Here is a 288,358-nt window from a genome sequence, read left to right on the forward strand (position 1 = left end):
TGAATACAGCCTTGGCGAGCGGGCATAAGTGTCGTACAGTCAAGAAACGGTACAGGAAAAATGTAGAAACTGTAAAGCGCCTCATAATATAGTCGGTATGTAGAAGCGTCGTGGTCGCTGCAAGGAAAATACGACATAACCCCTAAAATCGAAGTCCATGGCGGAGTGAGACCGCGCTGTATATATGTATAACGAAAGCGTGAGACAGAGACGCCGGAGGGAGGAAGCGAGATAAAGCGTACAACAGCGAGAGAGCAGGAGAGTCGGTCGCGCGCTTGAAAGACAGAAAGAGAGCCACTCAGTATGTGATATCAATCCCGCGGCCTAAGCATCGCAGCGTCGTCGTACGTGTGTACGTTCTGTCTGACTCGGCGGATTTCGGCGATACACATACAGAACAGTTCGAAGAAAAAGCATTGTACATATCATAACTCTTCGTAGCCGCTACAAAAAACGAAAATAAAGAAAGATGTGGAGGCACGAGATTACACTTTTCTGCTCCCTCTTTCTGTTGGTCGTGCTTTTGCCGGCTTGCACTTTTGCAGGTACGTACCATGAGTTTTGTTTACGCTTATGTGACTTCTGTACAGAAGGTAGCAACTGGTGCCATCGTAAAACATTCTGCCCCAAACGACACTTCAAGAATTTTCTTTTTTACTTTCATCATCGTCTTCTTACCGGATAAACTCTGCTTTTGTTTCTTTCCTTCAACCACGATCCTTCGGAGTCTTGGGATTTTTTTTGTACCGCTAGCTTGAGGTCATTATTTTCCGCGCCTAGCATTAGGTATTCAAAGTTTGCTTGAATCATAAACTGGAAGTATTTGTTGCGCTGATTTATGATAGGTCAACAAGTTATACGGCGTTTTTTCTTTGTTGCACTATTTTTTTGTCTTTCTTGACGTTTATATCAACATGTGTATTTCTAGAACTTTACATGTCTTCTTGGACTTCTGAATAAGTTAGTATATATTGTGTGATAATACGTGTGTGTATTTTATCTACGCGTGTAATTACCTTCAGCGATACATATTAACAATCTGATAAAAGTCGAAGTGTCAAGGAAAAATAACTGCAAAGCACAATGAGCATGCCACTGCATTATGTGTGCTTTAACGGTTATAAGACGCTAATTTTTATTCGCATGCAAACTAGATGATTAATATCTCGGCGCTTTTTCATTTATGAATCTAAAATAACAGTCTGACGCAAACCGTTCGACCTACAAATACTGAAGACTACGAGCTTATTAATCAAACATTATGCGCAATGAAACGTTACAAAAATATGGTTTCTTTTTCATGTTCATTACTAATTAGCTTTTGAATTAGTCGTGCTACGATAACAGCACATATTGTTATAACTTTTCTGTTTTTCCTTCTTTAATTTTGCGAGCTATACGCGTTCAATAAAACGCACATATGCGAACGAAACAGAAAGAAAAAAGAAAAAAACGGAGAAAAATAAACTGATTTGCACGACGGCAACGATTTATCTAGGCGTTGGAAATTAATCTCTAAAACTATTATTCCGTGCCAAGGCAGCAGCAGCAGCAGAAGACACGATGAACATGTAGCGCGGTAAATGAGAAAAGTGGCGCGCGAGAGAATATATAATATAATCCTTTTCTTTTTTACTCCCGCATTAGTCGGAAATGCCGTGAATATCCGCCATGCACATTTCGTGTTCTTTTTTCCCCCCGACTCTGTGCTCAAATTTAATTGAGAATGTTTTTTCTATGCGCGTCTGTTTGCCACGGCTGTGCCGACTGCTACGCTAATTTACTCTCTGGTCAAATATTTTATTAGCCTTGATTTGCATCGATCGCTGGCATTAACATTCGCATCCGGACAAATATTTATCCGCGCCTTAGCCCTCCGCTACTGTTGCTGTCGGTTGGCGAGCAACTCTCGCTTGGTCGTGCTTTCGATTGCCACAAATTAAGCTCTGCACGTATAGCAAGCCCGCCGCCGATGCCTCCCCCCGCGTGTGTCGCCGCTCCGCGAAATTGCCTCCGCCACGGCAGCAGCAACGAACTCTGCTATGACCCCAAGTGACGACAATGGCCTACTTCCGGCTCGTCATACCGACGACTTTTATGGTTTTTCTTTTTCGCTCTACCGTTTTGTTGCTGCCGCTTGCTCTTCTTCGGCATGACCACAAGCGTGCAGTGGGCGACTCTTCCATAGACGACGGCGACTGAATGTGTCGACCGTCCACACTCGGTTGGGAAAACAATGGCCGACAATGCCATGCCTGCACCTTACCTTTGTCCATTGAAGAACGTAATTGTGGCCGTAGTTGTCTGTAGCTGTTTTTAGAGCCCCCCCCCCCCCCCCCGCCCACCGCTTACCCGCGTGCTCGTTGTCGATCGTCATCAACTTTATCGAACAGTCAGCGAGGTAAAGATACCCATGTTTTCACCGGGGAATCGATAAAATGTCAAGGCGTAAGCGCGTGATTAGATTAAATTTGCCTTTTCAGCTGTCCGTTTGTTTTCTTTACTTCCACGGAAGCCAATCCTTTTTTTGCAAATTTAATAAAAACGAATTCCCGTAGCGACGGCGATTGAAATAAAATGAGCACGCGAGGACTAAAAGCAGAGTGTAATAACGGAAAAAACCCATGTGAGTTGTTGCCTTCGGTCAGAGCGAGTTTGATCGTCTATCGATTTTCACGAGGAAGCCTTACAGGTTTGCAAACAGCCGAACGCTATTGTTCTAATTATGGTTTTCCAGCGGTCCTCGATGGCTGCGTTACGCTTGGATTGGATTTTAATTCACTTTCTTGATTGCACGAACGCGGAACGGAAAGTGCCTTAAAAATTCAATGAACTCGACTCGACTCTCTCTTTCTAGCTGAAAATGACTTCGTTATTTCCATTTGACAGTAGTTAAATTAAATTAACCAACATTCCTGAATTGGAAGTTTTTATGTGACCTTCCCTTATCAATTCTTGTTAAACTTCTCTATCTTTCAATTACAAGTTTATTTCATTTTCGTAATTTGCGTATGTCGAATGTCAACGCGATGTATCATCATTTCGATGGGTCCCCTAACGTGTGATTGGTCTCTTGGGTGGAAAAACTAGAAGCATCCCAAAAAACCACGTGCGGCCCAATAAAAAGTATTATCTATTGTCTTATGTTCCGCAGCAAGCATACGCACTTGCCAAGTACCGTCCATATTATGCTTTCAAACGGCGTTAATAATAATCCACTAAAACTCTATGAATTATTCATAATGTAGCGTATAAAGTCTTTAAATGACCTTTCCACATTGTACTTTCGCTTCGTTTATGTCGTGCGAAACGGCTAGTCACATAAAGAAGAGAAAAAATAATAAGACACAGCGCTTTAATCTTATTCATGACTGGCTTTTGGTAGACGGGGGAAGGGCATTATAATAACGCTGCAATTTATTGCAGAATGAAAATTTTCACTCGACAGAAAGCAAGAGATCTCTTTTTTTCCTTTTTTGAAAAAGAAGTCTCAACGTCAATTTCAATTGAAGCTGCTGTTGCACTGAAGTGTGAGTTACTCATCATAAGCGCAGTGGTAGATAGGTTTCGAGCGATTACGATATGACAATAGGTATGAATGTATCAAGCTATTATGATGTCATGTTCCATTGTGCTTTAAACTCCTTTACTTGTCTTCATTTCATTCACCCAAGAACGAGGCCGTGTTTCGTGATTGATCTTTGTATGAGCTTCTCCTTTCGTCGAAAGAGTTTCTATTCGCAATGCACCTGGGCAAAAAAGCCTGTCAGAATTACGCAAGTGCTTGGATATTTTCTTGCTGAAAATAACGAACCGGCGAGAAATTTTAGCCGTGAAAATTCTGATCCGAGCATAAAAAGGATAACGGTTATTTTTCGCAAAAGCATTGCCAAGAACAACGTCGATTTGACGAAATCATTTTCACGCGAATGACGACAAACGCCCAGGAAAAAAAAATGGAAAAAAAATTGACGTCTGATACTCTCTATTCGACTGTAAAGGCGCGTGTGACCGCGTTTCTCGCCAAGCTTTTTATCAAAACTTCATCTTGGGTATGGACTCTTGTGTGTGGTAACCTTATACGCCAATCCCTGGTCGAGCATATGGAATTTTTGCTGACAGAACTGGTATATAACTCATTGACTTCGATCTTCGCCTATGCTATTTATTACCGCGTAACACTTTCTTTTTGTTCGGGAAAGGCACTGCGAAGTTTAGAAGCACCCAAAAAAAATGCCTGCCTTAATCCATACAATTGACACTGATAAATGTTTGCCCATTACGTGCCAATTGAATGTGTGGCAATTAACGAATTAAGCGTGAAAGTAAATGGGCGTGAGATCTTTCTGCGCATTAGATAATCTAAGAGTTTTCTTAGAAGCCGAATGAACGGGTGCATTGTCTCTACCAGAATTTTCCGCTACGTTCAGATGTACAACGCAGATATATATACGCGCGTCGACGTGCTGCTACAGCGAGAATGCAAGGACGCGTAGGCTGGGTACGAAAAAAAGGATACGCGTGCGCGTGTGTGAATCTGTGTTTGTGTCGTGTGATTTTCTCTCTACGCCAAGAAATGTTACGATGGCTATCTTTAGCTTCGTCACCACGTGACAGCACGATTCTCTCTCTATACGATCAATTATATTACATTTTTAGTGTCTCTCCGGTTTGTTCGCGTGCGGGAAGACAGACGATTCGATCTTTGTTATTTCCATGTAACCACATCTACGACGACACTGATGACTATTTGAAGTGTCGGCTATTGTAAACAGATCTCTTTGCTCTTTTGGCATGCGCGTTTACAGATAAGCGTGACACAGCAAACAATGAACTAATGAAACGGCAAACGAAAAGTAATCCTTTCGTCAACTTTCGAGTATAACATATTTAACAAGTTGAATGAAATTAAAAATCAAACGAACTTATCTGTAGGTGAAGTTCGATTTTCATTATATATAGTCCTCGCTTGAGGACATTTAACTCATTGTAGTATCCTAAACCTTCGTGTCCACTAGTGGCAGCACACGTTTTTAGAGATTAGACTAGAATCGTCCTATCTATCATGTCCACCCGTAGCCCACTTCACTAATTTCAGAGTATACGAGTAGGCTACGGTTTAAATTTTAATTTTCTTGAATAAAAAAGTAAAGAATAATATTGGATAAATATCTCGTAGGAGAATAATGTACTTGATATTGTATATAATTAAAATCGAACTTCGCGTACAGATGAATTCGTTTAACTTTTAGTTATATTATGTCCTCGCTCTCATACGTTACAGCTATTGTCGTTTTTTAGGGAATTGATATATGAGTTTAATTGATTAGATAAGATTTCAAAATTTAAGATAAGATTACAAATTTTTAAGATAAAAATGCTTCATCAAAATCACAACCATTAGTAACTTCTTTCAACTCCTAAATATCTAGACCCTGTAAATACTTTAGGACAGTCGCAACATTTTAAATCACTGAGTATTTTGGATGTTACGGTCAAAGACTGGAAACATCTTTTACGAATCTAATCACATCTGGGTGATTTCCCACATTATCGTATGAAAGATGCAAAAGTGTATATCAGCACTAGTTAATAGTGCCATATAAAACTTCGTAGAGAAAATGTTTAGATAGAAATCTTAATGCAGATGTCGAGGAAATGTTCCTGTTGTTTTCGGCTTAGCTATACTGTTTTAGTATAGACTAATAACTTCTGATGGAAATCTCTCTCTCTCTCTCTCTCTCTCTCTCTCTCTCTCTCAATTTAATTTAGATGATTCGTTCTTGGATCAGTCATAGACCTACAAGAGGCGATAATAATAATTTTGTATCAGCTTTAAAAATTATTGAATTCCCCTGTTCTTAAAGACTCAAACATTGAAAACAAAATTCGATTTTTTCAGAGGAATGAGAATGAATTCTTGCACTTTTTTGCGTTTGATTTTTGTTAAAGATTCGAGGATCAAAGCAAAAGGAGAAAAAGTGTAAAAACAGTCTTAAGCTTAAAAAATCGTGAAATTATCAATGAAAAATTCTCCTTTTTCCGGCATCTAAGAAAGGAATCTTCTAAATATTTTATGAATAAAGGATGCAAAAATGTCGATCTTTGGAAGACCAAAGGTTTCAATAATTCCTTAGTAATAAGCTTCATTTAGTTCACATTTAATATCTAGGGTTCTGGAGATCCCGTCAAAGAATTATTATTAGATGCTATGTAAGAAGCCATCAGAATTATTTTACGATTCTTTGCCTATCATTATATTTCTCGATAATTCATATAATTCATTAGAATGATCAACCGTACCACCACTCATCTTATTTACATGAAAGGGGATCATTGTGTTGTTAACTCTTATCAGTATCTACCTATCTTTGAGCTCTAAAATAAGCATTTCTAAAGCTAATTTAATAGTTTATATATCCAAAAAATTGTTTTTTGGATGTATATGTCGTTGTTTTTTCTCTCTGTCTCTGATCAAAATCCAAAAATCTGATCATTGAAGTTGCTGCACGTTCTCCAGCCTCTAAATGATGCGCGGTAAAGAAAGTCGTTGTATATGACCCGACTAATAGAATAAACACTAGTTTGAATATTTTCTAACCATCACATTAACTCGTTTTTCTTTCTCTTTCTAACTTTTTGATATAAAACTAACTATACTTGGTGGCAAAGCAACATGCAATCAGTTTCCCGATCGAGACAACAAATTGTCTAATGAAATATTTCTAAAAGCATAACATTTTTTCTATCCTTTTAATAGATATCTTTGCATCTGGCAACTTGATTAAAAACGTCTCTAACTCTATAATTACTTCTAGAAATTTATAATTCATCTTTGGCTTAAAACTAGACTTTTGTAATTTATCAGAAAATGTAAATATTCCAGAAGTTATAAGGTCCCTCTAATATTTTTATTACATTTGTCTTTTGAGTTTTTGATACATAATATATCAACAAGATAAACAATTGAAGTCCAACCTTGTTTTCTTAGTATACTAATAATAATTCTCATAATTTTAGTAAATAACAAAAGAGCTATACACAGACCAAACAGCAAGCAAGTGAATTCGTATATTTTACCATTTAAGCAGACTTAGATATTTATTGCTTCTAAAATAAATTGAGATCAGGTAATAAGTGTTTTCTAAATCAATAGATCCTAAGTAATGATAGGGAAAAAGTAACTGAATTGTAACTCTTATGACTTCTAACTTAAAATGCTGGTTATAAATGAAGTTATCCAGCTTCTTGAGACTTAAAATAAATTGATGAGCCTTCAGGGATTCAGGTATCTTAACCATAGCTTTAGAATTTGACGATTTGCCAGTTAAGTCCTTGCCGTAGATAAACTCATCAGTTTTCGTGTCTCTAAAAATACATTTAGTTTATCGTGAAAATCCCGATTAAATATAAGCTATTTTTGTAACATTCTGCTTGTATAACATCTTGCATCCGCAAGTAACTGCGCGATACTAGTGAAGTCTAAACCTTCTTCAGAAGGCTTGTGCATTAAAGTAGTAGCATGGCCCGTTTATGTTCCACCGATGTTCCACCAGAATACATCCATCGTCCTTGCTGAAGGACCTTTTTAACAAGCCTGGCTCTATCTATAAGGAAAGAAAAGCAGTAGAATTGTCGCTCAACTAAACAGACCGTATTCAAACTTTATTGAGTATTTTTTGCAAATTTACTTAGTTTTACTTAATAACTAAGTTTATTCGTTTCGCCACGTGAGTGAACACTTTAATTTTCAACTAGATTCCTTCTACAACAGACGTAGGCGTCGAATCGAGAGAATATATACGTCCTTGTCTTACCCCTCGTATGTAAGCACAGACGAGATCAACAAGTCATTGACTGATCATGAAACGAGCTCCAACCGCACTTTCATCGCTATTATTTTTTTAGCTATGGCGTAGGACATACAATCTTTCATCAATTCTAATTCTGACTAGATTTCTTGAGAATGATGGGTCCCTCATCATCGTGTTTCTCATTATCAGAAGCTATAATTTTCTTCTGCAGTTCGAATAGGATTAGGCCATTTTCTGATTGCTGTCCGGTGAATTCTCGTCCGATTTAACGATTTTTTCTAATATTCTCCTTTTATTGTCAAAGCCTTAAGGTTTTGTCTCGTTCTTGTATTTTTCTTTGATTCTTTGCTGATTAAAAAAAAAAAGGATAGGCAACGCGACCTGCAGAGTGACCTATGCCTTGCGTACACGACAAAAAAAGCGAAGCGAGTGACGGGATACAGATGAACATAACAGATAGACCGATTCAAGTCGAATCTCTAAAGACGTGCGCTGTGATTAGTGAATAGGAAAAATACTATAATAAAATTAAATGTATGATAGCGCGGACATAATATAACTTTGGCATGCGACGTATACCTCGCCACGTTTTATTACGGATACAATGTTACCTTGATTCAACAACATTTATTAACACATTATCTATTTTAACATAGATATATGTTTTTTAGCGAATTCAAAAAAGATATTTAACGATTTCCTTTTCTATTTAAAATCTTTTCTGCAGTGTACGTTTGGTATTATACAAAGTTGAATTTGCGAAGAACTCTTTTCGCCTACAGCCTTTTATAAGATAATACGAGCTTCCGGAATGTAAAATTTGAAAAAAATCACGGGAATATAAAAGGCTCTCGTACGAAATTCAAATTGCTTGAATTTTTGAATTTTTACAACATACTCATGCCTCTGTTTATATGATTTTCATTCTAAGTAAGATCAGTGGTTTTACATTCGAAACTCGTAAGTTTTTCCTGTAGTCTGACTTTCGAATCTGGAAAAGTGCGGTATAATTCCATTTTGAAAACTCAGCGCATTACCAATACTGACTTCCTGTCCGTCGCAGCCGAGAGAGAGAGAGAGAGAGAGAGAGAGGGAGAGAGAGCTCGGTTTGTTTTAGTTTGCAATCTCCGATGCGCGATTCGTGCATAAAACCCGAGATTGCGCAGTGTTTTCGTGGTATTTCAATTATTCGAAAAACTCAAGTGTGAGAGAAATAGTTGTATCGCGCCGAGAGTTACAAAGTACAAGCGCGTGAAACAAAGTGCATGCGCGTCCGGTTTGCATATGTGTGTGTGTATATATATGTAATATATATGCGTGTATAATATGGAAACTTTGCTATCAGCGTTGCACGTTTAAGCCGTCGACTCGCGGGGAACATTATCGAAGAGGAAGCCGACGTATCTCGCGCGCGGTTTTGCTCTGACTCGCGACGGCAGCAAAGAGCTCACCATTGAATTTGGAGGCCCGCGCCGCAGACCGCAGCGTTGGATTTTCCAAAGGCGAGCTTCTGGGGGCACTAATTGAAAGAGGCTGTTTCTTTCAATCGCGAGCGAGTCCCGACTGGCTCTCTCTCGGTCTCGAATGAAAAGTGACCTCCTTTGCTTGGCTCGACTCATCGCGTCGCGCCGGCCATGCGCGCAGTGCGCGCGTACACATTCGGCTTGATAAATCGAGACTCGCAGTCGGGCCGTTTCTCGATTAACTGATTCAGCCAATCGCGCGAGCGCGCGAATTGCCTCCGCCGAGCTTTTATCTCTCTCTCTCTCTCTCTCTCTCTCTCTCTCTCTCTCTCTCTCTCTCTCTCTCTCTCTCTCTCTCTCTCTCTCTCTCTCTCTCTCTCTCTCTCTCTCTCTCCCGCGCGCGAGCTGTATGGCCGTAGTTACGAATAAATAATGCCCCTCTCTATCCTTTTTCCCTCTCGCGTTTAGCGCTTTCCTCTCAACCTTCTTTTTTTCTATCTCGCCGCTTCGGATCGTTTGATCGTTTAAGGGCTCTCGGCGTAAAGTTTTGCTTCTCACTCGCTGCGAGTGAGCCAGCCCAAGAGCGGCCGAGACATCGTGCCTCCAGCGAGGAGATTCGCGATAAGGCGCCTGCCATTTTCTCCGCGTATGCGACATTTATTTTTAGCTGTCAATTACATTATCGACAGCTGCGTTTACGCAAATGCCTCGCGAACAATGCACTTCCCTCAGGCTTTGTCTTCGGTAAATTTTAATCGACTTCTGAGAAACGCACTGTCTACAATATTCACTCGATAGCGCGTATTGAAATTGCATTTAACGCCGCTACGCGTGAAACTCGGATGAATCGAGCGATAATTATTGACTGTGACCTATTGGTGTGTTGGCAGGAAATGACAGCAAATACGGGCAAACATGCTCGATGGAATTTTTTGCAATAGAGAATTGCGGGACGAACGAGAGATGTAAGGTGGAGGAGCAGTCCGGAGGTAATATAACCAAGTGCATCTGCGTGCAGGGATACGAATACAAAAATCTGTCCTGCACAAAGATACCCACGACGACTGAGGCTCCACCTGTCAATACCGCCGCCCCGACGGCCGCATCGATTTCAAGCAGTTCTGAAGGAGGTAGACACCGCATTATTTAGCTCTCCCGCTAGCCTATACCTGCAACGTTTGCGCACAATCTTGAGAATCTTATTTTGCCAGTGCACGTTTTATTTTACATAAATGGAGTATTTATTACGTCATTGTTTCACGCCTAGTCTAGGTTTTTATTTAAAAATTGCCATTCGCGTAATAAGCGATCGACGTTGTTAATCTGAAAGCACAGATTAATGGAATTTTTATGAGATAATCCGGTTTTTCATCAAACGATTGTCAAACAAGCATTTCTCGTTCGACTAAAATCGGAATTTATCAAACTTTCATTCTGTCTAGACACGGCAATGGAAATTTCCCAATATAGCTTACATAAAGCCAATCGATGATTTCCAATTCACGAGGAGCATCCTTTAAATCGCGTAAAGGATACGTGTATCACGTGCGACCGACATTGATTATTTGGTATACTCTCCGTGACTGGAATCTGTTGATCTGTCGGTCATTTACTCTCTCGACGATAATTTTCTCGCAGCGCCATTTTCCGTCACGAAATGGCTAATCCGTTGGCTTTGAACTGTGTTTTGTTGCAGGCAGCTCGGTAACTGCGTTCCTGCTAGTACCAACCTGCCTGATAATAATCGGCGCGCTGGGCTACTTTGGCGCAAGGCGATACAAGTGGCTTCAACGATTACGGCATTTCCGACAGAATCGCTATGGCAACGTTTTAGTCACGAGAGACGACACTGACGACGATGATCCGCCGATTGCGTAGAATTTACAGGTGCATTACATCAAGAATATCCATTGATGCATCGAGTATGTTAGTGCAGATTTACTTGCCTCGGATTCGCGAGAGAGAGAGAGAGTGAGAGAAAGATTTCTGTTTGTTTCTTTTGCCAGAAAAAGACTCCAGAGAAAAGTGTGTGCATGTAGTGAGATTCGACCGATGTCACGTCGGCGTGCAAATATATATCATTCATAGTCAGATAAGATGTTTTTTGTATAGTGAAATGGCCAAATGCGAAAATGCGACTGTGGATTGAACGAACGTCAGTTTAAATTGTTTTTTTGATCTGATTGATATGATGTAATGAATTTTTTTAAAAAGACAATGGAATTAGTCGGAAAATTGTAAAAAAAACAGGGGCTATAGAAGAAATTGTCGTCTCAACAGTGCGACATTTGTTATATTTATGTACATTGAATAGCGCATTAGTGAATAATGAAGTGACTAGGAACTGCATTTAACGTATTTCTATGAAAAATTGCGATAACATAATTTTTTATATAAACTAACTGATAGACGGGTCAGTAAATTTCACGTAATACAGTTATTTAGATTAAAGGAAAAATATAGTAACTGAATCTTTAAATACTCTTTTATATGGTGCCCGAGATCACTGATAATTTATATAAATATTCAATTTTTCATAGGACGTAAGAAAGCACAGTTTCGATTCTACCTACAGGATACGAAACGTTTTAATGTGATTACCGATATAGTTGGTACAATAATAAGTCTTACCGAACAAAACTCTACATTGGTACCGTATCTGCATTTTATCTACATATCATTGATCAACTTGCTTATATAAAAATGCAGAATTCGAATATTTGATCGAATTTTTCATATCAACTTTCCTAACAGATTTTTAAAACTAATTTTGAATAATGTTTTTCGTTACAATTGTTCTTGATCGTCAAGACTTATCAAAAGCTAAATACATTAGCTGAAATAATAGCTTTTTATAAGCATTTTTATAAAGCAAAATAATGAAAAGTTCACTTTTAATATCAATTTTTTTTAACAGTTGCCGATTTTCAACTTTGAATGTATTGAACGACTTTTGTAAATAATTTATTTTTATAATTTCTTTACATTTTTGCCATACTAAATTCGTTGATTGTAAATTTGTAGACGAAACTATTGATACTAGTGCTTTGATGAAGTCTGAAGATTCTTTATATCAGCCTTCATGTGAGAAATACCACGGTGAAAAACTTTATACTCTTGTCTTTCTATATAAAAATATTAAGTAAACGAAGTTACTACGGTGACGCACGAAAATCCAGTATCTGTTTCATAAATAGCCACAATTTTATCTAACGAATTCTCTACATTGTCATCCATAAGTGATACTTATCTTTGTCATTTTGAAAAATTTACTTACTTGTAAAAAAACTTTTAACAGATATTACCAGGTAGTATATTGATTATAAGTAGTAACAATTTCTCGTTGTGCCTGATATTTTCTGTATCGTGGTGCCTATCAAATTTTAATGCTCAAAAATATATATTCTAAGATGTACACATTTTTAGCATTAGTTACCCTTGTATTGGTTTTCTTTGATATACAAATATTCATAGCAGACGTAATTTATTGAATAGCTGAAAATTTATTTTTTATTTTTTCAGCACTTTGTTACAATACAACTATAGTTTTTAATGCATTCTTCCCAATGGCCAAAGAAAGTAGATTGTCAGATATTAAAATATTTATATTTTATTAGCTTGAGTTAAATATTGATTTTCAGTTATGAAATCTGCGGACTTAACCAATTTTTATAATAATTTCTATTGTCACTTGTTTGTTATTCACCTTATAAAATGTTGTAGTTACATATCCGACTGGAATCACTGTTGATGCCTTTGATGATATTAAAATTTTTAACAATGTTTGCTCTATTTATTCAAATTTCTTAAGTATTGTATCATCGACAAGGCTAGAAGAAAAATACGTCTGTTTAGATAATTTTTGGTTTGTAGTTTAAAAATACTTGTAAACATTATCTGGAATGTCAGCATGACCATATTTTATACATAATTTACCCTGTGATGTATAGTGTGTTTTCTTTTGATAATGGATATTAACAATTACTTCATCAAACTTGTAGGAAATAAATTGGTGCGATATCAGAATATAAATTTAATTCAGTTATTCAACACCTAGACTAAATTATATTTATACTTACTATGATAGATTTACTCTTCATCAAGTAATATTAGTAATATACATGATATGTCAGTACAGAAATAGAATTTTTTATTTTAACTTATAATTTCCTCTAAATAAATATAAAAAATCTTTTCATATTATGTTCAAAAGAATCTGTTGGTTCGTGACTTGTTAATTTTTTATACTGAAATGCCTTTGCAAGCCTTTCTAAATATTTGGTCGAATATTGATTGATAATAATGTACATTTCAGTGAAATATACAGAATACAAAAATATATTCTGTTTGCGTTAATATTTATTTAGTTGTTGAACTTACCTTACCTAAAATATACTTCAAGTTATAAGGACATTACAAGCCAAAAACTATATTTATCGCAACCTGTGCTTAAATCGATTTAAATACTAGCGCCCTTCTCTGACCCAAGTGATTCTGTAGGGTCCCTAAAATATAGCATTCAACAGACAACGGCACCTGGTGACTAAATCACGGTTCACCTGTTGGAGCGCAGGTTGTAGGCGTATACTGTATAGTCTTGCAGAGTTCAGGCTGTAACGGCCAATCAACCGAGATTTGCAAAAAAAATTGTTTTGACAGTTTGGAAAGCGCCGATTATGAATAATCAATAACTATTTTAATTTGTACCACACATTGTAGTGATATTCACAGTGGGCATAATTTGTTAGAAGCACAAGAAATTACAAGATGAAATCTCTGAAGTTGAAATTCAAACCAAATCAAGGCCTTGCGTCCATACAGTCGCCGGTCATTCGGTCTAGCTGGTTCAGAGGTTAGTTGACATTTTAACTTGTAAGACATTTTTAATTTATGAATGTATCAACCTGCTGTTTATAAACATTTCCATAAAACTTAATGTAATTTTAATCACTATACATGTGATAATTATAATACAAATCTTTAAATGTTAATAAAATAAATATTAAAAAAACCTTTAAGTAATAATAATTTTTAAATCTATGAACGCGTAAATTTTTTGTGCACAGCGTTCTAATAATTTTGTTTAATATATTTGTTGATATAAAGATTGCTGATTTAAAAACAGTTGATATAAATATTTTTTTTATATTGGATCAAAAGAAATGACTTACAAACTCAATTCTTTACTACATTGTATTATATTGACATACTTTACATAAACATCAAAACAGTATCTTAGTATACACTTAAATCTATTCAATGTCTTCAAATAATCATAAGATAGTTACAATTATATAACACTACAATAGCGCAACGCATTGAATCGGAAATTTTATAACAAAAAATGGCTTATTTCCCGCGATGAATTGAAAAAGAATTTTTATTTTGACTTCTGTCTTGAACGTTCTGTCGTATTTACAGAGATTTTCGAAAAATCAAAAGTTTATAATTTCTTTAAACTTAATTATCTTATTTTAAATTAAAATTATTAGTATACATAAATTAATAAAAAAAACGAATTATTTCGAGTATTGCACAAAGTCGCAAATAATTTTCGCATTTACAAAACATATTTATTTACTAATATGCATTTGAATTGCAAATTCATTTTATTAACCACAAATCAAATATATCTTCGTCATGCGAGAATATGAAATATGCGTAAGAATCATTTGATTTCCATGTACATATTTTATATTATCGCAATAGATCATTTTTGATATACGTATTATAAACTTCATAAAGAATAATATAAACATAATTTTTAGTGTTTATTTAAGGATTGAAAATTTTTTTGAGAAAATTCTAAGAAGTAATTGATTCTGCACCATAAAACATTGATACAAACCACTCGATACGCGAGTTATTTCCATTGAGTATATTATCAGATTATAATATCACGAATTGACAGTACATTACTAACATAATCAAATGATTCTTAATTGGTTATAAGCAATCTGTACTGCATAATTTCTATGAAGTCAAAGTAAAAAGTTTGTATTGAAAAGATGAACTTTGATAAAAACTAAATATTCAACATCATATCATTCCATCAACGTACTAATGATACTTCTTCTATTTATCTTATCGTTACTTAATATGTATAAAAATACATGTACTTTTACTCTTAAAGTATGTTATTAAGAGTTAAAAAAAAAAAGAAAAAAGAAAACAATATCATAACGCATTGAATTTTGTTAGATGTAAAATCATACACGCCTTCGAGGTCGTGTGCACAATGGATCATACAATGATTTGTTATTTAAAAATATACTCGAATCGGTCAAGTTCAGCATCTCCAGACTATAAAAGTCTTGATATTAATATTAAATTTACCAATTTCTCATATAAAAAAGTAAACGCTCGTGGAGCATACAGTTACGAAAAAAAAAATTAATCTCATAAGTTTCACAGCTTCGGTATGACAACCCTTCAAAATCCAGAATAATCATTCCAGTGTCCTCTCTGCTGTCTGTACTGATTTCCACCAATCTGAATAGTTTCCGGGGTACGGAAGTAAACTGTTTTGCCCCGATCGGAGCTCCGGGCGATAGATGATGACGGTGCGAATTGCGAGCTTGGTACAAAAGTCGACTGTTGTTGTTTCTGTTGTTCGTGTTGTTGCTGGTTCAATGGTCTAGAGAATTTGTAAGTGTTTTCCGATGGTTGTAGAATGGTATCTCTTCCCAACTCTCGGTGCAAAGGTAGAACAAATCCGCTTGGCAAGCTTGGTTCTTGACTCAGATTTGGAGTCAGAGCCTCGTTCAGTGTAACGTCGTATTCGCTTTCGGGAATGTCTTGAAGATTTCGTTGAGTAACCTCGTTGATCTTTTGCTTGATCTTGAAATTACTGTTTATCGACAGTTGGTCTTGTTGCTCGTCAGATTTATAATGTGAGCCGTAGACATTTCGATTGTCGTTCTGCAGTTGGTGGCGCACAATACCCTGATGTTGTTCATCTTGGTTGTCGTTTTGTTGTGGCATCATGAAATCCGTTGTCCAACTTGCCACAGGCTTCTGCGAAATCGGCACATCTTGTATCTCCGGTCGTCTCTTGAGGATCTCCGATTCGGGTCTGCGCAATTCAGGCCTGGTCGCCGGTGCGTCATAATTCTCATTGATTTGAGCTTGTTTGGGAACATATTCCGGCTGTTGAGTATTGTAACTATTGCTCGTTTTATAGCTGTTATAATTGTGCTTGTTGTCGTAGTTGTAACTATTTTTGTTATGGTAGTTCTCCTTCGACTCATCGTCTTCATTCGAGTACGGTGGAGTCGTGGTGGTCTGCAGTTTGATGTAGTGCTTTATTGGACTCTCGTCTCGTCTTGGAGAAGTGATTGCTTTGGAACCAACTGGTGACAGACCTCTTGGATTAGGATTGCCACCTCTGGATGGCAAGAATGGCCTCTTAACCACGCGAACGGTCGGCCTTGGCGGTGGTACAGGAGTTATCGCAGGTTCTTCTGCGTCATCGTAGTACTCCGATGGATAATCCTCGATGGTTTCTTCTCTTTCGCGCTCGGCCCTTTGCGTTGGTTTCCAATACTTGGCCGGCAGCTCCTTTTCCGTGGTCGTCTCCTGCGGCCTGGGGTACTTCTGCTGCGGTGCCTCCATCTTCTGGAAAATGAACTTCTGCTGTCTCTCTTCCGTTTGTGAATTCAAACTGTGTTTTTCCGGCTCTTCAGTTGATGTAGTCGTAGTTGTGGTCGTGGTAGTCGTCGGCGTGGTAGCAACGGGATTGAATTTTTCAGTAGTTGTGCGCTTGGGTGCAAGTTCGCTGACCTCTTGTAGCTCCTTCGATCTCAATGGTGCTCGAGGGCGCTCGCTTTCCCTGTCGTGGTAGACGGATGGCCTGTCGCGATCGCGATCCTTCAGCCGATCCAGAGATCGGTCGCGACTTCGTTCTCGCTCGTAGAATCGATCCCTCGATCGCTCCGGGTGCTTCCGTGGGCGCACTTCCTCCTCCTCGTCGCGATATCTAAGCCTGTAAATGTTACGTGCAATTTCTTTTAAAAATTGTTGACTATTAATTTTTGGATGATTGCGTAATGAGGTACAGTCATTCAAGCTTCGCTCTTGACTGGTGTTTTGGTCGTTTGATGACATTTTTCATCGGCTACTTTGCATAATTTAGTAGCTGAGTGAAATGAATACCTGATATAAGTATTGAGAACGAGCCTTTCCATTGCACTCAGCCCCTCAATAGTAAGTCTAATTTTATTATTATAAATGGTATCTTGTACAATAAAATAATGTAGCTAAAAAACTACAAAACGACATGTAGTAGTACAATTATTATTGTTGCATGAAATTCGTACAAGCAGCATTCAAGTTCAACATCTTGAACTCGTGTCAACGGGTTTTCACTGACAAAAACAACGTATTCAACAAGTAGATATACGCAAAAAAGTAAAAGTGTACACGAGAAACTTAATGGATTAGGCGGTGACTTTGATGAGTGTTGATGAGTGTTAGGAGAAAGAGAGAGAGAGAGAGAGAGAGGAAGATGCCGCTTGATGGAGATGTTTAAGGAGGATAACCGTGTGTACGTTACCTTACCTGTAGGGACGATCGCGATAACGCTTATCGGGAAAATCGCGCTCTCTCATCGGTCTGCCTCTCATCTGCCAGCGAGGCCTCTGTACCTCTTCCACCTCATCTTCGTAATAGTCATCGTCGTCTAAGATCTCGACGGGTCGTCGACGTGATTGCGTCTCCTCCAGGCTGTCGATCGATGGCCGCCTTCGCGGTTCTTCCAAACTGTCGATTTCCACTGCTGCTGGTCTTCTGCGTGGTTCGTCCAGATCGTCGATGAGTAGTGGCCTGCGGTGAGGCTCCTCGACTTCGTCCCCTGGCGGTCTTCTGCGAGGCTCTTCTGCAGTAGAAAACAATTGAACTCGAGTTAGGCGTCTCAGTTCTCTATCGTCACATAGGAAATAACATACCGGAGGCGAGGCTAAGTGCGCTACTCGTGGTGAATGCGTATTTTTCTTTCTCCGACAGAGGCACGGGACGACGTATTTTCGGTGGAGGTCTCGGTCGCGCGTACACCGAGGACGGTGGTGCGACTGGCTTCACCAAACCCTCGCCGCTGCCATTGCTGATTGGCTCGGCCTCTTTCTCCTCGTATTCATCCCTAAATCTTTACAATCTCAGATTATCCTGTTGCTCGGAAGAGCTTCATTTATCAAACATTTCGCTTCTTTTCATTCGCGTAATTTGACATAAAAGATAATTATTTGATGTACTTCAGTAATATATAACTATGAATAATGTACCTCTTATCCGAATATCGCCTGTCATCTCCATCCCTGACGCGTTCCTCCATATCTCTAGTCCTCGACGAGTCCTGATCCTTCACTCTCGCTCTCGGCGGCTCATCGTCGATTGGATCCCGAGCTCTCGCTGGATCTCTCCTATTACCTCTCGGCGAAAATCTCTCTCTGTCTCTGTCTCGAAAATCACGATGCCTGTAATCGCGATCTCTTTCACGGTCCCTCCTGTACTTCCTGTCGTCGTAGTCATCGTAGTCTCGACGATTATATCCTCTCGGTCGAGTCCTCTCGTAATCATCCTCATAGTAATCCTCGTCGTAATAATCGTAGGCAGGCCTTCTTGGCGGCGGCCTCCTTCTTCGCGGCACGTCACGATCGCGCTCCCTTTCACGTCCGGCTACTGGTTTATCCACGCTCGCCTGCGTCGTGGTCGTCGTAGTTGTGGTTGTTGTCGACGACGTTGTCGTTGTCGCAGCCTTGTACAGAGCATCGTTTCTGTGCCAGTACTTCTTCGAATTCGCGCAGTCGACTTCCGATACGAAGTGGCAGATGAAGGTCTTCTGATCGAAGGCCGTGAAGTTCGCGCAGAGGAAGTCGTAACGCGTGCCGAAAAGGCAGTGATGGTAGACCTGAAAATCAATTGGCCGTCAATCGGGCGCGCGGACGAAGAGGAATCGGCTTGCCAGATGAGAAAGTTGCGGGCTACAAATCGAATACAGTCTGCGAAGATTCGACGGGGCGCTGTAACAACGGACGGAGGCGCGCGCGCGCGCACACTCTGGCGAGCGTTAAAGTGAAAATGCGCCGGGAATGCGACAGTGCAACTTCGCGAAAATGGCACAGGCACCGTAACGCTGAGGATTTGAAAAATCGCTGTACACAGCCGTACGGCCGTACTAAACTCCGCGCGCCTACGTAGGCTTACACCGCGTATCCGGAAGTATGCGCGTTCGAACCGGCGATAAAAATGCACGGCGCGTCTGCTCCGGCGACGACGACGACGACGACGACGACGACGGCGGCTACGGCGGCTACGGCGGCGATACTGCCGCAGCCAGCTCGCAAGAGCCTGTCGCCACTTAATATCCGTCTTGCACAAAAAGCCTTTGGCGCAACGCGTTTGCGTGCGTGCGACGCGCGACGGGACGCTGTGCAGGCGCACATTTTTAGTGTGCGCGGTGCGCGCTGCCCGGCGATCGTTTCGACACGCGCGAGTTTCGCCCGCCGGTGAAACGGTTAGCCATTCTGCACGGGCAATTTGTTGTAGGACGTAACTATCGTGTCGCCGCTCTTTAGAGCCGATGTGTATCTCTGCGGCAAACAGATTCGCGACACGGACCCTATTCAAGCATTCCCGCCGTATTTCAGAGAAATTCCGCTGTAAAGTATGCGCGATGTCTTGTTCGAGAGCTTTTTTCAACGTCGCGTTTTATGGATAGTCGACAGCTACTCGTTCGGCTCGTCACTTTTATTTATCGTGAGAAACTTTGCGAATCGAATGATAATGAATTTCTCGACGGATTTTCATTTGTAAAACGGATTAGTCGTTCGTTCGCATTATTACTGCATATATAAAATCAAAGATCTTGCGTTCGTTTTCCTGTATTCAACTCATAAATTTGAAGCAATTGGCACAATTAAAATTCAGCTTTATTATTCAAGCAGGTTATCGATTTGAAAGTCATAAGAAACGGTTCCACGCGAGTTTATTCAAACTATAAAGTTTGCCGAGGAGAAAGTACTTTTACAATGACTGATGTGTAATAATAACTATAATTATATGTTTTTGCGGCCAGGAGAAGCTTACGACTAAGCCAATTATAATGGAATAAATGTATTAATAAAAAAAAACAGTAGCTAAAAAATCAAAAGTAACTTTTCCAAGGTGCACCGAGCGTAAAAGTATTTGTATAACGCAAAAAAATACTCGCTACGAAGAGAAATATTTACAGGCACGGGCTTTCTTCCGTCAGTGGCAAATGACTTTTGCCGCCGATGCACAAGAAGCGCGATTGCGCAACGCGACGACAATACGAACCATCATTTTTCACTGCAGGACAATCATCGGCGCAAATCTTAATCGCACGTCCCCCAGGTGCGATGCGTAAGCAACGGATAATAACGGCGCGTTTGATCGGCGTGGGTCGGCGACAGCTTTCACAGCCGTGTCTCTACCCAAGAAAGCGCACGGGCGCGACGTAATTGCCGGCGGCGGCTGCATTGTAATATCGCGCGCGTACGTGCAATGATATCGCGGATTGCAGCGGCATCGTATTATCTCGGGAGATTCATCTAGAAGTCGAGAGAGCGGGCGCGTCGCGGCGACATGTTTAATGCGCGCGCGCGAGCTGCAGCTCCACGGGCGAGAGTGTCGGCGTGATTCGTGCGCCACACAGCCTTTCAGATTTGTCATACCTTCGTGGAGATCTCAGAGATTATTGTTCTCTCTCGCACTCCCGTGCTTGTCTGTCGCGCTTGATTGTTGTTCGATTTGTATCAATTTGTCAGACTCCTCGAGCGCTCTTAGCATGTCGCGGGGTGACGCGTCGCCGCGCGGCGTGCCTTAAAGCAGCGATTAAAGATGCTCGGCGCGTCGTCAAAAAGATTTTTTAGCGTCAACACCGCGGTGATAATTATCAGTCAGGATGATTTATGACCTTTACGCAATTAATTCATTAGATATCGGGAAAGCGTATTGCCTCGCGTTGGTACAAAACTGGACGTATTGTCCACTGCGACAATCAAGACTAAGAGTTACTCAATATCGACGCATAGATTGAATATTGCACGAATTAAGTGAATGTTTCCTGTCAATCAGTGCTTTCAAACAATTTTACACAAAAACGTTCATATAATTACAGTTTGCTTTCGGAATTTTTCATGTAATATCGATCTTTGCCAGCTAGCCGTTATTGTTATTATCCAAAGATAACGATATACCAGACGCGAACATTGGTATTTATAATTTGTATTCTGAGATTAAAGTTACGTAAGGTCTCCCGATATTTTTAGATAGTCAATCTCCGGCGATGTATTCGATAACCAACTATGTAATATCAAATCAGTCGTATATCAAAGATAACGAATTATAAGGAATTTAATTTACAGTTTCTAATATTTGCATGACAATGGTCAATAGGATCGCTTCACTGCTCATTTGACGAAGAGATGAATAGGACAGGTTTCGCTTAAATAAGACTTTTTCCGGAAGCCGTTTTCAACGAAACAAAATCGCTTTCACGATTCTTTTTTACTTGATGGATCACCCAACAAATACGATATTTTGACGTGCTCTAAATAGTTTCAAAATTTCGACACTTCGAAATTCATATTTTCGTTGTCTTACATGTACAGAAGAACATTTTTAAACGTGTATTCTCTTTTAGCGTGTCTTATTTAATTAGTAGCTTTCTTTCAACTTTTCATTAGGATAATTGATTTAATTTGATTACGTACGTAGATAAAAAAATTATGAAACCGAATATTACGGAAATAATTTAAACATTAAAAGACCATGGCATGGTTTCACTTGCGTTCTGTTAAGCGATGTACTGATACGAACTGCGTTATGTATAGTATCTATTTTTTTATGACACTTTTTCTTCAATAATGAAAACAAGACAAATACAACAATATGAAATTTTAGACTGTAATTTTTTGGCGTCCAATTGATTCTTATGTCCATTATCCAGTTGACTTCACTCGATCGTTTTTCTTTGGAGAGTCTCCAATTTCTGTCTTGGCGCCGATGACACGCGAAAAGGCGATCGCTGAAAGGGAAACTGTCCCGACTTTCGACGGTAAAAGTGAGCTGAATCGATTTGCTATTTAGGTGTTAACAATCTCGCCTCCAATACATTTTATACATCAGTGAATATTTGAACAATTTCCAGACTCTACTCTTTTTCTACAAAACCGCATTTTTTAATCTTACTTTCTTTTACGGACAATTCATCTCATTAAGATTTTGAATAAATTTTGTATCCATTTTAACGAAATAAAATGAGTGACGTATATTTTACAAGCATTGTAGATTCGATCAATTTCTAATCAATAAACAAGTCAGCAATTTATTAGCTGATGTAACATAGAATTTCTTTTTTTCTTAATAAAATCATGTAACTAGATATTTAGACATTTGCAATAACTGAGAAGATAAACATTTCACAATCTGCACTTCCGTAATATATGCAACTTTTCGGTTCAACGTCCGATCATTGCTTTTTACTCGGTGGATTGTAAATTAATTTACCACGAGCTACGACGCTTCATTAGGCGTGGCCAAATAAGGACGGACTTGCTCTTAATTAAAAGGAAATACAGTGCACTTGTCGGCATGAATGCCAATTCTTTTTGTTACACATGATCGAGCTCATGCAATCCCAGTGTATCATTGTAGCTACGATATACCATTTAACTCACTTATAGAGCTCGAAGAAACATAAGTTGCTTTAGATTATACAAATATTCATTTTATGCAGTTCAGACGAAAAAGATCTTTTGTACCTTTCAGACATTGATTTTCGATTCTTCAATTATTCAACCAGAAAATGAAGCTATCAAGGAGTTATTTTAATTAGCAGCATATACGTGATGGCTCAGATGTGGGTTCTATATCGCATGTGCTAGTAAAGTCGTGCCGCTCGGATAAAAGAACGGAAGTTGAATTATTTTTGGTGTCCCATTTTTAGATGTTTTTACGTTCACTAGTGTGGTCAAATTTATTACGGAGATATTTCAAAAGTAACCTGGACCATTGCTTATAAATATAAAGAAAATGTCGACACGAATAATTTCGTCAATGCCTTCGATGTTTGTGCAACTCATTTCTTCATACAAGTGTCACAGTCAACTTCGCCAATTGAATAGTAAACGAACGTTTTAAACGTAGTTGAAATTCAAAGTTTCTCATTTACCTGACACTTGTGCGGTACGCTCGCGTAAAATCCATCATGAAGACCGTCGCATTTGAAATCGATATCTTCTGGCATACTGGCGTAGAATGGATAATCACTCAAATTGTATCCATTCAGCTCTCTCGGCAAATTGGGATCCCATATGTAATCGATCTGAGGGATCCCCGTGAGCGTGTGTCCCGTCGTTCCATTTGTGTCGGCTGCTGTTGTCGTAGCCTGCAAAACGCGATTGAAATATCATTGCCCATCCGTAAGCGTCAAGCACTAGCATTTAAAGTAAATTTCTTTATTCAAAGTTTCGTATAGAGCTTGTTATAAGCTAATCATCTGTACTGAATTTTTGTCGTTGTTATCCTCGTTCAAAACTGAAAAAAAGCCCATAAACAAGTTGGTATTTAATGTTTGCGGAATTGAGTGGTAGAGCAAGCATAGTAAGTAAAGAAATATCAACAAGAAAATTGAACTATCTCGTGTCCATAATAGGCTAGGTATTCCCATAAAATAATCACATAACTAGAGTACATGAAAAGCTCGTAAACGTTACGTATTGGCTTCTTGCACATTTACGTTTCTTCGCCACGCCATGCAAACGACTTTACGCAACTCGTAGACCTGTATGGCATGCTAAAAAAATCTATCTATTGTGTGCAATCACTCAACTGATATATCAACTATTGTTGAGCGATACGTATTATACGTTCGACGATTGACAATGGAAAGCTTAATAGACTAAGAAATTTTCCTCTTATCAATGGCTCACAACGCTCAATTCGGAATTATCTATATATCGCGAGAAAAGAACGACGGCAAGAGAATAATGTCGTTCTCAAGTGTCTTACAAAGTTAATAACACTTGGGTAATTACATGACGTGAGGTATATATAAAAGTCGCGGTCAGTTTGTTATACAGAAAAATAATTCGTTCAGACAACCTTCGAGAAATTGCCCGATTTTACGGTATTCTCCCCTTCTAAAACGATAGAAAAAAAGCTCGTTGAGCAAGTCAGTTTACATAGTGTTTAGATCCGAAATAATCGTCGACAAAACTTGACGCACTATATCCATCTACGGCCACAGTGAAACGTTTTCCTTTTTGTTGTCGCGAGCGTCTCGCGAAGTTATTTTGCGACAGTGTGAGAACATAGATAAGAAGCCCCATTCAATAATGACTGTTCAAACCCAATTTTATATACATTAATTCATGTCGTTAGTAAATTTAATAAGACATCATCCCAAACTAATTACTCGACCTACGCCCCCAATGCTAATCTAATGTCTAATAAAAACATTGTGATTACGTAATAAAAAAAATGCAAATTTGCAATAATGAACAAACAATACGGCAAGGGCAACTCATTTAGTGAATGAAAGTAATAGGGGACCGTAAAATGTCGTCACGACGGACTTCATAATTACGTACAGTAAAAGTTCATGTTCCCACGACAGAATCAATCGACTATGCGAAGTTCCATTAACCGTTGAGCATATATTTATTCTACTCAAACCGTTGGAGAAATTACAGGCAGATATTGCAACGCACCTCAGTTGTGTATCTATGTCTCCGCGCGAGTTCAACGCATCGGCTGTATTATAATTATCACGCGAAGAAGGAAGGAAGAATTGCTCACCCGCGGCAATAGTTGCTGACGTAATCGATAGTTACGCGATTACCGTTAAGAGAAAAAAGAAAAAGAACGACCATTACTGTCGGCAAACCAAGCGTACAATTATCGTCTCGTCGCCGGATAAACGTCATTATTAGCAGATGCGCGCGTGCTAATGACTCGGCGCCGTGTAGGTAGAGTAGGTGGGTTTACTGATTGGCGTTGCGCTGCTGCATATTCAGCAGCTGTGGGAAATTCTCGCGTGGAGCCACCCACTCGCTCACTCTCGGCTCGCTCGAGCTGAGAATGTCAAGGTTTGTTTATAGTCTCATCCGTCTGCAGTCTGCGCGACGTGCTTGCACGCCGGCGTCGTGCAATTATATCAGTTCACTGTCTCTCGAAGTGATTGTGCGTGTGTTGTTTCCGCGACTGCATATCGTTAAGCGACGCGACAAGCGAACGCTCGTGGACGCACCTCGACTTCGTCGTCAGAGCTTTCAGCTGCTGCCGGTTCCTCTGTTGTTGTCGTCGATGTCGTTGATGACGTTGCTATTTTGAACTTTGGTCTTGCGGCCTTGATGGCATCCGAGACGGCCACTGCCAGTAGGAGACCTACAATTAGAAATGTCTTTTTTCAGTGTACATCCATCTTCGGGAGTGATTGCTAAACGAGCTCTGTTGTTGATCGACTACCATTGGTCTTATGCTAATCGCTCTGAATGTTAAATAGCAATAAGAACATAATGATTTACAACTTGTGGCTAAAATAGATTATGCATTTCGCAAACATATTCTATTTTACTCGTACACCTCGTGAGCAAGGCTTCCTCGCTAATTACATAGAATAATAACCGTTTTTAGTTAAGCAAAGTAGACATTCCATTACAGCAACAACGCCGGTAAATTAACCATCCATGCGCGGTCGTTAAAGATTAAAATAGCAAAATTGTACGATTGTGGCTTTAATCCACGAGTTGCGAAAAAGCACCGAGTGCTTGCAAGATGAGAAGAAGAGTCGGTACGTGTTACAAAATCAGAGCAATGAGAGAAGTGTCTTGGCAAGAAAACTTGATATGATGCAATTCTTTTCCCTCTGTTTTGTCATAAAGTCTTATAGAATGCATTCGACTTGGGCAATTACGGGAAACCCAAACAAGGCTAGCTTTCCGTGAACCGTATCCTATAGTTAATATGTCTAGTGTCGGTTTGCCGCTTTATGAAAATCGAGGATGAAGTGCGTTTTTCACATTCCACTGATACATTTTAGTCATACCCAGAATTGAATCAATTCCCATTTGTCAGTGCCGTTGAACGACGTTTTTATAACAAAGTTAATTTTATTCAAATATTAATGAGAATTACAGAAGTAAAAGCCCGACGGCCAAAACGATGTTTAAATGTTGAATGAATTGTAACGATTGTCAGATGATCACAAAACCACGCGATAAAAAAATTGTTTTATAAATTATTTTGTCTTACGCGTGTATTACTTACTTCGCGCGTACTTTAAGAAAAAGTACAATATTCAAGAAAGTAAATTTTCTCTTGAAGGAGGTTCCCGCAAACATTTTAAGTACTCCTGAAGAATCCTGTATATATATATATATATATATATATATATATATATATATATATATATATATATATATATATATAGCGATCTCGTGTGACGACTGCAACGAGTTCGCGAGAACAAGCAGGCGAATGAAGCAATAAAAGGTGACGATTCACACGTACTGTAGACGAAATCTCGCATATAAAATCGGTCGATCAATCTTCACGAGACAAGAGAGGGAGTGCAGCAGCTGCAGTAACACAACTCAATAGAGAGACAGTCTTGTAAGTTCGTTGGTGTCAACAGAGTTGTCGTGCGGCACAGATTCACCTGCTATACACCGCCGTTGCCACACCGAGAGCTTAGCGAGCTGCTACCGATAAAATCTGGCAAGCCGTTGCAGTCACAGAGGTCGCGCGTAACAGCCAAAAACGCCGCTATTACAAAATCGATGGCGGAAAGGCGCGCGCGTGACTTTCGGCGCCGCACGTGGGTGGCTTACCGTACTCGTACGTACGACGGCCTCGTTCGAGCCGGCCTGTGCGCGAAAAAAGGGCGCGCGCAGGCGAAAGGTGCGCTTTTAATGATAATACGACCAGCGCTTTGGCAGCTCGTATCGACGCCCCGTACAAAGTATGCACACGTGTACGTGTTCCAGACTTGTAATGACATAGCAAGAAGACGAAGAAAAAAATACATGGGTACAATAAACGCACGATCGTATTTCATGTCCTGTCTCATATATGCGCTGCGGCGTTTTTTTCATTTTCTTTCCTTTCTGCGAGATAGGTTTTTGGAACAATAGCCGGTGTCGACATTGGACTAGAGAGAAAACAATCCAACGCTTTGAAATTTCGTCAAGCGGTATTGTTTCAAATGTTAATTAAGGTTTTGGGCTAATTTTCGAGGCTATTTATTACGACGTTGCTGTATCGATCGAAGGCTGCTATTTAAACTTTGGCTATTTATCCGAAATCTGGTCTTATAATAGTACAGGTAAAGATTGTGTGGAGAAAAAAGTAATCGTGCGTGCGTCTTCCGAGGTGAAACAATGTAATAAACAGGATGATACACCAGCGGTTGAATTTCAAGAAAAAAAATTATAAGAGTTCGGCAAGCGTGCGGCAAATTACTCTTTCTTGACTTTCTCACGTACATTATAATCTCGATGTACGTAGTTGAATCTCGAGCGCGCGTTCACTAGCGCACGCGCAGCCAAATCATAAGCTTATGCGCGCGATACGAGTTACAACATCCAACTCCTCCAACTCGCGGCTGGAAGACAAAGAGAGCGAAAAACGTATGAAATTACAGCAAGATTGCAAAAGGGGCCACTAAGCAATCACAAATCACGCGAGACAGCACTGCTACGGGAGAGTGTTGCTGATCGATGCATAACGAGGCAGACTCGGTCACGGCTTTTTCCTTCAAAGCGCTGTAGTAGCTATAGATCGTCGTGATCGATTATATCGAAAGAGAGAACTCTTTTATACGTTGCGACGGGCGCTTCACTCGTTATTGTGCACTTGTGCCGTCGGACGGGTCGTTGATCTCTTTCGCTCCCGGGCGGCATTTGAATAAAATTCGATTGTATTCCAAAAGACGCCGAACGAGGCGATTGGCTGCTTTCGGATTGCTGTCACGCCGACGAAGGCCCTTTTATATCTTGCATAGCTGCCGTCGCACTGGGGCAGCGTCGGGTCGCCTCGTCGACGAGCTATTGGCATTCCATGCCGTGCATCGCAGACGAATCGGCACGCCTTACGGGACCTCCAATGATATTACTGTCCCGGCGAGCGAGTTATTGGCCGACGATATTGCCATTGTGTCACGCATACGTTTAATAACATGCTTGCTCCGCGATTTACGGTTATTTTATTGAGTGCAATTAATGGTAACAATGAATGAATAGCCGATACTGACAAATTCCAAGTAGTAGGTCGCTAGATATTTTCAACTCAACGTCAGTCGAATGAAGGAACCTACCGTACAGAGTAGGTAGAAGCCATCTCCTCTCCCGCATATTGGATCTCCTGTAAACAAAATAAAATAATAAGGAAAGGTCTTCAAATAAAGGTACTTGTATAAATATTTTACAACATTTACGAATTTTCATCGAAGCTTTGATGGTTAGAGAGATTCTTATTGCAACGCGTTATTCTTTCATCGAATCATTTTTCATTCAATAGCTGATTGATTTTTTCAAAGTTTACGCTTTTATATTATATGTTCATTCTAAGCTTTGTAATTTACTTTTGGATAAATTAAAAAATATGCAAGCTATTGCAAAAAATATGCTCACTATATAAACTTATAGCATTATATCAAAAAATCTGTATGATGTTCGTAAGAGTTTGTAAGTTCATTGCTGTTTTAAATTAAAACTTAAATTATAAATATTAAGTATTCAAACTAACGGTCTCGTTATTGTACATGTATTTTTGCATTTGCTCAATAATTTCATTGTAGTGACTTCATGCTCAATGATTGAAACGTTTGTTTATAAACATTGATTAGTTTTATAATACAAGTAATAAAAATGTGATAAAAAAGTAATTTTAAAGTACTACCATACATAGCAGTTATATTTGAAATCACTGAGTACATATTAAAAAAACAATTATAATATTGTGGAAAGAATTTTGAAATATTCTTGAGCAAATATTGGCATAGTTATCAAAATGAATCAAGCGATATAACACCGAAAAATTTGATTTGTTAGCTATGGCTGCTGAAAATGCTAGTGCTAAGATTGTTTTGTAATTAATGTAAAGTATTATTAATTTGCATTTTATAAACATTAATAGAATCCATGGTATATATATCCATATTATAGTTATTTTTTCATTCCATGAAGCATCGAACGTTTTGGTATTATTGATCGAGGCTGGCAGACCTGAGGACGAAATCATAGATAGTCCATTATTTCTGCCTTATTGACGTTAAATAAATTCAATAATTGGAAAAAATGAAATTATTATCTAAATGCCGTTTGGAAAAGTGAAATATTTTATAGCAATGTCAAAGATGACAGTAATGCAAAAACTTATATCACAGTTCTTCCGGGGCAATATTCTATTATTGTCACAATATCATATTGAACGATTGTTATCACAATTTTAAGAAGTTTGATAACTTTGAAGTGCATAGAAAAAGGAAATTGAATAGAAATATGAAACTGGAGGTCCACCTAATACTGCTCAAGTAACCTACCGCACACTAGTTTCTCGCATATTATTAAACAATCAGAATTCTGATTGTTGATTACATCAGGAAGATAATCGGCTATATTACTTACCGAACAACTATTAAAGATGGAATAAGAATGAGTAGCGACAGAAGAAAACGAAAAAGGATCTATTTTTAACTAAATATAGTCATAAACCATATGTCATTTACGAGCCGCGGATCCTGCTAAACGACTCAGTAACAATAGCGGGGAAGAATTTTTGCGAAACAACTTATACATTCTGATATTATTCCTGATTGCTTTAGTAATCGTAAAGGCCCATTGGCCGTAATTGGAGTTTGCGAGGCACGGGCTCACGACTATGAGAAATATGAGAAGCTGGCAAGGTTGACCTGACGTGGAACTCTTGATGACAGGTACATTACTAGTTTCAGATCTGGTTGCCAGCAAAATAATGAACTTTGATACTCGAACCGATTCAAAATATTTCAAGCCATTATTATATCAACATTCTTTTATGATTATACATACACTGCTCCGACATTATAAGAGTTGAAGAAAAATATTATTCAGTAGTCATCGGATATACGAAAATAATCCAAAAATTATTCTGAATTACTTTGATACTCCAGATGACATGGAAAGAATGATTTTATAAATCACGGAATCTCTTAAAGTCATTGAGACTAAAGCATTATATTGTGTTTGCGCTGTTAGAACTCTTGTTAATACTTTGTATCATTCCGCTGATATTAGTAAAATAAAAGCCGAAAAGAGCAATATTCAATAAAAAAACTACCAAAGCATTTAGTTCCAGGCAGCAAAAAATGTAAGCCAGATTTAGATGACTATTTGGAATGTACTGTTAAAACTTTTCCCTGTTCTTTGTAAATTCTTTCGGGCACATAAAAAATGGCAGTGGTAAACAATGTCACTGCTGTTATTAAACATTGAAGATTAATAATTTCTCAAGTTTCTCAAGTTATTTTCATATTCCAGGCCTCGGCTCAATGCAGCAATGCTCTAAAGCCATTTTAATAATAATTATGTTTGCAAACGATTTGTGTTAAAAGGCTTCCAATAGCAGATACTTCTGTGATGCTGGAAATTGTATCAAGTTCGAGCTACAGTGATCGGTGAAAAAATTACAAAAATGTTCAATAAAGATGTGAATCTGATTTAGCAATAGTGTCAATTTGCTTACGATTCAAATGATAATACTTAGCGAATTGCTTGCTATTTTGTAATTGAAATTACTTGAGCTCTTAATCTCTAAGTGATCTTTGAAAAAATGTAACAGTGCTTTGTTTTTCAATTACTCGTTTCCAAGATGACTGTAACGATGGGTAAGGCGAAAATATGCATTCCCGATAAAGAGCCCTGCCGACTAGGATATGCCGTCGCAATTAGAGCTCCTCCACGAGGCACACCCTGCAATTAGTATTGTTCTCCTATTCGAGGGCAAGATCGTGCATCGTTTTCAAAGAAATTGCTCCAATAATTTTCTAAGAAAAAAAAAGTTTCCTCCTACTCTATTATCTGTCCTGAATAATTCCTGAAAATGGGTACTTATCGATACGTAGTCAATTTGAAAGAAAGTTTACGAGCGAATTTTCTTGAAAGCAAAGAAAATTAAGACAAAAGAAAGTTGAGAAAAATGTCATTGACACCCGCGAGGTGTCAGAAAGAAATTTTCCATACTTATGAAACTTTGCGGAACGAATTGAAAACAGCTCCGTGAATATCCGTTATTAATAAAGCAGCACGTTCCAGAGGAAGAGTGGATTCCGCGTTTCGAATCGACAAACAGGATCAGAGCGAATCATCGTCTCTGTCGGACGATAAAACAGGTCGTTTGCAGTATATGAAATCCGAGTCTGGCGCCAGAAATGCGCGTTGCCTTGGGCTCGATAAAAACGAAAAGCCGATAAAAATTCCACGGGATCCCCAAATCTCGTACGAGCTCAGATGATTTTGAAAGTTGCAGAATTCGAGTTTGCGCACACACGCAAACACAAACACGCAGATTCACGATGCCGCGGAAACTACACTCGTCTCTGGCGAATCGCAACAGTCGATTGATTGGGTGGCCTATTTTCCCGCGAACGTACACTGGAATTACTGTGGTGAAACATGGAGAAAAAGAAATGAAGAAAGCCCGCGCACAGTTTCTCCTGCGAGCATACACCCTGTGTAGATCGCTGCACTCGCGTGCCACGTTACTGGAGCATGTCTCGATAGGCACTGCAAAAGAGGATCTAGAAGTAGTACTCGAGGTAGTAGGTCTGTGGACTTTCTCTGTGTGTGCTGTCACCACTTTGTTAACCATGCGATGCGAGGGTCATGTGCGGGCGTTATATAAAACGCCGATCACGTAATACCGGGCGCGACTTTGACGTATGCGCGCGCGCGTGCATCCATTATTCTCCATGCACACACGCGCAAATATCCCATCCGCCCGAGGCGCCCAATTCTCTCGCGCGCGTAAGCGCCTCGCGCGACGAATCGCCATTGGCGACGCCGAGTCGCGATTCTGAATTTCTGCCGTGGTGAATGATCGTGCAAGCAACGCGCGTGTCTAGCCGAGCAGACTGTGGCCGATTTTTCTTCGAATGGCGGTCCACGCAGCAGCCATCTGGTAAAACTTGTCGGGGATTTTGGTGGGATTGTGCGTTTCCTCGACGATTTTGCGAGGCTACAGTCGTTGCTCCGATTTCGATAACCATCCTTGCACGTGTATCAATGGGCACCGGCCGCGAAAATTATCCAGTTGAGTAGCTTTTCTTCGCGTTGACAAGGTTGATCAAAACAAACATGCCATTCGGACAATTCTTGACTACTTAGCTTGTGTCCGTCCATTCCACGAACCTTCGACCTCGATCGTTTTCGTTCGCTCCCTGAGGCGCGATATAATTACTTCCGTTCGTAATAGTCCCAACCCACCGAGTGATCCCCGCATCACGAATCTGGACTTTGGTTCTCCCCTTTTTCAAAGTGAAAGTATAATCTTGCAATTGAACTTTTCTATTCAATTTTGATAAGACGCCAACAACCCGTATGGTAATGAGAAGAGAAGCAATTCTTCTTTTCTTCGTTCCTATTGTCTTTCCAACGGCTCTGATTTACATTTTTTTCCAAAGTCAACTTTCTTCGGGTACGTAACGTACTATGCGCGTTCGCTTTTTTTCCGCATTGCTTGCGAACTGTGCTTCAATGCCGCGTTTATTCTAGTCTTCCTTTTTCTCACTTTCTGAGCTTACTGCAATTACTTTAATTGCATACTCGCGGAATAGCTTCATTTTTTTTGCAAGTAAACACCTGAATCAGCACACATTTTTCACATACTGTGTTATCAAGCCATTTGTATTTTAATGACACTTTTCTTACGCCTCGAGCGTAGCCAAAATTAGCATTACAATGAAAAATATTTTGAGCTATGAGAATAAGCGTAGCACTTATCGTGCTCTAATTCACATGAGATCTCGGCGTGCTGATATCATGTAAAAGCAGCATTAATACGCCAAACTTGCCTGCTATATGCCACGTGGCGCGGCGTGGCAGAGGGAAAGATCTCACGAATGTGTACCTCTCCACCCAGCTGAATTATTTCAAAATCGATTTAATTAGCACTTTGCAAACTCATCTGAGAACTGGTTCGGATTTCATCGTTTGCGATTGCGAATTTTCGACCAAAAATCGAGACGGACTTTTCTTCCCGGAAAGAAAAAATGAAATTCCTTGGGTGGTTAGTTTCTAAAAACAAAATAATTTGATTAACGTACACCTATCAAGCGGCAAACTGAGCTTATGTAACGGATAATTAATTTTTAATGATCCGTCCGCAATCGCGAGCCGGCCGTCTGTTACACCAATACCCTACGAAAGGCTTCGCAAAAAAGAAAAATGTATTGATTTCGCAAAATGAAAATGACATCGGTTGGAAGAAACCGAGTGAGAAAACCAGAAAGATAGAAAGAAAGAAAGAAAAAAAGAAAGAAAGAAAGAAAGAAAGAAAGAAGGATGGTCGGCCAGCAGTCTGAAACTCCAAGGCAAATTTACACACTGGAAGTGAAAGCTTTTCTCGCTCTAACGAACTATTAATCGTCCTCTCTTTCTCGCGCTCGGCTGGGAGAAAAATCGGCGTTACGCGCTCGCGCGCGAATAAATAAACTTGCCATTCACTCTGCGCGAAGAGGTGAAAAATGGTGCGCGCCAGCGAGCCCGACTCGCAGTATAATCGAGCTCGCTTTCGATCGTCGCCGAGTCTTCTCTCGTTACGTCGCATTACAGCACGCACGAGCGCCCGCGCGCGGCGAGCTAACGGTCGTACTAGTGCGGCTACGCTATAGCTGTAAGGGTCACCGGAAGCCAGGCATGCCTTGCCACACGGCTATACAAGGCTGCAAACACGAGATGACGGTGGGGCTTATCTGTTATCCTTTGCGAGACGATTGCGCTTTGTTTTGCTCGGGTGCGAGCTAACGAGCGCAGCCTATGTGCTTGTAGCGAAATGCCCGCGAGTTATGGGCTCGCGGCCAGCGACTTTGATCGACTCGATCGTTGGCCTGGCAAACTTTCACGTCAACGTTTCAATCATTTACCTTGCCCACGATTGTTATTTTAATTAACCCCCGTGCTTGCCGTGATAGATAGATCAAATGATCGTGCGAGCTCCGATCTTTGCGTTCTACAGGCCAGTTGCCCGAGCAATGACGTTTTCTCATCGTCCGGTGCATTGAGTTTCGCAACATTGACAATTTCTAGGTAGTTTGAGCCACGAAAGCGGGGTTTTATGGCGATACGCACAGCGTCCAATCCGGAACAAACCAATCGTAAAATCATCGCGTATAATCGATAAAACTGGCGAAGCGCGTCTGACCTCCTTTGCGCTTTATGGAAGAAAGTGGCGTTTCAACGACCAACGTTTCGCACAACGACTGCCCGTACGTACTGCGTACCACGGCGCAAGGTTAACGCACTTTCGAGGGTTACAATTAGACCCCCGACGTGTATTACTCGTGCACGGCACGCGGGCAAGCTTCAATCGTCCGTCAGCGGAGGTCTTCGAACGCATGCAGGTGTGGTGCGTTCGACTACTCGATAGCCTTCGAGCCGAACGCTCGCCGCTAGACAGTGGCTTTCATTTCCTCGCGCTGCGGCTTCGAGAGCGGAGGAAAGTCCGACGTTAGCCTACAAAAAGATGAGCCGCTATTATCATACGAATGATTGATAGCCCGGTCGGAGTTTTTTTTTTTTTCAAGTTCACTCCTTTTTTTCGCCTCTCGCCTCCCTCTCGGACACCACGGGCACTTTCGTAACGACTTCTTCTTGTCTACGTCGATCACACGGAGAATTCTCGCGATGCGCTTTTTTGTCTGGCGGCAGGCTGCCGTTTGCTTCATTTTTTTTTATCAACGTAATGTCGTAATGATTACGGTCTGACGGCGCGACGTCGTCTGTTTCTTTCTTTTTTTTCGTCGTCTCGAAGGTTGTGAATCGGTGTCGAGATTCTTATCTAATTGTTGCTTGTTTTATAAATAGACGCAGCGATTGTTCTTCATTGTTTGCACGCGCAGCAGAATTAGAACCAGTTTGCTCGATGCGATTTGGAAAGTATTTTCTACTCGCAATTATTTAGCTATTAGCTTGGAGACTTGACATCCAGCACAAGTCGTAAATTGTCCGTTTATCGTACATACATTGCAATGTTACATAAATGGCGCGTATAAATATGCTTGCGGAAATTTATTGAGATGATCCTTACATTCTTTGGCGCCATTCAAACGAGTTTCATTCGTAATCACGTTCAATATAGTTTGCTGTTGTGCAACTCTATATACATATACCGAGATTTCATAAAGCGCGAGTCGTCCAATTTCACACGTTTAAAGATATTGAATCGATAGATATTTCCATTTATTGACATCAGAATAACCTTTCTGTTGCTTTACAGAAAATCCATAATCATTCTTTAAATAAAGTTTAGCAATTTTATTAAATCGTTAAGTTTTAACGAAGGCTTTTCAAAATAACGCAATGCATCTGTGGGACTGTACTTTTTTTAAATACGCGCGCAGCTAAGGACTGACTAGTTTTCTATCTGAAAATAATGTTCGATATGAAACACCGTTTTCCAAACGAAGCACACATTCGAAAGGAAATAAAGTTCTAAATTGAAAGAGAAATGAAGTATTAAAGCAGTCCGATAAACGTTGTACTGAACAAGTATGAAGAAAAAAGTCTATGCATACACATCGCTGAAAAACGCGCGTGCCGATCGCAATCTCCAAATAGCGAACAAGCCCATAAACCTTATCAACTGGTTAGGGGATTTTTGCCGCGTGCGAGACAAGTCCATTAGGTATACGCCCCTTGCGGCGTCGGCGCCGCTATGCGTGTAATGCCGTCCAGGCGTTGGCAATCTCCAGCTAAAATCGCGACGAACAAATGATTTCTCACGTGCGAAAGCTGCGGCGGCGCGTCGCCGAAATGATTGGCACCGGGGCGTTCGGCTAACGAGGAAACGCGCCCGTAAGAGAATTGCCAGCTCGCCGCGCGGATAGAAAGCGCGTTAGAACTGTAAAAAGGTCTTTGTTGCACGTACGCGCGGTCGAAGACGCACGCGCCTCGATTACGCGCGCGCAGGGGGAAATGAAACAGAGATTTTCTTGCGGAGAGAGGAAAGCATGCTAATCGCACCGCCGCGCCACGACCGCGATCAAGGCCTTTTCCAGCGCTATGGACGTTTTATTTTTGTTTCTCCTCGACACTTTTTTACATGGGTTTATGGAGAATCGGTTGAGTTTCGAAGGTGAAATTGTATGATAACGGGCATTTAATTTATTTTTTGTTTACGTTATTTTTGAGCTCGATTTTTATTCAAGGCTCACTGCTCGGTCGTTACGTCAATAATTTTATTGGCGATAAAAGGAAATCTGAGGTCAAAAGTTTCCTTCAATCGAAACATTGTCCTTTGATGAAAAACTAGCCTGGAAATCCTCTCTCGACTTCTGCACTTTCGGTCGACTAAGACATTTTAAAAATTGTGGAAAAAAATCAATTAGCCGCTCGTATCACAACCGACATAAATTAATTTATTTGAAAAGTGCTTGAATCTGTCAAGGCCGAAAAATCTGACGAAACGCATTTGGCGTATAATGTATTCGCCGACGCGCGAAAGTTTCGAAACGTTTACCTAGCGGATTAAAAAAAGAACGGCGGCAATGAAGGCGCGAGAAAAGAATAAGAGATAACGGTGTATATATTCGTTCTCTAATTAGCGCCGTTGCGAAATCGTCTCCGCGCGCATTTTCCCCGCGAATTTCACGACGGTCAGAGAGATGTAGATCGGTAATGCCGAATGGCTTTGCGTGTCAAGGTGGCAAAGCCGAGAGGTGAACGCGCGTCTTTTATGCGCACACTCGCGTCGCGCAGGCGGCTGCTTTTCTTTTGAAGACCGTGGCGCGTAATTCGGTCGTCGCCGGAAATCGCGTCACGCTAAGGAAGGCAGCAGCGTGAATTGCCACGGCTAATCGTGGCCTTTTGCTCGTTGCCTGCATGCCCGCGCACTGGCAGCGAAGCAAGGATTAAAGCGCCAACATACCGCACCATTCTGCCGAGACATTCGCGCGTGTCTTTTACGATGTGTTTCTTTCTTTCCTTTCCTTTCGTTTTGCGCCATCCGTCGATGTCGTGTCGTTAAACGGGCCGCGCATTGTCGTTTTTTACGCGATGCCTGTCGGTACACTGGGACATTTTAGATAAGACGTTTACACTGATCGTTCAATGTTAAATTGCTTTGTTCCTGTGCAATTTCCGACCGATTGCCGATGGAATCGCCTCGAACTGCGTTAAACTTTCAATGACACCCCGTGCGCGGGAGTGCTAACTGCACATTTTCAACCAGTAGAAGATAGCGCGACCACCTTTATGCATCACTTTTTCCTCCCATCATTATACTTTCGCAGCGACTACTTTTCACTTATAGAGCGCTGTTTTCTTGCGTAGTTTGACGCTTTTCCATAACGTTTCTGAAAAACATCGACCATTTTCGGGGCTTTTAGCATAGGCGACACTTTCACAATACACGCAGCACACATTTATCTCGCGACAGAACGTCGAAGTAGTTTTAGCTGAGCTCTCGGATAAATCGAAATAAAAGAGACAGCAGCACGCTGCGGATGTGCAAGCGCAAAATATGCAAAACGGAGAAAACCAACGACAAATGAAGCTACGAACGATTGGTCATAACGCCAGTGGCGGTAGATATCGCATTTCATGCTTTCGTGACTTTGAACTCGATAACATAACGCGGAAAAAGCCGACGAAGGAAAGTTGCCGCTGCCGCGCGGCCAGCTCTTTGCGCGAGTCTCGGGCGTGCTTTTCATTTTTTTTCTTCTTCTTCTTTTCGGAATGCTCGCGAGGCGCGTGCGACCGTGACCCAAGACATATCCTACATAACCAGCGAAAAGAGACGTCGCCCGTAAATTTCGCTTTAATTAGCGGCAGACGGAACGCGAGCGCTTTAACGGGTTTGTTCAACCGCGCCTCGCAAAAATTTCGTCCGCAGGTGCGCGTTTTCGCTCTGCTCCCCGCCTCCCCGAGAAAACCTGTATTCTCTGGCCTGGCTGTAATCTATATATCGGCGCGCCGCGGAGCGAAAATTTATCCGAGCGTAAAGCGCTCGCCCCGTTTTCGTCTTATTGGTTTATTGTGTAAGCACTCGCGCACTCGGCAAAAGTGCCCACTTGATTCGCCGTTGTTTCGTTTTTTTTTTCTTTTTTACGCGCGCTGTACCCGCAACTTTTTCCAATGGTATCTCGCTGTATCTCGGCTCGCAATACGTACTGTATACTTTGGCGTTGTTTTCTTTCCTTTTGCTTCTTTCCCCGCCGATCCTCTCGGTTGGTCGTTCCTTGGCAACTAGGCTCGCTCTGTCTCTCTTTCTGTCCCTCGTATTTTTTCATTTTCACTCCCCTGTTGCAGAAGTCACGACGGGTCGTTAGATATTCGATGAGTTTTGTTTGTTTTCGTCGTTTGGTAATCGACGCAAAATGCCAGCGAGCGCGCACGGGACCCACGATCATGCGTCCGAGAAGCGCGAGATATCGCGACGCAAGCTCGAAAGCCGTAAATATCACGTGACTGAATTGCGGCAACGACGACGAAAAGCCCGGAGCACGGAGAAAGCCATCGGAAAAGTCTTGGGCGCCGATGATGAGTGGGCAAGGCCAAAACAGCAGCGCTGAAAAACGAGACGCGTCCATAATAAGAGCCGCGCGCGGAAAGCCCAGCGCTCTCGTGGCGTAACGCGCGTGCACGCGCGTGTATATGAAAATCGCCTTTACGAGCCACGAGCCGCGACCCGCCTCCACTCCAGGAGACGTGCTTCCTGATATACACAGAGAGGCGCAGTAAGTAAATTACACTCCCGTACACGTTCTCGTGTAAATTAGACTATAGACAGAAACTCTCTAGCAGCGTATACTCACCCGCGGTGGTCCACTGCGCACCGATCGAAACGTGAGAAATGTGCCTGTATGGAAAGCAACGGCTCGGAAGTTCGCTTGTGTCGTTACGCGCGCAGATTTTCTAAGGAAAATTAGACAGTCCGTACAAGGAAAGCCAGACTTTTCTTCGTGCCTCGCGGCGGCCACAGCTCTTTTGATAATTGTTAATGGTTGTGCATTTTATTAGGCGTTACGTGATAGCCTCTTATACATGTTAGCAGTTACGTCCGCTTTTGCTTGTGAGAAATACACTTCACCGGCAGTCATTTTCTCAATCCGACTTTTTATCGGCGATCGTCATTGAGTGCTAATTTGCCCGCGTGTCATTTTCACTTGTTGGTGCAATCATCTCTAAGAATACGTTGGTAACCGATCCAATGCTAAATATACGATGTCGCAGTGTCCAAGATACTCTGTCTGCAACATTCATCGAACAACTCCGCCACTTATCGTATAGGCATATTTCAAAAAGTCCAAGCCATTGTTTAATCTTTTCGTCGTTTCGCAAAACGCAATGGCAGAAACAATGGAAGATTTGAAAAAAAAAATTGCCCAACGCCAACGAAAAAGAGCTGCCAGTCAACAGGAATCCTGATAGAGTCGCGCCGATAACATAGAGTGTAAGCCAAAATGCTGTTCATTGTCCGTGCGAACGCATGGCATTCAAAGCGAGACGTTGGATGTAAAGGAAGGTTTTCGTGTGTTTTTGAGGATTGTCCGGCAAGAGAGAATTATTGAAACCCTGGATGAACAAGCGAGATGCGGCCGAGATTGTGCGTGGCCCACGCAGAAACCCCGAGATAGTTACGTATCCGAGAATCCGTTTTGAGAAAAAAAAAATATATATATATATATACATGTAATCAAACGTAAATCAACGCCGTCGATAGTGAGAATACAAAACATAGTTGCCGCGACGTGCTAGGCAGCAACAGGTTTCGATGCTTCCTACTACGATTGTATGCTTTGCGACAACAACAAAAATTAACAGCTTTGATATAAAAACTCTTCTGATCAGATAATTTGTTTGCAGTAACACGCGATTTGGTAGCTTAATTATTTACGTGACGTAACATTGCATCTTCGACGTCAGTTTATTTACGTTCGCAAAAGCTCTCGCTTCCGGTATTCGCTCTGTGTTCGTGTTTCAGTGAGAGATAAAAACAGTTATTTTTCTATATTTTGAATTGGTTGAAAAAAAAGGAACGAACGCGGATTTCAATCTATATTGATTGATATCTAAGCCGGCTGAAACAGAGAAAGTCGTTAGTTTCGCGGTAAACTTGGCTGGAGATTTCGCAAGGATTAAAAGGCATGCGATATACGTAAACCTTCTCCCTCGTATTCTGACAAAAGCCGACATCAATTTTCGTTGTTTTTTTGTTTATTTTTTTCTTTTTTTCTTTTTATCAAAATTATGCGATGATTGTTCCGTTAAAATGGAGCTTTCCTTTATTGTTCAGAATCCAATTGAAACGAACGGTAAATTACTGGTTTGACAAACAGAAAGTATTTTCTCAAGAATAATACGAGTCGATAGCCTGTCTACAAATTACAGTGCGAATATAAGCGCGGACATGTAAAAAACATACAAGGAAGTTCGTTGCATCCGCTTAGAACAGAGTTGTGTCGAAGCCAAAGGATGCAAAGGAAGTCTTGAGGCTTTTGATTTCTCGTGTGTGTGTGTGTGTGTGTGTGTGTGTGTGTGTGTGTGTGTGTGTGTGTGTCTGCAACATAGATTCGCTTTCTTTGCCGCGGCGGCGCGCGTCGAAAGTGAACGTGAACACATTAGAATACATTACGAGCGTGGGGGACCTGTCGCCTTTTGCTACTGTACTCGAGCAGAGCACATGACTGTCTCGAGGTTAAGCAAAATGTACGTTTGCAAGCCTCTTATATATATATCCACATGTAGCTTGCTCACTCCGATACGATGCCGAGCGAAGTGTTGCAACACGCAATACAACGGATCACCCGTGTCGATAGACATGGTTTGCGCGATTATACGTATCAACATTTTTCATTGTCAGCTCGCTCCTGGTCTCGGCGGAGCCTCTTTCATTCCAAGCTGCATCTACGTGGACGGAGATCGAGTTTCGCCTGGAAATGCGGCTTACGCTTTTTCTAGCGCGTACACGTGCAATTTCGATGAGACTAGCGTGAAATGTTCAATTCATTGTCGATCGAGAAAACTAACTTATTGTAAACATTGAGCATAAATTGTTTTGGGAAAGTTTTGGGAAATTTTGCGCAATATTTCGATCGATATTTTGTTACGACTGACAGAGCGTGAAATTAATTTTTTTTCATTGACATTGTGTGAAAAAATTATTTCTGCTGAGAAAGTTCCAATTACTCAAACTTGGCACACTCTGACTATTCGTGACTATTGAGAATTTAGAACGAGCAAATTTCTTCCTTTTTCTTCGAATTGAATTCATTGAAATAGAAAAACAAATAAAAATTTTATAATGACTTTGCGATACGTGTAATCTTTTATAAGCGATCGCCGCAGCTTCATATTATATACAAAACTTCGATATAGGTATGCTAATAGGAGACTCACGATTGAATAACGATTTCTATTAAGAATCCATAGTCGTTATTACGTTGGATAAAAAAAAATATGAAAGAAATATGTGAAAATCTATCATCAACGCGGACCTTAATGAACGCAAGCGCCAGGTAAACCGTGGCAGTTCATGAAAATTTAAATAATATGTTTTAAGTGAAAACCTTTTACAGTTTTCTAACGCTCATTGAATGTATAACTTTCGTATAAATGAATATCGAAAGTTCGACCGCGAGCTGTGAAGTCATCATATCATTGATTAATTTTATTCACTTTTTTCGTTGAAACGACGATGTGTCGCAACTGTAGCAATCTATCGGATCTAACGATCACGTAAACAGTAAAAATGTTTATACGTAAGAACCGACCCGTCCTCCTCCGTGGCAAATAAGGATCGAAGTCTGCCGGAAGCTCTTTTCTCCTACGAGAGTCCTGACGTTAATGAACCTTCTTAAAAATTCGTCTCGCGCTCACCTCGAAAGTGTCGAATTGTTACGCTCGTCGCAAACGCGTTTCTCGGTGCTGTCGGCGATTCTTTTTATCAGATTGTTTGAGGCGACTATTCGTACCGTTGAGGCCTACAGTACGTCGAAAAAAAAAAGAAAAATTCTCCGTCTTTTCTCGCTTTCATGCGAATCAGCTACGGCTGCGGCAGTGTCGTTTTCGTTTTCGACCACAACTAGTCCAGTTAAGTATGCTCGACGATTCTTCGTCGTCTGCTATCTATACTTACATTAGATGGAGAATAGCTTTTTGCAATACTGCACGGTGAGAGAAAAATGCCCCGATAGGCTTGCAATCATTTGGATAAAATTTTCCGAGCTTTCTAGAAGAGAAAAAGAAAGAAGAGATTTTTTTTCGCTTCCTGGAGGCGATCGGCAATTAGAAACTCACGGCACACAAATCTCTCGACGGTGCTCCAAGATGCTACGGGTACAACACTCGCGCGGCTATGGCGTCAGCGTGAAATGATTCCGTCTTGCAACGAGGAGCTCCAGCGCACTCTCCGTGTAAATATCGATCAATTAGTCAAATAAGAGAGAATCCCGTCCACAGGAGGCGCATCTCGAAGCTCGATCGCCCGACGAAATTGGTCAGCGAGCGCTTTACGAAACTCCATGCGAAGCACGCGCGCCCGAGCAAATGCGAAGGAGGAAAGAGCGTTACATGCGTGTCCGAAAAAAGGAACGCGGCGAGCCGAATTATCCTGCATTGTGAAATCGATTTCTATGCTCCCTCCCCCGTCCTTGGACACGTGCAGTGTACATATTCCACATTCGAAAGTCCTGCTGCTGCTGCTGCCGCCGCTGCCGCCGCCGCCGCCGCCGCCGCCGCCGCCCCGGCGCAACAAAGCGCCAGCAGAACTTGGCGATCGGTTGGTTTCGACACGACGAGGCTTCTCGTTTCGCTATCTCTTTCTTTCTCCCGCTCGTTTGATATCGGCATGATTGCCTAAAAGAGTCGCGAACCAAGCGACGAACGCACGCGAGAAAATGGAATAAGGAGTCAAGGATGCAGCGGCGAAAGTTTCGCGGTTGCACTTTGCGCCCGGCACACGTATACCGTGTACATCTACGCCTACATTCCTCGGATAAATTATCACTAATGAGAGCTGTCGGCAGGTTTATTGTCTGATGCGCACAGCATTTTGCCTGCATTGTTTTTCCATCGACACGTCCATCGATTGTTCCACAATAAGCGCTCGTCGATCTCGTCCAATTATCCTTCGCGCGTTTCGTCACCTCGATCGTAGCTGATGGATGTACGAATTCATTGTGCTTTCTTCGATGAAAAGAATACGAACGCGAGCAATTGACAGTGAGCGTGTTGCGTCAATTTGAGTGTCTGCCTCTGCTGCTGTACACGGCCACAAGAATCCACGCTACGTAAATTCTTCGCCAAGCAATTTCACTGCACTCGACGGTAGTATAGCGTTAATGTGCCTTGGCACAAAGGTTCTGGAAAAGCTCTCTCTCTCTCTCTCTCTCTCTCATGCTGGCGTGCTCGTTAAGAAAGAACCTCCAAAACGTAGTTGGCAAGGTTTGCAACGAAAGAAAGTTCAGACTCGTTATCTCTAGGCCAAATTGCACCGAAGGTTCATTGTTTACGAGCAAGGAGCAAGCCCGCTCAGTCGATGTACAGATTGTAAAAACAGGTGTGCCGAAGCACCGCGCCCGAGACGGACACTTGTCCACTCGCGATTAAAATTGTTTTATGTACATGTATAAACTTTCGCTCGATCTGGTTGCACTCTATATATCGTTGAAAAAGCAGCAACTTGCTTTACTTATATTAATTATTGTTTTTTTTTTCTTTTTTTCAAATACCTGCAGCAGGTCGAAAGTGAAAGACACGTTATCCTCGCGCGCGTTGCGCCGCTTTTGAGCAGAGCAAAAGAAACAACGAACCGTGCAGCAGCCAGTTATATTCTTTTCGCTCATAACTCAGAGAATCAATTGGAAAGAAGTAACGTTCATTTCTCAACAACAACTGTGATGAGACGCCACTCGATATTTTCGACGTTACGTCTAGCTTTCATTTTCAGCGTCCTACTAAAACCGAGAGAAGCATCAATAAGTAGCTGCGTCTATACACTCACCGAGAGTGGAAAAAAAAATAGACTGAATGAATGCCCCGACGACCAATTCCGATTGGTTATACTTTCATTTTCACGTGAGAAAAGAGATGTCAACGCTAGAGCAAGCTGTGCCTGCTTGATACCTCCGATCTCTTCACTTTCGTTTTCTTTCGCTAATCGATCGTGCGATTGATCGTTTGTTTTTTTTTTTTTTTTTCATTAGAAAGCGGACGGACGGTTGACCACACTTTTTCCCTGAACCGTACAAATAAGCAAACAAATTTAAAAACACTGACCTGTCTCGGCTGTGTCTCAGTCTCGGAGCAGCATGCGCATCAATCCCTCATGAAAGAAAATGCGGCATACGCTCCACTCTTGGGGTGGTAAATGTATCCTCTGCTCGATTATCCCTTTTTTTGCGCGCGGTGAGGTCCACGCACTGGTGGAGGAATAATAAAACAAAAAGATGCACTATATTCGGCACTTTCACGACGACGACAACGACGACGACAACGACGACGACGACGACGACGACGACGACGACGGAGACGACGGAAACGGAGACGACGAGTTGCGGGCACGCTCGCGAGAACGAGACTGACTGACCGACCGGCAACAGCAGTGAGTGAGAACGACACCAACACACAGTCTCTGAAGTAGTTGCGACTTGGTCGTCTGCGACTCGAGCTTTCTATCGCGAGGAGCGGGGCCTTCTCTCTCTCTTTTACTCCCCCCTTTCTTTCCAAGGGGGCCCTAAACGTATATATGTACATCAGGTGGGGATAAAACAGTCCATTGGCGTAGTATACCGTATGCCTTGCGAGTACGAGACAAGTGTAAGTCGATTACGAAGAACTCCATGCCAGTGGCGTGGGAGATACTTCCATGCAACGGCGAAAGGCGTCTACTCGTAAGCTTTGCTTGATTCTCAACGGTACGCACCTGTTCAGCATAATATTGATGGATTTTGTTATTTTAGGGCCCTCTTTCAAATATTTTTCAACGCATTTTTCTTCAAAAAATTTCTCAAAATCATCGATGCAAATTTAGTTTTTGTTCGCTAAATAGACATTTGGACAATTTCAATTATTTCCATGAAAAATATTTGATTCTATGTTGAGTACCAGTAGCTTAGAGAAATTTATTCTATCGAAAATAAACAGTTGTTTGAAAATTCAATTGCGGTTGCACAGCAATCCAGAGTTGACATCAACGCATCTTGTACGTGTCTGACCAAAGCGCGACTCTTTTCTACTTACAGACCCGTAAGTTAGTTTAGATCACTTTTCCATTCACTACTTAATACTTAGTCTTGTTCCAATTCCAATATTACTGCTACAGATTCCAGCTATATAAAGATACGTATTGATGAATTCCAAATGATCAATAGAGCAAATAAAAAATTATTTACAATAATTATGTGTGTTTAGAATAGAAGTTGATTATTCGGCGCTCATCGCAATGTATTCGATTTTTGCAATGCTCTGTTTGCAACTACGACGTGATAAATTGACAATTATGCTTCCTTCGAATGCATGTTTTCTTCAAACTTATCTCTATGCATCTGTGAAATTGGCAACTTATAAAAAAACGTTGTACAAGTCTTGGCGGACTACACGCCGAATAAATTCTTGCAAAGCTACGCGTAAGACTCTCGCTTCGTAACGATATTTTTTCTCTCTCGCGCGCCTGATACAGCCATTTGTCATAAAAGTGGATTTTAATGTATTCGGTTGGCTACAAGAAACGTGCAAGCGTTTCAAGAAGAAAAAGAGTGCGATGGAGCTTCTTCCATCGACACGCGCTGGCAATGCGTATGCCTATAACGTAACTGCAGGCACGCGCGTGGAATACGCACGAGCATTTCGCGAATGATTTCCAAGGGCGTTCTAAGTACTTTGCCTGCTCAAGTGGCGATACACGACGACGCTCTTTTTTCCATTCACGGATGAATAAATCATTATCGCCGTAGTGTCATAATTTCCACCTTTTGATGGGATTATTCCCTATGAGCGATAATGAGGTATGAGCCAATGCGAATAGAAAAAATCCCAGCTAACTGGTAAAATGCAAGACCTTGGCGTACCATTAGTGTCGAGTTATTAATTATTTACGATTGATAGCTATTTTTTCAGCGCAGAAAGTAAAAGCCGCTTTTAAATGTATCGTCATCGTATGCGACGTTATTTGCACCCTCGGGCTGAATCTCATTAGCGCTCATCATCAATATTATGCAACTTGGATGGGTCAAGCGTAAACATCTTGTTAATTGGCATTTTTGATAATTGCACGCGGAACTGGAATAGCTCATCAGTCTGCATCGCATTAAATATAACATCGGAACAAAAGCAAGATTTGATTTTTAAAAATCTTCTTGAAAAATGTTGAATTCTTTTTCCGAGAAAGCATTCACGTAACCGGTAAATCATTGCTGACACAAGTATATGACCCATTCACGAAGGCGGATTGTCATCTCGCCAAATAAGATTCTCTGGCTGTGTGATGTACCGCGCAATTTGTCTTATCCCATGCAATGTTATTTATGTCGTGGAGAGCGTTATCGTGCAGAAAGAAAGCGAAGCACGCGGTCAATACAAGAGACGTCGCGCAGATCCTTGTTATGCGGGTATATCGCGTCGCGTAAGTGGTCCGCTGTATTTTTTTTTGTTTTCTTTTGTTTTTTTTTTGTTTTTTTTTTTTCCTCGACACTTTAATTTAATTAACGATTTCACAGGAGGGGCCCGAGGTCGCACTTTCACACCAAGTTTTCGCGCGGATCCGCGTTGCAAAGCGCGCGACTTGGCATATAACCGCTGCTGTACAGTAATAAAAGTTTTGCCAGGATCATAATTGTAGCAACTTGAGTCAGAGATAAAATTTGTACACACGGTGTGCTGTAGCTGCGGTCTGAAGTTTCTTATGCAATTTTAGCACGCTGGACGTACTTTTTTTTATTCACTCTTCCGAGAAAACAATTGCCTTTTACGTCGTGCGGAATTTCCGCTGCGTTTCACATCGCATATACTTCTTTAGGGTAATCATGATACGCTTGGACGGAAAAAATTTTTACTTCGAACTTCAGGACATATTTCGGATTACATTATTATTCGAACGCGAGAAAGTTCTTCTCGGAATCGTAACTCATCTCGAAAGAGAAAAAGATTAGCCATTGAATATTGTTTTATCCGCGTTCAAAATATTAAAAGAAAATACTAAGCTTACGAGCTGCGTGATCGCATCTCATTGTTAGAAAATCCAAACGTCCTCGTCAAACAATGTTCCGACTCTATTTTTTTCGCTAATCGACTTGGCGATGAGCTTATCGCCCACGCGTTCGCTTTAACAAGATCTATTGAGTTACGAAGAGTGAAAGTAGAACGCAAATGGAATCTCTTTGAGGCAAATAACACGGCAGCGAAGTTGCCGTAACAATCGGGTGGCGCATCGCGAGCGGAATCGAAATTCTTCATTCAACGTGCCATTCGCACTTTTTTCTCAAAGTTTCTGTGTGATTCACAATGGTTCGTTTGCATTCCGAGTCTCTTCTTGCACATATCGATTTCTTTTAGTGGAAACCTGCTGACGATGGTATAGTAGATTATGCGACACGAGACATTTTAACCGGTCACTGAAAAAGGATAGAGTTTATTGTTGCTACGTGAAATTTCCAATGTGTGCAAGTTGGTTCTGTACGAAACAAAGAAACGAGTAGGTTTTACCTCATATTTACGGCCAGTATTGATACCATTCTGGAAATTTTTGTAAAGATCTTATAAGAATATGGAAAGCTTGGTTTTCCCAAAATATATCTATTTTGCCGATAGCCGTCAATTTTATAGATGACGTCAACTTTAACGTTACATCACAACGACGTTAATTATACGGCGAGTGGTCTTTTGCATTTTTAAATTTTTACGTCCTTTTTGATTTACTAGTATACTTTATAATACCCGTTGATTTTAACCGTCAAATGATTTGTTTGTTTTATATCTTCCAAAAATTCCAAAGTAATTTTCTGTGTAAATTAATATTTCACGTTTGTTGTCTTGTGATCGATATGTGAACACTTTCATATTTTTATAGTTTTTGTGACCTTCTTTTATCGGCGATAATCGGAACATTAAAAAAATCGACTATTAAAGTGTTATTTAAAAAAAAAACTACATTCTTAAGGCATGGTACAATCGATCGTATCCTAGATCGTGAGAACGCTATATCACTAAGTAGGCGTGCATGCACTTGATTGACTCTTGAATATGAAAGTGATAAATTGTAATAGAACCGAGAGAATGAAATGAGCTCTTTGAAAGAGAAAATAATTAATAGTCACAATGTATTCTTATGACTTATAATCAAACCAGACCAATCCCCTTTTATTATATTTCATAATCACGTACTTTTTCAAATTGAAAAATAATCAATATTTTGATGCTTCTTACGATTACTTATATGAGCTAAGTACACTTGAAGTTAAAAAAATCATTGGAAACACTTCAAATGAATGAAATTGCAATGAAAAATTCATTATAAATTGAATACAATAAATATTTTCAATTCTACACTCGAATCTCTAAAAACCAATGTTTGTGAGAATAAGAATAAACGTCTAGCACTATAGGATAGTCGAGTAATATAGTAGACGACTTTCGCAATTGACAGCACTCTGCCTACGCAAAAACTCTGCAAGGTATGATAGAAGTATACGATTACATGCTCACGTGACTACCATTATATCAAATGTAAATGAGTTTTCTATTGAGATCTATTGTCTGAGTTTAACTGTGAATATGCTACTTTTACCTTGAACTCTACATTAAGTCTTTCGACATCGTTATGCAGAAGAGCGTTCCTCAATTAATGTAAGCTTGTTAATTTATGAAAATGGTAGTCTTGTTTTTTCAACACGCACACAATAATGGACAATAAAATGACGAAGCAAGAGTAGTCGGATCAATCAGAGGTGTGAATATGATTTGATATCTGCATTAAAAATCATTGTAAGTCCATTATCATAATTGTCTTGATTGAAATAAATATTTCATCTCTAGGAACGATTACAAAGTGAAATTCTGTTGTTGCTCTTTTTTTTTTGGTTCCAGTAAGCGTTATCTCGCTATCCGGAACGACATACAGAAATTAAAAAAGGAATCGCGACGACAGTGCGAAACTCGAATTCTCTTTGTTCTCCAACGGAATGCTGCTCCTTGCGGCCAACTGTAAATCGCAAAATTATCGCCGACTCGAAATACATAAAGAAGCGTGCAGTCGATAACCTTTCCTCCGAGAACTTTTCCACCAAAAAAAGACCATCTCTGCTGCTCGACGAACCAGCCGAGAATAGCAATGTTTTCGCGCGCAGGGCATATCGGTATAATGCAACCAGTCTGGTATTTCTGGAATTCTGACGCCCGCATCGACGAAGCACACAATGCGGCCAAGTTCGTCGACTGCGGTCACGGTAAAGTTCAGAAACCCCTTAAGGACATCGAGTTCTCAATTTTTTTTCTTCGAATATTTTCCCGGGTCTCTTTCTCCGGTTGTTTCCATTCAAGGTTGAACGGCGACGCGCGTATCCTTGCGTATATCATATCGTCCAGTCGAGGCTCTTTCACTCGCCACGCGCGCGCAAGCGAGCGACCGTCCATCCTCTTCGTTAACTATATACTCACCTGCGAAAGTTCAACTCGCGCTGATTTATGAAACTTGGCTTCGTGTTGTCTAAAGGTGAAATTACACCAAGACGCGTACAATTGAGTCTTGGCTATTTTCTCTCTCTTTCTCTCTTGTATATGTAAGCTGGCGCGACCTCTTTTGTCGACGCAGGACTTTAATTGACTGGATGGTGCGTGAAGTAGACATTTCGAACGGTCTGCCGGGATTCTCAAGTTGCACTCTGACAATCATGAGCTTGGTACCAAGAGAAACGAACAATGAAAAAAAATCACACACTCGCGAAACTATCGGTAGTGAACCAAATATACTTTTTATAGAATATATTTTTCGCGAAAATCATTGACTACGTTCGTAAACGCAAACGACAACATAAACTTCTATCTCTTGAGATGGCTACGGACATTAAAAAGGCTTACGACGGTTGCGTAAGCCCGACGCGGCTTACTGAAAAGTGATACGCTAGTTGGAGTACATCAGTCTGCTTAACGAGGCGGCCTGCGCATATACATGTCGTCGTCTCGCGTACGTATACGCAGAAGCCGAGGCTGCAAATTGTTTGCCCTCGCGTAACGAGTCCTAGCAGCCGCGTGCGACGAAAAGAGGGAAAGAAGAAATGGAGCAGGAAGCTGCGTGCGCGCCTGCGCGGAGCGCACGCACGCTTTCTAAGGAGGTCTCTCTCTCTCTCTCTCTGCGCAGGCACAATTTGCTCTCATTGTTCATGGCTTTCAGCGCGAAAGCCGGAAACATCGCGTACGTACGCTACAGTCGCCTGCCTGCCTAGCAGTCGAGTCAGCGTGCGCGAAGGAAACGAGCATTGTCATTCCAAAAGTCCTCGGGACCCGTGACGCTGCCGTGCATCCTTGCGCGGCTAGGCTGCCAACTAGGTCTCCCCTTCTACGCGGTCCAACGCGCATACCCTTTCCTTCTCTCGTCATCGTACGCACGTACGAGTTTCCCTTGCTCGCTTCGATGAACTCGGTTAACGATTACGATATCGCCGATACTTTGATTAATTTGAAGAGTGGCTGGATGAAAATGAAAAGGAACGCAAAGAGACGCCACTTCCGTTCACCGCAAAATCAGGCGAAGCAGTTCGAATGTCGAATTTGAAATTCGGTGAAAGTTGAACACACGCGCGGCTTTCAATGAGATAATCCAGCAATTAGTTTTTCGAGAGAGAACGAAACGAGAAATGCGCCATTAAAACGTTTTATCGCCTTTCAGTTCGGCTATTTATAACAGACTTGACGAAAATCGCCGAGATAAATTAGCACTGAAGTAACAATCGTCAGGACAATGGGCATCGACGTTGAAAAAGAATTTACTAGCGAAAATGACTGAGAGCTCAATGCAAAAGCGATGATATTTCAGTGAGGTTCGGGAAACGGCATTTGCAATTACTCGCTTTTTCTGACGAAAACGAAAAACAGTCGGCCGTAAAATCTACGTGTACGCAGGTACGTGTACGCGCCTTGCTAATTGAGATATTTCTCATCACAAACCTGGGAGAATACACGTACAATGGTGGCAGTGGTATACGGTCGTGTACATAAATAAACGGGCCGGCGCGCAACAATCTCACGCGGAGACAGCTGTTCGAGCGAGTCGCGGGTGAGAGGGGGAGGGGTAGAACGTGCAGCACGCGCCTGGCAAAGTCGCGGCGGCGCGGCGGCGGCCTGGTCAACCGATCGCGAGCGAACGCTCACTTTCTATTACCCAATCGCGCCAAGAAATTGCCAAGGAGCAGTGTCGACGCGCTCGTGTCTCATGTATCTGCACGGTCTGACCGAAACACGCACTCCATCAATTCTATTGGCTATGATGGACATGGAAAAGTACGTTTTTGGACGGTACCCGCGGTACGATCCTCTAATGCTTGATCGTCAAATGTTGCGGTATCAATATAAGTAATCTTGGAGGATTTGTCAGCTGATTAATTCGCTCGTGATCGTAGATAAATGTCGTGAATGTAAACACAGGCAAATAGCGATACGCGCCATTTTACGATCAAAATTCCACCAGGAAAAAGGAGCAACGCTGTCGGCTATAAATCGCCAAGAGATGATTTGTTTAACTAGATGCAGTTGAGTTTGGTAAACATTAGGTTTGCATGAGGCACACGTATTCACGTGGATTTTATAATGGAAATTCACTCTTCTCAATTCATGAATCTCAAATGTTGAATGCACCAATGTAGTCTCTACATGCGTAATGAAAGTGATTGTAGGGAAAAAATGTTTATCCCGAAAGACAATGATAAATAGCTGGTTGCAAATTAATTTGCAAAATAAAAAAATCTTTTTGTAATAGTTCTATTGATATCAACATTCGAAAAAGATTACTTCTGCGAAGAATACGACATACCTGTCACTATATCCTGCGTTGGTAAAGTCAACGGTTCTACGTATCATACGATACGTCGGCAAAAAGAACATTATATTGTCAACAATTTTAGTACCGAGTATGAAAATAAGGTGAAGTTTATTAATTTACATTCTTATTTTTGAAGAAAAAAACAATACGGGCGTTCGATCTGTAATATAAACGCTTAAATCCAGTTTCCTCGCGCATCCTTGTAAAGGTCCTCATTGATACTGTATAAACGAGGTGAGTCGGCACAGTCAACCTTAAATTAATTAAAAATAAATAATAAAAATTTTGAAAGAAATTAAAATAGTTTTTGATTACCTTGAACCACCAATCACAGACACGCGCCGTTTGACTGAATACAGTTCCGTTCGGACAAAGAAAGCTGAACATCCTTCCTCCGGGAATACACCAGTGCCATACCTTTCAATGTTCAATATATATTATGAAATGTCGTATCACAATTCGTCGATATCGCTAACGAAAAAAATTCAATTCAAATCCGCCGGAATGATATAATAAATATAACGATTTACCTGACATCTCGTATCGGGATCGGCGTAGTAACCTGGTATTTTACCTCTGCAGGTAAAAGGCAGACCAAACGGTACGGAATTGTATATTGGGTAATCTACTCCAGGCGTATATCCATCAACTTGCTAAAAAATAATAAACGTTTTATGCAGGCCTATTATTATGCGTTTCTATATTTATTTAGAATTCAAAATTTTCACTAGGCAATAATAGATAAAGTGAACTTGAGAATTTTCGTAAAACTGAGTCAATTTTATAAATCGTTGCCAAAATATTTGGAAGCATATGACAAGAAACATTCATTCTTTACCTAAACTGTTTGGTTTTATTTATAAAATTGTTTCAAATATAAATTTGATTTAGTGTATCTTTTAGATAACAAAACTACAAGTACGAGTACGAGTACAAGTACAAAATTATAATTACAAATAAAATTATAAGAAATGAAATATTAACGAGTATTACAAATAAATTTTAAATTAATGATTTTAATTTTTAATAGCACAACTTAATAAGTTTAATCAACCGATACAAAATTAGTTAATTAATATATTGAATATTGAATAGTGATGTTTTCCGCATTTTACCATCAGTGATTGTGCGCTATGATTAACCTGGGCAGTAGAAAATGATTGATTTAAAATTTGATTCGTAACCGACTATAAATAATTTAGTATGTAAATATATAAAAATAAATAGCTACCGAAATTTCGAAATCACAATGTGAAAAACTACGCACAGATGCCAATATAACGATATAAAGATTGTTATTATGAGAGAGTAAATTTAAGAATAATGTAGTTGCAGTATTAGCAGTATAGTTATAATAGTATTACATTATTTCAATTGCTATGTCGAACGATTTGTCCATGCGCGCACGCGCGTATGTAACAGGAAATGAAATACCTTGAGGTGCAAAATTACGTCAGTTATCAAATACTCTTGTATTCCACATTTTTCCACATGAATCGAGTATGCGAAGAGAAGCAAAATGCATATCTTGTCTGGCATCGTTCATTGTGTATATTGTTAGTGAGAAACGGGTCAACAATTTATCTAGATGAGTCTTGATTAAAGCGTAATAACGCGCAAGGTAATGAAAGGAACATCGACGATCGTATAATCAATTAGTAGCTATTTTGATTGTTTTCGTAGAGTAATTGTAATTCTTAAAATCAGATACAGAATTAATGATATCTGAGAGCTAGCGAAAGCTAGCTAGAACACGCGTATTTTTTCAACGGAATATGCCCAGTTCGCCAAGAGCATAGGTGCAACGACCAAACAATAAAAGGATACAAGCTTGGCGTTATCAAGATTGGCATCACGATTAACAAGTCCTCGCGGCAATCGCACGTTCGATCGCGTTACTTGACGTCCGAATATAATCGCAGTGTCGGTCCGGGGAAAATAAAGATCGGAAGACAATCGGGGGGGCTCCTTTATTTGCCGACGTCAATCAAAATTTCACGGCCGCGGCTTCCGGTGAAAATGAATGGCTCGCGCGCGCATGCGCCTACGCGGTTGCGTGATAGGATGCTGCAACCTTCGCACCTGTTGAATTTAATTGTCTTGCATTGGGCTATCGCACGCCCGTCGGCGCTTTTTCTTTCTGTTTGACTCCCCTCCTTCTCTCCCCACCTCTCTGACGCTTCTTTTTTTTTGTAGTATTTTTGTCGCGTGCGCGCGCTTGACTATATTTCGTACTGACAACGATCACCGGCGAGCTCAATAAAACAGACGAATCGGCGTATTATGCCAGTCATTCGTTTCGTTCGTATTTCGTTCGAAAAACTCTTTTCTTTCTATTCGAGGTTGCGCAATAACTGATCGACAGATTGTGCCATTGCGTTGTCGTTTTTGAACCAATGACGTAACGGTCAAAATGTTTTAGATTTTGTCAGGAGAGCAAGTGTCTGTAGCGTGAAATGGAATGCAAATTGCCAGTCTACTTAAAACAAAACGAAAGAATACCCAGATTCATATGATTGTAATATAAAATAAGCTCACAATCCTTTCGTGATATGCTAAAAACTGAACAAAGTACGAGGATCGGTAAAGGTGATACACCAGGGATTTTAATCCGCCGGTTGTGTCAGCGTATCTCACAGCCGACACAACAAATATTGACTGTCACACGGTAACACTCTTCATTTGATTTAATGTTATGTTCTTCTGGATGCTTACGGAATAAGACCCCAGGGTCGTTCAAAGCGTAAATATCAACCGCATCTTTTTATCAAATTTCTTCATTCACGTGTAAAGCCATTTTTATAAAGTCACTTGATGTAGACTTTGAGTAATAGTATGGGTTACACCCTTAGCATCATCTTGAGGTAAGAAATCTTATATTCTATAGGTATCATCCATTACAGTTTTGCATAAGATGCATCGGATGAGAAACATTATGGTACAGTGTTACATAATAAAATACAGCTATCGTTTTTCTTTTTTTTGAGAAATATCCACGATAAGGAAAGGAAGTCGGTTTCGTCGAAAGGAAACACGCGTAAGAAAAAATTTTGTGGTTTTAGTCCGAAAAGAGAAAAAAGAGAGATAAGTAAATGTAACGCTGACATGAAAATTAGCAGCAGCAAAAATATATATCCGAAACTGCATAATATTGCGTGTAATTATCAATGTATGTTATGAAATGCCTCATATTGTAATGAAATTTTTATTTCGCACGTGACGTCACGCCAAAATGCAAGTGTCGAATATAAAATTTGAAGGGAAAAATTGATTTAGGAGATGTTCAAAATGAACCAACCCAAGCGTGCGAAAAGTTAATTAATTAATTAGCGCGGCGAGGAGTACATATATACCGAAGGGAAGTAATATGTGAAAAACGCGTTCACTTGTCATTGTTGCGCGGCGCGCTTCGTGAGAAGTTGGAATAACGTGAAAATAATGCAGCTTACGAAGCAGGGATTATAAAGTTGTGAGCCCCACGAAGTTTCGTAAAAGCATTTCACTTGTCGGTCCATCTTTTTCGTGTAATCATACGTTGCATAAGGTGATCGCTAAATTTCTTATAATGGGAAGAAATTACAACGATCGGTTTTGCATGTTACACGAGCGCATCTTCGCTTGTTTTTACGGCATAGAAAGTGTCACGAAGTGTGTATTTTATTGCTCGGCAATTATGCTCTAGAATTCAATACTCAACTAAATTGTTTTTACTGACGGTTCACGATCATTTTTTCCACCTCGTGTGTTGAGTAACTTTATGCGTAACATGCAAGTTAAATGAATACCTACCGCCATTGTTCGGTATAAAAGTAGCAATCCAATGACAAGGAGAGTGCTACCCAAATAGAACCTCGAAATAGTCTGAAATGTATAGCATATTACTTTAATCAAATTAATTGTTGTGCTTTCGCTCGAAAATTACTGATAGCATAAAATATCTTAAATTTTCAAATGATTTCATAAGTCGGACAATTTGAATTAATTAATTACAACGTTTTGTCATATTTTTAAATGGTACTTATTAAAAAAGCAAAATAATTTTTTTTAAACGACAATTAAAACATTAGTGAACAAAAGAATAATAAGATTTCCCTTTATGGGAAAGTATATTCATACATAAATAAACGCCTACGTAATCAACAAACTTTTTACCAAAGTTAAAGATAAGTGAAAAAATTGTAATAATTTAGATTTAAAGATAATTTAAATTTAATTTCAATAAAGAAAGCAATTTATAAAATGATCTAAAAAAGTAATAATAGGATATTTAACTGACTTATTTATTGTAAATTTAAATATTTAATTAGTACTATTATGGTATAAATATATAGAGTACACTTACCTTCATTTTGATCCGAAAAAAATTTCAAAACACCTGAATCAACCAGCGTCTATGCTAATCGCATGCATTTATCGCAGTTTGAACAATGTGTCAAATAATGTCAGTCAAAACTGCATCGGTTCACAATGAAAAGCAGAGAAAAACAGAGCTTTAAAACAAAATAAACGAATAAATCACAAGCTCACAGAGAGCCACTGGAGCCACAACAGAGAGCCGGCAATGGTATGCCGAAAAAGCTACGGATGCTAAAAGTGATTTGAGGATGGTAGGCTAGGTGGTGATGAATATATATGCAGTGTTAGAGAGATGGTCTGGGGGGGAAAATTTTGCACTCTGAGAGCCCCCCTTTCTTGGGGCTCCCACGCACACACCGATAGCGCAGAACGCGAAGTGTCCCTCTCCACCGACAGAACCTCGACGGTGTCGGTGCGATGCGCATGCACGTAGAGTTCTCATTTTCTATGAGAAGGTGCGAGAAAGGGGACTCGCAATGAAGATGAACCAACAACCGACTCACGTTGTTCCCAAAGACAATGTGGACTCGGTGGAGGGGAGTCTGAGCCGCGATTGCGCAATGTTTTGCCTCGGAAATCCGGAAACGACTGGCTATTTCACTTTGTTGACCTATAGGGAGACAATCAGCCGGAGAGCGTTCGCGCGGCGGATTTATAAACGAAAATTTAGTATTTCGGGTCGACATTCGGTGCAAATCCGGCTAGCTGTCCCGTACGTATTGTTTTGTCAAAAGCAACGGCTATTGCCGAGGTTGGCAGATGAGCTGGCTCGACAGCGGAAGAGAGCTTCTTGGTATGCTAATGCCGTCTACGTACAGGCGTGTGTTGATGCCATGTACTGGCTTTGTAGAAGTAGGGATCTCGCGCGCGTTTTCGTAATTGCCATATGGGTGACGCAGCGTTATGTGCTCTGTGCGTACACGAGTGGCGCAATTTGGAGTACAATGAAGATCGAGCATCTGGATTACGCACTCTAACTTCGTTACCAGCCTCCTCGTCTTCTTATGCTTCTACTTCTTCCTTTGCGTTCAGCTGATAGACATTTCCATGGGCGTCATGTTTATTGAACAGTTTGCTGATTATTTCTTCGCTATTTTTCTTGCCATTTCACAGCGGTTTAGAATGATGTTATGTAAAAGGTGTAAGAGGATCGAGAGTGTGGTGTGTGGCTTTTAAGTGGGCCGTGAAGAGGATCATATAGTTCGTTTGCAATTAGAGTCGCGAAGCTTATTGCAAAACATACCGTGTAATGATCATTGTACTTTGTTTCGTTTCATCCAGAACTTAAAGATGAATCATTGATCTTGGAAATATTATTGATACAATGTAATGTGCAGCATATTATTTTTCCATAGTTTAATATTTGGCCACTATGATCTATGATTGTTTCCATAACACAAGTATCGATGTTTACACTTTATGTGCCTCTATACTTCTTTCATTCAAATCACAATTCGGTTTTCCACAGAAAAAAATGCTCTACGAATCACGCGTCACGTGGACGTACGAAGCGTTCTTCTACAGTTAACAGCACTAAATTGGAGTAATTGTTAATTGTCCCAATAGCGCAATGGTAATGCGCCCATTTTCCGCCAGTTTTATGAGACTAAATCACTTCATAGAAAATTAATATCCATTCAAAATAAAATATAATTTTTTTTTCAATCAACATCGCCTGGTTAAATCCGATTATTATAGGAAAATAAGTATTTTGATAGCGTGCTTTTTTTCGCGTTGAAGATTAGAGAAAATAAAGCGGCACGTACAAAACGATACAGCGAGACATTTATTTGTTTCTCGGTCTGCAAACACAAAGAATTTCGTGTTTTAAACGAATTTCCTGGTTGCATTTCGAAACATCCGAGTTCTTTATCTTACCTTACCGCAGTTCAAGTGCTTAATTTACCTATAGCGTCTCTTTGTTTTTCTCGCATCGCGACCCATTGAAATTGGCTGTAACGAATCACAGACTCAATAGTAAGATAATTTATGCGTATCCTCTAATCATTGCATCTTTTAGCAGTTCTTACGTAGAAAAACGGAGTACACGAGATGTTATTACGTGAGTGTACGTCGGCCGCGCGTTCCGTTTTTCTACTGATTCATCGGTTACTTTTTTTCTCTCTTTTTCTTTCCTTCTGTCTATGTTGTACCTGTACGTCTATGAAAAACGGAAATCGTACTTAAAACGTCCGTACAATCCACTGAAATAATTTTTGCTCCTCATCTTAATCTATTCATCCAAGGTGAAAGTTGTTTCAACATTTTATGTGATACTTTGTCGAGAATTGAATACATACGGAATTACATTAATTTTCAGAAAAACTGGCACTCATATGAATCGTATGCACCTTAGGTGACCTTAAAAAATACCACTCATGTTTATATGCTGCATAATACAAAAAAAGCTGATATAAAAACGTCGTTTTCGTAAGTTGTAAAACATTTAAATATTAGAATAAAACTTCCAATTAAAAATAAAATTCAGCTTATGTTTATACACTTTGTGCTTCTAAAAATAGCTGACATAAGCACATAGTTTTCTTCAGTCATAACAAAATTTTAATTAATCCACTGTAAAATATTTTTCGTTTTTCTAGTATTAATTATTAATTAGATCAAAAATATTATGATGCATAGTGTTAAAATTTCTGGTCAATGCTGTTTCCTTTCATTTGAGTCATTATTACATGCTTAGGTGGATAACATTCTCCGTATAAAGACTTATTGTATATAATCAATTCAATAATACTTTTCAAGTGAAAAAAATATTTTATGAATGAATTTTATGAATAAAGAAATGTTATTTTAGTCGCGACACTCGAGTAGTTTTATTTTCCTCTAGGTAGAAATTAAGAAAGAAAGTAGATTATATGACATTCCCTGTCAGAGTAAAAGTCACAGTAACGAAAGCTATTATGTTACATTAATTATTCGTAATCTCTACAATTAAATTGCATCATAAAATAACTTAAAAAGGAGTACTTCGTCGGAAACTGTTCAAAGTATCAATAAATAAATATAATTAACTTTTCATGTTCTTAGAATCACAAAAGTACCGTATATAGCAATAATCATTTGTTCTCTACTCCAAATGGTGACAAAGTCGCTTATGAGCTCCAGTTTGTCGATTTTCTAAGATACGCTATAGTATTATTATATAATTACCACTAAAATTGGCAGTTGGCATCGCAGAATGCAACAACAATGGAATCTTCTAGAATAATTAGATTCAATCTTGCCTTCTTGTAAGGCATGCGAATCTCGAACTAAAAATGCTTGTTCCATTCGAATGTTTCCGGAGTACTTTATATTTCATAATAAGACTGTATGTTAACTTCCGAATCTATAAAGACTCTTCCTGAAATGACTTTGGGAACTTGGAAATATTTCTCATGTGCATCACCTCTATTACCTTATTTTACGACTCAATTATAAAAACTTATGTCAGAAGAAGAACAAATGGAGCTACTTACTGAGAAATAATCAGAAATGATGTAACATTTACCGCAGTACTGATGTTTCTACAATAATTAATCTAGAATTCATTAAAAATTGTTAATTGTAACAACATTTTTAGATGACTGTTAAGGAAGTAGTCTGTTAATGAAAAATTGTACCAAACGAGTATGACCGGTGTAAAGTACCACTGTGTAGTCTGAATCAGGAAAATTTCAGAATGCAGAATAAATAATTCTTTATGCGGTCCCTTTCAAACAATCAACAAAAAGTCAGTCACTTGTGTTTATATTCTCTAACTAAGCATTCAACGCGGCGCCCTCTTTGTAGAAAACAGAAGAAATCAGTGATTCCCAACACCTTTCCTAGTCCTAGCTATTTGAGAGCCATATATCGGTGTTCACCGGCACATTTGCAACGACGAGCTTGCATTTCAGAGCTCTCGACAATTATCAGCTTGGCCGGAAGCGCCGACGGAATAAGGCGATCCCAGTCCCTAAATCAGCAGGTTTGTACTCGTTTCCCCATATTTCAGCCTCGCGACCATGCAAAAGCCGTTTATATATATATGTATGTATATGTATATATATATAAGAAAGAGAGAGAGAGAGAGAGAGAGAGAGAGAGAGAGAGAGAGAGAGAGAGAGAGAGAGAGAGGAAGGGAGGGACAGCGGGAGGGAGAAAGGAAATCGTGCGCGGCGTTGAAAAAAAAACGGAAGTCATCCTCTCACGTGTTGTATAGTTGTCGTCTCGTCCCTCCTGCACACATTAAGCCTCGACATTGATTACTTCGGAGCCGAGTCGACTGCGTTTCGCATACGTATCATTGGGTTATTGTACTTTGTTTTACGTTACGGTAACGTTATGATTGTGTACGTACGTGAGGTACCATATATAGGTTCACGTACCGAGTTTCACGACGTTCACTTATGCGCATGTAAGTAAATGTGAGTATGTGCATTCAACTAACACGTTGTCGCGTTTTGAGCGCGAAATTAAGGTGCGATCACACTGATTAGCGACGTATTTCAAATCAATGTTTTTCCTTTAAATTCTATATTTTTATAAATAAATCATTTATATCTGTAGACTGAGAACAAAGTTTATTTAATAACATTGGTATACAGAGATATGTGCACACAGCGTTTCGCAAATTAAGTAAAAAGTGAAAAGGCGTATCATTGCATTTCCGGAAGTTGAACATAGGAATAAAGTTTTTTTTCCAAGGCGAGTTGTACATTGCCAATTGTAAACATTTTGCAATTTCCTATAATAAATACACATTTCGACGTCCAGGTAGGCTGAAACAAAAAAAAAATGATTTATTTATCGTCGTTTCTTTGGTTACCGATAACAACCGAAATCGAAACATGTTTCCATAACATGCACAGCATTGAACGACGCAGCAAAACAGCGCGCGTACGTGCGTTTCCTCTCGGGAGCAATTCTCTTCCATGGGCGCTTTATGAAAATGCATATATAATCGCGCAAGTAGCGTAATGCACGTGAGAGCGAGGGAGAGAGGATAGTGCCCATCGTACCTTAAACCGGCTCTCTCGCTACTCGCACACACATACACGCGGCTACGCGCACAGGCGGTTGTAGAGCGCCGGTGTGCGCGCGCGCGGGGGGTCTCCCGCGGCTTTTATCAGTGAGTAGAACGTGGCTGGGGCTCTCGCGCGTCCCACATTTCCTTTCAGTGCGCGCTCGGTACGCATTCCAACAAGTGGGCTTTAACTCCCGCGGGATCATCGCCGTCGTCGACGCACTTTTGCATCCACGCAGCTTACAAATACTGCACTCCCGTGCATCTCTCTGAACTCACTCGTTTTGCCATTGTTGTTTGGAACGAACAAACAAGCTAACCGTGTTGACACTGCGGCTGCTTCGAATGAGGTTTGACCTTGATTTTCAGTTTTAATTATACGCCTGCACTTCTGGTGTCGCGCGATCGGGCCTGCACTTTCGTTTCTCTTGTTTTCGTTTTTTCTCCGACTTTCTTCCTCGATTGGAAATCTGTTTAGTCGGGTTCCGTGGATTGTGTTTTTGCTTCAGTCTAGCAATCGCGTGCATTTTCTTATAGAGCCACGTGCGTCGCAAAAGTATACTAAATTAAAAATAAAGAAAAATGATAAAGCGCAAACGTGAGGGAAGAATATATGCTGTTCCGATGATACAGTATCTCAATATAATAATTGTACGTGCCGGAATGACGATTACAAGCCGTTACTTGCACGAGGACTTTTCTTCGTGAAAATCAGTACGTGCCTTCATTTTGATTGTGCTATTGCAAAGATCGCTGATGGTAATCGATATGCCATTCTGCACAGCATTCCAAACAGAAAATCCTCTTCGTTCATTTGCACATTGCCGCTCGCAAATGTTTTTGAGCAGACAAGATGAAAGGCTGGCGAGCGCAATTCGACAAAAAAAAAAAGTTCTTAAAATTACACGCGAGTCCAAGTTTTAACTCGATTACACATCGGACTGTCCATGTACGTACATGTGCAGCTCTGGAAGCGCATAATTATTTTTTATGCGCGTCGACGCGATGATTTCCGCGTTGCAGCCGCAGCCGACAGCAGCGCATTCCGCCGACCCAATTAGCAATCAGCAGAGCACGAGAAAAATGACGAGCATCCCCATCGAAATAAATGGAGTCGATTTATATCCGAGATCCCGTGAAAGCATTCCTAGTTCCTATGCAAAAACCTGAATGGCAATTTTTATAACGCTTCCCCCTCTCGCTCACGCACGCGCGCAGGCATTCTCGTCATTGCGCGCTATTCTGCCCCTTTTATTTCTCGAAGAAGAATTTCTACTTCTTCGTTTGGAGAGCCACGGAGAGAGAGAGAGAGAGAGAGAGAGAAAGAGTCATTGCACCTGTCGTGCTTGGAAGTGTTTGCGGAAGCATCGAAAGAGAGAGAGAGAGAGGGGGGGGGCAGACAGAGACCGCGATTTGAGCGTAGCGCAGGTGCGCGCGAGAGGTGCATATCACTTTGCCGCCTGTAACACGATTACACTTGATTACCCTTCTTCGCGCGCGTATACGAAAGCGAGAGAGGTAATGGAAAGAGTGAGATAAAGCTTGGCGCGCGACGGCGCCAAATCGCCGAGGTGAATTACGTTGTCAGTCGTGTGCGTGTCGAGAGTGTCCAGCGGCACGTTCGCGGAACGCTGTCAAGCTGTTCCTTCCTTGTTTCCACTGTCGTAAAAGTGTTACACGCTACCTCGCTAACTAAATTCTTCTCGTTTTCGTCTGACTGGCTTATTCATTGGGTACGTATTAGGAAACAGCAACTTTATTCCGCGACACGCGTCAACGTTCTCTATGCTGATGGTCTCGAGCTACGAAAATTCGACGAGTTGAATATTCGACCGAGTAGGAAATGTTTTCAGTGTCGTTACGAGTATCGCGGTATTATGATTGTACAATGTTATTGTTCGCAAGCTCTTCGGTATGGTTTTCATTCACACGTCCGAATGAATCGATAACTCAATTCGGATAAATTATTTGCGAAACCGTAAGCCACACCTTTTAGCGTGTAAGATCATAGCGACCATCGTTGGCAATATCTCCGATCAATGTTTGTATTTACGTGCGTTTGCATAAAATCCGCAAGTTTCGTGATTACGCTCGGCAAATGAATAACAGAAAAACACGCATGTAATCATCAGATATTCAAGTCTTCTGCTCTCTTATCAATTCCTTATCTCGCGTTCCACTCGACCGATTCACCATCTTGGCTTTTAATCGGCCGCGCTTTTCCATTGTTTCGCGCGATTCGCGCGCCGTGGACTTGAAAATCGCGATTACTTCTTCGCAATGGACTCGTAGTTTTTTTTAATGCATCCTAGATTCGCTTTCTCACGCTGTTACATATTAATCTTGCGGAAAAATTCAAGGAGAACACAAGATAGAACAAGAAGCTCGGAGCTGTATCCATAACGTTCGTAAAATTATAGTACGTGCAGCCGTTGCACAGCCGCGCGCCAACTCAATTTTTAAACGATCGGACAATTGACGAACAAATAACATACCGTGACGTTTTACTGAACGTCCAGAGGTCAGTGGCGTTGGAATAAGTGCGGAAGTACTCATGAAAGGAAAGAGAGAGAGAGAGAGAGAGAGAGAGAGAGAAAACGGGTTGAAAATTTTCGGTCGGTTTCTTGCGCGCGTGTGCCGTCTAAACGGCGGATGCTCACGCATCGTTAAAGCCTCGCGCGGCGCGCGCGCATACACAACGGTTTCCGTTGTTGTCGAGAGGCGGCCGGAGATCCTCGCTAATTGCGCGCGCGCGAGCACTCGCTCCGAATAAAATGCTGGGCTCATATATGCTCGTGGCCGTCGTATATAAATTAAATTGCTCGCTCGGACAATGGCCGAAAGTAACGCCGCAACGCTTGCACGAGCACCGTCTCTCTATTTTTTTTTGTTGTCTTCCTCCCTGCTTTTTCATTTTTTTTCTTCCTTCCTGCGCGTGCGGCTTTTGATTGTGTCTTGATAGGGAGACCCCCTCGTACGAAATGATTGCCATTGTTTTGCGGGACAATTTGTTGAATGATTTCCTCTTCGATGCGAAATCCAACGAAACCGGTAATCATTATTTGATTTATTTCATTCGTTACTTTTCGTAGGATGGTGCTGAAAATAAAAACAATATTTTATATTTTTACGACGGCACTAACGTTAAGAAGCGCTCGCGCACACTTGGTTTTATATAATAGTCTAACCATCTCTGTAATTTTCTTCGCTTCGTTAAAATTAATCTTTTAATCTTGAGATGTGTGCTTCCAGGAGTTCAAGGTAAAATTTAAGAAAATTTCCCATCTGAAAAGATGTAACGGAAAGCCAGTACGACCGCAATAACAAGCTTTGCAAGTGCTTATGCTACTCAATTCACTTACCGTTAGCTTTGTATTTAAAGTCGCGTCCAAGCGAAAGAGTATTGTCACGGACACCTATAACGCACTTTTTTTTTCGTTCTAAAAACGACCAAAACGCCTATCTGTATAATCGTGTATACGTAACATTTAAGAGTGCGCAACTATAATGTAAACATCAATTACATCGTTGACCACCCGGTGCACTCCAGTGGCAACGTATATTCTGTATGTATCTGAGCCGCCGCATATAAACTGCGTGACAGGTGCACTCCAGTGGCAACAGTTCGCGTGAAGGGTCAAGAGTTTAATTAGTGCTGTATGCCAAGGCGGCTTCTTTTTTTTTATTTGTAGGCATGCATCGTACATACATATACAGTCAATCGCAGTGCCATCATCATATATATACGTATGATTCTCGTGGATTTAACTTGCTTCGCTGCAATTAATAGACGTATTAATGTTATGTTCCATCATTATTACAAGACATGTATTTCATACACGCTTTGTCATGATAATTATTTAAACCGATTTACTTCCATTATAGGAAGTCGAATCGTGATCGCAATATAAAACATTCGGAACAGAAACGATCACTAAAATTTCAAATATTTTATATATATTAAAATTTTATTTGAAAAAAAGAAGACCCAATGAACATTGGAAAAGTAGAAATTTGTGTGTAATGAAAAAACCACGCAGAGAGCAGATATTCCGCAAAATCATTGCCAAAAAAAGTGATTATAATCCCTGTAATGCGTACATCAAAGTACCATTGTAGAATGAAAGAAAAAAACCTAAAACTACGCACCTGGAACGCTTCCGAGCTGTATACATTAATGAATCCCTCCCTACCTGTAGCTATCGGTCACCTGACTCACTTCCGCCTGTACAAGAGCCCCTTGAATATTAAAGGACTTTATCTCCTGGCAACTCTCATTCCTGTAACTGAACTTTCTGGTATTGTGCTGATATTGTACGTATTCATGACATATTTCAAACTGACTCTAATTGGTGCTGTCGTTGTTTAGTTAAAGTATATCAATTCTTTATCTCTGCGTGACTTTGATCAATACAAATATTTTCACTTGAATCTGCAATTACACATCTTATCACACATGTTTACCAAAGAACAATAACGATGGAGCTTAATCAACTGTGCTTGAATTTTCTTGTCTTGCAAGTGAAATATGGTTAGAAAAATTTTGCTTTTGAAAATGGGTTTAATTTGCAACACGTCATAATTAAAAGCTGACGTCGGTTATATGAATCTAAACCGTCGATTAAAAATATGGATATTATACTTCCAGCCGGTTGACTTATAGTCAATAAAAGTAATTTGATAGATCCAATCTTCAATTTTTGAAAGTGGAGTAATTTTCTACAAAACATCGAACAACGAAACTATGAGATATAGCATTTAAATTGGAACGTTCCGCCCTATAACGTCATGGTTCATTGGTATAGATACCTTTCTCATCCATTTTAGAGGGGTGGGAGGGGTGGGGGGGGGGGGGGGGTCGCTGAAGGGTGCGTATATATAGATCGCGGCATAAATAAGAACTCTAAACGGATCGGTCAGGTGCAAGGTGCAGCACGTGCTGTTGTTGCCACCACCGCCGCCACCGCTACACAGCCGACAGCTGTTTTCCGGTTAAAACCGAGACGTTGAAGAACTTTTTTTTTCTCCCTTTCGCTTTATCCTTTCCTAATTTTGCGGTTCGATGCACTCAATAGTATAACGACCTTAGTCCTAAGCAACTCCCGTTTGAAAAAAACAAGGCAAACAAAAAATCGATAGTATTTTGCGAAACTCGGCGATGTATTGTTGTTTGTTGCTGCGTGAGTTTCCGCTGTTGAACTTTGATGAATACTAAGCACGCAATTAACTTGCACTATTGAAATCGAAATCAAGAAAGGCTATGGGACCTTAAATGGACTTGAGAAATGGGTATGTTGAGGCTTGATTTTAATATATAATTTGATTGCATGAGAGTATAATGTTGAAGGCGAGACGGATAAGCGCGCAAGCATATGGCTGCTTTTTTTCCTTCGACAGCTGGATAAGAATCTGAGGAGGTATAACCTGGGACTAACTACTCTGTATGCACCCTTATATGAGCGCTACTTGACTCGGCTCTATTGAATTTCAATTAGGCGAAAATTACTCTGATTAAATCTCTTTTCTTTAGAAAAATGGATTGGATTTCAATATAAGTAGGGTCTTGTATTTTTCAAATTGTAGACTTTTCGAGGACTATTTTCTGCTTAGAATCGCATTAGTGTCAATTTATATGCTAGAGATCATTTAAAATTACCGCAGTCTTGCGTATCTGATTATTCAAAATATTTGAATTGATTTTGTTACACAACATGTAAGTGAATTATGCATAAAAAATGTTTATACTATTCACAATGCTTTGGCATTAATTTTTTCATAAGACATACATAATCACGAAGTGATGTTACTTTTCTATGTCGAGCCCAATTTGAATACCATCGAAATGTTAGATTAATAAAATATTGCATTTTCGAGTTACAAAAGAATGCTTCTAGAAATTATTGAAAATGAGGTGAAAAATGTACTGTTTTAAGATAAATACAATAATGAAAAATAAGCATAAATATTTTAATTATTAAAATTTGTCAATTTGGTACTTAGTTTCTTGGTAAACACTTTTAGAATACAATATCCAGAAATATAGGATATATCAGTGATAATTCGGCTATAAGTATCAGTTCTTTTCGCGTTTTTCGCGATTCCTCCTCCGACACTAAGCGAACTTTTTGCTTTACGATCATAAAACGTAAGGCATAGAAGTAATGGCCGTTGGCCATTCAATTACTCCCTTCGCAAGAAGCCCTAAATTGTTAGAAATACGCTCGAAGGAAGTTTGCCCTTTCCGATGCCAAAGGTACAATCACACCGAATGAGTACGCGGTATTCAGCGCACCAGGCCTTATCATACCCTGACATTAGAGACATATTGCATACGGCACCCTCTCCGCTGACCACTTGTATGCTCGCACCTCCTTCGAGAAACCAATCGCTCGACTACCCCCCGTAATAACACCAATTTCGAGCCCCCCATCAAGCGAAGTGCCCTTTCTTCCCTTGTCCCGTTGAAACGGAAAAGCTAGGTAGCAATACAAAAGCGCACTGTTGACCTGCAGGCTTGATGGCATCACCTGCGACGACGACGACGGCGGTTGGCTGCGATGACGTCTCGAAGACGAAGAGCAGCGGCAGCAGCAGTGGCAACGACGACACCCCCGTGAAAGGCGTGGCTTATGAGGCGCCGCCGGCGGAAACCGGAAGCAGCGCCGCGAGCGCCGAGACTACGTCGTCGCCGACAAAGCCACGGCGTACGCCAGTCGGCCACGAGACGCCGAACATACCGAATGTCGTTGAGTATCACTTGAAGGTGAAGCCGCAACCAGCAAACACTGCCAGGCACAACGGAACTGCTACCACTGCTGCGGTGAGCCGAACTCTTCTTTTTATTTTTTCTGATTCCGATGCGACTTTTTTTCATTCTTCCCCCCCTGTTGTCTCAATTGCATGGGAATCACATCCTTTGGCTCGTCATTTCTTCCAAATTTACGTTACACAATTCATAAATGAAAAATAAACCAACCTTTCTTCATAAATACATTATTTACTTTCTTTAACTGTAATAATAATATACACTTTTATAGTAATTTATTAAATAATATATTGTATGATGTAACGATAATTATCTGCTGAGATGTTTCTATAATTTAAAATAAATCAGGTTTAAAAATGTTTTGATGCTATTTTAATTAGTGCTTATGCATATAATTAATATAATATAACCATATAAGGTGAATTACTTTTTCATGTTTACAATAATAGAATTTACCAAGAATTATACAATTTTTTAAAAACACTTCTCATCTTTTTAATACGAAATCAGTTTAATTAGGAATATTTAATATTAATATTCAGTTACGAATATTTATACAACATTTTTTAATCGCAAATGTATGAAAGTTTCGTGATTTATCCATAAGAAATGTATTGTTCTTACACAATACCATTGTCACAAAAATTATGCAGATTAAAAATGAAGAATAGACAACTGTAAAATTAAATATTTAGTTGATTTATTTATTGTTACATAGATATATGGAACAGTCTTTTTCAATACCTACCTTTAAACTGTAAATCCTCGCATTGAAAATGTGTGAACACTTTCTGTACACCTACAACGGCCGTTTCTGACTTTCACTTTCGACTTCAATTTTACGGTTGGATTTTTTAAAAGCCATTCTGTCTATCAATTCTTTAGCTAAACTGTAGATTTTACAATCCCAGGCTCATCCTTCATAATGTGCATGTAATTCAATTCCTAAAGTTATAAGCACTGCTACGGATAATAATTTTGTGTGAACCAGAAATCAAAATGTTCCATCTGGAAAAATAGCGAAAAACATCTTTCTTATCTTAATTCTTTCTATTCTTTTTTGAATTTTATTTGTGGTTTCCGAACATACGTTTATATTATTTATTTTTTACGATAAATAACGCTCATAGGATACTTTACGCATAATTGAACATTGTAAAACAAATATAATCTGTCTTTGCCGTTATTGTTTACTTGGAGCACCTGACGCATTCTTCCTCATTTCCTGGTTACATCCGGACCGTTATACGTCCACCCGCCTCAGAAAAAAAAGAGACAGACGAATAAGTTAAAGTTGAAAAGTCAATACTCATTACGTCGACCCTTTCACCGTTACTTAAAATAAATTTATTTAATTTCACGGTTCTAATACGGTTCGATTTTTTCTAGGTATCTGGTTACGAAATGAAGAAAGAACAGTCAAAACCATCACTAACCGAGGAACAGCGCAAGGAGCTGACACTACGCCTTTCAAAGCTGTCAGTCGATAGCAATGTCTTCGAGGGTTCAAGCGATCTACCCCAAGTGTTCCAAGTCAAATATCTCGGTTCGCACGATGCCCGCGGACTTTGGGGTATTAAGCACATTCGTAAACCCGTCGACAACATGGTTGCAGCGGCCAAAGCACTGCCCACTGGTACAATCCTGCCTTTCATAAAACTCGTCATCTCTGAGGATGGCGTTGGTCTGTTACCGCTGGGCAAACGCCGTGCCGACTCCATCTCGAAAATCTACCCAATCGAGAGTATCTCTTACGGAGTTCAAGATTTAGTTTATACCAGAGTATTTTCCATGATCATTGTCAGAGAAACAGAAGACTTCAGGAGATTATCACCCTTTGAGTGTCACGCGTTTGTTTGCGAGTCTAAGCATCATGCCAGGCAAATGACTTACGCACTAGCTGCTGCTTTTCAAATTTACTCGCAGCACGTAAAAGAACGCACTGAAGATCCAGTCAAAAGCTGGTCCAAAGGCTTCGCTATTGATCTCAGAAATTCTAATGAGATTGAGGCTGATTTCACGCTCAATCCAGAGGAATAAATTTAAGCGTTGCGTTGTTTAATGTACATAGTTTTTGTAGAAATTTGTTAACTACATGTGTAGGTGATATTTCGAAAGCTTAAGACTAGAATATAATAAGTATAGATGTAATTATAATGGCGTATTTGTATCAATTAAGGTTTGATAAATTATTTAAAGTAAAATTCATTAGAAATTATTATGTTTCGTTGTTGGTCTCACGTACAATATCGTTTAATATAATGCCTATAGTTGAGTTCAGTCGTCTAAAAACAATGGTGAACATCATATTTGTGCAAAACTTGAAGCTTTTAATTTTTTGATAACGTTTCTGAAATGAGCAAATTCGTAAGCAAATTATTATTTTGGAAAGTTTTTGATAAATTATTGCAAAATGATGTTCATTTACGAGAAACGGCGTAAAACAGGGATGTCATCACAAGCAAAATTCATTGATGTATTTAGGAATACGTCTGTTAAAAATTAAATTTGAATTAGGTTTTGAACACAATTTTTTTATATTCATCGTCAAAATAGGTATAAATTTCAATATAATTACAAGAATAGAATTAATGTTTATGATGCAAATGTAGATAAATTATGAAGCTATATTATGTTCATATCAAAACTACTTAATGTCAATCTTTATAGTTATTAGTACAGCTAGGTTTGAATATTATTACATTAAACGTTGACGTTAATTAGTCTCTAATTGTTTTTGTGCAATGTTTAGTATTCAGCAAAATATTAACTTATCATTGTTTGAAATATTTATAATTAAACAGCACAGATAAAATTATTGTCATTAACCTGTAACCCTTAATGTTATAATGTTTGAAAATAGTTCATAACAATAATAAAAAAGAAAGCAATAATTCGCATTTGACGTAAAGAAAAAAATTGTAAAGCACAAAAAAATATTGTAAATTGTATGTTGTAATCAATGCATGGCATACAGTAAAAAAACTTGAAAGTCTTCCATAAAAACGTTCGATTACCGAGTATCTTTTTCGGGATAGAAAGATGAGGCAACGGCATAAGTGTACTTATATTTTGTTTGTCGTGATGTACTGACTTATAGGAAAAGCGATACAGTCTTGAGGAATGTTTTCTCAGCTGTTAAAAGATGGCTAGCTATCCAAAGATACCGACTAGAAAGTGACAAGTGGTTTTGCAACTTGCTGCGATACTTTTTTTACTTGCGACTTTCCAATTTTCTTTTTTTTTTTCACTTCTTAATATTTTCACATAAATTTTGGTTATAATTTTGTAAATAAGCTATAGCACTTTCTTAATTTAATGGAGATTTTCCGCTTTCTTTTAAATTACAAATTTAAATATTCATTGATACATGATTTGAATACTAATCTTTGAATTCAATAATTATTAAAAAAAATTTAATTCATAAGTTTCAAAATTTATATGGCTAATTAGTGCCGTTTCACTGTGTATATATATATGTATATATATCGGCACCAGAACTTCATACCTTACTTTACCATAACTTAATTGACATTAATGCTTATTAATATTTAGTTCGATCATTTCGAGAACCAATATCGATACATATCATTACTGTTAATTGTGCAGCTTCTAGCTATTTCTGTAATATTTTTTAAAAGCATACTGTATTTACCTAGATAATGCATAACTTTTTAGTATACGTTATGATTACATTATGTGTTTTTCTAAATCTTTCATTGCTTCTTTACTTGTCACTTCGTTACTAGTGAATTTTGTGGAAAAAAATTAAAAACTACTAGTTTTTATAAAATACTATTAAAATAGGTTATATATTAGATATTTTTTGCGTATAGTGATAATTTAGTAATAAGATTTATATGTAAAACTTACGTTACTGATTAGAAAATTGTTACTATAATAAATTGTTATTGTTACTGTAATTATTATAGTGTATTTTGAGCCATAATTTAAACATATTTTCAACCAAATATTTCAGATAATATTTGAATTACCATACTTCAATAGTCAAAATACTTATAAAATCATTGTTAGGACTAATTTTTTATTGTATTTTCACAAACTATCTTAAATACTACTTTTTATAGTAAATTACTGTTTACGATACCATTTCAATCATGATCGAGTATATGCTGTGGGTTTGAAATTATCGGTTATCTCTCTTATCTATTTATCTATTTTATAAAAATCTCTTTATTCTTTCCTTAAAAAAAATTATGGACTAGATTTAGTCACCGATATCAAGCATTTTGATTGGCTGGGAATTGGTCACGTGGTATATGACCATACAGTGTGTACATGTGTGTATATGTTTTGGAGAGTTGTGTTGGGTGCATGAATACCTTGGTAAGGCATATTGAGAAAAGTAGGGGTTATTAACTTTTACTTTACTAATGTTTTTGAAACTTAAATAATTTGCCTACTTATAAAAACTACAGTTAAATATATTTACTAATGAAATACAACGGTTTTAGCATATTCGAATCGTATTATTTCATAAGTTTCGATCATTAGAGTTTCAAAGTTTGCCATCGAAAATTTTGATGCATATGCATTGAATGTTAATATGAATATTGAAAGAGATGTAAAAATTTATATAAGCGCACGGAGCACGCTGGACGTATTTTATACTCTTTTCGCCTTATAAAAAAGTGATGAATGCCATGTTGAAGCATTTTATTTATGATCTTATTGGCTACGATGTTATTATGTGATATACTGGAGCTATGTGATGGCAAATAAACAAGTATGTATATAGTTTCAAATTAAGATTTTACTAGTAAAAATTCTATTTATCATAATTGATACGGGTGATTTTAAAACGAATGAAAGTAAAGAAAAATAGGTTGCAGTGATATCGCTTCAACACTTATTTTATGAAACTAGTAGCGATTAAATCGTTTGGTAAACGCAAGAGTTATGCTTTGGAATTATACCGATTATTTGTATTATAAATCGATAATCTGATATTTGAACGTGTAAGATTGAAATTATGTTGTAATGTCGCAATCTTTATTCAATGAGTGAGATAAATGTTTAATAGTAATTTGATCCGTATCGTTGAAAAGAATTAAAGATTATTTGTAGCAGTTTTCTTCATAAATCATGAATTTGGAACACGCGGAACTGCTTTACTACTACATATTTTTCCGCTGATATGTGTTTTACAAAAAAATTGAAAAATTCACCCTAAAAAAAGTGATTTGTGTTAAATATATCAGTCAATATGACAAGAAATGAAAAAGAAGATGAGAGTGTGTGAAACGCGTTTGATGTCCCTTGTCCCTAGTCCCTAGTCTTATAAAAAACAGAAAATAACAAAGTGAAGTCAGTTTCTTGGTGATCTGATTCGTTGTAAAATAATCATGTGATCAGCTGTTATGTAATGGTATATGTGTGTTGTGTACTGTAATAAAGGATTACTGCAGATTTTCCTAGATGATTAAATGTTCGAAAAGTGTATCGGTATAATTGACATGTATTGTATATGAAATGATTAATTTAATCATACTAACCTCAAACTACAAACCGACTAATATCTCGATAGAGAAATTAATTGAACTTTGCTTCATGCGAAAGTTTAGATTCGAATAAACAAAATAGGTAATGAAAGTTATAATTCGATAGATTATTATGACAAAATAATATAGTAATTTCGACTTCATCTAGTTACTGCAAATATTAGAGGATTGTTTTGAAAATACAATCGTGAACGTCCACTGCACTATGTTATTTACATCTTTAAGTATATGGTTACAGAAAACTATAATGGTTTTAAAACTTATATTAGATTTTTTAATCATGTATATCAACGTAAGTGCATATTTATTCACTAATACGTAATAGCATCGGCTATATCTTATATCAAATCATGGAAATATTTAATGTATAATTTAATTTCGCCAAAAAAAGTTTTTATATTCGTGCATTAAAATGAATTCGTAAAAAAGCTGAAAAAAATAAGCGCATGAAGCGCGCTAGACATCACTAATTACTATATATATGTGTTTGTATATATATATATATATATTCATAAAATAACGTGATAAATTTTATACGACAAATTTTTATTAAAAAAAAAACTAATAGCTCAGAATAATATGTACAATTCATCATCAGTCAAAAATTCCATATTTGATAGATTCTTGATAGCAAGCTTGAATATGATGGATCCAGGGGAAAAAAGTAACTCTTTGAAAATATGTCAATTAGTTCATTTATAATCAAATTTTAAGCATGATAGTTGACATTAAATTAATTATATCTAGAATAATTCCATTGAATGTAATTGTTTAGTAGTTTGCATAATCGTCGCCAAACTATTGCCATGATACGTTACTCGACGTCACTGGTCTAGGCGGTCTTTAGGTATATTGAGTAGTCCAGTATCGTGGAATAGTAGTTAGATGATTTGATGTTCTCGTAGGTCTTTCAGAATGTTGAGAAGTCAAAAAATCTAAAGAATTATTACTGCTAGTTGAATAAGTTTGCGGTTTTGTTGAATTACTAGGGTACTGTGTCGTCAACCCATCTGAAGTATTGTTATTGCCACTAGGTGGAAATGTAGGTGATCTTGAAAGTCTCTGAGTATATAGAGTTGTAGAATGATTAGGGGTGGATGTATGTTGGCCTGGCGGTCTAGTCGGTCTACGCGAAGATTGTGTTATCCAAGAATCTGATGTGGTAACAGATGGTTTGGTAGATCTAAGTAAATTCCAATTATCCGTTATAGTTATAGGGTAAGTTGGCTTGGTAGGATATTGTGTTGATGCGTGTGGAAAGGTTTGTGTCGACCAGTAATCTGGTGTTGTTGGAGTAGTTAACTTGGTGGGATACTGAGTAGGTTTCATAGGTCTTTGTGTAAAATTACTAGGATATGGTGGATGTGCTGGATTCGTTTCGTTCGTTTGGTGATCTGTCTTTCCAAAATGTTCATTTAGATAATAATATTTCTGAGACTCTTCGCATCGTATAGAATTCTCGGTTCGGCTGCAGACGAGTGTTTCCTGCAAACATGAAGAATGAAAAAAGCCATATTTACGGAGTGATGACTTAATTATATATATGCAGGAAATTCATTATTTGCTGCATACGCAGCTTCTCTTTAATTGGAATTTAAATCGTTGGCTAATAACAAATTTGATTTATTTTACTAATCTAAAAAAGCTTTACTTTACCGAAAATAGGTCACGTTCTTATTCAATAATAATGAATTATCGCGTATATGACTTTTCATTATTGCATTTCCATTTTACAACAAGGTTTTTTTTACTGTCAAGATTTGATTTTAAAGTTTGAAGATAGTTTTATCAGGTGAATAACATATTGCTTACTTGATTGAAAACAGTTTCTACAGGACATATAAAGCTGTATCTTTTTGTGTGTCGAATTTGCGGAACACAAACATGGAAGATTTGGCATTCGTTGTCCACATCTGCATAGTAACCATATATACGATTTTCACAAGAGAATGTATCAACTATATTTTCTCTAATAGATGTGGCATTGTCCGGTAATTGTAGTCCAAGTGGTTTATTCTTAAATAACAACTTTTTTAAATAAATAACATACAAAATGAACATAAAATATTAATTTAAACAAGATAAGTGTCTTAATTACTGACAATTAAACGTTTTTGGATTCCATAAGTCGTAATAAATAAAATATATTCGTATACCTTTCTATTTTAAAGTGGATATAATTCTAACAAGATTAGATAACTTAATGAAACGATATATTTTTATGTTTGATCGACTTTTTAGTTATATTTTTAAATTAATACAAAAACAATGTGACTACGCCATTACCCCGGTCATTTTTTTATTAATCGAACAACTCTCGTTATTATCCAAACACTGTAATTTCTATAACATTTTGTATAAAATTTATCAACGAATTTAAATCAGTTTTATTTACTCATATTGACAGCACGTTCTTAAAATTAAAGTAGTCTGGCACAAATTTTTGACGGGCAATAACTTTATAAATTATATATTTTTTGTTAGAAGTCTAGGCGTATTTGATATGTTAAAGAAGTATTTAACACACCACCTTTAGAAATCGCATCTTAAATTTCGAAATAACACTTTTGTTTATATTAACAGAATGTATTCATATTTCAATGATGATGACATTTTACCTGATAAAGCAAGGGCGGTCTTCTACTTCTGTGTTGTGCATGTATTGTAACCACAAACTCAATGAAAAAAAAAAAGACAATAGACACATTCTTTAACATGATGGTTTTGATAATTGATTCTTTCCATCAAAAATGTAAAAATACGTACTGTTAATAGCACACTTGAAAAAACATAGCTGAAGTCGAATTTGTCAAGTCAAAACTCGAATGAAAACTGCAGGTGTTCGTGGTGTTTGAAGGGTGTTATATAGCAAGCATCCGTAGTGAGAATCTTGTGAATATTGTATGAATGGGCGATTCTTAGTAGTCAGAGGATCAGTAATTCCATCACGTTTGTTCTACCAATGACCAGAGGGACGCTGTGCACCATCATCCTCACGAAGGTCCCAATGCAAATTGCGAAGCAGTTGCCGCCGGCTTGACAGATGGCACGTGAGTTTACGTTGACTCTTATAAGGTTCATCCTCCTGATACAGACGCCCACGTCGTTATATAGAATCAACCGAAATCTATTAAACAACAGATTAAGTACTCTGTTGTTAACTAGGGCGGAGTTTGAATTCAATTAAAATGACAATTCACTTATTCAATTCTCGGACATGCGGTAACGTGTAATAGGAGTAACATATATTTTCAGGATTTCCATTATGTGAAAATATTAATATTTATATGCTAAGTTAACAATTCGACTATATTTTTTAATTATAGTCAAAAATGAAGTCGTATATTTTATTTTATTTAATTATTTATAAAGTTAATATCTCAAACATTGAAATGTAAAGTAAAGCGTGTTTTTGAAAATTTTCTAAAATGCAGTGATCGAGAGAGATACATTTGAAACATTAAAGAAATGTAATTTTGAATAATAATACATTTGGTGTAAATAGATTCAATGAATTTACAATTCAAGTTTAAAGAAAATAATACTATAACGTCAAACTGCAGAAAAGTGTTACTGACTCAATAAATCGTACACTTGCATTGAAATTCCTATCACCACGACTTCGCGAAGTACCATACATTTTAAATTAATAGGTGTTATATAGCTTTTAGATTTTTAACATTCCGATTGTAATCAAATTATAATATATGTCATTAGAAAATTTTTAAGATATAACGAAAGAAATTATTTTTTTCCTAGAGTATACTAAGTATGTTTGTTGCCACTTGACATCGGATAAGATAGCTGGTAAAAGGGTTAAAGGAAACAGTCTAATTCAGTAAATTCATCGGAGTGAAGGATGAGTTGCTCGTGATAGAGAGAAAGAGAGAGAAAGAGAGAGATTTCTTTTTTCTCGCATATGTAAAAGTATCACTGCAAATTATCAATTTCAGCCGAGAAAATAAACTTATGAATTGTTAACAAATGGACAAGTTTCTATCTACATGTGTCCAAAATAAACAGTCTGGAGGAAAAGGAAAAGATAGGTTCATAGACAATGCGCGCGTGCGTTCTGAGTGTTTGGCATTTTAAACATCGAATTCCAACGTCGGGAGTGAGAAAGGCAACTTTAAATTCTTTACAAAAGCTACGAAAATATCACTTGGAAAAATATTTTACATCTCAAATTAGTCGCAACGAAAAAACTTTTTTGAATTTAGTGACTACGAAAAAGCTATATTATTCAATTCATTACAGAAACATTAATTAACATTCTTCCAAAGACTCTGTATGATTTTTGGAGGCAAATATAACACGATCACTAAAAACTAAGTGACATTACTAATTGAGACTTTAGTTTTGTGATGCCTCGCAAAGAGCTGTTTATTTTCTCATAACGAAATTATTCTAACGCATTCACATTCGTGCATAATGCAAAGTATAAACTTGTACCGTAAAGTCATTTTTAAATAGTCATAAAGTTCGAGGTTATAGCTGTATTCGCGAGGAACAATAGCAGGCGCGGAAGCGGATTTCTTCCAAAGCAATTTGCCGTGCTCCCATTTGCAAATCGATCAGATTCCAGCTGCGCGCCAAATTAAAGCTCGGCTAGGAAGTTCGACAGGTGAATTTCACCAAAGGTCATCGAAACGAGAAATTTCTTTTCTTTTTCTTTTCAGCCACGCGAAGATTGCAATAACGACACCTCTTGAGAATTTTTCACTGGTAATTACCGGTTCTCGTGTATGCTAGATCGTATTCAAATTCAAAACTCAGACACGGTTGACAAAAGATACAAAAGCAGCGCTGTTATCGCGTTTGCGTTACGAGTATTCTGTATCTGTTTACAATTTGTTGTCAATAAGTTTTATCGGCAAATATTTTGCTCGCGGAAAATTATCGTTTTTCGATATTATAACGCCGCTGTAATTGAAAATTAACTTGAGAAACGTATTGTATATTTATTATATATAGACTTATTTTTATGTTAGTGGTCGTTACATAGAAATATTGGTAAGAATCATTTTTTAACTTGAGCGATTAGAGAATATGAATGCAGAGTACAGTCTACTGTCATACATTTTTGGCCAAAATAATAATGATACTCCAAATGCATGCAATCCGTTTTCATAACTATTTCTAAATAACGAATTCTTCCCGAGTGAATTCCTTTTGATATGCGTTTGAATTTCAGGGCATATTCGCATCTCTCAAATCTTTCGGTGAACAGGAAAATTTTTACGAGACACCCGTATCGCAGGTGAAAATCTGTTGTGTGTCAAGTTGGCGTATGGTATAAGGAGGTGAGGCCTTTTGTCGAATCTGATTTTCAGGGCATTATACGACGACGCGATGTTGAGATGAGATTCAAGGCTTTGTGTATTCTCGCTCTGCTCTTGCGCGCATGGAAATGCGCGCGTCGCGAATCGCTAACGAGCCTTTACAAGGAGCGATCGAGCTTGTATATCGTTTTTATTTTGTTCTTTTTTATTTTCTGTCGATTGTTTCTTTGCCACACATACTCTACTGTGTACGATGTATCATTCGAACCAACGACTTTATCGTCCATTGCGCAATGAGTAAGTCGAGCTGTTAATGCCTTATTATCAAACGTAGGTGAGGCTTTAATCTCTAATGGCTGGTTTATTCCAAGACGATGTTTCGTTTATTTTTTCTTTTTTCAAAATCAGTATGGGTAGAGGTTCACGTGTTCACTTTCTATTGGTTTGACTTCAATTTGATATTTTTCTGTACTTATAGTTGACGTTCTAGATTCGCGTTACTGAATAATTTCTGCGCCAATATGTTCCAATGAAAAATCGTGAGCACGACTTTTTATTATCTATCCCGAGCAATCGCATATTGCCAGCACGAAGGTTTATTCAAACAACTAAATTTCGTTATCATTCGGTGGATTAATTGCAATGGAAAAATTTTTTCTCAGGGTTTGCATTAAAACAATTCATTTAAGCATTTGATTGGAATAAAGGATATTGGACAAAGAATTAATCTTAATTAGTTTAATGTTCAATAAATAAATACAATCGTTACAATAACTCACTAAATCAATTACACAGAACTGAAAATTAATAATTAAGAAATTTCTATGGCATTTGTGGCAAAAATTATGAAAATTTTTGTACAGGATGTATCTATCTATTTGGTTACATCTGATATACTCAAGTGCTTTATAATTTGAAATGTATAAATAAAATTTTTGAATGTCTTACGATATTTTATAAATATGTTGTTTTAAGACTTTAATATCGTGAATCTAAACTACTTTGGTTTATAAAAATTGAAAAGGTAGAAAATTCATTGTTCGTTCGGACTCCACGTCAATGAATTCTTAGAACAATGCATTTTCTGCAAATTAGATATGGTATCGATGTATTGCGTTATATGCAGTGTACTTCTTAGAATGCACCAATTTTCTAGCCATTAAAAATAATTTTGATCAAAAAATAAATAAATTGCAACTATGTCAAAATAAATTAAAACAAATATCTGACAGTGGAAGTATCTGACATTGATTCTGTACAAAATGTATACGTTGTTGAAATATCAAGGCGATGAAGCATGAGCAGTAATGATTGCGGATAGTAGATGACTAAATTTTAGAAAAATGTGTTGTTTTAATTTCAACAGGTGAGCCTCGAAACAAAATAATGTTACGGTTCCTCTAATCACAAGAACAAAAACAAATGATAATGAGAATTATACAGGTTAAATTAAGCGCAAATGCTTCTAGGAGTATCGCTCTCTTTCACGCAGTCTTATTTATCTTCAAGTAAAATCTCCATTGGTCGAGATCATTATTGAAGTTCAGTGATCAGGTGTGTAGGCGTTGTAAGCGAGTTCTTGGGGTGCCTCGTCGGAAGACCTGCCCCAAATGCCATGATCATCGTCGTGGTCGTAATGATGCTGATGCTGAGCGTGCTCGTAGTAGATGACCTTGGATGGCTTGAAGCTTTTCTTGAGATCCAGCCAGAAACGTGCCGCGTTGATCATCAAGCCAAGGATTGCGATTACGAAGAATTTCACTTGAAAGTGCGTTGAGAGCAGCTGCAGGAGAAGACCGATCTTGGATTTAACCAGCATACCGATCATCATCAGTTTGTGTAGGTGCTTCTTCTTCTTTTTGCCGAATTTCTTCTTCCGAGCTTCTTCTGGAATGAAAAAATTAAATATATTAGTTTCGTGTGTCTTTTAGAATATTTAAAATTATACCTATAATATATTTAGACAATTTTTTAGAATTGCAAATACTAAAACTGAGATAACTATCAGTGTGAATGGAAGTTAAGAGCAAAATTATCTTAAATAATTCTAAAGGTATAAGTGCATGAAATGAAAAAAAATTTTTGATTATAAAGTATAAAATTATAAACAGTCTTAGAAACTGTGCCTCATTAAGTTTTAGAGTATCAACATAATTCAGCTTATTCAGGTACGTACTAGTAATCCTTATTATGAGGCTTGTCAAACGATCAAGATACGCTTGATAAATCAATGAGTTGAGTTGATATGCGTTGATTTGCCATAAAATAATTAATGACGATAATGATGAAAGGAGAAAAGTGACGCATTCGAGCCATGCATTTTTGATGTAATAATATATAGGTGTTTGTATCTATCAAAGCTTATAACAAATAGAATTTTATGATAGAAATATTTGACGTATGTTCTAATTAATTTCTACGAGATTAATTTTTAGAGAAATAAGCCGACTTAATTTTTTTTGCAATTATGGCAAAGTTATACTTCGATCCGGTCAACGATGAAGCGGAAGCGTAACTTTCAAAATGAGCTTAGCTATAATAAAATGAGTTAAACCGTTCTACAAATATGGGCAAATATACATAAAAGAAATTTAGGTCGAACACAGAACTTCCTCCTTTTGGAAGCCGGAAAAATGCGCTATTGCCATTATTGTTAGCGCTACACGAAAAATTCTACATCTCCATTTAAAAAATTCAAATATTAATGTCTATACGATAGAATATATTTCTATATCCAGCTACTTTAGATGGTCCATTTACATGTACCCGGTCACAGCTTTATTAGAGCTTGCGCGTTATTGTAATTCCCGAAAACCAAAAAAGACCGCGGGGGTGTATTATTTTTTAATTTCCTGAAAAAAAAAATAAAGAACGATCGAAGTGAAGTTTTATGCTGGTAATCTACGTATTCCATAGACTTGACGTGCGATCTCCTCCATGAATATTCGTTTCTTGAACGTGGCGCACGTGTCTGCATAACAAAAGACTGCTCGTCAAGAACAGCTATTGTGTGAATCCGTTACCAAATTCACCACTCGCATAGTACGCTGTGCATATACGATACGCAGACTACTTTTCCCCATTTGCATAATTTAGCTAAGTGGGATCGTTCAATGGTGAATTTATTAGACACGTAAGAGTGGCACGTATGCGTTCCAAGATAATAGTCTTTGGAAAATTAGAACAGCTTTGAACGATCGAATGATCTTTTTGCGCAAAATTGACCGTACTTCAACTTCAATTGACCTTGAGTCAATTCAATTAGAGTCCATCGATTTTTTCTAATTTCCATGAGATCGTGGAAATTAATTCGTGGAAAAGTTGTTTTTTTTTTTTTTCAATGAAATATTATGGAGTGACGTGTGCAGCTACACTTTACTTTCCTTGGACATTGTGCAAGGTAGCCGAGGCGCGAATAACGATGAAACTTTCAGCGAAACACTTTAAGGAAGGGGAGCCGCTGATGGGCAAGCGAAACGAGAGAACGTCGGTAAATTATTTCTTAAGCGCGCCAAGCAGATGTTCACGTTCTTCGGATCTTTAATAAACTTCGCTTTGGACACAGCGCACACATTCGCATTGACCTTGAAATCCATTTTTCCACTTTCGAGAGGGCATGCATTTTTTTACTCTCTCTTATCCTTACTTCGCGTCATTAAGCACTTTATTACCTTCTGTGTTACGATTTTTACATACAAAGTGCAATCACGAATAATCATCCAATTCATAGAGGATGAGAGCTTTGTCTTGTAAATAGCTCGCTGTTCTATTAATCGTTTAATCGTACTCGCACAGTAAAGGTTCATCGCCAATTAAAGTTATTATATCGCGCTCTATCGATTACTATACTTTCCGTGTAATGACACCTACAAAGATCGCACCTACATTGTGCGATTCATTGCTGATGTATAGGTAGATGTGGAGTATGTAGAACAAAAATCTTTCGTGTTATTTGCATATCGATATTCATGAATTTTATGATTCAAAGTTCTTCTGTATCCGGTCCTATATTTCATGACTGTCGCGTTGTAAACATTTTAAGGAATCACATTCCTGAATCATAGACAAATAAGAAGAATACTCGAGTTCATTGGCTTATTACATCAGTGTCACATACTCCTTTAGCAAGTTTTTATACTCAATGTTCGAAATGCTCTTTCAACGATAACCAAAATTAGACTTAGCTGAAAGCGATTGTGCCATAAAAAAATGATCATCTCTGAGACTACATTTGTCCAAACATCGAAATTAAGCTTTAAAATGTTCTTTATTGAATACAATCTTTATATTAGCCGTTACAATTTCGTAACTGACATATCCACTACGCGCTTCATTGTTCTAAAGGATTTCTTCACGCTTGATTAAAAGTGCGTGATCCCATTCCTTGCGAGTTTCTTCGAATCACAATTACTCACTCTGTCCCGTATAACCTGGACTTCCCGAAATTCGAGTTCTCGTTCTCAAGATTGGCCACCACCCGTGCGCTGACCCTCATTCCCGCTTAGCGAATATTCGCACTTTCGCGCGCGCGCATATGTTTAGCGGCATCGAGACAAGTGAACAAAAGAAAAGTAAGCACTCGATACGTGCGCGAAAAAGTGTGCATCTTCATTGTAAACAAGCGAGAAGCGAATTCCACTCTGCATTTGTGCCGCGGTGAAAATTTCTTAACCTGCGCTTTTTCATTTCAAATTTGAATGATCGTTTCCACGACAATGACTTTTTAATTCATTAACGTAATCGAATGGAACAACAAAGAACAAGAAATGCTTCCATCGCCGGACCAGAAGATTGAGATGGGAAGCGTAAACAATTGAAAGACTTCAAATACCACTGAATTATTAGGCGTGCTTCCCCTTTCGTTAAAGACCTTCATCCAACCAAATCTATTTACGCCTTTTTTTTCTCCGGAGAGCTTTCATTGGATGTACATTTGAAGTTGCGAAATCGGCCTGAACGTTGCAACGAAGTAAGCGCATCGTTGAGAAAAGACGGGTTGGAGGGGGGGGGGGGCAAACAGAGGCGCGTACAGAACTCGAGCTCATCAATTCGAGAAGGACAACGCGACGAGGTGACCGTTAGGTTGAATTTATCGTAATATATAGCCAAGCCACGCTTAAATGTATATGACCGTTGACATCAAAACACAATTTGTGTACCGATCGACGCGTGTGCTGTAGTGGGCGGATGAGGCTCGTTTCACAGGCGCGCACGCGCGCCAAATTCAAAAGTACGTCGCGCTTATAGCTTCATTCCGTTACCAATTTGTCTGGGCATGGCGGCAATGCTGCCGTCGTCGCACTTGAAAAATCAGACCTCGTAACTACTAGACATATCATTACATCGAATATATAATGCCTTAACATTATTGCCATTTATGATTTACAGTTTTTTGCTTTACTTTTAGCTAACATGCATTTTATTTCGCTCGAAAACTAGAATTCATTTCGAATGTAAAATAAATTACGCGAGCTCGCGAGCTAATCCTTATAGAGTACTACAGAACCTTTGATTAATTTACTTTTAAGGCAGCACGTATAATTGCTTGTAATAATTTCGACAACTTAATTGCTTGAGAGACTTGATGTAGGTTACCCTTGATAAACTTAATAAACGAATGCGACAGCACATGCAGTGAACCGAAAAAATCAAGATGTGCACAAGTTGATTGGCCGAAAAAATTGTTATCTGATGCTACGTGCGTGATAAATTCGTTTCTAAGCATACATGTGTATATGTGCACACGTAAAACAAAAGTCGTGAAACGTGAAACAAAAATGAGCTGCGAACTGTTAGAAAAATAACAGTTTTGCCATTGACTCGTAAGCTCGAACTTATTAAGAATTTAATTAAGTCGTGAAAAAAAAAGTGCAATGTAAGAGCCTACTGAGCATTTGGTGCCTCGTTATCTCTAGATGGCTCTAGTTTTTGGTAGTCGCTGTATTCTTTACGGTATGTACAGTATAAGCCACTGATATTTCGTGTACAACAATCACTTGAGATCAATAATATTATCCTATTTTTATGTCTTTTCCATTTCCGCGTTGGGCGCTAATGAAGCTACTTATTCAAGTTTAAAGAGAATTGCTAGCGATGACTTTTTTTTCAAAAAAACTTTTCACTGAAATCACGAGATGAATGTCATGCGTTAAACCAACCGTAATTGATCGAGTACCGTTATTTTATTTTTATCCTCTGAAAACGACGGCAAAACTAAGAAAATAATTTTAAAAGTACAAACAGTTATAGCCATTTGAGTTAACGAAAAAGGTTTTCTTTTCAGCGAAAATAAAAGATGCTCATTCGCGATTTTGTAAACAAGCACACTCACCAACACCAGTTTCCTCGGAGACAGTACTATCATCCTCCTCGGGACCAAAAACAGCTTGCAAATCATCAGCAATCAAACTTCCACTTTCTTCGATGACCTTGCTAATGGGCATCTCACTGGTCCTTCCAGTTACCTCAAACTCAATTCGGTCAATCTCCTTAGCCATCTTTTTATTCGCACACGTCACTGCGTTAGTTTCGAAAAGGCAATCGATAATGCTTCCTTTATTTTCATTTTCCTGCCGTTGTTGAAGTTGCTCGGCGAAGCTGGTCCTCGACGAAGCCAGCACAAGTGCAAGAACAATCGAAATGATGTTGTTCCACCTCATGGCTATGTCAGTGTTGGAAGAAGAGTGAACAAGCTCGGTCGGTCTCACGCGACTTTCTGACAGCACGCACCGCGAAACCGCACACACGAGTCTCTGCCCCCTTTTTTTTATACGACACCTCTCTCTCTCGCGCGCGCGCTTCAGGTGGTTGCAGTGCCCGAACACATGCGAGCCCGCGACCAATCAACTGTCCGGCTTTTTTCTCCCACCTTACAAGTGTGCGGGGATGCGCCGCTTTGCTGTACGGGCCCACTTTTCTTTTTTTTTTTCCTCCACGACTTAAGGCCCTTACGGTGAAATTCATTGACGGCTAATCGATGCTGTCTGGGACAACAGTGTGAAAGTCGAGAGTGCGCTGATCTGCTTGTAAATTTCGCAAGTTATTATACCACCGTGGCTGCATAAGAGCTTTGTTTAAATTTCATGCACCTGCAGTGCCTTGTTATGCATACCTTTGCCGTATGCTGGAAGCGTCGTATGTGCATTCAGAAAAATGTGCGGTGAACATCGTTTTCTAAAAAGGTGCTGGTAAACATATAATAAATTTATTTCTTTATATTACTTTAGCTTGACCAGGTATATTACTTTTAGAATGGTGAAAGTTTCTCATGGTCACCATAATTTTATTTGTATGATTCATTTAGATAATAATAAGAATAATTAAAAAAACTTTATTTACAGGTGATCAAATTATTTTATACAGTAATGTGAATAATTGTCGAATACCAAAAAGAATACTTTCTTTTAAAAAGTACTTTTGACTTTATCCAAAAAAATTTCTTTCAATAATTTATTAGGTTTTTATAAATTTCTCAAAATTATTGCTTCAAATTGCTTTGAAAATTTTATTTTTAATAATTTGTGTTCAATATGAAAATCTTATTTTAAAACAAGGACGTTAGAGAATTCGTTTGTTTGAAGATAAAAATTTAAAATCTTATTAATAATTTTGAAAAGTCGCAGTTTTATTTGCAATGACGTCTCGGTGATTGATGTAAATTACGATATAAAATTAACATACCTTTGGATACTCATCTCTCGTATCCTCAAATGATAATACAATTCATAAATTAAGTTGATACAGCGTATTCGATACTTTCACTTGGGCACTGCTATCCGAGGGAAATGTCACGTAAAATCGAGTTATTAATTATTTATTAGACAATTGGATATTGGATAAAAAAACATTATAGGTTGTTACACCGAGAAATTTTCTACTTAATTAGCAGCATCAACATTTTAAGATATTGCATTGATATTTGAATAGTACGTTCTCACCTGTTAGTAATTAAAATTATAATATCTTAAAACAATTTCGCATTTATTCGTTTTTCGAAAAGTTCAATAATGTTGCATTATAAATTCTGAGCAATATGTTTATTTCTCCTATTATTTCGCATTTGCGCTTTTTCTTGGCGAATGTATTTACGAAAGTTTGCTTACCAGAGAAATTTTACTCGTTACCTGATTTCCTCGTGACATCCGTTGTTTTATGCTGTGAGTTATGTGCTTAGGTCACTTTGATTCTTCAGTAGTTTCGTAATGAAAACATCATTTTCCCTTCTCATTAAGTTAAACAAAGGTTTTCGTAGTTTTTTTGTACGACTTCTGACAACGAAAATGACAGTCTTTTTCCCTTGTTATTAAGCTTAAGGAAGGTTTCTTTAAAGTTTTTTTTGTACGACTTCTGGTAACCAAAATGGCAGTCTTTTGTCGACACGCACGAATCATTTATAAAATATTTGTACTTAATATGAAAATATAGTTTATGATATATAAGTTGTTGTAATTTATGAAATGAAATCAGTTTCTTATAATCTCGTTTAAATTTAAAATACAAAGCTTGCACACGTAATAAATAGCAAACTATTAAAAACTTTCTCCTGTTCTTTTTATAGAAATGTATGACTACAACTATTACATTGTACTGACAATGAATCTAAACTTTCAAGAACAATCATTAATCAAAAGATCATGGTAATTTTTCATTTTATAACACATTGCGTTTGATTACACTTTAACTTTTAAAACTAAAAACTATGCTGCAATAAAAAAAAGTACGAAAACACGTGTATCTTATTAGAATCATACTGTATTCTTCATAGTACAGATTTTATATATTTTCCAAAAATATTTTTTAGAATGTATGCTTTTTGCTTTTATGCAGAGAGCGATTTTAATACAATGATAAATTATGAACTAAATACTTAATAACAACAATTATATCTATCAATACTCGAAGTATCGAAACTAGAAGAAAGATAATTAGATTGAAAATATAGCTAAAAGTATGTGTATATTATTAGTAATTGAAGTTATTTTTTAAACCAATTGAAATAATGGGCTTGATAAGGTGTTTCTCGTGTAGCAGTGCTGTTATCTTCATCCTCGTTGCGTTCAATTTCAATTTCATACCGAGGAACCAAAGTAATGTTAGGCTGATGACCGAACTCATTCGATACATACTTAACGTGTGTGTCAATTCCTTCCTTGAATTTAGCATTGTACTCGCCGTCCTTTCTACCGTCACGAAACCCATCCTCGCGATGGCCGTGAGAAGTAATTGTATAGTTAAATCGGTAGAACAAATCGTTCGCCATTTTCTCGAGCGCCTCGTCGCTTGTCGATTCCTCCCTTTCATTTTCAGGACCGTCGTTCTCCAAGACCTTTTTTGCGGCATCGACCATGTCACGAATAATCTCGTTTGTCGTGTTGCTGATAGACGGGTTCACCTCCTTTCCTGATCGGTACGAGAGAGCAGGTAATTTCTTTTCCTTGCGGGAAAATTTATCCTCGGCATTGTCTACAATTGAAAAAGTGAATAGCATTAGCTTAGCGTCTTAGTTGAAGACTAATAAGTCATGATCGACATTAATATGATATTACGCTGTAATTATTCGAACGAGTTATGTGTTCCTTCTTGTAAGGAACTCTTTTTATAATAAGAACACGAACACGACTTTTCTTTTGCAGAGAAGAAACGCCTTCGCGTTCTATGAATTTCTAATTATTTATAGCGGGTATAAAATTTAATGGCTGACTAAATATCGAGAGACGCAAATAAAATTAAATAACATATATGTAATGCTCATTACGTAAAATCAAGGAAACAATAAATATTATTAGTAAACAATGTGGCGGCAATGCTAAATATGAAATTTTTTACCTGTCGTAACGTCGGCTATCTTATTTAAATTAAGAATCCTCATCATTTCTTTCATTGCCAGATCTAATTTTTTCTCTGCGCTGTATTCTGGTCTTATGTATACGGGTGCAGGAGCCTCCGTTGTTGTCGTTGTTGATGTAGTTGTCGTTGTTGTTGTTTCAGGTTTTACGAAAGAAGACGTTTCTTGTCTGTCCAACTCGGAAGTGTCACATCCCGTGCACGATTTCATCAGAGCTTCGGTGAGCATTTTTGCCTGTGCTGGTCTATCTTTGAAAATTTCTTGTGCATCTTTTACTTTTTTCAAAAAAAAAAAAAAAAAATTACTAATATGGGCAAATATTTGTCTTACGAATAAAGTAATTATATTAAAATACGTACAACTGGTTATTCTGCGATGTCTCATTTTTGTTATGATGAAATCTCCAGATTCATCAGTCGCGTATGCAGTTTCATGGTAAATACCATCTGCAGTTATAAATCCATACTCCCCGGTAATAAGACCATTGTCATCTATAATGAAAGGTATGAATGCATTGTTACTTGATTGAGAAATTGAAGAATTTTTTCAAAACATGTAATACGCGTTGCGATTATACGTTCGCTTATAATTTTCATACAGAATACAAATATTTGTGCTACTGGTAAAAATTTATAAAAATGGCTTTTTAAATTTCACGTATTCGCTTTATGACGTAATTTATTTAAAAGTATTCTTCATAATTCTTCAAAGAAGATTTGGGATATAGAGACCAAAATTTGTCACAAAAAATGTCCTAAAATACTCGAACATTTCATTAAAATACTGTGAAACGTTTTGTAATTCGCGTATGTGGTAGCATATTTTCATTTTTAAATGTGACTAAAAAATAAATATTCTGTCGAAGTACAAATAATTAAAAAAAAGAAACATCATCAGTGCTTCCATAATATTAAGCAAATGGGAATAATACAAATGATTATGGAACAGGAATTTTGTTTTACCATTCAATTCTTCACGTGGACGCTACGCACTGCTTTTGTAAAATAAAAAAATGTTATTTACCTTTTTTTTCAGATCTATGTTGAAAATCGACTATGTTAAACGTAAACTCGTAAGGTCTAATTTCATTTTCCGTCACATTTTGCGCATCGGTGAAAATACAAACACCCACGACAAAACACCACAAAGACACGGACTTCACAAGAATCATCTGAAAAAAAAAATACTTGCAATGAAAAAAAAATGCATACTCTGAGAATCTGTTGTTAGAAACGTCGCACAATCGCACAGAAAAACTCACTGTGAGTAGGGAAACGACGTCGCGCAGGGAGATTCGCATATGTCGAAGAGCGCAGCAAAACTGAGAGAGCTATCCTGTGCGAAGTCCTACAGTGATGTAACTCACGAAAGGCAGCCGTCTTATTCAATAATGGTTGATATAAGAGAAACCTCCCTCCGCTGGTCATTGCTTTCACATATATTCCCCGCGCAGCCAATCTATTGTTTATGAGGGAGACAAATGCATTTCTCAACACGTGTGTCGAGCCTTTTTTGACAGTTTATGGATTTCCGATGAAATCTTCGCGGCTCGCTTTGATAAAATCAGCAGATAAATAGCGCACGAAGCATTGCGAATGAATTGAAACTGTCGGATGAAAAGAAACATCTAGCAGTGTAGATAGAGAATGCTTTATTGGATTTAAATCAAGTTTGTACATTTATAATTAAAACAAGTAGGTCTATAGCGCGTTTCTCTTACAATTGTTCGTTTCGCAAGTATTTGATTGCCGGTAAATATTTTGTGCAGAGTAGTGTTGTGTAGATTATAAAATTAGATCGAGATCAGCTTATAAATCGGCGATAAAACGTGCGCGCGCATTGTTTTTGCCGTAACGCAGCCAAGTCAATTTGTACGAGACAAAGAAATAATAATTCAATAATAGCTCTACCCCGGATGCATCGTAGTTTCGTTATTAATTAGCAAGTCTCGTTAGACGTTAGCATACATAAGAGATCTCGAGTGTCCCACTAGACATTTCACCGATAATCTCCGGCATAACAAAGCTAATTGACTTTTGATTTTTAAGGTTTGCATTTCTCTCGCTATGTGCTGAGAAGAAAGCAAAACGTAAAAGGCGATGCGAAATAACAGGTTAAAAACAACACACCTCGCAACGGTCGATGAGAAAATTAGCCTACTTAATTACATGCAACAGTTGTGAATAGCCATATAGATAGGCAACAAATAAGTGAAAGTGCTGCAAATTATCCTGGTCAAGAGAGTCTGCCCGTTGTTTGGTGACATTTCCACCGCGAAGAGAACCAAGCAACGTCGAATTTAAGCGACTTACGCGCTATTACCCCCTCGTATAGAACATTCGGTCCGCGATGTGTGTGCGTAGTAAAAATTTTGCACCTTTGCAGCGAGCTTGAAACAAGTCTAAGCAACCTTTCTACAATAACCCAGATAGTGTAAATAACGAATAAGATTTTTTCTGTCCGCGTGTCTATCCATTGGAAAAACAATGATGTACGCCATTCGCAACGGCTAATGGCACACGGCAGCCTAGGCGGTGAGAGGTCTTTGGGAAAATGCAACTGAAAATCTATAAGAGCGTTATTCATTAGCGGAGCGCGCAGTAATCAGCATCCAGATCTGTTTGATCCACCGGCACGATAAATAACTTATAATATTGATATACAATAAAACAGGCCGTATGCTTCCTATGGCGCGCGACTGTGTGTACTTTCTTCAATGGATACGGCGCAATTGAATAAACGAAACGCGCGCAAACGGCAGTTCATGGGAATTTGTCTTTTGCTCTCTCCGTGGCGCTGCATAATCAGGACGACCTTTTATCCAGCGCACACGTTGGTGCCAGTATAAATAAGTCGTGCAGGAGAAAAAAAGGGCTGGGCAATAAATACAGTCTCTCGCGTGTAAAACGCGCGCTCTTTCTCTCTCTCTCTCTCTCTATCTCACGTGCACAGGGAGGGTCGCGCACAATGTGCGCGCCTTAATGTCAATAAAGTGTACTTGGCGAGCGAGAGAGAGAGAGAGAGAATGAAGAGAGGCTTTATAGATGCGAGATATACGAGCGCGCGCGCAAAAACAGTACTACACGAAGCCGCGATCTTCACTTGCAGATACTTTTCTCTCTCTCGCGAACGAGCGCATGTACGCTATAAACTATTCTATGAGGCGCGAGGTGCAAGGTGCCTTCATTTGTCGACGCTCTTCGCCATCCGAAAGAAGCTTTACGGCTTCGTGCGCTTGCGTAACGCGCGCGCAAGCCGCGGCTTCTGCAACTTCGTTTTGTCTCCGTTTATCCGTCGCGCGGATCGCGTGCTACTGTGACTGCAGTTCTTGCTGCTGCTTCGCCGCTAGTTCGATGCTTTTCCACCTCTCGCCAGGCGCAGGAGCAGAAACGCGCGAGACTGGCATTTCGATCGATATCGTCAAGCTCACGGCACCGCGCTGTTTGTCCTTTTTTTTTTTCAGATTTTAGCGAAATGCTTGGAATTTGTTTCTCTCGGGTAGACAATCGACGGCTGGCAATCTATCAGAGAGTCGCATTTACTTATGCTCCAACAAGTCGACCGATTAAATCCAATCGAATGATAAATTATCGTTGTGCTGAAAAACGCAATAACATTATCTCGAAGAAATCTCGATGAAAAACAGAACTATCTATACTATTGACAAAAGTCGCTTAAACGATTACCGTTGCAGACAACAGCACGATAGAGACTTTATAAAAACGGCAGTACATCAATCTTCGTAATGGAGTACACACATTCTTGGCGGAGTATTGTCTTGGAGACGCAAAGAAAACGGCGCCAAGAAGCGACTGATCGTTTAATTTGCGGGCGTGCGCCCGAAGAAATTTGCATTTCGATTGTTCGATGAGCTTCCCCCTTTTTTTCTGAGACGATGATGCCAGTCACGTTTTTTGTGTTAGCGGTGCACAGCTCGAGGTATTTCGGAAACTTTCGTATACCAGAGTGGAGGCACGCGGCTCCGCGTGACAGCGTAATGAAGATATCTCCTGCCGGATAATAATGCTTTCGGCTAGTTTTAGAGAATGCTGGCCGGTCGTTTGGTATTCAACTGGTGTATACAAATCGGGATACGTTCGATTGCCGAATGCTTAAATGCAGTGTACGCGGAAGCCGGCTTTCTGGATCATACGCCCAATGCATAATGTGTCGCAAGTATTATTACTTTCTCTATTCTACTTGCAGGTGAAAAATAACTTGTTTGCAAGAAAACAATCAAGTCTCCAAATGCGTCAGCTAGAATGTCAAGTTAATCACAAAACAGCGTCGAGGTATACACGAAATATCAATATTAGAACGAAATAATGCACCTCTTAAAATTTAATGACGCATTGTCTGCCAGCTTGGTCTCGACAGACAGAAGATGCACGTTGCGAAAAAAGAAAGAGCTCGTCGTCGTTTTCAGCCGCTGGCAATTGCGCGTGTGACGCTAACGAGAGCGCTTCGCTCAAAAACACGCCTGCCCAAGCGCTCGCAACCGATCGGAACTGGCGTGCTGAGAATCACACTGAGCTTTCGCATAGCAGAGATAACTCGAATTACTTGGCGAGGCGACACGAAAAATAGTCGCTGCGTCAGAGAAGGAGAGGCGCCTCTCTCGCGCGTCGCCAATAACAATGGGTTTCCCGTGCGCGAAGTATGACGCGCGCATAGCCTCACGTCCACGCGGAACCGCGAAAACCCATCGCGACTATCGCGACGATGCGCGCCCGATGAATGTACGGCGAGCGCGCGAGAGGGAATCGTTAATCATGCGGCGAAAGACATTCATCTCGCGATTGCGCGCAAGTGCACGGCTCGCGCACGGCAGCTCGAGGCAGACCGAGGAAATGCATTTCGATTTCAACAGCAGAGGCAGCGAGTCTGCACTTTAACGAAAGAGAAACCGCTGCCGTTTTATTCGGTATGGGCTTCCGTTGCCCCCTTTCTTTTATTTTTTTCATTTTTTTTTGTCCTTCTGCCCGCCAAGGATCTGGACCGAAATGCCGTTAGCAAGTCGCCGCGCTGCCAAAAGTAGGCCAAGTGTCGCGGGCGCTCGCTCGTTCGCTCGCTCGACTTCGCCATAATGGGATCGGCGACGAGCAGTGTGTGTTCTGCCTATGAAATACGTCCAATAACTTTGAGTCTTATTGTTTAGACTATATATTGTCAATGATCGGGGATCTCATAGTTGCGGCTAAATTCAATTCCTCCTTTCACGCGGTAATGAAACTTTTTTTTAATTTTGGCGATCGACAAACCTGTCCAGCTGATGCAAGCGAAAAATCGCTTAATGAGAAAGGCATTCTATATATAAGAGCTGGCGGTTCCAATTTATTCTTGAGAGAAATATGACGTTTCTGAGTTACTGCTAGGATACGGCACGTATATCGAAGATGCTTTTAGGAAATTGATTCTTTCATCACTACTGATCGATCGAACATTATGTAAAATCGATAAACATGGATGCTTTGCCTCTGATCGGTAATATCTTGATGAATAGATAATATATCATTATTTAAAATCTTTCTTATTTAATAATTATTTATAACTAAACATAATTAGACTTCGTTCATGATATTTTAAAGTCAAATTTTTGTATTGTTAATTCAGGTAATATTAACTGTTGCGCTACGACTGAAATTAATAAATTATAAGTCATCAATTTGATTAATTCAATTATTATTTATATATTATCACGCGTAAATTAATCTTATAAAAGTTTTAACGTTACTTTAAAACATTCTAGTAAGATATATCCTTTTGTAGCTCTGCAACACAAATGGTAAGCTAGGTTTTGTCGATAAAGTTAAATTCTGCCGTAACATTCAGTGGTTAAGTATTTTATACAATAATAATATAAAAAGAGATCACAATTATATTAACAATGAATTGCAAGCTTACAAATAATTTTATTATTAATAATAATATATAGACCAAACATTCCAATTGATAAGTTTCGTTTCTTTGTTATAAAAAAGTAATAAAAATAACAATTAATTAAATAAATAAAAAGCAAAAAATAAAATATAAATGTAAGTAAATAAATAAATATTTAATCTATTAATCTAATTTCTTTTAAGTCTACAAAGTCGATATCACTAATGACACCAAATCACAACTTTTAAAATTTTGGCAATTTGTCTCGTTCAATGTTCGGTGGAAATAAATTGTCATAGAGTAAAATAGATTCTCCAAATTCATGATTGAACATTTGAAATAAAAAAAATTCAAATAATTTTTGTATGATAGTGTCAAATCATTCAAAATATAAAGAATTTAGTATAACCATGATGGGCCTTTTCCAAACCACCCGGGTTTGTTATCTTCAGGTTCGTTATACGGATGATGATGATAATAATGCTCGTGATATTCCTTCGGTGGTTTGACGATTACAATTTTCTCCTGAGGTTTAGGTGTAAATAAGACACGGATGAGCAGCATAAATAGAGCAACTTTTGCCACTAATATACTCCTGATTAAAGACATTTTTACAGATGCAATAGCGAACGGTATCTGCAGTAACTAAAATATAAATATAAATAAACGAACATGTAAATATACCAAAATATAAAACAAAAATATAATACTAAAATATAAATATATCAACATGTGAAATAGTTATGTAAAATGTACTCATTTTATAGTTGCGTTGAATATAATGACATGTAATTAAATAACATGTATTACAAAAGAATGATAATTCCGAATATAGCTGATAACTATTGCGTAGTAGTAATTGATGTAAAATAATTAAGAACAAAAAATTCCCATCAATATTTTTTTAGACAAGAAATTTTATAATATTTTTACCTGAAATCCCACGGGTATCATCATTAAAAATCTTCCAATTTTTTTCATAATATTTCGTCGTTTTGATTTTTCATCCTTTCCTCTGGCTTCAACAGAGTTTGCTGAAAGAGAAATGGAGATATAAGATGATCAAATTTTCAATTCAAGCATTAATATCTGATTTTACTTAATTGGAAAGCTATAACTACTATACATTCACTATACTTGTATTAAAGTTTTAGTAGAAAATCAATTGTAATATGAATAGCTTACACTATTGAATTCAATAAATTCATTAACTAAAACATTCAGCAAATCGATTAATTAATTTGAATATCAATTAATCGGTGCAAGTATTATTTAATTATGATTAGAAAGATGCATTCGTTCATGAATAAGAGGTTTGAAAATTTATTCAATTATTTAAAAATAATACGTATTTAACTTCTTTCTCATGTATTTCTCAGTTTTATTAGCGGATATATTAAACTAGATTCTGATAGTAATAAACTACTGGAAAGTTTATTTTATTGTGACCGTAAGTCATAGAATCTTCATTTTATTTGATATTTCTGACTTTACAGAATGTTATTTGAAAGATAAGACAGCGTTAACCGACTAAATAAAGAAAGCATGCGATATGAATTATTTAAATGAAACTCGAATGATTCTATTGAACTACTTAATATTGGAGGTCGAATTCCAGTGCATTCATGAATAATATGCTCGTAATTAAAAATATTATAGACAAGCAAGTAGCTTTTACCTGTTTTGCCAATTGGATCATAATGGAAAGATAGCTCTTTCTCGTCAAAGACGACCTTGAATCCATCGATAGGCTCGAACGAGAACAGACTCGCGGAATCCTCACTGACGGTACTGTCTGACCTATTTCGTTTACTTTCATCCGAATCGTTATGCGGCGAAGCCTCCGGATTCAAAAGCAGGCACCATCCGATGATGCAGTACAACACCAATTCCGCGCCATTCATACTTCCTCAGTCCGATCGAATCGGTGTTGCTCGTCGGATAGCCCGCGGGCTATAACAGTACAAGCGGCATCCGCGCGCGCTATTTTCAAACAAACCGTCAAATCTGCTCACTTCCACTTTTTCAACTTGCCGATCGCGACAAATTTCACGTTCGAGTGGCCGTGATCATGACAAATCACACGCGGTCGGTGTAGACAGATCACAGTTTGTCGAGTGCTTCCAAGCTCTCCGTTTGTCTCTCTAGTGTTTTTATTTCCACCAAATGTTTGAGCACTCGTGCGCGGTTAAATATTGAGCTTCAAACCATCCGGTAAACCAACACTCGTGAATGCGGCTACCGCTTGTTGAGCTGCCTAAGCCGCCGCGAAATGTATAACGAATCCGCGCTACGAGTTTAAACTGCGTCGGCCTCTCTACGATCCAGGATTGAGCAACGTGCGGCGGCGGCGGTGGCGGCAAGAATTTCCTCTTTTTCCCGATGCAACATGCGGCACCAGACGGAAGCTCCCCCCTCCGCTTCTCTGGCGCAGTCCGAGCAACTCGATCGTACCTCTAACTGGGTCTCGCCGAGATTGCTATTTATTTCACATCCCGATACAGACCGAAAGAAAGTTGTGCATTAATGTCCCAGCCGGTTCCTGGGATGGCTGGCCAAGCTTGACGGCAAAGCTTGTATCCAGCTCCACCCATTGTCTTGCATAATGCAGTCGTCTGTTGGTTTCTCATAAATCGCTACAGTAAGCTAGATCCGATTTATTCGTCGACATATCCGTGGAATCTGCGCTCGAATTCTAACGCGGCGCCGATTTGATTCATCTAAGGCCTTTTCTCGCACTGGTAGATTCGCCTGACAATTATTTCTCGGCTGGTCAGCGGTCAGTAACGCACGTGTATCCCAGACGCATGTGAAAAACAAAATTGATTACTGGCTTCGAATTGAGAACAGACACGCGAAGCCATATACATGCACCGATGCCGTTCTGCCGCTAAATGGACTATGCACAATTATGACAATTAGCATTTTCAGCTTGCGCACTATGCTTTTGCGGCAAAACGCCATCAACAAATTTTATGGTGCTCCTCTTCTCTACAATTTAAATAAGTGTACGAGGTCGAGCTACGAACAAAAAAGAATAATAAAAATTGAGATATTTTAACAAAAAATTCCATGTCAATCCTACAGCGATCTAGATCAGTTTCTCCGAATCGACTGTGCCACTCTCAACGTATAATTGTATATTGCAATTACAAATGAGTAAAAGGACGCCATAAATTATCTTTCAATATCATTTATCATTTTCTGCTGACACAAATCAAATTATAAAAATTTACAAATAAATCAATAATAAATAATGTTTTAGTATTACCAAAGTGATAATTTAATTTAAAAATTAATAAATTAAAGTGAGATATTTTACTAATTAACACGCTTGCCGTAATATTTCATTTTTAACGTTCTTACAACGTTGATCTGAGGCCATAATTATTTCTACAATCACGTAGAATTGTCCGGCATTGGTGTTAAATGTTACATTTGTTAAATCGATACATGAAACTGATAGAGCATTTTGCGCGAGTTGAAATGACGCCGAGTTAATTGGAAATGGTTGATGTTGTGTTCGTAAGAAAGTATTTAGAAAGCATAAAATTACACTTGCGTTAATGAGGTATTCTTAATACCTACAGAGAAAGAGATACATTATACACGCGTGAAACGGCTCAACTTCCGTGCAATCAAGTAGTTTATGATACTTTGAAATGTTCCCTTTAGTTTACTGACTGACGCGGATATGTCTTGGAGTATAAATTAAGTACAAGTTTCAAAGTTATCAAATTCTAATTATTTAGGACCTCATCAAGAATGTGAAAAAAGAATAATATAAAATATAACAAACTTCGAAACGATCCATGCTTTTATGTAGACAATACCTGTAAATTCAATAAATATGTATCATTAAATATTTTAGACAATTATACAAACAAGTCAATTGTGCCAAATTAAAAAAAATCAATAAATCAATGAATGTACAGAAGTATTTTTAATCAGAGATGGAATCTTTCGTATGAATGCTTGTAATTAAACGAAGAGTGAGAGGTGTGTCATATCGATGGGTGAAAATCTAAATTAATATAGAATTTTTTCATTGTAATTACTAATTTGCTCATTTCTTATGCGAAATAATGTACACCAAATAATTATTCGATCACTACAAAAGTCTTTAATGTAATACTGCATTTATGACCAACTTCTTCTGACTTGTATTTGTATATTACATATTAATTGCTCATGTACTTATTAGAAAAGCACATACGAATTCGCAACGTGCATACCCACATTGTGCGCAAAACGTAATATATTGTAGTCATGTAATGCTTTTAGTTATGTACAATAAATTTCTTAACATGACGTTAATAGTTGCTTCTCAGTAAAACATATTGTGTGTTAGAGAGATATTAACTGTTTTCTAAATTATTGAAAATCGTCGAAATTCGACATCATATGAGTCTATCATTAATAAAAAATAGTTTCAAATTGTATGGCTGCGTAAAATGACTGTAACTTTAATGTCGTACCCGGTACATTTAAATTTGAGTACAGACATCGTGTCATTATTTTAAGTTTGGTTTAATCACTCAAGTTTTTTAAAATTAATGACAATTTTCAGGTTCTTTTGAATATCGATATTTTTGATTTCATACATTCACTTCATTAACATATTTTTCGCTTACTGACTTTCAAGTATTGAAAATTGATACTTTCATAATCGCAATTTTTCGTGTTTCTTTTTAAATCGAATGTCAATGAAGCTATATTCGATCACAGATCATCATTGGCGTTAGCTAAATTTGCTTTATCTAACGCTACGGTAATTGTCGATCATATCGTATACATTGCTATCGCCTTCCTCAAAGTGTCAGATTGTCAATAAATACATTCTCTCGGCACACAATAAATATAAGACAAATGGCAGTCAAACAAAGTCAGGATAGGCGCACATTGCGATATAAATATTTCACGATATGATCGAAAATCAACATTGCTATGCACGATAAATCTCTAAGCGTTAGATCGCTATTTCAAAGGCATCTCCACTCCAAGATTATCCTTTGTAATAGTAATGTTCATTAGGTGGACCGCTGGCAGGGGCATCCCAGCCACCATAGGCAGGTTGAAAGTGGCTACTCCAACCACCGGTGCCGCCGCTATTGTGGACGTGCACGTGAACAGGTTGCGGCGGTGACGCCCAGCCTGCGGACGAGTGGCCAGCGTGGTCCCAACTGGCGTACAGCTTACCGAAGATCGCACTCAGCTTCAACACCAGCAGAATAGTACCTGTAGCCACAAAACGGAACTTGAGCTTTTAGATGTCTTTTCGTGGTTTAACATCGCTTGCCAAGAGCGTATGCTTACGCGTGAGATCATTATAAAGAAGGTACGAGCATAATTTGCTCGAGGATCGGGCCAAAGGGAACAATTGCAGTAGTTGAGGATTGTTTGCTGCAACGATTTCATCTCGTGGTCGATTCGATTTGAAGGCGGATACTGCGCGGCTTAGAGGCTTATTGGAGGTCGGATTGCTTTTATTGAAGGCTTCGTAGTAATTCTACGTGTTCAAAGTTATATACTGTCGGTTCTTTGATATTGCGATTCATTTGTAAAATGTATACATATGTATGGGATCATAAATGTCAAATGTTTAGTGTACCGTTCAAACATTCCATGTGGAATTGCAACTATGCCTATGCCCGGCGAATTTCATAGTATAATGTGCCATTCAATATAGATGCAAATGTGTGCAACTGCTTTTCACTTTTTAAAGCTAAAAATAACAGTTCTTACATCACGCGCAATACATTTTAACGTTTCCGGCGCACATCCAATATTAACCAACGCTATCGAAGAGTTTCAAATTATAGTTGAAAGCGACGGAAGGAAGTGTGACGAATTATTTATTTATTAGCTTCTCAAATAATGCACATTGTATTTCTGTACATGTATGGGCTTATTTCGTTCACTGTTTCCTTTTCCGTGTAAAGAAGCGAATTCCACATTTAATTAGGAGCGTTGTTTTTAACGTTGTAAGTGGAAAATCTTGATTTGTGATTAAGATAGCGTAAGATTCTAGCATGTAGATTGTGTACCCAACAATTTTTTACGAGAGATTAGATTTTCACGATAAATTTCTTTTTTAAACTTGTAACAACTCGTGAGATTGAGTACAAGGTTAAGACGTGATTTTCCAGAAACATTATATGGATGATTTTATTAGAGAACAAAAACTTGAGAAAGGCAATTGTTACGATTTTTCAACAGAACGAATTTGCTTAACATGAACAAAAACGTTTTTTCTTTTTCCTTCCTAGGGCATACAAAAGTAGGTTTAACGTAAAGGATTGGAAAAAAGAAAGCCGCCGTAGTCGTGTCGTTCCTAAATCCAGTTTTTATTACAATTTTTTTTATCCCGGACGTTGATTCTCTAGCTGTTTTTATTCTCCGAAATAAGATCAGGGCTGCGTGAACCTGCGCCACATGGAAATTCGTCCGAGTAGTAGTAGGGCGCAGCCATTTGAATGCCCAAATCGGTAGTATCGAGAATGCGCTCACGAGCGTCAAGCAACATACGCGCTCGAAGAGAAAATACACGAAGAATCACCGGTTGGATGGGAGGGGACCGAAAGTAAGCCGTTCGAGTCCTTGTTTAGTATGCAAATAACGAGCCCGGACCAATAGATGTGGAAAGGTGTGTATAACAGATACCGTTAAATTTTTGCGTTTATGTGCTAATCATAACAGAGATAGTCAAATTTTCTTTGCTTACCAATCATTAGCCCCTTGAGGGATATCACTGTCAGTACTGCCAACATGGTCATCATCACGCCCATTTTGTAAGCCAAGGGCATTAGCATGAATTGAATTCTCTTTCTGAAGCCAAAAGTTCTTCCTGTTTGGAGCGTTTTTCCTGTAAGAAATATGAATAATGATTACGCTATTTGCATTCAACGTGTATTCTTCAAATTTCTATTATATAAATTTCGATAACGAGCAATCGACGCATTGTTCTCTTTTGCATGTTTTTACATACCCGGAAATTCATTAATTATATGTGAAACAGTAAGCGCACGCAGTCTCGTCTGCTTCCACATCCATAAAAGTTACAACTACCGAGATAATTTTTTGTTTTCACCATTTCTTTTTTGAAATTAGTTAATTATTACTTATACTGGAATACCATGAATTGTGGAAATAGAAACATCGTCCGGAGAATGCACTTGCACTTCCGTGTGCAGATATACGTTATTTCATTGATTAGATATGCTCTGAATGGTTTACGCGCCTTGGAGTATGAAGCTGCAATGCTGATGCGATGAATACTGATATATTTATTCTTAGCGAATTGCTATCATAAAAATATTTGAAATGTTAATTGAAATGTTGTTGGCAACTTTTTACAGTACTTTATTCGAAAAACAATGGGAAGTAATTATACAGAATAAATTTATGTTAAGTGGAAGGCTTTTGTCAGTCACGTTGTCACATATGAAATTGTCAGATGCTGCTGCAATTATTAATCAACGATTGCTACGTTAAATATATACTTCTGCCCAAAGCACTACGTCAAATAATATGCGTAGAGCAAAGCAATTTCTGACGTTGACAACTAATTTAATATTAAATGCCGTCAAAGTGACATTATGCAAAACTACTGTCAATTTCAACTCAATTCCGCACGCTTACTGTAAAATTCAACGTATGATTAGACCACGTCGCGCTGCTTCTAAATTTCACTTGATTGCATCGAATTACACTGACATCAAATCTCTTTCCCATAAGAGAGCAACGGCAGGTAGGAATACGAATGTAACCTGTCTAACTCTTACGTTGGTGGTTTCGAAAAGCCAAGTTCAACGTACCGATCGCGCGCGGCTAATTTTCTCTGCGGGCGTAGCTTGCGTGCCTGAGATCACCACATATCAACTAAACTGTGCAGTACGAATAAGCAGCTCTGAGCAGGTTATTTCGTAGCTCTAATTTTTTGTTGTTACACGCCAGCGTCGGCGTCGTTACAGTAACGGTTGGCGAACTTGTAGTTGACAATGCTAACCCAAATACCAGTTTGCTTGGTATCGCTCATGATCCAACGGAAGAAAAGGAAGCTGAAGAAGTAGCAACAACAAGCAGCACCGTATTGTATTAGAATCGAGGCGTAAAAAGCGGGACGATGTTATAGGATCGTCGTCTCCTCTTTCTCTTTCTTCCTCTCTGTTTGCCATGCATTTTAACTACGTGCTCGCGTGTTCGCACGACGCTTACAGACCACTACACTCACCGCAATATAATGCGCCGCTATAAGTCCCGAACTCGTTGCCTAATATATGCACGCGCTTACAATAACTGAAATTCCTTTTTTAATTTCTTTCAATCTTAATGCCTTTCTGTAAGTATGTATATATTATCGGGAAAATGTCGGTAAGTATTTCGAATGAAAGTTTTAAAGCGTATAACATTGTAGCTGAGGGCCAATTTATGATGATTCTTTTTTATTTCACGAGGCCTTTAACGGAAACCAAGAAGAAGCATGATTTAGATTGAGTACGATTTATCTATTTTCATCTACAATTTTATGAATAAATTGTTTCGCATAAATTATTCAAATGATTATTTACCAATTTGATATTTTCTGTTCTAAAATCATTAATATGATGTTATAAAGTGGAATGAATGCTACGAAAAAATGAGATTACCGTGACTCAAATTCTTCGTTTCGTGTACTATATCTTTTTATGTCAGATAAATTATAGGTTTGAACAAAATTTATCGCTGAGTTAATGTAACGTTATTAACTATATATTTGACACTGCGTCATAAACTTAACTAGGTTTTTCGCAACTTTCTCCAGGGTTAAACGGGTCAAAATTTTTAGAACACACTTTCGCGTTCTTTTGCCGAAGTGACAATTACTGAATTATAAATGATAATTAATTCATTTCTTTCAATTCAATCACTATTCGGAACATCAGCCAATAATTATATTTGGTATTAAATAAATGATTAAAATTCATGTTGAATTAGTACTTGTAAATGAAAAATAAAAAATGCAAATGTTAATATTAAGCGCTGTTGAAAATAAATAGATAAGAGACAACAACAAAAAATAGTTTTAAATGCCTTATATTTCAGTTATTATTGAATTCAACTTTAAATGTTAAATAGAGAAAAGAAGAAGAAAATAATGCTAGATATACTTTTTATAAATCCTAACGACTTTTACAATAAAATCTGTTGAGAAGATAAGTTACATGTACATTTTATAAGTTTCATACGAACCCATGTGACATTATATTAAAAATGAAATTTATTGGTAGACTCGAGTATATGTCAGTAAATTTATGTGTGTAATATATATAAGAGAATAAAGGGGAGAAGGGCAAAAAAGAAAAGCTTTAAAAAGAGTGTAAAAAGAACTAACCGGTGCGTTGGCCTCCTGTATTGACCGTGCCGAAAATATAATCGAAGAACGTTCGAATTTCACCATCATTTGTTTCTAACTTCTCTGAAGTTCGATCGTCGGCCACAACGACTCCGATAATCAATAACAGCGTCAATAAAAATACAAGACTCAACTGGGAACTGTGGATATTCCGATTCATTTCAGCGGTTTCGTCGGCAGTCAGTCAGTGACTCCTGTTTTTTTGGGGGCGCCTCTCTTTCACGTTGTGCGTCCGCTTGGTGGAGCGGTCGAATTTGAACTTGTTGCTCTCGGCTGCTGTGACTCAGCGCGGGCCTTTCGAACATCGCGCAGCGCTTTCCGCGCAGGTCTTGATTCGTATGCGCAAAGAGCCACCTCGTTGGAAAGTTATATCTTGTTGCGTTCAACGCGCACCTCTCTTTACTGCTGTATAATCGAGACTTATTATAGAGTATAGGCGCGTTCGAACGCTCGAACTCTGTATCGTGAGCGTATACAGTTGATGCGCGGGCTTTTTAAAATTTCACAGGTGATAGAGTTGTTAGCAACCTTTCGAATACTAATGGAGATTTGTTTTGTTACAGTCTGCTTTTTGATGATCGAAGTAGGGCGTGCTTTATAAGCGGAAGTAGCAGATATTCGTGCGCCGAAAAAATGTCATTGATAAGGTCGCGTATTTTTTTACTACGTTCCGTTGAAATTTATATATATTTCGTAAATTAATAATCAAATGTATGCAAAGATAAACTTCATAGATTGTGTTGTGAAAATATCGCGAATAAGATATTTAAGTTTCAAAAAATGTTGAGTAAGTTACTTTTTTTGTTTTGAATTCTGTAAATATGTTTAATTAAGACTTTGATTACGTAATATTAAACGTATAAATTTTCTGCATGAAATAAAATAATTGAAGATTACAAGTAAAATCATCCTAATAAAGTAAAATTTTTATATCTGTAATATATTTCATTTTCTGTTGTGAGTGTTTGTAACAATCAGCACTCAAGATATATACCATTTAAAAGAAAACGATTGAAAGACTATTTTTTTCAATATTGAGGTGAGCAGTTTTATATTGCTATCATTTTATAGTTGCTTGAAAATATAATAATTATTTTTTTACTAGGATAAAACAACATACTGTTTGCCTCAGCAGATAAATAAATACACTATATAGTTCGTGTACTTACTTTTCATGTAGCGATGAGTCATATCAATAAATTTATTGTTGCTGAGTAACATTAACAATGCTACTATTAAACTTATTAATATTATATTCGGCAAAAATAAAAAAAAGAACAGCATAATTTTAAGCAATTTATTAATCATTCTAATACTTATTTTCTATCATTTCAATTTTTTTTTCATTTTTAAATATGAATTCATTTAACGCTATGACTTAAATAAAAATACAACAGCGTAATATCGTTGATTTTAAATAAAAACTAGTTTTCGTTTAACATATGACTTAACCATTTAAACTGGTTAATAAAGCAATATTAACATATGACGTTTCGTTTTCTTCGTTATTAAAATCTCTATACTATCCCTGTCCTTGAATTGTAATTGGTGTATATATATAAATTATATAACATAAAATATACAAGATTGGTAAAAGCTTATGATCCTATAATTTTTATTAATTTTAGTATAACTAATCTAGAATACCTAAAGAAGTTTGTAAAAAAATATAATTTCTTCATTTTTAAGAAGATTAGAATTTTCTTTGACGGTAAATCATTGTGTATTAATTTTTTAGTTCCCATATAGTTAATTAATTAAAATTCATATGTGAATTTTATATACTTGAATCATTTGCTGATTAATAAATATTGATAGAAAAATTGTTTTATGATATTGATTAAATATATTCCCACTGTAAAATATTTTTGAATATTGTTCAAATCAACACTGAATTAGAAGTAATTCAGTTTCTTTTGCAAATATGCAATAAAATTTGTTTATATATAAAGGTATTTCATGCAAGTCAATTTTCTGAAATATAAGCAATTTTTTCAAAAGTAAATCTTACGCCACTGTAATTCTTATCAGAGGATCATTTTCTAGACTTGTTTTATAAATTTCATGGTATTTCCATTTGATAACTTTTAAATGAAATAATTCAAATTATGAGTTATTTTATTTGTTCAATCAGATATATATTTCATATATACATAAGTGAATAAATATACTTTTATAAAAGTTAAGAATTTAAGGAAAAATATGTAAACTTGGAAAATAAATAAACTTTGACATAGAAGAACTTTGATTTTAATGAATTGATGAAAATGAAAATATTATTATGTATCGAAAAATAACATATTGTTAATATTTTACAGTAAGTAATTAAAATTATTTGTTCGTTTTCTTTTATTTTTTAATAAATCATATTTTGATATTGATAGTCAACAATTTCAATCTACGCATTCAATGTTAATATATTTGATAACGTTTATTTTTTTCAACTGTAACGTGTATTAAATAATTAAAGAATATATTCGCAAATATTTTCAACAAATATAAGGAAAACATAATAATAAAATTGATAAAAGCTGCTCATCTTCGGTCATTGGCCTCTGCAGTACTTTAGCCGACCCTGACCCTACGCTATAGCGCGTAGACAGCGTCGAATAAAGAAAGGACGAAAGGTAGGTACAGGTTTGCTGCATCGATTCTGCACGACTCACATGCAAGCAATGAGCGAAGAGGAAAGATGAGAAAGAGGAGGAGAACAAGTTAAAGCACAAACAGGCACCTTTGCTAAGTTGAAAAATAAAACGCGCATAAAAGCAAGGACTCTTCCACTCGCTTTCTCATGTGATTCTCGGCCTCACATGATGTTCAAGGTTTAAAAATTCAACCCTTGAAAAAGTACCTTCGTGGTAGTACAGCAGCTTGGACCGGTATATTTGTTCTCGCTTATGTTCAAGGAGCGGTTACTTGAAATTCAGGATAACAGCCGGTTTGAAAATTATTATTTCTTCTGGAATTTCAGCAATCTAAAAAAATTTGAATACAAGGTCTGCATTTAAATATTGTTTATTATTATAAATTTATAAAATATAATTATATCATTCAATTATAATTATCATTTAATCAAATTATTTTAGTAAATTAAGAAATGTTAACTTCATCAACTTTTCGTTTGTATTAATTACTACAAATAAATATTGATAATTATGAATGTAAATAAAGTTAGAAATGTTTCTGTTGTTTGTTGATGAATTAACAATCGGAATTATAACGACGCGTCCGTTATGTCCCTGCGCACAAGTGTAATAGCAACCCTAAAGATCTCGGCGACCGGCAAAGAAAAATGCGGATGCCTTTACACGGAGCGTCTAAGAACAAGTCTTGGCTTGGGGCATGTGCGTGCGACTTGTCGGGTTGGTTCTTACGTTGGTGTGAGTACGTCTACTAATGGGAGTCTTCGGTCAGTCAGCAGGATGTAGAAAATCACCGGCTACAAGGCAGAGCTCAACATTCGCCTCGCGACCGTGATCATGGGTGTACTCGTCCCCCGTCATCAATTGATCTTAGCCAAGATAGACATTTGTTTAGTGTTTTGCGGTTGCCTAATTTTTTTGAGTTTGTGGGGATGTGACGCGCGCACATTTGTTCCAGAAATAAGTGTTCCGAGTGCTGCAGACGTGAACATTGACTCTTTAAAAAAATTACCTGTAAAAGTCTCTCAACCCGATGGACAATTGAAAAGTTTGCAGCACGTTGACGAAATTACAGAAAAAAAACTTCAGCCAACCAGTGAATTTGCCGGTAAGTCTGACAAAGTAAATGCAGATGTAAAGTTAAGAGGTGTGACGGGTACTCACGACACTGATCATCACAAAAAAGTTCGAGTTGAAGAAACAGTCGACAGCACACTCAAAGAATTACATAACAAACAAGCACACAAAGAAGAGCAAAAAGCATACAAACGATTACTCAAAACACCAATTAGAAGATTAAAGCGAGACATCGTAAACGAACAAAAACCACAAAGTGACGAAATTATCAGTAAAAAACTTATAGAAGAGAAAGCACCTCAAGTTGATAATGACGTGGGAAAGGATAAAGGGGTTAACGTTGAGGGAATTAGAAGATTGGATATCAATGTTGAGGAGGAAAATAAAAAAGAAAACGAAAAAGTATCAAAAATTGGCGTAAATACTGAATCTAGAAACACGGAGAAGTCATCGACAATTAATTCACAAATTGATGAAAGTGACAGCTCTAAACATGTCAAATCTATTAGTTCTGAACGGTCTCAAATTATTAATGAAGTCTCCAAAAATATTGGTATTCAAGAGAATCCTACAGCACCGACTGTTGAATCAAAAAATTTTAATAAACATTCAGAAAATATTGCAGAAGCCCCGTTAAAAACTTCAATTAATAGTTTTAATAAAAGTGACGAATTGCAGTTGATGAATAACCGAGCCAAACAATTAGAAAGGTTACAAATTTTGAAAAAACAAGCTTTGGAGTTTCAGGAAAAAATTCGTAATAAAGATTTTTTACAAAATTTAAGAGAGACAGCATCCAAAATACTTCCAGATGTTCCAAATTTTACAGAAAATCAGTGTTTAGATATCTTGAAAATGGCAGCAATAAAGAAAAATATTTCAGATTTTGATAATATTGGTTATGCGATACCCATAGCTTCTTTATTGAATGATTCTCAGAAAGAAATAATTAAATACTCTCAAGAATTTTTTGACCCAGAACAAAGAGTATCATTTCTTGACAATATGTCAACATGCATTGGAAGCTTAAATATTTCAAACTGCATGCGAATTTTCATCTATCCCATTATGGTAGAAAATATACCTGAAGCTATGCTAGAAACTTTCGATATTAACTATAACGATAATATATTGAAACGCGGCAATGAGAAACAAAAGTTAGGCAGACAAGTACCAATCATTAGCTTTTATGCAAATCCTATTGATCCAGATATTTTGATTTTTAATGCATTGATGGAAGGATTATTAAAAAATCCTCCAAACGAAAATTTATACTCATATATCACAGCAAATAATGAAACTTTATCAAAAATTTTAACCTGTAATCGATATCAGCTTTTGCAAATGACAGAAAAATTTTTACCGGAAAATTCGAGAAAACTTTATTCAGAACAAATGTTGCAATGTGTACAACGCTTTGAATATTTTAGTTGCATTAAATATTTTTCGTGGCCAGAAATAAGAAAATACTATTCAGCTCTGCCGAAGTTTCCTTTGGGTGACGATTTTTTATCAACATTAGCGTATCCTAATTATCCACTCATTACATATCCTGGGCTTGAAAATGGCTTTCTTCAACTTCCAGAAATAATTGAATCTGGACCACGTCATCGTCCTGAAATAGCCATCATAAATCTTTTAAGACAGACTTTGAATGAGCAACCAAGATTTCCTACTTTACCAACTCCGATCCAATTAGATTTACTTATCAAAAACCCAGAAATTACTCAAGAACAAATATCATCAATACATATTGCAGAACAACTTCTTCCTGTTAATATGAGATCGCAATTCGTTTTAAAAACAGCTGAATGTGTGCAACAATTTGGCTATTACAATTGTATGAAATATGGTACTTGGCCAACAGTGAAGACATGGAATCCCTCACTGCCACAATTTCCAAGTTTTCAAAATATAATAGAAACACTACAGAATATACCGGTAGTTCAAAATATTTTCAACTTTTTCTCGCAATTTAAGCTACCCCAGTTCCCCCTTCAATTTGACCTTCCTCAATTACAATTTCCAAGTATACCGAACTTCACATTGCCAAATTTTTCTAACCTCACAGCTCAAAATTTTCCAAATTTTACAAATCCAGATTTTCCTAATGCAACAGTTCCAAGCTTTTCTAACGCAACACTTCCAAATGTTCCAACTCGACCAAATATTTTAAGTTTCATTCCTTTTTTCGGACAACGCCCAACAACAAGTCGAGATAACAGTTCACCAGAGAAAATCCAAATAAGTAAGATTGCAATAGAAAATAAAATATTTAAAATTTTAAAAGATTTAAGAGGTTCAATGGGCGCTACTCCATTATCTCCTCCGACTTATACAAATAGAAAAGTCTTTCTATTTCCTCTTATGAGTGAGGTGCAATCCAGGATCTTTGCTATCGCAGAAAGTATTGTTCCACCACTTGCTCGTGAGCCATTAATTACCGACACATACTTCTGTTTGAGCAGCAATAATATGTTCATAGAATGCGTCAAAACTATAATTTGGCCATCTATAAAATTGTACGTAAAAGGATTACCAGAATTGCCATCAGAAGACGATGCATTATTAGAAAATAGTGAAATCCCATCGACATTTACTGAGAGCAAGGATAATTTTTTTATTATGCGTGAAGTTGAAAAAATTTTTATTTATGGAAAAGAAGATGCTATAGCTTATATAATTGAGTCCATACAATCAACTCCACTAGAGGCTTTGAATATGCAGAAAATTATGGATGTTTTACGATCAATCCAATTCAAAAGTGAAGATTTTATAAATATACAAATAAAGCGGTATCCAAGAACTCCCGAGTTTTCTTCAATTTTAACAGAAGCTCAAGAAAATATTGTTCACGGAGTTGAAGCTTTATTACTAGATGATGTCCGATTAAAATTCTATCAAAATATGATAGACTGTGCACAAAAATATTCGTTCTCTATTTGCTCAAGAAACGAAATTTTGCCTGCTATTTATCCTTATTTTCAAAGAGCATTATTTGTTCCAGATACTAACATGAGATTCGAAAAAAAGAACTATTCAGCAATAAATATTATGGAACCATCTCGAATTTATCCTGTACGCTTTGAAACAAAAGTTAATACAGAAAGACAAGGAGAAAATACAATAACAACGGCGGATAGAAAGTACCCTCCAGTTTATCCTCCGAATCCAGAAGTAGTTATACTCGGAATGCTTCGTAAAATTCAGTTGAATGCACCGTCTTTACCACAATTTCCAAAAGAATCTATTGCGTATTCGCCAGAATTCAAATCAGCCTACAGTATGAGACAAGCATATGTACTTACTGTTGCAGAAGGTATTTTACCAGACGAGTATCGCAAAGGATTTCTTGATAAAATGTTCCAGTGTAATATGAAAAAATCATTTTTGAATTGCTCTCAAGATATCATGTTTCCATTGATGAAACGTGCATATATCAATTTTCCAGATTTTCCAGATTTTAAAAATGATCTTGATAGATCTAACATGATATTTGTAATAAATAATTTGAAAAAAACAAGTACTTCTTCAAGATCTTATGATGTGAAAAAAACTCTACCTGCTCTAGATATTCTCTTCAGATACGTTCCAGAAGATAAGGGTGAAGTTTTAAGGAAATTAATCGATAAATTACCGAACACATTGTACTACGATCTCTATATTAAAATGACTCAATGTATTCAATACTCAGACGCCATGTCTTGTAGTAATGATCTCGTTTATCCAATTTTAAAAAAATACTATGATGCACCAGGATTTAATTTAGATGATTATTATCCAATATATGCACAACCATCCTTTAATCTCGGAATCGATGCTCATAACGCACCGAATGATTTTGAAATTATTTGCGAAAACATGGGTTTCGTATGTACACTCGTACCTTTTGGATCACGAAACACTAATAGTACTTTAGCTTTACAAACACCAAACATTCTCAAAACTTCTTATATTCCCTTTGGAAAATTATCAGATGGAAGCCGTATTTATAAACAAATTGAAGATACTTGGAATCTGAATATCAGTCCGGCAGTAGGTGCACCTTGTCCTCTTTAGAAATGAGACAAAGTTTTACTTTTTAATTTTAAAAGGAATTGCATTTGAAGTATTTGAACTCAATAAGGAATTTCCAAAATCCATGTTTTCTCTTTGTATCAACTTGAAAAAGCAAAACATTGTCTTCACCCCAAACAAAACGTTATATATTATAAAAAATTAATAAGCAATATAATTTTTCAGGTACAGATTCCAGTACTCCAAAACAAAAGGATCAACAATCAGTATCTTTTTTGAATTTCCAATCTCAACGAAAATCAAGCAAGAAAATTTTCCGAAATAATCGTTCAAGATTTTTGAATAGAAGCAAACGTAATATTGATGATTTACTTGACTCCTATCCGCATAACATTCCAAATGATAAAAAGAATTCTGTTCCGAGACGGATTCCGCCACAATCGAATTTCCCGAATTTAACTGAAACCGAATTATTAGAAATGTTAGTGCACTTATCAAAATATAAAAATAATCAAAATTTAGAAAAAGGAGACAATAAATTTGATAAACCATTTGTTGATTCCTTGAATGAAACTGAAAAAGCATTAATCACAGCAGATCAGTATGAGATTTTGAAATTGGTTCAAGGCTTGAGTACTGAAACAGAAAAAGCCAATTTCATGGGGCAATTATTTAGATGCATCAGAAGTCTGAGTTTTATACGCTGTGTAGGAATATTTGTGTGGCCGATAATTGTAAACAATTTTCCTTCGCCATTCAGACTTCCACTGAATCGTGATAGTCGGTCAAGAGAAGAAACACAAATTGAAGAAATATTAGGGATGTCATCATCTGAGTTTGAAAGTGAACTTGTGAGTCGCAAAGAACAAATCGAATCAAATTTCATTCAGTGGTATAAGTCGTTAACTGGCGAAATATTTGAAGCAAATGTAGGCCCATTGAAAGTAAAAGGTCACGGAGATGGTGAATTGACTGTAACATTTTCTGGATTTCGTGAAGGTAGGTTAGCAAAATTAAAAGACAACAAAAGTCTTCCAAGTATTTTAACAATCATAAGTGACGTAATCGAAGAAGTTTTTGATACTAAAACTGAAAAAACAAAAAATAAAAAAGACAATCCTAAAAAAGAGAAAAGAAATCGTAGCTTGCATACTTTTGAAGAATCTAACTTACAAGAACTTCTGAGGCATAAAAATGAAGAAAATAATTCGAAAAGATTAGCAAAAGATGATTTTATAATTAAGATGTTATTAGAAAAACTCAAACCTACCATAGGAGATATTAAAGATACCGAAATAAAGCATTATTTTGATGTTGAAAATGCATATGCAGCCTTTCAGATACTTTTTGGGCCGAAAGTTTCAGACAGAATTGCTAACGGGTTAAAATTTATATCTGATAAAAATCATATAAATCAACATGAATATGATGAATTGAAGGCTATAGATGAATTGGAACTTGTATCTTTAGAAGCACAGGAAAAGAATTTGGAAGATAAATTGAAAATATCAAAATTGCGAGGTAGAGCAATATATGAAATCAAAGATGATTTTAATGGTACAAGCACTTCTCGAAAGGAATTGCAAATAAAGGAAAGGTTATCAAAATTTAAATCATATTTAATAGATTATATTCAGACATTTTACAGCTTAAATAAAAAGAAAGTTCAAACTGGCTTCACTTTACGTCTACCACGACTAAATGATAAAATTGTTGGTAGAAGAATGACGAGTAGTTTAAGTGCTATAGGCCGAGATATAAAGTCGAAGGTAGGACAGATGATGCCTGCAGCTGGTGTTGCTATAAATTTTCTCGCTCAATTAGCTTTAGCTCATGCTAAAGCTGTTGCTTCGGTAGCAGGGTTATTAAGTAATATGGCATTGGGTTCAGCGATGCTTGGTCTGATAAGAGATATGATTTTAGGTTCAAATACTGAACCCAAAATTAAATATGTTTATGAAAATGAGAAGCATGACGCTGGCCTGTCTTGGTCACCTGTCAATCCAGATCCGACTATCAGCTTTACTCCTCCAAATAAGATTCAAGGGCCAGCTCCTTATTTCTCAGATATTTACTAAATCAAAGATTTGTTTGCCAATTTGAGGGTAAGGATTTTTAAAATGAGAACTAATAGCTAATTTTCAATTATAATTTACGTTGTTTGGTATACTAAGAATAGCTTGAATGTACAGTTCATTCTTGACTAATATAGGAGCAGGAAAATTTTGTAATACTTATTATTAAGACTAATTTATAGTAATAAAACATAACGATGCAAATTGAGGGAGCTGAGACTGATATAAGTTGTGACGGATTTGAAAGAATAAGATCAATTCCTGTATTTGAATAAGTGCTACAGTAATATTATCATTTTATACTTATCATTCTCGAGCAATACTAATATTCTCATAAAATTAAAATTTACTAGCATATAACAACATGGTGTAGGGCCTCATTTTAAATACAATATATTTTATAAAACACACTTTACTCTTAAACAATAAGTTAATTTACATGTAAGTCTTACGTTTTATATACATTTCAAAAAAATATACAGTTTTGATACCAATGAAAAGATAATTTTCGTATAAAATTGTTAGTATTTACCCTAATTTATATCTCATGTATGACAATAGCAGCTATATTTTATGTAACTCGCAAATGCAAAAGAAATTTCCATGTTACAAGATTAAAACTCGAAAGTACCTCTTTACGAAAAATTTTAATCTAATATGTAATATTTAATTATTATCTTCATGCATCGGATGAAATTTTTCTAGTAATTATATAGTTTTATGCTCACTCATGTATGTTGACCTAAAACTGTCATGAACATAAACTTTAGTGTATAATTTGTTTCTAAGGTGTCTCAAATAAAAGTCAATGAAGTAAACTATCATTTGTTACTGCTTTACTTTTCAAAATAATAAGAATTAATATTGAAAAATAATAAAATTAGCAATCACATTAGCATTAAGGATTACTATGATTACATGTATTGAGGATTACTGATTTTTGCAGTTTTTTTTTACTTTTTTCTAAATCTTATTCAACATTTCACTTTACTTGCAAAGAAACCATTCCCGTGAAACATCTTTTTCAAAGTCCAAATATTATTTTGCACTAAGGCTCTTTACTATCCGACAAATATTCAGTGAGTCGAAAAATATTAAATGACAGAATAACGTATAAGCATTTGATGAATTTAAAAATTTTCAAATCACGCTGTTACATTTAAGGTATTAATTATTGTATTCAATTAATCGAATAATATCACAAGTTAAGAATAAGCTGAAGTAATTGATGTTTTACCTTTGGAACGATAGGAGTAATAATAGTCCAGATCCAATGTGACCCTCATCCTAATATGTTTATTAGCTTCGATCGTACCTCAAAATTTCAAAAAATTGTACAAATTTTTATTTGAAAATTGCTATTATCGCGGATAACAGAAATGAGCAAACATATCGATAACAGGACGAATAGCATCAATGGGTAAATGTACGCTACGCTTTATTATTGGCAGAGCGTAAGCTCTCAGTGCGGTTACCAACAATCAGCTGTTCATCGATGTAAGATAGCCGGCGATCTTGGTACCGATTCACCAGCAGATGCCGCCAGCGATCGTCGTTCTCCAATGCGTACCACCGGTGCGCGCACTTTCACTCGAGATCGGACTTTCTTCGATCGGCTGCGTCATCGTCCCACGATTTCGCGGCTGCGTGAAACGCGGAGCCCATTCCCTAGAATTGCCTTTGTTTATCTATTCGTTGTGCGATGAATTTTCCCAAGCTCTTTGGAGCCTGATCGTTCTTAAGGAAATAGAAACAGAAGGAGTCGAGGCTCGGTGAGAGAATCGAGGAAAATAGGACGTCGGCGCTGCTGTCTGCTGACAGAACAGACAACAGTAGCCGAGAAACCTTTCTCTTTTGCCTTTGGCTTTTCGCGGCCAGTCGGGTCCCAAGTCAGTTTCAATTCTGGCGTCGTCCCGAAACCAGCCTGCGATATGTCCTGAAACGGATACTGGCCCGGCGTGCTCTCTCGCGAGGTCGACGGCTCGAGTTACGGCTTTCATTTTTTTGCTTTTGCTTTTTTTTTTTCATTCTTTTACTCTCTCTCTCTCTCTCTCTTACTCCCTCACTTTCATTTTTTGGGGAAACGCATTGGATATGCGCCTGCAGAGTGTATTTTAAAAGCAGGTAAGAATTTTTCTATATAATTTTCTTTGAATGTAAGTAATAGTGAATATAATTTGAACGTTTTACGAAACCACTTCTAAGAAAATAAATAATGTAGCTATTGAATTTTTAAAACTAACGTAATAGCAGAGTCAAGATTTCGTTATTTCTTGTAGGCATGATTAATTGAAGATGCGTTATCATCTAATCTAATTTTTATTTAATTCAGTATTTTGAAACAGAGAAGTAACGCTATACCTTTAAAAAATCATGATATACATTATTACAATGCAACGATAAAATATATTAAAATCGAATGAAAGCGTGTTCACATTTAGAAAAATGAAAATGACTAGTCTCCACGTATCACTAACCAATTATGAGTAAATGAAATATAAAAATGAAACTAGTTAGAAGCCATTTCCTTCATTGTTTATCAGATAAATTAACGTAGAAAACCGGGAGAATTGAAAAAATATGTATCTCAGTAGTGCAAAGTAGTGTTCAGATGGGAATGGGGCTGGTGTATATGCACCTGCACTTATAAGCATAACGCTTGCCATGTCCAATTATGCTCGGCGAAGGCTGCGGTAAGTTCAACGCGCTCGTATAGATGGTAATGATGGCTTATTGTATTGAAGTTCTACCATCGTCACCAATTTCGAAACTTAAATTTTATGCTGTTCCTGAATGCTCACACCTTCTATTCAATGAGTATTTTCAACAAACACATTACAATACTCCTTGTTGTCTGTGGGGCAACTGTAAAATTGTTTTATTGTTGGAGTAATGGCTGCGCGATTATCAAGATGTCACAGTGACTCTAATATTCGACATTGCTTTTCTCACGTACTTATATAATCGACGGACCTTACAAAAGTATCTCACATAATTTTTATGCATCTTTGTTCTATTCGCTTTCAACCGTATGAATACATTTATTTACGTCGGACAGTAAAAAGTAAATTTGAAGTTTTACGCGAAGTCATGTAAAATAATTTCAATTTCGCAATATTTGGCATTTATATATTCTATTTATATATTGTAACATGTCCCAGTTTCTACTTCACATGCGTTACTTACTCTATATTTATGCTCAAACACACTTATGTTTCATTTTTCTACATTATGCTGCTTGCAACAAAACTGTTGCATCGGTTGCTCGAGTGGAGTGATGAAACGTTCACATCCTATTTTGAAAGAGCCGCCGTGTGCTCGAAATTTCGATCGACAACGATCGATAATTCCGATTTTTAGGCAATGCTTCGTGAGAACGTTGTAATGTAAAACCCTAAAATTGACTGCGGAGTTTGCTAATCTTTTATAAATTTAGTGTTAAAACAATATTTCGAAGCCTATCTTGACTTTGAACGTAAATAGAAAATTATTAATTTACATCAGATTTTAATAGTTCATAACGTTCAACTAGTGAGACAAACTGCATTCGCTATGATTTGCTATCGCCAAATCTTAAAAAATAGACCATTATAATTGGAAAAAAACGAGAAACAATGCACCTTTTTTGTGCTATAAGGGAAAGATTTTCCGTGATAATGACACTTTCGATTTGCTGATAGCAAATAGGTACAGGCAACACGGATATTTTTTGTCACAATCGAATTCTAAAACCTTTTCCCGGATGTCGACATCATAGCGTGTACTTGCGCATAGACATATAGACATCGACTTACATTTATCTGTGCGGCATAAATTATCGAGTGCGGCAAAACTAGAGCGGTATGCCTTTCTTTTCGCGCGCGCACAGTTGCCATATTTTTCTTTTCTTTGCTCATTTGATAAAATAGCGCGCGAGTGACGTTGCACGTGATATATGCGCTCTTGAAGTATTGCATTTCGCCATTAATAAGTCGCCAAGGAAAGTACCAAGCGCGCGTGCACACCCGAACAAGGTATATTTTCATTTTCACATGCGAGTCCTTGTATGTGGTTAGCGTATGGCAAGTGCGAATTATTTTATTCAACTCTTATTCTTCTGAACGAAAAGAGCTCGACTAACGGCTTTTCTCAAGTTTGATCATTGTCATCAACTTTTATCGGCCTCGCGCTTCCCACGATAGCTTTCTCCAGGATTTTATTTTTATATTTCTCTTTCACCGTAAATCTACATTGTCATTATAAATGATGATTATTGGGATCCATGTAACGTTATTTGTTATATAATTCGTTGTAAAAATGCTAAACTATAGTATTACGAATTTAGAGAGCTAAAATTATATCGCATTAATGACTCAATTTTCATTTTACGAAAGCTACCAATTGAAATATTTCAACTTCTTAATAATATACGCTCTTATTGCTAGATGGCTCGGTTTTGTCATTAACTAATTTTATGATCTACGAGTAAGATATAATCTTTTGCATAACTATTAAAAAAAATAATTAGCCAGCATACTTTATGTGAATAAGCCATTACAGTGTTTAATTGGCGATTAATTAATATTAAAAAGTATTTGAACGAATATTTGTAGCTTGTGCCGTATGCTTATGGGATACTCAAATTTTATGCTGTTCCTGAATGCTCACGCATTCTATTCAATGAGTATTTTTAATAAACATATTATGACATTAATTTTTCAGCCGATGAAAACAGTAAAATGGAAAAAAACAAAGTTACAAGAGCGACAGATATTGTCTCTAAGTGACACGATATATGTCTCTTCCTAGTTACGATAATCGATAATCTCGTTACGTCACACGTCCTTACAAGAAATATCATTCCTTATATTTCAAATGTACTCGCAAATTGTGTTATTAATCTTATACTCAGCCACTGCATTATGCATCTTGCTCGCGGCTGTAGCAGCGATGACGTATATCAAATTCGCGCGCAAAAACGAAGAGCAGACTCGTCATCTTCGATTTACGTTCAAATCACATATGAAACCAGTCTAGTGACCGTTGCTCGAAGGGCGCGAAAAAGATATTAAACTTGCAAATGGCCTCGCGAGTTCGTGTCAATGCGATCGGGCAAAATCTGGACATGCTTGTATGCCATATGCACATTGACATCGCGTCTAGTTGCTTTTCATTCTATTTTTTATAGATTGCAAATAACAATAATTTAATAAAATCAACGACTTTCCTTCGTGTGCTCTGGAAAATCTCGGTGATATCTTGGAAAAACAATAAAACAAAAAGATATTTATTCAACAATGCGTAGGTAGAACAGAAGGAAGATTTATAGTTTAAAGGCTTGTATGTGAACGCTTGGTTACGCATCTGGTTCATTATTTGCGCATCGCTGACTTCACACACTTGGGATTTCAAACCTCTTGCCTTTTTCGTACCGACCAGTTATGCTGACCCCAAATCTCTCACCATCGGTTCTACTAATTTTACACAAATTAAGTTAATAATGTAAATTATTTAATAACACATTCCCCTACTCTACTATAACAATCCAATTTCCAGCTCCCATATAATGATACAGTGGAATGTTCGTCTAACAAGGGCTGAAATTGAGATCGCCATTATTTTAAACGCAAATTCAAACAGATTTTGTAAGAGATTGCCTTGGACGAAAGCGATTGTTGAATATTTATTCGTCTGTTCTTACTCTTACGATTTGCTGCAATTTGCAATAAAAATATCTGGATAATTCGATATTTGGTATATGGCTGTATTTTACGAAATACTGGAATCAGTTGCGTCCTTTTTAATGTAACATCTTATTGATTCATCGTGAAGTAAATAGAAATCTGAGCGGATTTACACCTTAATGTCGATCGCTCACTTTATTTTTCGTCCGACAAAATTGAGAAAGTTTATAAGAGCATCGGTAAAACTCAAGCCGTGTTATCCTTCGAAAATTGGCGCAAACTACTCAAGTGAAATTCCTTCATTAGCGGTTGATAGATTAAATTGTCGATGAAAATTTCCGATAACGATAACTCTTTTTTTTCGCACACTTGAGATTTGAGTAATTGGTAGTTCCAGTGTTGACGAAATAATGATGTCAATTGATGGAGGTGGGCAGTGTTTTGCTGACGCTCCAACGCCAATTTCAGCAGAGGTGAGTAATTGAATGGTTCCACGCGATAAGAAGGTAAACCGCAGTGCTGATGAAAAATGAGCAAAAGCTCTCTTGCACGCGTACGTCTTCACAGAGTCCGTGTAATAATCGCATCTCTTGCGTATCTCTTTATCACGATGATCAGAGCCACTGAATAGGCATAATGGTACGTTTCTCAAACACGCTGGCAGCCGCGGCGATTTGCGTTTGGTTGTGCGCAGAAAGAGGAGAAAAGGAAGTTGTGGGCTTCTTCTTTCTTGTTCTTCATCTTTTTCTGCACTGCACGTTCTTTTGACAATGAGCTAGAAATCGAGTGGGCGTCCGTCGTGCCACCAAAGCGTAGGCAGTAGTACAGCGGGAGATACTTGAATTATGGTGCTAGATAGACGAGAGAGAGAGAGCGAGAGAGAGAGAGAGAGAGAGAGAGAGAGAGAGAGAAAGAGAGAGAAAGAGCACATGTATACCAAGGACGTTTACGATGATGATTATCCCCTTGCGAGAAGTCGGCTGGCAGCAACAGCAGCCATGCGAATAAATTACTCTGCGCGCGCCTTCTCTTCCCTCTACTCGTCCCGATGCGCTCTTCTCGCGGGACAAAAATAATTGTAGTTGTGCGCAGCTTACTATGAACTCACGGCGAATATTATGGAGAATAACATTTCTTTTTTGCATAAAAAAGGGCCAAATTGGAGCAATTATTTGTTCTTATATTTTCCTTTTTAGACAAAAAGACAGCTGTAAATTTTGCGAGTACGCGTGGGTTTATTTGCGATCGAGATGGTCATTATACTTGGAGACATTTTTCGGTCAATGATAACTGTAAAACCGAGTTTTGCTAACTGTGAAATTTTCAATTTGATTTTAGATGTGTGTTAAATTAGAAAAAAAAGAGTTGTTCCGAAGTTATCCACTTTATAAAGATAACGAAAGAATGCAAAATCATATAGGTAAAATAAAATAGCGTCAATTTTATTGTCCCAATAACTTTAACGATCATATTAAAAACCAGTTTGGAAGTTAGTTCCGGCAACTGTTCTCGTGAAATAGCCCATGATATCATTTTATTAAAATAGTAAAGCAAAACTAACGTGATTTATAATACTTTACAGCGACATGTTGACTCTCGCATTGCTGTTGGGATACATTCTGCCGGCACTTGGCGGCTACGTGCCACCAGGACCAAAGTTTACATGCCCAAGCGAAGCAGCCTACTTACACCCGTGCATGTGTGTCCGTGGTGGCGATCAAGGTCTCTACGTCGAGTGCGAGAACGCAAATTTAGCAAGTCTCAGTCTTGCATTCCTTAACCTTGGAAATGAGGAAATGCCCATAGAAGAGTTGACGATCTACAAGTGTAAAATTGGTAAGTGTTTCTCGTGGTTCTTCTCGACATTATGTTTCGGACTATTATTTTTTATTTCCCATATTTTGCAGCCAGATATTATGGTCCGGCGCTTTACTCTCTGAGCGTTCGAGTCTTAAAGTTTATAGATACTCCGTTGAAATTCATCGAGGAGCACAGTTTTCTCGGTGTGAATCGTACGTTACAGGAACTTCACGTAATAGGTGGCTCATTGGAGAAATTTCCCAAGGAAGCACTGCAAATTTTAGGAAATCTCAGCGTCTTGAACGTGAGAGGTCATAAAATAAGCGAGTTACCGACTAATATTTTCATAGAAAGTCTCGCGGCCTCCAAGATTGAGCGCTTAGAAATCAGCAATGGTAACATTTGTTTTTATTTGTTTCACAAGTAGAATATGTATAAGAGTAGAAAGTTTCCTAATAAAGAATACTAATTCTTTCGGTTGTATTCTAGGTACTTTGAGTGCATTACCCGTTGAAACCTTTGGACCGCTAAAGAAATTGAAATCGCTCGACTTGCATGGAAATCAGTTGAAAGACTTGAAAAAGAATCAATTTAAAGGATTAAGAGATGTAGAAACGCTCGATTTATCCTACAATCAAATCGACAAGATCGATGCATCTCATTTCGGAGATCTCACGAAAATGGGCTTTTGCAATTTATCTCATAACGCAATTTCTGACTTGAAAAGGTAATTTTTCATTCATTTCAGTTCACTTTTAAATATGGAACTGCAACGAAAATTCAATAATTTTTTCTTTTGCAGAGGCACATTTGCGAGAAACTCTTTATTGAAAGTTCTGAATTTGAACAGCAATAAGATAAGGAAGCTCGACTCGAATACTTTCCGAGGAATGCGTTTAATGAGACGTCTTTACTTGAGCAACAACCGAATATCCGATGTAGGTCGAGGAACATTTGGAACAATGACGAGAATCGGCACTATTGACTTATCTAAAAATCTGATTAAGAAAGTGGATTACCAAATGTTTTATCAACTGCAGTACGCTGAGGTTACCATATGCACAACATGTTGAAATGATGAATTAATATTTTCTAATTTCCTGCAAAAATAAAAAATGAATTGCTTGCTTTCTAGATAATCGACGTTTCGGAAAATATGGTTAGTATTGTGGAAAAACTAGCCTTCAAAGATCTATTTTCGGCAAAAGTTAATCTTTCTCACAACGCAATTACAAAAATTGAAAGTGGTGCTTTCGAAAATTGTGCCAATATTTTAATATTGGACCTTAGTCACAATAAACTGGAAAATATTTCGAAAAATGCATTCGACAGTACTACTTACGCCACTGAGTTGCAGTTCAGTTATAATTTTTTAACTTCTCTAAATCAAGTAAGATATTTTATACAATATTAAAAAGTTCAGCTAAAAATGTATTGCTTAATCTTTAATATTTTTTTATGTTTAGGTACCTCTGCATAACATGACTGGTTTGAAAGTTTTGAACGTGTCACATAATACCATACGAACCATTCCACGACACACGTTCCCAAAACTTTATGAACTTCATACGATCGATTTGTCCTATAATAACATATCGGATATTTATAATGCTATTTTTCAAACGCTATTTAGTTTACGTTCATTGAATTTGTCGCATAACTTGCTTGAAGAAATTAAACCATCGACATTTGGACCCCTACCGACTTTATTAGATTTGGATTTGAGTTACAATCAATTAACAGATATATCTCGCGGAAGTCTCACAAGATTAGCAAGTTGCAGGTGAGAGTGAAATTTGTTTGGAACACATTTATATTACGTAAAGTAATAAATCTAATTTTACGTAAATTTTTACAGAACGTTAACAGTAAAACACAATCAATTGACAAAGATGTTCCTCATACCAATATCCCTAGGACATTTAGATTTCTCGGAAAATCTTTTGGAAGAAATTCCAAGCACTGATGTATGGCCATCAATGAACGCGTTACTTTCGCTCGATCTATCGCACAATCGGTTAGGTAACAATCTCTACACAGGTAGTTTCGAAAGTTTGCTTACACTGAGGACACTGTACCTGCAGGCGAATAATATCACTAGGCCACCGTGGGAAGCTCTGAGCAAACTGACTAGCTTACAGTATCTTTATTTGCAGGTATAGTAAAACAAATTCGACAAATTTTAATTTGAATGATCAGCAATTACACTGTAGTATGGACTAACATAAAAAATATTTTATTTTTTTAGGATAATAATTTGACGTATCTGAACAAAGCCTCGTTCGGTAGATTACCCATAGTCTTTGAAATTAATCTTGCTAATAATCAAATTCGAAACGTAAGTGAGCGTGCATTCGAAGGCCTTCTCCAATTATTGACTCTAAATTTGACAAACAATGAAATCACGCATATTCCCAACGGTGCATTCAGAGGTTTATCGTCATTGAGAACCCTAGATCTTTCTCATAATCAATTAGAAAAACTTGACAATAAGACTCATGGGCTCTTAGATGATTGTTTGTCCCTTGAAAGAATAAATATGAGTCATAATAAAATGGCATTTATCACGAGCCACACTTTACCGCATGATCCATGGATTCCTTACAATATAAAGGAAATTGACTTTTCTTACAACAGTATTCCAGTTTTAAATTATGACTTTACGCTGGGCACACGTAAAGTTGTTTTCATGAATCTGAGTCACAACAATATTCATGACATTCGAAAATGTGAATATTAGAATTGAATGCAAATTGAAATTTGTCTATACGCATAAATTCTAGAAACTGAATCATTTTATTTTTCAGATGTGCTTGGCAATTTGACATCGCTGCAAACTCTAGATTTATCTCACAATGAATTAACCGATTTATCCGAAGAGAACGTCTTCTCACCTCCACAAAACTTGACAAATTTGATTCTCAGTTACAATAAATTAAATCATCTTCCGTGGGATAAATTAGTACCTATGCCAAACTTACAACTTTTAGATTTACAATATAACGATTTCAATCATTTCGACGACAATCTGCTGAAATTACTCAAAAATGGAACTAGCCTCAAGTATGCCGGTAATTAATTATCACATTTATCTACTCCAACAAATTATTTAAATCATTAAATTTGCTTACATAATTTCTTACGTCAAAATGCTATCAATAATTTTAAAATTAAACGTTTCGTTCAGGCAATCCTTTACATTGTGACTGTTATGTCCGCCCGTTGCGAAGATGGCTCGATACATTTACAGAGGTGCCCGAGGATTGGGGACAGGTTGAATGCACAAGTCCCAGTTACGTTGCTGATATGAATCTAGCGGAGGTCGAAGAGGTGCTAATGAGCTGTAGCGATAAAGAGGTTCTAGAGGATCCGAAATATGACATTTCCCCCGATGTCAAGTATCGAGACATAGAATAGTAAGGGTTTTCTTATTTCTTTTAACGAGATAATTATTTATTTGAAGAATACCATTGATTTCAAATCATTGTTGTTGGATTATGTCTGGTATTTTTATTTTACGATGTATTGTTGTAAAGAATGCATACAAAAAGTAATTACTGCAAAACATATTGGCAAAATCAGAAATTTTATCTTTTACTGTACACTCATTATGGCGATTTTTACATTCCTTTTTAACCTGTGTTAATAATTGAATATGGCCATTAAATTAAAACAAACGTCAGTAAAAAAATTATGTTTAAAAATTATATTTTATTATAAAATCTTTCAGTTGTTCACATATTCACTGAATGACAAATAAAACATCAATTTACGATCGGCGTAACCCAAAAATGTACACAAATTTAAGAATCGGGAAAAAATACTGCGTTACTATAGCTGCGTTAGTAATTAATGAAGAATGATTTCGATTTTCAGTGACGAGGAAACGAACACGTGGAAGGTATCATGGTACGTGGCCACTCGAGACGATACTGGTGACTTTTATCTGGTGGTACGCGAACCAGGTGGCAGAAAGAATGTATTGGAGAAGGACATAGTTTACAAGGAACGATCGTACAAGATACGTGACCTGCCAGATCCTAATGCTAAATATGAACTTTGTGTCCTCGCCAGAGATTCCGTGGGAAATGTTAAACATTTCCGAAGCTCGCAGTGCAGACTTTTAGATAAGCAAGCCTTCAGCTCGGCCCACGGACAATCGACTATTAACATTCTGCTCGTTCTTGCTCCCATCATTTTTGCCAAGCTGCTATTGTAAAAAACAACAACACATTGAAAATAATTATATTATTACCACTCACTCTCATCTCCATAATCCACTACATTTTTATAATGATTTGCTACGAGCAAAAAATACGAGAACGCAATGGTTTTTTGTTTCGCGTCGCAGCACATTTATGCACTTAATGTTCTTGATGCATGTAATATTGGCTGTAATTACCTGGTACTCATTAAGAATAATTGTTAATGTTTCGAGTGTTTATACTTCGTGAATGACGTTGAGCGTCGTTGGTTTATTACTTGTAGAAATATTTTTTTGTATATATAAGTTTCATACGGACACGATATTCGTGTTTTTTTGTACATACATATGTTGTTAGTCGTCTCATACAAATAAAATTGAATAATTGTAATCCTCATAGTTCATTGTTGGTCAAAAAAAGAAAGAATCGATAAGATACATATCAATTTAATTATTGAGAGAACATCAACGCGGAGCGCATGGAATTGATGATAAAGGTTTTGATGCAGTTAGTTCTCCAGTAGGTTGTAAGTTCGCATGCTCATTAGCGTTTTCTCATTACCAGTTTCAGAGGCAGAAGCTATGTATGATAAATCTGGTAGACTCGTTGATAACGCAAACAAGGCCTCCGGATAAGGTAAAACAAGCTGCGCCAAGTGCACAGTGGATCCCACGGAGCCCAATTTTCAGCGAGTGTCGTCGTTGTAGTCTTCGGTCAATAAACCGCTCTTCTCCTCAGGTTGCAGAGAAATTTCTCAAGGAAGTCACTCGACATTGTGCCCCCGATGCAAGTGTGTGTAGCTCCAGCGTCAAATTATTTCATTATTCGTGCGTGAGCATGTGGCTTCATAATTAGATGGATCGACCCTAATGAGCTCGCGCGCTGCAAGGTTTACACGCGGCACAGAATTTCTGGTGACGCCTTGATTATCCTACACCTATATAGAGGTGAAGAAGAAAGGAAAAAAAGCGCTTATTCACTTTATTTTCGCGAAACAATGAGGCACTCGTCCGCGCGAAATGACCTCAATTTCCGATGGCTTTAATAACCATTACACATTCATTTTACGTATTTTAGATTATTAAATGTCTTTATAACTTTTCTTTGATAGCGATCGGCACAATATTATATTTATTCTGTGACATTATATTTGCGAGTATATACACCAGATCCCTTTTGCGGATCAAAATAAATGTACAAATTCTGGAAGTCACATCTGATTCACGATAACATTTCATCTACTGTTGCTGTTGCATATTTTTGAGAAAAACAGTCCAACACTACCGAGAATAATTAATAACACAGGCCTGCAAAAAATAGGGTCGTTGTTGTTCAGAAGTAATTTTCTGTGCGGAATCCGAATCTATCATCAGAATTACTCTATCACCTTAGAACTTTGATCAATCCTTATTTAAAAATTGAAGAAACAACTTATTTTTGTGATAATACAGGTATGATTACATCGTGAATTAATTTTTTTTTTCAAAAATAGATTTTGCCATTTGAAAGTAGCAATTTTACCCCTCAAAACCTATTCTTTAAATTCAGAAAGTTTTTTGTTTTCATTGAGATCTCATTAGTTGAAATTTAGTATTATAGAGGTATCTTGAAAATCATAAAATAAGTTGAATTTTTACTGGAAAAAAATAATATTTATCTCTATAGTTTTTAGCTTACTAATTTAGAATTCAATGAATAGTTACTGTGGATATTATCTACTTTCTGGAAAAATTAGTCATATTTCAGGATTCACAAAAAAACCTTTATAATATTAAACTTCAACTAATGATATTTCAGTGAAAAAAAAGATTTTATAGATTTGGAGAATGACTTTTGAAGGGTAAGAATGCTACTCTCTGATAGTATAATCCATTTATTGAAAAATACAATTGATTCACGATGTCATAATATCCGTACTATCGCCAAAATCGTGTTTTTTTACTTTTAGGTTAGGATTGCTCAAAATCCTGATGTGATAGATTAATTTTGAGGTTTGATTCGGATGTTACGTAGAAAATTACTTCAGGAATGGCATTCAACTGTTCTAGAACAAAACTTTGCAGGCCTGTGCGATATATCATTTTTTCATAACAGACTATGATAAATTGGTCATTTAAACAAATAGTTGACAATTAATATATGTAATATATGTAAGTTGCAGAATCGTATGTCAAGATATTACTGATTCGATACTATTTTTAATGGAATATTACTGTAGAATAATACTTTCATGAATTAGATTGAGGAATTTATTAATCATTGTCACAATTTCAAAATGATTTAAAATCTTTTTGTTCTCAATCGAGTACCCAAGTATTTTCAAAACGGGACCAGGACCATCTGGCCTGAGAATTTGTATTTTAATAAGCAAATTAAGAAGTTATTGATTTAAGTGATTCATTTTGTTATTTTCGTGACGAGTTAAATATTAGTCGTTTATATTACAAACTGTCATTGCACGAAAAAGAATTTGTCGCTCGTACATACGCGAGACTCATAAAAACACTCGTTAAATATTTATAAAAAGAGCATAATTAAAATTGAATTTTAGAATATAATAAAGAAAATAAAAAAACTATGAAACGTCAAACTGATTATAACGATTTCATTTAAAGACAACATAACTATAAAAAGCGTGCTGTATTAAAAAAATGTTCATAATAGTAAAGTAAGCGTTAATAGCTAATAGAGGTTGCGTAATAACTCTAAAATTCGATAAACCAGTGTTAGCTATACTAACACCATAAATCAGTCGAAGAATCCGAAGCAATGAAAGCGCACTTTAGATTTAAACTCGGAAGAAGTGTGCGCATGGTTCATTCAGGGGAGAGTCGTTATGAAATAGCTGCTCTCGCGCTTACTTTCACTAACAACTCGGCGGCTCAGGCGGCGCAGACTGCAGCCACGGCATACGAGGTGGCACACGCGAATAAAACCGATATGTACGCGGCGTGCGCTCGCGCGCGAACTGCATCGGTACTCGCGGGTACTCACGCGAACAGGAGTGAAGATCGGCCAAGATAAATGACTTTCATTAGCGCTGCACGATCGAATTTCTTCCTTTCGCCGCGAAGGAGGCTTTTGCACAAAATCCAGCTCGGATTACGCTAATTAGCTGTAGCTTTCGATTATTTATTTCGCTTCAGCCACGATAACCATTATTCATATTGCGCGGTCATTCAACTTTTACGTTATTGCTGGGCTGGCCGTATTAGTCAGCGTTCGATTGACAATAATGAAAATTTTGAACACGCACTTTCGCTTTAAGAAATGAAATTAATGGCTTGATCAAGTTTGGAAATTACATCGTGTGAAAGTAAAGTTAGTCACGGGTAATGGCGTTGGCGTAGAGCGCAAATTTGACTCTTCACGAAAGAATTTCTTTATTCTCGATGTCAAAACGTCGATAATATTTTTTGTTTGTGCTCGAAGGCACAGAGAAACTGTCAAACACTCATGAATATTTATCGCGCGGATTTTTAATATTCCTATATTTAGCTCACAACGTTCACAATGAATTTAACGAAGCTCTTGAATCTCTCGGTTCGTTCTTTCTCTTACAGCTTGTTAAAAATTAAATCGAATTTTCTACTTTTAATTATGTCAAAATTATCTTGTCAGAAAATTTAGACTTGCTTGACACATGTACACGAACACGCGCGAACTCAAAGACGTATTTAATTCAGTAATTTAAATTCAATAATACCTCTTTTACCATAAAATATATCACTTATGTTAATTTTAAATAAACTTTTTATTACACATACTTTGTATAATCATATTATAATCGATTATAACGGTAGACAGAAAAACAAAGGTTGACATTTCGTTGGCGTTTTTGTTGCAAGGTTACCATGTGTAAATTGTTTTTTTAATTTAATATCAAAGTTCTGAAGAGGTTGGCACATCTAAATTTGAAATTTTCGAGCTCTTCATTGCCCGTCAACCAAACATCAACCCTCGTTTTTCTGCCTTTGCCTCCATGGTCGAGTACAACGCGATTACGCATCAAACAATAGAAATCGAGAACGAAAATTACACCACACACATATTTTTATAACAAATTTGAAAGCTTTTCAAAAGCCTTAAGTTTCTTTGTATTTAAGAGATCAACAGTAATTACTACATAATAATTAATTTTACCTTAGGTTGAGCCTCATCATCGTCAATCATGATTGTGAAACACTTAAAAATTTCAATCCTATTCAAGTTATTTATGCATAGAAATCTTTCATAACAATTATTACTCGTACTTGTCAACTGAAATTTCCTAAGGAATTGTGAACAACCTTCGATTGATTTACCGGAAGTAGGAAAATACAAAGTCAAATGCTTGAAAGAATCTGACGAAAAGTCTGTCGTTCTAGCTCAGACTAAGCCTCTCACGAGCGATCGGTGGGTTCCTTGCAAGTCATCGCATGACAAGTATATATCCGTGAGCGTGTTATAGAGTGGCCGCGGCAGCAGAGGCATCGGAAGCGTTAGGAGCGATTCACAGCAACCGCATAGATAACAGCGTTGCGCGGTTGCCGCGATGCCGATTTTCGTGGCTGGGTAGTAATTTTCGAATCTAAAGCCTCGCGCTCTATCAGAGACAAAGAGAAAGGAGAGCCAAGAAGCCGAACGCCGTGCGCGAGATGTGAGCAGAGAAAGATAAAAAAAGGACAAACGGCTAGGTTCACGACGCCCACACTGGCAGCTCACACAGTCACTTGTATCTCTCTCTCTCTCTCTCTCTCTCTCTCTCTTTCTCTCCCTCTTGTGTATGTGTGTGACTTTCTCATCCTTGTGTCTTTTGTTGGGACCCGTCGTTAAGGCCCCACTCACGTCGGTCCCTCTCTCTCTCTCTCTCTTTCGTTCGTCGAGTCGCGCGCTCGTGCTCCCTCCTTCAGTGTCTTGCGTGACTCCGCACGAGAAGCATCTTCCGTTTTCTCAACCGATTTCTTTCTACTCTTCGGCGTGTTTTTTTTCTTCTTTCTGTTGTTGCACGCGCGCGATGCGAGGGCGCGAGTTGTCGCGAGAGTCATGAGCTGAAGCTCAACATTCACGGATATTACTCAACGATTGGTTGATTTCTCAAATAAAAATCTCGAGGAGTAGTATCGTATACGTGAAGTGTCGAGAGAAAACAAAAAAGCATGGGTGCCATCGGCTGTCGAGTGCAGACAAATCTTGGTCTTGTACTTCTCGGGATTAGCTTCCTTGTAAGCAAGGCGCACGCGAACGGTAAGCATTTCAATTTAGATCTGTTAGGCAAACCTTGTACGTTTACATATTTTGCGAGAAGCCCTGTCGAGAGGGAGAAAGAGAGAGAGAGAGAGAGAGAAGATAGTCAAAGTGCGCTCGAAATAACAGGTGTTGCAGTCATTCTTTTTCGGGTAATGCTATCAACCGCGTATAATCGCGACGATATATTTGCTCTTTTATCGAGATTTTCAAAACTTCCCGTTTTCTTTGGGTGTATTTTTAGACATTAAGCATGAAGACAGCTGTATTGGTAATGATTCATTGCCATGTATAGAATGCATACATTTATATAACTGACTTTGCCTTCTATGATATTTTCAGAAAAGTGAATTGTCTCATTGCAAAAAAAAGTGTCCAATAATACTTCGAATGATACCATTTTCAGCTTTAAGTAATTTATTAGATTGATCGGTGATTTTATTAGGTTATTTATAGATAAGAAATTTTGTAATATTCATCAGATAGATGTCATTAATTATACTGATATTGATTTATAAAATAATCAAATATATTTCACTACCATCTTAATGCATTTATTTTTATATTGTTAAATATTTATTTTTATTGAATCCAATTACTTACGCGAGGTTGAAACAGTGAATCCATGTGTATTTAACGTAAAATTAGGTTGATTGTTCTATAAATTAAATGAAACGTAGCAAAGAGCTGTAGCAAAGGAACGAAAAGAGAGAAAGAGAGAGAGAGCAAAAAAAGAACGGCAGGAGGGGCCTTGAAAGCCGGCTGATGTGTAGGTGGCTTGCGCAAAACTCGCAGCTCTCTTGTGCAATTATATATCACGAGCTCGTATATGGTTCTTTTTTTTATTTTTTTTCTTTTTTGTTGCGGACAATATTCGCGCTCGCGGTAGCTCGAGGCCCTTTTAAAGAGCTGATTTCGTATATGTATACCATACTACCAGCCCCCTCAATTTACAGTCGTTGGGTATTATAACGCGTGTGCAAACGGGGCAGGTGCACACACACACACACACACACACTCATGCACATATATAAGAAAGAAGTAGAGAGAGAGAGAGAGAGCGGGAGAAAAGGAAGGGAAGGAAAGGAGAATTTCATATATACGTCGACGGATGGACTCTCGCGCGCGCGAACCGGACGCATGCGCAATTTATTGCACGGCCCGACGAATAATGTATGATTACCCTCTCGCGCAAGCGCGAGTGCTATCGTTTATACGAAAAACTCATTAAAAATATATATGTGTATATCTATCTTTTAATACAAGCTCCGATGGATAAATCACATCATAAGTGAATGAGAAGATAGCAGCAGCAGCAACTCAACTCTCGAGACTGAGTGCTGTTATTTCGCGCCTTTTACATTGTACGCTTCGTGTGCAGTGCAAACAAACGATTCGCGCGCATCTACATTACTTTAATGATTTATCATTCGTGCAATGCAGTCGCGCCGATAAAACTTTGAATAATTTAATTTCCCGTGTGTGTGGCTGTCCTTATGCATGTGAATTCGCGTTACTATCTTTCAGCTGTCTCGCCGAGCTTTCTAATGAGAGCGGAAAAAAAGCGAAATAAAGCTTTATTCAAACCCCCCCCCCCCCTCCCCGCTCTAGAGCGCACTTGAAAGTCCTTTGTATTATCATCTCGAAATGCAATGCATCGCAATACAATAGCTTTTGTTATTTATAATAAAAATCCGAAGATTGGTTTCTCTGAATCTCTTTCTTTCTCGCTTTCTGAGCCAGTGACCGCGTTTTCACTAGGCAGCTGGGATGGAGTACTTTGCCGGTAATCGATTCGTCAAGCATCATTTCTCGACTCCGAGCATTCGCGAGCGACGACGACGGCCATTCGTTCCTGCGGTAATTCAACTGCAAAATCACTTGAATGGTGTCAGCAATTGAATACTCGTCTTATATTACGATACGCCTGTCGAAAGGCTATTTTCTGTCACTATACTGGACGGACTTACGACCTTACGTGATTTCTGTCAAGTTCTTCGTGCATTTGGGTCAAAGGCGTCGAATAACCAATTTTTTCGCCTGTCATTTACGTGTCATCTTATGCGACTTATAAATGTTCAAGTGCTATGAATGAAGGGCGACTTGCGAATTTCCCTGGATAAGCCTTCAAAATAACAGTGATATATATATATAATTTTACTGACATTCGGAACACGGAAAAGTAATAAAAGTAATAAATTTAAATTGCGTTGGCAGTTGAACTGCTTTACGCAAGGTGCAAAGATCCAGACTGTTTTGCAAATTTTTTCACATTTTATATTGTATAATTTTTTACTAGTCGAGAGATTAATGATCAAGTATAGAACAACAATTATTAGATCTATGTGTTATCAAGTCTATTATGAGATCTTAAAAAGTGCAATGTAAATTACTAGATCACTCAATTATAGATCAATAAAAATAATTAAATGGACTTGTCTGCTTACCAGCTCGCGACCGATTAGATTTATCGAAAACATTTCCTACATCTGTTCTTCTTGTCTTGATAAGCAGCAAGAAATATGAAAATCATTATGTCTCAAGTAGCTAGCAAACGATATTCATAACCATATCATTAGCCATGAGTTATTCGTTTGAAAAATGCATTATAAATAGCGTACGTTTCTCTCGTTCCCCATTGCCTTTAATGAACTGACGCCCCCGAGCGCGACAAGAAAGAAATCATCACGCGCGTTCGCGCAAAGAAACGCGCCCAAGGTTGTGCCATTCAATTACACTAAACATATGCACGCGTGTATAAACCGCGAGCCTGCTGCACGAATAAAGGCTCGAGCCTGACATTCGTTCGGCCGTCATATTGCCGGGGCTCATCGTTGTCGGCGGCGGAATTTTTCGGGCGTGAGGATGAAAAGAAAAAGGACGGGGGGGGGGGGGGGTAGAGCAACGAGGCGGCCGGCGAATCGCTCCATTTATTCCGTAATGGAGCGTAATTGAAAGTCGGTTGGCAGCAGTTGCGAAAAGTACCCGCGAGAAGAGAAACGAAAAGAACGAGACGGAGGCGGAGGTGCTGCTCTGCGATTAGCCAAGGCACAAAGTTGGCAGTGAGCGCGTCGTGGCATTCGCGGCACTCCCGGGATCCTGAGCGCGCGATGATCTGTTTGAGCAGGGAGCATCCGCGAGTCGAGAAAGCGTTTATTTTTCTTTCGTGAAACGAAGAAATGCCGAGAGGAGGCTCATATCTTTGGTGTAAAAGATTGTTGTGGTTAAGCGATGAGCGTCTTATATATATCTCATACTCGATGCGCTGGAAAATAAGACGATGTTCTAGCTCGTTGCCGAGAATGATTGAGAAAATCGTGCGGTAACAATGAGAGAAGGATGTTTATATCGAGGGAAGTATGATTTGATAAATCGATCATATAATTCTTTGCTACGTTTAGAGTTTGAAATCGAAATGAATATTATCTAATATCATCAAGGTACGTTATGATTCATAACATACTCTTGACTTTTGTATTTCTTTCGCGGATATTTATTAGCCATAACTCATGACTATCCTCGTAATGTTCTCGTTATGCATCTACAACTCAGCACTGAGAACTCTCGCGTAAAGTGGGCATTGTCGGTCGACCACCGTCATGGGATTCTCTTGAGGAAAATGAAAGCACCCTCGTGAATTCGAAGAAGATCGAAGTAAGGCACTAATCATCTAACGAGTGTTTAGCTAGCAACGGTCTCTAGCTGGTGCATTTGTGCGCGGCCTGCAGCAGGTCCTCGAAAAAGGCGCGCTAGCCTCGTAATAAAATAGCAGTATACGCGGTCGAGGCCGAGAAAAAGGCTAATAAATGCAGCGAGCGCGAGGGAGCGAGATAGGAGGGGAGGAAGAGGCAGATAAGGGACAAGAAGAAGATATGTGCGGTAAAACGAATGGGGTAATGAGACTCACAGGCCGACACATTCACTTTCTATATGCGCCTTTAAGTGAATTCCTTTTCTTCGCCGATCGAGATCTAATTATGCCTGATCGATATGCCGCATTAGGCCCTATACCTCCCTTAATTGAGCGAATTTCGAGAGTGCGCTTGCCTTCTATATGCGAGGCCGAGCTGTCTTTAAAGTTCGCTCTCGGTCTATGCAATTTATGTGCTATCCCCCTTTGGAAATTACCCCGTAACGTTACGTTTCTTGGAAGTTCCCGATCCGACTATGGGAAGCGCGCCCTTATATTGCGATGTTCCTTGATTCTCTCCACTGATGATGCTCGTAATTTCCGATTTACAGTGCGACTCATAATTCTGCTACCCGTAATTTTTTCTTTTCAATTACGAAACGAAGCGCTCTGTTTATTCTAATTCCAAGTATAATCGCGATTCTTATGATTTATGAGTTAGTTTTATTACGTATTTTTCAACTTGCAATACACATCTTATCAGCTACAGAAATATGTAAGGCGCAGGATGAAAATACAGACGTAAGAAAAAACAAATGTGCACTCTCTCACGAGATACGTAAGTTACGCGCGCGCGCGTGTGTATTCACGGTGAACTAATAACGGGCTACCTGTATCTTACGAAATGTGTGTATTAATCAAGGCCTAGTACCAGCCAGACTTTCGCATCAGGTCGTAACAGTATAATTGCTGAAAACTAAATCTATAACTCTTACAATATAATATACAGTGAATTATAATCTTTTCCGCGTACGTATATATTTAATCATGCGTGATAGCAGATCTGCGAAAAGTAGGCACTGTTTGCGCCAATAAATCCGAGATAGCGCAAGTCCTACCAGTCGCTATTAATAATCGTAGATGAACAAAAATGGTCGAACCACCGTACAACGCGTTACCTACGAGGTAAACCCAAACGAGACAACTAATTAAAGATCTTTGTCTATTTACACCGCAGCGACGAGGATTGTCGCTGCCACGAGGCAGGAAGTAAGACTTTATCGAAAACTTGGTACACGCGCTCTTATTTCAGGTGAGTTTTTAGAAAAAAAAAAAGTAAAGGCGAGACTATCTACGGGTAAGCGTGTTTTTAATTAAGGCCTATCGCATGCGCGAAAGCGAAAACTCGCGTGCGCGGACATCGAGGCAGGAGGAAGAAAATAGAGTCACAGTGCCGTCTCTCATAAATACATAAAGCATCCTTTCCGGGATCTTGCAAAGGGCGCGCGTGCACGTGTAAAACGTCGTACGACGAGAGAACTCTTCAAATAAATCGACTTGTGCGTGGTCCCCGTCGAAGCTCCCGTAGATGTTGTAAGTACAGGGTAGTAGCTAGAAAATTGATTCGATAAATGCATTTGAAATTTTTTGAGCTTCGATATGAAAATGCACTCGTTTCCCATCGAGCACTTATCTTACCATTTCCAACAGCGATAATAGTAGGCTTTTTTTTCATATCGTTCACAAGTCGTAACTTAAATCGTCTCTCGAGGGCACTTTCTCCGTTCTGTTGATTATTATCTCGAAAACTATTTCAATTGGTCATTGGAGCACTCTACTGGCGCGCAGTTTCCTCCCATTATTTATATATATACTCTCTGAAAAAAAAAGGAAGAAGTTCGCCAAAAGAAAGATCGAAAAAGCTCTCATACGGATAATAAGACTCCGAGGCTTGTAGAAGAGAAGAATAAAAACTGTTGCTTTTACCATACTTCATTACGGCTCATCGTCAGAAGTAGTAGTCGTATGCCAGTGTATTTACGTAGGAATGCGCCAATTGAGCGCGCATCTGATCGTAGCGCGCGAGAGGTACGTGACGTACTACCCCTCAACGTACGCAAACTTGCACACGCGGCTACTATACGAGTATATATGCGCACACGCACACGCGTATGTAATATATGTAAGTATTGCGAGAGAGACTCTACAAAGAACTACAAAAATGCATTATTATCTGGTTTTGCACTCGCGTCCGAATGCCGGGAATACGCTTCTTCCGCTCGAAAAAAAAAGTATAATTTTGCTTGACGTTCAAGGCCAGAACGATCTTGCATTTCCATCCCGGCGCAGCGGCCGCGCGTGGAATATATTTTTCTTTGGCGTTTTAAATTTTTTTCCGAGCTTATTATCGCCAGCGCAATATATATATCAAACGAAGAAGTACGTATATATGAACTGGCTCGGAGCGAGAGAGCACTTACTGACGGGGAGACGTCCTCGGCCGCAGCTTTATTGTTGTTCTCTTCTTTCGCGCGCGCGCGCGTGTCTCGTTGTCATAATTTTCGCCGATGCGGCTGCGCGCTCGCCGATCAACGTTGCCGCGCGCGCGCGTCCAAAGGTAAACAAGTGAAAATTATTCGATGAACGAACCACTCGGACAAGAATTACCTTCTCGCGGCTGTAACGACTTTCGTCGCGTATACGAAATAATTTATATACAAGCTCCGCGAGCAGGTTTTTCCCCGGTGTCGTATATAATAATGCGTCCATCTTTATGCGCTCGCGCAAAATATGCCGTGCGCGTATGCGCGCTAATTTCAGTGCGCAACAATGTTGCTCTGTCGGAAATAAAGAGAGAAAAAAAAACATGTTTTGCATTAAATTATCAATAGGACTGGCGTGTACCGATCGTTATACGAAGATAGAGCCAAGCAGAATTGGTACCTGTGAAGTAATTAAATGGCAAATTAATTTAATAACGCGTCGGTCGGTATCTCAACCAGTTTTTACGCGCGAAAGGGCGGTGGGCAAGAAGCGGAAGAGCCGCAGTCGCGCGCGCGCGCGCGCGCGGAAGAAACGTGTTATGTTAATGGGGCTAACGTTAGTTTTGCTCCCAATTCATCGGGGGGATCTCTCGGTGTCCACTGGGCGCAAAGGGGTCCGCAGCTCTGGAGCGGAGAAGAGCGCGCGTAGCCTTGCCAGCTCCCACAGTCGTCCTCCTCGCGCCTCCTCGCGCCTCCTCGCGGGGCGCCCTTAAATCGCGCGACGCGACCGCAGAATGGAGTCTCTTGCGGTTGCGTCACGCCGCAAGTGAAAAACTGGCTGATTGCGTTGAGAAAGTGCACGCGACGCGCAATATCCTTTGAACCCTAATACCTGAACTCGCGCGTACCCTTCCGCGAGAGCTCGTGCGTTGCCTTTAATGGCGCTGGCGGCTATACGTGTGCGCGGGTGCAAAAACCCAAAGCGACCACGGCAGAGCTTGTAGGCCAAACATGGCTATTGTCCTCCTTTTCCGCTTGGCGCTTTTTCAGCCTCCCTAATGCCACGCGTATGCATTATGTATGGGAAGTATCCTTAACCCCTCGATACTCTCTCGCGCACGCGCTGCCGAGTATCGTATATCGATTCGGCTTGCGGACGATCGTGTAAGAAATAACGGTGGCCTGCCACTGCCAGCTTTGCTTTTTCTTTTATTTCGCTGTTGTTGTCGGCATTTCTTTCGTACTTTAATTATTCGACGCTTCTGCGGGAAAAGACCGCCGGTCATTCCAGGACGATGTGATTTCCAGATGTATGTTACGATAGATAGATATACGAATAATAATGGTAAACGAGGTCATTCCAGTCATAACGGCGATGAAACGTGATAATAGTCAGGATGAAAAAGCGTCAGGTGATTGTGGATAGCCTACCTGGCCTAGTCAGATCGTGATCGTTCATTTTTTTCTTGGTACTTCTTTCATTCATTATCGGTAAATACGATACTTTTGTTACGACTCCGTGCACCAGAGGAAAGATCGTTAAACTGGTATATCCTGTTATGCACGTGAGCTGAATGGTTTGAACATTTCTTATAATAAGAAACGTCACATAGACCTGAGATATTATTGTGTTTCTTTAGAATGAGTGTTGTAATTAATTAGTTGCTCAACAATTAGTTATTGATTATACGTAGAGGCAACTTAATTCTAGAAACTAAAATGTGGTTCTGTAATTGAATGCAAGAAGGCCTCTATTCGATTTCACATTGATATTGCGTAATGGCAGTTAAGAAAGATTTAAAGAAAGTTTACGGATGATTTTTTACAACTATATATCTGACTGGTGTCACAGATAGTTCTAGCATGTTGCTGTCTGTGATATTCCATTCGATCAATCCATTACCAGCTGTAACGACCATTTTAATGTAATTAAAGTTATCTCACAGTCCGAACACGATGACCGTTTTAATATGTTACAAGCGCCCCATTAAAAATACACGACAGGACAATGCCGAGGCAAAGTAAGAGATAAAGAAAATTAGCAGCGCGAAAAATTGCTCATCAAAATGATTGTTCTGACAGAGTGAGCCGCGAAAGTAATTAACGATCAGTTGGCTACAGGCGCAAAAACACGAGGACTTTCGCGTACGCGATTAATCGATACGCAGCAGCGGCGGCGCGGCTTGGCGCGGCTCGGCGCGTCGGCCGCGAGTTGAAGAGTGACATAAGACTCGCGAGAGAGAGAGAGAGAGAGAGAGAGAGAGGGGCAAAAGTATATATACAAGCACAGGCGCAGGCCATGCATTGCGCGCGGCTTTCTCGCGAATCGGCCACAAGAAAAAGCCGCATCGACTTGACTCGTGAGTCTTGTCCCAAGCACCCGAGATGGCAATGCTCGAGATTCCTTGCTACTTACCTGCAGCAGCAGCAACAGCCTCGTCGTCCGCTCGTGACCTTTTATTCTCTCGCGTCGTCCTCGTCGCCGCCGTCGTCGTCGCCGCCGCCGCCGCCGCCGTTCTCCGGCTCGCTGTGCACTTCATCTTGGCTTCTTCTTTTTCATTGCGCTCGCGTTAACGTCAATTTTTGATTCTGACGGTAATTAATCAAACGCCATCAATCTTCTGTGCGCGAGTGTGCATACAGCAGCGGCGCGAGCCGCGAGCACGTACGCTCGGTGTATTTGTAGTCGGCGGTGGACCTTATAACGTTATACCGCGAGCAAGCCAGCAACGCTAGTATATCTGCAAGAAATATAAATCAAAGCTAAGATTCCGGTTTTTCGCGCACGCGGCTCTTTAACTTTCAGTACTCGACGGAATTCATTTATTTCTCTAATATTTTGTCATTTATAATTAACCCGAAAAGAAAAAAATGGCAGCCGAAGAAGCCATAAATCTCATAGTTATTTTAGAAAATTCATGAGATCGGGTATTGCTAGCAGTTTTTGATTAATGCACATAATTAGTGGAGTAACTACATCTCGACGTCGTACCATGTCGGGCGCGCTCAGCTCGAAACCAACACATTTGCATGAGCAGACCTAAAACAGCGGTAGCTTGTAATGATAATGAAAACGCACACTTTTTCTTCCCTTGCACGCGCTCGCTGCCGACGTAATAATCCATGTAAGAGCGGTCGTCGCGCTCGCGCGCTAATGAAGAGACCGTTTCAGGATGCGCTCGCATCGGCCTAACTTCGCCGATTTCAGCGAGTCGCCGCCGCAGTTCTGCTTCTCAGCGCAAACTCCGACAGCTAGCCGCGTACTCTTTATCTCATTGTGCGTCCTTCTCTATTTTCGAGCAAACAATTGCAGCAGCGCGTCTTCTTTACGTGCGCGATGCGAACCTCACTCGTCGCTTCGTTCCCCCCCCCCCCCTGCCCCCTACAATCGCCCAATTCAATTCATACGTCCGTTTCGCTTTTGCACACGCGCTTCCCCCCTTCTCGTCGAACAAACCAAATCTCCCGACTCGTTCTTACTTTCTATCTCATTAGCTCGCCCCCCCCCCTTCCCCGCCTCTGCTCCTTTTTTCTGTGCTGCTTCACCTTGCATTGACTCGCTGTTGCGAAAGACACGCGGGCGGCGCGCACTATGGGCGTGGTGCCACAGCTGCCCAAGTATGGTCGATGTAAGTTCGCGCGCGAGCCTGCGCGCTCAAGCGATTGCGCAAAAAGCCTTTGACTTCGCGTCCCATTGTTTCTTCATTACGCGTCGTTGCGCCGCGCCGTGAAACGGCCCGTCTCACGTGTGCTTTTAACGCTTTGGTAAAATATGAAGGCGTGCCGCAGCATCGCAACAATTAGAGGCAATTAAAAGTGATGCAGACGTATGCCTTCGAAACGTATATTGACTGAGGAATAGCTGTTTTATGGGATAGAAAACCGAATCAATTTCGTAAGAATATATAAGCGTAGTCTTGAGAAAAGTCATGAAGGTAAAACGCTTTGCTTTTCACCTAGAAATTTCGATTAGAACTTATGCAATCTATTACAACAAAAGTCGTCTTTTGTAAAAAAAAAAAACAAATTTGTAATCTTTATTAATAAAGGACCTAGCAAATGCATTGATCCATCGGCAGCAATACGGTAGCATTTTCATCTTATTAAGATAAATTGACATCTGTTCAGTTCATAACGACGATAATTGCGGTGAATCAATGAATGTACCCTCATCCTTCAGAGTGGAGATTGAAATTATAAGGATTGTTTGCGGCATGTGGCAAAAATAAACAGAGTAGGTCGCGATTGACAAGTAATTTTTCACACACGCACACTCACACACACAGAGGCCTTTTGCCTTGCTATGGGTAATCTTCTCGTCGGGTGTTCTCCCCCTCCCCCTCCCCCTCTCTATCGCGCGGTGGAAAACCGATACGTGTGTTTTTGCGCGCGCGCACGATCGTTCGCGAGGTAGGGAGTTGGGTTACGAGAAACAACTTGGTATACGGCAAACTCAATAAATGCAAAAGTGCGGTTACCGATTTCTCTCGACGCGCAGTAGTAAAGCTGCCAGTATCATCTCGTCCCCGTCGTCGACGTCGTCGTCGTCGTTGTCGTACAAACCGCAATTCATCTATCCTATCCAGCTCATTCGTTCCGATCGATCCTGTTACAAAGACCTATAGCAGCCAACTGCGCGCTGCACATTCCGTGTGATTCCACCGCCCCAGCATTCTCTCTCTCTCTCTCTCTTTCTCTGTATTCGTCGTTTTCTTCCTCCCGCTGTAATTGACGTGAGATATCCCGAGACCGAGCTTCACCACCTTTTTAAATATTAACGATATTCCGCTTCCTGTATTGAAACGTGTTTCTGCAGGCTTTTCACTTCGATTCTCGCAATTAAATTCAAGCTGAATTTCCTTCCCCTTTCTTTTTCGCAGTTTTTCCGTTCAGTTTTCGCGATGCTCACTTTAATAATTTTTATTCGCTATTCAGGGATATTTAAGCTTGCTGCAAAGAAAATGATATTATTAAAAATATCTATACTGCTAAACGCTAGATGGATGTTTTCGGGACCTATCCGTGAAAAAGTAGAACAGTAGTCGTTGCTTCGATATTATCCAGAATACTCTAGTAAAAAAACTAGCCTCCACACAATAACACTGTATATCCGCTATTGAAGTACACCGTTTTTGCTATTTCGTAAAATTACACGATCGAACCTGCTAAGAAACGCCTCATCCCTCATCCATGACAAAATAGCACTTTCCAAGCGTGCTCCAGTTTTTTTTTTTTTTTCCTTGATCTCCAGCTGAACTGAAGACGCACACGAGGCGGATTATGATGAAGCTTTACGAGTTAATGCACATAGCAGCGATTACACGGTTATAAGCCTGCACACGTATGAGAGAAGAGGGGGAGGGCGCGTGTACGCGTTCTTCGCGCGGCTGCGATTCCTTTCGATACAGATATGACGTGCGGAATTATTAGCGGCAATTACTTTCACCGAACGAGTATCGATCATCCCGCGCGCGCTGCGTGTATGCATATATACGATCGCGCGGACGACCCATTCATTTAAGATAGCATTTTTCTTTTATGCGCGCTTGTTCACACTGCGTGTTTAACCGTCATTTCGCGTATATCTCTCTCGCTCGCGACCTTCAATTTGCGCACCTTTATAAATTCATTTATGCATGAAAAATCCTCTATTTTGGCCTGCGGTTGGTAATCAATTGATTTCGCGGAGCACTTATCCTTTCATTAAATTCACGGACGCGTTGTCGGCCGTGCACGCTTTTTACGTCGCTGACGACGAGCACGTTCCGCCCTTTCGCTTCGCTCTCCGTTCGGTTCGGTATACGCGAATCATCCCAAACTTTTATTACGCGACAATTTTACAGCCGTAAACGGGCATCGGTCTTCGTTTGTTTCCTCTCGAATAATTTAGTTGGCTCATCTTATGACAATCATATCTGGAAATGAGCAAGAAAGCTTATCGCAGAAGTCTGATAAAGAATGCGTGGCGAGTGCGAAACCACAGGAGTAGGAGCAGCAGCAGCGGCGGCGGCGGCGGCACGGACGTACAGTTCAATTTCACAGTGCGCGCAAAGCCCAACAAATAGCGATAGTAATCCTCACGAGTCTATATATGTGCATATATATTCCACTCGGAGCTCTCTCGTCGAGGATTTACGCGCATAAATGATAAAAGGCGCGTGCGCGCACGCAAGGCAGCTCGTCTCTCTCGCACACAATGCGCAGCGTGCACGATAGTCTTATCAGCTTGTCGCCGTCTTCAGCGAAAAAGATCGAGCTAATTTCCTCTCTGTCTCTTTTCGTCTGGGTTTATATGGTCAGCCAACAGAACAATGCCTACAGAACAGCCGACGTATTTCGATATAACCTTGACAGCGAATCGCAGAGTCGGATCTTACTTTTACGCCTATATTCATCGGCCTCCGCGTGTATACACGTATAGTGGAATACATTTTCCGCAGGATACTCGCGCCAATCTGATTCGCCGGTTAATTGTTTCCTCGGAGCACGCTTGCCGTGCGAGAGAGCCAAGCGAGACTTGTATAGCCAGGCTCCAATTTGCACTCGCGGCCTCGCCGCTCGGCCAAGCCGAGTATCATTCCTCTGCCGCGCGCGTCCATTATGCACATGACCGCGCCGTGTCTACACGCTCTTGCCTGGGAGAATCCAAGCCGGCTGCGTCGTGTGGCTTGGCGTCCGATTTCTCGCAAAAGCCCACCAGTTTTCGTACCATCATCTCGACGAGGCACTTTAATTGACTTGTACCGGTTGCCGGGGAGCAGTTGCTTTCAATACCACACGCGAGCTGCTGCTCCCCGCAGTTTCTCAACGGGCTTTCGTGCAGTTCATTTCTCAGATCAATATAATTTGATCGAGAGCACGCATTTGCACGTCGTTCTCGTCGCTCTGTTTTCTCGTTTCAGGTGAGTTCACGCGGACGCTTGATTGCCCAATTGGATGCGTCAGTCAAACGTGATCCGTTTCCAGTTTCCGACGTCGCGAATCATTCAGAAATTATTCCGCATTTTTCTTTTAAATAACATGCCTATGCACGTCCATGTGGATGTGAAATGCGCTTGTTTTCAACATTATCTAACTGCCGTGGTATTTTGTATCAAATCAAACGATTGGCTACAAAATTGTCGGAGAAAAGCGATTATTTTTTGGTTTGGTTCGAAAAAAAAAAAACCCACGTGGTCTACCATCATCGCCGCGCGTACAAACCAATGATCTCGTGTAAAAACAAGAGTTCATTGCACCTTGCACTTCTTGCAAAGAAAGAGTCCGCGTAAATGCCTTAGCCACATAATGAAGGTTCAAACAGGATGGTTTTTGAGAACCTGCTTCTCGACGCGACCGGCCGAGCTCGGCAAACTTGCGAGCGACGAAGAAGAAATGAAAAGGGTCTCGATGCGGAGAAAAAACAAGACGCGCGTATCAGCCAACCGTACATAATGCATTTGCGCGCTAAAACTATGACGGCGCGTGCGGTCACACCGAAAATTTAGCCATACGGTACTCCGAATAGTCGTCATGCGCGCACGCGCGACGAATTTGCATTTGTATGCGGCTTTTAATGATGGACTTTCGAATGCGTCGCCTCGTGCGGTTTATAATTTATTTATAAGCTATCTTACGCGCCGATAATATTCAAATTTTTAACGGTATACACACCGGACTTGCTACTTCCTTATTTTCAAATAACCCCGTGCGAGAGAGAAGGAGAAAGGGAGAACCGAACAATCAAGATTTTATCAAACCACTAATGGTGTAATAATTGATGCTACTTGATTATAGTTATTAGAGTGACCGCTTCGTTGTTGATTTTTTCCGATCTTATTATCAGATGTTAAGCTGGCAAAAATCCAGAGAATTGCCGGCAATTATGTAGATCGGGCAATCTACAGAATCTAATAACGTCTACATTACATCGGAGTACGATATCTGGTTCTAAAGATTCTATCGATCATCGTCTATGAACTGATGATCGATGGAATTTTCAGTACCAGAATGAGATTGACTGGAACGATAATTCTGTCGTTAAAAAGCCATTTCCGATCGATTATCAATTCCATCAAGTTATTTACCATTTGTTGAGAGGCAGAGATGAAGCTTAAATTATTTACGTTGATTTTCAGATTTTATTAGCTATTTCAGTCGAATTTCAACTAATCTAATACATCTAATATTTTTTCAGAATTAAAATCGCAAGCATTTTCTTATTATGGCAGAGGTATCAGCTCAGAATAAAGCACAAAATCATTGGCGGTATTTACAAAATATCATTCTATTCAATGTTAATAAATTAAGTCAATGGAAAAGCATCAGCGGCATAAATTGTCCAACATATCGATTATAAGTTACAATTTTGATTCATATTTTATATTTGAATGGGTGTACCTAAATCGAACGTTAATTATGTAATCAGATTCAATCTAGATTTAAACGTTTATAACGTGGGTTATCAAAATTTCAGTTAAATTTATTCTAATCAAAGATTTAAAGATTATTTTCCTCAAACTACAAGAATTAATTATAGTTCACTAAGTTAACTTGATATTGATTGTGCAATTCATTAATTGTTGGTAATTAAAAAATAGTCACTGTTAACAGAGGGAATTTGATAGAAAAGTATTATTCTAAAAAAATGCATTGATTATAAGTCATGTAATTTCGATGCAAAGATTCATTAAAAATTTGAAATTAGCTCGACTCAGCTTAAACTCGAGTTTGGCATTTTGTTTTTGCATTGACATTAAGCAACCAGTGACACGTAATTTCACTGAAGCAATATCAATGAAAGTCCAATCTCTAAATAAGCCAATAAAGCCATAACGCCCGTGTCGACAAGATAATCAGCTAGAAGCATCTACCATATGTATACATTGTATGGATAACTGGAAGCTTTCGCATAGTCTCGGGAGAAGGAACGACGCGAGAGCAAGCGACGAAAAATGAAAAATCGAGCCGCGGGTTCGATCGCGCAGGCACAAATACCTCCTCGCGAACGAAGAGAGCCCCAACGTAATACATAACGGTGCGCCGAGTGGTAATTACGATTACGATTGCATTTCAATTACGCGCGATACGCGCGCGCGCGCTTTGTAACGAACCGTTAAGCCCGTGGTTTTCTCTCTCGCTCTTTATCTCTCGTGTTATTAATTGTCAGCTGCCGATAATTGGCAGCATGCACTGCGCACGCGCACACCTGCGGCTCGCGTCGAGAAATGAATGAAAAATCTTAATTGGTGGCGCGCGCGCGCGCGCTAATGAAATACGCAAAACGTGCTCCTCGCCAAAGTGCTACACGCGCCGTAAGTCACGTAACAATTGCCAGCGGGAAAAGAGGGGTCAGCGGAACGTTATGTCTGGCCGCGTACGTGCGCGCCTGCCGAGCTCACTGATCTGTCGCCTTCCGGCGAGCCGCCGCGGCTCTTTCTTTTTCTTCCCCGAAGATTCAGCTACTGCCGCCGCTAAAATTCCAACGGCTCTCTCGGGGGCTATCCGCGCAATTTTCCGCCGATGTTCACTTTGGCCGAGCAGCAAAAGTGATTTCGCTCGTCAAGTAAAGGATTACCGATCGCAGAATTAATATCATTGCACAGATTGCTTGCACCGCATCACGCGCTTTCGATTGACATTCCAACGTTCGTCTACGCTGCTGCATTTCAGTTGATTAATCCAAAGCGTAATAAATGAGAGTGACAACATTTCTTAATCGAGCAATCGTCATCGTCGTGAATTGTACTGTAAAATTGATCAGGACGTTGCGCGCGCTAGCCAGTTAATCGAATCCAGTGATAATCCTTCATAATTCGCGAGTAATGAATATTTTAATTACCATGAATCAGTGCACGTTAATCGGGAAAGCCCTCTCCCCCTCGCTTTCCAAACGTACAAGCAAGGTACACAAGCGCGTCATATTATATCGAACCGTCGCATAAAAATATCAAAGTTCATTACTGGTGGAGTGTAAAATGCACTGTCTTGCACCTTTCGCATCGCCTAAGACACATTTAAATTTCAAATGAATTTATATGATTCTCATCCTCCTCGGCTACACGGATGCTTGCCAAGGAATTCAGCTGACGTAAATCGTGCTTTATATACTTTCGCCACGTGCGTATGCGTGGGTATCGCTAACCAATAAAAGGATTAAATCGATCGGCCTGGCAGAGGTATATAATAAGAGTAAATGCACATCCAGGTCACGTAATTCACGTGAAAAAGCGCCGACACTTATATTGCTAAAATAATCAATAGGATACATCTAAATAGCAAGATGGCTTATAAACCCACATCCTATTTTCTCATCAGCCGGTAGAATGCAAGCCAACGCCTCTTCGATATAGTCCTTAATATCGCGACTAAATTACCATATATCCTGCAATAGATTTTCCCAATGATTTTTAGTAGCGCATTATAAAATTACCTCGCGATTTTCTCGCATGTATGTGAAGAGGCGCAGAAAGAACAAAAAACATGCGATGATTGAAGATAATCGCGAGCAAGAGAGCTTCAAGCCTTTACGAAGAATTCTCGCGCGCAGGAGAGAGAGAGAGAGAGAGAGAGAGATTCGCCGCGAAAGGGAGCAAAATAAGGAGATACAATATCTCGAGGAGGGAGGAGTAACAAAAAAAAAAAGAAACTAGAAGAGAGAGAGAGAGAGAGAGAGAGAGAGAGAGAGAGAGAGAGAGAGAGAGAGAGAGAGAGACAGGCTTTTGCTCGGATGGAGTAAGAAAAGAAAGCTCGATGGAGTAGATAAAAAAGCCAACAACAACCCGCAAGAAAGAAGAAGAAGCGGCAGAAACGGAGGGAGACGGACGCGTCTCATAAAGTGTGCGGCGGGCGCGCAAAACAATCGGAGTATATGCGGAATCGGAATCCAAGCATTCGCGCGAGCGCGGAAGCGATCGATCGTACTATTTCTCTTTCTCTGGGAGAGGAGTGTGGTGTATATGGAGAGGAGTCGCAGAAATACCGATGCGTGTTCTTGCTCGAACGAGCGAGCAAAGAGGCTAATTCGAGGGAGTCTCTTTCTGTATACGTCCGCGTGTAATTGCGCCTGAGGATTCGTGTTGCGGCGAGTGTTAAGCGCGCCAAGCGACTTCGTGTTTATTGGAGAACGATTAGTTGGAGAGGAAGCTTTTTGATTGAGGGTAATCGTTGTTGCTGCAAATATACGAGCGCGAACCCAAGCAATTTACTTTGCGATATGCCGTTGGATTGAGACGTAACCTACTTGCTGATTTTTCTGTTATAACCGTTTCGTTTCGCGCCAGCTATCGAATCATTCCTGATAATTCGCTCTGATAGAGCTTCGTGGAAATCGCATAATTAGTACTCTAGACCTGGCTGTCATTTCTATTTGTACCCGTCTCTTTTTATTCGCATACTCTATTAGGCGGATCATTCTAACTCAACGAGTCGAGGCAGAAGTTAGTCAATGTCAGTCACGACATGTTCTTTTCAAGACTTTCGTATGACTCGTCAAAAACTTTGATACCTCCCAAATAAAGATTTTCACCGATAGATACATATTTCTATCGCAACGGTTATAAAGCAATATATTTAATAATTAATAGTGGCAGAAAATATCAAGCATATTTCAATTTAATACATCTGTGATATATAGATGGGTATCCGTTCGATGAATTTCATTTTCGACTGATATTTAGGTTCCTTTGAACATAAAAGGCATCACAAGCATGACGTATATCGCACAAGTATATGTCGATCGATAAATTCGATTCAAAAAGGCTGATGTCCGTGTGATAAGAAGTTCTATCAGACAGCTTTGATGAATTTGTCACGAAAAACTAAAAAAACGAGCAAACGAAGAATAGTTAATGGGATAGACGTCGAAGGCGGAGGGTCGAGTCGGCGATCGTTTCGTATAATATACGAAACGATCGCCGAGCGGCCTCTCGTGGTAAGCTGCTCGACTATCGATCAGCATACGCGCAGAGCATAACCAGCAGTAAAATCGGTCCCGGTTGCGGATAGTACGGGCAGATGCGAAAGCTCCGTCGCGCGCGCGTTACTCAAGAGCGCCGATGCCTCGCACGCGCGACTCCGCGTGCCAATTGATTTATTAAGATTGATGGAATCACAAGTCTGGCTGAAGCGTGGTTGTTAATTTCCAATGGGTAATCAGATAGGCAGAAAGAAGAGAGGGCACGTTCACTCTCTCGTGTGCTGCTGCTGCGATATCGCGATTACGTGCCTCCAAGCCGTTTACCCTCGGACAGAGAGAGAGAGAGAGAGAGAGGCATTCCGGAAAGGAATTCGCGGAAGAGGAAAAAAAAGGTGCGTGAAAATAATTGGTCGGTAATTGTTCGATTGTTGCACCCATCGAATCTCTTTCTTATTACGGTTGCGCGCCCGTTTTAATCGTCCTTGAATCGGTCTAAGACAAATTAATTAGAATGGCACGGGGCGAGCGTTCGCGCGGCGAGCGCCGATCCAAATGAAAAGAGAAGGAATCGCGCCGGCCTGCAGGGGGTTAGCCCGAGAGGCGCGCTCTTCCTCTCGGCGAGCGTAACAAAAGAAAGGCCCCCCGCACGCGGGCGAGCGCGAGATAGCACTTCTTCTTCTTCGTCTTCTTCTTCTTCTTCTTCTTCTTCTTCTTCTTCTTCTTCTTCTTCTTCTTCTTCTTCTTCTTCTTCTTCTTCTTTGGCTTCTTCTTTGGCTTCTTCCGGCTGCCCGCAGGCTCGCGCGCGCACCTCCATTCATTCGCTACCTCTCGCCTCGTGCGTGCGAGATTTAGCCGGCGGATTCCGCGAAACGCGGCACCCAACAAGCCAATATGCATAAATCTCTTAATGATATCCGGGGGCAGAGAGAGAACGTGCGTCGCGAGCGCGCGCCGACGGATTGCGCCATAATCGACAGCCAATTGAAGAAACTCGCAAAGGAAGTTAGATCGACTATTAGGATAAATTATGGATACGCGATTGATGGCTAGATTTAGGTGCATCATGATCGTTAGATCGCTCGCTTGCTTGCTTTTCCCAAGCTGTGTGGCTTCAATAGCCTGTAATATGTGTAAATCACTCGCGAGTATACGCTTTCTAATTATTTCACTCCTACTGGCAGGATAATGCGATTTGCAGCACGTGCTCAAGTTCAAGTAGATATAACCGCGTGTAGTCAGGCTATAAGCGCGTAAATTGGCTCGCTTACGTTCTACCTTGCCCGAAGAAAATGTAGACCTTCGCCTTGCTTTTCGCTTGTGTCAACAAAACTTGGCGAGCTTCCAAATCGTACAACACGAAATCTCGCCAAACTTGTCCACTTCGCCTCGTCCTTTTTGACGCTGTACGGCAAAGCGCTGAGGAGCGTTGAATCAATGTGTTATCTGATACACACGCGGCAGTGCAAAATAGCCTAGCGTGTAAAGTCAATAAATAAAAGGAAAAAAATGCGCAACGAGGAATGTACGTACCCATCGCAACAATCGGCAAATGGGAACGCAGCCGTTTTTCTCTCGCAGCGCGCACCGCAACGAACCAGTTCCATATCACTTTCTCATAATCATCGTCATCATCATCATCATCAGCATCATCGTCGTCGCCGTCGTCCGCGGCGCGCGCAGCTGACACACATACACGCGCAGTTGCACGCAGCGCGCGCAGCTGACACACATACACGCGCAGTTGCACGCAGCGCGCGTTCGCAAAGGAAGTCATAACTCGGACGACGTACAAATCGGCAGCAAAGAGAACTCCAAGGAACAACGATAACACGACGAATCGTCGGTAACTCATCAGCGATATCCCCTCGCGCGATCGCGCATTCCGTTAGCCGACTGCACGAAAGCTTTTTCTTTTCTCCGTCCAGGCACTATCTCTTTTACACAAGCTGTCCTACGCGCGCCCATAGATTACTAAATTTTCGATCCTGTTATAAGCAAGCAGCTCTTTCTATCTCGCACGCATTTACGAAAATTACGCGCCAAGTATATCCACGCACAGTGCATTAAAGCTCCGCGAGGCTTATTGCTTTACCTATGACTTTACAGTTACGCGTGGTTTGAATTTTAAGGGTCGCCTTCTCTCTCTCTCTCTCTTGCTCCCTCTTAGCATGGAGGAGATTAGCTCATTAAGATAGTTTATCTCGCAGTTGCGGTCAAGCAAGCGCGCTGACGAGATTAAGTGCGACTTTGGCGCATTTTTAGCGGACGACCAATTGTTGCGGACGCGCGACGCTGCCGCACAGCGTCTCAAGATCTTATTACAGCTCGAAATTCTTTTACGCGCCATTTAACGGAATCGCTAAAATGCTGTAATCAGCTGGGAATGATTAAAAGCAGAACGCTCGTGGGACAATAATTGTTGGTAGAGGTTAACGGGACCCGACATTTTCTATACTCGACATCTTCATTTTTCGGAATTAGCTATCGCTGATGATTAGATACGGCGGAAAGCATGGAGCCAATTGGCAGTTGAGCGACATAAACTCTTTCAGGAAATTGGATGTTCCAAATCGCGGTGATTTCTAATAAAAGTTACGTTCTATATAAATCTATGGACAATCTAAAAGATATTCCCGAGCCGATTTCAATTATAACCGTAGCCGAAACGATTGAAAACACGATCGATCAGCTTTGACAATTGTTTTTACCAATATAACAAGGATTATGTGAATAAGTAAATACGGTATGAAATGGACGATTATACGGCAATGATTATCATTAAAGAACACCCCTAATATCACTAAACTAATCACTAAACCCTTCTATTAATTTCTTTCTAAATCGAATAAAAGAAGAAGTAACGAGGATACATTTGTTACTACCCTTTTCGCAAATAATTGCAATAGTAAAATCCAATATTGCCAGGCCCAAAGAAGTCTAGTAGTACTGTTTGCCATGTGCGTAGTATGGCAGCCCGTACTCCAGCTTATCTTCGACGCAATGATCGCCGCGTCCCTTTTGCTGTCCGCCGCCGTATTATTAATTAATCGAACGATTAACTTCCTTTAGCGAGCACAGTGAGGCCAGTGTACTAATCGCTCGGTAATTGCTTCGCGCATTCGTCGGGAGACCATTTACATGGGCGTACCTATTATACGACCGGCAATATCGGCCGCGAGCACTTTCAGACTTTCTTTTTTTTTAACTTGTGCACAAGCACATTCAGTCATACACCGGCGATCTCGGCTAAACTCGACGCTGGGTGTGGATGGTAAAGTAAAAACTCTTTTACTTTGAAGTTTCTTTTAGATGCTTTTTCAAACACTGTCTGTTGATTTAAAACCAGTAATAGCGTTGAAAATTGAAGTTGTAAGTATGATGAAATAACGTCGATAAGCTTTCAGCAAAATAAACATCTCTTGGCAAGACAACTTTGCAATTAAGGTTGTTTGGTTAACAGAATAGAGGCGTCCTAATTAATACACATTATTCGAATGATTCAAGCGTATTGCAAGGAACCGAAAGCAAATATCACACCGTTAGTTGACCAGCTATCACCGCGGAATTAATGAAATTCACGAACAAATGAAAATTAAAACATTTCCCAAATCAATGTACAATCCAGGGTTCAGTACCCCAGCTGTAATGACAAAACGCGGCCAGGCGCGAAGCGGCGAGCGGCGCAACAGACGACGACGCTGGCGCATGAGCGTTATCACGACGGTGATCGCGCGTATGCGTGCGTGTTATATAGGGTCTGTGACCCTTGGCTGACGCATCAGCAGCAGCAGCAGCAGCAGCAGCAGCAGCAGCTTGCTGAACGCTTTAAACTTGCTAATGGAAGCCCCGTACCAATTCCTGGCTATTATTCACACGTTAACGCTTGTCTTTCGTTTTTATAATTCACGCCTAGCGCGAGAGACGAGAGTGTATAGCAGTCGGAGGAAGTCGCGCGCGAGTCTGCGCGCAACTAATTCCTCTTCCTTCGGGATGTTGCCGCGCGGTTATTAAATACGCCATCGCGTTATATTTGCTCTGGGAGAATGGTAAGCTCTCCATAAATTTGCCGAACTCACCTGGTCTTTTCTTCTCATTTCTCGTGTGGCTCGCTAGCGCGTGTACAGCTCCACAGATATTTTCGTGGATAAGAGATTGCGTATGCGCGATAAATGCTAATTTCCATGTGTAATGTGTCGGCGTTTACGAACCTACGTAACGTTTGCGTCCGCGTGATAAGTCGCCTGTTACGAACCATTCCTTATCACGCGAATTGTACAGTTATGCCTCTGCTGGTCGACTTTTTTTTTTCTTGTTTGTTTTCTTTTATTCACTTCGCGATACGTTTGTTGCAGCCACCATATATGCCATAGCGTTCGCGCATTTGTATTCATGAAAATATGCTTTCGCGCGTTGCTTCCAGCGGAACTTAATGACCTAATCGATGCACTTAGCAGTTAATTGCAAGGTAAAGCAAAAGAAAAATAGGCAGTCGATCGCGATGCGCGCACAAGACCATCGCGCACCAGCATTGTTTGCTCAAAATGCTTCCCTTATAGCTAAATAGAGAAATATCAAGATAAGCCGTCGGGGCACACATGCACTCACAAGAATACACACTTAACATAAATAATTCACGAGACACTTGACAGACAAACGGAAGAAAAATAACTTAAATCTCTATTGTTTCGCCTTTTACGATTGCAACTTGATTAAGCTCAGCGCGCGCGCGGAGCGCATCCGTATTAAACTTACCGGTTATAGAATTTCGCCGGAAGGGGTCAAGACCCCTATCTCTGTCTCACGGTAAACCTTGGGTTTATCGAACGGCGTTAACTTTGTTTTAAGTATGATTTAGAGAGGCCGCGCGCGTTAATAATTTATCTGTCGGTGGCGGCGGCGATCACGCTGCTTTGCTCTGCTATGCGAGCAATTTGCCGGGAAAGCGTGCATCCGTAAAAGACCGTTAATATCGCGTGGGACATGTACTTATACCGGATCACCGTAAAATTATTCAATTTTATTGTTAGGCGAGCACAAAGTGGCGTTCGCTGTGTGTTATCTGCCTGCCTGTAAGCACATTCGATCGCGAAAAAAATTGCGAACAAAAATTGTGCGTTGGATATGAACTACGCGCTACTGGTTTGCATCGACGGACAAAGCCAACAGTATTTTTACGGTACCCGAGCAGCGTTTCACAAACGGGTTGGTATAGCTTTGCGCGAAACCGTTAGCTTATTTTAGATATGCTTTTGCGTTTATTTAAAATCAAATAACAAAAATGTCCGATTGCCGGCTTGCGGTAACTATTCTTTTTCTCCGACCGATTGTTACGATTTCCGCGGCGGCAGCATCGTAAAAATGATTACGACCGATTCCATTGCGCCGCCTTATCTCGCAGAAAAACTTCATTAATCTATAAAATAAAAAAAGTTATTCTATCGGTCCTTAAAGTATTAAGATTTCAGTGCGACTCATGCAGAACGCATTATCTATCAATAATCCCGTGCGAAATTGAAGTTAAGACGCTGCGCATTAAAGGGACAAATTGCCCGTAATTTTTACAGCGATATTATCGGAAGCCACCTATAGTGTGACGTGTAAATGCATATATAAATGACGTCATAAAACATCTAGCGCGATATATCGGATACGCATCACGTTGGTTAAATTGTATTTCAAGTGATTGTATTTCAAGCGATTTCCATTAAATGGATGCGTTGTTGCAACATATGCGTTTGTGCGTGCGCAGCCCTAAGCATCGGAATAAATATACATTTATATCGGATAAATTATTTTATTATCTACCGACAAAGAAGACACTCTCTCTCTCTCTCTCACACACACGGTCCCTTTATGAATAAAAGATAACTCGATTCTTCTAAGAGAATAATCGAGCCATCGCCCGCATCCTTCGCGTTTGTAAACTTTTGTAGGTTAGCGCGCGCGCGCGCAAAATTTTATATCGCCGCCGCGTACCTGTACCTACATTCTTTAGACTCACTCTATCTCTCGCGCGCATACCAACGTTTGCATTTTCACCAAAAAGCCCGTGGAAGAGGCAGACAAAAATTTTTTACGCGCGCGTCTCATACCTCAGTGGCAGCGGCATTTCCATGTGCTCATTGAAAACCGCAAGACAAAAAGATGGAACACGCCGATATTCCTCGCCGCGCAATTTTCGTCTACGATCTCTTGGCGCGAGTTTGTTGTTCGTCGTGCGTTGCCGCCTCGCGAAATTTACGAGCCCCGGCGCACAATCGCGTACGCACGCACGCGCAAACACAGCACGTTATCCTTCATCGGAAAGGTAGGGCGGAGAGAGGATGGCTGAAGAAGAGAGAGAGAGAGAGAGAGTCACATAAAAAAAAAGCCATCGGCAATCTTCAGGATCATGCTGTACAGTCGCCAGCACGCGCGCGCGCTAAAGGTGAAGCACGCGGGTGCTCGTCTATCTCCTTCGAATCGCAAAATAACCCCACGCGCAAGCTCCGTAACAAAGTACAAAGGAAGATACACCGTGGAGAGAGAGAGAGAGAGAGAGAGAGAGGCGCCGCGGATAAATTTTAAGATCGATGCTGCTGTGGTATGTACGCTCTGAGAGAGAGAACTCCATTTTCGTGAGTTTTTTGATTTATTAATACATCGCGGCTTGCACTGTTACGAAGAATTTGTTGGGATTCACACTGCGTTGCGAACATTCCGAAAACAAATTGGAAAGAATAACAAAGTAACTTTTCTTTCGCCTAAACGTTATTTTCTTGAATGATCAGCGTCGTGATATTTTTTTTCCAATTTCGTTTGAAAAAATATTATTTCTCCATCGGAAAATTCAAGACTCCTAACCCCGATCGGTTGAGTACTCAACAAAAGGATAATAATGAAAAATAATCCACGCTCAAGATTTTTTTTCGTCCGCAGATATTCCATACGGTTGTTTTGCTCGTCTCTGCATCGCAGACGGCTTGTTGCCGTAAAAATACATATTCTATTAACTGCGCAGGCCACTGACGCACGTATACGATAATCCTAATAAAATTAATTCAGTCAACTTATTACTGTCTCACATACTTGGTTAGCTTTGAGAAGGTCTTCTCGACCCTCAGATTGCGACGTTGAAGCTGCAAAGACAAAAAAGATATATTAGCTTTAAAAAAAAATACGAAGAAAACTCGTTCCAGCAGCAGCACCGAACCTTTTGACAAAAATCTCTCTCGGAAATCCTTGAATCATCTCTTAATCTCATGCGCGCGTGTGAGAAAGCACGAATGAAATACCAGTCGTGGAAAAGAGAGCAAAAAAAAAAAGACGAAGGGGGCGCAAGAGGCGAGAGGCGGACAAGAGGAGGATTTGCTCGTTCGTCAATAAAAGCTTCTCTCGCTCTGGCGAAGAAGTCATCTCTGCGAGACTTGAAACATACGTACGTTACGTCTTCGAGGAATATAGGTATATAGGAGATACGAGCTTCCTACGCTGCACATGTCCCTTGGGTAAAAGTTGCACGCCTCGTCTTCAACTATATCTATATATACACTCTCCACGTACGCAATTAAACGTCGATCCCTTCGGCGCTCTCTCTCTCTCTCTCTCTCTCTCTCTCTCTCTCTCTTCTGGCATTGTCGTGTTCGCCAGTCGCGGCCAATAAAATTTGAAATTCAGTGGCGATAAATCGCCAACGGGGATATATAAGCCTTTCATTCTCTGTATCTGTGTGTGAGAGAGAGAGAGAGCCTATCTCTGCTTCTTCTTGCCGCTCGCGCATATACTTATACGCGCCGCAGCTATATAAGCTTTGATATTCTCCCTTTCCGACGATAGTTGAAGGGAAACACGATGTCTTCGCCGCAATAGGTCCTTCGGCTTGTACACACGCCGCGCGAGATTGGCTTGATATTTCAATGATGTCGTTTGCGCGATTCCCGCGGCTGTGTGTTTCCGCTACTGGTTTTTCTTCTTGCCGACGAAAGTATGTATACGCATCATACGTTTGATGAGTGCTCGATGCTACGAGATTTTCATTTGCGCGACTTTATTGCTTGTCAATCTGCGATCCTAACTTGTTTTCGAATGCTGCCAAAAAAAAATTTAAAAATTTGTCAATCAATGCAAACGACGCGCATTGTCGTCGGATTAATTTTCAAAGCCGATCTTGCATCAATAAAGTACACTACGAAAAGTATTCAGCGGTGATTATGCTGCTGAATTAACAGTTCGAGTAAAATAAAATGGGATTGCATATAAAAGCAGCCGTAGGTTTAAGTCTCTGGGATCAGTCTGAAATTATGAAGGGGTTGTTGTTGTTGATACTGAAAATTTTGACGAGAACATTTAACGAGAGAAGCAATCGGTAGAAGTGACTTTGATGAAATAGATAAAATATAATTTCAGGCAATTAAACTTGTTATTCCGAGAGATTATTGACAAATCGATCAAGACTTAATTTTAAGCAAATTATCGTGTTTGCAGAGAAAGGTTTTTGCGGTGCGCACATAAAGGAAGCTTGGGAATAAGAGAGAAAAAAAATTATCCGCTATATAATCATGAATAATAACTTGCCGCCAGTAAGAGTGCATGTAATGAGAGCTGCAGCAAAAAAACCAAATCAGCCGAGCAAACAAACAATCATAAAATCAATGAACAGCGTAAAAATATAGCGTGCTATTCATCCTCTCTCTCTCTCTCTCTCTCGGCATGGCATTGAAAGAAAATTCTACGCCTTAGCTTCACGTCGCCGCGCGCGTCTCAGCCATATATAAACATCCTCGCTCGTGCGTGTATGGCTTCTTCAAATTGATGCTTTTTTCTTTACGCTATAGCTCTCTCTCTCTCTCTCTCTCTCTCTCTCTCTCTCTCTCTCTCTCTCTCTCTCTCTTCCACAACTCAACGTGGCAGCGTATAATAAGCGTGCCGCGGCTCCCGTTTAAACGCAAATTACAATAATGCCCCGGGAGCAGAAGAAAGATAGAAAGAAAGAAAGTCTCATCCTCAACATTGTTCGCAAGCCATCATTAATAAATCGGCGTCTTCCTCCGTTTAAACGCCAAGACCCACGCAGAGAGAAGTGTATAAGAGAGGCAGTAGATAGCAGAAGGCCAAGGTCGGCCTTTTCATTATCCCCTTCCTGCCCGTGGAGTGTGCGTGTCTCAAAGAAGGGTTATATCTTCTTAAAGGGCCACTAAAGCGGCCTAACACACTCGGCGTGTTTATTCAAATCGCGTTAGTGGAACTCACACTCGCGCGTCGCTCGCGCGAGATTATAAATGTACGCCCGGCGAGGAGGGAGGAAAACGACGAGTAGTTCAGCCGATAAATCGTCTTACGCGTGTGTCCGTGTGTGCTCATGTCTTTGTTTCTTCTTTTGCAGTGCAAAGCAAGGTGCGATGCTCCGAGCAGTCCATGGAGGTTGACATCGCCAGGACCACACCGCAAGCCCTCATATATCTTCAGCAGCTCAAGAATTATCCTGGTAATGTGTTTCCAAATATTCGAGCTCTGCTATCTATCTGTACCTGCATCCCTCGGCCTATTCTTTATAATCCAGACAACTGCTCATCTCGGTAAATTCTCTCTCTCTCTTTCCCCTCGATCGCAGTAGTACAAACACGCGACGGTATACGCGCTGAGAAGTATAAAGTTTTTCTCTGCCCTCTTCTCTACTCTGTTTCGTTTATTTCGCTGGTAGCCAACATCACTTTCAGCTAATTGATACGTATCTGCCCATTTTTTTATGCGCTTCGCTTGGTCATTGGGCCAATTGCCCCAATTAAAATCAATGAATTCCCGGGCGGAAGAAACGCCTTCTGCGAGCAGGCCAATTTCGCCGTGTTTTTGTCCTCGTATAATTAGTGTAAATCATTAAAGCTCCTATACGACTCTCCGCTCGCGAAACGATTTATTAGGCACACACAGAAAGAAAAAAACAGAGAGAGAGGGGAGCAATCCCCGACAAGTGCGCATGCAAAAGCAATTTCAAAGACGTTAGCGCTTGCGCGTGGAAAAAAGGTAGATTCAAGTCATGGCCGTCGAATATATATTAGGTTAATAAAGCTACGTTTGTTGATGAGCGACAATAAAGCTATTTATTGTTCGGGTTGCATAGCTTTTGTAAACTGAAACGTACCTATATATATACATCGCGTACGCGTCGTCACGGCCCGGCGCGCGATCGTAATACGAGGAGGGGGGAAATAAGGGGCTCTAAAGATGCGCTTTACTGACAGGCGGAGGAGAGGAGGGCGCCCGATTGAGAAAAGCGCATTGTGAGAATAGCTCATTGGAACGCACACGACGCGACGGACGAGGGCAAAATTGAGACTCTTTTTACGCGAGCGGTATTTAAAAGAGTGCACGTGAGCGATTAGCGTGGGGCTTGGGCGCGGGGCAAAAAAAAAAAAAAAAAAAACTGCAAGCGAAGAAGAAGGAGAAGAAAAATAAAGGGTCGACGATCAGAGCTAATGATACCATTCGAAAGCATTCGAGTCCGCGAGCAACCGAGATGCCAGACGGACAATAAGGCCGGCTTTTACTTCTATATCGTGTCTAATGAGCATATAACCAAGACATAATGCGATTTCGCTTTCGAGCAGGCGACGAGCGGGCCGCTCCCGAGGTACCTTTTGCCTGTTAATTGCCCTGCGCTGCTAGCCACTCGATGATGCCCCCGTAATTGCGGAGCGCGTGCAAAAGGAAGATTTTTTAACTGTTGCCAGCAGAAGGATCTACTCGGCGAGTTAGCAGCTCGAGGGTCGCGCGCGCGAGCGTGATAAATATCACCGCGTCTCTCTCTCTCTCTCTCTCTCTCTCTCTCTCTCTCTCTCTCTCTGCCGTATAGCCAGTGACCTTTTTTCTTCTCTCGTCTACCCGCTCTGCGGTCGCATAATGCCACTTTCACGGCTACTTGAAGAGCTAAATTATCGGCCTCTTAATGTCATCTTAATTTGCTAATTTTGCCACAGAACGCAATATTAAAATTCACTTACGGAGAGAGAGAGACTTTGCGTACCCGTTTGGTCAACCATCAAATTGAGTATCTTGCGCTGCGCACCAACTCTTGGCGTCAGCCTTATAGTTGTTAATTCGTTGGTAGGGAAAATCGATGATCCGCAGTGAGAAAACAAAACGCGAGTCCTTCTAGCGAGGAGGTGAGATACATCAAGAGAAGGAACATTTGCGAGTGTATGAGAGTTGATGACTCTACCGCATCAGATGGAAATCAACAATATCTCTTATGCTTTTGTCGGCGAGTCGAATCGCTGTGGTCGCTGTAAAATTAAGCTCTTACACGAACATTGTCTCCGGCTCATCAATCTCCGGTGTCTCGAGCAATTCTGCGGCTGCTGCTGCTGCTGCATTGTCTCGGCGAAAAGCGTGCTTTAGTAGCCTCGAGCAATCTATAAACATACTTGCCGAGGACGTGCCGCACAATACTACAACTCCATCTTCCGCCCTCCCTCCTCGTTCTCTTACTGTTTGCTAAATATTAATTGCCCTAAGCCTTCTACTTCCCTTGCTCGCTTCATCACGCTCAACATCTGTAACCGTACTTTCATTTTTGTTCGTCGCCCGCCCGCGAGACTCGGGCTCTAATCTAGATATGAGGTGGCTTAACTATACATATTTATTTATTTATTTATTTCTCGAAAATCAGTCAACCTAAGCGAATGATTTACTGGAAAAGTAACTATCTCTCGATAGTATTCGACTTCTCGCTCCTTTACGACTCTGTAAATTTTTATCAAAGCAATTTTCACGACATCACGCGCGCAACAAGCTTCTCATAATGTTGCACCAATTGTCGAGTTTTTGCTCGCAAAACTGAGCTGCAATTCGCAGATGCACCAGTTGACCAATGAACATAATAACAAAACAAAAAAGAAAGAATGGCTTGAAGTGAAAAGCAAAATTGGGCCTCGTTTACGGGAAGTGAAAACCTTGCCAGACCGTCATTTTCGCGCTGCTTGCGAGAACTACGAGTCAATTATGCGCTCGGTGCAAAAAATCGTTTTTAGTGATCGATAAATTATTTATCCACCTGGTTATAGCACTGATAACGGTTTTCCGAAGAACGCGACTTTCATTTTTTTTTATTGTTTTTTAAGCTTTTAGGCGTGCAGCATTGAATTTAGCGCATCTTGTTATATTTTTTGTAAACTGTCATTGTTATATTCGTACACAATATCATTAAATCTTACGACCGTTTGATAAATGTGTTGTGTTGCGTATATTTGTCTATGTACGTAAATATCACTACCGTCATTTTATTACCTTTGAAATTAGTGACAATATTAAAGTTTCAGCAAGTGTTATTTCTGCAATATTCCACAGATAAAAATCGAAGGATCTTTATTGACTCAAATTGATTTATAATAACACAAATCTGTCTATCATTTTCTCAAACCGTTCAGATATAAATACAAATATTTTATTTTACAGAGTATCTTATTTTATCATGAACTATTGTACAGTATTTATAATTGGATACAATTGCATAGTTTTAAGATTCATTTATTGTTCTATTATAAATTGCATATATTAATCAAGTAACAATGCAAATAGGAATTTTTAAGATTTCGTACAGGAATAAATGTTTTATAATTGGCAGCTTAATGTTACAATGGAAAATGAATTGGTACAAAAATTAATAAATAAAAAATTTTGATAATGCAGAAGTCAAGATTTCTTGACTTGAAATAAATTTTTATTTTTCGTGTTTTCAAGTTGATTTCATATGATTTTTGGACCTCTTTAATACAATGGACATCAAATAATTCCTTAATATTCTAATGCAATATATGTTATTAGGCTTCAAAAAATGAATAAAGCAGTGTCTCAATTTCATAGTAAAAAAATAATGGTAAATTGATTCCTCATTAACATTTTGATAGAAAGTATATAAGGCGAGTCAGTAACGAGGCAAACGAAGTCAAAAGCAAGAAACTTTTCTTGGATTTTAACAATTTGAATCGAGTGGACAAACACAGAATAATAATTTTTCATTAATAAGAAAAGACGCACGTGGCGAAACCGTTGCCTGTGCTCGTGGAATAAAGTTAGAAGAGCCATCTCTATTCGATGAGGTCAGTGTCGTGGCGAGGAAACCGGTCACTGTATTGACAAAGCTGAGTAAGCCGTCGTGCGTGTTGTTTGGTCATCGGTCAAGGCACGAATCCGTAGCATGGAGCTGGTAATAAAGAATTGCTTGTATCTAAACTTATCATTGGTGTTGACATTCCCGATTGGTGGTTGTCATCTCTTGTGCTTGTCGTTGTATGTAATTTCTCCGTGATTATAACGTTAGGTTACTTTATTGTACTACCTCATGCCTACTTAATTTTCAATTGTGGCACAGATTATTATTATTATTATTATTAAGATCGATAGTTGTTTAAGGCGCTCACCTCTTTTAAAAAATCGATGTAGTATTTAAGTTTATCGCGGGATCTCCATACAGTCTCACATATACTCTTGGATGATATGTGCGATGACGGAATTATTTAGAAAGTAATTTGAAATTTAGTATATTAAAGTTATCAATTCAGGAACAAGTGGAAAAGTATCCACGTGCACTACGCAAAGACTACCAATGCACTGATGCTAACTATCTTTGTCACTAAAGGTTTCACTCTTGGCTCAACTCTCACTCCGAACGTTTTTCACTTTTTTATAACTTTTCTCAAAGTCCAGTCCTCAAACTACTAAACAAATGCTGACAAAGAGCATATATATTCTGTTTCTCTTTAACAGAAAACTATACCTCGATTACGCGAAAACTCGTAAACGTTTGGCACACTTGTCTTGTCTAATTTTCCGCTACGATTCAAGTAAATTTTCCTATTTACTTTGAAGGTATTATTGGCTTTCTCTAATTTGATTTACATACGTATGTATTTTAAAAGTAAGAATTCATCTAGGTTTATTTCTAAATATTTTACTATTTTTTACTCGATTTTACTTTAATGTTATTCCTGAATAATATGTTTTTCGCTTTTTAGTAGATTTACTTTCAATTTCTATAGGTGATAATGGTGTTTATTTTATTAAACATATTTTCTAATTTTTTCAAGTATATTTTTATCAGTAACGTAAAAAAACAAATCATCTGTGAGTGATAAAAATATTTGATGTCAGTTACAATAAACAAGTCCCCATAAGCGAGGAATTACCGGTGTATAAAAGTTACAAATGGATAGGACCGTTATTATACCTTGTCATAATATATCAACTAACTGAAATGAGTTGTAGAGTTTTTACTTAACCAGTTTTCCCTTCAAAATGACACTTAAGGACCTGATGCCCGCTCATGTAGATTCAGGGTTGGGTTCCTACTTCTATTATCTTTAGCTTTTCGTTATAACTTTCTACTATGGCTCTCTCATTCAGTTTTTGCCCATACCGCTTTCGTTTAAAATATAATTTTTTTTTGTCTCGTCATTTTTAACCGTACATTTATCTGGTATATGATTATCAATGTATCATGATTATCAACACATCAAAAATAAAATTTACAGTTTGCTGATGTATCATCCGAACGTTGATATACTATTGATGTACTACTATATACGAGTCATTTTTCTTGTATGCTTGAGCTATTAACTGATATTTAAGCCTAAAGAACGGTAACCCCGTATTGTTTATAATTGAATTTTGAGTAATAAAATTATTAACTTTCAATATTGATTTTGTTTTTCGTAATAGCAATCAATGTTACCTCTTTTTCATTTAAATTTAAAACATATGTTCAGATCCTTAAACAGGAATGTCTGAGGTTTTCGTGCTTTTGGTGTACACGTTATAAATTTCACATTTATTCCATTTAATTTTTCACAGTACTATTATTTGAGTTAACGACTGTACTATGTTTTGTTAGCACAAATCTTACTATGAAAGGCAAAAACCTTCTCGAGAATATTCATGCACGTCTTACTCTTCCGACTTATTATCTCATCCAACTGGTTGCCGAGATTATGCGCGTTTACGATTGTCTCACTCGTATACGCTCATGATACGCTCGCTCTCTCGTATCAAAAGTATTGAGCCTTATTACCTTTCAAGGTAATCGAATGCGTAGCATTGACCTTGGCTCTTTCTCTTTTGAGCATTGACACTGAATGTGAGGTAGAACAATTGCACTCGAGGTGGAGTTTCTTTTTTTTACTCATGCATAGTAGCATCTGTATAGCACTTATCTCACGAAATCATTTACTCAAAAAAGTTTTTTTATCCGTTATCGAATGCCTTACTTAATTAGCGTCTTCAAGCCGGAGGTTTGTTATCTCACATATGCTACATACCTTGACGGTAATTACTTTAATATTTGCTCATAATTTATTGTAGCATAACTGTTGAACGCTTCGATTTTTTCAACAATGTTTTCCTATTGAAAGGATTTGATTTTAGTCTTTATTTGATAATGTTATGAATTCTACGTCGCTGACCAAGATTACAAGTTATTTGTATTATAATAGTTTTGTAATTTGGATGTTTCGACGAAAAAAGTGTGAAACTCTGGAAAAATTGAGTATTAGGCCGAGTGACTGCGGCTTCTCTTTTTATGTACTAATCGCATACTTAGTTACACATTGATAATCAAATTTATTGCTTATTACCGAACTCAAGAGACGCATTTACTTTATCACAAATAATATTTTTACATCGCGGGTTCGAAAGTTATTATTATTTTCAAGTAGCTCGGTGGTAAAAATCAAATGAAATATAAATGAAAGTTAAAATAATAAAAAATAAAGAAAAAAAAACTGGCTCCAGAGGGGATCGAACCCACGACCTTCGCGTTATTAGCACGACGCTCTAACCAGCTGAGCTATGGAGCCATGCTCAAATTTTTTTTCAGGTACCATTTGACGTAATGACAGTTGAAATTTGTCATGGTAAAATAGTTTATTACGTCATAAGTAACATTTTTCAACTTTTTTGACATAATAAACTTCAATAATAAGCCATTAGCTTTATTTAAGTTTAAAAAATGTATATTATTCATCATTAATTTCGATTAATATTTATTGTTAATTTACTTTCCAATTTAAAAAAATAATTTCAATATTAATGTCAGTTTAAATTAAATTTTATTCAAACAGCAAAAACAGTCGATTATGATAAATATATATATTTACCGTGAAATATTATTTTTAAATATATTAACAATCAGAATCAATTGAATTAGGCTAGATGTATATGTATCTTAAGTAAATTAATTTTTCAAGTTCTTTCATTGTTTGATTGCCGTACATAATAAGCAGCTGCTCTATCCATTCGCATGTTTGAATTTTTCGAACAACGAATTTATTAATTTTCTTTTCGCAACAATTTCTTAAAATATAATAACATAATCTAAGTGAATAAAAATTGTTGGATAGACGAAAAATAACTAAAAAGTAAGTTATAGCAAATTGTCGTCAATCCTTATTTAAAAGACTGCCCGATAAATGAGTGCACGATCTCTTGATCGGATTCGACAATGACGCGGAATTTAGCCGCATCAGCTTTTGGTGTCTTTCACAGCTGCATCTCCGCGGAATACCGTTTAGATTATTTTCATCGATGTGCGGCAATGTCAGTTCTCGAAACGACGTGATTTTCATATTATACAACAACTCGATTACTTATGTTCGTGCCGTTAAAATTTAATATTTTTGACCGTTAAATATTTCTCATTAGCATATCAAGAAGAGACGGTGTAAAAAGACAAATGAGCATGACATTCCCGATAACGTCCGAAGGCTTGGTTAGCAGAAGTCAGATATAGTCTCGCATTAAATCATCTAAGCCATCCGACACTAACGGGTTTCACTTAACCAGGACTCGGGAAAGTTCAACACTTCTTTACAGTGCTAGTTTCTCTGTGAGAAAAATATAAAGAAAGACGTCACTGTTCGCGAAACCGCGAAATCGCAATGATTAAATTCTTGATCTGCGCGTAATGAAACGTCAAGCCTTAGGACACGTAGCGGTTGAATAGCGGCTGAATTCAATTAAACTTCAGCCGCATGAGAAAGAGACGGAGGGAGAGAAGGGATCCCTAATATCCAAGTCAATTCCTCATCAGAAGCTCAATCGTGCTCACGCTCGTCATAAATATAAATGCCCCCCCCCTCCCCCCGCCCTCGTGACTTATCATTTGCATTTTCGCAGACGAAGCCTGCAAACCCAAACTGACCAATGGCATAGCTACGTTCACGCTGTCGCTGCTTGAAAAGGACTTGTCTCGGTGCGGGGTCATGAGGGTCACCAACAAGCTTACGGTAAGCGTTCGATGCATATTGCATTAAAAATAGAAATTCTTTTTATCCGCGCGAGAGTTGCAGCTTACAGTCAATTTGCCGCTTTTAAGGCAAGTGTTATTGGACGTATATTACAGCTACGAATACGCTATAACAGCCATTACCAAGGGAGTGGCATGACCTCTGTGCTATTGATAAATTTGCAAAGTGGTACTAAATCATGCCAACGACAGTCTAAGCCTTCCGATATTTTATTTCGAGAAAGAGATATGCCGTTATTTAAAATTTTTGCCGTCGAGCCGCATTAAAACAGATGAAACGTGTTTTCTCATGCAGGGTCAAAAAATGTACTATCACAGGATAATAATAGAAGAACCTCAGGGTCAAGCAGCAACGGTAGCAGCAGCAGCAGCAGCAACAGCAGCAACAGCAGCAGAAGGCTACGGATCGAAACACACCATTACGGCCAAGTGTAGCATTACCGAAGTGGTCGTTCAACAGCCAAATGCCGTCGTGGCAACGAATCACACAGTCTTCACGAGGAGCGTCTTACCGGAAGACTTCGAAGCCGACGCGTGAGTCATCATAGCTTTTAAAATATCCTTCTTTCTCTTTCTCTCTCTCTCTCTCTCTCTCTCTCTCTCTCTCTCTCTCTCTCTCTCTCTTTCTCCTTTCCTCGCCTGACTCTAGCCTCGCGCATTTGCATACGCGCATCCGATTCTCATACGTCATCGTGCTGCTACTCAGCCAAACCAACGCCTTTGTCTTTCAAAAGAGAGAAACAGTTTAACGAATATTAAGCTTATTAAAGAGCAATGAGAATGCGATCAACAACCGAATTATCACGCCGTCCATCGCGATACATCACGCGATACACTATTTTTATTTACACAATCGTTTAAAATCTTTTCAAGAGTTTCCGGATGCGAGTACTTAGTTAGAGCTGTGTTATTACAAAGATAAAAAAGAGTCGGCAACGTATAATATGAACCACTTAGAAAACTATACTTTACATTTTTCAGTCGATAAACTGCCAAGTAGCATTTTATATGATATTCTCTTCTATTAAAATAGGTTGTCAACAAATAAATAGAATCGTCAACATCGAGAACAAATCTACTTTTAATTCTGATGAACATTAAAAGCGCAATAAATACCAAAGATATGTCTGTAATCGTTAGGTCGGTAAGTTCAGTTAACGTCTCGTAACTTCCTCTCTGCCTTTCCATTCCAATTTAACAGAATAATTTATAAGATTGCTGATAGTAAACTCGAAATCGCAACTGATGATATCCTCGGAGTAATAACAGCGATTGGAAGCGCATTTCTAATGTTAACTTTTTTTTTTGGTTCAAATCAATCCCCTTCGTGGTAGCTCGTAACTTCTAAACCCTTTGAATATAACGATGGGGCAATTTAAGGTTCGCGCGTAAAATGCCTATAATTAATTGCGCCTATTCAGCTATAACGCTACGACGCGCGTGTAAGAGCTTGAAAAGAGTCGCCGAATCGCGACGGCCAAGTAATAACAAGCCATCCCGTAAGGTCGATCCTGAGACACGAGAAACGGTATGCGCGCTCAAGTAAACAGTCGAGTGAGTTCGCGGGGCTGGAACGAAAGAAAACAATCTTGAGAGAGAGAGGGAGAGGCAATGATTAGAAACGGATCCTCTCGCGTTAAAGTAGACATTAGTAGAAGAGTGGAAAGAGAGGTGGGTACGTAAGCGGCCACCGCGATGTATCTTTCGCTCCCTGCAATCACTTGGCAAGCGGCAACCCGGAAGTACCGCGGAACCGAATCACCGCGGCGCGCATCATCTCAGCCGAGCGCACATAATCGCGTGCGTTCGCGCGGTGTGATATTCGCTCGCCAAGCTAACGAGAGAGAGAGAGAGAGAGAGAGAGAAAAGGGTGGCTAGAGAGCGCACGGCGGACGACTCGCGGCCGCGGAATGCTTTACGCCGGAGAAGAGCCCGAGTAGCGACTTGACACTTTTACGAGTTGACCTTGGGCAAGAGAGGATGATGGCTCTCCGGTGGAGGAGAGCATCGGAAGCCGCTTTTTACCGATGCCAGGGGTCGAGGTTATCGCTTTTCTCTTCTTCTTTTCGAGTATCGCCACGATTTCGCACCGAGTGCGGAGTTGACTATTTCGTCATTTTCGCGAAAAATATGTCACGGTAGACGCCAGGAATAAACCGTATTACAGGTAGATAAATAAATACCGGTGGAAAAAGAAATACCATTGCGCATTTCGCAATGATGTATTAGCATTCCACGGACGAATCTTTCATTCTTGTATATGGCCTTACGGCTTCCTATTACGCTTTAGAAGTAAGAAAGCTCAGGCGAATTATCGTCTTAGGCTTATACGTCACTGGAACACACGTAGCTCATGAGCCAAGAAAGGAAAAGCAAAAAAATCACTGCGCTCCGCGCCATCGCACTGCTATTGCTTTCTTTCGTTCATTCATTTGTCCTATTCGGGCTGATTGGCTTAACGGGCGCTGGTGTACGTGTAAGAGTTCACGTGAAGCGATTCAGTTCGCTGGTAAAAAGTCTACTCCACTCGATTGCTCGTTATCTCGCACGCATAATTTCCAAAATTAATCTCTGCGTCTTGGCTTCGTTTCTTTCGAGAACATAATTTCCGTTGATATTAAACAGTTATCGAAGATCAGAAAGTCAGCAATTGGCCTTCGACAAATTAAACGTGAGATCAGTCAACAACTTTTAATTTCATAAATAATCACTTGACCAGCACGTCCGCGCCACAATGGGGAGGGGGGGAGATAAAGGGAAATATAAGAAAAGAGAGAGAGAGAGGGAGGGAGAATCCTTAGCGCGTTTTCTTCTTGAGATACCTAGGGAGGAAGGTCGTTACGCACGGGATCTCGCTTTAACGAGCAGAAGCAGCAGCAGCAGCACACGTACACCTAGCTCTGTTTTCTCAACGAGGGAATAAAAGAAAGAGGGAGAGAGAGACGAGTAGTAGGTCTGAAAGTGGAGCTGCCAAGTTCTTCTTTACGGAGTTCGAGCGGCGGCGGCATTAGTCGGCTGCCACTCGGATATGCATTTAATTAATTGGAATATATAGGAGCCTCCACTGCCGCCTCTGCCACCGCCGTCGCCGCCGCCCCATGGCCGCGACGCGAACTGCTTTGTTTCCGCGTTGACTTGCCAAAGTGGGCCTTCTGTGATTTTCCACCGTAATTGCTGCCGATATCCGCTTCTTTTCTTCATCCGTTTAAAAATATTGGCTTCGCACGGTCGACACACTGTAGACTTTCTCGCCGAGCCTCCCGGGACTATAGCAGCTCCGAAGATGTACGTCCACCTAGCAATGACTCTCGGACGGAGTTTGAGAATCTTGCGCGTAAATCACGAGCAATTTTCCCAACCTAATTGTGCTTCGTAGCCGATGTGGTGCAAGAGTAAAAGGTCCCGCGGGCGGCGCTGCGCCTCGTTGCGCCGGCCTAATATGGAGCAAAAGCGTAACCGATTATGGCACGATCAAGTATAGACCGTGCACCTGCTAAAGGTGCAAGCTCGGGGGAGCCGCTGCAAAAGTTACTTTACGACCCGTCGTATGAAACTTGTACGACACTTACGCGCGATACGCGTTCTTACGACTATCCAGCTTGTGCATCAAGCTCAAAGCCGATTAATCGTGAACTCGCGCGAATTTCCAATGGCTGATCCGATTATGCGAAGGGCACGCTGCGCAGCAGGAGAAGAAACGCAAGCCGAGGCGGAAATTCGCAGTCGTGCGCTCGGAATTTATTCGAAAGCATTGTTATACACGGAGGTGTATCATGCGAACACCAGATCCGTCGTCGTAGGATAGAAACCAGGCCCGGAAAATGATGGCGCGCGACGCCTTGACAGCCTGTTGCGTCCGCCGACTGGCAAGACAAACGGAAGCTGCCCGTCTTTGCTTCTTTTTATCTAATGTAATATAACGCTCTCGAAGACGAACTCGTCCGCGACGCTGCTTTCGAGCCAACGTATTTCGCCCGATACACTCTACGTACTCGAAATGTCGGCAAGACGCAAAAAGAGTAAGCGCACTTGATAATGATTACGAGATCTTATCGTTTCCCCAAGCGTGTAACGTCCGCAACGTAGCCATACGACTACCGCGTGAATGCGCTCGCAGAGGACAACCAAATTGACGTAAATGTGATGCGGCGCTGGTGAGTTGACGCTGTACAAAACGGAGGCGCGCGCGCACCTATACGACCGTATAAACATCACAGCGGCGACGGCGGCGGCGGCGCACTCATTAGAATACGGCCGGCGATCGCGATTCTAAATCTGCCGCTTACACACATACACATACACACACACACACGTAAGATGGGGAGGGCGAGCGCCGTAGAGCAGATTTCCCTCTCGAGATAAGCGTCTCCTCACGGCGCAGTGTAGTGTGCACGCGCCGAGGGTTATATTAACTTCGCGGAGGAGATAACGGAGCCGATACGGAGGCTGACGCTGGAGCCCCTCTAATAGGGCGCGTGCGCACGCGCGCAAGCTCATCCACGCGCGCTGCCGCTCTCGCAGCGTTTGGCGTCAGAGAGGGGCGTTGGCTTGTTTATTGAACGATCTCTCGTGGGGAAAACGGAATCTTTGATCGGCGCACTTTGGCTCGCCGCGGGGTAAGGCCGGGGGCTGAGAAAGCGCGACGAATCATTGAACCCACCAATTTATTGCGTCTCGCGGCGCAACGCGTCGGTTTCTCTGGCGCGCACGCCAGCCAATCCAAGCCTCGGCCGTCCGGCGGGAAGATCGACGAGGATGTTGATCCGTGTTTCACTTTGCGCGCCGCAATTTGGCGTCGTTGCAGAGCCAAGCAAACCGGCACGACGACAAAACGTTAAGCTGACCCCCCCCCCCCCCCCGGCGAGGCCAGTCGCACAATATGTTTCGCCCGAGCGCTATTAATCCGCGCGCGCGATCTACACTTACGATTCAGCATTTCCATACAACCGGCCTATAGGATATATAATAATTCTTGTTAGGCAGAGAGGCCAAGTTACACGCGCGCGCGCGAGCGGAGGCCGCGAGAGAGAGAGAGGTGAACAATCGAGAGCGAGGATCGTTAGCAATGCATCAGATATACAGATAAACCAACAGGAGAGCGGCGACGATCGAATTCAACACGTGAGCGAACGAACGATGCGTGATGTGTACCTCGCATAAAATATCCAGCGCAAAAGCAGATTAGAGAACAGACGATATCGAGCTCAGCGGGAGTCCTGCCCCGTATAGTCTCTGATCAAAGCCGCATGCACCCGACCTGTTCTCTGATATGCTTTCAACCATTATGTTATACCCTTTCTCTTTCGTTCTTTCTTACGGAGCGCCTTGTTGCACGGCCCGGTGTCCTTGCGCTATCGTCGCGACTCGTAGCTTTTTCCTTGGGACGACTCGTCTGCCGTCCTCTACGCTGGGATAATTCTAATGATCGACCTGGGTGTTGTTGCCGCTGAAAATGCGATTGCTCGATATAAGGAAGATCTACAAATGACACTTTTCCGTGCACGAATTCCACTCGAAGAAAGCAGTGGTCATTGCAGAGTTCACGATTAAAATTCGATTATTACCATCGAATTGACCGAGGCCCGAGCGACAGATTTAATAATAAGACAATCGAGACGCTCTCTCGCTTTTCTTTCGCGTGATGAACGGTCCCGGGCGGGAATATCTAACACGAGCTTGTCTTGCAGATGTAACTTGCGCATCCATTCATTAGGCATGCGCTTGCCGCGACAAATGGAAATGCCAATCGGATGTGTTACATCCCTCTGGCCGGCCGGAAATTTGTTTCCCGAATGCCCCTCTCTCTCTCTCTCTCTCTCTCTCTCTCTTACCGCGCGACTACTTTACGAGCAGCAGCGCTCTTTATATATTCCCCCCCCCCCCCACCCCCCGGAGAATGCACAGCAACGCAGCTTTGTTCATGCACAACGTGCCGAGGCTGTATTTCGCAAAGGTTACCAAGGTACACACGCACATCCGCCAATGGTTTCGCGCGCAATTAAAGCGATCTGTTTGCCGGCGCTCCGTTTCGATTTGAAAATGCGCATGTGTACGGGGTCGCGCGCGAATTATCGCGGCGAGCGACGCGGATAATTCCGCTCTCTCGGCGAAGGAAACGCTGTTTTAAACGAGCCGAGCGATGATTTGCGAGAGGTTGTATTAGAGGCTTTTATCAGCTGCTTATATACCTCTGCTCTCCGCACGCGCGCGCGCGCGCGCTCTCGCTCTCAAGGCTACGGGGTAACGGCTGATTTTGCTATCGAAGCGCCGCGGCCGTTTCATCGATGCGCTGCGTGTCGAGGCTGTACCCGTGCACGTTGTTTCGCTTCTTCGATACCTGTACCTATTCCTTAACGCTGCTGACGACACTGCGCTTTTTTTTTTCTTTTTCTTTTCGAAAGTAATATCAGCTGCATTCTCGTTTCAAGACCGTCTTCCGCGAATTGCAATACTCGCGCTGTTGTCGGAATGTACAAAACCAGTTCGTACAAGCGTTGTTAAGAATAAAAAAATATTGCGTGGCTCTGCCCTCGTCTTTGCATACCCGCGACCTAATGAAACTGCTTAGTCAAATTTACAGTGTAATAAAAATCTGTTGTGGATATTATGACGAAAGTATTTAATTGCATTTTAGAAATACGCAAGTGGCTGGTGGTGTCGTGCAGACGGCAGCGACACCAATTGTACTGTTCAACGTGAGGCAAGGCAATAAAATCATCAAAGACGAATTAGTTGTCAAGCCTGGAACGCCACTGCAGATGGAAATATATCTGGACGAGGAAGCAGCCAAGGTTTATGGGATTCTTGTGACTCACATGCAGGTTACTGACACCCATAGCCAAGAGGAGACCATCATTTACAATGGGTAATTTTCACATTTTAAAATTGCATTTCCTACAATCCTCGTTTTATTATGCTATATTGTGAGCATGTGTTCTCTTAAACGTTCGTCATACGGAACAGCGAACGATCAAGTAGTCCGATATTGTAAATATTAATGCGACTTTTACTTTCAGATGTTCGGTAGATCCGTACTTGTTCGAAAACTTCGAGACGGTGAACGGACACTACTTATCCGCCAAGTTCCGCGCCTTCAAGTTCCCGGAGAGCAGCTACGTGCAGTTTCATGGTACCGTTAGCGTTTGTGTGGGCAAATGTCGCGGGGTAAGTCAATCCCCCTCGGCGTCGAGGTATACGCTCGCGCGTGCTACAACGACACGTTTCAAACCTGAACATCGTTCGTGTTGACCTTACGTAAACGCCTGATTCTTTATCCGAGCTTCTCATTCCCGACTTCCATTCTCGATGGGCATGAAGCAACGTCTTTTTTCAATGTTTACACTTTATATTTGCAGATTGAATGCAGTAACGGTAGGATCGGTTACGGCAGGAAAAGGCGATCTGTGGAAGCACAACACGACGTAAAAAATGAAATTTACGAAACGGCCGTTGTTATTTTTATGAAGGTAGAATCCGACGATTTGACCGACGAAGGTAAATAGCAAGAATTTACTTAATAAAAAAATGCATGCAATTAATTGCACCATCAATTGAATAAATAAAACAACAGTCAATTGAATATTCCAAACAACCTAATTGGTCTAATTCAAAGAATTAAAGGGAGATTTAATTTCTTTAGTTAATAGTCTAGGCATTCTATTGCACTGGTGCGAGAACGATATAACGCTTAATAACCATGCAACATTTTTTTTGTTTTTATACGTCATTCCTCAGAAATATCTAAATTCATTCGCAAAGGAAAAACGCGCGAGAGATTGGTGAGAGCCGAGGATGCTGGAGACCATTTCAAGTACAATACCATAGCCGCAGTGTCGGACGCTTCGACGAGCAGCAGCAGCATCTTCGTCTGCATCATCTTCGCTTTTCTATGCATCGACAGGATCCTGTAAAATTTATCGCACTTGTTATAATCTTCAAGCGACGATGGTCTTAATAGTGTAGTGGATGTAAGACGTTTTTCTTGTTCATTTACACGGCGTCACTCTGAGCTTTGTGAACAGAGATTAGTTTTCAACTCGTAAACTTCTTAAGCATATGATTGATGAAGCGAAATTTGCATGTAACCCTGAAAAACCGTCTTGCATCTAAAACCACTCATGTGATACTAAAGTAAAAGAGAGACAAACAAACAAACAAACAAACAAAAAGAAGAAGAGGAACGAAGAGAGCAACAAAGGAAATGGTGAATTTGAGAGAAGAAAGAAAAAGTACATAAACGAACGATAGACTGTGGAGAAGGCGAAGGATATAAAATTGCAGCAATCAAATGGCCAAGCGTCGAGGAAAATGTGTAACGTACTTAAGTGTGAGCGTGCGCGCGCGTCGGCCAACGGAACTTCGTTTCGCGGAGAGGCGGCGTTTATCAACATCAAGTTGGACGACGACGCCGCGACTTAGCTTCCGAGATTTCTCCGCTGTGCAACTACTGAATCGTTGACACCCATTCGTTATTCCGCGCTGTCTCTCTCTCTCTCTCTCTCTCTGTCTCTCTCTCTCTCTCCTCTCTTTATCCCATTATATCCTTTTGCACTCCCACCTCCCTTTACCTTTCCGCCTTGTTTTTTGTTCGCCACGAATGAAAATGGGCTGCTTGTTTTTCGCCAAGCACAGGTGAACAATGCTTTATTATTAAATTCAAATGATAATAAAAAATTTCTTGGGTCATTATGGGTTCCTTTTCATTTCACGCAAGAATTCAGTTTTTGCAAGTGGAGAACATGTAATGGAAGCACCTAGTCGTATGACGACGTAACAATTATTATTTTTCGATACTCCGTGCGCAAAGTGCATCTTTCCCGCACGCTCGGCAGAAAACGTGCGTTGAAAATCGCATTTTCTACACGTCGTATCAAAAAATACGGTACGGCACATGTTCGGGAAAGCGTTTCTCGTCTCGTGTACCTTTCCACTCTCGCTTCGCTCGGGCGTAAACGCCACACGAGACAAGAATTTACTTACCCGCACTTGTATCGTAATGTACTAAATTCAGCTTGTATCGCCTAGTTACATTAATTTAATAAGTACCTTTTTACTGACAAATGGTCATAAAATACTTAAAGCTATTGATCTAATTAAATAATTGCCTTATTAATTCTTCTTTTTTATATACACCTAAACTACGAATTGTGCGATAGGATACCGGTAGTCTGCGAAAAATCAATAAAATTCTTATTAATAACTGTGTACGTAAAACTGAGCAACGTCAATTTTCATATCTATTGTACAACACTAACATGTCAAGTATTTTTGTTGTAATAACAATAATATGTTAAATTATTATGTTTAAGCAATCTTAGTCCATTGTGTACTTGTACATTTAGTGAAATTTTAAACGATTTTAGCTAGATCCGTATCATGTTCTAATGATTGTATGAGATAGACAGAAGAAAACATGAACAGATTGTATAAACACTATAATGATACCCGCATTTTCTTCTATTTCTGTGTAATAAAAACTCCATAATAATATAATAATTACAATAATTTCTCAACATGTTATAGCATGTCATATTTTAATTTTAGTTCCTACTGTTAAGACGTAAAAAAAACTAATTCATTTTGTAAACGTTGAAAATCGAAGAAAATTCAAGTAATAAAGAGTCGAAAGTTGATCATGCTTTGATATACGAACAAATGTCGTATATAATTACAATATTTATACTTTCAATAATTATTATTTCGTTCTATATATGGTAAAAATGTAATAAAATACATAATAACAGGACTTTAAAAATATTTTATTTCATCACACTTACATATATCAATACAATAAAAAATTGATTCAAATTAACTCGTTAAGTGCTAGTCTAAAACTGGACCAGATAGCATCATTAATATACTACTCATAAGCAAATGGAAAAAATTACCCGTATATTTTATCTTGTCATTTGCAATCGTTCGTAATAAATTATTTAAGTAAATTATGACAAAAGTTGTTATCTTAAAAATCTAAGTATGCTGATCGATTTTACGGAAAACTTATATAATATTTGTTTGTCGAAGTTGAATTTGTTAGCGTGAAACCATTATAAACAATCGCATGATGGAAAGTATAGATGTCGAGACGAAATTCCAAGCAAACTTAACTTTGATAAAAAAAATATTACAAAGGTTTTCTTAATAATTTTTCCTGTAAAATTGATTAGCAAACTCAGATTTAAATAATAACAAATTTTGTCAGAATAGGCTTAAATAAGTTTTTATCAACAATTATAAATAATAAAAGAAAAAAATCGATTGTTGTTTTAATTTACTTGTGAATGGTATAGTTGGTTTCATACTATTTGGCCCAGTATTGACTTGTGCCTTAATGAATTGAATAAAAATTATACAACACTTATATATGCTTATTTCAAATAATTAACAGTGATTGCACTTACACATGGAATGTTCAGCCACACAAAGTATAAAAATAAAAACTATGTAACAAATCACTTAATGTCGATCAACATTATTGAACATAGTTTACATTCGAAAAATTCCAAATTTGCTATATGGAATCGGAGCATTCAATGCTGCTGATAAGCTGAGAGCAACAACAGTTCTTGTATCTAGTGGATCAATTACTCCGTCGTCCCACAAGCTACAAAAAATAAGGTTATTCTAACTATTTTTATTTAAATATGTAATGAATGATAAGTTTCTATATTTTACCGAGCACTTGAGTAATAAGGACTGCTTTCGCCTTCAATACGTTTGATTATTGGATCTTTTAAGTTATTTTCTTCTTCTTGAGTCCACTACAATCAAACATATATCATAAATATCATTCCACTGAAAATAAAACGAATATTTTCAAAAAATGTAATCACCTCTTTTCCCTCTCGTTTGCGCTGATCTCTTGTAATTTGAGCCATAACACCTGCTGCTTGTTCGCCACCCATGACAGATATTTTGGCGTTTGGCCACATATACAAAAATCTAGGCGAATATGCCCTTCCGCACATTCCTAATTAGTATCGGCAAAAGTATTATTAATAATAATTTTGAAATATTCATAAAATTTCTTATGGGGATTTTGTGCAAGGTGAAAGCACGCACATAGCTAAGAAAAGTTAAGTATGAAAGTTGCATAAATTACCATAATTTCCAGCTCCGTGAGATCCGCCAATAATGACAGTGATTTTGGGTACTTGAGCGCAGGAAACTGCATTCACCATCTTTGCCCCGTTTTTCGCAATACCTCCAGCTTCTGCTTCTTTCCCTACCATAAATCCTGTTCCAAAGATAATATATTTATTATAAATATTCGATAACGTAACTATATAGAATTTCTAACTTAAATATATTCAGTTAGAACAATCGGTAACACGCTAAAGCATGCAGTCTATATGAATAGTAGGGATTCAAATTCACATTTAATTTTAGCAGTAAAAATAAAGCTACCAAACAAAGATATTAAATCAAGAATGTGCGCATTAATCAAGCAAACATCTAATTTAAAAGGACCTCCATATGGATCAAAAATACAAATCAAGACACAATCATTAAAATAAAAAATTAATCATATTCACTTGATGAGATCTTTTTACGAAACCTTGTCCAGCTATTAAAGGAAGAAGAACACATTTAATATATTAATTGAAATGAATGATATTATAAATAGATTCACTATTCGAAGAAAATCACCAGAACAAGTTGCAGAGCTCAAATAAGTATCCAGTGTATTTTCCGATATTGATCCCAACATTGTGAGCATTAATAAATTAACTCCAAATGCTCACCAGTAATGTTCTGCAGAAAGAGCAAAGGTGTCTTTCTCTGAGCACACATCTGAATGAAGTGTGCACCTTTCAAGGCTGATTCAGAGAAGAGGACACCATTGTTGGCAACGATACCCACAGGATAGCCGTGGATTCTGGCGAAACCAGTCACCAATGTATCTCCATATCGTGCTTTAAATTCTTGAAAGGCCGATCCATCGATAATTCTGGCTATAACTTCTCGAACGTCAAATGAACGTTTCAAATTTGCTCCAACGATTCCGTAAAGTTCGTCTACTGCATGTTTAGGAATTTTGTAATCACAATCGATTGTTACGTCCACTTTGCGCTGCCGATTCAGGTTGGACACGATTTGGCGTGTTAAATGTAGTGCATGTGTATCGTCAAGGGCAAAGTAGTCCGCTACACCAGATTTTCTGAAAAGTTGGATATATAAACGTATATTATGAAACCATTGAAATAAAATTTCTAAATTTACAAAAAAATATTTTTCTATTACATTTTTTGTATTACATATTTTGTATTACATACTTGACTGCAAAACTTTACCGTAATTTTTTGCCCAAAAATAGAATAAATTGTCAATTCCTTCACGACAAAAAAAAGAAATATAATAACGCTTATTTAGAATCTGACATTTTTCATAATAGCATCAACTAAAAAATTTTTACCAAATGGCTAATTCAATTTGATTACCAAGCATAATTTACTAGTAGCTTTTTCATGAGAAACAAGTTCGAACAAAAGAGCTAAACTCACTCGCAGTGTAGAGCTGCGCCACCCAACTCTTCGGCGGTCACTTCTTCACCGGTTGATGCTTTGACTAAAGGTGGCCCAGCCAAGAAAATGGTGCCTTGATTACGGACTATCACACTTTCGTCAGCCATCGCAGGCACATAGGCACCCCCTACAATGTAAAAGAAGAAAATTAAGTCGCTATAAAACATATTTTAGATAATAATGTCCGACATACTTCAAACAATAATACTATTCAGAAAAATATTCAGCCAGGAAAAAGTTATACAAATTCAATTACTCTTGAGAATTTGTTGTATGAAAGACAGAGATATACCTGCTGTGCAGCTTCCCAATACGACGGCAATCTGTGGAATCCCTTGTGCACTCATGTTTGCTTGATTATAAAATGTTCGTCCAAAATGCATCTTGTCAGGAAAAACTTCGGCCTGCCTTGGTAGATTGGCTCCACCGCTGTCCACTAGGTAAATACATGGTAACCTATTTTCTTGTGCTATTTCTTGAGCTCTCAGCTGCTTTTTAACGGTGATTGGATAATATGATCCGCCCTTTACTGTTGCGTCATTCGCTAAAATAACGCATTCAGTCCTGTAATTAATGTCGATTTCATTGTTTTTCTTCACAATTAATATTATTAGGTTTTATAATTTTTAATTGCATTATGCAAATTACCCTTGGACTCGACCAATTCCAGTTATTATACCACCTGCTGGAACTTGTTCTTCTGCGTACAATTCATATCCGGCGAGTTGAGAAAATTCTAAAAATGGCGATCCTTCATCAAGAAGAGCGTTAATACGATCTCTCGGTAGAAGCTTTCCTTTGCTGATATGTCTTTCTCTAGCTTTCTTTCCTCCGCCTTCAAGTATTTTATTAACGTTTAATTTTAATTCATCGACTAGAGTTTTCATTTGTACATAGTTTTCCTGAAATACATATCAACTATAAATAGTGGCCTGCTTCATTTCGAAAACTATCATTTACTGTGGATAGTTTTAAAATGAAAAGAACTTTGAAAGGAATGTCATTTTATGCTTTACATGTAGACTAAGCTTATTGTATGACCGTACAAAATGAATATTTATTTTGAAATTTGTTATTAACACTAATAATTATAAGTCAAGAATATGATAAATTATAACAATTTTTCATTCAAAATTATATTTCCATTCACACGTAGCTTTTGAATTTCTTTCACATAAAATTCAAGCTGTTAATTTAATGAGTGATGAATTTATATAAAGCTTATGAATATCCATGTTACAATATCGGATTGTACGTATACTTTGTGTTATCGACAAATAGCATTTTACACACGTTTCGATGTAATTTTATTGTTGAAAGGCTGAAAACATATTATACACGGTTAATTATTATAGAATAGATTTCTTTGCGATGGCCTCGACAAATCGACAGAGGGTACATTCTCCACATTGCATGTATAATCGTTAGAAGAAGGGGCATGTAACGGGTAATAAAAAAGACGCGGTTCACCTCAGACACGTGGTAGGCTACAGTGTTATTTTTAAAATTAAATTGCAATTCGACTGTATCAAAGTGTAACAAAAACATAGAACAGCTTATTTAACAACCTCGATTAGAATTGTGTATAAAATTATGATAATGTCTCACGAGTAGAAATCAGTCTTAATGAACAAAAACAAAATAATCGACTTTGTGTAGTAGTAACGCGTTCATTAAAAAATAAATTAAAAAATAAAAATCTATATTGATCAATATAATGTTCATTCTTATTTAAGTATATGGTATGATTGCAGACAGTTATTTCAATACAGCCAGGCATATATATATACAGTTTCTCTAGAAAATAGTATGATAAAATTTGATTTATTGTATTATATATAAATTGGTGAACGATGGCTAAGGTAATCTAGTCATTAAAAATAGAAAATTGAGTTTTTTCCAAGACTTCGAGATTTTATAACTAAATGATTGTTCACGGGGATCACTTTAGCCATCACTTTGGTGTGATTGCGATACGAACACCGTGTTTAATTTTTCAACACAAATTGAGATCGAACATGTATAGCGTATTTTTAGAAATATGTTACCATTTTAGATTCGGTGACAAAATAAAAATTACTCAGATCGAGAGAAGTTCGATTTATTTAGCAGTCGTTCGTTAACTGATTAGAGGTTCGGGGCAAAATCAGTTTTGTCAGCTAAAACATTTAACAGAGTGTTAAAAGCTTTTTAAGAACAAGTTCAAAACAAAATTTTTTTATTCAAAACAAAATTTACATACATATTTTTTATTCAAATACATAACAAATATTATTAAAAATATAAATATTAAAAAGTTATTTGAAAAAATTTTATAAGTAAATTTAGTATAGAAGTTCGATAAATATTTTAACGAATGAAATAAATAAATTTATCAGTAAAGAGCATATTCTCTTGATCTTGTGAGATTAAAAATGTGTAATAAATTTAAATCATATGTTAAATTGACTCACCTGATATTCTGATGAATTGGTATTTTGTGTTGTACCAATAACAGAAGCCTCTTGATAGAAATTTCTTTTCACAACGTGTAAATGATTAAGCAGACGCCTACTTTTCCTCAACATTTTATCAAAATTTTCATTAATTTATAGTCAACAAAACTTAAATAAAAAAATTATAATATAACAAAAACAACTTGGCTTAACTACAATCATACAACATGTCGTATTGTTCGCTCTTATGTCGGCTGACTTACATCGATAAGTATAAATAGAAGTAGATATTCTTTATCAGAGAAATATACGTAGTCAACAGAAGAAATGAAAAGTAGTGCCATCTATGTTTGCAATAAAATAGCTACTATTGGGAAGACATCCAGTGAAACAAACTTTTAAAATTTTATTTGTGATTACAAAAGTTTGTCACTTACAAGCATAATTTAATAAATAAATCACCTTAAATTCGTAAAAAGTATTACTTTCAAAATATTCAAAATTTTCATAAAATAATGATGTTGGTATTTATTATTCAAAGTCCAATAAAGTTCTAATGTGAAAATAGACAAAGTTCCCTGTTGAAGCGTTTATATATAAAAGACGAATGAAAAATAATAGATAAAGGTAACTCGAGAACACTAACAGATATCTTTGTGATATTTTTATTTTCATATAGGTATACAATAATCTTTTGCGGGCAGCTCAATTTCCGTCAGCACTTACATTGTTCTTCCAGCCAGGAACGACATCTGGCGATTAATTAAAATTGATTGTTTTCTTTTTATAGAAACTATCAACGAAATGGCATTAATTTCATTAGATATAGTAGCACTTTTTATTTATATAATTTATTCTCTATAATTGAATCAGCCAGCGATCAATCACAATATTGTGAGAAAGTTTCATTTTACTTCAGCAAATAGCAATCATTTCATAAGTTTTCTTTTTATGATAAATTGGATATTTTTAAAGTTATAGTGTTATAGGCCTAGAAGAGAGTATATTTATAAGGTTTAGATTTATACTGTAGTATTATTGGTCAAAAGAAAGCTCTAAAACTCATCTAAATAATATCGAGTAACTATGTTTAAGCTTGTTTATTTTCTTTCTATTGATTAAGATATTAATCTTAAGTTTTGAAAAATATGCCTTTTTCAAGTATTATGTAATAATCATACAATGATGCAAAGAATCCCGTTTTAATAATTTATCTTCTATAATTATATAAGAATATTCGTAGGTGATAGTTTCTAATCCTTAAAATTACAGTGTTCGATCAAGAGTTCTGAAGATAAATACTTGATTTAATCGCTGGATAATTATTAGATAATATTTTTATTTGAGGAAATAAATCAGAAAAATTGTCTACTATACTTTTCCTTTTTTTCTTATTGTTATACTACAGCACCTTAACACTTTCTTCTTTTTTGAAACTTGGAACATTCGGCTTATCTGTGTATTAGTATATTATTGAATTACCTTCAGTTTTATTCTTTATTAATAATTTTGCCCTAATGTAATTATTTACATTTATATTTTTCTCACTGGATTACGCAGATTACATCATCTTATAAGTTTATGCTGTATCGAGCGCTAATAGCTCATTATAACATTGATACGGTATTTATTCAAAACTTCGAAAGAATTTAAAAATTATTGATGCGAATAGACTTTGGAAATAAATACTGAGGTACTAACTTTATATAGTGTAAAAAAGTTTATTGTGTGAGTGAAACGTATATATACGTTAGTTGTTTTGAAATTCTGCAAGTAGTACCTTTTATTCGGGAATTTAATAAGAAAATAGCAACTATGATTACAATGTACTCAATTGAGAAGCATACTTTAAAGTAGTTTTCATTATTATTAAATTTAAACAAGTTTAGTAAATAAAGCAATTGTTACGTGTGTATTTCACGTTATTTAATCTACCCCTATTTGTATATGGTATATAGGAGGTTTCTATTTTCTCATTATTTTCTCATTATATAATTCATTTCGAATATGTGTAAAATATCATTCTTAATACGTCAATGAAGTTAAACAATATTTTTAAATGCTCGCAAAATTTTAGATGAGCAATCGTATCTTAATTTCCATGAACATTGTACTTTATCATTTGATATTTTTGCGAGAACAATAAAAATTGGTCAATTATAATACAAGAAATGCATCAAATGCTCGTAAAGAATGTAAATATGTGTAGGAAATGTCTTGCCTTTCATTTCCTAATACGATTGTTTTACATTCTCCAGAGGTTGAATGTGCTTATTAAAGATTTTCCGTTGATTCTGTGTTTAGTACATTTATATAAGAAAGGAAAAATAACAAGCCCGAGCATAGCCACTAAGATTAGTCTGGTGTGAACGAATCTCTTGCCAACTAGAAATCCATTCAGAACAAATCAATCATCGATCCGTGGCCTTACAGCTCCTCCAGACAAATCCGAGATAAGGTCGTAGCCTGACGTCCATTCCAAGCGAGCACCTTATCTCCATGTCTCTCGCATTGACACAACAAAATGTAACGATTGAGCTCATCCAAAATTCAAAAGAAAATGTCAAATCGAAGAGAGTCCCACCACCGAGAAGGAGTCTCTTCGTGGTGACAAAGCATTACGCAAGAAAAACAGCTAGGATGCGATCTGACGTAGGTGAAAAGCGTCAGTGCTGCAATTGACCGGATAGTCTTTAGAGAAGGCTGGCCGGACCGACGAAGGCTGCCGGAGGAGCTTGTTGACCAGCAGGAGCAGCTCCACCTGGGGCTGGAGGTGGGCCCTGGGCCGGTGGACCTGGTGGTGGGTATTGATACATCGGCGGTTGAGGTGCATGCGTTTCTTCCGGCATCAATTTTCCTGTACAGCACATAAATAACACAACATTATTATGATTTTATTCTTCAATAGGTAGAAATTAGCAGTCATCTTGATTATTGTTTTTGAGGGATTGTAATAAATAGACATGTTGTTCATGAAATTGCAATCGTTACTTCATTCATTGATGAATAATTTTTAATATCAATTCAAAATTGACTTTTATCAATTTTTACGAACTCTAAATTCATTTTGGAGACTATTTAGTTGCCTCCCAAGTTACACATATTGACAACCGTAATCTGTCAGAATTTGCATCTTCTTCAATGCTCGAAGTAATTTATTGCCAAAGTATTGTAGTTATAAGCAGATTAAGAGATATAGATAGATAGTGTGGGTTCGGGTTATTTATCATACAAATAGTAGGTATATGATCGAATTAGTGCTTATTCTTTTATTTTCAATAACAAAACAGAAAAATATTGCCATAAAATAACATACATGTCGAGTTATTATTGTTAAAAAATTATCCCTTCAATATAAGAAAAAATGTTTATTTAGAACCCTATTGTCAGAGTTGCTATGGTCCGTAGTTCGTTTGCACATACAAATGTGTTATGTGTCTGTCTCAAACCTTTTTACTGGAAAATTTTGCAAACACCAACTTGGGTAATTGTTTCACATTTCAATTAAAAGAACTATAATATGACAAAATATGTGCATCTAATGATGAAATAAATATATAACTTTTGATATGAATGCCCTTGTCTTATTACTGAAAGTGTATTAATCGTGTTTTTTTTGGCGTTGGTTGTTGAGCTATAATATAAACTCAAATTTGTCATAAAAATTTAAATTTAAAAAAGCATGCATGAAAAAAATGATCATGCGATCAAGAAAAAATATTATTTCTTACCTAGATATCGATGAGTGTAAATAGTTGTTACTTATTTCTAGAGTTTCTCTTAAATTAATTTACAAATTGAGATCATCTCTACCACGAACGTATGCAATACTTCTATCTTTTTATATTTAATTTTTTATATTTTATTTTATCTAGATTCCGTTAAAAATCATATTTTAACTGCACGAAATTGAGTGGATTAATCATACTATTAAAGAAGCATGATTATTACATAAATATATATATATATATATATATATGTGTGTATCTTTATTCTTTGGAAGGAATTTTATGAAATTATACTGGAAATTGTAAGATTTTCTGATTTATTCCTTTCACATTGTTCCGCAATGTACATTTACTTAACATGTTCTTTCAATTTCATGAACATATTTATTGAACCGACAAATTTGGAACTCGTCCTTCATCGTCGATTTTTCGTAACAATAACATTTTCAGATCCAATATCCTTGCATACAAATTTCATCAATTTCAAGCTCTATTATATTTAACTCAATTTTTCAAATTTTATCAGATAAGCTTGTCGCATTTTCGTCCATAGAATAGATTTAGTGAAAGTGAGTGAAATCTTCCTGCTCGCTTGAACGTTTATTTAGCATTTTTCTTTCTTTCAGGCAATGGCTCATTATTCTTAATAATAAGCGACCTATTAGATAATTTTCAATTGATAAAAGTAACCTTTAAAATTTGATTGATATACCACACTAAGAAGTACTTAAGAACTTGTCTTCAACACAGAAAATTATCTAATAAAACGCTTTTTCCATTCACTAGTGAGAGATTTTATTTATTTTATCAAGATTTATCATTACCGTAAATTTATATATAAGTATAATATTAACATGTATGTATAACATTGGTAGATTATTTTCAAAGTCTTACTTAAAGGGTCATACAATGATTCTTTTCGATATTATACATGCTTCGTTTCGTAGGATCGGTGATCACTTGTCAACGGATATTTGACGCGATCATCCACATTGCAACGAAGGAAAGCTAAAAATCTGTAGGTATTAATGAACTTAAGTAGGAATTTTGATAGCTAATCATTTTTAAATGAAAGAAGCAAAATACAACTGTCATCATTTACATGTGTATTTACTTTTGACATTACGCTATCTTTCGCTGCACATACTATTGCGTTATGCATAATAGAAGGTCTTATTATTTTCAATGCGTATAATGTATTTGATTTATTTAAATGTACATTCACAAAGAAAGATGAGTCGAACGTTTAGCATATATCAATTAATTCTAACGAATATGCTTAAAATGTTTTTAAGGTGAATTGCACGAACGAATTATGCATTTTATATACACACATACATACTTGCAACAAAATGCAGCGCCGATTCCTATTTGTCTCAACTTTTCTCTTATATTACTTTTCATCGATGACAATTAAAAAAATCCACAGTATTCGTATCTATAACAATATGTTCTCATTATATATTTGAAATTTTTCTTTTTAATATTACAGAGAATCCTAACACTTTATTGCACAATAGAACAATAGGTTTTGCAATCCTAACAACTGTATGTAATTCAATATAATTATGATACAAACAAAAATGTGTAGTTCTCACGTATTTCTCGTTTAATTCACCCATTTGAAATCGGTTCTCATTCAAGGTAGCGGTTCATGAATAATGCAAGAATATTAGTGTTAATAAAGATTGATAAAGAAAACATCGACTTTAGTGGCAGTTACACTATAGTTATTTTCGTGAAAAGAATCTTATTTATTCGAAAGTTTTGATAGATAGAATGAAATTTCAAAAATGTTATTGTGTACATTTACTGGGTAACTTTTTCAATAAATTCGTTAACACGCCCATCTTTTGTCAAATACATACCAATTTATAGTTACTGATTTATTTTAACTGAATTTTTTTCAGTATACTCAAAAACATGAGTTCATTGGTATATCAATACTCAAAATTAGTCGAAAGAATCGCGAAAATGGACGAGTTCACGAGAAACAATTAGAAAATGATAGAATAAGAATCGTTGTTTTTCATACATTTGTAAGTTACGAAAGCCCTTTTATTACAAGTTTGACAAAGAAATCGGCATTTTTTGGTACTTAAATAACAAAATTGAAATAATCTTGTCCTGATGCGTCTCTTGGCTACAGTTGTCTGATGTATTATTTGACAAATTTTGCTCTTTTCGTGTTTTCTTAAAAGGTGAGGAAGTCATACCTGGCTGACGCTCATTACTATAATCTTTTAGTACATTAATATTATTCTTTTAAGTATCTAACTATTTATATTCTGTACCGAAATTTTGTGCTCTTCAATATAACGTAAATAAAATCGATAAAATAATTCTTTTTTATTTTTACAATGAAATGCATAATTTTGAAAAATATACGAGTAACATAAATAACATATTCGTTATTTTCTAAAACATAAGTATATCCAGATATCACTTTCGCGCCTATTAATACTTTTCTTCTTTTTTTAATTTATCTATGATGCATCACTGCCTCCAGTAGTACTTGCTGAAAATAACGCATTATAGCGAATTTAAGAGATATAAAAATGCTGTTACACAAAATTTACTACGCGTATTCATCAAACATTATATTAATTGCATATAGGTACTCAAAAGCCTTGCTAATAAACGAAATGAAAGCATGCTCTTTTATACAATATATTTATATCGATTCAAATAATTTATCTATGGAAACGAATCACTAAAAAAAATAATCGAACGTGGGTGACTATTATATATAAAGTTGAAGTTGCTTCTACAGCAGTATATTTTTTCAATCAAAAAAATTAAATTTTAAAAAAGGACCAAATGCTTCATTCAGCATTTCAATTCTTTTCTGTAACTGCTGTATTATTTAAAAAATTTACAAATAATAGTTTAAATATTATTTAATGCTTATTGAAACATAATACAGCAAAAAAGCATATATGTAATGTACATATGTTGAAGCACACAACGCATGATATGTAATAAATGAACCATGCATATCTCACTAAGTGTCAAAGTCATGCATGTTTTAGTCTATCTACATATTGAAAACGCTCGAATAAATTATTACAAACAATAATGATACGTTAAAGAAATTTTTGTAATCGAAGATTGTCCCAGTACGTTAAAAGTGTATTTGTTGAAATTTTTTATATAACTTATGGTAAAAAATGTTGAATGCATAATTTTTATTCTACGATAAATTGTAGTATTAATAAAAACATGCCTTAAAATTCTGTAGGTCGAAAAAAGAAATAAAATAGAAATAGATTTTCTTTTTTTGACCCAACAAAACCACAATTTAAAAATTTGTTCTGAAATTGCAATTTATTTACGGAATTTCATAACGATCAAATTTGAATCGTATCGAAATGCATACATTTCAGCTCTGTAGCGCATAAATAGCTACTAATAATGCTTTATTGGATAAAATGAATGTAGTGGTGAAAGTTGTAAGATTTTATGATGGGTTTCAAAAGAAAAATAAAATAATTATGCAATTAAAAAAATTGTGAAGAAAGAAGAGAAAAGAAAATATTGAAGTATTGAGTAAAATCGGATATAGCTTACCGTATATAGAAGAGTACTTGAGAGTTGATAAATGAGAATTAGAGTAACAGATCGATAGGATAAAGAACTGACTGTTATATAAATAAAATTTCCTTTTCTGTCGTTTCATGACATAAAAACAGCCACTGTAGTGTATTGATTTTTGAATATCTGAATATTCGACCACATTTCACTTAGACTTTTTATTTTTTAAAAATCTTTTTTCAAACTTGTGAATAATTTAGGTCAAATAATTTCAAACATTCTTCGTCTGGGACTAACTTCGGAATACGGAATGGGAAGTTTGGTAGAAACAGACAGACACATAACAACATCATAGGCAGTATTACAAACGCAGCGTCATATTTTTCGTTGTATATATCAGTTTATCTGATCAATGTATTGGTTGATAGTATAAACATCTAAACTTGTTATATATACTATTTTGTGTGTTACATGTGAGTTATTTATAATAATCATTTAGCAAATTCGCAAAGAATATTTAATTTTTAGTCGGTCATTTTTATACAATAACGACTGAACAACTGCATTGTATAAAATTTGTTTGTGGTTTGTTAACTCGTTTTGAATTGTTGATATGTTTGGAATTAAGTTGTTTTTATATGTTGTTTTGTAAGTTTTAGCAGTATTGTTCGTGAAGTTCAAAGCTGTGAGGAAACAGCTCAGAAATTAAGAATTTGTTGAAAGTTGTACAATTTATAAGTACAAATTGTCGTAATTGTTATTATTCTGAAAGGTATTCGATTACCTTTCATGAAAATCCCCAATTCGAAAGGATCAAAAGAACCCGTAAGTACTGGAAATCTAAATTTTCTAAAACAATTTATACTCTAGAAAACATAAAATTTTACAAATAGTAATCATGCTTTTATCTAAATATTATTTTCAAACAACGCGTCAACAAATGGATAACCTACAGAAAAAATAAATTAAAACTCATAATTTCAAATAATATATACCAAAGTAAATTACAATTGTTTCCGAATTAGGGAATTTCTTTATAAAAGTAGTGTTTATAGACATGTTGAGACAGATAGCAACAGAGTTAACATCAGCAAATCTATGTATAAAATTGACAGAAATGAAAGAGGTATACATTGATTGAGTGAATTCTAAAAAAGGCTGTCCTTTAGAAAAAGAAATAGTTGTTTAACGAATTAAAAAAAATGTCGAAAGTCGTAATAAATAAAACGGTAATATATAACATTCATTTCAAGAGAATTTCAAATTACAGGTAAAGTAACAACCTACACAGCAAAAATAAAGACACAATTTCGCGTTTGCTACCTGACTCACTCATACACAAATTTCTTCCACCAATCAGCGCGCCTACATGAAGTTTGCTAAACGGAAAAAGAAATATAGAAGTTACTCTTCAAATTCATTATTTCAATTATTTTGCAACAATTATCATTGTTGCTATGATCAATACTGCGTTCATCACAAAATATGAATGTTATTTTGTTATATTCTCTGCAACTTATTTCCAACAAAAACCAAAAACTTTCGATTCAATTTGAATCAAAATTGTTGCTTGTAGTTTTATATAATTTATAATGAGTTTTTAATTGATTTCACAGCAATTGATTATTTATATATTACTTCGTTTAATACTTCTTTGGCTGTCAGTCAAAAAATTATTCTATGCATAATTAAGTATTTTAAGAATGTTATCAAATCACAGCTCATATTTTATTCTACATATATGCACGTTACTTTATATAAAGTTATAATTATGATACCAAGCACGAAGTGGCATATACAACGAATGTATAAATATATAAATCGAATTTGGCATACCCAAACATTAAGTCTGAACAACTTTCAATAAGCGTACATCACAGAAGCATTTAATAAGTTTAATAATCATTGAGTTGAACCATAAAAATTTAATTATAGAATATCTGAATATCTTAGCATAGACAATAAAAGTGAAAAGTTATTAATATTTTATTACAATTCGACCGCGAAAACAAAATCGCTCACTAAGCGACACAAGTTTAGTAATACAAATTATAGAGAAAAATTCGATCAGGACATGATAGTAACATGCTGGTAAGGATTCAAGTTTTTTCTAAATCGTCAACGTTGCATTATTTAAGATAAGTCGAGATGGGTAAAATTGACACCTGGGTATAATTTTCAAATGTCAGACTCGAGCATTGTCTGATTTGGTCAGTGATAAGTACGACGAGGTACATCGACGTATACATAACATTGAACTCGCGACACTGAACAATTATGTGACCAATATTTTTCAAAGCAGTATAATTGCAGTAATTGTACTTACCAACAACAATGGCAAGGATAATTAATCCGATAACACCCATGATTATCATCATCTGGAATTGATAAAAAATATCGTTCAGCAACACAGAACTACTAAGTAGAATACAAAAATGAATGCGTTTCAAAATAAAGTCATCGTTGTCTATATTAAAATGTTCCACAAATTTTCATAAAATTCTACTAAACTTCGCAATGTAGATTTTCTGCACACAATAAATAAGTGTATCTAAATATGAAATGTAAAAAATGTTAAATAAATAATACAAAAATTACCTTCAAATTTTGTAGCCAGAACTTTCTTTTTAATTTTCCAGCTTGCTGTTCGAATTGTGACGCACCTTGTTGAAGAGCATCTGCGAAAAGAGCCACGAACTTGGTTAAGCAAATACGCGAGGCGAATTCTTTTAGTGAAAGAGACATTTTTGCTTGGTGAGTGGGATTATCAAATTGGAACGCACGGAAATTGCAGAGAGTACAGTACTCGCAACGGGCACGTAAGCGTGAGCAAAGCGAGAAATCATTTGCGTGGCTATAATTTGCCCCGAAACGTATTGCGGCAAAGCAAAGGGAAAGTTCAACGCGATAGTGCATATTGATTAACGCGTCGACGAAACGAACGGCCTTGCAGCCGGCTGGCCTGGCGCAATCGATGAAACTTCATTGATAATTAAATTGACAGCTTTAGCGTCGCATAGCACGTCCATACGCATATATGTGCTTAGAAACGTGGACGCTCACCTGCTCTATCGTCGAGTTCCGAGAGCTTTTGATCGCGCTCCAAGACCTTCTCGACGTTCGTCTTCATGATGTCGACGACCTCGTCGACTTGTGCTTGGGTCTGCTGTAGTCTTTTCTGGGCGGCGATTTGCTGGGGCGTTCGCGGCCCGCCAACGATCGCCCCATCGCCGCCCCCTGCTCCTGGCGCCGCATCAGCGCCTGTCCCCGGGGCTAAGCCACCCTCGGTAGCCCTGCAAACGTTTCCACCAATGTTTATCATTAGTTTTCCCGGTTGATATTCCCATCAATATTGTTTCTTCGGGAACTGCGCTCGTTTTTCATAGGCCCATTATGTATCTGTGCGGAATAGTCATGACAAGCGTCCTGACTGGACCTACAGTTCAATACATTCCATCTATTTTCATTTTCATCTTATTCGTAACATGAAAGCAACGGGTTTTCTTTATTTTATTTTCGTTTACTATTATTGGCCTGTAGGTTGAAATGTTACATCAAATTAATATCATAGCAATGTTTCAAACTTCAATGCAATTGCGACTTCGCGTAAAATAATATTTCAGAACGATATAAATTTCTCTGCAGCATGGGCGTCGCGTAATGCTTTAAAAGTTCAATTATGCTGGAGTCGTTACTTAGATTAAGATTCGTTAAAATTCCATTCATTGAAAATTATTACACATTTTTTTACACTGCCAGTAGAATATTAATGTGATTTCCTTGAACATTTTATTGAGGTAACGTATTTTCATACTCCATATGTAAAGGAAATTACAACATGAATCGGTAGAAATGCAACACATATCAATTTTTTGAAGTTATAGGATTCCGTTTCAGATAGAACACGATGGCGAATGCGGAAACTAATGTTATAGTAACAAGCCTCTTGTGTAAATTTATCTTTCGTCCACATATAACATGTCAACAGCTTGTATATAAACGTACCTTAGGGAGTTGGACTAAAATAATTAATAATATGTAACAGAATAAAATGGTATTTTTCCATTTATTGTACAAACATGAGCTCGCAATTCCTAATTAAATTTAGCCTCGAATGAACTCTTACTCTTCTTCTATCTCTCTGCGCAAAAATAACAACCCGGATGATGATTCATTAGTTTAGCGCTGTGAAATGCCAAAAGAATATGCGTAGAGGCGCGCGTAGAAGAAAAACCCTCAATTTTATGTAGTTCCGGATATTGTTATTTTATAAATGACATGAATGCGGGCACACAAGGAGAGATTAAACGAATACGTCGATTCAGAACATTAACAATGGCGGGTCATGTGCGAATTGTGTCGTCAGAGACGGTAAACTAGTATTCGCCTTTCATCAAATCTGCGACATTTTGAAAATGCTCGTGATGGGGAATGAATTATTTTTTAGATAGATATTGTACACAGCTGCTGCGTCAATCGTGTTTTCGCACACGGACAATCCCTGACTTTAATCTACCGAGTTCAATTTTCTAGTCGATAAAAGCCCAGCGCAAAGTTCGTCTCAAGTGCGTCATAACTATTCCGATGGATTCGTCGCTCGAAAACACTGCTCAGTCGAGTAATTTGTATTCAAGAGTTATTTCAACAATTTACATAAGACATGAAACGAAATGCTTGCTTCTTCATCGATTATTTAAATATAGAAAATGCGGGTAGGACACGTGTTTAGTATTCGTTTCAAAACCTATCCTCCTTCTTCGTTTCAACTTCAACTTGCGTACCTTATTCCGTATATATTCAATTTAATAATCAGCACGCTGTTGCCGTAATGTATGTCTCGCGCGCGAGATAATAATTGTAACTTAGCCGGTTGTCGATATTCTTTCAATTCTTTCTGCAGCAACAATGAGAATAGCACTGGCAGATCCTTTTAGTGGGCGTCAATAATAATCAGACTTTCAGTATTGATGTTTTCACTTCAATAATAGACAACTTGGATGATATCGCACAAGAAAACTGATCCAGCGCAGCTCGTTTTCACCGTTTCGAATTCATGCCGATATTTTTAAACGAGCTTCTAATCAAACATGTCTTGCGCTGTTGTCGCTAGAAAGAAAGCTGTTAATTATGTCGTTGCAAAAACTAATTCTAGATGACATTTGAAGAAATAAGTACACCGTCTCGTAACTAAAACTCATGAGTAGATGAAAATGAGTTTCGCAATTACCCTCTATCGAACAAGCAGTTATAATCATTCGGAATGCTCTACTTGAGCGACGCACAAATAGCACGAACGTCACGATAGATGACAAATCCAGTCGATATCAGCGTGGAGTTGGCGTTACATCTCTGGCCGTTATCAGTGAAAAAAACTCGCAGAGCGAACCTCAAACCACGTCGATTCGGCTCTCTCTCTCTCTCTCTCGACAATGCGATACGAGAGAAGAAGCTTTCGAGCAAATAAGATTGCTTTAATCGAAGCTCGTCCGCTCTCACTAAATTAACAAATAATAAGAGCAACAGCAGCAAACGATAATCCTCGGGCTGTCGTCATTGCAAGGATACAAGTGTTTTGTGCTTGCGCTTTATTGGTAATTCGCAGTGACGTGTTGCGGCGTGTCGACTGGTGTGTGTGTGCGTACGCGCGCGCGCACGTGTATATGTCTGGGAAGAGAAATCGATCGGGACGAGCGCAAAGCGAGCGACTGAAATTACGCCTCGAACGCACCCGTCGGCGTCTTCTCGTTGTGTCGCGTGCTATTCCTCTTCTCGACGCCTCGATTCCCGCCTTGCCTCCGCATTATTTCCTTTTTATTCCTCTTCTTGCTCCTCAAGCTTGCGCGCGCGTGTGTACTCGAGATTCGTTAAACGCTCGCACAGCCAACTTCCCCTCCTACCTACTCTCTATCGATCGACTACTCTCTCTCTCTCTCTCTCTCTCTCTCTCTCTCTCTCTCTCTCTCTCTCTCTCTCTCTCTCTCTCTCTCTCTCTCTCTCTCTCTGTGACCCTCGCTAGCTTTTTTATTTTTTAAATAAGAATCTTTCGATGTTTCTCCTTTTTCTTGCTCCCACAACGTGATCGTGCATAATTGTCGGCTTTACTCTTTTCATTAGCCATTGTCAACAACTAACGATGACAATTTCCGATTCTCACGTACGTGCCGATATAACTTTTACAGCATGCCGAACTATTATTCACGAAATTTCGGTTGGCGGACTTGAGCAATTATTTTTTATTTATTTTTTTTTCACTTCCAACTCACCGGGTTTTAAAGAACGACGTCTGCTGCTAGTGATAAGCCACGTTTAAAACCAAACACATCTAACATGTTGACCTTTATTCACATATTTTTTTTCCGGCCCGACAGCGTAACGAAAAAAGACGAAAAATCAATGATCCACCGTCGCGTACGCGTAGCAGCAAAGGTTCGCATTGCGATTTACCCAAAAGTCTGTCGCACATACGATGAGTAGTGCTTTGAGTAAATTATTCATTAAGCAAATTCTGTGTGTGTGTGTGTGTGTGTGTTGAAAAACGCACATCGCTGCCTACCGAGAAAGATGGCAATATAATCACGGCATACGTCAATCGAGGTAACGAGGGCGGCCCCGACATTCAACAAAACCCTCCTGGGTGCCGCAGTGTCAGCCAGCCAAAAGGAATTTTGTCTCACGAATAAGTAAAATTTGGCCTCGAAACATTGCGATAACAGCAGCAGCAGTAGCGAACAAGCAAGTACGTCGATAATCGGGCGAGAGGGAGAGAGAGAGAGAGAGAGAGAGAGAGAGAGATGAACTCACCCCACACTCGCCCGAGCTCGCTAGAAAAATGTCGTCGGCTACTCACATGCTGCAACGGGTTGCTGCCTCTCTCTCGTCTGTACTGCGCCGCTTTTCCTTTTTGTGTTATTTTGCTGCTGTTCCTCGTCCGCGCACTAAATCACTCGCGCGACGTTAAAAAAAAAGTAAGCGATTCGCGACGACGATTAACAAAAAAAAAAAAATTTGTTAGCCGCCGTCGGAACGAGCGGAGGATGATTCTGCCTGTTCGCGCGAGGACGAACGACAAGAGAGCTGTGCTGCTGCGCCGCTGCTGCTGTTGGTGGATGGCGAGAACGCGCGCGCAAGCACCACTTGCCAGACGCGTCAGGCAGTCAGGGCGCAAGCGTTCTTCTGCTTGCCGCCCTCCGCTGCCGCCGAGAGAGTCGATAAAGCGGCTCGCCCATCGCCGTACTCTACTGTCCCTCCCTCACAGGCTGCCGAGCAGAGCTTGCAATGCTTTTCCACCGATTTCAGAGTTCTCTTTCTCTCTCTCTCTCATTTTAAAGAACTTTGTCTTTTTCTAACGGTACCCATCATTCGATACACTCGTAGTTCGCTGGAAAAAAACTGCATCACGTAGTCGAATCAAAATGAGCTTCTGGTAAGAAAGCTCAAGGATGATCGCGGGCGTAGACGAAGCTTTAGAACGTCGTATTCTTTATCATTCGATCGTCAGCAGACCTACATCAGTGCGCCAGCGTAGAGGAGGGAGAGGCACCCCGCGTCCGCGGGCGTATCGTCACTAGAGACATACCCAACGTAACATGTGGGTACACTCACTCCAAGCATGTTTTATTCAGCATCGGATCTCTACTGTTTTGTTTTCGAGAAAGAGAGAGAGAGAAAGGCTAAGGCGAGAGATAGGCCAGTGCACCGTGATTTAGCTGTAGAAGCCGGTGTTTCTCTGTTTATCGCATTTACATGAAAATCGATCGCGAGAGCACGCAAAAAAAATGCACCACCACCGTGGATTTTCTGGGTCAACAGCGCGCGCTGCTGCATGCACGCCCCCGCGCGGAAATTCGATTTTCACACGCGCCCGCTTGATTCAATTTCCCCGACTGTATATTTCTTGTACTTTTCTTCTCTGGATCGCGTTACGTTGGTAATACGGAAGCTGTATAGATTGTGTAGACGAAGCGCGAGGCTTTATAATCCGCACGTGCACATTGACGATCGTAAAATGTGGGACGCGATAAAGCAAAAGTGCACTTGAAAGTGCTCTTCGAACGGTTTCTTTTTCTTTTTTTATGGGGTGCTATAATTTCTGGATGGAGCTCTTTTTATGCCCAGGGCTGTGCGAGAAAAAATATGTATTTGGTATTTATATGAACGTTCAACTGCCAAAAAAATCATTTTTCATTGCTGAATTCGTACATCGAATTATCGATATTAAGGATATTAGATTGGCGCTACGAATAAAATATTATTTTAATTTAATTTTTTTGTACTTTAAAAGATGTAAAAGATTTCTACAGTTAAGAGGGTTACTACATATAGAAGATATCGCACGTTGGACATCGGCCGTCAAGTGTGTACCATGGTGAAAGTATAAGATGATTAAAATTGTTGTTGCAAAAATAATGATAATACAACAAATCTATACTTTTTATCATTGCTCGCATTCTGCAAAATCATGAAGCACAAAGATCTTAAACATATGATCAATTTTGTCACCCCACTCGACGTCCATTATCACTCAATATAGAAAGCCCTTAATGATAATCTGAAGCCTGTACGGATTATTCGTAAAGAAATTATTGAAAACAATTCTATACAATCTATTTACATGAAAATATTTCACATAAAATCGATCAAATATTTTCACTCAGAATGCCTGATTCATTGCGAATTGTATCAAGTTAAAGTTATATTAAATTTTACGTGTTCAGGTATCTAAGTAAAACTTTGCAAAAATAATATGTTTATATATTAGCTCATGTAGCTGCAGAAGAAAAAAATACGCAACTAGAATACTAATCTGACTGTATAAAGATATTAGCCATTGATTGATTTTTATGCAAATCTGTTCGTAACTTTCTCCGCAACTCTGCTATTATGTTGTTTTATATTTTCTTGTGATTTTAATTGAATATAAAAAATTTGTTGTAACATTGTAAAACAAAAAATAAATTTATAGAGCTTTAAAAGTAATAAAATTGTATGTTAAATTTGTATGTTACATATATAATTGTATGTAAATTATATATTATATTATATGTTAAAATTATATTAACTTTATATGAATCATTTGTTATATATAATCAATAATGATCACACAGATATTAACTGGCAACTAAGAATAAGTAATTAATTATTTCATATATGATTAGTACAGAATTCAATGTAACGCGGCTATATATTAAATAATTATATTTTATTTCAAAATTTAACTTTGTTATACCTTTTCTGAATAGTTAACTATAAGGTGTAAGAGTGGTTTAATTATTTGATATTTACTTGAAAAATTAAAATAAATGTTGCACATGCTTATCAGACCACGCACAAATCTTTGATAAGATAATGACAAACAATCAATTTGTTTCTTTCCCTTAATATTCGTCTAATATCTGATGATTCTGATGTTTAACGGCTCTTATGCAGAAAGTCCGTAACTATTCAATTATTAGTTATAAACTTCAAAAACCTATCCATAGATGGCGATACTAATATTATCCAAATTTTTCGTTTATAAAATATATAGTTATATTTTCTTTAGTTGGGGTATTAATTAATAACTTACTTTTAAAAGTTATATATTGATTTGTCGAATGTGTGTATATACATATACTAACATGATATTTTTTCTTTCATTGTTGCTATGCAGAATTTAATTATTTTAATACAAGTGAGGTTTGAATATAAAGCCAAGCTAATGAAATCGATCTACTCATAATAAGCAAGTCGGAATATCGATTTAAAAACTGATTTGATAAATGAACAAAATTAATAATTATAATGACCGTGATCTCATTTTGGTAACGATGAAAGTTTGGAAAAAATGTGAGTACGTCTCCATCCTGTATAGTGCTGCCATCTACCAAATGTTAATGGAAACTATGATGTGTTATTGTTCGGAAACGATCGTATACCTATACCTAAACTTGTGTGCGTGGATACCTTGGATGACTCGTCATCGGTGAATCCTGAAAATAAACTCAGTTGATTACGCACAATTCCTTGGCATTCCTGTTCTTTTAATAAGAAACTTGACAATCGTAAGTATTTTGGCTGATTTATTGTTTGAATTGACCATTACGTTATTTAAATCAAAATTTCCGTAAGTAAAACCGTATAGAAGTTATTAAAAACGTTGGAACTCGATTCTAACAAGAAAATTTAATTGCGACAGTTATGAAAGTATATATAACATATTCATTACCAACAAGTGTTGATTTGTTCCGCGTGACAACTCAAGATACTTTTCTTGGATAAATACTTTCAGATATTTTATATTCTTTTTGATTCATATATCGGTAAAAATAAAATTGCATCATTGTATCTTTAAATTTTGAGGTTATGGGCGTGTACTTTTGAATTCGTCACCACAATTAACGGTTTCATCAAGATCTTTATAAGGCAAATTTCAATTTTATTTGAATTTTCATAAAAAATAAATCTGATAATTGTACTGCAGAGTATAAAAGTATAGCATGACCTTTATTACAAAGTTATCATTACAAAATTTTATAAATTTACTTAATAGATTTATAAAATTGAATATGTTATATGAGTAAACATTTATTTGATCCCTACAAAAATAAAACACTTACCATAACTCACCTATTATAATAACTATTATAATACATGTTATATTTATTTTGTAGAAGCTAATATTTAATAAATATATGAATTATATTTTTTTCTTAAAGATCAAAATGGATGGTAGTAGTTACTCTGGAGATGGAGATTTGGGAGCAAGGTCTAGTGGACAATCGTCCATTTCAAACAAGAAGCTTCAACAGACACAAGCTAAAGTTGACGAAGTTGTTGGAATCATGAAAGTTAATGTGGATAAAGTTTTAGAAAGGGATTCCAAATTGTCAGAACTTGACAATAGAGCTGATGCTTTGCAGATGGGTGCTGCTCAATTTGAACAACATGCACAAAAATTAAAGAGAAAATATTGGTGGAAAAACCTCAAAATGATGATTATAATTGGTGTGATTTGTGGCATTATTTTGATAATAATAATTGGTATGAAATCTTTTGTATATAATTATTCATAACTCATAGTTATATTGTTAATTTATTTAAAATATTTATTTCAGCTTCCGCATGGCCAAGCTCAAGTTCAGAAGAAAAACCATAATTAACTTCAGACTTACACTTAAGGAAAACTACAGGTTGGGTTTATGGTTCAAAATAAGACAATAAAATCGAATCACTATTACTTGACAATTGTTGGTAAATAAAAAAGCTCATATTTTTGAAACATATTTTCTAACAAGTTATATAAATGTTAGAGTAACCACAGTATTAAGTTACAGTGACCTTATGAGGAAAAATTTATATATATATTTATACAATGAAACGGTTATGTACCTATTGTCTGTGTGTAACCATAATCAAACGATCAATTATTCCTGTCGATTTACAAACCTCGACTAATTTTTGATGAATTTGTCGCATTTTTGAATACTTATATACACGTTGATGATATTTAATATATAGTATACTCTTTATATTTGTGGAAAAGATAAACAAATTAGTGTATTTTGTACTATATACATAAAAAACAAATTGAATGTATTACTAATTTTGTGTGTTAAAAAAAAGCAAGTTTTGAAAATTTAATTTAATCCTATGATTTGTAATATATTGCACAGAAATCCGATTTTGTGATAGACTACTTTTAATAAAAATATTTACAATAACATTTTCCATGTTGTATGTAAATTATCAAACCTATTCAAAGCAGCTGAAGGACTTGTCTCTTTCATTGGTTGTCTAGTTTCTTTGATAAATATTTATGACCTTATACATCATATCAAGTGTATAATTTCATGAAATAAAAATTCATGGACACTGAGTGAATGATTAATCCTAGAGAATTTTAAACACAGTAGGATTATTTACTCATGATTTACATATTATCCCTTGATACGTTTTCAGCTGTTGTACAATATAAGTATATGTGACACAATGTAGAATTTACTTTATCACAAACACGCAGTTAAACAATCGTCAGCAAAAGTTTAGTTACCATGAAATTTCTACTTCAATTTATTATTCTTCATGTATAAAGATCTACTGTTTCATACGAATGTGCAAATAAACAAAGTTTCCGTGTCCAGTACTATAGTAAATCTATGTATATAATCAACACCAAATCTGAATTATAAATATCATTTTGTGCCTGTTCGTAATAATAAAATTAGTAATAATATAAAATTACATTACAATATAATATTGCAACCCAGCAGAGGAAATTAATTTTCTGTTTGCTGGTCTGGGATACAATTATTAAAATGCAACCTAGTGGGAATAAAAATTTTGTTGTCCTATTAACATAAGAAATTATAATTTACTAATTTTTAATTGTTGTATGTTCGTATTTAGTTACTCTTGTCGACTACAAAGTTCGTTCACAACAAAGAATAATTTTCGCTATTTTTTTTTTAATGAATTGATCATCTTTAGCATTGAAAAATAATCCTCGTGGTTTTAAATGTGTAAAAAACGACAGCGCGTGACTAATGTATTTTGGAATATTTAATAATAGATAATTGCAAGTTTAGTAATTGACCTATGTTTTTACATGCCGGAAAAAAATGTGTAACCTTTTAATTACAAAAAAGCGAAATTATTGAACGAGTTAAATATTAGTAATGGCTATAATTTTGAATATATGAACCAATTTTATGAATTTGTGAAAAAAAAAGATGTAAAAATATGTTTTTAATCATTCATTTTATTACAAAATTATAGTTTGATCATTTAAATCTAGATACTAACATAATTTAATGTCTTGAACAATAAAGTTTCAGAGAGCAAAAAGTCTGACACCTTACATAACTACTATTCGAGTAAATAACTCATCTAATGGTCGTCACTGTATACACAAAAAAGTAAACGATGTGGAATCATTCAACAGTAACCAAACTAGAGCTAAACATTATTCAGTTCTACTAGAAAAAAAAAACACGTGACAAATTGTTCATGAATTGCCAAAAATATTGCCAAACCCAATACACTCTTATCCGTAACAAACAGCCAAAGCCTCGGCAAAATTAGAATTCTAAAGAATCGTCTAGATCGAGCACGGCAACAATAAGAACACTGACATCGAGGAACGCCAACTAAAATGAAGATGAAACACATGAAATTTCCTGGCTTGGTACTCAAGCCATCCTCAGATGCTATCTGCAGTAATAAATGCATCGAGCGAGGTACAGCGTCGAGAGAGAGAAAGCTCTTATCGCGAGGAGGGAGGAGGGGGGACCGTACACGCGTGCTGCTCGCGAATTCGCCGCGGAAAGCGCAGAAATCCCGACAGCTATACAATGCGCTCTTCCGATCGGCAAAGCGCGCGCGCGCGCGCTGCGCGGTCCGAGCACCTTGCCGCGCGTGTTGTATATATCAGTCGACTGACGAGCCTCGAGCCGCGCGCAACTGGACGCTCGTTGACGGCGATCGGCAACCGCACGCGCGCGCGTCTCCGTCGCCTGCCGATCGACCTTTCTCTTTCACGGCTTTTCAGCTCTCGCTGTTGATGGTGCACAATTGTAAGATTCGACTTCGTCTCAAACTGCTTGTCATCCAAACGTACACGCGTTCCTTTCTTGTCCTCTCTTTATCGCGTAATTTCTAGCGAAGCGCAACGGTATGCAATACTAATCAGTTCATAAGTGTCGTAAATAAACCTAATGACATTTTTCCTATGTGACTAGCGCGTACTAATATGGTCAGGTGGTTCAATATCAGGAACGCTAATAAACTTTCCCGCGCGCTGTGTTATCTTGATTTAATTGTAAATGGCCTAAAACTATCGATAACATCTAATTACGTTGATGTTAATAAAAGCTGCTCCCCATTAGTCATTTATTAGAAGCGATTCGATAATTATTGCTGTATGCCGTGACACTTATCAAGTGTTTACCATTCCAATTTTAAAAATGAACAATAATGATAATAAAAAATAGCACAAAATCGATTATTCAATATCGTTTATCTTTTAACGGCAGAACCAATTGATGTTTTATTTACTCGTAAAAATTTTGTTCACGGCAAGCTTCGAAATCATAACTCATTTTTACAACATCTGCAAGCATTGCGACGTTTATGTGTCTCCTGCAACAAAAATGAATCATCAGAATGCATATTTCGGAATTTAGGAGCTTTTAAATCGTTTTAAAGCGCATCACTATTGGCGTGGAAATGCTGACTCACTAAAAAGCTCCAAGTTTTCAGTTTCCGAGTTCACGCATAGAGAGAGAGAGAGAGAGAACGCAAAAACTGTAGCTACATGACGAAACTAAGATGAACGAGTGACAGACGCGCGAAGCTTGTAACATCGAGCAGATCTCCAAGAGAGTTGATGAGCTCAAGATCATCCCGAAAAGCAAGAAGGCCGCTGCTGCGCACAGTTTCACAGGTCCGAAATTAGCATTGGATGGTGTAAGTGGAAAAGCCACTAAATAATAACACAGTGCGCGTATGCCGCGACAAGAAAGCTCGGGCATAATAAGAGTGCGGCGTTGAGGCAGCGCTCGACGATTAGATGAGGAATTATCTACGTGACAGAAGAAGTGTGGCGAAGAAGACGATGAGGTCGGGTGGCGGTGATATACAAAGTTGCGAGCACGGCGCTCCCACGACGAGCGAGAAGACAAGGTTGCTCTGAGCAGCAGCAGCAGCAGCAGCAGCAGCAGCAGCAGCACGGAGACAATCTGCCGGCAAGACATTGAAAGTCCGCGTCGTCCGATAACAGGCCTCAGTCGTTCTCTTCGCAACATCCAAAGTGTCGCGTTCGTTGCACGTGCAGCCGATTTTTCCTTCGCGTTTCGTCGCGCAACGTTGACTGGACTCCGTGCGATGTGATCCGGCCGGCTCGTGCGAAGGAGGAACACGCTGAAACAGATAAACATGTCGCTGCACAGGAGCAGCGCCGAAGGTCTCGGCTACCAGAACACTTTGGTAAGTACACGTGCCCTGTATCACTTGGTTCTGTTACGAGCGCGCGCCTCTCGATCTCGCACTGCCCATCGCGAAAGAAAACTGGCGTCGAGAACACAAACATGTTTACGTGGAAAGAAATCAGTACGGTCGCGGTACACCCCCTAGCGCGCCGAAGCGCTTTCCCGCTCGTCACGCGTATTGTTATTTTTAGGTGGTTGCGAGTCGCGAGCGCGAACACCGCAGGTCAGACGAGTGCTCGCGCCTATACACGGTGCACATCGTCGCCGATGTCTCGACGTAAACTGTTTCTCATCGATAGCTTATATTAGGTATTGAACAGCTTTGACGAGCCGCTCGCAACGATTGATAAAAGCCACGTTTCGTCACAACACACCGCAAAGGAATTCTTGCGACAGACGTACTTGCTGCTCGCCTGCTAGAATTCTAGTAAAGCTTCGGCAACTCGCACGACTTACGCTAGTGATCGCAGGCTAAGCATCTTACAGCGACGTTACTGAAAGTTGGCTTGGCGTAGTTTGTTTTGAAGACTCTACGTGAGTCATTTTCCTGGTGATTTGGAAAGTCGCGTACGATATATTTTATTGTTTTGACTTGTCACAGTTTTTATCATCGGCGAATTATTAATGAAAGCATCACAATCAGTTGCTTTGAAACATTGTTGTCGCTGGGAACTTTCAGTTTAACTTCTACGCAACGAAAATCGCTGCAAACACCTGCGCTTCCAAACACAATCATTTTGTTGTGCTAGTATTCTATTGTGTATACACTTCACATGTTTAATATCTTTAACTGTTTTTTCGCAAAATGTCATTGGAAGTAATAATTAATTATAAAGGATATCGAAAACCTAGAATAATATTTTTTTCGCACTATAGACGCCTTTCTACTTGTATTTAGTATATCAATTTTACATACGTTTCCTTTCATAACGAAACATATCTTATCCAAAATCCTTTTAAAGAACTCTTCTATTAGAACACACGATTTTTACTTCGTAAAATCATATTACACAGCTACGCGTGCTCTCAGCCGAGCAGAAATTGTGCGTTAAGTCTCTGATGCATTAATATTTGAATAATATCTGTATTTGTTCGCCCTGATTTGTTTTTAATATCATCTCCACTTTTGCCTTTTTATTTGGTTTCAGTCAGTAAGAACAGAGCCACAAGGATCTTTTGATTATCGAAAATATTCGGGGAAACATAAATGAAATTGAAAAAAATATGTGAGTTAATACAGTGGTTCTTTATAAGTTATCATTGGTCCGCGCTCACTCTTCGACATTAAGTTATCACCATTAGCCGCCCTATAATCGCTAGTGTTTCGTATAGCGAAAGATCACGCTCCAATGACGTAATGTCGAATATTATCATTCATCTTTGTGCACGGTGTACGATAGCAAAGTCTGAAAAATATGATCTCCAATTTTGACGTACTTTCCAGGTTTTGAGGTTAGTAGTAATGAAGTCCGTCTCGTTAGCGCTATTAGCAACTACACAATATTGGATGCTTTTCGAAAACTACAAATATAAACGAATGAAAACTATACGAACCGCATTACAAAGAGGGACATAGTTGTTCGTTTGCGTCAAATTAGTTACAAAAAAGAGTACGTGACGTCAGTCAACTATCAAGTTCTTATTTATTGCGACGAAGTTTCTTTCTCAATTATCTTCGCCGTTCATATTTTGTAAAGATTTATTCGTTTTTTTTGTAATGGCGGGCTTCCATTATCAATAATTGTTTGTCTTGTTTAGACTTCAATTTCACACTTTTGTCATTCTCGTGCGCCTCTCACGAATGTTTTTAAAAATTATGTATTAAGGGTTTAAGCTAGTTTCTTCCATATTTTCAGATACTTTAATAGATCCCACAAATATAATATAGCGAAACATATGATTGACACGCTCATTGAATATTACCGTAACACTTTGCTTTAATTGTAGACAGATGATGATTTGAACAAAAGAAATATTGTCACAATGTCATCTCGATAATGATGATAAATTACTGTCATTACACATGTAGATTCAGTCTTATCTCTCCGAGAAAACTATTACTACAGCTTATTTGAATATTTCGTGTATGTATTTTGCAACGATATCACTATGCCATTGCTTTATTTTTTCAGTAAACTTTTCTCTATGTATATCGCAGCAGCTTAAGATCCTTTTAACGCAAGGAGAAAACCTCATGAACTTGTTCTTTTCTTATCTCTTCATTTTTATTCTTATCAATCAAAGTCAATCACTATTAGACGATACTTTCTTAATCGAATAAAGAAACTCCAAATGACGAAGATTTAATCGTCGAAAAAATCTTTAAAATGTGCAAAGACAAATGTGAAAAAATCCGTTTCCGAGGACATCTCACTCGCACGTCAGTAGCATATTTGCTAAACGTATTCACGAGGCTGTAACGTTGTACCTAACATACTGGGTTAACTTCGATTACGTGACGAATGTGTCGAAACGCTAATCGTAAATCTGTTGAATTTCTGGTTCTCGCCACCAGATCAGAATTCCGAAAAAGTGTAATAATTATTAGCCTAATACCTCCAGCGAACAATTTGTCAAATAACAAAATAAAAGCCAGCAATTATACACTGACGTAAAACTGCTACTGGTCACGTGTTCTATGTATGAGCATTTTTTTTCTCTGCATAGCTCTCCGATAACTACGAGCGCGTGGGTGACCGAGGCAAGGATTTTCTCATATATACCAAGATGCTTTATCGGCAACTCGTGACTAGATTTTCCGAGACGTAAGGGCAGTTGGATGAGTAATGAAATAGGCCACAGTGATAACGCTATCCACCAACTAGTAAAGATAGATATCATTGTAAATATAGATGTATTGAATTATTATGATTCCGAGAAAGAACCGCACGGATAGGAATAAAAAGATGTGAGGAAAAATCTTCGATTCAATTCTTTGAAATACGCCCTAATTGAATTGTGAATGGTCAAAATAATAGTAATACAATCATATGGCGCTGGGCTTTGTGCGTCGTTTCATACTTTAGTGACTTTTGTATTTATTAATGAATTCATCATCATTTGATTAGGATGCTTGCTAAGAAACAAAGACAATAGATGTGAATATTCTCAACGTCACGGGTTTTTCATCTTTTGTATTATCGACCTAAGCACTGGTTGATTTTGCAAAAAAGAAAAAAATGATAATGTAACTGAGGTGTAATCTTCGATTCATCAAAGTGAATTATTGGCATCACCGGGTTGCAATTCAATACGCGAGCATCTCAAACCGATGATTTTGTAAATGAAATTACTTTGAGCACATCAATAATAAGGCAATAGTGAGCATGACAAACATGATTATACGACGCGTCACTCAATTATCCGGTGATTTACGCGCAGGTTGCTTGTAGATGATCAATTGGCGCAGCTCGGATTTTCGCATTTTTGTACAGCATCGCGGTTTATTTTTTATCCAATTCAATAGATTTCCACTGATGTAATTGATGAAATTATTTGTTATAAACTGTAGTTGACACTGCACTTGAAAATCCTCCATGTAGTTCGCTCGGCATGTTGGAGAGATCGCGACCCACCAACTACCTAAATTAATTTCATTATCGCACTCTTCAATTTTCGAGGCATCAAACACTCTCCAAAAAGATATACTCGGCAGCTTTCTATTCAACCGAGGTAATGTGGAGGATTTCATGGGGGTATTAGGCTATGGAGGAAGCCACACGTATTTTCAGTGAGTGATCTGTGATCGACGCAAGAGATGCCTTGAGGCGCGTGGCACGTACTTGTAAGTCTACTCCTATCGCGTCGAAATTGATACTCCTCCGATTCCATTTGACATTTTTACAGCGGAGTACACGTTATATCATTGCACAATTTATTTTATCTTCCTTTGAGAAACGTACAGATCACTGTTTCTATTTCTCATCTACGAAACGAATCTTTTTGAGAAATCGTTCAAGTGACCTTTGTCGAGGGAACATTCCACTGCGAGTCGTTTAGCTTCAATGCTACGGCTAGTTACCAAATTTGTTGACTGATAGGCACAAATGAACGAACGAACGTCTGCTGGCGGCGGAAAAGTAGCCGCACCCAAAAATAACAAAACAGCAGATGTATTTTAAGTGCAGGCACTTTTAAAAATAAAACGAAGAGAGAGAGAGAGAGAGAGAGAGAGAGAGAGAGAGAGAGAGAGAGAGAGAGAGAGGTGAGATGTACACAATGCAACGTCTAGCCGTCGACGATTCTATTTTCGCGCATTGCAGTTCAAGCGAGCAATAATGAGGCGCTCATAGCAACGCGGAAAATTCAGTTTTCGCACGTGCGTAGAGTCAACGCGACTCCCTACGTCACTGTGCGGAGGAAAGCTATCAGTGCAATGGATTCAAATGCCTCGGACGACGCTGGACACTCCAAGGTGTATGGGGCGAGCAATAGTCACGAAAGTAACATCGAACAGGAAGTCGCGCCGACGACGAGCGAAATGGCGCGCGCTCCGTATCTCGGACTGCAATTGGCGAGTGCGGTCGAGTCGCGGGCGCGCGCACGGCTGTGATATGGCGAGCAGTGCGCCGCCCGCGAGAGCGCGAAATTACGGTTAGCTCGACTTCCAATGCTGCGTCAAATGTATAAATATTGTTGTGGCTGCACTGAAAAATAACGAGTGAAATTTAATGAAACGAATCAACGAACAAGTTCAGCTTGTTGGCATTTTACGAGCATAACCTTGCCCGCTGAGCGCCAAGCGCAAAATTATCGTAACGATAGCAAACGGAAAATTTATGAATGCAAATAAGTGAGCGCAAAAGGCGCAGGCAGTAAAACGGCAAGATTAAACGCCTCGGTCGTGAAAACAGCATGAAGAGCAAACGCAATTTGCCGGCGTCCCGTAGATAAAGGTAAGCAAACAAGCAAATTAGCCGGAGGAGGCAAACATTCGACGCGAATAACCGAATATATCCCGATTGATTATTCCAGCGAAAGCTCTGAAGGTGCAAGGGAGAACCGGCCAGTTGAAAAGAGGAAATAAAAAGAAAAAAAAACGGGGGGGGGGAGGGAAGCAAACGAGACCACATCGATAAGTGAACTCTCTACAATGTCGCGATAATGGCACGCAAAGAGAGTGAGAGTAGGAGCGGCCGGTCAGAAATAATCAACAGCCCGAGCGCGATGTGGCAATACGGCTGTTACGTACAGTGAGATCGAACGTCGCGCGACAGCGTCGTTTCGCGCGCCGCGTGATAACGCACTATCGCTTCGCGCGATACGCTCGCATTTCGTTCCCTTCGCTCGCTCTCTGTGGAGTATCGCGCCGATCGGCGAAGTCTCACACCTGTGCGTCTCCACGTCGACTTGAGCCTCGGCTCGGCGATGGCGCTCAGGAGAGTATGCAGTCGCGCGAGCTCGTATCGTTTAGCTTTCCAACGCTGCGAGCAGCATGCAGCCAAGATGGCGAACGTTGCCACAGCCGGCGACGACTGCGTTGTAGCCAAGGAGGAGGTCGTGCGATTCATTTCCGACTGCATGCAGAAGGCTGGATCTAACGGCGAAGACGCGCGCACGATTGCCCATCACCTGATGACGGCCGATTACAGGGGCCACTTCAGCCACGGTATGAATCGAATGGAGATGTACGTGAATGACATCAGGCATAAGCTCACCGATCCTAAAGCTCGACCACAAGTCGTCAACGATTTTCAGGTTTGCTTCGACGTCACACCGTTCTATACAACTTTCGCTCGTGATTTCGAGAAAAGATTTTTTAAGTTGAACGTTGCCATCGGTCACTCAGTGACCACACGTTGTTGCCGCGCTGATCCTTACGCTGCTGTTTCAAAACGATTTTATGAACTATTTATAAGCATATACAAATTAAGTTACTCCGCCTTATACACACGTTGATGAATAGTTTGGCATTACTTTCAACAAAACATATATCGTTCATTCGATGGGAGCTACGTATATATTGAAATGCAGGGGTAATTATTGATATTGAATAAGATATTTTTTCATTATTACAAAACAAAGAGTCGAGTGATACCATTTCTCATGGTTTATGTGCAAGTAAATTGTGGCATCTCTTTTTTATCGTTAATAATGTGAAATATTAGTTAAGTAAATATGAAACGACGATTTTATTGGAGACTGCCAAGATAACTGAAATGAAATCGCAACTAAAAAATGATCGAAATGCAAGTTATTCTTACGGGATTACGATAGAATGAAATAACAAAGGTAACGTATGTATTTTATCATCTACAGGCAATAGCCCTGGTGGACGGAAACAACAGTCTGGGTCAAGTGGTGGGCAAATATTGCATGAAGTTGGCAATAGAGAAGGCCTGTAAGTTCGGCATTGGTATGGTGGCAGCTAGGGGCTCCAACCACTATGGCATTTGCGGCTACTATGCCCTCATGGCAATGGAGCACGACATGATCGGTTTCAGCTGTACAAACACAAGTCCCTTGATGGCACCAACTCGCAGTAAAAAAAGTGCTCTGGGTACGAATCCTCTGGCACTGGGCATGAAAGCGAGCAATTGCGACGAGTTCGTTTTAGATATGGCGACAACAGCGGTGGCGCTCGGTAAAATCGAGCTGGCGAATAGGAAAGGCGAATCTATACCCGAAGGATGGGCTATGGATAAGGAAGGTCATTTGACCACGGAGCCAAAAAAGGCATTGGAGTCTTACTTGTTGATGCCTCTCGGTGGCGCTGAAAAACATTCGGGCTACAAAGGCTATGGTCTGGCTACGATGGTTGAAGTGCTGTGTGGTATTTTGAGCGGAGCACAGTATGGTCCAAATGTACGCACGTGGAAGACTGGCGACGCAGTAGCGAACTTGGGTCAATGCTTTATGGCGATCAATCCAGAAGTGTTCGCGCCAGGATCCAAAGACAGATTGGCTCATCTTTTGCAACAATTGAGAGAGCTGCCAAAAACCGGTGACAAATGTGTTCAGGTGGCGGGTGATCCGGAAAGAACTGCCATGGCTAAAGTTGACAAAGACGGTGGCATCGAGTATCATCCTAATCAAATAAAAAATTCCGCGGATTTTGCTAAAGAGATGGGTGTTGAGCCGATGAAACGCGTCAAGAAGAACCGATGTTGATATTAACGTTCATCGTACAATCGCCTTCAAAAAATCAAGCGTGCATAATATTTCATATTAAATTGTTTATCTTTTCCGAAGTGCAAGGTAACAATAAGTATTTTTTTATATTTTTGACTATTTATATGATACTCAAAAAACGTTATGTTTGGCAAATTGTAATATCTTTAATTAAATCTTGTGTTTTTATCGTTAGGAGCAATACTGTTTGTAGTAAATATAGAAATAAACTTTTTTTATGATCTTTTCACACCGTGGAAAATCATAATCTCTGCAAAAAAGTGCATGCTCGTATGGAATTGCTAATATTCCACATGTTGCTGTCATAAATAATGGAAGAATTGCACACATTACATTACGTCGATGGATGTTACTTAACAAGAAACCGGTACTCTGCCGTCTGACGCGCATTTGTACTCTTTGTCATAAAATCTGCAAGTTTTTTCTCATAAAACCGGATTAAACTGTACCGATTTTATTTTTTTATTTAAATACAGTCTACATTTCTAAAAACCTCTTGAAATCACAGCATATACCGGTATATTTTATGCGAGTTGGGTGACAGCATTCGAAACGAGTGTGAAACGTACTGTAGAAATACAACACGCGATAATCCAGACATAGTGTATTCAACATGCCAATATTTAGGATGAAAGATGCTCTTATAATATAAGCATTCTGTAAAAGCAAATAAATAATAAATTGATAGAAATAAGCTTGGCTCAAACGCAGCGTGGTCTTTCTATAAGTAATCTCTAATCTTGTCTTAGAATTTCGGTATTGAGTCACGTGATGAGTTTGCGAGTAATTAAGGACTCCAAATGGTATAACGCTTTACAGGAACAGAGTTGATCTTTGAAAAAATGTAAAATAAAATTTGATACCTAGATTGACTCATATAACTTTTCGGTGTTGAAGCCAATTCATTTACAACGACGGAATCAATCAAAATAAAATTCAAGTTGTATTATATTAGTATATCGGAATCTGTTGAAAAGGAAAGTTCTTTTTAGACTTCGACAGTCAACCATCAAAATCAAGTGCAATTCCTGTTTAGTCTTATAGTAAATCTAATAACTTTTGATAGTTCAGTAATCAAAAATCATTAAGAAATCAATGAATTCTCGGGCACCTTTAATACGCGGCACCTTATCAATGTCACCATATTTGTACTGTATCATTTATATATTTTAGCAGACATGTATGATCGCCGTTGAATATTTTTTCGATCAATAATCTTAGATATGAGTTCTGAGTAAAAGCTTTCTTTACGGATTTGCAAACCAATATTCAATATCTTATCTTAATACGTTGTAAATAAGTATTCGTTCTTTTTAAAAACTTACATTGATTTTAATCTATAAAATTTGTTTGGTGAGCAAAAGAACAAAAAAATTATATTAAGCATTGATAATTAATTGAACAAATGATACAATCCATATAATAAAACGTCAGAAATAAAAATTTGCGGAAGATTCCTCATCGCATTTCACATCTCTTCGGCAATAAATCCTAGTACATACAGGCGTCTCCGACACCCTTAGTCCACTCGGCAGCAGCACGAGCCACGTGTAATCAAAATGCCAAGAGTCGCCGTAGCCAGTAACGAGTGTATTGTAACCGAGCAGCATAAGGTGGTACAGCACAGGTAATCAAAATGCCAAGCACCGTTGCTAGCAACAGTTGTGCAGTAATCAAGCGGCACGATGCACCACACAATGCAGTCAAGATAGCGAGTGTTAGCTACGATTGTATTGTAACCCATCAGGAATAAGACGTGCGATCCATTTTCGATAGTATACAGAAAACTGACTTGAATGATGCAGTGCTCATGCGGTTGCCCATCATATAATGAGTAATCACTTCGAGGAATACTTTAGTCACGAGATAAATCGTATATGAAAATACTTGTGAACGATATCAGAAATATGTTTACAAATCCTGATGCTCGATAAGACATCACTAATAACTTTCAGGTTGGCATGGTGATACATAAATTTCATTAATTAAACAAAGAAATACAAAAGCTATATATTCGATCTTTTACCTTTCGCAGGAGGTTGCAACAGTCTCGAACAAGTAGTAGGCAAACATTGCAGGGAGCTGAACATCGAGAAAGCACGCAAGTTCGACATTTGTATGCGGAAGCTTTCTTGACAGTAATCCCGTTATGTCAGCACCAACTCGTTGCGAACAAAGGGTCCTCGCTGTCAATTTAATATCACTTGACTCGGGACCGAGTAACGACGAAAAATTCCTACTAGATATTACTATAGCGGTAATGGTTTATTTTTGGTAAAATAGAGTTGGTGAATATAGAAAAAGTTAATCTCTATTCAAAAGACGGGATATGGACAAAGATACGGCAATAAGATGGTGGAAGTCTAAAATATCGATGCCACTTGGTGGTGAAGAAACTAAATTTCTACTATAAGCTCTACGGTTTGTCCACGATGTTTAGAGTTTTATGATGTTTTGAAGGTTATTGAGATGGTATAGCGAACTTGAGTCACTACCTCATAAGTATTCATCCAGAAGTCTCGGCACTTAATCGAAAGACAGATTGTCAATAAATTGCAACAGCTGGGGAAGCTATATGTGACGAGAGTGCGACGATCGCCGACGATCCAGAACGAAATGCCAAGGCCAAAGTTGACAGGGATGACGGTATTGCGTGTCATCCAAACAATCAAAAAATCAGTTTGGTGAAATTTGCTAAGGTGATGAATTTGGAGCCTATGAAAGCATTATCATTATTATCAAGCAGAAACAATATTTGAAATTGTATATTTTTATAGCTGTCGAACTTTTGTTTATCAGTAATTGTACTCTTTGTTGTGTAAAACCTTCGAAATCTATTGTGATCGAAGCGTCCGCTGTAACACGAATCATACGGAACGAGCTTTTTTTTTTTATATATCAAACGATTTCCCGATGCGCGCGAAGCAAAAATATTTTTCAAGCGCCTCTAACATTCCTCGATTTCATTGAAGCGTAGAAGCGCATCAAAGTGTAATTTTTCGCAGGCTCAGCGGCCACTCTGGAATAACGCGCGCGAAACTGGAACGCGCTCTGTAAGAGAGGCGCGCACGGCACAGCCGGGCGCGCGCGCAGGTGTTAGGTTGATTTGACGCAAGGCGTACCAATATTTGCGCGAGCGTGTGTGTAATCTAATAATTTGATGGAAACAAGCCTCTCTGTGACGCAACGCCTGCCTCCTCGCTACGAGCAAAGTGCTGACCTTGTCGAATCTCTGGCGGCTCGAGTCACGTGACGATTCGATTCTAACGACAGGTGACACGCAGCTGACGGCGAGCGCTCGAGATATGTATCGCGATACGCTTCGTTTGTAATTGTAAAACGATGGCATTGGCAAAATTAAGTATATAATCCACGTTCACGCAAATACACGAGATGTTGAATAATCATATCAACGAATTATATATTATCATGTTGACAAATTATAGTTTTTCTTAAAAATACTCAGAGAAATATTAAATGTATCGTTCATAAGTATCGCTCGATCGATTCATCATTTGCAAGCACATATTTCCAAGTAATTCTGGAGTGTGATTGAAATTCGTTTCTGTCCTTCTAACAATGCATTGTCCGAGTACACAACATACTTTCTTGTGTCATACAAACATAATCAGACCGCAAGAAGAAAAGACAGATGAATCCAATTGCATAAATTGGTCATGAAAAATCAAACCTCGACTTACATAGTTAATACGTTTACAAATCAAGTATATATCAGCATGAACTTTTCCGGGTATTAATTGTTTAGTAATTTTAAATTACTGATGCCTGATTTCAAAACTTATCATTGATTTAGACACATGTTAATATATTATTTCTTAGCAAGCCAATATCACACGTATATATCCAGACTATAAATAAAATCACATTTATAAATCACACGTAAATGAATAATTTGAAATAATTCATTATTAGAAAATTAGAAAAACGATTTATGACTATCAACAAATAAGCGTCCATCGATCACTATTTCATTCATTGGCCATTCATGCTATTTATCAGAGCACCATGCATAAATATGCAACGACAATCCACTCAACCTGTTTATTCCGATAACTTTGGTTAGAATAAAAAAATATTGTTATTATCATTAACCCTTGATTCGTGTGTGTGTGTGTGTGTGTGTGTGTAACCCAATAACTGCATGGACGTCATGTAATTATAAAACTGAATTCATTAACAAAGAGATGGGCGAATGCTGACGATTCGGTCAATCAAACACTTTTAATCACATTATTTATACAGAAAAGTGAATGAAACAGTATATCAACAATGTATTTCACGTATCTTTAACTCCTCTGCAAAATATTCAGAAACAACTGCGTACAAGAAATATCGACGCTGAAGGTTATAGAAAAAATCGACACGAGCGAAAATAATCATATAATAAATTCCAATGGAAAATGAGGCCGTGCGCGTGCGCAAGTTTTAAAGCCGAGGCATGTGAGCTTTGTCGTGGAAAACGCGGCGAGAGTATTCCCTAAGCGCATCAAAGACTCGAGTAGCAGGAGAGAGAAGCAATTCGGTCGCTGTGAGCTACTGTAGGTATGTGTGCGTATGTAACGCAGCATTAACTAATTGAAGTAGCCCAATACCGTGACGAGGTCGTAGAACCCATGGGACAGAGTGCGCTAGGTGAGCTCTCTCTCTCTCTCTCTCTCTCTCTCTCTCTCATCCCGTTTGCTCTGGCTCTCACTCTGCCACTGCCACTGCTGTCATGATAAACAGCGAGCAGTGCGCACGGCTTGGCTAATTGCAGCGTTGATTGTGCGATTTGCGTCGGCGAGGTTGACTTTAATGTCAACATTAACAGTAATAACCGCCTCTCGTCGGTGGATTAATCTTCGGAGATACTTCAATCGTATGTGCCTCTGAATTGTATGAGGAAGTACTCACTGATCGGATAATGAAAAGGAAACTTATACTCTTGTAGTGATCTCAACGTTGATTCTGAGGAATCTTCTCGAGGCTCGTTGATATTGATTAAATAATTTATAATTCCACGCATATTTATTTTAAACAACGAACTAGTTTGATTGCATGAGAATTGCATCGGTAGATAAAATAGTAAAACATGCTCAGCCGTAATAACTCTTTAAGTTTGGCGCCAGCAAACCTCAGGATTTTGTTTAATCGCACAACAGCAATGTTAAACAAACGGGATAAGCTAATTTATTTGCGACCTTATAACGAAGACAAAGTCTTGGGCTATATACGCGAGAAAATAAAACAGCTTGTATTGCGGCGACTATTCTGCGATTAGTACAATTTTAGGGATCGGAGCTTTTTTTCTTATTCCGTTGATACGATTGGTCCGACAAAAATTGTAAGGTAAGAAAGTGTCGAATTAATATTTTCCTCGTAATTTATTGTCTTAATGAATGGTAATATATTATTATCAAGGGATCTTATGAGTATTTAAAGGGTAAACAATTTCATAGTTTTACGACGTGAAATATTACCTGTTTGCACGTAACTCTAATTCACAAAAAAAATGCTCAACTATTAAAAAAATTATCTTAGTTGCTAAAGGAAAAAGAAGGCACGATAAAACTGTAGGTCGGCCGACCACCTAAAATTCATCACGATATTCAGCAATAACTCCGCAGCGTAAGTGTAAGATTGCACTTAATTAAAAAATAAGCCAGCTGTAAGAAAGATATATCCACTCTAATATCCGCGTATACAGCGACTAATGTACGTCTTTTCAAATACAAACTAACCCAAAAAAAAACGAAAAAAAATCATCGCACTTGACCTTTGCAACGGAAAAGGTGGCGTTCCACGCGTGTGTGCTACACGAGATCGATCTCGTCAAAGAAAGCGTTGCTGCGCGTGAAATTGGAGTTCGTTTGGCGCTCGTGCGCTTTGGTAAGACGAGCTGAATTACGAGGTAATTTTGGCCAATGATAACTCGTGACTTTGAAGGCAGCTTCCTACGAGGGTCCCCCTTTACCGAACACACGCTCACAGAGTCATATATACTACTGGTGCTCGAGGGAAGTCGCTTATTACCAAATGGCTTACTGTACAATCGGCACAACAAATCCCATCATTGTGCGCGAGCCACTATCTCTCTTCGCAGGTCTTCGCACGCCTCGAGCACACGCGTATTGCCTTCGCATTCCCTTTTTCTCTTTTGTTTAATGTCACAGCGGAAACGCAAAATTTGACGTTAATTCCAGCGGGAAATACTGGATTATTCCGCATCAGCAGTGAAATAAATCTCCTTAGACGGGACTCCAATATTAGAACTACACGACCAAGTCTAGACTATTTGCGACGCTTTGACTCAGAGCAAAGAGAATTTCGAGAGTATTACAACTCGTAAAATCCAGAATTGAAATCACTTTAACCGATTTAATTAGCGTACAGCTGAGTCGCGCTAAATTTACACGCGCGAGATATTTTCCACATTACTCAAAGCGCTTCAAGGTGGAGCGAGTGACCGCTGACAATTAGGCTCTGCGATTTGAAAATGAAACCGCTTACTTTCGTAAGTCTAATCATACACTATCTGTGCATTCGTGCAAGAGATAAAATAGAGAGAGAGAGAGAGGAACAGAGACAGAGAGACGAGGAAGAGATCTTGGCGGCATTTCCTGTAGAGAAGCAAGCGGCAAATCTAGAAGATGCGTGTATAACGAGCTTAACCGACGCGCGCTCATTGGAGGTGTTCTCGCTTCCGAGAGAGAGAGAGAGAGAGAGAGAGAGAGAGAGAGAGAGAGAGAGAGAGAGCGGGCGAAGCGCAGGGGGTCAATTTGTGCCTCGCTGACTCTCGCTCTCGCGAAGAGAAGCTGTGGCGGCAAATTGCCCGTGAGCCTCAACATAGGCACAATCATTTGATAAATTGAGAGAGTAGCACGAGCAAGTAGCTAGCAACACTGGCGGTTGCTTGTCCAGTCAGTCAGTTTGAGTCACGTTGGCGTCGCGTCGCTAGGAGAGATAACGAAAATGTGCGAGCAAACGACGAGCCCCCTGTCAGTAGTGTTGCTCAGGTGGTTGTTTTCTGTGCCACTCTAGTGTTAGCCTTGCATTACAACCGACAATCTAATTCAACGGCGAACGCAAACATGGCAAAAAGCCAGAATCACGTAGGCGAGAAAATCAACATGACGAGGATGCCGACAACGGCGACGCAGCAGCAGCATCATCATCACCATCATCATCACGCGAATAGCAAGGCCAAGGAAAAGGAGAAGGAGAGTCTCCTTCACCTCCATCCCGATGGCACCGAGGAAGAGATCGACAAGGAGTGGGAGGAGTTTTCCAGGCTCATGGAAAAGTTCAAGGAGCGCAAAATCAATAGGTATCACTCGCTGTTGCGCTGAGCTTTCGAGTTCCCCCCCCCCCCCCCCCCCTTATCCCAACGAGCATGCTGCAAAATTATTAATGACAAGTTTTTCGATGAGGCAAATCAATTTAATTGACCGTACACTTAAACGAGTATCTCCCGTATAATAGCATGCTCTCAAAAAGTTATTGTACATGGTGCACACAGCAGTATCGATTAGATAATACAACGCTGTCTTTTTTTATCATCAGGCCGTCGCAAGCGTTCTATCCATGCCCTCCGTCTGTTGTCGACGATGATCAGCAAGAGTTCGATCCTTTCGACTATTTTAACACATATGTAAGAGCCGACGTTATTATTACTATTGGTCTTTTGCTCTGGCATTTACATCGCTCTGCTATACGTTCCCTTTCATTTTTCAAGCTCGAACGCATCTAATCTGTTATTCTCTGTATGTGACTTTTAAAATTGTTAATTCTTCTTCTAAAATTTTTCATATTACTATATTTTTTTCCCCTTTTTGTAATGTTTACTTGCTAACTTTCCGTTGTAGATGTATTTTTGCAAGCGAGATCTGGTTGCTTTGATTCATGATTAAAACGAGCATTCATTGACGAATTCATCAAATTAGTTATCTCTCATAATTTACATTATCATTGTTATATAAAAATGTCCGTTATTCAAAAGTTCATTCTATACAACTCATCAAATAAATTTCTAGATTCATTGCAATAACTCTACATATGATGTCATAAGTTACTCTATTTGAACGGCTGCCCTTCATTTATCTGACAAACTACACGTGTTGAGAGCCAATAAATGGACGCTAATAAATGGGATTCAATTCATTACCATTTCAGAAATACACTCAATATTAAAAAAAATTGTCGAAATATCCTGTTTTCATTTATTTATTTCATTCAAGTTTCTGATCCAACAGAAAAAATACAAAACGACTTTTCATTTGCAATTTAACACAACAAAGTTTTATAAAAATTTCAGAAAAAAGCAGCTTCATGTGTCAGCTTAGCCACACGTCGAATTGAACAAAACGGAAGCCAACGACGCCGCATCTAATTACGGCTAAACAGCTCTAAACTGCGCCGCTTACTCGCGAGTCGACGTATCAAAAAGCAATTTTTCGCGGATCATAAAGCGCGACAAACTAACCGGCGCGACCTTTGGTTAGTAGCCAAACCTGTTTTTGGTGAAATATCACGTGCCTCTCGAGATCTTTTCTCGGGGAAATTGTCGGCGACGCATTGTTGCTCTCTATATAATCACGCGCTTGTCAGAACTCATTCCCCCATTCCCCTCGCGCTGATTTTGCACTTTTCATTTCTAACATACGTGAGCTAATGGCATTTTTCAATCTCAAACGAATATTTGTATTTTTTTTTTATTTCTCGGAAAAAAAGTCAATAAATGAAATGAAGTGGCAGCTGTTTAATTTTAACGAGGATTACGTTTGAATGATTTGTATACCGGTGCGATGATCGTCTAATTTTGACAGGAATCCCTTTTGAATTGTTAATATATGAGAGATAATTCAAAAATGACTGAAAAAAAAGTAAATATCTCCTGTTGTCATAGGCTCGATTCTTCGTTCCAAGCCAAAAGCCCAAACTTATTAGTTTCTGCATCAACTATCGATGGTAACAACTCACAAATCAAACGAGCATGTGCACGGAATGGAACGAGGCTAAATTATGAAAATGTGCGTTGAACAGCTTGTGCATGCTGCTTGCTGTAGTGCAATTTGCTTACAGTGACAATTGTCGAGCTTTACGTATATAAATAAGCCTTGACGCACTCTATACAGCAGTAATCCACCTCCGTCTAGACACCTGCGATGCGATTCACTGGTTTATAAATCATTGATCCGCGCGTTAGGTGGAAAATCATTCAACTAGTTTTTGCGCTTAACAATTGGTAGTTATTAAATTGAAATCTCTACCACTCTGTCACAGTGCGTTAATTGACCGTCGTGCGATTCGTTGACTTTTTCACGCGCACTAACAGCCGATCATTAGCATTATTTATAATGCATTTGCGGCATCGAGTTCAGTCAACTTTATCATTGGCGTTTCGACATAATCCTTCTTTATATCTATATCTGAAGCGTAAGGCATTAGAGATTAGAATGTATGTGGTTGAGAAAAAAAGATGTTATAAAAAAGCTACTTCAGAACATGTGACTTGAGTCACGAGTTGCAGATGATTAGCATTGCAAATAGTATTCTCTCTATCTGTTTCGTGGAGTTCTTTCAGAGAGAAAAATAATCTTTGTCGTTTCGTCATTTCTTTGATCTTCATTTTTTTTTTACATGGACCGTCATCGTTTCGTAATGTTGTGAATTAGGCGCCGTTGTTTTCTTTTTTCTTTCAGCGTGCAACCACGTGCAAAATTATCAACACTCAAAAAAAAAAGCGGTACTCGTAAAAGAGACACAATAAGTGGGTCACATATTTTAATCGCATAAAAAATCTGTAATCGACACGGTCTTTTCAAGTGCCAATAAAATTGATTGTAACGAGCTCGCAAGTAAATTCTCATTGAAAGAGAGGGAGAGAGAGAGAGAGAGAGAGAGCGAGAGAGTAGTGGTTTATGTCTTTGGCAAGTTGGGAATGAAACGAGCTCTTTTGAGGACTCGTTATGAAGGCGCGCATGACGGGCATATAGGAATATCTGGTCTCGGCCGTATACTCACGTGAGTCCCTGCAGAAAGTGCGCTTTCGGTACCACACGTTCGTGCACACATGTGCGCTACGCTCCGATTACACCGCGTATGTATATAGTACGCGTCGTGATTACCTGCCAGCGCACTACTCTATTCAACCCTTATAAACCGTTTTGCGAATTGCTTTTTTTATTGACAGCAATCACGTATACACTTGCCGTTCGCAATTATTCGACGGAAAATTTTCGAGGAATATTTCGTTTTATTGTACAAGCTATTTTTCGTATGCAGTTTGATCAAAATGAATTTTCAAGCCCAACAACGGACATGAAAGTTTCGGTGCACTAGTCGAACGATACATCAGAATTTTCAGTGGGTGAATTAGAATCAGGTGTTGTACCTGTCGATCATGTCACAACGACATTGTCACGATGGACAGAAACAAGCATTCTTCAAATAATCACATCAAATCTAATAACTCCCAACTTAAGTATTCGAACTCCCGAAAAAGTATTTGACTACTACGCGAGACGTTGGAACGTGAATCTTACTTTGCTTTTTTCCTGCTCGAATTAATCAGAGCGCAATTACGAAAAGTAAGAAATCTTTCGCTTACACGAGCAGCGTCTGCGATTGGATCGCTATCAGTTAGATTTATACCGATAAAATCCAGTGAATACACGCACGCACAGACACATATACACCCTGTTAACATATAGTTGAGATTCGCAAATATGAAAAGATCAATCACGCGCAGGTGATGTTAAGTAATCGCATAAATCGTTTAGAAAGAGCTCAACGATGACGGAGCCTCGCAGTCTGTCGCGACAAACGAGCTCAATGCAAGTTTTTGCACGCTTAGTTGCATACCAAGCAAACAAACGAGCATTCGCAGAGTATTCGGAAGTGCCGCTGCGGCACTATTAATATTTTTAGAGCGCGACGGGGATTAGGGGTTTGATATTATGCGGCCCTATTTACGCTAAAATTGGATTTGCGGCCGATTGCCCAGTAGGACGTGGCCGTTATTGACGTCAATTCCCTCCTTCGCGTCATCCGAGAGAGCGAGCGAGAATCAGAAACAAACTCAAGATGTCCACTTTGTTTTCTATATATAAAGTTTTCATGCAATCTCGGTGGATATGACCAATCGCCTGTTGGATCGTTTTCACTTGATTGACGCTCCCTTAATGCGGCACACCTTAGACTTTTCCAATTGATCTACTTAAAGAGTCATGTATGCGATCTCCTTAACTTGGAATCATAAGGTGGATATTCATGACTTTTCAGTATGTTATGTGTCTTGATGTTGCCAAATTGATGAATGTTTGTTTTCAGGGAAAAACCCGCTCAATTGGTAATGAACAAGCTTACCAGTAACGATTTAATTTTCGCAAAATTTGAAAATAAAAATTTGTATCGATATAATTAATTGAAACGAGCGTACCTACGAACTAAGCCATTAGCCACGCGCTATCAAACCATTACGATTCGAGCGCACGTCCGAAATCGCAGACTAGCTCGTCACTCGGCATCGAGTAAAGTCTCCTGACGCCTATATTTAACTATCGCGCACGCACTAATAGACACACGCGCCGGCATGCATCTTGAGAAATCGAAGTGCGATCAATGCTGCCAAAACGAGCGGGCGTGGTAGTCACGTTGGCGAGCGCGTTGCCGGCAGTACGAATCGTGAAAAGCGAACCCTTGGCGGCGCGCGGCGATAAGAAAAGTCGACGATAAGCACCGCGGAAGCAGCGACGAATTTGCTGGCGATGTATCGACTTCGGGCTCGCTGCAACTTGATCAATGACGACCAAAGGTACGGCGGCATGCTTGTTGATCGTTGACTCCGGCGCCGGCAATTTATCGGGGAAAAAATCCGTTGAGCGATAAGCCAGTTGACAATCCGAAAGAACATTAATATGCACATTACGGCATTTCGATTCGCGAAGGTTCGACGAGTTCAACTTCGATCGTTATCAAATCGTTGCAAATGTAAAGAAAGCAGGAAAAGACGAAAATCCTTACCAATCGTCGTCGCTGTCGGAATCGAGGAATCGAGTTTTCATCGTTGTTGCCTCTTTGTACAAGTAATAACTGTATGAATTATTGCGCAACGGCTTCTTATTTTAGCAAGTCGCAATTCTATTTTATTGTACGCCGGCTATCGTAACTGTCGGTTGCATTTCTAAAAATTCCAGTTAGAAGTAGCTTCTCGAGCGGGAGATCAGGCATCGCATCTGAACTGTCGCAGTCGCGAAACAATTTTTCCGTTATTTCGTTCTTCGACAAAAGTGTCGCGTGCATTACACGGCCATTAAGCTTCGCTCCGACACGCAACGCACTCCGAGCGGCGATCTTGAAAACTAACGGCGAGCGGTGTGAATTTTAATCGGACCCTCGGCCGGGTAAACAATGCGACTTACGGCCGAAGTGCACGAACGCACGAGAGACCATCGGCGCGGAAAGAATAAGAGCGAGGGAGGCGGAGAGAGATGTGGAGCAGAAGTCGAGTCTCTATCCGAGTCTGTGGCTAGATGGCTAAAAATAGTTTATTAGAAGTCTTGCCAAATTTTCAACAAATTCAAATGCCAAGCCGCCACACATCACGACAACGACGCTCAGTTTGAATCTCGCGACGCACCTGAGTTAAAGTGACGACGACGTTCGTGGCGAGTGTAGGGGACCTCGTATACCGATTGTTAACGGTCCTGTCAGCGCGAAGATGCGAACGCCGCAACGATCACCGATCTTCGTCGCTTGGGCGTCCGTCACTTAAAGCGACTCTCCGGAGATAGACGTTGCTTTTATCAAACGAATTTCAACTCTTACATGCAGGCTGACTTGCCTTATCCCTGCAGATCATACTTCGTCTGCAACGATGACTACGTTGTAAGTGCACCTCGAACATTCTGCCCTAGCCTTGAGATTTTATTTTCCCTTGCCAGCCCTAATCATAGATTGTTCACGATTCTTGCACAATTTCGCTCACGCGGTCTACGCTCGTGTATCGTGGGTGTATACTTACAAGAGTACGGCGTTCGCAGAGCTGAGACTGCTGCGACATTTTTTTGTTCCTACGTTAGAAAACGTATGACTAAATTAGTAGATTTTCAAATATTTCTGAATCCTGCAAAACCAAATCCAACGAAGCGAACGATATAATCCGGTGTCATACCCATCAGACAAACCGGTGATTTTTTTAGCATGACGTGACGACCGAAAATAATTAGTCTACTTCGAGGCTTAATCAGTGCTAAGTAGATACTTAACCAGCAATTGTGAAAGCAATCAAATCTAAAATACTTGTTGTGTTCCGTATATCGTGATTGGACTTTGTTCCTCATGCGTTTCAAGGCGTAATATCTATTTAATCGTCGGGAGCAAACATAGACATACAGAATGAATGCCGAAGTACAACAATTCAAAATGTACATAGAAAAGTAGAAGGCTGACATTTCGGCGAAAAAATTCTTTCGGCAGAGGCTCTTAATTGATGGATGATACAAGCCGCACCAATTCCGATATAGAGTGAACGATCCTCTCTGCCAATAGATCAAACGACAATTCTCCAAGTAGCCGAATGTCAAACCTTGCCTTATCAGCATATGAGCGCGATAACGTCCAGATCTGCAAATTTTCTCCGTAAATTTCCTTGTCGCCGAGACTTACTTTCTTTTTGGGCGCGAGCTTGCACGTACGTGCACCCTGCAGTCGCGCGCCGATCGTCGCGTGGCGCAATTCGAGATGATCGAGGATGCTCGAATTGGTCGCGTCGCGCGAAGCAACAAAAGGCAAGACGGACTGGCGCGAAGCTGCGGCGAATTGGCGTAACCGACGATCGATCGCACGAACGCGCATCGCGCAACTCGTGACTTGCCCCGCGCGCCTTATTATGCACGCTTTAATTCGATTATCTCCTCGCGGTAATGACTTCGTCGTCACATGACTGTTTATCTCGTGACAACGGCTTTTTTTTGTCTTTTTTGTGTTTCGTTAAGAGGAGAGAGTGTGCGTGTGTGTGAGAGAGAGAGAGAGAGAGAGAGAACGATGCATCCGTCGCTATTACATAAACCGACGAGAAGAGGAGACTCGCGCGGCGATCCTTTTTTGAACTACATGTCGATCGCGCGCATACGTCCCCATAGTGAACTTTCCTCGGGCACGTGATTCGCATGCAGCATGCACTCGGGCGCCGTATGGTAGATTGTACCGGCACAGGAAAGCAATGCTTACGCTACTCAAGTACAAAACCGTATACGCCGATGAGACGAACGGGTGTCAGGTAATGGGCAGCTTGCACGCGCTCGTGCGAAGAATCGACGAAAGATGAATTTTGACCTAACGAGTGTTTTGCGGATATTAGATGTATGGCCGCTACACGAAGGACCTCGGTGAATATGCGAAAGAAGAGGCCCGACGCTTGCGACTCGACAAAACGCGAAGGAAATTGGACAAGGCGCGCTCCGAGGAGTTCAGTAAGCCCAGACGTGGACCACTGTGTCGCAAGTTCCTGGCGCTACTCGCCTTCGCCTGGAAACACACTGGCGCGCGACTTGGCGAGGATTGGGTTTTCCTCGCGCTACTCGGTATCATCATGGCGCTCATCAGTTATGCCATGGATCGTGGCATATCCATGTGCAATAACGGTCAGTTTTATTTCAATTTCTTACCCCATCCGAGATTTCATTTGAATCGCTACTTTGTACTACATATAGCCAGTTCATCGCCGATACTTCGATCCACGATAAAATCATGATTGCATGTATCATTGATCCACCAGTATTAACGATTTATGAACCATTATCATAATCTTTAAACAGCGCGTTATTATTTTTAATAAATACCGTTTCTGTCGACACATCAGTAGTTTGTACGTGATTTTATTTACATTTTCGTTAAAAACTCTTTCAAACTGAACTATAATTTTCCAATAACCACAAATTTGATCTCTAAGAGCAATCGACTTATCTATAGCTAACACAGATATGAATGCAACCTAATTGAATTGTTTAAAATTATTTTTAAAAAACATGAGAACGATCGTGTAACTCAGGAAGTACTATCTAGAAACTTCAGCGACACTTCATATTACTTAGCCTATAACGAAAGGTCATAACACTTCATCTTCATTCAGCGAACTGGCAGTAATAGCACGCTCCTATTACGATTGGCTTAAATAATCGTTGCTCTTTCCCCCAGCCAGGATATGGCTGTATGAAGACCTGACATCTCACCCGGCTTTGCAGTACCTCGCATGGGTCTCCTTGCCGGTATGTTTGATACTCTTCAGCGCTGGTTTCGTACACATCGTCGCACCACAGAGCATCGGCTCGGGAATACCCGAAATGAAAACCATTCTCAGGGGTGTTGCGCTCAAGGAATACCTCACCTTTCGTACGCTCGTTGCCAAAGTTGTGGGGCTCACGGCTACTCTGGGATCGGGGCTGCCGCTTGGAAAAGAAGGTTTGCCTTTGCTTGGGATATATTTTTTGACAAATGCGCCAATGTATCCGAGAACGCTTTGATCTGTCAACACTTATCGCTGTTTATTGATTTGCTTCATTGGAAAATTGTTTGAAACATTCATAACTCAGAATTTATTGCTTACACTTTTCAGCAACTCCAAAATTTAAATAAATGAGAGATTTATTAGATAGATACTCGATGCAATAGCGCGCCACAAATTTTTGAATTTTGTATTCTAGCCAAATCTATCAAAAGATTATGTGAAATTTTACAACGTTTTCCGCGAAATTTCCGGTATTCGCGCTCATTAAATTTCAGCCGTCTCGAAAATAAAAGAATCATTCAGGCGTAAATGAATTTTTGCACTTGAAATTTTCGTGGCCGAGAAAAGCAAAAGAAATGATCCATTAGAAATAAGAAATGTGAACGAAGCTCAGTCTAAATCCAATCTGCCGCAGGTCCATTCGTACACATCGCCAGCATAGCGGCAACGCTATTATCGAAGCTGGTGACGAGTTTCCAGGGCATCTATGAGAACGAGAGTCGCAATTGCGAGATGTTGGCAGCGGCGTGTGCAGTCGGCGTTGCTTCGTGTTTCGCCGCCCCGATCGGCGGCGTATTGTTTAGCATCGAGGTCACCACCGTCTACTTCGCCGTGCGCAATTATTGGCGTGGATTCTTTACCGCCGTATGCGGTGCAACGATGTTTCGGCTACTTGCTATTTGGTTTCAACGAGAGGAGACCATTACCGCAATGTTCGTCACTAACTTCACCATGGAGTTTCCATTCGATCCTCAGGAGCTATTCGTGTTTGCTCTCATTGGCGTTGGAAGTGGATTTGGCGGGGCTTTTTATGTGTGGCTGCATCGACAGTATGTTCTGTTCATGCGCAAAAACAAGAGTATGAACAGTTTTCTTCAGAAAAAGTGAGTTCTCATTCCCGTTTTATGTATCTTTGACCGAAAACAGAATTTCAATTGATTCTAAAAATCATCTTTCGTATTAGTTACGAGTACATCAAGTTTTGCTTTGTTTTGCTAAACCCTCTCAAAGCCGAAATTTGTATTTTCACAAATAAAAACTCTTACTTGTATTGTTTGTGTGACTATCGAATTTATTAATATTTTCATGAAAATGTCCAGTTGACACAAGCGTAAGAGTTGGAAAATAGCATAAGTAACAGAAGCGCTGATTTTTCAGCCGATTTCTCTACCCTGGCATTGTGTCGCTGCTCGTGTCCTCGGTGTCATTCCCTCTGGGTCTCGGCCAATTCATGGCCGGCGACTTGAATACTCATGATCAAGTGCACGGGCTATTCACCAACTTTTCGTGGACCAAAGATAACCTAAACGTGGAGGAGAGGAACATCGTGAAGCATTGGTCGACCGAACATACTGATATTTTTACTGGTTTGATGAGCTTCACTGCATTCACGGTACGCTGCTTCTCTACTTCGATCTTAAGACAACGTAACAATCCTCCTCGTCGTTTGCAAGCATTACCAACAATATGTTCGTTTTCAGTTCATATTTTCCATCATTAGCTCCACTGTGCCAGTCCCCTCCGGAATATTTATTCCAGTTTTCAAAATCGGAGCTGCTCTCGGTCGTGCTGTCGGAGAAGCTATGGCTTTGCAATTCCCAAATGGCGTACGATACGGGTATATCGTTACGCCTATTGTGCCAGGTATGTCAGCTGCAGTTCTCTACGACTTAGTCGAATGAACCCCATATTTGAGAGAAAGCCATTTTTTTGCACTACAGACTTTTTATACTTGCTTTAAACGATTACGTATTTTTTTGCCTTCCCGTACAATCTCACTCAAATAAATTACAAATCGTATTTGAAAATCCAACCGAGTATTCCTGAAATTGATCCAAAGAGGAGTACAAGCCCACGTGGCTCAAATGACCTTTCGTAACAATCGCGTGTTTCCCTATTGTCGATTCACAGGTGGATACGCGACGGTCGGAGCAGCAGCATTCTCCGGCGCGGTTACCCACACAATTTCCGTGAGCGTGATCATATTCGAGATGACGGGACAGATCACGCACATCGTGCCGATGATGATAGCCGTCTTGATCAGCAACGCTGTAGCTGCGCTCCTGCAACCGAGCATCTACGATAGCATCATACTCATCAAGAAGCTCCCTTATTTACCGGATCTGTTACCTTCGGGTTCAGGTCTGTATATTATTAGTTTTTTTTTCATTCTTTCATTTCCGTAGTTACGAAACAAATCAGTTAGATTTATGTAAGCTTTTGGAAGCAAATTTAAAAAGAACAATTTTACATTTCTTGCATTCACAAGTTATAGGAAAATACTTGGTAAGACTCGAATTTTAGAAATCAGCTTCTTTGTACCATTTGTCAAATGGTTGAGCTTACGATATTCTGAACTTTTTCCAGGGATGTACAATATTTACGTAGAAGACTTCATGGTCAGGGATGTCAGATACATTTGGCACGGGATCACATATCAGAGGCTAAAAGAAATACTGAAGGAAAACCGGAAATTGCGTGGATTTCCTTTAGTCGATCATCCGGATTCTATGATCTTACTTGGATCCATACAGAGGCTAGAGCTTATCAAACTCATTGAAAAACATATAGGTAGAGAAAGGAGACTGCAGGTAATTTATATTTTTAATGTTCATTTCAGTAGAAAAGAATGAAAAGAGGCATGAATTGAAACGAATGTGTTTTTAGGTCGCTCAAAAGTGGCATCAAGAAGCTGAAGAAAGAGCAAAAGAAGAGAAAGAGAGACAAATGAGAGAGGAAAAGTCCCGAAGACCCTCAAGATTTGAAGTAATACCAGCGCCCGACATCTTAAAGATGCAGAGACAAAGTGTCACCGATTTGACAATGTCTGGTGTCAACTCGGATCATGTAAGATATACTAAGAAGCTTTACATTGTCACTGACTTGAAATTTTTTAATAATTCATTTAAATTATTTCAGCACACGTTTCATACCCCAGTGTTCGGCAGCCAGCCGAAAAAATCCATTCTCAAAAAAACTAATTCGTTCACTCTTAAAGGCTTCAGTCCTCTGGTCAGTCCAGCTGTAACGCCGTACACTACAGTTACCGGTGCCGAGAGCAGGTAGATAAGTTTTCTCATATCGGTATAATCATTGGACTTTCTTTGTAATTTTTCCAATGTATCAGAATAAGGCTAGCGTTTGAAGCAATTTTCCGGAAATCAACGACCCTTCAAGATGTCGATCCCGACCCAGAGCTTGGATCCGGTACTATGACTAATGGACGTCGTGACAGTGTCGACGGTGCACATCAACCAATGTTGTCGTCAAGCCCAGCGACGTCTAAGAAAGTGCAATTGGTACATTTTTCAAAAATCGAAATATTGCCATTCGACGTTCACAAGGGCTTATCATTTATTTTCTTTAACGATCCTAAAACGACATTTCAACGTCTTTCGAAGTGCACAACCGTGCAGGATTTCAAAGCGATTTATTTTCACAGCCCCGTGAACGCGTGATCGATATGTCTCCGGAGGACCAAAAGCAGTGGGAGGAAAGCGAGATGGCACTGGAAGTGGACTTTTCTCGCTGTCACATCGATCCGGCGCCGTTCCAGCTCGTCGAAAGGACATCTTTACTCAAAGTGCACAGTCTCTTCAGCATGGTCGGTGTTAATCACGCTTACGTCACGGCTATCGGCAGGCTAGTCGGGGTCGTTGGATTGAAGGAGGTCAGAACTTGTAACAATTTTAGGTCGTTTCTTCTTCTCTATCCTGTTCCGATCTAAATTAAACATTGACATTTTTATTGCAGCTTCGCAAGGCAATCGAAGACGCCAATTCGGGTGCCCTGCCACTACAATTCGACGGTGACAATACGCATGCAACGGTGTCGGAATCGAGTATAGGCAGAAGTAGCGACGCTGAATCGGGCATCGAAACGCCCATCAGCAATAGCGTCAACTCGACGCTCATCGATCAGGTGAACTCAAGCAACGCCGACGAAACGGAAAAAATTGATAAGGCTTGAAATGTCACCATTGCTCTTTTTGATTTTGCCTTTGAGCTTAAATAATCGAAAAGTTGTTGAACCGATTGTGATAGTTGTGTCGCTGCACGCGGCGCGACCTCCTGTAACTATTATACTATTGTTAGAGAGAGATTTCCTTTTGTTTTTTTTTGTCCTGTTGAGCTTGCGTTAAGAATGTTCAAAGGAGAAGTGCGATACGCAGATGGTATTTCCAGTTTGGTTTTCATATTGTAGTATTGAGATGACACGTCATGAGTTACATGCTAAGCAGTGTTCGCTGCATCGATCACTCGATATATGACTCAAGCGATGCCTTTTTTACGTTTGAATCTATATACAAGGAGACTTTTGTCGAGGACTTTTAAAGTTTTTCATATGTTTTTGAGTCATTGATCATACTATATAGCATTGTCGGGCTTATCAATTTAAAATGTATTCTCTCATTTTCATTGTACTTAAACAATGCATAAATGACACATATAATTGAAAATGTTTGATCAATATTGTAACGGTTCAAAAGCACAAACAAACGAAATGCCATCATTGCTAAAACTAGCTTAAATATCGCAGCTACTATCGATTTGTAGAAAATGAAAACTTTTTAAGTAACATTCATTTAGAAGCATATTTGATAGTAAACGCGACGTCCTGTAATGCATCAAACAGGTCGCGTTATTGATCATTAAGAATAATAAAACAAGTAGTTATGATAATCTAGAAGCAAGAGTGACGATATTACGTGACCGTATTTGCGTAATTTCAGTTTCACAAATTGCTGTAAAGAAGCCAATTTTTTACATTTCTATTTACACTACGACAAAGAATTTTCAATTTTTTCAATGTTATAGCTTAGTAATAATTAAATTTGACGTACGTTGGTTTGAAATATCTTCTTAAATATATTGGTATATTTAAGAGAAATGTAGCCACATATAAAATTTATGATTGAGCTATTACTATTTTAAGAGTATAATCAATTCATTCAACTAAACTTCTCTTGATATAATGCTATCCATCACGTTAAAATAAGAGCTAGGGAAATTGAAAAAATGTCCAAATACCGAACTTCTTAATCGTTAGCATCGTTGTTATATTTTCTAGAAAGTTAAATGTTTCGTTATAAATAGTGTTATAATTTGGACATTTGTTTTTCATTGTTATATGTCTCCTAAAACAATTGTATTTTCAAAGTAATGTTTAAGAGTTTTATTTTTCAAGTAAAATTCTAAAATTGTTATTTATTTGTATACGTTGCTATTGAATGAAATTCATAAATTTGTAAAACAGAACAAAATTACTGAAACTCCAACAAGATGCTGGTTTCCATCGCTGTTTTAAATATTATATAATTTAAGCGCATAATTATTAAATAAGTTTTGAATGAGTGTAATTGTGCGTCTTACATTCCATCAAGAATAAGCTCACCAATTTTGTAAATATCCTTTTGAAATTGAAATTATTATTATTATAGTGAGATATGTGATGCTTTTCTTCCTTATTCATAAATTGTAAATATCGTGTTATTTGAAAGATAATCAATTCAATAACTTATTATATTTAGAAATAAAATATATTGATAAACAATGATTGCGAGTTTAATTAATCTTATTTATCCGCAACTTTCTTTTAAAAAAATTGTAAATGTTATTTATGAAAATTTTGAATGCAATGTACAAATCAATCAAATCTTTATTTAATCAACGGCACTTTATGATCATTCCTTTTTCTTTCTGTTCTATATAGTTGTTGTTTCTTATTTTCTGTTATTGGCATCTCTCACTTTATTACTTACAGTACGGTGTTACTCATAATTACTCACAGTAGCTAACAGCAAGACAGTTTATTAAATAACATTTTTATACATGGTCAATATTTTCATGACAAGGAGGGGTATTGATCATGAAAGCATTATGCATGATGTATTAAAAATATTACCATTTATAATAAAATTTTTAGACGACCTTCCTTCATGATCAACAGCTTTATGTGCATGAACCTTGAACCTTTGAAAATATAATAATAAATTTATCCTAACATTAGAGTATAATATATATAATAGTATATTTTACAAATCACCATGTATAAAATGTACAAAAATAAATCAATCACCTTTAATATCGATGTCCTTATTAATATACTTATTCATGCGTACCACAGTAAGTATACTTGAACTAAACAAAAAAATCTTTTATATTTGGTGAAGACTGTTTTTTAAGCCAATATAATTTATGAGACAGCATTGCTAAACCATCCATGCAAACATTTTGGTACTGGACTAGGCGTTTGAAATGTAACTCGGGCTAATTCTTCAAAAGTCTTAGCATCTAAAATTAAAAGTCCAACTTCCGTTTCTCGTTCTTGACCCCAGACAAGTGCACTGAGAACAATACCATCATCTTCATTCTAACAGAAATTACATTAGTTATATAAAATAATAACAATTTCGTATTTCGTAGCAGATAATTATAATATTACCGTTCCCTTTGGGTCAGCTACAAATACTGGCTCACTAGGATAGATGTTTTTTTCGTACCAAACTTGTTTTGTTTTGGTTTTTGTGTCTACTTTAATAATCTTAAAACGAATATAAAATAATATATTATATTTCATTTAATAACTAACTAATAAAAACTGAAAGCAAAAATACCCACTGTTCCAGGATATTCAATGTCGACATCACTAGACATGGCATAAAAATATCGATATTCTTTACCAAGATATGATTCAGTATTAATTCTAGGAGTCTCGCAACCTAAATCGCAGAGTAATTCAGGCTTAATAAAAATGCTACCATTTGACAATCTAAAAGCTTGGGCTTTCTTTTGAAGTGGATTATTTAATTTTATATTGCTCCTATTTTTACTATTATGCTCTTCCGTTATATTTTTTTTCGTAATTTTTGTACTATTGATTCGACTTTTACATGTCTTTGATCTGTGATAAACGTTCTCCATTCTTATCAAATTGAGATCGAGAGGTGTATTAGCTTCTGGCATTTTTAGAGGCATAACAAATCTGAGAGGTCGACCTCGGAAAAGTTTGGAGTAATCTGGATTTTGATGTACATTCTGAAAAAAAAGATCATGAAAATGTAGCTTTATTTTGAACCAACTTTAATTATATAAAGTTAAAAGAAAATACCTTCATCATATCGACGTACATGCAATCTAACATTTTGGCATCACGGTAACAACATATATCCAATACTAAATAGTTTCCATCACGTGTTTCATATTGATTAATTATGTGTAAATAAAAAAATTTCTCGGCTATAAAGGTTTGTACAAGTTTTCCAGATTCACGAGAAACAAGATGAATATGTGTCTAAATTTGTAGAAAAAAAAATTATACTACTGATTCTTTATAAAACAATTAAAACAAAAAATGGTATATTTCTTACTTTTTCCTTTTCATGGAACTTGAAAGAGGCACTCATTGGTTCATTTTTTAATCGATTTGTTAATAATTTAGGTATTGCTAATGATAATGGCTGCTCTACTATGATGAAATAATTTTCAGTGATTCCGAAAGTGTGCATATAAGATGGATTGAAAATCCATCGAGCTGGTATTGTTGAAAGAATCTTTGCTTGTTCAAACATAGACAGTTTCATTTTTTTTGCATTATTTTCTAAATAAAAAAATAATGTTGTTCAGAAGCGATTGTAAATAAGATTATTGTGTAATGGAAAATAAACCTGACCTTGTGTAAAACTACTCGGTGAAAATTCAATTATACTATAAGCTGGACCTATCTTAGTTATGCTCATACCTAAATTGTAAACGGTGCCATCGTTTAGAACATGTGGGTGCGACGTATGACTTACGATATTAATGTAATCTGCAACGTTTACCTGCAATGTGTATTTAACAGTTAATAGATTAAATTTTGTTTATTAGTACTCTAATCTAGTTTTACGTTTTGTTATAATTAAAATGTACGAGAGAAAAAAAATTACAATAGTAAAAATTACTTTATCTAAGGTTTCTAATGATATTGGATCAATACGGTGTATAACAGGGGATTCAGTGAACGTGTAGTATTCGTCACCAAATGGATAAACGGATATCATTGAATTATCCGATGAAGCCGGCCTGAAAACAGACGCTATCCTAAAAGAACCATCGGCTTTAGTAATGCCACCTAAATTTCTCATTGAATGCAAAATAGTAAATTATGTTTTATTACCTGTTGAACATGCTTTGACAAGGATCTGGTACTGATTTTGTTCCAAATTCCGTAACAACAATTCTTTTTGCGGCATGATTCATTTTGTACACATCAGTTTGGACAAAACGATTTTGATAAGTTACTTTACCATTATTGATTTCAAATCTATCAATAGTGATTAGCTTATTAGAACTATTTTTAATATTTAATTACGTCGGTGAGAAAAACTTTTTTATACAATAAAGAACAAACAATTTCTGAATAAACATATTATTTTTATTTTAACAGAAATAACGGAAGACAATTTAAATACTACAAATAGGTTTACAGAACAACATGAAACAATAGTACATTACGATACAAGTGCGGAAAAGTAGATTCTTGCCTCGTGTGGCGTTTACGCCTGAGCGAAGCGAGCATATGTGCCGTTTCGTATTTTTTTATACGACGTATGAAAACTGCGATTTTCAACGCACGTTTTCTGCCGAGCGTGCGGGAGAGACGCACTTTGCCCACGAAGTGTCGAAAAGAGTATATTTTACAAGTTACGTAATTTCATATAACTGGTCTAAATACAATTTTGTCAGAAACTGTTTATGCTTCACTTTTTTTATTCAAAAGATTCACAATATTACCTGTGTAATAAGGCTGAACTATCAAATAAATGATTGAATCTGTAATCACCAACTTTCAGACTGCCAGGTCCATTTCGCAAAAGTGAACCTTTTAACCAATCAGGAACATATCCAGAAATTATGCCAGTAATTGGAGTTATTACTTCATGTTCACATGATCGCATCCAAACTGATGCATCAAGATTTGGATAATAATCAACAGGTTCCTTGGTTGGGTTAGAATCGCTATTATGTACGTTGTGAGTTGATTTAATATTTTCATCTATCTAGAATACAAAAATATAATTGTTCTAATTAAAGAATAGTTTGATTCTTTTATCCACATAATCATTATTTGGTTTAACCTTTTTTTTTTTAAGTTTTAGAGATAGTACCGGATGAACTTACTTGAAAATTTATTGTTTTTGAAGCTTTCAATTTGGAACTACTTCCATCCAACAAACTTTCAATAACATTAAAATTTTTCGTACTGATGTCATTACTGGAAAACGATCTTCGTAAAAAATTCATTTTCGCGAATGAAAACTTTTAATCTTGCAAACAGTTTTATTCAAATAATATATTTCCAATGTGATATTTGAACTCAAGAATCATTCAAAGATATTTAACCGGAAGTTTAATATCAGGTACGCGTAAGTTTATTTAAGAACGTTTCGCACTAATCTTCATCTGATACAACTTCTTCGTCCAACTCTATATCTTCGTCATCAAGCTTGAGGATCGAGGAGAGTATTTGCCGTACGCGTTTGTGGGTAAAATCCATCATTCGTGCGACACTTGCTAATGTCGAATACTGTCTGACTAGGCGACTCTTGACCTTAAAGAGCAGTTGGCTTAAATCCGTTTAGAGTGGCGATTGTTTCGATGAAACCTTACGTAGTCACTACCACGTGGAATTGTACGCGTTTATAGATAAAATCATTCGTGCTGCACTTCCTAATGTCTAATACTACCAGGGTGACTCTTGACCTTAAAAAGCATCTGACTGAAATCCGTTTAGAGCAGCAATAATTTTGACGAAACCTTATCAAGTCACGACCACGTGGAATTATTCAGGCTTCTGGTACAAACAACAAGCATCAATTGTATATATATAACTGTACACGTGGCTATATGAAACGTGACCACTAACTACATACTTTATTTTATTTTTAATACCTTCCACTTTTAGATTTTCTAACAAAAGTAAATAACTTTTTTTTTTTTTTTTTTTTTATTTGCTATTTAAAACTACAGAGGTTATATAGCTTACAGAAGAGGGATATATATATATATATATATATATATATATATATAACATTAATATTTACAGACGTATATATAATAGTAGGTTATCTTAAATTTTTAAGTTACATTCTATGACATACTGGTATAACGCTTTGCATACAGATGGGTTAATGTTAGTTAGTACATTTTTAACATCATTGTGTGGATAAACTTTAATTTCATTTAGCTTATTGACTAATTTATTTCTTTGGTTTTCATAAAACGGGCAGTGCCACAGTACATGGTTTAAGTCTTGATTTGCACTCTCGCACTCACACATAGGATTATCAATAAGCTTAACTCTGGCTAGTGAGGCGCGAAGATTATAATGATCGGCCCTACCTCTGTTAATCATGACAATGTTGGCTCTGCTTAAATTATAGTTATGAAACCAAGGTCTACTATTATTTGTGTAGTAGTACATGAAGTAATCTATACCTTTAGTTAATCCTAATTCTCTAACTGTATTGTCGGATGTAGCGTTTGATTCTGATCTAAATTTTTGACGTAGATCGGTAAAGGGGATACAAATAGAGGGATCTGGTAAGCTTTTTGACGCTTCTTTAGCAAGCTGGTCGACTTGTTCATTCCCACTGATTCCTATGTGTGAGGGTATCCAGGTAAATATAATTTTACTATTATTTGTGCTATATCGAGCGAAGTCTAATGCTTTTTTTTTTAATTCATATATAATGGAGCTTGTTCTAATATCAAAATTTAGATTTTTGAGTTTTTCAAAAACACTTAGAGAATCAGTGAAAATAATAATATTTTTATCCGTATTTTGTAGTGCTACATCGAGCGCAGTTTTAAGTGCAAAACTTTCGGCTGTATATATAGATGCGTGTGTACAAATACTTTTTTTGATAGATATGCCTAACTGATTAGAAAAACATGCTGCTCCAACTGAGTTGGCATCTATACACTTGCTACCGTCGGTATATATAGGTACGGCATTTTTTTCCTCTATGTAGGATTTGATTAGAATCTCATGATCTTTAAAATTTTTAAGAGTTTTTCCAAAATTAATAAAAAAAAATTGAACCTGGTAAAACGAAAGTCAAATTCAATAACGATATTCTTATTTCAAAAGAATCTGCACGATATCTCGGTATAATATTCGACTACAATCTGTCCTTCCGTAGCCAAATAGAAAACGTAAAAAACAAATGTCTCAAAGCTCTCAACATCATAAAGTTTGTTCGAGGTACTTGGTGGGGTGCTGATCCGAGCACACTATTAACCATCTATAAATCATACATTAGATCTTTAATTGACTTCGCATCATTTATATACCTTCCTAACAGAATAAACGAGATAAATAAGCTCGAACGCATCCAATACGCAGTCATTCGTCTAATCTTAGGTTATCGAATCAGTACCCCCACTAATATTCTCATCGCCGAATCAAAACTCTTGTACATCGAAGATAGAGCAAAATACATATGCATGAACTACTTGGCTAAAGTTTTATCCAACACAAAGCTACCTATCAATAAGACTATTAACAAAATACATTATAACTTTAAAAAATGTAAAAGGAAAAACATTCTACTTAACTGTATTGAAGAGATCACTTCCCTAAACTCAATCTTTGAAATTAAATCAAACTTTAACAGTTATCTCATAGATTACAACACCGTTGTTGATGAAATCGTAATAGATATTAAAAAAAAAAGTAAATAACTTGATAAGTCTATATGCAAAATTGTATCTTTAAGAGTAATCGTAATTGACGAAAGATTAATTTCAAAAGAGAATTAATATATTAGGCACATTTTTTACTATATTTGGATCATCTCGTGTTATTATCTTTCCATTTCTTCTCCATGCATATAAAACTTGAATACTTGAAAGGATAAGAATATTCAAAGTTAAAAAACTAGCTCGTACAGGGACTATAGTTCAACTTCGTCAGAGTTTGTTATTTATTTTCATTGTTTGAAATTTTGAAAATTTGTTAGTGTATCACATATACACATACATGTACATATATAAATATAACGTTTAATTCATGAATTTAATTTATTTCTTATAAAAATATCTATGTTTTTAGTAAGATTCAGATTTTAAAAAATTGTCTTCAATTTTTGTTCAAGTGTAGGATACGATCGATCGATTAATGTGAAATAATCAATAACTATGTTACCGACGACTTGTATGCTTAAGCTTGTTTCGTAAGTACATCATTTTTACTGAAGACTGCGCCACTTGTTATAAAGCAATTATTTAAAGAACCTGAAGCAATGATAATATTTTATTGAAATATCCTAAATCAAATTCTATTTTTGTGATCATAATTAATATATAAAATAACAATAAGAATTTTGATTTTGATCATTACAAAATTACCTATATAAGATGAAAATTCATTTTTACGAACCTATAAATAATTTCAAAAAATACATAATTATATAAAATTAGGTACCATTGAATTTATTATATAAACTATGTAATAATCATACAGTTATCAGACATAAATGTGACGACAAAAATATACAATATTATCTTGTTATGTCTGAAGTGTACGTGCCTTAAATAAAATTGACAGATACCCGCCAGCAAGTTATGTTTTTAATGAATTATTTCTCTTAAAGTCTTTGTAATTGTAAATTCAATATTTTAAACCCAACACCACTTTTACTATTTTTAATTTGAAGCTAAAATTTTATGATACTTATATAAATTTATGATATATAAATTTTTAACCAAGTTGATAGTGAAGGTGTAAACTTGAATTATATAATGAATTTAAATTTAAATTAATAATCAAATTATTAATTGCTTTTAGATAGTTTGGAATATACAGTAGAGATGCAAAATAAAATGTTTGAAACAAAAGCTATATCACTTATTAAGTAAAAAGCACAGAGATTATTTATAACAAATAAAGTAAATAAATAAATTCATATAATGTTAATTAGTTGTAAAAGAAGATATCTTTATTTATAATGAATCTCAAGGGTATTCAAATTGTGAATACATTACTAATATGCAGCAAAAAGTGCTTTTCCATTTGCGTGGATTGTCTCGATGAAATTATTGTAGACTCAATTATACGATGCAGAAAGGTCATGTACATAAATGATTTAAAATTTTTTTTTGCGTTTCTCCGCGCGATGCTTGATAATTTATTTTCTATCTATATTTGTTTTTTTTCATATTCTATAAGTTTCACTTTGATTTTTGTTGATTAAATGAGCATAGTTACACTTTTTATCATCATATGAAATTTTGAATTTTTATCGATGCCACACTAAATGTAAATAAAGAGGCAAAATAATGTGGGCAGTTTATCGACAATTGATATGATGCAGTAACTTCTAGACGTATATCAAATAAAGTAGACAATCTTATACAAATTAAACATTTTTTACAAAACAACGAACATGTATGAAGTACTGAGAATTAGAAATGATGAAAACACATGTGAAGTTCACGTATCAGTCACGTGCGTTACCATGACAATAGCTTCGCGTTCGTGTAATAAATAAAAACAATAATGCAAAATTCGTTGCTTATCTATCGAAACCAAAGATATCTCAGAAGCAATATTCTTTTTTATCATTATTCTGATATTCATATGAAGTGTTTTTTCCTCCGAAATGCGCAAACTCAAGCACGCGCTGATGACTACGCGGCGCGAAATCCCGCATAATCATGTCAACAAACAAAGCAGATGCGCATACTTTAGGGAATGACATTTATCATCGATTATTTCTTGCATACTAAAGTCGAATTAGTCATTACAGGCCGGATGTTTTTTCAAGCGTGTTTGAGGCTTGTCAAAATGGCAACTGTGCACATAATGTAGTGTCAATTGGCGCAGCATACGCAAAACTGTTTTAGCTTACTGTAAATGTCATCTAGCACCAGATGCCCTTGATCAATTTTCTCAGTGGGACAAAACCACAGAGTGTCTCTTTTCTTACTCGTATATGTACTAGAGCGCATTGACTCAGTGAAAGGATTAGATATTGAAACGATAGGATGTATACTTAGTATCTTGGATGTGTGTTCTCGGATCAGATACATTAAGTGTTTAGTTTTCAATACTGAAATTCAGTCGGACTACGCAAGTAACAAATTTGCTATTAGTTTTTTTTTGCGTGTTAGACATCGGGCGAAATCAAATTTATTGTTGCCTGAACAATGGAAGTATACAGATATACTTTTTTATTTAACTATATACAATAGTTAGCGACAATAAAGGAAAACTATTTTAAAAAGTTAAATAGTATTATGCAACGCAACTTGCATGAAACAACAAATCAATCTATTAATATGTTATATGATCAATATTTAATTTTTTAAAATGTTTTTCGCAATTACTAAAACAAAATTAGTGTAATATGCATTAATTGTTGTTATAATCAATGACTGCTATTAATAGAAGAAAAATGGACTTACTTAACAAAGTAACGAGTACATGTGCCAAAAACAATGACCTTACATATTAGATCAGTTTGTGCTAGTTAGCATTATTAATTCGCTTAAGTAATCTTTTCAACTGAGTTATTTGATACAGCAATATTTAATGTTATCATACTACAAATAATATAAAAGGATATAATGTACTAAAGTGACAAAATAATATCGCTAATTTTGTAAAGTTTTACAATGAAAACACATATTTTTATACATTTTTTCATACATATCAATAAAAAATTACGTATAATGTAATTATAACAACAATTTATATACAGTGTTCAATTTCATTTAAACATTTATTATAATATATAAATTTCTTTCTTATATATTAGAGATAAAGTTACGCAAACATTGATCCAGACTGCGGATATCACGTAAGATTACCAAGTCATATGATTTGAGCTTAGGTTCATACGTATAGGTATACAGGATATACAAATACATCAGATCACGTGCCGCATGACACATGGGCCCATATCTCTCATCTTGCATGAAAGGTGGCCGCTTGATTATTGCAGGTAAAACATTTATTATTATAGTAAATTGAATAATTTCGATTGCAAATCTTGTTTGCAAATCTTTTTGATAAACATCGATGTTCCAAAATATTTTTAATCGAATTATAGTAAATTAAAGTTTGTCAGTGAACGAATAAAAGAATGATCTCATTATATATTGCACTTTATATATAAAACAGTGTGAAAGACTTTTCACTGAAAATTTTTTGTTGTATCCATCTTGAACTTTTGAATCTATCAAATACTTGTTATGTAAATTGAACTTCGAGATTCTTCTAGTATTTACTAAATCGCAGTTGCTTCAACAAAGGTTAAAAGATTGCATAAGTTCAGGCTTAAAATTCATCAGAAATTGTAATATTAGCAAATAATCACGAATTGTTTGATTCACGAATCCTATTCATGCACAATTGAGACGTCAAGCTGCGATAAACATTAAGGCTCCCGTATATAGGTATGTTCAATATAGTGTGTACATACTTTAACGCCCTTTGGAGATTTTTATTTTTATCATGTCACCATGCGGGCCGTGACATAAGATTAATCTTTGTATTTGTACAAGTCACGTGTCATGCGATTACAATTCAATAAAGCTTCCGTATAATGTATATGTATACGTTCATTCGTGTTTGTGAGATTATAAATTCCAATGTAATGTCTGCTCGAATCCACGTTATGAGATCGCACAATAACAATGGATCGCCTTACTTTACGCATTGCTTCATCAATAGGCGAATATTGAATAATTAGATAGTTTTCTGGACTTGAATAACATTACAAATAACATCATCGTTTTCAATGTAGCGCTTACTGTTGTCAATATTTTGAATATCCATATATAAGAGCTGTTTCTCATACCTGAGTTACTTTTATTATTAATATTATGTACTCAATATTTGAGTTCAGCTGAGAAAATAATAATAATAATAATAATAATAATAATAATAATAATAATAATAATAATAATAATATAATATAGTTGAAACAATCAAATATGCCAAACCTTTCAAGAAAACCAACTTGCGAGCTGCTTTTAATATCAATAATAGTTAGACACAATTTAACAACTACACAAAAATCCGAAAACACTGCAGAGTAATTTTTTGGGCCTAATAATTAACCAATAATCTTAAACGAAATGTTAGTAATTATTTCTTTCAAATAATTATATTTTTAGAAAAATTTGGCACTTAATTACGATAGATCATAATATATTACTGGTTTTTACTAAAAAGTAAGCTATAAATGCAGTTTCGTATCGCGCCATCTCAAAAAAATGAGACAATTAAAAAATCAAACGTGTATATTACAAATTTAAAATAAAAATTTGATTTTTATTTCAGCAAAAAAGTGCATAAATCAAATATGCGTTAACGCTCAAATAGTGAACGTAAAAATAATTACCGAAATAATTTTAATTTCAATGTAATCTTTAATCTTAAACAGTAAAAAAGTTATTAAATACTTTACTAATCAGATTTTACAAAAATAATTAAATTTTTCTGTTTTACAGCCACTGATGTTTCTGACGGGATGTCAAAATAATGAAAGCTCTAAATTGTTTAGTACAACAGTAAGTTACAGAATCACGTGCAAACTCGTTTTTTATAATTTTTACAAAATGTCGTTTCTAAAATTAAATTGTTAGGAGGCATATTAAATGAAGTTACATTATTACAAATACCACATGCTAACGGATTGCACAATGAAAAGGATCAGGATAACTGTCTTAACTATAATTAAGATATAAGCACGTAAAATGACTAAGCATCTTGTAAAATAATATTCCATAAAGTAAGACGTAAATCAGATATTCAAATATTTTTATTGAAAATTGTCATATGTCTCAATATGGGATGCACATTGATCTTAAAAAGTATTTTTGGAATTTAGTTTAGTAAAAATTTTCAACTTAATATAAATATTTTGTTTTCTTAAAAATCATAAATAATTAAAAAGTAAAGCAGATGATTTTTGTTACGTATTTACCCTGTCTATTCCTATATGCCTTAAGGAATATTTCATAATCGCAAGTGAAATAATTAAGATAAGAAAATTGTGGTACATGCGATTCTTATATTTGTATGAAAAAAAGACACACAGAACATTTGCGCATTAACAGGATTATACATTTTCTTCAGTTGAATAACAAATTGAAATGGTATACTAATGTAAACGTTAATTTGAGACACAGCAAATTTGACTGTAATCAAAATGAAGAAAAGTTACGCGTTTGTCTTTTCAGCGAAACGAGCAATCTTACGCCAGACGTAGAGGCAGCAGCATCGCATGACATACTGCACGCCCAGGCAGAGACTGCACATGTGTGTACTCGCTATAGCTGCTATTAAAAGGAAAAAAATATACATGTACATGTAACGATGAAGCACATGACTTTGCTTTGATAGTAAAGACTCGTGACTGTGGCCAGATAAGGGACACAGAACAAATAATACGATTCGCGGTTGTACGTTCAACGCTCTTAAAACTATCAAACGCCTAGCGGTGGATCATTGGTCAAGATGCCAAAGCACAGAAGCTACGAGACCTTTCCAAGTACCTCGGGGTGCACCGAATCGATCTTTAGGTAAGTGTCACATACATTTCATCTACGCAAGATTATCCTTCTTTTGGCGCATGGCGCGTGTGATCGATCAAACGTTCAATCAATACGAGTGCGACGAATCAGCGGCGTCTCCGAGTGAAGCCTTTGTGAATTAACAACGGACAGAGAACGGGCATCTTAGAAGAAAAAAGCCATCTGATAAGCTAATCTGGAGGTGGACTGAGTGAATTGTCCGCGGTAGAGGTGATAGCGAAGTGAAGTCAACAGACACCAATAGCGTTGGCGAACTTCGCACGGAACTGTATGTGCGTTTTCTTCACCTTTTACAGCCATCTAATCACTCGTTCTTATCTGCTAAATGCCGATAAGTTAATAAAAATGCGTTATTTGTCCATCGCCGTGACAATGTATTTGTGTATACGTGAATTTTTCAGTCATTTACTTGTTTGCACACGCCTTTATATTCGTAAATATCTTTGCTGAAGTCGGATAATTACAACTCTTCACTGCAGATTTCATGATCTGATTTCTTTTTTTTTCGAGTCACATGCCTTCCTCGAGCCTTGTTCTGGATAAATTATCGTATTGTATACACTGGTGGCAAAGAGAAACTTTTATCGATGAGTACAAGTCATTGTGATGAATTAAAGCGATATATCAGTGATCTTTCGCTTTAAAAAATTTTATTGGCACATTAGACGTAAAAAAAGATGGACTTTTGATATTTCTGGTATCTTGGCAGGTGATAAATTGAATAGAAAATTGAAATGAAAGCGTCAAGCTCAAAATTCAATCGATATTAACAATATGGTAAAACAAAATTTAGCCTCTAATAAAGAACATGAGGGAAGCTGGGGCAAAACAGCCGCCTTATCGTTAAACTTGACTGGAATCAGCTAATCATTTGTAGCACGGCATATTGACCTTTCTATGAAATCATACCATGTTTCATGTCGGCCTCCCGTTTTAAAAATCAAAATTTGTCATCTTTCAAAATAATCGAAAGACTCACAGCTTTGTCAATTGCTAATACATTCATAGCAAATTTTTTACCTTATTGAGAACTTTAATTAGGCCATGGTATGTTCAATTTTGTTTCATCAAACTAATTTTAAAAGCATTCGAATATAGAACAATTTTTATTTGTAAAAACATCTTTTAATTTTTGGTTTGTTTGGATAGTCTTCAAAAAGATACAATTCTCGAAATTGTGTGCTTATTAAGATCTTAAAACTGATTTGACAACGATTAATTAAGGTATTTAGGTTAGCAATACTTTAAGAATATTTATTAAAACTACACATTTTAAGAGACCATTTTATCTCCTTTTCTATCATTTTTTCATAACATTCTACACAATTACCATTGTTTTAAACATTAAGTGTACATGAAAAAGAAAATTAAACTTAGCTGTTAGTAACAATATATAAATATTAGGGATGTTTTCATCTCAACACGGGATTTCAAAATTGAAAAACTGATTGGCAAAAATAATTTTGTTAGCGGAAGAACTCTTGTTATATTTCATAATAAGATCACGAAACGTCGGATTTTGGGTATCATTCTTCACATGGTAAAACCGTTTAGGTCATTTAGTTCGAAGAACTATTTTGCCCTAAAAATACCTTTCTTCACGATATATGAACATAGTACGAGGTTTCTAAAACCGAATAGTTTTGTATCGAAAATGGGAGGATCGAAAAGTATAAATGATGTCTACACTTCTTAAAATTTACGCTAAAAATAGAAATCATACAAGCAAATGAGACCTTACTTTGTTTCCCCAAAAAAAAAAAAAAAAATAAAGGACTACTTAATTTTTCCTGATTATTCAGAGAGACATTACAAATAATGTTATCACGTTGAAAAGACTATGAAAATTCGAAAGATAAAGACAGTTACTTTTTTTTAAAAAACAAAGTAAAATCAATGTATGATCCTAAGTTTAGAAAAAATCTTTATCAATAGCATTCACAGAGATACACACTATCTCCTGTGAATCGTTTATTCAATGAAGAAACCGGTGTTGTTTCGGAGAATAATACACAAATCTGCTAGCGAACAGCCAAGGCGGAAGTGCCCGAAAGAAAAGGGGTAGCTCAAAGAATTTGGATCGTGAGATTGCGCGCGAGATGGGCTTTCCCCGGTACGGCATGGTAAATCAATCGCGATAATCGAACGGCGCGCGCGGGCGATCATTCGCCTCTCTCGAAATTACATCACAAGTGCGTATGCATCCACGCGTCGGCGGCTGCAGCAGCAGCGTGTCATCGGGTGGCCGCGACGGCTGGCGCGCGCTCCTTCGCTGCTCCCCACCCCGCGGCTCGAAAAAAAAAAAGTTGACGCTAGCCGCGAGCGAGCGGCCGAGCGAGTAGCTTAGTTGTATATAAAAGCTTTTAGACTTGGCCGGGCGGCACGTTGACGTATCGCAGTCGTTAAGCGAGTGAGCCCGCGCGAGCGCGCTAACGCGATAATAACACAGGCGCGAAGGATCTGTACGCGCGCGCGCGCGCGCACATAAAAGGAAGAGCGTGTCCATGGACCCGAGAAACCGACGGAAACACAGCGATCAGTGCCACGCGTCGCGATGACGATGAAAACGACGAGGACCAGCTAAACGCGCCGTTAACCGCTAACGATAGACGCACGCTGGAGCGTGTGCCAAACTTGTGACGATTGCTAGACTGTGATAATATCGATATAGGGTCTCTCCTCGTTTCGTATACCAATGCTGCGACATAAAGCTAGATAGCGCGTTAACATGGCTGAGTGAGTATACTGCACATTTTAATTACACATCGTTATCAGTCGTGTAGCTGTCGGGCTGGCCATTTAACTCGGCAATTTGGATTGTCGCGGCAATTAAAGTCACTTGATTACACGCGGCAGCTTTTCTCGTTTTGCAGTTCGTTTAAAATTAAACTGATATGCTCTAGATTTCAAAAATAACTCTTTTGAAATTGATGCGCACTGCCGACAATCTATATAATCTACGGGTTTTCCAAGCGGCGGTCGAGATCATTTCTAAATTGCAGAGATCTGTGACGAGGGATGAGCTTCGCGAAACGTGCGTGTCGTTATTTGTTTTCAAACCGAAATATAAAAGCGAAGGTCGATGCACCACACCGCCAGCCAATTTCCGCGCGAGAGAGTCAATGTTATTGCATCAGGTTTTCATGAGCACGAGCGTCAACCAACTTGACAATGAACACAACTCGCGGAAAAAAGAAAGAGATGCTCAAAACAACATTCCCGCGCTCTTTGTTTCGTCTCTTTCCGCGCGCTCGCAAAAACAAACATTCACTCCTCGCAGTGTAAGAAGGAAAAGACGCGCGCGCGGTATGCAAATGACCAGCCCAAATTGAGTGCTAATGCGACAAAATATATCGTCGAGCATTTGGTGGAGAGATCGCCGACATGAAAAATTAATGTCTTTTTTTCCTCGAATGCGGAAACGAGCGTGCACGTTTCGTACGGCGGCGGCGCGAATGAATCATGTCCCCAACCAAGATACTCTGTAATCGTCTACACACAACGAGCAGCCAGCGTTCACGGGATCGCCGGCACGTAAACGAGTGTGTGTGCCACGCGAATTTTTGCCGTAACGGTTGACGCGCGGACGTATGAGGTCGCGCTCTTTTTCCTCTCTTTCCGTCTGGCGCGTTAAAAACCGTCGCTCCAAGAGCCCGTTCACGGGCAGCTTTTCTACGTTTCTATACCACGTCGCAGCGTCCGATCCGCGCCGATTTTTATCAATTTTACATCACAATGAGAAGCATTAGCTCTCATTGAAAACCAACTCTCGCGGCGTGGCTATTTCGTATTAAAAACAGCTCTTATCTTGCAAAACGTACTTTTCATTAAAATTGTCATAACTTGATAAGTAGTTGACATTGCGATGTTTACACTTTCGAAGCTATCACTTATGCAAGGAAAAATTTCCCCGCGCGACAAATAAAATCTCACCATATTCGTGATAATTGGGTTTATTATATTATCGAAAATTATTCGCTTGACCAAAAGCTGTTGGATGATATACAGAGACTAAATCATTTTTGAAGAGAATTTTCGACGTGCAAAGAAAATACGCTATCGCTTTAGAAAACAGATATGAATTTTGAAATGTAAATGTTACCGTTGTTGACAAAAAAACGGAATACACACAGAAGTAATCGTTTTCGTCGACTTTGAATATACGTATTTAGGTAAAGCTGAGTTGCTTTTGTTGCTTATCACATCTCCTGATGGAAGTGTTTTTCAGAATTCAAAACGCTTTATTATTTAAAATAAAGAATACAAATAGTACTTGAACTCATTCGGCGTTCGAAGGAAAAAACGAAAGAAAGCTCGTGCCCGAACCTGATTATCGGCATGAAAACGAATATTTTTATGATAACACGTCTAAAAGAATGAATTTATTATTTACAAAACTGTTTTTACGCAACGACTATTTGTTGTGTGTTAAAAAGTGTATCAGTGAATACGGTCGACGTTATATTACTGGTTTTATTACCTGGTGCAAGAGATTTATATCTATTTACGACTCGTGATGCAATTAGCCTATTAATATTCCTTTCCTGACGAACGTCGTGAGAGAATGATTGACGTACGATCTGCGTTTCAAATGCTAACTCGCATTTACAGTCACACTATTCGTTTGAATGTAAAGCAAATATCGATCGAATAACATTTTTTTTTTCAATCCAGTCGTTAGAGCAATTACAAGATATTAAATACGGATATCATGTATTCGAAAATGACTTGCTATCAATTGTAAAATATCGTCGTCCACTCAATAACTGTGAAAAATATTTATTATAAATGTAATTTATTTTATTTTGTGTATCACCATCAAACTGAACAAATGCACAGACTCCAGTCCATAAATCGAAAACGTTTTTATTTTTAAAATAAGTCTACATGAAGTTTCTAACAGTTTCAATTAAAACATTGATGTGATCTGTTATTAAAATTTGTTTTCCATCCTCTCAGCGCTGCTTTTTCTCTTGGCATATCTTGACATCTACATAATTACTTGTATAAGAAATTCGAAATCTAATTTAAAGCTCATGCTTAAAAATTATACTTTTCGTGTCAATCACGTGCGCGCTGCCTCGCCGGAATATAATTAAAAAAGAATGGATGGATTTTTGCCACGCCGAAACGTTGTTTCGAATGATTCATCTTTTGCACATACTGCGAACAAATCTCATGTGTACTACATTTTCTTTGTCTGGATCTTGAAAGAAAACTTGCGGTCGTTTAATGCAAACCTTGCGATCGTTCGTTTAAAGCAATGCAAAGTGAAAATTATTACAATTTGTTAATTATTTTTATCAATAATTAGAGATTGTTCATTATCGAAAAGAAATTACAAACGTTACGATCTAGAAATTATTAGCAAACATCCTTGTTGATAAACTAATTAAATAATAAGCTAATTAAATCTAATGAAACATCTTTCTTCAGTGAAAATTTACCAAGCTTGAAAATTGAATCTAAATCAGATTTGTAAACGAAACATTTTTGTACAGTGTTACAGATTTTTCTTAAATTAGCAACGTATTGCTCCATTCTTGTCACAGCAATCATTTTTACATTTAAGTTATGGAACTACTTATTTTTCAATACGTACGTATTCTTTGATTAAGTCCAAGTCAGACTCTTCACTAAAGTCTTTTCAACATAATTTCTAAAGCAGCATCGTAGTGTACAAAGCAATATCTAACATTTGCTGACCAATACAGCTATAATTCTACTTACAAGACTAACTACTAATTCATTTTCAAATTCATGTAAACTTGAAATATCACCAAATACTTACCGAATATATTTACAAGAGCTAAAGTAATCTAACACTTAAATTTAAAAATATAAATATGAATCAATATGTTCATTAATGACTGCTATTTATGCTTCTTTTAATTTAATTGATTTGAGAAACATGATAACAACACTCTAAATAGTTTTCGACAATTTCTGAAGCTTCTTGGCACTCTGATAAAAATTTATAAACCAATAATACGGTTAGTGTACGTTTAATAGTTTAGTTATCTAAATTCATTTTCATAGAAGCAATTAGTTAGTATAAACAAAATATAATAGATTTGAAAGAATCTATTTCATCTATTTAAATGATCTAAAATAATAAAAAATTGTATTTCATTCGTGTGAGGTAAATTTTTCCAAATTTGTATTTGGTTCGACGAAATAAAAAAAACAAAATCATAAATACACTCAGAAATATAAATTATAATACAATATAATTTATGATTTGCTATTTTAAACAAACTCAAGCGTATTTTGATAAAGAATTTTACTCTCAAACAAGCTAAAAAGTACGATCTCACGAGTAATAATATTGAAAGAAATATAGATATGTAAGCTTTTTATGTGTAACAATGGGAAAAAAATATTGTATTTATATTGTATTGAAGTTTAAATAAACAAAATATCACACTGTGTACAAATCGGATTTTGATAAGTATTGGAATATACGAAACTTAAAAAAACATCAAGAAATCTTGTAATACTAAAATTGAGGAATAATAATTTAAACGTACTTGGAACATTTTTTAATAAAATTTGAAATTAAATGTAACAAACGATTTGACAATTTAATTTTTACACTTGATTAAATATATCTTCTTTTAATATTAAATAAAGCTTAAAGAAAAAAAAGTAAAATATTTTTTACAGTACCACGATTTTTTTACTTTACCGAACTTTCAAATGAAATATTCTTCACTAACGTGTGATGTTTTTATTTTTATTGTTTGAATTTTCATTGCCTTGAGCAATACGAATAGATAGAAGGAATAAAAAGAGAAAAAAAAAGAGAAAAAAAAAGAGAAAAAAAAGAGAAATCGTTAGTTTTCTACCGGACTTTCAGCAACAACACATCTCTCCGGAGACTTAAAAATTTTTATGTGACATCGAAAATGACGACACCTGTAATTACGTTGTTTTTGGACTGCACCCTCATGTAATAAAACTAGGATCATCATGGGTTTGTTGTTACAAGAGATTCAAAAATTCTGTCGCTAGGAGTTGTGGAATCTAACCTAATTTCCCTAGTAGATGTAACTTTGTCTCAAGTACTTGCAGGACTAATATAGTATAGAATCAGGAAATTTATAGGATCGGTTATTCGTTCACAAGCTAAAGATTAGAAAAGAGGAAAGATAAAATATTAATAAAAACTTACTTTTAATAATATAGTTGTTCCTAGTTCTTCTAAAATAAAGCTTTGTACGGATTTAAAAAATTATCGAAGGAGCCTATCCCATAAATTGCATAGCATAAAATTAAAACTGTTTTAAACGAAAATCGAAATACAACTGTAAAAGAGTGCTCTTCGGAAACACGAAAACGAAATGTATAGACTTTACAGTGCCAATTCTAGGCGTATGTGAATCTTTTATTAATTTGAGATCAACATCCTCCTTTACTTCTCTGCGAGCTTCTCTGCAATCCAGAGTACCCATCTTATCATGATTAGCCTGATCTGAACATATCTTCTAATTACTCGAAGATTGACTCATAACTGGCCGAAAACCTGATTGACGTCAAGATATATAGCCGAGCACATTTGAATTCAATTCTGTTCATAAGAAATATCTTAATATGTGCTATTTTTTGTAATATATTTAATTAATTAATAACGTACAAAGCTCTATGCATTTTACACAATATAATAACGATACAACGTTAATGAGAATTGGCAATCTAATAAACAAAATTGAGAATCCATATTTTTAATTATATTGATTGAATAAAAGTCATTTAATAAATTATTTATAAAATAAGATACTCAATGTAATTTATTTATACAAACTCAAAATGTCATTAAAAACATAATTGTATAAAAATCAATAATAAATTTATTAGTAAATATGATTAATGATATATTGTTGCATCTCTGTTACATTACTTTCTTTCTCACGTTGGAATTATATGTACTCGTATCTAAAAGTATAATTATATTGGCTTATCGTAGTCTCTTGCCTCATTTAATTATCGACTGGAAAGACTCTTAATTTTTGCATATTTGTAAAGGAAGAAATTCTCATCATATATGTTAAAAAGAAGAATATAATGATTTATCCAAACATACTACCGCCGTCGCACTTTGTTTGATTGTTCCAATCAGCAGAAATAATAACCTGACCTAAATAATAAATTCATTAACTACGGGAAACACTTACAATCCATCCACTCTTTCAATTGTTTGCTTCACGTGAAACTACAAATTTGCTAATTTGATAAACTCTAGTAGTTATGGTATGATATGGTTGATTATGTGTCTGTAAACAGGGCAATGTGAAATATTTTCATGAGTGCTGCTGCTTCTATTATTTAATCAACAATAAAAGCAGTTGATTAATGAAACGTTATAAAAATTATTAGAATTTAAATAGTATTTTATTTTATAATAATTCAAGTGTAACCCCCCGTGAAATCAAATAACAAAGAAACAATACGATGATGAATGTGCATTCAAATATGTCGATGAAAAAAAATACTCTATTATAACAAAAGCACTATAATTCCCATTAAATTCTCTTCTAATAAGAAAAATCTCTTGAGACAAGAAGACATCTTAATTGTAATGAAAGCCTTCTTTTTCCTGTAAGAGAAATTCCATTTGAGGACTATTTTTAAACATCTGTTGCGGTGAGATAATTTAATTCCGCCCCCTCCCCCTCTTGATAACACAACAATTTTTTTTCTAATTATAAGCCATGTTATCGGTGTACTGGTATCGCTTGATTTACAAATATTTACATAAAAATTTGTTGATGACACATTACAAGCAGCTTAATTAGGCAGAATACGAAACAATTAGACTGTGCTTCCGTCAATGAATTATTTCGACCTTAAATCTCTTATTACCTTCTATTTCAAGCAAAAAACTAATAATAGTATAAAAACCTACAATTTCAGTTCTCGTATCTATCTGTAGCACTAAATTATATTAAATTATTTGTTATTTACGTTGTCTTGTACTTACTCACGTGAAAGCACTCGTGATTTTTAGCGATAAGGCAAAAAATCGTAAGCTATTATTACTACTGCAAAAAACCGGCCATATGATTTTTTACTTGAACGTCAAACAATTGTACAAGAAACGCGAGCTAGAAATGTATTCGTAAATTTTTTTAAGCGAGAACGCAAACTGTTTCCTGTAAATATTTACGAAATCGCAGAATCGATACGTCATCGGTTCGCAGCTGATTGATTATTCGAATTTTCATTTCAGGAAACATTCAGTGGTGCTAAACGCTGAGAAAACGGCACTGGTCGATCAGAATTTCAATGCAACGATAATACCAATGAAAAATGGCATTGAGAAAAGCCAAGCTATACCGAAGCTCAGGAAAGGTAGCCCGATAAGACAAATTCTAGCCGCTCTCGTAGCACAATTAGGAACGATCAACACCGGAATGGTATTTGGATTTTCTGCCATCGCGATTTCGCAAATGAAAGAAGCAGATACAACCCTTAAAATTGACTTGTCCGAGGAATCGTGGATTGGTGAGTATCGATTACGCATGAAATTGACGCGAAAAGAGAAACGAGGATGGAAATGTGATGTGTAAATTTTCAGCGAGTATGTCAGCAATCGGCACGCCCATCGGTTGCCTCCTATCCGGTTACCTGATGGACATGCTGGGTCGAAAGCTGTCTCTGATAGTCACCGAGATCCCAGCTTTATTAGGCTGGGTGTTGATATTCTACGCGTCGGACGTGCGGCTGATTTACGCCGGTCGATTTTTCACCGGTCTCGGCTCAGGGATGGTCGGTGCTCCGGCAAGAGTCTACACCAGTGAAGTGACTCAACCCCATTTGCGCGGCATGCTCACGGCCATATCGAGCATAGGAGTGAGCACTGGAGTTCTAGTGGAGTACGCTCTCGGCGCCGTTCTCCATTGGCATATTTGCGCTGGCATCAGTGCGATCGTACCTGCAGCGGCGTTGATATTGATGTTTCTGTTCCCCGAGTCGCCCTCGTATCTCATTTCGGTCAACAAACCCGAGGAAGCGAAGGAGTCGTTGCAGAAGTTCCGTAGCACCTCGTACGACTTGAACGAGGAAATGAACACGCTGATCAATTTCTCAAATAAAAATAATATCAAGAGGCTAACTGGTTTTCGAGAAATCATCTCGGCCTTATTGAAACCAAGTGCACTGAAACCGTTCTTATTGCTGTTTCTCTATTTTCTCATTTATCAATGGACAGGAACCAATGCCGTCACTTTTTACGCGGTGGACATCGTCAAAGATTCTGGAATAAAGTTAAACAAATACTTGGTGACAGTCGTTTTGGGCGCCGTCAGATTAGCTTCGACAGTTGCAGCTTGCATTGCTTGTCGAAAATATGGAAGGCGACCAATGACTCTGATTTCGTCTCTCGGCTGTGGACTATTCATGGTCGGACTTGGTGCTTACATATGGGCCAAAGACTTTTTATTCGAACAAGTTGGTACTTGGGTACAATGGATTCCTGTCATTTGCATTATGGGATACACCGTCCACTGTACTTTGGGGTTTTTAGTGATTCCTTGGGTGATGATTGGAGAAATTTATCCCGTTCAAGTTCGCGGTATCGTCGGAGGATTGACGACTATGTGTGCTCACAGCTTCATATTTTCAGTCGTTAAAACTTATCCAATGCTCGCTGAGGCTATTACGCAACAAGGAACTTTTATTCTTTATGGCTGGATTTCATTACTCGGGACGATATATTTCTATTTATGCTTACCAGAAACCAAAAACAAAACGCTTCAAGAGATAGAGGATTACTTTTCTGGAAGAAACGACAGTTTGGAGACTGGTATATCGAGTCTTAAGTCAAGGTTTACGTCAGCGAGAAAGGGTCAGGCGCTACCTACGTGATTACAAATACGGAAAACTCTCGAAATATTAATATGATATTTTTTCGATTATGTTCAAATAAATGTTTGTCGGAGAAATGTGTATATATACATTTGGCAAAGCTATAAGTTTTGTAGGAAAATCTTGTATAGTTTTAGCTGCAAACTAACGTGAAAGTTGTATTTTTACTTTTATTAGCTTGTAAGTTTATCGTAACTAGCAATGTTTTTTAGACCGTAATATTATTCATATGCTTTTGGCGGTGTCATTGAAACTAATTATTTTTAGGCCAGTCATATTATTTTACGCTGATAACTTCGTCTAGATCATTATATATTTTTATAAGTTAAGTTACGCTAAAATGCATAAACCAAATTATTTATTTTTACGATAACATTCATCAATAACATGTAATCAATTGATGTATCAAACGTCTTTTTTAGTTGAACTATCATTCGCCTGCATGCATAAACACATGTAAACAATATTTCACGAAATAAACCGTTAATCATTTAAATGTAAAAAATATTGAATAAATGTAAATAGTAAATATTAAGTCGTAACAAAGCACGCGCTACTTATTTTTCTATCATCTGATATGCGAAGTAAAATATTTGATATTTTTCAATTATACAATAGTGGTTTTATTATTTTCGAGTCTCCGTTGTCCTTCCCAATTATTACTATTCAATTTGTTCAAATCATATATATTTGATTAATCATACATACAGTAATGAAGAAATTAAACAATTCTGCAAAACAACGCATTTTTTATATCAGAAATTGTACTTTTTTTTCTATTAATATTATTATAAAAATTCATTACTTTTTAAAAATATGTTATAGAAGTATATTAATCATTGACAACTGAGTCTAAATTACTAAATTTTGAAAACATGCTATGTATTCTTTTAAATATATTTCAATGTCTCTATCAACAAAATTGAATTAATATTTTTCTTAGCAAACTTTTAATGTCAGATATGCATATGAGAATAGTAACAAGTTTTACTAAAAAAATAAGCATTCCATATAAAACATAAAAATAAAAATTTAGTATTTTGTTAAATCAAATAAAATCAGGTTATCTATATCACAACAAACTAAATTATGTGATTTCGTTAAATATATTAATGTACTAAATGCTATATAATAGTATAAATATTTATTGCTCTATTAAAAAGAATTTCCAATGTACAATGAAACAATTATTATTACTCAATCAACCTTTAATTTATATGTACGCCTTCTCAGTTTAACTGCTTCTGCCTCTTCTCGTTCTTTTATAAACTGTTTTATTAAAGCTTTTGGAGCATACCATCCATACCATTTATTCGGCAATCTTTCTCTTGTAAGAAGATGCAGTCGCTCAGCAACATATTTTTTTGGGTCAAACTCTTCAGCTGTTCGTTGCATTTCTTGTAGATTTGCATAGAATATTTTATATTCCTTAGCCTTCCTTCTCTGTTCTTGCTTTCTAAGCACATACTTCATTCTTTTCAAAAATTTCCTTTTTTTATGTTTCTTCATTTTCTTTCTTCTTATCACTATCATTCTTTCAGCTTTTTTCTCAATGATGTTCAGTGTAGGTGCCTCAATAACTGTACTTGGTACTATATCACTTTTTTCAATAACATTTTTGATAGGTTCATCAATTTGAAAATTTGAAATCATTGGAGACTCAATGATTTTGTGTAATGGCAGTTCATTTTTAGTTATATCAAAGTTCAGACTAACAGATCTTGGTGAAAATAGTAAATGATTATCTGTTACTTTTTTATGTGATTTTTGTATTTGTAGTGAACTTAATAAACTTGGAATAACTCTAATGATCTTTGTCTGTGTCGTGATGAAACGTACGGGAAAGTCATCTATAAAATAATTAAATCAAACACTTTATTTGAAACTTTATAGTCCAAAAATATTAAGCGATTAAATAATTTTAAAAGATAACATGGCAAGGTTATGTTTATGATACTATAACGACGATACCATAATAAAATAATAAGAATTAGCAAAATTATTTTATCTTATACAGTTCTTACCTTTCTTAAAAATGCTGAGTCGTCGAAAGACTTTTGATAATGCACAAACTGCCATTTTTTATTACAAAGAAATACTAAATAAGCTCCGTCTACTCATGAAAACATGTTCGTAATCTCTGTCGTCTGCTTCCTGCAGTAGTTGCAGCACGTAGTAGATGCGTAATATGCGTGTATGGGTCGTGGGATCTATATGGGAACAGCCAGCACGCCAGCGGAGACCGGATGAGACGTGAGTCTGCGGTGCATCTATGTATCCATGATTCTCGCGCTTTTACTTTATGATGATAAAAATAAATGTTGCCATCTCATATTATTAGTTTCGAAATCACAATAAACAAGACCAGATACCTTGACTTCTGTTCAACGATTTATATATTTCTTTTTGTTATTTTGTTCATTCTATTATCCCAGTAACTAGCATTTGATAAAATTATGATAGCATTGTTGTTCAGATGTTAATATTTTACTTAGTAGTAGTAGTCAAGGAAGATTTCATTAAACGATAAAGTTAGAAATCAGTTTGTTCAACCGTTACAATAAAAAAAAATTTTTATTTAATTATTATAATAACATTTCTATATTTTCCATTTTAGTCTACACTTATAAAACGTTTGCAAAATGTTAAAAGTCATACTCTTACTGTTTTTACAAATATGTATTAGCACTTTGTTCCCAGGATTATTTGCACAAGAATGTTTCAATGACAGTAACAAATTCTATTGTCAATTAAATACAAAAACACCATATAGGTTTGTAGCTAATTATAATGATTCTCAACTTCACTATCCAGGTAAAATTGAAATCATTTATTGTACTTAGCTACAAAAATAATAATAAATTGGTATTGAAAGTTGATATATAAATTTAAACAAAATAATTGAAATTGTAGGATGTACAGAAAAAAAAATTTGGATGATGATACGTCATGGTACCAGATTTCCTGGAAAAAAGCATATTAAAAAAATGAAAACAATACTGTCTGAACTAAAGAATAAGATCATTGAAAACTTTAATAAAAATAATTCAGAGTTATCGGTTGACACGGTTGAAAGATTAACCGAATGGAGAAGGTCTTTCAACAAAGATGATGATAAGAACTTAGCTCTTGAAGGAGAACATGAACTTGTTGATTTGGCAGAAAGAATGCAAGCCAGATTCCCAAAACTCTTGCCAGAAGATTATAGCAAAGATGTATATAAGGTAAAATTTACTAGATTTTAATAAAAATCTGTTTTCAAAGCTTTCAATTCTACACTATTAAGTAATATAAATAGTTTAAGTACACTAACACTCAGCGAGCTGAGAAGAGTGCAAAATCTTTTGCTCTTGGATTGTTTGGACAAAATCAAAGTATGAGTATTGGGTTTCCAGAAGCTGAAAATAAAGATCCTATACTGAGGGTAACTGAAAATATTTTTAATTTTGCTATTCACAGAAAAGATACTTATAAATATAATTTTTAGTTCTATAAGAGGTGTGATCGATGGAAAATTGAAGTTGACGAAAATCCTGAAACCTACAAGGAGAAAAACTCCCTGATACAAAGCCAAATTTTAGGGAAAGTTTTAGATAATGTATCCAAACGTGTTGGATTTAAAGTTAATTATGGTAATCTATTAAAAAATGATAGTGGAATCAATCTTTTTAAAATTCTTTAGGATGTAATAATTGACCCAATATTTTATCTAATTTACAGAGGAAGTGTACTACTTATATATGATTTGTGCATTTGAAACAGCATGGGATGCAACGAAAAATTCATCATGGTGTGATTTACTTTCACTAGATGATGTAAAGGTAATCCATTTAAATTCTCATTTAACAATGTAATATGATAATATTTGCTATTTGAATTTTTTTCATCTTAGGTATTAGAATATGTGGAAGATCTAGAATTGTATTGGGTTGATGGGTATGGCCATGAATTAACTTATAAACAAGCATGTCCAGCTCTTAGAGATATGTTTACATTTTTTGAGTAAGTATAATTGGATAAAAAATTTTCAAATTCATAAAATTTTAAAAAACATACTAAATGATAGCATTTATAGTTCATCTGAAAAAGCTCTAGCAACAGCATATTTTTCACATTCTGGTACAGTACTCAAACTTTTATCGATTCTTGGAGTAGCAAAAGATGATAAGCCTCTTACTTTTCAATCCTATTCTTCACATTTGAATTCAAGAAAATGGAAGTCAAGTTTGATTGATGCTTTTGCAAGTAACATAGCTTTCGTTTTATACGAGTAAGCTTATTTTTAATATTCACATAGCATTAAAAGCTATTTCTCACGAGAAAATTTTTTGAATTTCAACAGCTGTGAAAAGCAAGGATCTAGTATCCTTCTATTACACCAAGAACGTGAAGTTCAGATACCAGGTTGCTCATCAAAATCATTATGTCCAGTATCACAAATGAAAGATATCTTCCCAGATACTGAACAAGAATGTAGATTCAATGCTCTCTGCTCAGTTTAACCATTGTACTTATAAGAAGTGACTGTATAAGTTGATTAAGTATTAGTTTTTAACACCAACTCATGACACTGGTGATAAGATCAAAATTAATCAATGACATATTTATATATTTTATTTATTTTTTAAAAATTTTACAGAAAAGGATTGATATGATATATTTTATATACATTTTTATTCAATAAATTCTTGTTAAAGACTTAATAAAATAAAAATATTTATTTCATTAGTGTTGAGTATAACTGCACTATTTACTATACACCTTTGAGAATATTTAAGAATACTAAATATATTGCGAAAAATTTGAAAAAGAAAAATTTAAATCCCACGAACGTGTAGAAAAAAAATCAACCGATAAACAGCCAACTAGACCAACTTGAAATTAAAAAAAATGGAACGCACACTCTACAAACTATCCATCCGTCATACAAAGCTGCTCGCATCAAGTGTACTCGAAGCTCGCTCGCAGCGACGCTGAAGAACCTACTACACATACTGTTATACAAGGGCGACACGTGACGCCGTGGCAGCTAGAGGAGCATCATCCGTCGGCGATGATGCGCAGGTAGGTAATAAGCCCGTATATAGCACTGGTGCAGCTGCTTTTACGAGAAAGCCGCCATCCACGTTGTATATACGTGCGTCAGCTGGCAGTTTCAATATCGCTTTTTAGAACCCACACCAAAACCTCAGGATTTCGCGGTTTATGCTTAAAACAAGAGCGGCCAGATGACGTTTCACCAACCCTTTCAGAGCACGTACTTTTCAGACTTCTTCGCTCTCCGACAAAAATTTTAATTTTGCAGAGTTGAGCGTATACGGTCGCGGCTTTGTATGGAAGTTGACCGACTCTACGCTTTTCAATGCCTAGTACTTGTTTTCACAGTGGAAATTTCACAAAATTAGTGCCATGCATTAGAAATCTCGTTGTTAATTCTGTGCACGCGATTGATATTCAAAGAGGAACGAACGAAAATAGAACTTATATTGGAGGTAGGGATGTCTATATCGAGATCTCCGACCCTAAAGATAGAAAGTCGTCAGATATGCTTCATTCGATGAAAAATATGATCACCTTGACATTTTCATCTTTAACGAGCAACCTCCTGACTCCGTTGGAAGTAGCCAAAGTAAATATTCCGTCAGGCGTTCCGAGCATTCAATGACCCTACATTTCAATCATACTTTTCAATGAAGAGTACAAGAAAAAACTTGTCGGATAGAGAGTCGTGAATTTAGATTTCTCGTAAGTTTTCGTGCCTTGCCATTTATATACAAACTCTCGATATCAGGGCTAGTCGAATAAGATCGCTCTAACAAGTCCCGCAGCATCGAAAGGCGCAGCTGTAATTTATTCGATTTATTCAGCGCGACAGACGAACCGCGACAGGCGCATCACTAGAATCGGAGTAGTACGCACGTCGTCGAATTGTCTCGCGCTTCTGGGCAATTCCAGCCAAAGGACATAAACCAAAAATATACATTTACGAGAGTCGTCCCCCTCGACAGACTCGTAAAGGCGATACAAGAGCGCATCGGGAGACGCGCGCTCGCTGGGTGATAAATCGCGCGACGCGTCCGCGATTGTAACGCGTCGAAACGAGGACGAGCCGCGCTTGGCCGAAAAAGAAACTGGGTCGGGCGAGTAAATTGAGGCGCCGCAAAAGCAGACAGGCGCGGAATGCCAGCGAGCGCATCCTGCCTCGTTTGGCGTCGCGTCGCGCTTGTTCCTTCGATGGAGCGTCGCCCGCCTGCGATCTCGGACTGCGCGCGCGGCCAATATAGCTTGCCCAGCCGAAGCTCGGCCAAAGCAAATAATTATCCTCGCGGAGCAGGCGTCCGAGCGTGCGGACATTCTTCGGAGCTGCTGCCGCTGCGCGTACTTGGCGCCCGCTGACGGGTATATCATTCGATCGGCCGTGAAAGCTGTTTCCGACGCTATAATTCAGTCGAGCTTTAATCATTGGAAACAACCGCGGTAACGAGCGCTTGTGGAGAAATTTCGCCCGGTAGTTTAGCAAACAATACGACTCTTTTAACGGGGCTTATCGTCTCCCTCACAGATGATTCATTGTATTTCGCGCCATAATTGGCTGTGCGACAGTAAATCAAGATGACTTATGCGAAAAAGTCGAGTAATTAATTATGTAAGAAGAGATTCGACGTAAAATATGTCGTCTCAGCACATATCTACTTCAGACGGATTATTCCCTTACGCTCAGGTTCTTAACAAAGATCTCGTTCAATTATTCATGACCTCAATAAACCGTGCATAGATATAGCATCCCTAAGAAGGCACGAAGCCTTGCCTCCGGTTGAATCGCTTCATTTTACCCCCCCCCCCCCCCCCCCCCGTCAACTAAATAATGTATGTACTCACAAATCAACAAAAAATAAGGTGCTGTAAAACAAAAATCATGAAATTCTACACGAGAGTGATCGTTAAAGTTTAACAATGCGTATTTTTCAGCGCGCAATGTCTGTTCATTGAAAAATCGCTCATAAAAGCTGCAGTTATGACAGCCAGGACGTACACACGAATCATACAGGCCATAAAAAAAAGGACGAAGCCTGAAGGAACGATGAAAATTCGCGGGCAAAGTAAGCTCACTGCGGCATGTCGTGCGTGTGTATATAGCTTCGTCATTTGAATTTCCGGAATATTTGCCTCGATGCACTTATATTCGCAGCCGACCCCGAGATGACGTGATATATAGGCAGCTAGTTCTATACTCGGGACCCCTGTCCTTTTTACTTCCACGCGTCGGGTCGCTGACGTACTCCGCTCTTCTCGCCTTTCGGTAGGATATTATCTCCTTCTCCGCGGAAGAGAGTTACATACGCGAAGTTCCGAGAGGAATTTTGATGGCGCAGTCTAGTGAGAAATCATTTATGTCGCGCATCGCTGCTGCCAGTGTGTTTCATTTTATTTGTACCGCGCGGTGTGTGATTTATTCTTAATGCTTGGCATTTGAATATTAATAAGCACCAATATATTAAATGTACGGCCGTGGCCGATAAAAAATATTAATTTTTGCATATACTGCGAGGAAATATGTCTTTTTTTTATCTACTACGAATTAAGGTATTTAATGACAAAAATAACAATTGCATACAGGATATTTTATGATTTTTCAAACATATACAGTCAATTAATGAAACAAATGTCGACACATTTGTACAAATCTTTAAAATAAGAAATATTCTATAAAATGTTATCTCGAAATTTTATAGCCACTCGTAACCTTAAAAAAGTATCCGCTGCATCATCAATATCCATTTTGCTTGAGCAAAGAGAGAAAAATCGATAAATTCCTTTTATTGAAAAATCCATCGATCCTTCAAGTTCCACTGGTGTAACGCGCAACTATAAACGATATATCGTATTATATACTTGATGGTAGCTGGCGTAGTGCAGCCGGGAGAAGCGTTTAAAAAAAATAAGCAGCCGTCATTCATTATCCGTAATTCGGCGTCTTCTTTTAGCCGTGAAAACAAACCGAAAAGACAGAAACAGCCAATCCGTCGTGTCGAGTAACACGACGCGGTTCACCAGTAGAAATACCCCGTGTACAACACTTTCGGGAAACAAGCGATCAAGAAATAAGAACAGCTAACGAAAAAAGAATCTGATGATGCAGATTTGTTGCGTGGGATTCCGTTCGTTTATTATCGCGAGCCTAACCCCTCCCCGAAACTGCGCTTTCATACATCCCGGCAAAATACGTACTCCGTAGTTTTTGTGCCTCTCGATTGCCTGCGCGGGCTTTTCGTCTCTCTCAGTTTCCATTGCGACCTCGAGCTTGCACCACTTCCGAACGGCTGGATACTCTCGATATTTTTTCAAAGTTTTTTCATTACGCGCCCGAGACAACTTTCGAGACTAAGTTCGAAAGGTCGGCTCCTCTATCCGTGTTTGTCTTTTTTCTTTTCTCTCTGACAATCATTCGCAACTTGAATAACGAAAAGAAGTGCAACAAGTTCGTGCCTAAGCATTTGAGAAACCCAACAAAAACTTGGCGGACAAGGAACTCGTAACTTTGAAAAATTGGCGCTCGAGAGTCACGTGCACGCGAAATCTAGGGCGCGAAGATAATTGCAAGTATGTTTTTGGCGAATTTCTCCACACGCGCCTTTCTGATATTAGTTAACTGATGTGGCCGGACGATAAGCGTTACTCATTGAAGGAAGGAGCTGATGAAATGAAAATCGACAGCTGTCGGCAGCCAATATGCAGTTGCAGTCTGTGACGTCGTCGAGGGACGTATTGCGAGCAGACGACGAAACTGCTAACCATTTGTCCACCAAGGTAGGTTACTAGCCACTACTGGCTTTCTTCTGCGTGTATGTGTGTGTTTATATATATGTATGTATGTATGTATGTATGTATGTAGTATGTATGTATACGGTCGAATCTCTCCATTCTTCCCTTGCATGCAGCGTAACATTTTATACATCTTTGAAACTTTTATCGCGAGTTATACGACCAGAGGCAAAGTTAGCTGGATTACTTTGAACTTTGTTAAAAGAGTTATTTCTTTTTTTTTTTATCCGGCCGCTATCGCTCAACGATGATTACTTGAATTTTGAAAGCGTAGTTACTTTTTTTTTCGACTTCGCGGAGAGTGATGATCTCCGTCCTTTAAACTCAATGAAAACGAGAGTTTTTTCAAACTTTGGAAAAGTAAATAATTTTTTTTATCTTTAGTACTCTCGTAAGAAAAAAATATCAGTAAAGTTTTGATGAACTTTTGATGTTTCACTATAAATCATAGATTTCTTTATAAAGAGCACATACCGGCGTGGTATGTATAGAAGCATTATCTTCTCGAAACTTTGAAAACTTTGATTCTTGCGTTAAACAGACTTATATGCATTGGCTATCGTCAATTTAATTTTTGTCGCTGAATGTACTCAAATCAATAGGAAACCGTGCAGTAAAGCTTGATGAGATTAATCAATGCTACGCCATACCAAGTAATGAGTTAGCAAAGATAAACAGTTAAAAGGTGGTATGATTTTTAAATAACAAATGCGACGACGCTTATTTCGAATGGTATGTCGTATCCCGAGCATTATACGACATGGCTCATACCTAATATTAATGAGAATATATTCAGCATAGACTAGCAAGTTGTGCTGTGTCAACAATCCGTAAAAGAGGGTGGTTTCAGAAAACCCGCTTGTAGTATTAATAGAGCTCTAACAAAATGAGCAGCATCCGTTAGCAGACGCTGATGGTATAAAGCTTTGATCAAAGTGTAATTACAATTTTTCATCGACGTACTGTAAAAAATCACTCTTCATTGCCGAATCAAAACTCATCTATGGTCGAATTTATTTTTATGATTTTTATTGCAAAATATATCAGCTAATGAAAAGAAACAATTAAATCGTTCTGAATCGCAAATCGAGTCGTACTATCCGCGTGACATGTCGCCTCAACTAATTGCACGCTTATAGTTAGACATCCATCTCGTGAAATTTCAAGTAATGAGTTAGCAAAGATAAACAGTTAAAAGATAGTGTGATTTTTAAGTAACAAATGCGACGGTGCTTATCAAATGGTATATCGTATCCCAAGAATTACACGACATGGTTCATAGCTAATATAATGTCATGTCTACTCGTTTTAGCACAGGTAAGCACCGAACTTCTCTTGTACAAGCCTCTAGCGTTATTAATTGTCACTGAGGCATTCGACAAATGTCCAATTGCCAATAAATTCCACGCTACGCGTGTAGAGAAAAGACAAATTAATAGTGCAACGAAACCACAGATGCAAACACAAATAAATAACCTCAGATTTATCCCATTTGCAAAAAAAGGAACTTCTATCGTTCGCCTAAACTTCCGCGGCTATCGATTAAGTTGATTATAAAATTACGAAAGAAGCTCTATTTGAATATGATAATATCAGCGACGAAATGTATGCCGACTAAATAGAATGCATCTGCTAGTAGGAGGAGGGTATATGTAGGGAATATACGAAGCTTCATCTGCATACGTGAATAGGCAAAAAGCGCCTCGCGCGGCCCATTTTATAGGAGTGCGTGCGAATGGCAGTCTCTTAAAACTTCTTTGAGTGCGAACTTGGACAAATGAAATAGCCAAATGCAAATCGCTCGCTTTGCATTCGGCAGTGACATTTTTCGAAAGACTGAATTGATCCTCCTTGTTGTTTACTCCTGAAAAAGTCAGTCGTCACGTTTATTGAAATAATGTGGCTTTCCGCAACGATCAGATTTACCGACAACTCCGGAAATCCAGTTGTTCCTCGTCGATAAATTTATGCTCGGAAAAGTTTTCATTTTCATGCAAAACAGCAATGGAATTAGCGAGTGGCTTCACCGCGGCAAATAAATCGTTCAATTCCACTAGCACATACGTTCACGTGCGATAAATCGAGGAAATGACGGTCGAAAGCTTCGCCCACAAAGGATACGAACGTGTGCACAAACGAATTGTCGTTCCGTTCAGCGCTTTTGTGCACGCGCAGTTCGCGTCAATGCGAAGTCCGTCATCGATATAGGCCCGACTCCCCCTTTAGAGTGTAACGCGCGTGGGTGGAGCCGCGCTCGCATCGCAGCGGGCGTCGGTTGTGCAACATTCGCGCGCGGACGTAACTGCGTAATATCCGCGCGCATACGTAGCATCCTGGACGGCAACGCACGCGCCATTGTTGTTCTACGAAGCTGCCAGCGTCGAGCTCGGCGACACGCTCGCTCCCAGTCTTACGAAAATGCACACGTGCATGCGCGCATCTGCTCGCTGACGTCCTTGTCCCGTAACGCGGTCCAAATATCTCGACGGCGCGCGCGATTTTATTCGGGACAACGTGATAAACGAGAGACCCATTGGCAAAGGGACTTGGCAGTATTTCATCCTTGCGCGCGATGCGTGACCGATATATAGATATTGTTCGCTGCGCATCGTTTCAAGAAGAAAAAGGATAAAAAGAGACATAAACCAATGACAAAGTAAAGATAACGGAGGCTCACGATCATTTTATTTTTTGATTTGAACAGGAGGAACGGAGAAGCACGGGTCGTTACATAGCAGGCGGAGCAGCCATAGCCATAATACTGCTTGCGCTTCATCATGTATTCGTGCGAGGAGCCTCGTCTATTGCCGGCATCTGCATTCCAGCCATCATTATGGCCATCTATATCATTTGGGTTCTCTACACAGCGCGACGGGATCAAAGAAGGGTCGCTGTCTACGCTTTCTCTCAATTTAATCGCAATTCTATCCGCACGACGCAAACTGCGGATTCGCAGCTATATTGAAATTTCAATCTACATTGTAACGCGAATGACTGTTCGATGATGGTTAGCTATGCACGCCCAATATACGCTATATGAGATAGTTCGCTGATTAGTCAAAGTGCTCGCTGTTGTAATTGTGTAATTATTCTTGATAGTCCCACTTGTTAGCGCTTCATTTCGTACACCGCATTGCATTATTCCGTTACGGAGTGCATTTCGGCTCCTATAATCTGAAAACTAATATTAAGTTTCGCTAGCCGGACCCGAGTAAAAGAGTTCGATTCCTATCTTTTTATTTTATGTATTTCAAGAAAGTTGAATTTCCCATGGGAAATTTCATAGATAAACGATCTGCGAAAAAATCAAAAAGAAGATCCATTTCCCATTATCTCCCTGCGCTGTGTATACGTGCAGTCGTACAATTACAATTCGTATATTATGAATCTACCTCCGTAAGTCATGAAAACCGTTAACGTTAACAGTTCATTTTACCTCGTGTAAATACAGTTAACAAAGCCCACGGTTTTTTTCAAATAAACGTGTTCGGATCCAGGCGAAACGTAAATAAAGGAAGTGCTTGTCGATATTATTTCGTTTTAATTTGAATTTTTAACCAGGCGTCGTTATTTACACTATTACTTGTAAGTTACATAAAATGCTAGGATAAATTAATTAAACTAACGCGATTTAAAAAGGACCACTTAAGGCCAAACAATAATTCCATAATAAACTGTCAACGTTGTGTTATTAATGGAACGTGGAACGCAACCAAATTTTTTTTCGACACTATTCTAGAGGTCCGGCCGCGTCACTTTCCCGGGCCCCTTTTCAATAACGCATCCTCGGGGGAATCGTCATCGCTCTCAAGATCGGCGGAGAAGACGTCGCATTTGGCACTTTTAGCGCGCAAATCATACCATCTGATTCTATGTACACCTCTCGGAAGAACCATTTGGCGTCTGAGCGTTTAACGCACCGACCTCGCCGGCAAAATTATACACTACCGGCTCGTTTGACGTTCACTCACACGTCAACGACCCTATGCCCATACCATACAACATTTACGATCTTAAGTTAATCGCGTACAATTCTCACCTATGCGCGGCTCGAAGTCTTCTGTTTTCAATGTTTCGAATGAACGGGGCGGAAAACAGTCGATGCGTGCACGCACTCTGACCGGCCCGTACCGATTCAATTCCCAATTCCTTTTAAGTGGCATCAAGCGACTCCGTCACATGTAAATGACGAAGATAACAGGCTCTTTCCCACTTTACTTCTATCCGGTCTTCGGCGCGACGCGAGACTTGTCTGTCAAGGGCGACGAAATATTCCATCGGCCAAAGTATCGCTTGCTCGCGGGCTACCTGTCCGGACCAAACGATTCAATTTCACCCCGGGTGACAGAGTTAATCATACGCGGCCAAGTGGGAAATCATTTCCGATACATATCGCATACGGAAAGCAAAGCTTCCCCGGGCGCGCGAGTATTTGGTTTGCCGCGCGTTTGAAGAACTCGCACACTCGCGCGAGCACATCCCTCTCTACCATCGACGCGCGCGGCTGCCGTCGGTAAATGTTTATATATTTACAAGGAAAAAAGAAAGAAAACCTGTCGGCAACATCGGTCTTTACCTCCCTGCTTGCGCTGAAACAACATGGTTTTCTCGCACGTTTATTTGAGCGAAATAATCGAAAACGGTTCGACGAGGAGCGTACGACAATTAATTGAACGTGCCCGATAAAAAGTTCGCTGGAAAATACGAATTTTCGTGTAATTCTTTTTTACCGTGTATTGACGTAAATGAAAAATGCGTTAAATGTCACAACAGCATCTGGCTTGATTATAGATGTCATTTTCATCTCAACTAAAAAGTAATCTAATTGAAATGTAGTCTAATTTGATTTGTAAAAAAAATTGCAATTCGTATCGCTTTGATAATGTGATTGGGTGAATGAAACGGATTATCCCGTAACTTTTCAACTCCAGCAAAATGTAAAATGTAATTTAAATTTATACTTTCGAAAAATTACAGTTCATATCACTTTGATAATTTGATTGAGCGAATGAGCAGCAGCTGTTGCACGCGGCGGGTTTCGTCGGTGCAGGGAGGCCTTGCTAGCCGTGTCTACGCTTCTCTCAAACCCAATAACGAATGTGATTGCAACGAAAGAAAATCTAATTACGTTTGAAGATGAACTATTGAGCAGATGATTGCCCTACAAAGTATCAAATCGAATTTTCACGGTGTGCGTCTCGCAATCAACCGAAAGGTTTATAGAACGTACCGGCAGAGATGCAACTGACAAATCGACGTATGTTTTCGCGCGAAATATCGAAATCAAATATCTGACCCTTGAGTGAGGGGCGTGAAACAAACATGATTTTACAAACGATAAAGGTTGCGTGGATCCAAGCTAAGCTACGCACATATGCACTACATGAACTTGTTTGATTTCAGGCCTTGAGGCTTGCGTCCGCTATGCATCTGGTGAAAGCAAACGACAGCTCGGACATCTGTAACATTGACGACGCTACCGTGGGTGTTATCGACCAGTCGAAAAATAATCCAACTGATCCGAGCAATAGCATCGTTTGACTGTACATCGACGAATTAATAGATTCATACTTTTTCTTTACTATTTAACACGATATTCACAAATAAATCGTGAAAAACGCTATCCAGCTTATGTCTGTTTTCATGCTAAACAATCGATAACTCGTGAAAATTCAATTTCTACAGTTCAAACAAAAAAAAGAAACTCAAGTATCCAAAGTCGTTGAAAAAATAAAAACTCGGAAAAGTTATGCCAACTGAAATGACACTTTAACTATTCAGTGAAAAGAAGAAAAAAAGAAGTCCAGGGTAGTATTAGCACGCGTAGTAGTACTACGTCTGTCTCCACGAAGCTTATCCAGTGGGATATTCGCCTCGGAAGACTAAAAACAACGCAGTGTATAAAACGAATAAGAATAATCTCCGGTGACAGAGACCCTGTCGCGTTAAAAAAAAAAGAGAAAAAAACGCGTTGCGTTGCCGTTGACTGAGAGAAAGACAGAGTTCGTCGACTACTGCTGCTGCTACCGCTACACGATCGATCGAGCAAAGTTCGCCGCTGCATCCGGGGGCCGCAAGCAGCGCGTCGAGTTCCACTTCGCCTCTCTCTCTCTCTCTCTCTCTCTCTCTCTCTCTCTCTCTCTCTCTCTCGCTACCGCCGCCGCCGCCGCGTAATCAGGTTGTTCATCGATGACGAGCTGCCTGTAAGTCTCTTCTCCCCCTATAACATTGCATTACACGACTGTACTCCTGTGCCACTACACAAGGATCCACTTTCATGGGCTACCCTCTCTTAACGAGATTGCACCGCACGACGATCGATTAAGGGACGACTCAGAGTTGATAGTACAGCTTCTTAATGGCGAGCTATTTGCTTGTCGGCGATTGACTGCCTGTTGTTGTTTCGGCAAACTGCGCGACACTGATGGGACTGCTAGAGCCAAAGTGTTTTTAATGTCATCATAGCGACATCTCGTTAATTATTTCATCCGTATTAACAAAGTATCCTTTGGTAATTGCCAATTTGGTTCGACTACAAACGAGCTATTAAAAATACATTCTCGCCTCGCCGGTATAGCCTCATAAATATTTATCAACGTTCATTTTGCTGTTGTTTTCCTTTTCTCTTTCCTTTTACTACACGCGTGTACATTAAATGCTGAAAAAGTGAATTGCGATAGAAGTTGATTGAACGGGAGCACTCGAGCGCGATGAAAAGAGCTTACTCTCACTTTATCGTACGCAATAGAAATTTCGTAATATGGCCGGACATAAACTCATTTTTATTTGTTTTATGACGTGAAACGGCTACTAACGATATTGCACCTGCAGGTGAGAGCGCAAATTTTATAGATTGAAGTATCTCTAATTTTTAGTTATAAAATGAAATTCCTATCCGGGCGTACACTTTTGGATATATAGTTCAATCAATGTTATTACGTGTATTAACAGTTTCGCGGACGCGTCAAGCATAAGTAAGTTTAAAGGTATAATTAGGTATCATAGCGCACCATTTCTAGAAAATATATACACATGCGCATATGTGTATTTTGTATGTATGTATATTGTTGATAACTCACATTCTAAATGTCAAAATTTGACGGGTAAGGGGCTTATACGATTTGTTTTTAATGAATGATGAGAAAAACAAGATTTATATGATTCTAATGATAGTATCTCCTAAAATCTTAATTAATGTGATTTTTTAAACTTTTCAATTTTAGTATTTTTTTAACTTTTTTTTATGTTACTTATAACGTTATACAATGGAAAATTAGAGTGTTATTCTTTTCTTTAATGCAAAAGAAGACTCGTCTCTCTAACTACTTTTAATAAATATTCATATTAGAAAATGTATTTAAAAAATCATATTTTAAAAAGTATTAAAAACTTATAATAACTGCTTCAACATTAGACGTTCTAGAATTAATTTCATTAAATTATTTGCCCGAGTTATTTCAAATTCAGGCAAATGATTTTTTTCGGTTTACAAGATAACATGTCAACGGGAACAGCCACTATTTAACTTTTAAGTTCAGACCAAATTTTCATTGTAGAAGAATTTCTTTAAAAACTTATGATAACAGCTTGAAAATAACTCCTTGCACGATCAATTTGATACGACTACAATGTAACTACTCGATGGTTGCTTACTCCAAGAAAAAAATTTATCGGCTTGTTGCGCTGCTATACCATTAATTTTACTACAAAATCAAGACGGGCATATTGAAAAAGACATGATTCGACTAAAATATATCTAAGTCTTTGCTGTGTATATATACGTATGTATATATGACGAATATTGTTTTCTCGTGTGGTTTACGTTAAGTTTCGCCCGCTTCTCACTTTTTCCACTGGGGGCTACCGATGAGTTTTGGGGGGTCCGTTTTCTCTCTACCTCTCTCACTCGCCTTGCGCTCTCTTGTTTCCATTTACGGTTCGACCTTACGACCTCTCCGTTCCGTAAAGCGTTGACCTGCTAGGCCCGGGGGACAGGGGCCTCTCTGCAAGGTTGGCAGCCTTTCGTCGCTATATAAAAACGAGTTTTAACACTTTACTGCTTCGATAGCGCACTTTTGTGTTACACTTATTTGAGATCACTTACATTTTGTTCGCTCACTTAAAACTAATTTATGATTGAACCTAAGGGCGGAGTGAAAACAGGCAACGTCGCCGCTAAGAGTTTTCCTCGCGCTTTCTTTTATTTTTACGACTCGCGCGTAAGCGGACGGTCATTCCACGGCTCAAAAGCTTGCGTCCGGTTCATTTTTTGAAGATCGTTAAGGCGCACACAGGCAGCACCGGGTTTTCTCTGAAGGCCTCGAGTTTATTACGGGCTGATCGGTTTGGCGCCCGATTGCCTATTGTTCCCGCACGTGACTACCCGTGTTACTTGCTCCACATGCTGGTTCGGCCAACCGTCCTTCGCCGGGATTCGAGAATGAAAATGTACGTCTCTCGTGCGATTTTTTACAAATGAAATTTTTTGTAAATGAAAGCCGACTGCCTTCCAGGAGATGTTATGATACGACAACTATAGGAGATAGCATTTACGACAATGCTGGTCAACACGTTTGCCGTGCACATAGTAGAGCGTTGTCACAGGACGGAAAATATTGTGCAGGAGCACGCGAATGTCCCGGCAGTTCGCTCACCAAGAAGACGAAAAAGGAGACAGGTGGGAAAAAATCACGGTAAGAGTTAGAGATCTCTCATACGCGTGTGTGTGTGTAAGAGAGCGTCGAGCGAGAGAAATTTAAGAGACAGAAAAAGGAAAATGGGTAGTGGAAGAAAAAGGGCTCGGTAAAATTGCCCTCGTTTTCCATCGAAGTGGACTCAACGTGAGTGAACAAAAAGAATACGGATTTGCGATCGCCGCTACGACAAATCCGCACGCACGGTGATTGCGCATCCTATAAATTGTAATCCACCTGCCTACGCGCGTCCTGCCCGTCAATAATAGTGCATGTCGCTGAGTCGCGATTGGATCTCGTTGAAAGTGAAAGACAAAGAGGACAACTAGCAGCTTATATATATATTGAACGCCCTTCAATCGTCGATTGTTCGAAGCGCTGATTGAAGTGAATAATTAGGTTTACCGCGCGCTTAAAATTCTGTTCGACAGTTTATGAAAACAATATCGATAGCTTAGACATACGTGCCACGGTGAAATAATACTGTTGCCAATTTATCGAATAACAACTGCAATTGTTAATTGTATTCTTTGCAAGGAATACTTGTCACGACAACTTGTTTTCGAGATATATTAATTGAATGAAATTACATTTAGATAAATGATCACTACAAAGTAAAACTTGTACAACATTTTTGTCCGAAAATTGAACCCGTTCAAATCCAATATCCGACTCTTATACGAAGTTTTAAATAAAAAATGTTATTCGAGGATGTAATCGTAACAGAGCATCATTTATACTAACCTTGCAGTGTGTAAAATGTAGTCGCATAAAAGTTGTTCAAATCCATCGTTGTTTGTGTGAAATATTCAAGGTTTGAAAAAAGAAACAGACGGTATACGAATACCAGGCCGGATTTCTTTTTCAAAGGTAAGTATGCAAAGGCGACAAGGGACTTGACTGCGCCGCCACTGCTGCTGTTGCTGCTGCGCACATATATGCCTCTTTACGCAGCATATTTTCTTCACCTCTCTTAGCTACTCTTTATTTTATCTGCAAGCGAATCTATTTGACGAGCTGTGTACTCGCATAAAACTTTGCAGTATTTATACGACTGGTATTTTTCTTTAAATTTTACCTAACTTTTCATCTACCAGTGACGTATGAGCATAACCAACAATTGGGATTAGCATAATAAACCGTACAATGAATACCGAAATATACCTCGTGGAATACCGACACACAAGGTATACGGTATTCCACTTGCCAAACGTTGATGGACATTTGGAAATTACGTGTCACACGAGAATCAGCCATGGAAATTCGAAAAACACTTTATAAGACAATCGCAACTCTCTCGGTGAAAAATAACAGGCCATAAAACATTCAGCAGCTCGTGTAGCAGCACTCGAAATCTTCTTAAACTTGGGCAATTTTTTTTCTACAAATCTTGGGCCGAAAGATCCATCAATTCGAGCATCCGACGTAAACTAGTTGCAATCTCGAAAGCGCATCGGGCCGGAGCTTTACCGAAATATTATTTAACAGCGCGAGGCAGAAATTGATTTACGCATCTGCTGCTGGTGCGCGCGCGAGCTCGCGTGTAGGCGTGTGTTCGCGCGGGCCAAAGGAGGCCTTGATAAATTGGCCAATCGGCCGCAAAAACTTTCGGACGTTCAGCGTCGCGATCGTATAAGCCGCGCAATGTTTATCGGCTCGATCGGCTGCAAAGAGTGATTAAAACGTTGCCGATAACGGGCAGCGAATTTGCCTCATAAAGTTGCGCTGCACGTGCGCCTACTTGCCCGAAGGCCACGTAAGCAAGAGCGATTTTCCGTTCGCACGCCGTTTCTCAACTTTGGCGCAATGCAGCGCTCGCCTCCCGCCCCCTCCTGCTCCGGATCCTAGTCACCCGACGAACCTCGGTTTATTCGGATCCCCCGCACAACCTCATAAAGTCTTTCATGAGAGGTGTAAGGCGAACTCAATCGTACAATCGCACCGAGTACGTCAATTTTAAAAACCAACGTTTCGTTCTATTTCTATACAATGTTTACTGACTCTGCGTTATACAAACGCCACCTGATTTTATAGGGAAGAAGTTGTTTAAAATAAATTACTGTTCTCAATGTATGGTAATCGATACGTTGTAATCCCGTTTTCAATATCCTACAGACTGATATGTAATAGTTTGGCACACTGATTGTCAACGTTTATAACGTATTCACTAGTGAATTTCATTTGCCCATTGACGACGTCGCAACAAATCACCTGAACGTGACAATGATTTTTCAGCGAAGCTATAAAGGTGCTCATCTTGCACTTATTATAATGGAAAACTCACAGGCAAGTTTCCTTAATGTAATTTCGCACTCTTGCCTAGCTCTGACATGTCAGACTGGTCGTAAATCATCTACGCAGGTAAATAGAGCACGCGCTGCACGTGTCGCTGCAAATGCCGAAAGCTATAAGAAAAAAACGAAAGCGCCAAACAAAAAAGATCCACTCGCACTTATCGATTTTTGTCCTTCTACTTTTTTTTTCTCGCAATCTAAATCTCAAGATCCTCTATTCGCAACATGAGTGAAAAAACGAGGGAAAAGAAACGATGTCGTAGGTAGAAGTTTATGCGAGAAGGTGATAAAAATATACAGGGAGTAGTTCGGATAATGAAATAAAAGTGTATGCATTGGTCATGAATTTCTGATTATATATCCTTGACCTACAATCGGGTCACTTTGCCTATTTTAAAATTTTTTTTTATGCTCTAGGTCATTACCTTTTATCAAAACAATTTCTATGTCGATGGCTCCACCGTGATCATTTGAATTTACTTGACGACGTTATGCTGACGTGTTAAAAATTTCGTTTTTCTCGTGGAATCTATTTTCTCAAATACTGTTACGTCTTTCTATGTACTTGCCAAACACCCTTATAGTATGTCAAGCTAAATTATTCAAATTTTTTACTTCCTGGTAACAGTGTCACGCGGACGAAGGGAAAGTGACCAATTTTATTTTCTTTCCAAGATACAATCTAAATTGGTGGCAATTTTCGTGAGTGTAAAGAAATTATGCTGGAACTGATCCTAATACTGCGGGTGTGCTTCGCAACTTGTTCTCGCGAGTTTTCCCCCCGAGGAAAGACTAAGAGTATAGCATGTTGGATACCGTGTACCAACTACTACGCTGATGGCTACCACTGCACAAATATCTATTCCGTTGTCTTGCCTGCCAGCCGTTCTTCAATATTCGCAATGCAATCGCTCTTTCGCGGTAGAATTGAGCATTCAACAATTGCTGAAATTTATATTTGATTTGCAGTTTCTTGAAATTAAGCTTATAAAAGTCACACTTCGAGAACTATATTTTGAAGTTTCTGTCCGTGCTGTATAGTGCAGTTCTAAAATTTCTCATTTGGCTAGGTGCCGTAAAACGTAGCGCAGTAAAGTTGACGACGGGTCACTCTTAGCGCGGCGTCTCGCGGAATTCGCCCCGGCAATTCAGCCGCGCAGCTTCTTATGACGCCGCAGGAAATCGTGTGATACCTAGGCCATCGTCTGCAGATACCGTTGCGCAACCCTTAATCATTTACTTTCAACGTCCGTAAAACCTATCCTGATGTTGCAATGATTCGCGTGCTCTTCACCAATCGCCACCGCGCTACTTTATCGATCTCTAAATTTCTATTCGCTTTTTTTTTCCTCTTGCTGCAATGGTGGTGTTACAAATATTTGCTTTTCAGAGTTCGTGGCTCAATTTCAGACGTGCTGGTTATTCATCGTTTGTATTTCCAACGTTTACTCGGAGCGACAGATAACTTATATACTATAATTTTGATATTTTCCACTTCTCACATTGAGCCCTCTAATTTTACTTTTTTACAAAAGCTCTTGAGATTACATCACTTTTTTATTTAGAAACAAAACAGCTGATCGTTTCAACGTGCAAAATTAAAGTTTGCGCTTCACTGAGAAAAAAGAACGCAGAAAAAGCCTAAACGTACGAATGTCAATGAGGACCATTTTTCGCAAGAAAGCTCACATTCGAAACGAAAAAAGAACGAGAAGGAAAAATACTCACGCACGTAAAAAAGGTAATGAACAAGTTTGATTATAACAAACCGGAAATTTACTACGTGTTATTTCCTCCGTTATTTCACGGACTTTAACTTCACAACGTATCAAGTTCTTCCGGGATCATGAGTATCAAGTGTATATGTATACTAACCCCCTGCTCGCTTCGCTCACCGCCCCTCTCATCCATATATACATATATATATACACTTGGGAGGGGTTCCTACCTGCTCGCTTCACTCTCCAATCCCCCTATGGAAATTTGAACACGTAATATATATATATTAGTATAATTCTCTTGATGGTGTATATAAATAATATTCTCGAATATTTTAATTTTGGTTTACTTTGGAAATTCAATGCCCATCAATTCAAATATTGACGAGCTTCCCTATATCTACCGTCTAGGGAAACGCCTACCACCGGTTTGTAATAATCTTAACAATGTGGACTAAATCAGCTGTCCTAACAAAGCAACATGACGACGATGAAGTAGTCATACTTACCATACTTCATAGTAGTTACCATAATTCATAGGGAGTTTGAAAAATTTGAAAGCAGTCGGAATAATCCATAGTATCTATCTAACAGGCAAACGGAAAAAATCTGCACGACAATATGCATCGTTGTGGTGACGGCCAAATGCTCACCAATAGTATCCTTAAGAGCAGAGTTATTAATCCAATAAATAAGTCTGATAACATTGCATTGCTTAGTACTTTTCCTATGACGTATAGTGAATTGGAAAATTTGGAGAAGAGATGAAACAACCACATGCGAACAAATTTAAAAAAATCAAAATAAAACATCAAAATTATCCGAAACAATCATAAATAAAATTTTTACAATGAACAAAACAAAAAGTACAAAAAATGTGTACAGACATTATATATTTATCAAAAATGGGTAAACAGGGAAGCAAAGGAAAAAGAAGAAAGAAACGGTAAATAAGGGACAAAACAGGGTCAAAGAAGGATTGAAAAGGAGCAAAAATCAACGTAATCGAAATATCAGAAAAAATGGAAGAAAACTAACGTGAAAAGAGGCATCTCGAGGGACAAAAAGTAATAAATGCGGGCAAAAAGGCGCATGGCTGAGAAGCCCAAAATCCCTTATCCCTCTCTCTTTATACATATACATATACATATACATGTACATATATATATATATATATATATATATATATCCGTTGTAGGAGTTGCTCTCGAACGAAAAAAAGTTTCTATACACACAATTGCAAAATTTTTCAATCAAGCCTAAATCATTATTGTTTTTGACAATTCAAACGTTAGCTGCACATTCCGAAGGAAAAAAAGTATCGTGCATTTTTATACGAACGTGGTTTGTCCTGGACATAAAAGTTTTTATACTGTGATTCTTCACTGAAACGTTTTACGTACACGTGAAAATTCACAAAGCAACGTTGAGGGAAACATTGACATAAAGTATTTCCTTCTCAAAAATAATTCTCCAAGCAGGTGATAGCTCTTGAGCATTTACTCAAACGTGCGTGCAAATAAAAGAGAGAGGAAGCGAAAGCCATTCGTTGAACAAAGTTTATTGATGGCCGTCAAGATCTGGGTTCGCGCGTTCGTCGAGTGGGAAAACGAGAAGTGGAATTCACGTTGCTCGTGTTTGAGTAGCATCAAAAGTTTGCACGCGCACCTCACCCCACCCCCTTCCGATCCAGACGAGGGCGACGAATGACAACAGCATCGTCGACGAGTGAATTTCCTCAATTGCACAAGTCGCTATCCTGCTGCTACTGTGACTGCGAGAGAGAATGCGCCAAGTGTCGTCTATTTATCTCGACTACTGGGCGACGACAAGGAAGTGAGACGAAGCGTTTGTTTGCGACTAAAAGCTCAGCGACTGAGAGTGTAGCACTCTCGCCTCGTTGCATACGTGCAAGACCAAGAGGCATTTTTTCCTTCTTGAAATTTCATTTCAACTCGGATGGCTCTTGTCTTTTGCTTTAATTAACGTTGCGACGATGTGTTTTCGTCTCGCCTGAGACGTCTCATTATCAACAAGTAATGAGACTGCATTATTTTCTCCTCTTGATAAACCTTCAAGATCGAGTTCAGATGTTCAAAGTTCAAGAGAAGTGAGCAAAAACAATTCATCTTTCAAAGCAATCACAGTCAATGCAGCATCGTCAGCAAAGGACAAAGTAATAGGAGACTCTGAATTAACAGAACAAGGCCATAGCAGCGGCCAATGAACGGCATAAGGCGCCCACGCTTACAAGAATAGGAAAGAGATTTGAAAGTTGGCCGAAACAAGATAAAGAGAGGCCAGTGCTGTGATCGTAAGTATCATCGGCTGAAAAGAGAGCGAAAGAAAATTTATTGACCTACGACGCGACGCGACGTGGGGAGGCAGGCCATCGACTAGACGCCGCCAGCGCTTCGGGAGTCACGTGTTGTGCAACCCGATGCTTACCTCGGGCCACGACACCGTGGTCTCCTAACTTATCACTGCTGACGCCTGTCTTTTGCCCCGGAATGGCCACTTTTATTGTTCTTCCGATGCACTGAATCTCTCGTTTGTCGTTCAGCAGCTAGGATTTGCCGTCGACTCGGTGGCAAGGCGAACTCTTTGCTCTAACACTGAGCGAACAGGTGAAAGTTAACTAGCCGCTATTTACTATAGGCATGGAACGTGTACTTTATCTTCGGCAACTGGCGTGGTTATCTATGTAGATTGCGAAATTACCTCGGTAAATCTTGTACCTCCGCGAAACTCCCTCTAAATCTACCACTCTATGCCCCGCGAAACACGCTGTAAAACATTTAGCCAATCGTAATCACTGCTGGCATTTCAATTCAATTTCGCTCCCGATAGCGATAAAGGCTGTGAATTAAAACGACGGCAATACGAATATTTTTGCGCGTTGCGACAAAAGCTCCACAAATTTGCATCGAACAATCGCGTAAGGCACGATGCTGTAAACGTTTACACGAATAATTATCAGCGCCATTTACCTTTGAGACCTTCGAAGTCGCAAATTATACATTTATGTATTTGAACTCTCGTATATGCTTAAAATTAACGTCCGAATATAAGCCTAGAGAAAGTACTTGGTTATTTGAAAAATAGGAGATATTACAGCTTATAAATGGAGATGAGGATTTGCATCGTTTGCCCGTGGCTGATCGATATTCCACTCGTATATACGAAAATTTAACGATGGCAATGGAGATTGAATTCGAAGGCGCTCAGTATTCAATATAAGGGGGAGCACATATTGAAGCTATAATACGTCAAGCGCTCGTAACGGAAAACGTATTAATGTGTTCGCAGCTATAACACGCGAAAGGACACGAGCAGTAACCGCGAGGCGAATGAGATTTCGTTGCACTGGTCATTCATGTCAATTTGCATATCTGACGAAACATAAACTAGGATTGCCTTGCGAGAGCGGCTTTTGTTGCTGGCTGCACAAAGCCATTTTTCCTTAGGACTTCTGACACGGCCTGCTACGCTCGCGCCGACGGACGAATAAAAAGCATTTACGAGGCGGGTATACGATGTTTCGCGAGAGCTTCGCACCAATACAATGTTCGCTTCGCCGATGTTTAACATTATCGCAAAAAGTTTTTTTTTTACGGCGTTTCATAACAATCTTACGACTATCGTGATTTGAACATCACTGCAGCTGCGTAGAAGCCCTGCAGCAGCAATTTTACACGTCAGTCAAAGTCCAGCCTACTACGAGGAGTACGCGCGGGCATGTTGTGGCGCTGATTGGTAAATTACAAGTGTGGCACGCGTTATCGTGATCGTAGCATCGAGTTCACTGCAGCGAATGTGCGAGTGAAGCCTCCTCGTTCCAAATGACTGCATGTACTACAACGTCTCAAAGGGATCAATTTCCCAGCAGAGAGCAAGACATTCTCATCGAATAAGAATGAAACACAATTAATTAATGTTAAATTCATTTCAATCATAAAGTGTGCGTCTTCCTTGCGATTAAGCAACTGACAAATGAGACCGCGGATAAGCAGTAAAACAGAGCTGTAGATCGAATTGCTGTTGACATGGCAAATATGGCATCGACCTATAAAATTTGTGTCCGTTCATTCCGCATCCCATCATTGAAAGAGCTATTAATAAATGCAACATAAAAAGGATCAAGTTACTAATGTTTCAAGGAGCAGACGTTAGAGAAGACTGCGGTCATATTATGAGACTCCGACGCCTGATAAATATTCATCGAAACTGCATAACTGGACTTCCACCGTACTTACTAATTACGTATAACAATAATAAGCTTTGACATACTTGACATTCACTTATTGCCTTCACTGTTCTACTCACGATTTACAAGGCGACGAAGTCAGATCGTTGACTAAACAAAAATTATAGTATTGCGTAAACAATAATAATTTTAAAAATCATTTTTGTTTGACTTTATTAACAATGTGTCAACAATAAGATTAATCAAAAACATAAGCTTCGGCCATTCGATCTATCACTCGATTTGTATATATGCAAATTCTTTTCATGAAATTAGTCGAAATACATTGTTGTCTTGTAACGAAAATAACAGAATTTACTTATACTGAAAATGAAAACTTGCAATGAAAAAAACAATAATTTGTCAAGACATGCAGATCTTTCACATTATTACAAAATGTAAGCCGAGATGAAATACTTTCAATGGCAAAAAATTGTTATCGAAAAAGGTCGAAGCATTCAAATTTTATGCTATTTTAAAAATTCAGTGAAAACTTTCCAGAGAAATGTCTATGGTAAAATACCTTCATACGAAAAACTGCCATCTTAAACAATAAAGTTTATTGTAACATAACTTTTGCACCGTTCAATTTTAAAAAACAAAATTATTTTCTAACGAAAAAATATAATCTCAGTTTTGATTTGATGATAGTGCGAAAACTTTACATGATAGAAATTTTTTTCAATATACGAATTTGTTTAACTACAAATTTTAAGGATCAAATTCGACAACTAAACTGATTAAAAAAGTTAATCTAATAAGAACATTTTATACGAAAAAAGCATATTGATATTTGATTTTGGATGCTCACCAATTGTGACTTATTACACTAGCTTATTATTTATAAATCTTAATTTCTCGTATATAGAAAAAAATGTATGTTTCAATTATTTTAAATGTCAAGAAACTTGTAATCATATAGTTTCTTACATATTTAAGCGTTAATTAAAGCGTTACATTACAGATTAAAGCGTTAATAAAAAATGTATAATGATTTAATATGTAAAAATTACATTCGAAATTGAAATTCTAAAAATGCAAATTTACTATTGTCTTCTAATTACCACGCGTGATTTAAAATTTGTAATGAAGAAAGATTGAAAAGAAAAGTAAGATAGCATTTATCATGAATGAAGCTGAATCGAGGACGAAAAATAGAAAATCACTGGAAAATTGACGATTGGGTATAGCCAGGCATAGAGGGCAGTTCGTAATGCAATATATAGCGTTGAATCTCTGACAAGAGGACGGATGGCAAGTCGTCTTACAGTTTAGACACTTGGTTATACATTGTAGTCGTAATTGGAAGTCCTCTGTCTGTCTCTCTCTCTCTCTCTCTCTCTCTCTCTCTCTCTCATGCTCGGGCCGTCCACAAGTTTCGAGCGGCTAATAGGTGACAATCGCTTTTGCACGCGAGCGCGACCCTCTTCTGAGTTAATTGGAAGCTGGAAACAAGAGGACATACGGGGGCATACACATACACATAGCCACGCAGATGCCGTGGCGGAGAGGTGAGGTGGGAAAAGAGGACAGTAGGATGTTGCAGCTTATGGCTCGCAAACGCAGAAACCGCAAATCCTCCGGATTGCCAAGCGTGTGCATGCCAACCCAATTAATGCCGCCGCTGCTGCTGCTGCGCAGCTCGCGCCACACTAAGGTGCGTCCTATCCGCTAATTCCGATATGCGCGGCTTGTCTTCCCAAGAGCGTTGAGTGACCCCACATTGTTCTGCCTCTCTCTCTCTCTCTCTCTCTCTCTTCCTCTGCGCCATGCAAAACTAGTCACTCCGTTATCGTCGATTGCACACCGAAACCTCGGTCGATCATGCTAAACACGCTCGTCGAAACTACATTCGCTCAAGTTACATGCTCCGTTGCTACGCCGTCAAAACTTTGCAAGCGAGAGCATGTACTCGCAGACTAAGAATAACGCACGCTTCTTTTCTATTCTTAGCCCTCCAGCGTACCATTCGAGACGACCTATTTGCGCATTTTCTACGCTATTCAATGTACAAAGCTCCTCCCCCCTCCCTCAAGTAGTGGCAAAATGGCAAACAAGGAAGTCATGACGTTTTGACAGCTTTCGCGTAAGGTTTCACGGTCGTTTCGCGCCAGAGAACGTGAAACTCGGTCAAGAACTTATGAAGCCAAGAGAGAGAGAGAGAGAGAGAGAGAGAGAGAAATAGTCGAAAGTTTATGCGAGTGAAAGACGCACTGAATCGAGAAATTATGACGTGTTTTTCGTCCGTGCACTTTAGCGACTTGATGTATGTTTCGGTTATAACGAAAACAACCCTTTTCGTTTCGTATCTCATCTTTCAAAGACAACGAAGAATTTACAGTCGAATATTTATCTTGCCAAATCAATTTATGTTCAATTTAACCTAAACATTGCTTTTGGAAAAAAAACATACGAAATGGCAATTCCTATCAAAATAGCAAAACCTGACTCGCGGCCATATAACTCTTTTATATAACTCATAATTTACACTCACCGTGATTATGATTGAAAGTAGATCGAATACTCGAGATTCTACCTAGAAGTTTGAAAAAGAAAACAGAGGTCCAAGGAAAGTAAAAAAATTCAGACCAGTCGTGTACGCAGTAGGGCAAATTGCCCCTTTGCGGCTAATGCGATGCCGCCGATACGACTGACATATCAGTGTTTATCAGTGTAGATTGCCCCGAGGCGTGCTACAGCGCGGTCGTCCGTTTGTTCAGAGTTGTAACTTTTATGCTTCTCTTTTTCTTTTTTGTTATTATTCGACTGCACTTCTGTAGCGAACTCAACTTTTATCGGCGTACAAAGTTTGGCAATTGTATTCCAGGAAAGCGGGTTGAATGGCAAGAAAGTTGAGAATACTCTGAAAATGAATATTTTTAAAAATTAGGCGATCTCCTCGACGGTTTACTAGTCGGAGCATGGTAGTTCAGAGCGTTTTGAGTAGTATAAGTCATGCTTCGACGAGACATCGATCAACCATTTCCGGAACTTGCAGATGCAAAATAACTGGAAGAACAATAAAAGCTGCTGAGACGAGTCAATTTTCAAGTTTGACCTCTCCCGCAACGACATGCTATTGAATACAGCGGGGTCATATGACAGTCATTAAATTGGAGGTACAGCTAGCTTCTAGCCGATAACCATGGGTTCGCTGATCTCTTGTCGTCGAGTATTTATCTCGACGCCGTGCGTCGTAAATCTCAACGCTTATGCAGCGCGTGGCTAAGCTATACCATTCCCGCGAGGCGTCGCTTACAATTCTGCTCGTATACGTCGTCATGTTGCCGTTTACTTACGGACCATGCATAATGTTGCGTGGGGCCGCGGGCGCAAAACCGATATGCACGTAACCTACGTGTCGACGCTCCATCGATCTACCTCACTGTGCACGACTGCACGTTTTACAGCTTAAAGCAACTAGAACTTTTGCATTGTTCAAGCAGCATTACAATGTGCTACTTTTATGTGGTTTTACGTGTTAGCGCTCATGCAGAGCAGATGCGTGCTAATGTGCTCTAATTAAACTGCTTAGTCAAGTCGTCAAATACTAATAAGTCATCTACTAAAATATTTGTAAGCTATCTATAAACTTGAGCGATTAATTTTAAATAAAAAGTGCAATAATTTATGAATAGAGATAAATAAGTACGCGCAGCCAACATGGCCGACGCTCAAAAGTCTGAACCGGCCTTGCTAGAGAAGACGAGCGAAAAAGTAACAACTAAGTGGAAATCAGCAAGAAACGAAAGAAATAAGAATAATCCTGCGACGGGGGAGAGGGAGGGGAAAAATAAAAGACGGTATTTCTCCTGATCTCGCGCTGTCGCCAGCGGCGCGCAGTCAGCCGAGACGACGTGTGCAGCTTTATTTTATTGAGTTGGGCGCCAGCTACCGTGCTCTCGCGTTAGGAGAACGTGGTAGCGCTGCAACGTCGGCTGGTTCTCGGCTCGGTGGTCCTGCTGGTCGCTGTGAGGTCGGGTGGTTTCCCCGTCGCCTCCCTCCTTGTCGCCGTCGGTGTTCTTGCGCGCGTGGCCGACTATCACCTGTGGAGGATGAAGCAGGGGCGCGAAGTCCTAGGCGACGATTCGGTCAAGTCTAAAGCGGAAAGACGTATCGAGCGAAAGGGGAAAGGGGGGCAACGGGTGGTTTCCAAGGCCACCCACGGCTGCGGCTCGTTCGGCTAGCTAGATGTTTCGGGGCATGGCGGCTCTCAATCCCAGAAGCGGGTACATCGAGGGGGGCGTCGCAGGGGCGCTCCGGTTGGCGGCTAGTGGTTCGGGGGATGATGACTCCTTCCCTGGACTGGTGGCGTAGTGGCTGCGACGGTGGCTATCGGTTGAGCGGTGATCAGGGCAGTCGGGAATTCGCGCACGCGTTTACCGATCTCAAACCGGTCGCGAAAGCTACGGGGGATGGGGCGATCAAGTGGGTGTAGTCAATAATAAGTCGGATATAAAGAAAATTCGGATTTATTATGCAAAAGAAACCCAGGTCTACCCCAGTGGTCTACCCCTAGCGATGGTCAGCCTGGTCTAGATTACTGGGGGAACGCGGGTGGCGTACTACGGCGCGAAGTCAGCTTAGACGGACAATAACTCGGTTGAATGTTTCGGGCTTCGGCTATGATTCGAATACGTAACGTCGGTTTATCTATTCGCGGCGAAAATTCCAGCTCGTTCAAAACAATTGCGCTCAGGAATTCGGTCGGTCGCGCGAAGGTTGACTACCATTCGCGGTGTTGACGTTACGTATAGCGATGCTTGCGAACAAAATAAAGGCGACGATGTACCTGAGTTTTGCCGGTCGGATGAAGGTCTAACGCGACTCGTGTGATGTTTGGATCGACTCGGAAAGGAATTTCAAGGGCGCACACTCAGAAAACTCGTTGCACGGTTGATAGCAACACGGCGACTCGAAACTATTCCCGAAAGGTCGGTGGCAAAACCATATAAAGCAACGGTGACGGGCGCGCGAAGGTCATGCGGGGTTCCGCGCGCGAACATTCGGCGGTCAGGCGACTATTTCAGGTGCGGGACAAAGAACGACGTGACAAAAAAAACTTGGGGATAACGGCAAACGTTTTCGGTCAAGGCGTAATGCGCGCGGAGGTCATGCGGCACTCCCGAAAACGCGGCGGTCGGCAATGCGCGACAAACTCGCGGTTATCATTCATGCAAAGAAATCGGCAGTAAAAGGGTACTTACTCCTGGTAGATTTTGGCCGATTAATGCTCTGTTTGTTATCGTTATTCCGCTATTTTATCCTGTTATCGTTATTATCGTTATTTTATCCTGTTATCGTTATTATCGTTATTATCTATTATCGTTCTTCTGTTATGCCTATTTCTCTCAATATCTTTTGTACTATTTTCACTTTCACTATCTCTTGCCTACCTCCTTCACTATTTCTTTCGTATTCACTCTCGCTTTTCTTTCCCCTCTTTTTTTTTTGTTTCCACTTTTCACTTCTACTTTCTTTTCTAATTCTCACTCCTGCTTCTTTCTAATTCTCACTTCTGTTTCTTTTCTAATTCTCACTTCTGCCTCTATTCTAATTCTCACTTCTGCTTCTATTCTAATTCTCACTTCTGCTTCTATTCTAATTTCTGCGTACCGCGCAACGGCGAGGCTCGGCGGACTTCCTACCGTCGAGGCTTAACGGTTACTGGCGCGCCGTTTTTCGGCGACGCACCGCTTCTCCTAGTTTACTTCCCCTTCGTTGTTGCCGATTGGCTAGCTTGTTGCTAAGCCAGGTCTCAGCGCCGTCTATATTAACGTTTTTTTACCCGCGCAATTTATTTATTGGTCGGTCCTTCGCGCCTAATTTGCCTACTGGCCGCGAAGATAGCGTCGGTTTTCCCTCATTAGTTCGACCACCCCTAAGCTGATAACGATTGGTCAGTCAACTAGCGTCGCTTGTCTATCTTCTTCTATCTACCGCTCGTTGGTCTTACCGATTCCCCTCGCTCGCTTCCGATCGGTCTAGCATCGGCGGTCTCGCTCGCTCTCACGCGCTCGGTCGCTCCTACCTTTAGTCTAGCTAGGCCTGCCTTAACTAACGGGGGCTTGCGATCAGCTGATCGCGACTGAAAACTTTAGGGGCTTCTAGCTCCCCGGGGGAGGGTCGGATCGGGTCGTGAGTGCGCGAGGGGTTGTACGCGAGCGTAAGGGTCGTGCGAATCGGTCAGGGAGGTTTCTAGAGGTCGTAGTTCGCGAGATCCGGGAGTGCGTGGGCGGGTGTATGTAGTCGTGGCTGTTCTGTCATAGTGCCGGTAATATATATTTGTGTGTGATGACGCATCATCACATAGCCCCCCACTAATCCGGTGCATACACATGCACCGTGATTCGTCGGTCATCGCGGGTCTACTGATGATCTGCTCACACCTGGTCCTCGGCTACTGATTTAGTGACCTGAAAGGGGGTGTTTAAGGGATCGGATTAGGGTTAAATAAGAGTAGTCAGATGTGATTAATAGGCCCGGAGGCCGCGGTTTATTATTCTTAATCGCTACTGGATTCTCTGCCCCGATTCAAACTGCGGTTTCTTCTAACCTTCTCTAAATTTCGGCGTTCTGCCGCGGCCATAGCCTCCACGGCTTGACGAAGTTTATCCAGTTCCCTCAGGCGGTCCTCGATGTCTTGTGCGGCTTCAATGTGCGGTCGGCTGTGGCTGGGGTTGTGACGGTTCTGGCGTCTATATTCAGGGGGGCGTGGGATAGCGCCGGTTGATGGCCCCGGTCGATTAATGGTGGCTGGTTGCACCACTTCGTCGTAGGAGGGAGGTGGGGCCTCTGGATGTGCCACGTGGTGCGTCAGTCGGCCCGCGGTTGTCCTGTCCTGGCGATGCCAATATTCCTCTGCGCATCTTGGGCAGTTTTCGACCCCCACCCCTCTCCGGCCACAGTTGCCGCAATATTGGTTGGCTTCCGTTGGACGCGGGCAGGTCCGGTAGCTGTGTCCGGGCATCCAGCAGTTAAAGCAACTGCGGCCAGGAGGGTCTATGGTCGGGTCTGTAGGGATGGCTCTTAGATTTCCGAAGCCTGCTCCGGTATCTCTGGGGCGGGCTTCGTAATTTATCCAGGGGCGGATGCCTCGAGGTGGTGATGTGCGGGTTGGGGGACCTGGTTCGTCGCTGGATGCGTCCGAACGGTCCATCACGCTCACCAGGTCATTATATTCCAGGTGCCTCCGAAGGTTGTATCTTCTCCTCCGGCCATTTTCCCCCCTTATCCTCCTTTCCTCGATTCCGCGGATTAGGGTGGCCCTATCGTCCGTGTTTGTGACCGGTAACCATCCCGGGTGAGGATGGTGTTGCGACGATCTCTCGGTTTGGCTCGGTTTCGGGTCCTCCTGGCTATCCTCGGGCTGGTCTCCCCCCCGGATAGCAGGGACTACCGTCGCTCTCGTGGTCTCCGGGGTCGGGTCTCGGCTGGTCGGTCTGGTTTCGTCCGTGGGGCTATCTAATCCTTCTCCTCTTGTAAGGAGGACTATTCCCGACTCGTCTGAGCTCTGGCCGCTTCCTGAAGGTTGGTTTCCACCCGTTTTCTCGATGAGGCCTGCCAGGTGGAATATTTTTTGGTCGGCTGCAGTTTGTTCCGCCGGGGGAACCAGGGCCGCTACCCTTTTTGCTGCCAGGGTAAGTCGATCCTGCAGTCCGAGGCGAGCCTTTTCTTTCAAAATCTCCTCCTCTATCTCCATTATATAGGAGGAGGTCGAGAACGAGGGGGATGGCGCTGTTGCCC

The 288,358-nt window shown here is 38.4% G+C and overlaps 21 protein-coding genes and 1 non-coding gene across 47 annotated transcripts in view; 10 read left to right on the forward strand and 12 right to left on the reverse strand.

Moving 5' to 3' along the window:
- Positions 1-6: 6 nt before the first annotated feature.
- On the forward strand, positions 7-13,594 carry LOC131673026 (uncharacterized). Its single transcript, XM_058950661.1, has 3 exons — positions 7-545; positions 10,168-10,407; positions 10,974-13,594. The coding sequence occupies exons 1-3, from the start codon at positions 470-472 to the stop codon at positions 11,153-11,155; spliced, it is 498 nt and encodes a 165-aa protein (XP_058806644.1). The 5' UTR covers positions 7-469; the 3' UTR covers positions 11,156-13,594.
- Positions 13,595-13,901: 307 nt separating this feature from the next.
- Positions 13,902-72,457, forward strand: LOC131673033 (uncharacterized). Of its 4 annotated transcripts, none has more exons than XM_058950673.1 (3): positions 13,902-14,129; positions 68,396-68,703; positions 70,039-72,457. In XM_058950673.1, exons 1-3 carry the CDS (start codon positions 14,045-14,047, stop codon positions 70,687-70,689), a joined length of 1,044 nt encoding a protein of 347 aa, XP_058806656.1. In that variant the 5' UTR covers positions 13,902-14,044; the 3' UTR covers positions 70,690-72,457. The 4 variants fall into 4 exon arrangements, with proteins under 4 accessions (XP_058806656.1, XP_058806657.1, XP_058806659.1 ...); XM_058950674.1 differs by having other exon boundaries at positions 68,396-68,688; XM_058950676.1 differs by lacking the exon at positions 13,902-14,129 and adding an exon at positions 62,025-62,233.
- LOC131673032 (zinc finger CCCH domain-containing protein 13-like) lies at positions 14,513-44,784 on the reverse strand. The gene is given in 8 exon segments (XM_058950672.1): positions 14,513-17,261; positions 17,837-18,208; positions 18,210-18,419; positions 18,556-19,181; positions 23,469-23,684; positions 25,548-25,684; positions 28,614-28,660; positions 44,773-44,784. Coding segments are annotated over 7 exon segments (3,150 nt in total). The 5' UTR covers positions 28,651-28,660; positions 44,773-44,784; the 3' UTR covers positions 14,513-15,709.
- On the reverse strand, positions 52,502-57,126 carry LOC131673034 (U-scoloptoxin(01)-Er1a-like). The gene is made up of 5 exons (XM_058950677.1): positions 56,865-57,126; positions 56,312-56,383; positions 53,053-53,175; positions 52,838-52,939; positions 52,502-52,775 (listed from the first exon to the last, which is right to left on the reverse strand). The coding sequence occupies exons 1-5, from the start codon at positions 56,868-56,870 to the stop codon at positions 52,698-52,700; spliced, it is 381 nt and encodes a 126-aa protein (XP_058806660.1). The 5' UTR covers positions 56,871-57,126; the 3' UTR covers positions 52,502-52,697.
- An 8,539-nt stretch (positions 72,458-80,996) lies between the features above and the next one.
- LOC131673044 (uncharacterized) lies at positions 80,997-86,112 on the reverse strand. The gene is made up of 2 exons (XM_058950696.1): positions 85,785-86,112; positions 80,997-81,340 (listed from the first exon to the last, which is right to left on the reverse strand). Exons 1-2 carry the CDS (start codon positions 86,110-86,112, stop codon positions 80,997-80,999), a joined length of 672 nt encoding a protein of 223 aa, XP_058806679.1.
- Positions 86,113-88,427: 2,315 nt separating this feature from the next.
- On the reverse strand, positions 88,428-90,468 carry LOC131673039 (RNA polymerase II subunit 5-mediating protein homolog). Its single transcript, XM_058950685.1, has 4 exons — positions 90,321-90,468; positions 89,657-89,788; positions 89,279-89,572; positions 88,428-88,915 (listed from the first exon to the last, which is right to left on the reverse strand). The coding sequence occupies exons 1-4, from the start codon at positions 90,466-90,468 to the stop codon at positions 88,428-88,430; spliced, it is 1,062 nt and encodes a 353-aa protein (XP_058806668.1).
- A 5,108-nt stretch (positions 90,469-95,576) lies between these two features.
- On the reverse strand, positions 95,577-97,081 carry LOC131673045 (uncharacterized). The gene is made up of 3 exons (XM_058950697.1): positions 96,856-97,081; positions 96,111-96,211; positions 95,577-95,822 (listed from the first exon to the last, which is right to left on the reverse strand). The coding sequence occupies exons 1-3, from the start codon at positions 97,079-97,081 to the stop codon at positions 95,577-95,579; spliced, it is 573 nt and encodes a 190-aa protein (XP_058806680.1).
- Positions 97,082-99,339: 2,258 nt separating this feature from the next.
- Positions 99,340-104,904, reverse strand: LOC131673037 (uncharacterized). Its single transcript, XM_058950681.1, has 3 exons — positions 104,551-104,904; positions 101,902-102,042; positions 99,340-100,415 (listed from the first exon to the last, which is right to left on the reverse strand). Exons 1-3 carry the CDS (start codon positions 104,729-104,731, stop codon positions 100,183-100,185), a joined length of 555 nt encoding a protein of 184 aa, XP_058806664.1. The 5' UTR covers positions 104,732-104,904; the 3' UTR covers positions 99,340-100,182.
- An 11,525-nt stretch (positions 104,905-116,429) lies between these two features.
- Positions 116,430-126,207, forward strand: LOC131673030 (chaoptin). Its single transcript, XM_058950666.1, has 12 exons — positions 116,430-116,509; positions 121,631-121,884; positions 121,956-122,243; positions 122,338-122,575; positions 122,651-122,897; positions 122,984-123,238; positions 123,315-123,631; positions 123,707-124,004; positions 124,097-124,577; positions 124,656-124,919; positions 125,036-125,264; positions 125,725-126,207. Exons 2-12 carry the CDS (start codon positions 121,635-121,637, stop codon positions 126,065-126,067), a joined length of 3,210 nt encoding a protein of 1,069 aa, XP_058806649.1. The 5' UTR covers positions 116,430-116,509; positions 121,631-121,634; the 3' UTR covers positions 126,068-126,207.
- Positions 126,208-130,976: 4,769 nt separating this feature from the next.
- Positions 130,977-174,474, forward strand: LOC131673028 (uncharacterized). 3 transcript variants are annotated; one of them, XM_058950665.1, is made up of 9 exons: positions 130,977-131,279; positions 158,651-158,752; positions 166,432-166,541; positions 166,857-166,902; positions 166,957-167,095; positions 173,196-173,426; positions 173,578-173,725; positions 173,917-174,055; positions 174,296-174,474. In XM_058950665.1, the coding sequence occupies exons 1-9, from the start codon at positions 131,192-131,194 to the stop codon at positions 174,469-174,471; spliced, it is 1,179 nt and encodes a 392-aa protein (XP_058806648.1). In that variant the 5' UTR covers positions 130,977-131,191; the 3' UTR covers positions 174,472-174,474. The 3 variants fall into 3 exon arrangements, with proteins under 3 accessions (XP_058806648.1, XP_058806646.1, XP_058806647.1); XM_058950663.1 differs by having other exon boundaries at positions 166,857-167,095; XM_058950664.1 differs by having other exon boundaries at positions 166,857-167,095; positions 174,320-174,474.
- On the reverse strand, positions 165,040-165,113 carry Trnai-aau (transfer RNA isoleucine (anticodon AAU)). The gene has a single exon. It is a non-coding gene; the product is annotated as a tRNA-Ile (tRNA).
- A 2,556-nt stretch (positions 174,475-177,030) lies between the features above and the next one.
- Positions 177,031-181,755, reverse strand: LOC131673027 (methylcrotonoyl-CoA carboxylase beta chain, mitochondrial). Its single transcript, XM_058950662.1, has 9 exons — positions 181,539-181,755; positions 179,734-179,987; positions 179,378-179,649; positions 179,065-179,212; positions 178,306-178,721; positions 177,663-177,797; positions 177,394-177,530; positions 177,236-177,321; positions 177,031-177,164 (listed from the first exon to the last, which is right to left on the reverse strand). Exons 1-9 carry the CDS (start codon positions 181,650-181,652, stop codon positions 177,047-177,049), a joined length of 1,680 nt encoding a protein of 559 aa, XP_058806645.1. The 5' UTR covers positions 181,653-181,755; the 3' UTR covers positions 177,031-177,046.
- A 369-nt stretch (positions 181,756-182,124) lies between these two features.
- LOC131673047 (neuronal synaptobrevin) lies at positions 182,125-195,958 on the reverse strand. Of its 4 annotated transcripts, none has more exons than XM_058950702.1 (6): positions 195,630-195,954; positions 191,846-192,075; positions 191,381-191,460; positions 191,109-191,160; positions 190,106-190,161; positions 184,241-184,377 (listed from the first exon to the last, which is right to left on the reverse strand). In XM_058950702.1, coding segments are annotated over exons 1-5 (378 nt in total). In that variant the 5' UTR covers positions 195,632-195,954; the 3' UTR covers positions 184,241-184,377; positions 190,106-190,147. The 4 variants fall into 4 exon arrangements, with proteins under 4 accessions (XP_058806682.1, XP_058806685.1, XP_058806686.1 ...); XM_058950703.1 differs by lacking the exon at positions 184,241-184,377 and adding an exon at positions 185,441-187,766; XM_058950699.1 differs by lacking the exon at positions 190,106-190,161 and having other exon boundaries at positions 182,125-184,377; positions 195,630-195,942.
- A 2,627-nt stretch (positions 195,959-198,585) lies between these two features.
- LOC131673048 (vesicle-associated membrane protein 2-like) lies at positions 198,586-200,843 on the forward strand. Its single transcript, XM_058950704.1, has 3 exons — positions 198,586-198,822; positions 199,477-199,801; positions 199,876-200,843. The coding sequence occupies exons 2-3, from the start codon at positions 199,483-199,485 to the stop codon at positions 199,914-199,916; spliced, it is 360 nt and encodes a 119-aa protein (XP_058806687.1). The 5' UTR covers positions 198,586-198,822; positions 199,477-199,482; the 3' UTR covers positions 199,917-200,843.
- Positions 200,844-201,559: 716 nt separating this feature from the next.
- LOC131673040 (chloride channel protein 2) lies at positions 201,560-231,890 on the forward strand. Of its 7 annotated transcripts, none has more exons than XM_058950691.1 (14): positions 201,560-202,332; positions 203,004-203,743; positions 225,239-225,521; positions 226,075-226,338; positions 226,800-227,268; positions 227,543-227,777; positions 227,866-228,028; positions 228,296-228,526; positions 228,752-228,975; positions 229,052-229,231; positions 229,304-229,446; positions 229,512-229,683; positions 229,827-230,054; positions 230,138-231,885. In XM_058950691.1, the coding sequence occupies exons 2-14, from the start codon at positions 203,693-203,695 to the stop codon at positions 230,351-230,353; spliced, it is 2,859 nt and encodes a 952-aa protein (XP_058806674.1). In that variant the 5' UTR covers positions 201,560-202,332; positions 203,004-203,692; the 3' UTR covers positions 230,354-231,885. The 7 variants fall into 7 exon arrangements, with proteins under 7 accessions (XP_058806674.1, XP_058806673.1, XP_058806675.1 ...); XM_058950690.1 differs by having other exon boundaries at positions 203,011-203,743; XM_058950692.1 differs by having other exon boundaries at positions 203,018-203,743.
- LOC131673043 (uncharacterized oxidoreductase YjmC) lies at positions 208,887-212,290 on the forward strand. Of its 2 annotated transcripts, XR_009302678.1 has the most exons (3): positions 208,887-209,442; positions 210,004-210,942; positions 211,052-212,290. XR_009302678.1 is itself a non-coding variant. In XM_058950695.1 (2 exons), the coding sequence occupies exons 1-2, from the start codon at positions 209,113-209,115 to the stop codon at positions 210,853-210,855; spliced, it is 1,182 nt and encodes a 393-aa protein (XP_058806678.1). In that variant the 5' UTR covers positions 208,887-209,112; the 3' UTR covers positions 210,856-212,290. The 2 variants fall into 2 exon arrangements, 1 of the variants encoding a protein (XP_058806678.1); XM_058950695.1 differs by having other exon boundaries at positions 210,004-212,290.
- A 117-nt stretch (positions 231,891-232,007) lies between the features above and the next one.
- Positions 232,008-236,080, reverse strand: LOC131673042 (carotenoid isomerooxygenase). 4 transcript variants are annotated; one of them, XR_009302677.1, is made up of 11 exons: positions 235,546-236,080; positions 235,159-235,424; positions 234,542-234,688; positions 234,327-234,465; positions 234,056-234,206; positions 233,754-233,983; positions 233,495-233,677; positions 233,005-233,421; positions 232,829-232,927; positions 232,463-232,756; positions 232,038-232,383 (listed from the first exon to the last, which is right to left on the reverse strand). XR_009302677.1 is itself a non-coding variant. In XM_058950694.1 (10 exons), exons 1-10 carry the CDS (start codon positions 235,666-235,668, stop codon positions 232,671-232,673), a joined length of 1,815 nt encoding a protein of 604 aa, XP_058806677.1. In that variant the 5' UTR covers positions 235,669-236,080; the 3' UTR covers positions 232,008-232,670. The 4 variants fall into 4 exon arrangements, 2 of the variants coding, with proteins under 2 accessions (XP_058806677.1, XP_058806676.1); XR_009302676.1 differs by having other exon boundaries at positions 232,039-232,356; XM_058950694.1 differs by having other exon boundaries at positions 232,008-232,730.
- Positions 236,081-241,191: 5,111 nt separating this feature from the next.
- LOC131673049 (facilitated trehalose transporter Tret1-like) lies at positions 241,192-255,655 on the forward strand. 4 transcript variants are annotated; one of them, XM_058950706.1, is made up of 4 exons: positions 241,192-241,373; positions 243,619-243,960; positions 253,202-253,476; positions 253,550-255,655. In XM_058950706.1, the coding sequence occupies exons 2-4, from the start codon at positions 243,896-243,898 to the stop codon at positions 254,836-254,838; spliced, it is 1,629 nt and encodes a 542-aa protein (XP_058806689.1). In that variant the 5' UTR covers positions 241,192-241,373; positions 243,619-243,895; the 3' UTR covers positions 254,839-255,655. The 4 variants fall into 4 exon arrangements, with proteins under 4 accessions (XP_058806689.1, XP_058806688.1, XP_058806690.1 ...); XM_058950705.1 differs by lacking the exon at positions 241,192-241,373 and adding an exon at positions 242,888-242,946; XM_058950707.1 differs by lacking the exon at positions 241,192-241,373 and having other exon boundaries at positions 243,619-243,697; positions 243,782-243,960.
- A 136-nt stretch (positions 255,656-255,791) lies between these two features.
- On the reverse strand, positions 255,792-257,030 carry LOC131673051 (uncharacterized). The gene is made up of 2 exons (XM_058950712.1): positions 256,863-257,030; positions 255,792-256,688 (listed from the first exon to the last, which is right to left on the reverse strand). The coding sequence occupies exons 1-2, from the start codon at positions 256,915-256,917 to the stop codon at positions 256,036-256,038; spliced, it is 708 nt and encodes a 235-aa protein (XP_058806695.1). The 5' UTR covers positions 256,918-257,030; the 3' UTR covers positions 255,792-256,035.
- On the forward strand, positions 256,921-259,476 carry LOC131673050 (multiple inositol polyphosphate phosphatase 1-like). 3 transcript variants are annotated; one of them, XM_058950709.1, is made up of 9 exons: positions 256,921-257,091; positions 257,525-257,652; positions 257,752-258,062; positions 258,137-258,262; positions 258,326-258,470; positions 258,559-258,659; positions 258,731-258,840; positions 258,914-259,108; positions 259,181-259,476. In XM_058950709.1, the coding sequence occupies exons 1-9, from the start codon at positions 257,018-257,020 to the stop codon at positions 259,338-259,340; spliced, it is 1,350 nt and encodes a 449-aa protein (XP_058806692.1). In that variant the 5' UTR covers positions 256,921-257,017; the 3' UTR covers positions 259,341-259,476. The 3 variants fall into 3 exon arrangements, with proteins under 3 accessions (XP_058806692.1, XP_058806694.1, XP_058806693.1); XM_058950711.1 differs by having other exon boundaries at positions 257,034-257,091; positions 257,539-257,652; XM_058950710.1 differs by lacking the exon at positions 256,921-257,091 and adding an exon at positions 257,252-257,369 and having other exon boundaries at positions 257,456-257,652.
- A 2,907-nt stretch (positions 259,477-262,383) lies between these two features.
- On the forward strand, positions 262,384-270,361 carry LOC131673036 (uncharacterized). Of its 3 annotated transcripts, none has more exons than XM_058950680.1 (4): positions 262,384-262,422; positions 263,485-263,646; positions 266,366-266,548; positions 269,065-270,361. In XM_058950680.1, the coding sequence occupies exons 2-4, from the start codon at positions 263,569-263,571 to the stop codon at positions 269,200-269,202; spliced, it is 399 nt and encodes a 132-aa protein (XP_058806663.1). In that variant the 5' UTR covers positions 262,384-262,422; positions 263,485-263,568; the 3' UTR covers positions 269,203-270,361. The 3 variants fall into 3 exon arrangements, with proteins under 3 accessions (XP_058806663.1, XP_058806662.1, XP_058806661.1); XM_058950679.1 differs by lacking the exon at positions 262,384-262,422 and adding an exon at positions 263,142-263,439 and having other exon boundaries at positions 263,510-263,646; XM_058950678.1 differs by lacking the exon at positions 262,384-262,422 and adding an exon at positions 263,142-263,439 and having other exon boundaries at positions 263,525-263,646.
- Positions 270,362-287,117: 16,756 nt separating this feature from the next.
- Positions 287,118-288,358, reverse strand: part of LOC131673046 (uncharacterized) — an 11,074-nt gene continuing 9,833 nt past the window's right edge. Inside the window, exon 2 of the mRNA XM_058950698.1 lies at positions 287,118-288,358. This exon is cut by the window's right edge and continues 159 nt beyond it. Coding sequence (XP_058806681.1) covers positions 287,118-288,358 — 1,241 coding nt within the window.

The sequence above is a fragment of the Phymastichus coffea genome, unplaced genomic scaffold (assembly GCF_024137745.1).
Source record: "Phymastichus coffea isolate CEN01 unplaced genomic scaffold, Cenicafe_Pcof_1.1 PCOF00165, whole genome shotgun sequence".
Lineage (NCBI taxonomy): Eukaryota > Metazoa > Arthropoda > Insecta > Hymenoptera > Eulophidae > Phymastichus > Phymastichus coffea.

What these genes read in the sequence shown, in the direction of transcription:
- LOC131673049 (XM_058950706.1), top strand. Translation starts at nt 243,896, where the DNA reads ATGCCAAAGCACAGAAGCTACGAGACCTTTCCAAGTACCTCGGGGTGC. An exon ending in TGCACCGAATCGATCTTTAG is followed by an intron (nt 243,961 to 253,201) that starts GTAAGTGTCACA and finishes TTTTCATTTCAG; the next exon opens with GAAACATTCAGTGGTGCTAA. An exon ending in GTCCGAGGAATCGTGGATTG is followed by an intron (nt 253,477 to 253,549) that starts GTGAGTATCGAT and finishes GTAAATTTTCAG; the next exon opens with CGAGTATGTCAGCAATCGGC.
- LOC131673037 (XM_058950681.1), bottom strand. Translation starts at nt 104,731, where the DNA reads ATGAATCGGAATATCCACAGTTCCCAGTTGAGTCTTGTATTTTTATTG. An exon ending in TACAGGAGGCCAACGCACCG is followed by an intron (nt 102,043 to 104,550) that starts GTTAGTTCTTTT and finishes TATTTCTTACAG; the next exon opens with GAAAAACGCTCCAAACAGGA. An exon ending in CCTCAAGGGGCTAATGATTG is followed by an intron (nt 100,416 to 101,901) that starts GTAAGCAAAGAA and finishes TTGTGGCTACAG; the next exon opens with GTACTATTCTGCTGGTGTTG.
- LOC131673050 (XM_058950709.1), top strand. Translation starts at nt 257,018, where the DNA reads ATGCGTAATATGCGTGTATGGGTCGTGGGATCTATATGGGAACAGCCA. An exon ending in TGGATTTAAAGTTAATTATG is followed by an intron (nt 258,471 to 258,558) that starts GTAATCTATTAA and finishes TCTAATTTACAG; the next exon opens with AGGAAGTGTACTACTTATAT. An exon ending in ATAGCTTTCGTTTTATACGA is followed by an intron (nt 259,109 to 259,180) that starts GTAAGCTTATTT and finishes GAATTTCAACAG; the next exon opens with CTGTGAAAAGCAAGGATCTA.
- LOC131673026 (XM_058950661.1), top strand. Translation starts at nt 470, where the DNA reads ATGTGGAGGCACGAGATTACACTTTTCTGCTCCCTCTTTCTGTTGGTC. An exon ending in GCCGGCTTGCACTTTTGCAG is followed by an intron (nt 546 to 10,167) that starts GTACGTACCATG and finishes GTGTGTTGGCAG; the next exon opens with GAAATGACAGCAAATACGGG. An exon ending in TTCAAGCAGTTCTGAAGGAG is followed by an intron (nt 10,408 to 10,973) that starts GTAGACACCGCA and finishes GTTTTGTTGCAG; the next exon opens with GCAGCTCGGTAACTGCGTTC.
- LOC131673047 (XM_058950699.1), bottom strand. An exon ending in TCTGGCTACAAAATTTGAAG is followed by an intron (nt 191,161 to 191,380) that starts GTAATTTTTGTA and finishes TATCAATTCCAG; the next exon opens with ATGATGATAATCATGGGTGT. An exon ending in TATCCTTGCCATTGTTGTTG is followed by an intron (nt 184,378 to 191,108) that starts GTAAGTACAATT and finishes TGTGCTGTACAG; the next exon opens with GAAAATTGATGCCGGAAGAA.
- LOC131673045 (XM_058950697.1), bottom strand. Translation starts at nt 97,081, where the DNA reads ATGAATGGCGCGGAATTGGTGTTGTACTGCATCATCGGATGGTGCCTG. An exon ending in TGATCCAATTGGCAAAACAG is followed by an intron (nt 96,212 to 96,855) that starts GTAAAAGCTACT and finishes TTTCTCTTTCAG; the next exon opens with CAAACTCTGTTGAAGCCAGA. An exon ending in TGATACCCGTGGGATTTCAG is followed by an intron (nt 95,823 to 96,110) that starts GTAAAAATATTA and finishes TTTATATTTTAG; the next exon opens with TTACTGCAGATACCGTTCGC.
- LOC131673033 (XM_058950673.1), top strand. Translation starts at nt 14,045, where the DNA reads ATGAAATCTCTGAAGTTGAAATTCAAACCAAATCAAGGCCTTGCGTCC. An exon ending in TCGGTCTAGCTGGTTCAGAG is followed by an intron (nt 14,130 to 68,395) that starts GTTAGTTGACAT and finishes GTTGACCTGCAG; the next exon opens with GCTTGATGGCATCACCTGCG. An exon ending in GAACTGCTACCACTGCTGCG is followed by an intron (nt 68,704 to 70,038) that starts GTGAGCCGAACT and finishes GATTTTTTCTAG; the next exon opens with GTATCTGGTTACGAAATGAA.
- LOC131673030 (XM_058950666.1), top strand. Translation starts at nt 121,635, where the DNA reads ATGTTGACTCTCGCATTGCTGTTGGGATACATTCTGCCGGCACTTGGC. An exon ending in TTTTAACTTCTCTAAATCAA is followed by an intron (nt 123,239 to 123,314) that starts GTAAGATATTTT and finishes TTTTATGTTTAG; the next exon opens with GTACCTCTGCATAACATGAC. An exon ending in AACTAGCCTCAAGTATGCCG is followed by an intron (nt 124,920 to 125,035) that starts GTAATTAATTAT and finishes CGTTTCGTTCAG; the next exon opens with GCAATCCTTTACATTGTGAC.
- LOC131673039 (XM_058950685.1), bottom strand. Translation starts at nt 90,468, where the DNA reads ATGATTCTTGTGAAGTCCGTGTCTTTGTGGTGTTTTGTCGTGGGTGTT. An exon ending in ACATAGATCTGAAAAAAAAG is followed by an intron (nt 89,789 to 90,320) that starts GTAAATAACATT and finishes CTTTCATTATAG; the next exon opens with ATGACAATGGTCTTATTACC. An exon ending in ACATCGCAGAATAACCAGTT is followed by an intron (nt 89,573 to 89,656) that starts GTACGTATTTTA and finishes TTTTGAAAAAAG; the next exon opens with TAAAAGATGCACAAGAAATT.
- LOC131673042 (XM_058950693.1), bottom strand. Translation starts at nt 235,668, where the DNA reads ATGAATTTTTTACGAAGATCGTTTTCCAGTAATGACATCAGTACGAAA. An exon ending in AGTTCCATGAAAAGGAAAAA is followed by an intron (nt 233,678 to 233,753) that starts GTAAGAAATATA and finishes CTACAAATTTAG; the next exon opens with ACACATATTCATCTTGTTTC. An exon ending in TGTACGTCGATATGATGAAG is followed by an intron (nt 233,422 to 233,494) that starts GTATTTTCTTTT and finishes CTTTTTTTTCAG; the next exon opens with AATGTACATCAAAATCCAGA.
- LOC131673043 (XM_058950695.1), top strand. Translation starts at nt 209,113, where the DNA reads ATGGCGCTCAGGAGAGTATGCAGTCGCGCGAGCTCGTATCGTTTAGCT. An exon ending in AAGTCGTCAACGATTTTCAG is followed by an intron (nt 209,443 to 210,003) that starts GTTTGCTTCGAC and finishes TATCATCTACAG; the next exon opens with GCAATAGCCCTGGTGGACGG.
- LOC131673036 (XM_058950680.1), top strand. Translation starts at nt 263,569, where the DNA reads ATGCAGTTGCAGTCTGTGACGTCGTCGAGGGACGTATTGCGAGCAGAC. An exon ending in CTAACCATTTGTCCACCAAG is followed by an intron (nt 263,647 to 266,365) that starts GTAGGTTACTAG and finishes TGATTTGAACAG; the next exon opens with GAGGAACGGAGAAGCACGGG. An exon ending in CGCGACGGGATCAAAGAAGG is followed by an intron (nt 266,549 to 269,064) that starts GTCGCTGTCTAC and finishes GTTTGATTTCAG; the next exon opens with GCCTTGAGGCTTGCGTCCGC.
- LOC131673034 (XM_058950677.1), bottom strand. An exon ending in ATCCCGATACGAGATGTCAG is followed by an intron (nt 52,940 to 53,052) that starts GTAAATCGTTAT and finishes GAACATTGAAAG; the next exon opens with GTATGGCACTGGTGTATTCC. An exon ending in TCTGTGATTGGTGGTTCAAG is followed by an intron (nt 52,776 to 52,837) that starts GTAATCAAAAAC and finishes AATTAATTTAAG; the next exon opens with GTTGACTGTGCCGACTCACC.
- LOC131673040 (XM_058950686.1), top strand. Translation starts at nt 217,968, where the DNA reads ATGGCAAAAAGCCAGAATCACGTAGGCGAGAAAATCAACATGACGAGG. An exon ending in CGTTACGCCTATTGTGCCAG is followed by an intron (nt 228,029 to 228,295) that starts GTATGTCAGCTG and finishes GTCGATTCACAG; the next exon opens with GTGGATACGCGACGGTCGGA. An exon ending in TCTGTTACCTTCGGGTTCAG is followed by an intron (nt 228,527 to 228,751) that starts GTCTGTATATTA and finishes AACTTTTTCCAG; the next exon opens with GGATGTACAATATTTACGTA.
- LOC131673027 (XM_058950662.1), bottom strand. Translation starts at nt 181,652, where the DNA reads ATGTTGAGGAAAAGTAGGCGTCTGCTTAATCATTTACACGTTGTGAAA. An exon ending in GGAATTGGTCGAGTCCAAGG is followed by an intron (nt 179,650 to 179,733) that starts GTAATTTGCATA and finishes CATTAATTACAG; the next exon opens with GACTGAATGCGTTATTTTAG. An exon ending in GCAAACGAGAGGGAAAAGAG is followed by an intron (nt 177,322 to 177,393) that starts GTGATTACATTT and finishes GTTTGATTGTAG; the next exon opens with TGGACTCAAGAAGAAGAAAA.
- LOC131673051 (XM_058950712.1), bottom strand. Translation starts at nt 256,917, where the DNA reads ATGGCAGTTTGTGCATTATCAAAAGTCTTTCGACGACTCAGCATTTTT. An exon ending in ACTCAGCATTTTTAAGAAAG is followed by an intron (nt 256,689 to 256,862) that starts GTAAGAACTGTA and finishes ATTATTTTATAG; the next exon opens with ATGACTTTCCCGTACGTTTC.
- LOC131673028 (XM_058950663.1), top strand. Translation starts at nt 131,192, where the DNA reads ATGGGTGCCATCGGCTGTCGAGTGCAGACAAATCTTGGTCTTGTACTT. An exon ending in GCAGCTCAAGAATTATCCTG is followed by an intron (nt 158,753 to 166,431) that starts GTAATGTGTTTC and finishes GCATTTTCGCAG; the next exon opens with ACGAAGCCTGCAAACCCAAA. An exon ending in CGACGATTTGACCGACGAAG is followed by an intron (nt 174,056 to 174,295) that starts GTAAATAGCAAG and finishes GTCATTCCTCAG; the next exon opens with AAATATCTAAATTCATTCGC.
- LOC131673048 (XM_058950704.1), top strand. Translation starts at nt 199,483, where the DNA reads ATGGATGGTAGTAGTTACTCTGGAGATGGAGATTTGGGAGCAAGGTCT. An exon ending in TATTTTGATAATAATAATTG is followed by an intron (nt 199,802 to 199,875) that starts GTATGAAATCTT and finishes TATTTATTTCAG; the next exon opens with CTTCCGCATGGCCAAGCTCA.
- LOC131673044 (XM_058950696.1), bottom strand. Translation starts at nt 86,112, where the DNA reads ATGAGGTGGAACAACATCATTTCGATTGTTCTTGCACTTGTGCTGGCT. An exon ending in CTCCGAGGAAACTGGTGTTG is followed by an intron (nt 81,341 to 85,784) that starts GTGAGTGTGCTT and finishes TTTTCATTCCAG; the next exon opens with AAGAAGCTCGGAAGAAGAAA.